This window comes from Carettochelys insculpta, chromosome 6 (assembly GCF_033958435.1).
Source record: "Carettochelys insculpta isolate YL-2023 chromosome 6, ASM3395843v1, whole genome shotgun sequence".
In the NCBI taxonomy this organism is placed as follows: domain Eukaryota; kingdom Metazoa; phylum Chordata; order Testudines; family Carettochelyidae; genus Carettochelys; species Carettochelys insculpta.
This window is the reverse complement of record NC_134142.1, coordinates 110755528-110988534: the sequence shown is the minus strand read 5'-3', so window position 1 is coordinate 110988534 and position 233007 is coordinate 110755528. Positions and strand designations below refer to the sequence as shown.

Sequence of the window (233007 nt, the reverse complement as noted above, 5' to 3'; positions counted from 1 at the left end):
AATGGGGGAGAAAGAGGCAAGGGGGGGGTGTGCCTTGCTCCAGAGAGTGGGGTGCTGGGGGGGATGGATAGAGGGGTTGGGGTGGTGCCACGCCCCACTTGGCATAGTTTGTCATGGGGTTTGCAGTGGAGTTCAGTGGCTCTCAGCACCCGCAGCCTGCAGATTGTCCCAGCACCCCTGCAGCACAGTGGGGTGGCCAGGGACTAGGGCAGTGGGCTGGGACCTGAAAGGGGCAGGGGGCAGGGGCACAGAGTTGGCAAGCAAAGCAGGAGTGTAGGGTGGGGGCTGGGACCTGCGGAGGAGATTGCGGGAGGAGTGAGTAGCAATGAGGTGTGCGTTTGGCCTGTGGCCAGACAGCCACAGGCTGTAGGCAAGCAGAGCATTGGAGCCCCTGGTGTCCCTTTGAATGGGAAAGGGGAATGAGGTGGGGGTGGTGTCCTCACAAGCAGGAGGTCCCTTGGGAGCGGGAAGAAAAGCCTCCTCAAGTAGATTAGTTGCTGGAGCTTGAGGGGGAGATGAGACACAGCTGACTTCATGATTTGTGGGGGAAGGGTGACTGTCTACCAGCCCCAGCCCTGCCACTTTGGGGGGTGGCATTAGCTCCCCACTGACATGGTGAACTCAGGCCACCAGGCATGGGGCAGCCAGCAGCTGGATGTGTGGGATGAGCCCCTGAAATGATATTAGACTGGTTCTTATTAACTCATTAGACTGGTTCAGCCTCTCTCCCCTCCCCATTACCAGTTTCCTGGCAGCCCCGCTTGTGGCTCCCTGGCATGCCTCAGTTGGCGGGACTGGCCCCTCATGGTCCAAAACCCACACCTCGCTCCTGGGGGCAGGAGGTGCGAAGGGAGGCAGGGAAGTGCGGGCGCCAGCCTCCAGCCTGTGCTCTGGGTCTAATTTACCTATATCAGTCAGGAAGAAATTTCTCCCAAGTCAGATTGGCAATGAGTTTGGGAGTGAGGGTTGTCTTCCAGGCTTGTCTGGGTATACTGCACTTGATTGCGTCCCTGCTAAATAGTGCAGTGACCTCCAGTACTGGTGGTGTGCCCCCGGCCCTACTAATCTCTGCCAGTGGCACAAAATAGTCTAATCTCCTGTGGGTTGCAATGCTTTGGTCTGATGTTGCTTATTGAGTTCAGTGCATGGGTGGTGTCGGAGGCATGTGGGGTACAGGAGACAAGAGTAAATGCTCTGGTAATCCTTGCTCTATGATGCTTAGGGCACAAGAGGATGCAAAAGTGGGAAGGATATTTTACATCCACCTGTATTTCCCAAGATAAATATTGTGTCCAATAGCTAGAAAATGCCATAGAGCTAAAAACCATTGCTGTGTGTTAATCTTCTTTGTATGGCCTGAGATGGGAAATCACCAACAAATTGGCTTACAAAGAGTATAGCTTTAAAAAGACAAATGTTAGCACTTGCTTCCAGAAGGTGCTGGGGAAGCCGAAAATAGGGAGGCATGTGTGTCTGCTCAGCCTTTTCGTGCTAAAGTGCCAGTGTTACAGGATAGTGTATCAGTCAGAAGATAACTTGTTCAGGGGCTTGCAAACTGAGTCATTGATGACATCATCTTTTGGCCTCCCAGCCCTCATAAAACCATCTTGCAGCAATCACAGCTGTTGCTTATTTGGAGAAGTGAGATGAGAAAACAATTGCGTTAATTGTAGCTGTTCTGTTCATGGCTCCAGTCCACGAGATAAGCTTTTGGTTTCTTGCCTGTAGATTGAACAAGTAAGATGGCATCTTTTCAAACTCTCCTGCTGCTTTAATACAGATTCAGGCTCTTCACTGTAATGAAGAGCAGCCTAAATACCTGTAGACAGTAGCTGGAAGTGGGGAGTTGTGCCCAGCACCGTGTCACTTGCCAGCTCTTTGCAGTCTATTGGAAAATATTCTGCACCTGAACAGTAGTCCATGGCCTGAGAACCACTGCCACAGAGCTGTTATCGACACAGTGGGATTATTAAGGGATGAAGGCTTGTTTCCATATTGGTAGCAAAAGACATTGCTCAGAGTCAGAGAGAGTTTTGTTACTTTAGCAGAAATCTCCTTCTGAGATGGTCTTGATAAAATTTGTATCATGTGATATTTTGCAAGGAAGATGCTCACATTGAATCTCTAGAGTAGATCCATGGTTGGGGTGATGCCCAGCTCTGTGGGGCAGAACAGAGGAAATCTTTAGCAGCAGGCACTTGTTGAGGAACATCATAACGTAAGTGGAGGAAGGCACCTTTCAGGATGTCATTTCAAAGTCAATAGGAGGCCCCGTTTCTCGGCTGTCAGGTTTGTGGCCAGTAGCACTTCTGCTGGGGAAGTCTTCGGAGTGAGCATCTGCTGCAGACAGTGGAATGTGTAGACTCATGCTGATGATGATATCCCATGTGGATGTGACATTGTACAGTGTCTCCTGGGACAAAGGGTCATCCCAAGGTCATCAAGTTTGATGTTTACAATGAAGTTTGATGCTGACACAAAAAAATATAACCTCAGGAAAAGTTACTGCTGGGTTATAAACAGTCTTTGCAGCCCTTTCAAGCTGTTAGGACCCAAGGAGGGGGGTGGCATGTATGAAAATGGCCCAAAACAAAGGTCCCACAATAGTCATTCATGCAGAGTACATGAAATGTTACGGAATCCAGTCTCTTTGCATTAATGAGGTTGTCTATAACCTCACGTCATGAATCTGCATTTCTGGTCTAAATAATTTTAGCTATAGAAATGACAGGAAATGCTAGATTGTCATGGGGTATATTTGACTGGGGCCATGGGGTCACTGGAGAAATTTTGATCACATACCTTTTACAAAAAAAAGTGTAATCTCTCTCCTTCCTGCCTCCTCAAAACAGTTGTTTGTCAGTGCTTCCATATGCTTTCTTTATCCTCCTAATACTGGTTTATACATAATTGCATGCCAAAATGGTACATTAAAAGAAAATTAAGGTTATCAAGTCATGCGCTCTAAGATCAGGAAATGCCTGAAAGCGTAACGTTACTCAGCCTCCTGGTGGTCATGCGTGTCTTTAATTACATAATCATATGTAATTTATTTCAACAGGACCCCCTGCCTCATTCAGTGCACAGAATGGATGGTGTTCATTAAAAGGGTGGCCATTTAGTATTTCTTTTCATCCTCCTCATCCAGTGCTGGGCCCCCCACGGGTTAATGACTGCACACCATTCAAACCCTGCTCAGAAGACAGAATTGTTAATTTTTCTCATGGACTTTCCTGCGGTGCTTGCACTGTGGCCAGGTATTTTGGATGTTTTCTAAGGTATGCTCTACTTCAAACAAGAATAAACACAGGCCAGAATGCTTGCCTGAATTATAGAGGAGGTCAGCCAAGATGACCACAGTGGTCCCCTCTAGTTTTATAACCCACACAACTAGTGTTTTACCAAAATTAGTAGATTTACTGTCACAACACCCTTGTGAGGTGATATCATTATGATCCCTGTTTTATGCATGGGGAACTGAGGCACAGAGATGAAGGCCAACATTGTCAAAAGCTGCAAGTGCTCATCTGTTCAGCAAAGCAAGGTACCTCATGGTGGGATAAAGATAAGAAGCAGCCCCCAGTGAAGAGCGTGGTTTAAGAGACTTGCCCAACAACACGCAGGCATGCTGTAGCTGAGGCATTTCTCCAGGATGCCAATCAGCTGCCATAGCCATGCAACTGCCTTTTCTCTTTCTATCTGATTCACTACACACCTTCCAGCTTCCTCAGCAAATGAGACTGGGGCGCAACAGACAACCGTCCCCTTTACTGTACAACCCTCATTCAGTCCCACGCACCATGTTTCACCCTCTGTGCTGAATGTGGCAGAAGTCCTGGGCAGGGGCAAATTATATGATTGTCAGTGGGGCTGACAGAATTGCTGGGTCCTGGGCAGGGGCTGGTTCTGCACTCTGGGAAGCGGCAGAGCCCTGGTGGGAAGGGACGGGCTGGGGGCTAGAATCCTGCCAGTTCTTCAGAGCTGCCCAGGGCTCTGGCAGCACTTTAAAAGGCCAAGAGCTCCAGTGGCTGCTATAGTCACCATGGCGGCAGCCAGCTCCTTTGAATCACTAGGCCCTGGGGCAATTTTCCCTTGTGACCTGGTGATTGTGTAAGTAAGGGCTGTGTTATAATGCATACAGACAAGGGGGAGAATTGAGATAGCAAAGGCAACTGTAATTCTGGTATAACAAAATATATGAGTGCTTGCTTTTGCAGTTGCAGCAAAAACCTTACTCAGCCCAGTATGGGGCATGCTTGGTCACTCTCGGGGGTGGGGGGGTGGGGCAGGCTAGGATGCTGCGCGCAGCTTCTGGATAGAAGAAGGGGAAGCCATGTCCTCATATTTCAACTTGTCACTCTCTTTTTTATAACCCATTCAAACTAGCTCCCCATTTTCCCAGCTGGTCAGCCCTTACAGTTTTGCATGTGAGGTAAGACGGCAGTAGCACAACAGAGAAATGAAAGAAAAGCCGGGCTAGGTAGGGAAACTGCCATCCCCACTGCAGGGGTGGGAAGCACTTTAATTCACTGAACTGAGCAAAAGAATCAGCTCTGTACATTCTGCTGTTTGTACAGCAGTGGGCCAGTTCACATGTTGGTAGAGCAGCAAAATCACCTATAGAACAGCTCAGTCACACCCAGGAGTTATGAGAGGCTGAAGCAAGAGTGGTTCTCCAGAGTTAGCTCCTGGTGGGCCACCAGCACCTTATTTACCTGCACATCAATAGGTACAGCCACTGGCAGCTCCTGTTAGCCATGGATCGCTATTCCTGACCAATGGGAGCTGCAGGAAGCAGTGTCCCAGTTTGCACCGCTGTCCGCAGTTCCCACTGGCCAAGAATGGTGATCTGTGGCCAATGGGAGACGCAAGCAGCTGTATCGGTAAATGAAGTGTTGGTAGCCCTCCAGGGGCTAACCTTTGCAAATCACCTGTGGCCCATGGGCAACCTGTTGTCCTTCGTCTGAAGCATGTTCTGTGCCGATGGAATCTTTGGAGAGTTTTTAACCCACCAAACAGCAAGTTGCTATTGAGCATGTGTTACCTGAGATTTGATTTTGGTGGCTTATAACTTGACCAAAGATAGGTGAATTTTCACAGGTGGCAAAAGGTACAACTCTCACCAGCACGTTTCCGAGCTTGAAGTCTTCACTCATTCATGTGGCTGCATTATTTTGTCATTGACACATGAGCAAGAATTTGTTTGTAACATGGGCAAAGCACATATTTTTTTTTCTCTAATCTCATTCTTGAACATGGTGAAGCACTGTTGCTGAATAAGCTCAAAGTATTCAACTGGAGGCAGACACCCAGCTTGGAACACTTCAGCCTTAATGCTTTAATGACATTATAAGCAATTGGAAACAGTATCTCACAGTGAGAAGAGTCAGACAACCTTAACGAGAGCTGTTGCTATCTGGTGCTTCCTGTAGTATGCATGCAGACACATTTTACAAATACACAGACACTGAGTATAACTAGAGAAGTGAACCAGTAGAATGTGAACCAGGGCAGAAATAGTCATACGTAAGCAATATAATAAGCAATGTGTATTCAATTAATGAGTTTCTTGAGCAGCAGTCATAGTCTGGTATAACTATTTGCCATTCATTGGTATACAGGAATAAGGAAGAAAACCTGCTGCAATTGCCATCCATGGTGAGCAGGTGGGATAAGCCCCAGTATTGCCATCCATGGTGAGCAGGTGGCATAAGGCCCAGTGTCTATGCCAGCATCTTTGTACTCTGTTGGAGCCCAACACTAATCTGTGCCTATGAGCACATAATGCTAGAGAAGCAGATTTCACTTCCAAGGGTTTATTGTAAAAACCAATTTGTTTAAAAACTGGAACATCTCTCGGCCTCTGGCTGCACCCTTTAATCTTCCAAGTTCGTTGAGAAAAAAAAACAAATAAAACCTTCAGTTGCTATGGTTTGAGTTGAATTTGGAGAATAAATCTGAGAGCAGCTGCACTGGCTGGGGACATTTGAGGCCATCAGTGGAGGGGAAACCCACACCAAGGGTAAGGCCTTTTCTTCTTCCTAAAGCACACCTTATTGTGTGGGTTATTTTTAGTGCCATAATCTTGCTGAACACTGTTGCACAGAGTAGTGCCTGACAGGCTTTGACCAAGGCTTGAGAAATGGGATTTCCTCTTCCGCTCTTGCCATTGTCAGGAGTGATTATCAGACTCGCCCAGCCAAAGTGGATAATGCAATTTCAAGGGCAGGGAAGACACAAGCTCTTGCCAGCAATGTTAGAGGAAAGAGTCTAGTTGCAGACAGCACGATAGCCACATTTGGGCTGAGTTCTCAGGGGCCTTTTCTCAGCAGTGGGACCTACCCATAGATGCACCTTCCGGGGAGAAGAAGGGGAAACCATGTCCTCATATTTCAATTTGTCACTCTCTTTTTTATAACCCATTCAGACTAGCTCCACATTCTCCCAGCTGGTCAGCCCTTACAGTTTTGGATGTGAGGTAAGAAGGCAGTAGCACAGCAGCATCAACAGAGAAATGAAAGAACAGTCGGGCTAGGTAGGGAAACTGCCAGCCCCACTGCAGGGGTAGGAAGCACTTTAATTCACCGAACTGAGCAAAAGAATCAGCTCTGTACATTCTGCTGTTAGTACAGCAGTGGGCCAGGTCACATGCTGGTAGGGCAGCAAAGTCGCCTATAGAACAACGCTCTGTTTTCTGTACAAAGCATGTTGCTTGTGATACCAAGGGCTTTGAGTCACCTTTTTTGTGAGTGTAAAGCATTGGCCAAATGTCACTCAAGCAGCCTGATTTATGTCGCACACAGCAGTAGCTCTGTTGACTGTTTGAATTATGGTGATGCCCAAAGAGGCTGTTCAAATATGTGATAAACAGTCCCTGCCCCACAGAGTTTCAGATGGGATTTTTTAAAGCTGTTTAGGCATCGCTGCCCTCAGTGTCATGATGCCTAATAATTATATAGGAGCCCTAGTCATTTGCAGATGGGATTTAAGCACTTTGGCACCAATCTCAGCAGCATGGAGCAGTGAAGTGCATTGTCCAGTTTCACATAGCTGGTCAGTGGCACTGCTGGGAATAGAACCTGGGCAGGATGCCTGTCACTTAGTCCAGTATCCTAGGCATTAGCCTCACTGCCTATGTTCTGGGTGGTTTACTGGACTGGGCCCCTGCCTGAGATACAGATGAGCCAGGTTCTATTTCTAGCCTGATCAGAAGCCTAGGATGGTCTCTCTACCTCAGCTTCCTTGTCTGTAGAGTTGGGATAATGACAGGGCACTCCTTCTGTGAAGCACTTGAAAAGCACCATATGAAAGCAAGGTGGTATTGTTACTACTACTGCTGATTCACACTGGTCCAAGAGGAAGGGAGAGCAGGTCCAGAACATCTCACATGTAAGGCCCTTTAAAACTCAAAAAGTTTTGTCGTGGGTCTCCTGATGTAGCTGACTTCTCTTTGTGAGACACCTCAGCAGATAGTACTGTGGAGCTTTTACTCCCCATATGATGCTCAGATGCCTTATTAGACACGATTCTCTACTTGCTTTTGCTGATGTGACTCAAATGTAACTCTGGTGTTACACTGGTGTAAAATCAATAGTGAGAGGAGAATCAAAGCCAGGCAGTGCCCTTTGCAGCACATTCTATGGCTGGGCAGTTTTGCATTTCCTTAATACTTTCATGCATTGCAGACCTATAGAAAAGCAACATATCACTTATGTTTAAATCCCCAGACCATTCACTGTAGTCAAGTCCTTAGCTGACACACCCAGCCTCAAAGCAGGTTTAATATCACTAGCATTGAATGTGCCAGTGCCGTGCAGAAAGGGAATCACAGAGCTACCTCTTCTTTGGCCCAGAAAAAAAGCAACACGCCGCTCTCCTCAGTGTCAGAGCTTCAGCACCATATAGAGCTGGTACCTTTTTCCTTATGCTTGTTTCAGACTGCCTGTGAGGCATTTTGACCAGTAGGCTTGCAGTGAGCAAACCATTTAACAGAGAGAGGCAACAACAGGAGAAGAGAGTGATGCTGTGACTAAGAATCTGGTTATAGGACCTCACGAGGCAATATAGAGCTGTTCTGCTGATAGACCCTGACAGCCAGACCAGGGGAATTCTCATTAGGTCCAATTCAGGGAGTATAATGATTGAGTTTCCCTTACAAAAGGGGAAAGGACCTTGGGACAATGTTCTCCCTTTGTCTGAGTCTGCTTCTGTAAGACTAAAGGAAGCCCTAAACACAGTGATAGGTGGCTGAGTTTTGGGTAATAGCTCAGTGTGTGCGTGCGCAAGCGCGCGTGCGCACGCACATGAGAGAGAGGTGTTTTAAGTGGGAAGGTGAAGTCCTAACTTATTTATACCTGCAATGGATGCCTCTGTCAGTTAAGGCAGAAAGCCAGCACAACTTTGGCCATCCTAGCCTCAGCTTTGGGATTAAGTGCTTTTACACTGCATGTTTGCTGAATTAGATTTTTTTAAAAAAAAAAAAAAAAAAGCATTCTGGACGTTATCTTATCACACCCTCAGGATTTTAAGACACCTAACGTCACAGCTTACTTTATTGCCAGTCCGACTTGGCAACCTCAAAATGAGCATCTTAGCAGTTCTCCCCTCCCCTTCCAATGGCATGTAAACTTTATGAGCTCACTTAGTAGCTTCATATGGCATAAACCTACCCTGAGACCTGCATGTATAACATGACCAAAATTCCTCTGTATCACTCCTTTGTGGCTGAATCATAGCATCCTAGGGCTGGAAGGGACCGCAGGAGGTCATTATGTCCAGCCCCCTGCCTAAAGCATGATTAACCCCAACTAAATCATCCCAGCCAGGACTTTGTCAAGATGGGACTTAAGAACCTTTAGGGATGGAGCCTCAACCACCTCTCTAGGCAATGCATTCCAGCGCTTCACCGCCCTTCTGGTGAAGTAGTTTATCTCATATCCAACTTACACCTGTCCTTCTGTAACTTCAGGCCATTGTTCCTTGTTTTGCCATCTGTCACCACTGAGCCCAGTTTCTCTCCATCCTTTTTAGAGCACCCCTTAAGGAAGTTGACAGCTGCTATTATATCACCCCCCCAGTCACCTCATCTGCAAACTCAATAAGACCAAATTCCCTCAGCCCCTCTTCATAGGTCATGTGCTGTAACACATCCACATCCTTTCTATACTGGGGGGTCCCAACACTGGACACATTACTCCAGGTGTGGCCTCATCAGTGCTGAATAGAGGGGAACAACAACTTCTCTAGCTCTGCTCAAAATGCACTTCCTAATGTTCCCCGATATGCCTTTAGCTTTCTTAGCTACAAGGACACACTGTTTACGCATATCCAGCATAATCCCTGTGTCCCTTTCTGCTGTACTGCTGCTTAGCCAATCAGTAGCCAGCTTTAACACTGCTTGGCCGTGGCTACACTAGCCCCAAACTTCGAAATGGCCATGTAAATGGCCACTTCAAAGTTTACTAATGAAGCGCTGAAATGCATATTCAGCGCTTCATTAGCACGCGGGCGGCTGCGGCACTTCGAAATTGACGCGCCTTGCCACCGCGCGGCTCGTCCTGACGGGGCTCCTTTTTGAAAGGACCCCGCCTACTTCGAAGTCCCCTTATTCCCATCTGCTCATAGGAATAAGGGGACTTCGAAGTAGGCGGGGTCCTTTCGAAAAGGAGCCCCGTCGGGACGAGACACGTGGCGGCGAGCCACGTCAATTTCGAAGTGCCGCGGCCACCCGCATGCTAATGAGGCACTGAATATGCATTTCAGTGCTTCATTAGTAAACTTCGAAATGGCCATTTGCATGGCCATTTTGAAGTTTGGGGCTAGTGTAGACACGGCCCTTGAGATTCTTTCATCCCAAATGCAGGACTCTGCGCTTCTTGTTGAACCGCATCAGCTTTCTTATGGCCCAATCCTCCAATTTATCCAGGTCACGCTGGATTCTAGCTCTACCCTCCAATGTATCTACCTCTCCCCACTAGCTTAGTGTTATCTGCAAACTTGCTGGAGGGGTGCACTCCAGTCCCTCATCCAGATCATTAATAAAGATGTTGAAAAACACTGGCCCCAGACCTGAACCCTCCCCTCCCCCCCCAAAGCCAGGCACCCCCAGTCCTTCACTCACGCCACCCCCCACCCCCCGACCAGCAAGCCAGGCACTCCTAGCCCCCATCTGTCTTTTCCTCCCCAGCCCACACACACAAACACACACCCCTTTGCAGGAGGCAGCTAGCTCTATGTGGGTGTTTGCTGGCTGCGTGCTTTTTTTTATAGTGGCTGCACTGGGTTGCCCACCTAAAAGGGCAGGGGCTGAGAGCTGGAAGCACAGGCCGGCTCTTTCATGGGGGGGCTGGGTCACCTCGTGCTCTGCCCTGGAATCCCCCCCCCACCCCCGGTTGGAAAACTATGATCTAGAAGATTTACCCAATGTGGCACGGGTCCTACTGGGCAGCAATCCAGAGGTGGGGAGGGGGCACTGCAAGAATAAGGACAGGGACGTGGAGCTTTAGAGAGCGCGTGTGCACGCGCACCGGAGTCAGGCTTTGGGGGTTAGGTGGGGCTAAGCACCGACGGGGGGGGCGGGGGGCAGGGGCAGTGGAAGCTGCACTGACTAGGTGACGACGCCTCAGGTCTACCCGCCACCGGGGGTGGGGGGGGGTGGAGACCCACATGACCATGAATTCCATCACACACCACCACGAAAGCTCACCTAATAAACTATTTTGCTAGTCTTTAAAGTGCTACTTGACTGCTTTTTGTTTTGATAGTGTATAGACTAGCACGGCTCCCTCTTTGTTACTTACCACCGGCTTTGTGTGTGTGTGTGAGACCGTAATTACCTATGGGGCATTGTGAGGATGGCTTTGCTGAAGAGGGCCAGGCACGCAGGTGTTACTCTTGAGGGGGCCCAGAGCAGTAGCTGACAGACGGCAAGGAGGCCCGTTGGCCACCAGATGGCAGGCGAGTACTATGCGAAAACACACACACACACACACACACACACACACACACACACACACACACACACACACACACACACACACACACACACACACACACACACACACACACACCCCCGAGACAGAGTAATAAAGAGGAAGCCGTTATAGTCTATACACTACCAAAACAAAAAGCAGTCAAGTAGCACTTTAAAGACTAGCAAAATGGTTTATTAGGTGAGCTTTCGTGGGACAGACCCACTTAAGTGGGTCTGTCCCACAAAAGCTCACCTAATAAACCATTTTGCTAGGCTTTACAGTGCTACTTGACTGCTTCTTGTTTTGATGAGAACGAGAGAGAGAGTTTTGCTAGTATATAGACTACCAGGGCTGTCTCTCTTACTGTACCCCGGAGGAGTAGCCCGCTAATGGCAGTTGGCTGCAAACGAAACAGTGCTCCATGAAGGCTCGTTCTTCAGTTCTGATTATGGCCCTTTCATTTGTTAGCAGATCCAAACGACCCAGCTCTGCACACTGGTGGCAACATGGGACAGCACATAGATGGTTATTTAAAGATTAGCCAGCCTGTGATGTAGGGGTCGAACCGCTGAAATCTGTGACTCTGGTGTGGACAGCTGGCAGCAGGAGGCGTCAGCTGGGAGGCCAGCACCAAGGCTGTTGGTAGAGGGACCAGCAGCAGCCTGGGGCGTGACATCCAGGATTGGGATGGAGAGGTGGCAGCCGGAGTCAGTGAAGTGGCCCAGGCTGGCAGCTGAGTGCAGAGCTCAGGACCATTGACCTCTCCCGATGCAGCAAAATCCCTGATTGGGATTTGCTCAGGTCTGGATGGTGCCAGACCAGGGAGGTCCAACCTGTAGTAATTTCTCAAAATGATAATTTCCCCACTCATCATATCAAAACTGATTTAGATTCCCAAGTTATAATTCATAGCAAAGTGGGACTCCACTACTATTGCTTTGTTAAATAGCCATTGCCCTTGACTGTGCACTAAACCAGCTATAGCAACGAAGGGTCCTGTGGCACCTTATAGACTAACAGAAAAGTTTTGAGCATGAGCTTTCGTGAGCACAGACTCACTTCATCAGATGCTGGGCTTGGAAATCTGCAGGGCCAGGTATAAATAAGCCAGAGCAAGGGTGGGGATAACAAGGTTCGCTCGGTCAGCAAGGGTGAGGCTTACTACCAGCAGTTGATCTGGAGGTGTGAACACCAAGGGAGGGGAAGCTGCTTCTGTTTTTAGCCAGCCATTCGCAGTCTTTGGTTAAGCCTGAGCTGAGGGCATCGAATTTGCAGCTGAATTGTAGCTCAGAAATTTCTCTTTGGAGTCTGGTCCTGAAATTTCTTTGCTGTAGGATAGCTACTGTTAAGTCTGCTACTGTGTGGCCTGGGAGACTGAAGTGCTCTCCTATGGGTTTTTGTATATTGCCATTTCTGATATCTGATTTGTGTGCGTTTATTCTTTTACGTAGAGACTGTCCAGTTTGTCCGATGTATATAGCAGAGGGGCATTGCTGGCACATGATGGCATAACTTATATTGGTAGATGTGCAGCTGAATGAACCCACGATGGTGTGGCTGATCTGGTTAGGTCCTGTAATGGTGTTGCTGGTGTAGATATGTGGGCACAGCTGGCAACGAGGTTTGTTGCACGGATAGGTCCCTGAGTTAGAGTGACTGTGGTGCGGTGTATAGTTGCCGGTTAGGATTTGCTGCAGGTTGTCTGTGGGCAAGGACTGGTCTGCCTCCCAAGGCCTGTGAAAGTGGGGGATCATTGTCCAGGATGGGTTGTAAATCCCTGATGATGCGCTGTAGAGGTTTTAGCTGAGGACTGTAGGTGATGGCTAGTGGTGTTCTGTTGTTTCTCTCTGGGGCTTGTCCTGTAGTAAGAGGCTTCGTGGCACACGTCTGGCTCTGTTGATCTGTTTTTTCACTTCCTCAGGTGGGTATTGCAGTTTCAAGAATGCCTGGTAGAGATCCTGTAGGTGTTTGTCTCTGTCGGAGGGGTTGGAGCAAATGGGGTTATATCTTAGTGCTTGGCTGTAGACAATGGACTGTGTGGTGTGTCTGGGATGGAAGCTGGAGGCATGAAGGTAGGTGTAGCAGTCAGTGGGTTATCCCCACCCTTGCTCTGGCTTATTTATACCTGGTCCTGCAGATTTCCAAGACCAGCATCTGATGAAGTGAGTCTGTGCTCATGAAAGCTCCTGCTCAAAACTTTTCTGTTAGTCTATAAGGTTCCACAGGACCCTTCGTTGCTGTTACAGATCCAGACTAACACGGCCACCCCTCCAATACTTAAACCAGCTATAGTGTGTGATATGTGATCACCTGGTCCTTTCTACTGCAGTGAAGTAGTAACTGCTGACTAAAGTTAATCTTTCAGGCTCAGGCAGTGTGGTTCCTACATCACTTGGAGTTGTGTGGCATAAGTAATATTTGTGAAGTGGTTGTAGCTCCTGGGCTAATATGATCGACACCCCCCCCCCACACACACACACACTGCACTACTTTGGGGGCCACATTGAAGTAAGTGGATTTCCTGGTGAGTGGAGGGGCTAGTGGGCAGGGCACACGCCAGGGAACTGGGAGACCTGGGTTTTATTCCTGGTTTGCCATTGACCTGCGGCATGACCTCCGTTAAGGCACTTACTCTTTGCAATCCACACAGAGAAGCTGGACAAAGTGGGAGGAGAACCAGCAGCAAAGTCTGCAGTGTGGGACTCTTGTTTACTTATTCAATGGGACACAATCATGGGTAGGGCCTATTGGTGTCACTATACTATAAACCAAAACATATATTAAAAAGTGAAGCATTCCTCACTACTGGCATTCACATAATGAATGTAGAGTGCCATCTGAGCAGATAAGCCCTGGCCAGGTTCCACTGCACATTCAGTGGCCAGCTTCTAATTGGGCCAAAATCTGTTCTCAGCTGCACCAGCGCAACCTGCTTGACTTACTTCATTGGGAACGGGCAAGTAAAAAGTCTCCCCGGCTGAGCAGAGACACACCTTCCTGGAGCTCGGAAGCAACACTCTGGCTGGAAAATGCCAAGCCGCTGTGGAAAGTTGAACTTTGCAAATGAGCTACCTTACTCTGAGCCGATATCAATACCGTGCTGCTGTGTGACCTTCAGAGCTAGGAATTGCAGTGTGCCCCTAAAAGTTGCACTGTAATTGGCCTCTGTTGATCCTCCTGGTGTGAACTGAAAGGCACCCCCACTTGACTCATGCCACTTAGTTCACTGTTTGAAGCACATCCTATGACACCACCAGCTGTGGTCCCTGTAAACTGAGCACTTTGGCAGCCGCCCATGAGAGATTAGTGCCCACGGCCACCCACAATGAGCAGCAACTGTTTCTTCAGGTGTGGACATCCACCCATGCCTTGGTGCTCATAGGAAAATGTATTCCGCCAATGGATGGGAGTAAAAAGCAAGGCAGCACTGAACAGCAGTTGTATTGCCTCTAGCTGGGTGCTCATCTGGAATGAGGGCTGGGTCAGGTAAGTTTAAGATCTAACTGGAAATACATTGTGATAAATTTATTATATGGGGGTTTTAGTATTTGGTTCTAATCAGGGATTCAGGTGACAACAAAGCCTTGTCCACTTCCCTGTGAGGCAGGACCCTGCCTGTGCTTGGGTTTTGTAAGAGCAGAGAGGTGGAATGAATTAGTAGTGGGGGTTGGGCTTTTGTGAAAGTTGGCCCACCTCTCCTCCCACTGAAGTCATTACAAAAGACTCTTCAGAGCATCAGCAGGAGCCAAGATCAGCACTGACCTAATGCTTCCGAAATACCCCCCGGAGGTGGAGTCCTGGCCATGTAGCAGAAATGAGTGCCAGGCCACACCAGGTCAGCTCCAGTACTCACACGTGCACGGGGTACAAAGGATGGTGGTGCGGTGAGTCGAGTCAGTACTTCTCGTTATGTGTTGGCCTTGATTCTGCTCGGCAGGAGAGACGTGCTGTCTGTACTGCAGTTCTCTCATTAATGCAGAGTCAGGTCCTCTGTACCCCCACCCACCTGACTCATCGCTTTTTTATCTTGTGCTTATCCATGCAGCACTCAGCACATGCACAGTGCAGCATTCAGCCATTGATTATCGTGTCACCTTGGCACAAAAAGCTTTCTTAGGCCTTGGGCAGGACATGCACTTCTCAGGCTGCGTGGCAAAATCAGGTGCAAGCTAAACAAACTTACTGTGTCAGAAGACATCAGAAAGAGCCTGCCTTACACCTAGCGCCCAGCTAGTGAGGTGTCCGAGCCTTCAGACGGTTAAAGTACAAACTAAGGTTCCTAAATCCCTGTGTTCTGTTAGGTTCTCTAGTGTCATTTCAGTGACAGTAACATTGAGAAAAGGCCAAATTCCCTGAATGTGGATTCGAAGTTTAGGCTATAGCAATAGGACAGTCACATGAATAGCAGCTTGCAAACCTTTGTAATAAACAGAAAGTGAAGTAAGCATCTGTTCATCTGCTAGAACGCTGCACGGGGCCCTTGAGCTCAGTAGGGTTACACTGACACAAGCAACAGATCTGGCACTGAATGTGGAACATTTCAGGTTTTTGGTCTCCCAGTTGCACTCTTGTCTGGCTGCATTTCTGCCCTGCTGCTCCATTATTCAATAATCTTGGTTTATAGCATCATAGCTGACATGAACCCTGGATCATCACCCAATGCCAGTGAAATGTTGTTCTTTTCCTGCCTAGCTGGCAAATCACAGAGAGATTGAAAAGCTGCCTCTTTTAATGAGCTGCTCTAGCTTAAGGGTCTGAAACCTGCAGTTCTGAAGCCCCATGCGGCTTTTTAAGGACTTCTTTGTGGCTTCTGATGCTGTGATAGAAAAGTGTTGAAAAAAACAAAAAACCTCCTAATTATTTCTGATAAACAGTGAATGTCTGAAACCCCAAAAATGATTCTCTTATCTAAATAGCAACCAATATGGGATCTTGAAATGTTGGATAACTCCCCATCACAGCCTTGAGAGAGAGAGAGAGAGAGCGCACGCGTGAAAGCTGGGGAGTGAAAGTCAGGAGGACAGTGTACAAACACACATGTGAAGTGTAGGGCAATAGAATATGTAAAAGTTGTGACTGTCCTGCAGTAAACATGCATCACATTACAAATCATTGTGTGCAAACTGGTCTTAACATAGGGGTTACAAAAAGCATGCTTTGAAGTTATTTATTAAGGACTGTCTTATATTCATGTGCATTGCGGCTCTTGAATTATTGAGGTTTTTTTAACCAAAGTGGAAAAAAATGGCTCTTCTTGCTATTTAGTTTGCCAGGCCCTGCTCTAGCTCCAGCACACGTGATCAGTTTTGATGCAGGCATAACTTTGTGCAGTTCTGTGGCTTATGCTAGGCAGGAGGCAAGACTAGAAAATTGTAATGGTCCCATCTGGCTTTACCACCTATGAAAAAGGAGTAAGATTTGCTCCCTCTGTGCCCCTTCCCCTCACCCCCCCCAGCATATTGCAATAGATGTTAATAATAGATTTTGATGGGTGTCTAGGACAGAGCTTTGCAAATCATTGGCTATACAAAGCTGACTGCTCATATAGTGCTCCTTTGCCACCAAGTTTCTCTGCTACCAACAATATGAAACATTTCCCTAACGCAGGAATCTGCCATCTGCGGCTCCAGCACTGCATATGCACTTTAAGGCCTTCTTTGTGGTTCCTGATGCTATAATTTTAAAGTGGAAAAAAAAACCCACTCTCCTGATTATTTTTGATACTTTGGTGAACATCTGAAAGCCAAACAATGAACAACTCATATCTAAATAGCAAATGATATGTGATCTCAAAATGTTGGATAACTCCCCCTTTAATAAGTGCAGTGCATTGTGGGATGTGTGTGCGCATGCTGTTCTTAAAACAGCGGTTCCAAAAAATATAGTTGACGTTATTTGTTAAGGACCATCTTGTATTCACGGGCATTGCAGCTCTTAAACTGAGTTTCTTACTGATTTTTTTTTTTTTTTAAGAAAAAAAGAAAGGTTCTTCTTGCTCTTTTGGTTGCTGACCCCCTGCCCTGATGTAACCTTTCCATCTATGCTCAACAAGAATAGTGAATTCTCAAACAGTTCCAAGATAACTACCTTCAGTAGCTTTACCCACTACTGAACACTGCTACAAACACTCTAGATAAAAACTGTAATTAAAATGTCAATATTCTAATGACTCAGAATAGACGTTCTAAAACTACATTCTAGCAGCTGCCGTTGAAGCAGGAAGTAAAAAGTACAGCTTTGTGGGAGAGGAGGCAGCAGCTTTGCTGATTTTTCTCAGTTATTAGGAGAAAGCGGTTTAACTTGCTTGAATACTTCACTTAGTAAAACAGAGAAATAAAAATCAAGCTTCCCCCCACCCTCCTAAGCACCATGTACATGAAGGCATGTAGGTATTTCTTCTATTGTATTAAAGATACAGGCAAGTTTGCAACAAGCCAACTGAAATAAATAACTCATGACAATTCTTGCCTCAGGGTTGGGGATTACTGCCTACATGCCCATATGCATGTCTCCCTGGAGCTATTCCACATAGCAGTAAGGCCTGGGCACAGCTGGTCTAGAATGCCAGCAAACTAAACTTAACTCCACACTAGCCATTTAACCTAAGATAAAAGCTTTCAGGAAGCCCTTGAGAACTGAACAGTAGGCTGCATTACAGTAATCCAGCTCAAACGTGGCAAAAGCACAGCTAAACAGTGTGAATTCTGTATGTGAGAAGAAATGGTGCAAAACATCCCAATGGATCACAGCAGAGAAGGACAGCCATGGTTAGAGAACCCTGGAACAGACCGTTCCCACGGTCCCTGTCCCCTAGATTATTTATTACATAGACGTCACAACTGAGGTCAGGGACACATTGTGTTAGGTGCTGTACAGACATAAGTAAGGGACAGGGACTCTGCCCTCAAGAGTTTACAGCCTAAATTGATAAGAGACACAAATATGGGGAGGAAGAAAGCGGTGTTAATTCCCCACATGTAAAAATGAGGTGGAATGGGGACTAGAGCGAATAAATTACTTGTTTAAGGTCACACAGGAGCTCTGTAGCAGAACTGAGGTTTAAGGCCAGAGCATTTGATCCCCTGACCAGGGCCTGACTCAAATTCCAAGGCCAGGTGATGACAGAGTCTGGCCTTCTGTACAACACGGCACATAGCACTTTCCCAAAATGATTCCTTTTGAACTTAGAACCAACTTCATCTCAAAGAACATGCTTCCTCGCTCCCTGGCTGCAGTTGTCCAAGCAGCAACTGCAGCAACTTTACCTGCTCAATAGGAAACAGACCAACCTGTGCACTGACATCACAATGGAGGCACATTGGCAAACCTCCTTGAGACAGGTGCACGTAGACCCATTGCTTGAGGCCTATCCCGGCTCACGACATCACCCCACCATGTAGACTGTGCACGCACATTCAGGCTTTTGACAATAAAATGGAGATCCTGCCCCAAGCGTCTGCAGCTCCCTTCTGACAGGCAGAAAATAATATACAGTGTCACTGCACTGAGAGAACAGGGAGGAAGCTAGAGTTCAGGCCAGCTGTAGAGCACCCTTCCTGTCATACAAGTAACAAAATTAAAAACAAAGCAGGGGAGCCACTTTGTTTCTTCAGCATAGGCCAGGCACCAGTTTCAATGTGGGGACCAAGCAACATAAAAGATAACTATATAAACTACTCAAGCCATTTATTTGAGCAGCACCTGGATCAAAACCAAACATTAATTTTCTGTTAAGCAGATTAAACTGCTAAAAGATTTTCTAATCTCACTTTTTCAGATGTAATTCAGCATCTGCCTTAATCAGGGAGATTATAATAAAGCAGTGAGGGTTGCTAATCCAATCAAAATCTCATAACGAGCTAGGCCATTCCTTCCTTATTTTGAGCAATAAGTGTCTACCTATAATTGCCTTGATGCACATGTTCACCATGCTGTTATTCGATCCAAGAGTGCTGTGGACGGCCAGACAGAAGGTGGCAGTGGGTGGGGGGGCAGGGGGCTAATTCACGCCATCTCATGAATGTACACAAATGTCAGTGTCCGAGACTAAACCTAAACTACAGCTTAATGTGACATTAGTTACAGCACACAGTGGTGTGAGTTAGCTATGCCCTGAGTGACATAACTTACACTGACTTAAGTGCTAGTGTAGACAGTACTGTGTCAGCAGGAGAGCTTCTCTCACCAACACAGGCACACCCAATTGCAGGGGCTGGAGCAGTTAAGCTGAGAGGAGAGTTCTCTCTCCTGTCCCTTTTGAGCAGCAGAACTGAAGATCTTACATCTGCACTCGTGCAACTCCCCTGCTGCAAGCTTTCTAGTGTAACCATCTCTTGAGTGTTACATGACCAGGGTGCTGACTGGCGGGTCTGTTCTTCCTGCACTAAGTCTGCAGAGTCGGGGGCTCCCTTTATGGTCCGAACAAACATTAGTGACACAGTGTATTAATCACAGCTTGTTCCTCCAGCTTCTTTTCACTGCTAATCCACAGCTGGGGGAATTCCTTTCCTTCCTTGATGTCCCTCTGGTCAAGGCAGCTTCCACATTCAGAGTAATTCCGATCTACTTTCGTAACTTACCAGTTGTGAAATACACTTTGAGAGGAAACAAGCACTCCAGTTTCTCCATCTAATGACAACAAACACAAATCCTTCGGTACCCATTTCCACCCCCACGCTGGACGATCCTGTTTGCTCCAGGAAATTTTCATGTCAGTACTAATTTTTTTTTCTTGTTCCTCATCCCAAAGTCTACCCATCCATCACAGTTGGCTTTTCAGGGCCCTGTACCTGTAAAGTGGAAGTAGGATCATTCTTTAAACAAAAAATGAGGTGTTGTCGTTATCCTACATCATCTCCTGAGCATGAAAGCATGAAAATTTCTCCCAAATAAAATGGCATGAGCCAAGGATAAGATGACAAGTACACAGAATTTCAGCAAACGTGCATCTTGATGGCCATGCAGCTGCCAAACAGACCTCAGACAGCTCAAGGCAGGGAAGTCACATCTCCCATTCTGCGCTCCTGAAGACTGGACTTTGCATTCCATTCCACAAGGCAAGAAATATGCTTCCGCTACTAGGCCTCAATGATAGCTGTGATGACCACCTAGCTGAATTAAAAAAGTGCGGTACTGGGTGTCATTCAAGATGACTCCCAACCTCATGAACTCATCAGTTTGAAGATATTGGCTGTCAGGAGGTCTGCTCTAATGGAGGGGAAATGTAATAACCCCTCCTGCAGAAGTTTGATCTACATTTTGTTGTAAAGAGCAGAATGAGGTTCTAGGTCCACACCTTGTACAGATGGAATAAGCTTTGTAGCCTAAGGAAGTCTTCATTGTTGGACTTTGTGTAAGTCATGACCTTTTGCTTGGATATCTACATTCAGGTCTCTTGTGAGGGAATTTAATGCTATGTTTCAACTTACTCAGCTTGGTAGTTAAAGTATGGACTTTGCACCAGGCAGTAAATTATGTTCCTCTTAGGGTTCATAACAGCAGAAATCACTTCTGTCTAGCATCCATTTTAAACTTGTCTGGTCCCAGACAGAAGATTGATTTTTTGCAGTTGCAGTCCTCCCCTGTGAGCTAGAGGGTACAGAAAGGTCAAATGCTAAGCAATGCAGCCTTGAGAACCATAGTGCTTCACCCAGGAAGCCCTAACTAGTAGCACACTTTTCCCACGTTCATATATTGTGTGTTGTTCCTGGGTGCTGTGGGAGAGGCAGACAGAGAAATCTCTACTTTAGAAGAAGTTGGTCATGCCAGGTTTTAGCACATGAGGTGGCTACAGGCCACCTTGCTGCTGTGTCCAGATGCAGAGAAGTCCATCTCCAGCCCATCAAGTTGACTTACAACCAACCAATCAGGCTATTTCTGGGGACAGGTTTCAAGCCAATTCTGTCTTGATCTGAAACAGGTGATGGATGATTTCATTTATGTTGTGGCATTTCTCTGGGTTGTTAGTTATTGGGAATGAGACAAAATTGGTCCCGTGGGCCTTGCACCGATGGCTTTTCTCTGTGGACAATGTAGACACATTTGATCTCAAGTTGAAAGAAGCTGGTGGCTCTGTTGTGGAGCCAACTCTAGCCTGAGCTGGTTGGGAGTCACACAGATAGCTAGGAGGCAGTGGAGAGCAGTGGCTGCTGTCAGCTCAGCACCCTGCCTGCATTTGTTCTAGGCACCATTTGCAATGACATTTTCACCTCTTTCTTCAGGGACTAACTCACCTTGCCATATGATCTCCATGCCTGTCTATAACATCCTGTTAGCATTGAACGTGGACACCTCTGACAACTCAGGAACGCCCTTCGTTTCCCATCATATCACTGACATAACACAGCACTGTTTGGCCTGAGCCCCTAATCCCACAGTGCCCAATACACTTGCCATTCACCAGATGTGGCAAACTGGACACTGTGGTGTGGTGAAATGTGTCTCCTTAGAGCCGCACATGTGGAGCGCCCTCCTCCTGCACCCCACCATTTGATGGGACAAGCACATGGTGGTAGCGGCTCCTCCTGCAACCCCAGTGGCTGCAGCCTGGCCCGGATCCAGCCGTGGCGCGGCTCCCACAGTTCCTGCTGGGGTGTGGCCCAACATCTCCAGTAAGTCACCAGCTGTTTGCACAGTGGTGTGTGCGCCTGGCTCTGGGGGAGGACATTTATTTTGAGCAGTGGCGGGGGGCCTGTGGCAAATTGTTATATTTCTGTTGGCCCCCACTGCTCTAGTCTCAGGGAGTGAGCCACCACATGCCCACAAGAAACAGATTTATAGCCACTATCAGTTTCAGAAAGGAGATCTTTGCCCACAGGACTTAAGTTGAGCAGCCATACTTGCAATCTGCCTACCTATGTTAGCAATGCCTGTGCAAGCCTAGGGGGGCACACAGGGTGCAGAATGACAAAGGGCTGTCCATTCCTTCTCTGTCCTGCTGCGTGGGAGTTCTGCTACTGATGAGAGAGGGTCTAAGGTGATGCCTGCCTGGACTTGTTTGCCCATGAAGAGCTTCTATAGTGAGGTTGCCTCTTTTCCAGGTAAAAACAGCTCTGAGCACCACAGAACTGTGGTAACTGTCACCAAGATGAGTTTATGGGTGCACACAGACACCTTTGGCTTTTAGGGTGGAAGGGGAAGAAGGTTAAACAGAAAGAAAGGGAGGGTGGGGGCAAGAAGCCTGCCTATTGTCTGCTCCTTCACAGTTGGGCTGCTATCTAGTCACATTGTGGTCAGCTGAGATGGAGCATGGCTATCTGCACCAGCAGCTGAGGGTAATGGCCTGCATGCTAGGGAATGGCGGCCCCCCAGCAGAGGCTAGGATAGCTCAACACTTTCCCTGTCATTTAGCTGCAGTAGAATATCCCTTTCTCTCGACTTTCATACTGAGAACAAAAAGGATATACAGCTAAAGCTTCTTTTATGGCTGCAGTCCTCCAACGTGTCGTCTTTTGTCCAATGGGGTCAAACCTTTAGGGGGTAGATAGTTGTTTTAATATCTATTATTCCACCCCCCCCACTCTGGTTTGGGCAGCTGCCATCTTTCCTTGAGGAGTTCTGTTTCGTAGGTGTGGGTGTGTCTTGCAACACTGGTCCCTAGCCACGCTCTGGATATTTTCCCCACCACCGAGCTACCATGTGGCATTCTGTGGAGACTGGGAGCTAGATGCCGAGTGCTGATTTTACTCAAACCCCCAAAGGAGGAGCTGTCTTCAGAGAACGGTCCAAAAAGATTTCAAGTGACTTGTCTTTACCCTGGCCTCAAATGTAATTAGAAGAAAACAATATGAAGTCTGGTGATTAAAGTGTGTATTTACCTGTAAAGTCTATACTGCTGTGTTCCCTGTCTTTCATGTTACTTCTGACATTGTATAGCTGTCCAGCATAAGAACTGCATAAATCTGTTTGTATAGGGTCTAGCAGCCCCCTGCACGTACTTGTTTATAACATGGTAACAATGCATAAAGTGAACAAAATGCAATTTACGGGTTGTGGAAAAAAATGAGCAGTTTTCTAAGAAAACCTAGCTGATGTCTTTCAAAATTAGATGCTGTGCAAAGAGCTGTCCATGTTAACTGTTTCCCCCGCAAACAACCTCTGCAGCTCCTAAAGAAACCTGTGGTGATTTGTGTCACTGCAGACAAAAACAAGGCTCATGCCTGATAGAAACTTTTTTTATTATTATTGTTATTATTATTATTGAACAGATGAACTAAAAATAAGCCAACAATATAATTTTATGCCAACAGTCATCTCTCTATCTCAGCTGGTGACCGACTCAGTGCACCCTTCTCCCCCTGACCCCGTTTTCCATGGAAAGGAAATGGCGGTGGCTCTGACACACAGATTTCAGACCCCAATGATTTCACTGCTGTTATTCCTGGAGGTGTGCTGGGAGGGAAGGGGCAGAGAAACAGGTACATATATTTTATTGGAGCAACAAGCAGAAAAGCTTGTGCATCCTTTCGAAGGTTCATAGACAGATGAAGAGTCACACCCACTACATTTGTAGCAAGCCTCTACTGCTACAGCAGTCAAGCCAGGCATCTCTTCTTCCCATTCCAAGCCAGCAAATGGCAAGAGGCAGTTGACTGGGGACTCTATGTAAAATTGGGAGGGGGTGTCTATGTAAAAACCAAACAAAAAACAAATAAACAAACCCCAAAACAAAACAATCTGCATTTAAGCCACTTCAAAGTAAAGTCACTTCTTATAACATAATATATATATTTTAAAATGGCAGTACCACCATCCTAGAAAGACAGAAGGGCTTGCACTCAGGACTGAAGAAAGGGGTGGGGTGAAAATACCAGCAGCCCCACTTGAAAACATGGTTCTTCTCTAAAAACAGCACTTGTCAGCCATCTGACAGGGGACAAGAAAGGAGGAGCAGGAGGAAAACAATAAAATAAGATTGGTGCAACTTCTCACCAGATGGTGCATTAACAAAAGCTCCGCACAGTCCCATGCGACTACACGTCCTGCAGTGGCAGCATAATTTCTTAAACTTTCATCGCTGTGTGTGTCTGTATATATATATATGCACATATACATACACGCACATATAGAATATATAATATTGTTTTTATGTTAATGTTAGTTTTGCTCCATAGGAAGGCTCATCTCTCCTTCACGTGATTCTGTGCTCCTGCGCTGCTGTTGCTGCTCCCACTGCCGCTGCTGCTACAGAGGATCTCTGTGAGGTCATCCATGATGGTGGTTTCTTTAGGGTCCACCAGGTTGAACTCCCTGATGAATAGGATGAAGTGTGTGTAGAGTGTATTTAAGTGTCCATGCAGCTCCAGTGCCAAAGTCTCCTTAAAGTGTGAGGAGTAGATGTGGGCCAACACATGAAACAAGTACTTGCAAATCTTCTTCACTAAGGACTCAAAGGAGTTGGGGAATTCTTTGCCTGCGAAGGGGAGAAAAAGAAAACTTGAGACACACAGCTATTAGTCTGATCAAACTCATACTTTCAGCCACAGGGAAGCATCTATCCCTGTCTACATGCAGACTGGTGCAACTTACTTCTTTTTAAAAGGCAAAATATGGTCTTTGAAGCAGTAGTAAACAAGCAGGCTTTAACTGGGTGGAGCTCATCAGTTAAAAGCGTCATTGCTGATTCCCCTTCCACATTATGACAGCGCTGCTAATTCTTGCAAATTTATTAAGCAGCAAATAAACTGCACATTTCTTATTTGGCGGGAGAGGAAGGCAATTGCAGCCCCAGTGAAACATGGCAGACAACTCATCTGCCTGCACACCCTCCCTCCGGTCCAGCTTCTAGTTTTTCAGTGCGCACATCTGGGCCCGGGCATAAGTAAGGCAAATTCACCCCTGTTTGGGGGAAGCTGAAAAATGTTTCATATCCATCACCAAATTTCACAACCCTAAGCCCTGGTGTGTGCTTGGTACAAGTATAGAATCCTCTGGCAGGTAAGTCGTCTGTTGCAAGATTTCTTAGGTACTGCAGAACCTGGAAGGTGCTTATTCACACTCATATTACTTAGTCCTAGGCTGCTGGACAATCTTTTTATAGTCTGCTGGCAGGTGCAATAGGCTATGCACTGCTATAAACCACATCCAAACTATGTTTAGCTGGCCTACTGCCCCTTGGAGTGGCACCTGAGTGCCATGTCTAGACTTAAGCACCTAATCCAGGATGGCAAAAGACTCTTTGTTTCCTTCCTAATAGCATCCAACAGGGCAGAAACAGATTAGTCCTCTCAGGTGGCTAGAGTCCTCTGCTGGCTCTGCTCAGCCACTTGTACTTGCTAAGGCACGTTGGAGAGGCAGTGGGAACCACATGCAGAGTTAGCCATGTCTGCACACTCCAAGTGTAACACTGGACACAACTGGTTGAGGACACAAATGATGGGGGTAGTTTTCATCTTCAACCCAGCTCCTGCCATGAACCCAGCATTTGGCTGCAGACCATTCCAGCTGTCTGGACGTCATTATGATAGCAGTCAGGTACCTTAGCTGCTGTTCAAACCACATGCACAGGTTGGGAGGACAGTGACACACTGTACCACCACGCTATATTTAGCCAGTCTGGTGAACTGGAATGACACGAGAGGAGTTGGCTGCCCCAGATCTCCCTGGTGTGCCTGTATAGCCCCCAGCCTTGGCCCACCATGGAGCTGCAGCTGGGGACAGGGCTGGAAGCAGTACTACAGCCAGAGAAGAGGCCAGTGTTCTGCTCCTTTTCCTGCTGCCCCTCCCAGCCTGGAAAGAAGCAGAATCCTCACCCCCACCCTGCTGCCCAGGCAGAGAATCAGCTCCGTGGAGGGCGGGGGCTGGGGTGCTGTGCTGTTGCTCGCTGTGGTTCCTGGGGGAGCACTGAACCACAGGCAGATCACCAGCAAGAAACCTGCAGACTATGGAATTATTAAATCATTAACACACAATGCATGTAGCTTAACTCTAGGAGAGGAAAGGAAATCCCAAACTCCTAGGGATTTGCAGAGCTGCATTCCCAAACCAGCAGATCTTTCCATCTTCTTCCTCCCCCTTAGGTCTTGTCTATGCTTACAGTGGTGGCATAGAGGGTGTGGGTGTAGCTACATCCGGCAGCAGTAAACAATTCTGGCAGTGGGATGCAGCAGGGAAAGATTCTGCCAGTGGGGAACTGCTGGGACCTTTCCTCATTGTCTCCCTGAGAAAGTGATATTACTAGGTCTGGGCTCAGGCGGGGCACGGGATGAAAGAAAATACCACAGCAGCCTACTAAGAGAGACTGAGGGATTGTGAAAAATCAGGATGACAACCCCAGTGCACAGGACAAAGATAACAGGCAATCTACTGCAATCCCAGGCTGAATCAGACCCACTAAGTCTCTCTTGGCAATTCAAATGGTTTTGAAACTAACAACCTGACAAAGCAGCTTTGCTCTCGTTTTTCAAAAATTCATATTTGGCTTTAGACTGGATGCAAAATTTCAGGCCAGAAAGAAAAAATGAGTAAGTTCTGAGTAATCGGTTCAGAACAGACACCCCAGACACAGTGCACTTCACCACCTTTCATGCAGCAGCTGTAAACCTCTGGATGATGGACCAGTCCAGCCCCTGCCCCTTTCCCCAAGACATGCTAGGCGACATTTCCCCATTGAGTACACATACCATATTTGGTAGGAAAGACGTCCTCATCCGTCACTAGCTTCTGCACTGAACTCATAACAAAGTCGACGTACTGAGGGGCTGTGCACTTTATCTTCTTTCCCCGCTCATCATACCAGTAGTACTGTCTGTGAAGAGAATTGCCAGTGTTGTGTGTTACTCTTATAACCTCCAGAGGCACCAGATTTGTGCACAAAGTAGCTGGAAGTTCTAACCAAACTGTAAGAACTTCAGCAGCAGCAGAGTTCTGGATTTTTCCCCCGCTTTGAAACGGACACTTCTCAGATAGATGTTGACCACAAACTTACTCAAACCCAGTGCCCAGCATGAGACAAAATGGATAGTTTTCAAGCTGTTTGGGCTTTTAAGCGAGCGAACAACATTATTGAAGTACAGGCCATGAATCCCTCCAGTGACTCCCTTCAGAATGTTTTCCAAGACAGGAGCTGGTGTCAAGATTTCCTATGTAAGAAAGAGCAGCGCAGCCACATTCACCATTCTGTTTCTCACTCAATGCCATCAGCAATACTACCAAGTCTCCCATAAGTCAAGCCCAAAATGATGGTCTGCCTCACGTTATTTTCTTTTAACAAGACAGATCTGCAGAAAAGGGCTAAGGGTGCTACCAGGAAGCGGCTTGGTTAAAGTAGGCTCTCAGTTCTTTCCTCAGCTTTGGCTGCGACACGTACTGAGGCCTTAGGTACATCACTTATCCTCCATGTGCAGGGCCAGATTAAGAAAGAGGCTTTTGTGTTTGCAGCCCAGGACAAGGGGACCTCTGCAAAAAGATTCCCGGGATGCCAGAAGTCCAAATCTTTTTGTGGGCCCACCCTTAATCTGGGGCCCTGGACTGCAGGCACTACAGCCCCTGCCCGTTATCTGGCTGGGGAAGGTGGCTCCACACCACTTCCCATTCCCGCTGTGCTGAGCTGGAGCTGCATCACGGTGAGGGCTGTGCAGAAGCTCTGTCCCTGCATTGCCACCTGCAGGCACTGACCCCCACAGTGCCCATTGGCTGGAAATAGCAGCCAATGGAAGCTATGGGGAGACAGTGCCTGCAGGTGAGTGCAGGGCAGCTTGTGCCATGCTAAGCCACCTGCTTCTGTCTCCGACAAATGGGAGCTGCCTCAGGAAAGCGCCCACACTCAACCCTCTGCCCCACCCGAGCCCCCCCCCCGCTGTACCCCAACTCCCTCCTAAGCACAGCACTTCAGTACCTTGTGCCTTAGCCCTAAGCCATCTCCTGCAAACCCAAGTTCCTAGCTCCCTCCCAGACCTCTGGCCCAGCCCACACATTCCATACCTGAGCCCCAGCCTGGAGCCTGCTCGAGCACCCTAACTCCTGATCCACACCCCGCGGCTCCATTCCAGCTTCTGGTCAGGCTCCCCCTCCTGCACTCCAAAGTCCACATCCCCAGTCAGAGCCTTCACCGCCTCCTACCTCAATCCATGGCCCCCTGCCACACTGAACCCATGCTCCGTGTAAGTTGAGCACTTGGGTGGCTACCCACGAGAGAATCAGGTGCTGCCCAGCTGATTAGCAGAGTGCCCAGAGCTAACAGCCTGTGTTTCTAATGGTGGTACACATCCACTCATGCATCAGCATACATAAAATTTATTTCAGACATGGATGGGATAAAAATAGAACCTTGCTTTGAACCTCTCATTTTTGTCCCCATCCCACAGTCTAGGGGAACCCATAAAATCTAACAGCGCTGGGCGCCCAGAAGAGAGAATCCAGCCCTGCCCAAAATATTTTGCAGGTCAACGATACCCACCACACTGTACAGCTTAACTGTTTGCAAAGTGCCTCTGAGGGAAGGCGCTATGGACAACGCGCTTGGTAAAGTATGGGCACGTCACCATTAAATCAAGTATTTGGTCAATTATACTCTGACCCTTCCGATGCTTTCAATTTACAGCAAGAAGTTAACAGAGAGGGAAGCCTCTAGGCCGCGGTGTTCAACACGCTAGTTCGTTGAGTATGACTAGTTGGCTTTAACTGTAAATATATTTTCAGGATAACGTGGCTAGTTCATGGCTGGGCACCACAGTGATAGGCCAACACAATGGTAATTCAGTGCATTAACATTTGCTGTCAGGAGATGGCACCATAATACTAGGCACCCTGTTTTGGTCTCCCTCCAGTATCAGCTGCATTTCTTTATTCAATAACACTAGATCTCATCTGTGGTCAAACATTAGAATTCCTTCTGCATTTACATTCTTTGCTCATTCTGCGAAGCCTGCATCTCTCCCAGTGCTACGGAACCTATGAATGAGCTTTCTGTTTCAAAAGGCATGGGACACACAAACTTCCTCCAAGAAAAGGTAACATCTTCATAAGAAAGTGTCACTGAAGTCCACTGGCCCACAATACCAACTGACAGCAGCCTTTGAATAAACCCATTATTAATACTACATGAAATTTTCATGAAGAGCTGCATATACAAAAGAACCTTAGTTCTGAATATTTTGGAAACGGAGGTTGCTCAGAGCAAAACATTATAGCTTGAAATTTGACTATTCAGAAGAAAAATGTTGCTTTCCCTCCTTTTTCAGTAGTTTACGTTTAACATAGCAGCGTACTCTATTAGTGTTGCTTATTGATCTGCCTGATTGTGTACTGCCAGTTCCAAATGTGATGTGTGGTTGACCAGTCTGTTTGTAACAGAGGTTCTGCCATACCAGATCCCTCCCCTCAAAAAGAAGGATTAGACTCATTGAAACATAGGGCTCGAAAGGACTTAGAGAGATCATTTAGTCCTGCCCCTGCACTCAGGCAGGACAAAACATACCTAGACCATCCCTGAGAGGTGTTTGTTTAACCTGTTCTTAACCTCCAAAGACAAGGGTTCCATCAGCTCCCTTGGAAACTTATTCCAGTGCTGAACTACTCATATAATTAGAAAGGATTTCCCAGTACCTAACTAAACCTCCTCATTGCAGGTTAAGCCCATTCCTTCTTGGAATGTCCTCAGTGGACAGACAGGGCAGTTGACCACCTACCTCTTTGTAGCACCCCTTAACATATGTGAAATTGATCAGGTCTTCCCTGTCTTCTCTACACTATCCTTAGGGGTTTGTTTATTTGTTTTTTAAAAAAATACCTTTCCTCATAGGTCACACTTTTTAAACCTTTTCTTGCAGTTTGCTGCTCTCCACAGAGCTTCCTCCAATTTGTCCGTATCTTCAAGTGCGGTACTCTGAACTGTTCATAGCACTTCAGGTGAGGCTTCACCAGTGCAAAGAATTACCTCCTGTGTCTCACATACAACATTGCTGTTGATATATTCCAGAATAACATAAGCCTCTCTCACTACTGCCTCACGTTGACAACTATTCAATTTCACTGTAACCCCAAGATCTTCTTCAGCAATACTACCACTAGGTCTGTTATGCCCCATGTTTTAGTTGTGCATTTAGGTTACAATCATAGCCACTGAAAGAACTGAATCTGAAGACTAATAATAATGACAATAAAACGTTTATTACTGATTTATGTTATGGTAGTAATTAGAAGCCCTGACCAAATTCAGCAGCCCACCATTGTAGGCGCTGAATGCGTATTTGTGACAAGATGTGCCCAAAGAACTACACCCTAAACAGACAGGCAGCATCTTCATTTTACTAGTGGGGAACTTTGAAAGTAAGCATTTCAACCAAAGCCACAATGAGAGACTTAGTTCGTATTCCTTAGTCATCCTGTAGGAAGGAAATGCTCAGTTCATGTTCCAGACACTGCTCAGTTAAAACATCTGAGTGTGAGACATTGATTGAATCGATATGCCCCCCATTTCGGACTTTAGGACAGGCAGGGTTTGCCAGGTACAAGGGAGACAGAATGGAAGCCACCAGTGTTGTTTGTGCATCTGAATTGGCCAGGGATATTTTTTCCTCATGGTACTGCTCACGTCACAGTCCTTTTGAACACCTTACCCAACCACTGAATTCCAAACTGTCTTCACTAGATCAGGAAGCTGTGTAGGCCATTCCTCAGACAAGCTTTTCGAAAAGCATGAAAAGGAGATTAGTTCTGTGGTCCTAGCCAACACTTCAACCTTCACCACTACTGTTCTCCACTAGAGAAGGGCAGTTGTAACAGAGGCTAACAGTGCCATTCAGTAATCAAAGGAGGCAAAAACTGAGGGGAAATAATTAAAATTCACAGGACTTTCCTCAATTTGCAGGAAATTATCAAAACTTGTGCAGGCAGCTTTCTATGTTACGTAGGGTGACTATCCATCCCAGGTGAGGCGGGATGGTCCTGTTCTACGGAGCCAAAAAGGCATCTCGACTTAATTTTTAAGTGGGACCAACTGTCCCGTACTTGGCCCTTCCGGCTGACCTTTCCCTGTGCTGGCTGGAGACTTGCAGGGCTTTTTTTCTGGCCACTGCCATTTTTAAAATGTAGCTTCCTGCCTGCTGCACCACTGGAATGCCACTGCCAGTCCCAGCCTTGCTCAGGTGCCTACTTGAGCTGGGAATGGAGTTGGGGTGGGAAAGTGGGGGCTGGAGCAGAGGAGCTGGGGGTCATCACTGGACCCCCCCCATGACCACCAGTTCCCACCGCAGGGCTGGGGCGGAGCCAAAGCCCTACTGTGGCCAGAACCCTGAACAGCGTGGGGGCAGAGCCCCCCCCCAACCTCTGCCACATCACAGGGCCATGGCTGGAGCCCTGTATGGTGTAGGGCCCCCCAGACCTTCCACAGGGCTGCAGCCCCCCTATTGGGGTCCCACCGCAGGGCTGGGGTGGAGTTGGGGCTGGAGCCCTGCTGGGGCTGTCCCTGCTGCAGACCTAGGGCCAGAGCTCTGCATGGCATGAAGGCGGAAACCCAACCCCCCCACACCACGTCACAGGGCCAGGGCTGGAGCCTTGTAATGTGTAGGGCCGAGGCCCCCGCAGACATCCCACAGGGCTGGAGCCCCCTGCGGCGTGGGGCTAGGGCCAGAGCCCCTCTGGAGTCTGCAGCACCGAGCCCTGAAGAACCTGCTGCAGGCTTGTTTCTCTCCCCAGCCCCAGTGGAGAGGGTGGGTGGTTGGGTTCTGGCTGGGAGGGAGGGAGCAGGAGCAGGCTAGGGTTTGGGCAGAAGGTAAAGTGCAGTGCTGGGTGGGGGGTTCAGGAGTGGGCTGGAGGTGAGAGGTCTGGGTGGGAAGAAAGGTGCAGCCATTGCCTGTTATAAGGTGACCATCTATCCCATTTTAGCTCGGACAATCCCCACGCTGAGGGTGTCCCATATTTAGCCCAGGGGAATATGGTCACCCTGTACATTACTACACTTATTCTCTGCGTGGTGCTAGTCATTCATATCTACTTCCATTGCCTAAAGCTGCATTCATTTTTACTCTAGAAGGGCCCAAGGGGGCACATTCTGACAGAAAAGCACCAGTTACAACTCTTCGTGAAACCACATGAGGTATTGAAGCCATGCACTTTATATGCCCTCATTCTTGCCCACCAGAGGGACCTTTATTCCTGACCACCCCTTTTAATTCCCTAAAGCAGCCAGCATGCTTGCATTAAACAGGGGGTTGGGGCCTCAGCTACACCAAGCACAAGTCACTTACCAAAGAAAAAATCAGCCCCAGACTCGTGTTACTGCAACCGCACAGCTGGCACCATTGCTGGAACACACTGTGCTTTCGCTTCGCTTTTCTGCCCCGGAACACCCTGTGCCAAGCGGGAGGAGCGGCTGTGGCGAGCTGGCAATGCCAGCTGAGGATTCTCCTATGCTGCAGGAATCCTCCACTAACAGTGAGAGCAATTCCAAGTGCTCTTTGCAGCACAAAGGATTCAGAGGGCTCTGGCCTTATTTAAAACAGCCTTTGTACCCCGCATAGGGAAAGTGTTCAGACCTTCTTGATGCTGCCCGGATTTGTGTATGATGTATTCAGGGTTCGAGACTCTACATGTCTTTGGCACAGAGAAGACAACATGCAAACCTTTGGTTTTGCTCTACAGAGTTCACTGGGTGAGTGAGTGATCAGCAGCAAGCTTTGTTTGCACTTCAAGAGAACCTTAGCCAACCCTCCACTGCAACTGCCGCAGAGTACAGACTCAAATTCAGAGGAGGAATTCCAAAGGTTGAGTTAGTCGCAAAGAGGCCTGATTACCCCCTCAGCTCAGACAGGGAGACAGGAAAGTCTTACTTTTGACAGAGCATGCAAAGAGCCTATCATACAAAAAAGACACAGTGGAAGTGCTTGACGACATTGTTAAAATTTACCAAATGCTTAAGTGGCTCAGAAGCGAGGTCCCATTTCTAGAAGTCAGTGAAAATTATGGTCCTAAGTCAATTCTGAAAAGGGAACTTAGGCTCCTAAGTCACTTGAATGCATGTGACATTTTCACCCAGAGGGTCAAAATTTGGCTGCCCCTGGGCATATGCACCTGACTGAATTCAGTACTGGACTACAAAGAAGTCTGTCCTGTTCCCCTTGAAAGCTAGGGAGAGGGAAATCTGTAAGTCACACATGACAGAACCCACTGACAGGGTATACTGGGGCAAAGCATACCCCTGTGGCCCCTCAGATGCATGCATCCTTTGTTCTGGCAATGACACCTGCACACAGGTCCTTGTCTCCCAGCCAGGACATTCCTGGAAGTAAACGTTCAGATTTTGCTGTACTGTAAGGAGGATGACCACCACCACGAGGAGCTATTGGACAGAGAGGACAAGAAATAAGCCTGCATGGAAGGTGAGCAGATGACAGTGTGTGTAGAAGGGAAAAAGGAGAGCACCAAAGACAAGACATCTAGGGAGCACTCACACTGACAGAGAGGAAGAAGATTCACAGATAATGCCAAAGAAGCAATTAGAAAAGGAAAGAGAATCAGCAAAACAGGCAGCCCTGAAAATAACAGAGGAAGAGGGTCTGAAGAAGAGGAAGGTAGTTGATAGTGTTAAACACGTCACAGATAAAGGAGAACAGTTATGGAGCAGCAGACATAAGGAAGCAATTAGGGACATTAGTTATGGTGATGGCAATTCTATTAGAATGGACAAGGCAAAAATGTCAGACTGGAGAGAGAGGGAGGGAAAGAGAGGGAGAGAATGGGTAGAAAGAAATCTAAAACACAGGTAGCTGACTAGAGAGCTTGTTAAAACAAAAAGATGGGGGTGTGTGTGAACAGAAAGAACAATCGGGATCATCTAGTTCAGGGGTGGGCAACAATTTTTGATGGGGAACCACTCCAAGAATTTGGTAAATGGTTAAAGGCTGCACTCTTCCATGATATTAAAGGAGGCGGTGCAGGGTCTGGGATGGAGGCTGTGTGCAGAAGGGAGCTTAGGGTAAGGGATTGGGGTGCAGGAGGTGGTGAGGGATCTGGAAGGGTGCTTGGGTGAAGGAAGGGGTTGTGCCCTGGGGCAGGGTCGGGGGGGGGGTGCGTGTACGGAAGGGCATTCTTCATTTATGTCACAGCTGCTTTAGCTACTGCACTACCTCTGCACTCTTGCAGAGAAGCCGTAAGACCCACTTGTCTGATGGCCAGGGCTGCTGCAGGAATCAGCACAGGAGTTCTCAGCCAGGGGCCCATGCGCCCTGAGCAGGTCCCAGAGGGTCTGCCAAAATAAACGAGAGATGCTCGCTGGGCTCAGGGCAAAAAGCAAAAGCCCAAGGGATACGCTACTAGAGCTCCCAGATTCCCTCCTGTCTGAATCTCTCAGTCAAGAGCAGCAGTTTGCAGTAAAGCCCCATTTTAAAATGGCCACTTTGAGCCAACTGCGTTTTCCTCTGTGTTGTTACGATACTTTCGTGGCTGCCCATTAGCCACCCTTGAAAGAGGGGAAAAAGACACAAACCAGACCATTTCCTTTGCCACCTGAGAAGCTGACATTTGTGCCCTCTGTGCCCAAGAGCTTTGGCAGACAATGGCGGATGATAATCTGTCAAATGGTTGGGTGCCCAGTTCAGGTTCCACCCACAGACAGGGAGTGTTGAGGTATTCACTGATCTTTTTATCCTTCCTGCCAGGAGCCTCCTACAGGACACTTCAGGGTAGCCATCCCAGACCCCATCTTTTTGGGGAGGCGCGGGGGAAGGACAGGGTCCAGAATGGCCAGAGGATTACTAAGGGGTTTAGGGCCGGCAGCAGTGGCCAGGCCCACCCCCACACTCACCAGTGGCAGCAGAAGACTTGGGAAGTTGAGCGACCCAGGCCCAGCCTACTCTGTTCTCCCATATCTCAATTAGGTCTCTTCATTCCCACAAGCAATGCCACTGGGAGCCGAGGGGGGGCCGGCAGAAGAAGCCAGAGCCAGGTCTCTCTGCTTCCTGCCACCACAGTAAGTGCAGGGGGTCCTGATCCCTACTGCTGGTGCCAGGCTCCCCAGGTGGCTTGGGGGAAGGGGTGTAATGGGGGCAGAGCAAGGGGAGGAAGAGGTGGGGAGCACAGAGTATCCCAGGATGACTCCCTCCCCAAGAATAACACTGCTTCCTGCCATCTATGGAATCCTATCAGCTTCCCCCACTCTGCACGGTTTTGCTTTCTATTCCTCTCCTAAAACCCACAAACAGCACTTCGTTTCTGCAGTATGATCCTGCTGCTCTACTGACTGAGCTGGTTTTTCCAAAGATAAGCTCTCCTGCACTGAATCAGCAGAATTTTCCCCTCCCACCACTGTTCTCAGTGCATTCATCATATCCTTAAAAGACCACAAGGAAATCTCTTGCCTAACCCCCTCACACTGAGGTGCCCATTCCTTCTGATTCTAGAGCAGTCCAAGCAATGAACATATGCAGGCTGTCACTTACGTATTGCACACTGCCATGGTCTGACATGACTCCCCTGTACAGAATTCGGAGATTGTACTATACTGTAAATTGATATGGTGGAAGAAGGTCGTTGCTGAAAAAAATAAAAAGTTTGAAATATATATTATTTATCCGAAGTCTGACAGGTCATCCACAAAATGAATAGGTAAAGTGGCCTAACAATCCTCAACTTATCCAGGTTTCACATAGAGAAATATTACAAATTAATTGTAATGAATCTTAATAGAACAGTGTATGGACTTTAAAATCAGAGTTCAGAAGATACAAATGTGAGTGTGCTGACCAACTAAGCCAGAATGAATGTTTGCAAACCTAACAAAACCATAGTTTTTCGGGGTAGAGTAATCTCTCAAAATCTGCCCACATGGCTAGGGAATAAACATAACTGGGGATGACTGTGGGTTAGGACCAACAAAGCTATATGAGTAGCAGCAGGTGGCGTTGCAGGTCAGAATAAAAATGCAGAGGAATACGTATATAACATACTATATTTAGTCAGCCACTTCTGTGAAGACCATCATTGTGTGAAATTGAAAATAATTCCTTAAGGGCTAGAAGGGGAGACGGAGTAAAAGAAAATTCCAGCTAAAAATTCCAGATTTATCTTAACAAAATAAATAATTTTACTGGAATTTGCCTGCAAGTTGGGGTCTTACAGATTTTGGAAAACTAATCAAACATGCAGAACCAGCTAGTTTAACAGATCCTTCAGAAGGAAAGCAATAGTCCTCAGAGACATCTCAGAAAATGGAGGTCTTCACCACTGTCACTGTGAAAGTGGGGGAAAAAGGGAAAATGCACTATCATTTTCACCCTGTAGAGAATAGTTGGTTTACGCTAAACATGGCTTAGTTATCACTCATGATATTGGGACCTGCGTTGCATAATAAACATGTAAAAACTTTCAATGCTTTTTAGTGTTGAAACCAGTAAAAAAAAAACACAAACGAAATTTCTTTTGGGATATGGGGATCAGGCTGTGAGCTGTGTTCATGCTACTTACTATTGCTGGCTAGCCACTCATTGAGGTCTATTTCTCGTGGTAACATCACTAGCTCCTTGAATTCAAAGTCAGTAATTCTCAACTTTGTGTATTCCGGCTCTAGGTAGAGTTTCTTTTCTTCTGGCACTGGTTTTTTACCATTCGGTTTTCCCTTGGATTTCCTGCAAACGGTCAGAAGAAGAAAGAGATGTTACCATTATTCCTGGTAACAAGCCACAACACAATGATATGGTCTGATTTAGCCAAACTCCCCCATTTATATTTATATTTAAATTAGCAAACAGAGAAAGATTCTATTCTGTTAGAAGCCTTGCCTGGAGCATACTACCAGCACTAGCCAAGAAAAAATACGCAATTCTATAGAAACTCAGAGTTACAAAACTCCAAGCAAGCAACCTTCACGTGCTTTGCCTTTTTCTACCAATTTCCTTTAGGGCACAATCAAGCCCACATAATGAAAAAACCCGTACCTAGTGATCTCTCCTTAAGATTCTCAGACTTTAGAGTTCCACAAGACTTCTTGTTGTTCGCAGACTTTAGAGTCAACCCAAGCCCCAACTGCATGGCTAAGTTGCAGTAAAACGTGGTCTGGATGTTCTGATCCCACCATGGTCACTGGCTCCTGATCGGATTTTTAACAAAACAAGCAATGTGCATTGTTGAGTTGCTGTTTATTTACCTGTCTCTGCAGTTACACAATTAACTAGTAGGAGAAGGGACTATTCTGTTGCTGAATAAATACAATAGGCATTGTACACTTAGCACTGGAACATGAATGCTGGGGTACCAGATGCTAAGATTATTTCAGCTCCTGCACTCTTTGTTTAGGACAAATGTTTCCGAAGTTTAGAAAACCAGAAAACGCCACCTTTGAAGATCCTGGCTTTAAATTTTTCTATTGAAATTAGCTTGGATTCTGTCCCAAGAAAACCTAACCTTGTAGTCACAGAGACAGCACACAGAGTTCAAAAGAATCTTTAAACCATGCCCAGCTGTGATGTATGTAAACAGTAATTATGGCTGCTCAGGGTCAGACACATCCTTCCTAGAAAGGGCACTCCATGGTTCAGTAAAACCTGAATGAGGAGTATTAACCCTTCCTCTGCCAAAGGAGGTATGACTATGAGGATCTAACTCCTCAAGTGCACTTTATAAGTTTACACCTTTACAAAGGCTGGCCAAGCCAGTGAGTCAGTGTTGTGCACTATTGTGTGGAGACCTGGATTAGACTTCTGATCTCTTGCGCCCTATGATGGTAGAAATAGGAGGCCAGTGTAAGAGTGCTTCACGTTACTATATGCTGACTTTACAATGAAGAACAGTCTCCTCATCTCCACCATTCCCCCACCCCAGCCCCCACTTACTGGCCGGAAAGAAGACAGAGAAAATGCTGAGTGTAAAAGCTGTAAAGAAGAGAGTTAAAAAAAAGTGGGAGTTCTTCAGGCTACAGAGGACCCCTCATCTTGTCTATTTATACATTTTGCACATAGCGTATTTACAGCCAAGAGATACACAGAAATCTTCTAGTAAGGCCCAGTTGGGGCAGGGGTCCTACTTTACCTCGCTACAGTAATTAAAGGGTTAATGAGATGGCTAAGAAAGAGGACTTTTGTAACCCATGTTCTACCTAGCTGTAATGGCCTAGGGAAGCAAACTAAAAACCCGCTATACAAAGACTGGCTGATTTATTGTACAGCTTCTCACCCCACTCAGCCTCTGCCTTCCTGCTGTTCAGAACACTCAGTTTAAACTAAGCTAAAAAAAAAAATAATAATAATAAACAAAAAGCCACAGCTCTCTTTCCAGCTTTTGTCTAACAAACAGAACCTGGCCTGAAAACAAATTCTTCAGACTACTTTCTCGCCAAAGGATCTTTTGCATCACCTTGGATACATTTTCTTCACATTAAAATCTTATGCTTTACCCTGGAAAGAGGTGTAATGCCAGAGGGCTGTGAAGTCAGAAGCACACAGCTCCAGGTTTGATAACCTAACTCTTGCCTTCATCTCTACAGTTGCAGTGAATTTCGAAGTATAACGTTAAGCTGTGAGCAAGAGAAAGGTTCAGAAAAGTTGCTTTCGCTGCTTTAAGAGAGACATATGCAAAGCGTACATGGATGGTCTGTCTCTAGTTCTATGTGAAATCTTACACAACTTGAAGCGTACATCATTAGAAACTATAAGAGCATTTTGGTGTTTTTCAGGAGTCAGGCATTTGTTTTTAATCAAAGTATCTTGACTGTAAGCAAACGCAGCAGCTTGTTTGACTGTTTCCTTTTTCAGGAATGCCCTACTCAGCACTGGAACCAGTTTCCCTGGGCCGCAAACAGCATAAATCCAGTTGGAACTACTACTTAGCCCCCAGCTAACCCTAAGCAACCAAGGCCACTAACTGCTCCATTCCAAGCGGAGTCCTACATCACCCCACCACTGCTCAAACCACTCAGGCAGGTTCTGTACTGCACCTTTACACCTGCAGAGGGTCTCAGTGGAAATTACCATATGCGTAAAATAAAATCATGTTTTGAGATGGTCTAGGGTGATTTGGAACAACAGATAGTTGGTGTTTTCGGAACTGAAACCAGTTTAAAACTGCAGTGAAAGGAAGCCTAATGGCTTTCCCCTCAAGAGGGTGCACAAAAAGTTTCACAAAATTGCTACTGTCTGAGATGAGTGTAAAACTGCTCAGAGAGCAGAGAATCTTGCTCCTGTCTCTGTTACAGGACAGTGCAACAAAGGCCTAATGCATGAAGAGGAAAGGGGAAAGAGGCAGCTAGGCTACTGGCAGGGGATCTGCAGGAAAAGCCAGATGCACAGGGGTTGAGACAGCTGTTCAGTGAGTAAGTGTGTTGTTCCTACCTCCATTCTCGTGCAGTGCCTCTCCCCATCTAAAAATACCACCATTTCAATGCAGAGCAGTTTACTTTCATGGAGTCTGCAAGTTTTGGAACAGTTTCTGCACACAAATGGCTGTGCACCATCTTAAAATCTTTACCTCTGCATATGAATAGCAGCTTTACACTGCTCACCACATGACCATTTTGTGTGTCTTCAACATTGACATCATATATCCATGCCAAATCCCTCTACAAAATGTCCAGTTTAGACGCCCAGTGCCCTGAAGATGAACTGCCTGAAGGAGAATTGGTTCTTTCCAACGATTTAGTCCCCTTCTCAAGAAATACTAATTTGAGGGCACTGTCCACTTGCCAATGGATGCATGATCACAAAACAGGAATGGTTTATTCCTATCACAAAGGCACTTATATATCAAACTTCAAATGGCAGTAGGAAAAATTCAGCTAATCTTGTGTATCTTGTCAACACATTCTGCTTAAGTCAATGTCACTTAGGTTATGCAGGGATGTGAAAATGCCACCCGAGTGATACAAGTTACATAGACTTAAAGCTGTGTCTACCCTGTGCTACATCAGTGGGAGATTCTCCACTTCAGCTTCCACTTCCTGTTGAGATGGAGTAATTATGGCAACAGAAGAGCACTCTCCTGATGACACAGTGCGCCTCGTGAGACATGCTGGGGCATAGCTACATCAGTGCAGTGTGGAAGAATCACTACCACCGTGTGTGTTGGTAACAGATGATATATAACACAAAAAATCTGTAGAGCACAAAAATTAGGCTCCAGAGAATCTTAGAGCCTACAAAGTGCTGGATTGGTCAAGCTAACGAAATTGCATAACAACCTTCCAGTCTCGCAACTAAAGCTGAATTAATTGGTTTTTAGGTTCCAGGTGCAAAGTGCTGGTTATAGCTGGGAAGGTGATAGCCAGTATGAAATATTTTGCTTGGCTATGTTCATTCCCCAAACGAGGACCTCGCCCCCCACCCCGCCCCCAGCACGACAGAAACATTTTAAAATGCACGCACTTCAGTAAGAGCACAAATGTCTGAACCACACTTCAAATAAACCGGTCAAAGTGAAGCCCATATATTAAATGTTGACTAATACAGCTATCTACAAGCAGGTTAAAAAGTTCTCTTTTTTAATCCCAATCCTTAAATCAAATTTACAGTTAATTTGGCTGAGAGGCTGCTTCTGGGAAAACACACGCTTTAAAACAAACCATAGGCTCTTGATGAAATATTTTCATGGTTTTATTGGTTATAAAAAGCATATATCCAGAAGCCCTTTTCACATTCTTGATTTAAATATAAAAGGCACATAAATAAGGTTTATAGAGCCTCTTTCAAAAAAGATCCCAGAGCAGCCTCTCAGGTGAAGAATAAGACACTGACAGTAGTGTCTACTGACAAATATGAACAGCAGTAGCTCTTGGAGCCTTCACAGTTAAGAGGATTTTTAAAATCAGAGGGGAGGAGGACAACTAGGACACTCGATTACCACCACTGTGTTCCAGGAACATCACAGAAACCACTTTCTACCTGGGTAATCACAAAAGAATTGGATCCAGTGTTTCTCAAAAGACCTTAAAAAGGGACGACACCTATCAAAAAGCAACATTTCTAAACCTGCACTGCAGTGTCAACACTGAGAACAAATCAAGTCTTGAGTTAAATTGTGCACATTTTCCCTGTGAGGCCAAGAGCAGAGAACTCTGCTAATTACGTTTTTCTGATATGTCAATTTACCAAACCTTAGCTCTATCTGCAGAGGATGCATATACATGTCATTTAAGGTTGGTTTGGAAGTAGGTATTTAGGTACAGTGGAGGCGGGAAAATTGAAAATTTGTCCCACCAGTGTTTACGTGTCAGTGGAAAAGGTCCTTTGTGAAGAGTCCAAGCATTTTTTCTTCATCATCTGTTGTGAGGAGAGACTAGTTCACATCTGGGAGGAAAGAGAGCTCAGCTGTGTTTATTCACACGTAAAGCAAGATTGCAAACTAATTGCTCATCCTGTTCCTAGCAAAGGTGATATCAGAAAAGAGCTCTGTTGAAGAAAATGCCACAGGCACAAATCCCACTAGCCTCAGGAGTACCACGGGGAGGGGAAAGACAAAGAAGATACAAGGACAGTAGGGAGGTCACTATGTAAAATGTTTAAGAAGATGACTAAGTAAACTAGCTCAAGCCAGACAAAAGGGTCATTACAGCTGTGTTTCTTTTAAGAGGGCTTCCGTATTTTCTGTTTTGTAGCTGAGAAAATATTTCAGTTGTAAACCTCTCTGGGAGCTCTCTAGAAAAGGGGGAGGTAGGGGACAGCCACAATGAGTGACAAGCCATCCAGGTCACTGATCAAAATGCAGCTAGTTAAAGGAAGTATTTTACTTGAACAGATTTAGCAAAAATGGCTATTTCCCAGTTGTCTTTGTCATAGGTGTCAATCAGGATGTAAGCCCTCCCCACTCATCTCTCTTTCTCCCATCCCTTTTTCTTACCCTCCTTGACTAGAAGCTAAAATTACTTAATTGCCCTAAATATCACTTTGGACCTTTCCATGGCCGGAGCACTGAATGACTGTTTAGCCTTAACACCATATGAAGTTAAGTATTATCCCATTTTCATAGGTGGAAACTGGCTTATGTTGAAAAGTTGCACTTATTTAACTGAACAGATTTTGAAGTTGATCTAGTGAAACCAGCACAATCTCCCTACCCCTTAACATAGATACAGTATAACCTCATTCAAAATCAATTTAACTTGCACTGGTAAATTACAGAGTTAAACTTAATTTACACAGGTTGAAGTGCATCTCCAACTGGGTATTCAGAAATTTAAGTTCCACAAATCAGGCTGAAATGACTTCCCTGTCAATGCAGCAGTTTGTGCCGACCTCTAAGTTGAAGATCTCTCTAAGTTGAGGACCACTCCGTTCCATTATTCCAACATGTTGCCTACACAACTCCTTCCGGGAGCATTCTATCCAGCAAATCCAAGGTCCTGAATTCTGGGACACTTTTGTGACACTTCACAGGAAATATCTAACACTTAGATTTACTTAATTAAAACAAAAGACGCTCCGTAGCTCGCTAACAGCAATTAACTAGTTTTACACGGGCGGCTTACCCGTCTGAGGTTTTTCTTAACAGCATTGTACCATAATGTTGAAAAACATCTAAGGTGATAGCGATAATACAAAACGATCAAAAGGAGTTCAGACCAGCAGATAGGACTCCACTTCTCTTCTCCCCATTCCCAGAATGTAAACCAAAGTCAAAATTCCAAGCCAAGAATCAAAAGAGTTTGATACTTCAGTGTAAATTGACATAGCAAGTGTGGTAGGCATTCTATGCAGGCTTCCTGACTTCCCACTGGTCAAACCTCAAAACTCAGAATTCGTTCTAAATACCAAGAAAAGGAGACTATGGATTAAGATTCTGGAGTTGACGGCAATGAAATACTGATTTGTCTCCAGTAATTTATAAAGATCAAGGTTGTACAGAGATAAATCCCCAAAAAAACAGGAGATTCAGGCAAAGCACCTCGCTTAAATTGAGACCACTTGGCTTAGTGGTCTGAATGTGCAATTTTTTTTTTTAAAAGGAAGTGCACATAAAAACAAAAAATAACAGATATATAAGCAGCATAGAAAAATCACTATAGGCAAACTGAATAAAAATGTTTCTAGAAGGTTATCAACTTTTAAAAACAAAAAAGATACCCATACAAAATTTACAAGTGCCTGATATCTCCACATTTTCAAAATGTTGACTGTTTTGAAAAGTGTTAAAGAGATGCACAAATGGATTTAAATCCTGTGTTTCAAAACTGAAACAATTCAGTAAGTGATTTACAAATCTAGCAACCTAGAAATGCTGTAATATATTACACTTGTACACATTTATTGCCATATTACTGTATCCAATAACATCATAAACCAAGACACTTTCAAAATATGTTTGTCTGGATTTTATTTTTACATTTTCAAAAAGAAAAAAATGAACAACTATGCATCCAGAATTTTTAAATATCCATTGATAAAATTACTGCATGAAGCATACTCGTCAGATGATATCTTTACAGTGGTCTCCAAAGACTCAAGATGGCCTCTTAAAACATAAGCTAATGTGGAATAACACAGGCAATGAGCCAATATTTTAACCATGTCTTTCAGGTCTTGAATTCCTTGATATTTTGGAGGGCAGAGAGCTCAAAAGGAATGCAATTCAAAGAGATGATTATGTTGCGTGTTTTAATTTCAGCTTCTCTCACCACCTCCCTTCTGTGTTATAAATCAAGTGAGGGGTTGGTGAAAGGTGAAAGCAAGTTTAAACAACTTGGAAAAAAATCTTGTGCTTCTATGTGTTCTCTGCACAGAAGGTTTCAGACATCTATGAGAAAATCTGTTAATAGATTTCCTCATTACCATACCATTTTCCTTTCCCCCATAATCAGCATAATCTATGTGGGATTAATCTTCAAAATGGAAAGCCTCGGTCTCCTCCACGGGAAACCACAGATCAGTTAATTTCTGCTTAGGGTTGTTCTGTCTAAGTGTCAGAGTTTTGAACCTATTCACAGAAAGAAGGAAACAGTTTATGCTTTCCATTTAGATTCTGGGAAAGGAACTCCTATCAAGGACAACGAGGCAGCAACCAGCACTGGAGTTTTTACCTCCTCTTCCACCCATACCCTCTTCTTCCCATAAAATCACAGTTTCCATTTACTCCTCTCTCTCCATCCCCCGAAAAAAACAACACTTCTTTAGTTAAATTTCAAGGCAGGAGAAAAAAATTCTGGCCCTTTAAAACAGCTCCCCGATAATCAAAGTCTTAAAGCAACAACAAAATTTACTCATTCGGTAGGTAAGGCAACTCTCAATGCTGTGTTGCCTCTGAAGAGGCAAAAATACATCTACTAATTCTGACATCCCTTGATAACAATCCAAGACTATTCTCATGTTTCCCTCTCCCTACATAATCATTACTTATCCATGACGCAAATGTAAGATGCTGCTGCTCCTCCCTTCTTCCTCCCCCAACAGGATAGTGGATGAGAGCACAAACATTCACTATGGTACTATTATGGTTTCATGATCTGCCAGGATGCCCAAGGGGCAGCTGCAACTTCCCTTTGCTTTGGGCTGCGCTGTATAGCGTATCATAGCTCTAGTCCTCTCACACTCAGTGATATTTGGCCTTGCATTTCAAACGTAGATTTTAAAAGACTACTTTCTTCAGCAGTATCAGTCTGTACTATGCCAACTCAATGCCTCTCCCACAGGAAAGGTGCCATCTGGTGCTAGACCCAATATAATCGAGAGAAGATTGGAAATGTGTATTTTTAGGATTGGAGAGTGGGGGAAAGGAAGAGCATCAACATGGAAGGGATGCATAAAGTATCATTACATCATAAACTCAGATTCTGTTACTTGTTCATATACTGTCGTCAGATTATTTCCAAGGGGCATGGGGAAGGGAAGGAGACAGTCTTTTCACATAGCTTCTATTATTAGGTTTCCCTCCCTTTCTTGCCCTCTGAAGACCCCACAACCGAGAGTTTCATTCTCTTCTTCCCATCCTGGGTCATTTCCAGAACACAGTTAGTGCATAGCTCTAATGGGGCTGTGCAAAATAAAATCTCTTTGGCAGCACCCCTGGCCTTGCTTTTTCATTTTTGTTCTGTTTTTCAAAGTTACTAATAGTTTATTTAAGAGGAGGAAGGAAGAATGTTCTCTGCATGCCAGGGACACTTTTTTCTTTGATATTCTCATAGCGGCTTGTTACCATAAAAGGCAATCTTTGCTTTGCCTCCGGATGCTATGCTGTAAAACAGCCGGTGCCAAGGCATGGCAGGCATGTTAAGGATGACAAGTGCCATAATGTTATTTCATAATGCTAATAAAAAAAACAGCTTACACACAGTCTGTAGACAGATGTTGAGTTTAAGGCCAAATTAAGCTCCAGTTGGCCTCACCTGGGAAGTAAGAGGAATGGGGTGTACTGGGTACACAATGAATACATTGGTACAGCACAACTTCACAGTCCTGGTTGCTTTTTCCTCTTGCTTTTAACAAAAAAGAGGAAATAAGTGGATAAATGCTTACTGCCTTGCTTGAACATAGTGGTTACTTTCCCTGGCAAGCCACATTTAATTGCCTATCAAAACTGCTGTCTTTAGACAGAAGAGACTCAATTACACATCTTTGCTGTTGGCTGGGTGCTGGTACCACTCCTTCTCCCACTTGGTATTCCCAGCTTTCTCCCTTGGTTTACTCCTGCGAAGAATAGCTACAGAAGCAAGGCTGAGCTTGCAGACAACTCAGTTAATGCTAGAGGAATGTACAGAACATGCTATTATGGTAAAAACCATACTGAAGTAGTTTCTTCTTTAAACCCTGAGGGCCTATCCACCAGTACCCCTCCTTCCAAAATTAGATGACGCATCTCAGCTTCCAGTTATCTTTGATGAGTTTTTTTGACTGTATAATTAACGTGTCATTCCTCCATTGTCCCCCTTCAATGAACTCTCATTTGGCGAGTGGAGGAGAGGGAGTTGTATGAATAGGTGAAGACAGGTAGGTCCCCTAGGAGAACAGAAGGCCCCAACGACAAAGCTCTGCCTTTCTAATTTCAAATGCTCCATTCACAATCTCTAGCCACAAACCCAAAGTTAACCTACCCAGTGAGCCAAAAAGCCTTCATATTCCTGAACCAATAAACATAAACATGGAGAATTCAGCAGGATTTTATCGGGAAGAATATTTTGCAGGGCAGTCTGTCTACCTAAAACTGAGAACACCTACTGCAGAAAAACAATTAAAGCACTGGGAAGTAAGAGCTACTCCTTTTCCAAACCCTTGAAGGATTTGCAGGAGTTCTCTGCACAGAGCTGAAATTACCCATGTGTGTATATAAGGTAAACTCAACGGGATGGAATAGTGTTATAAGTAAACTTATCCGAACTAAGTTCCCAAAAATAGAAATTAGAAGAATTAAAAAATAGTACCATTTGATGATCACCACAAAACCCTCATAGAAATGCCTTTTTACAAAAGGCAGCTGAATGTGGCTTGCCAGAAATATAAGATTCATAGTCTCTCTCACTCCAGATTTTTCTTTTTAAAGTTTCTATTAAGTATTTTTTTCCCTTAAGAAATACAGCTACCCACTGTGTACCTTGCTGATCCTGATGGAAAAGACACAAGATTCAGGAAAGTCCTGACTGCGTTTACAATCTGTATTGCACTTGGACTTTTCTCTCCTCAACCCTCCCAAGAGATGCCCTGCACTGGAATGAAACCCTGCTATGTGGGGCTATCACTTTGCACCAGTGGTGTGGCACAGAACAGGCATAACCAAATGCAGAATTTTGTTCTGGGCAACTTTTAACAACAACTACGCAGCAGTGTCAGGGTCTTTACATCTCCAAAGTCCATCAGTTTAGAACACAAAAGCTGGGAAGCTCTAAGTTCCCTGCATTTGTCAACAGGATATTAACCAAGTAGTGCATCTCAGTAAAAAGTTCCCCAGTTATGTACCCTGCCTAACACATCCAAGACCCTTAAAAAGCAAGATAAGAATGTTACTAGATACATTTCCCATGTAGAAGACTCACTGTAACACCAAATACAGACCCACTCCTCTTCAGTCTCAAAGACCCAACTAAAATTTACTCAGTTTGCAACTAGACAGAAGGGCTTGCCTGACAAAAGATCTTGCAGGTAGAGTTTCTTAGGGAGGCACCATCTTGCATCTACTAATGTTTCATAATGGGGTATGAAATAGGAGTGCTGACCTCTCATGTGTCTACTGGAACAAACACAGTCAGAGGACATATCTATGTTACCAATTTTTGCTGCAGTATAGCTACATGGGTGTACAGCCTTACTGTACATGTGCTGCACTTGTGTAAGCTAATCACTGGTCGCTACACAGCTTACCACAGGTTAGCCTGTGGAAAAATCTACATCAACTACAATGCCCTTGACTTGCTCTGAGGGAGAAGTGAGAAAAATCAGAAAAAAGGTAATTATCCTTGGAAGTACTGAAGAAAAGCTTCAGTGCAAACAGTAGAGACTCAACACACAAACATTTTATTTTGTGTGTTGTCTTTCCCACCTATCCCAAAATGTTTTACAAGTACAAAGGTAAATGACACAGGGAAAAAAACCGAGGTGAAGGCAACGGAAAAGGAGATTTTCAATTGACCAAATGGAACAGAGATGCACAAACTGGTTAGGTTACAGACAGCAGATAGGAGCCTCCTATAACAGGAGAGCTGAACTTTCCAAGTGCAGAGACCAATCTGTGCAAAAAAACTCATATGCCACCTATGGTTTGGGAAAAAGGTATTCCTGTGCCCCCGTGCAAATCAAATATCTCCAGATTGCAGCAACCCTTTAACATTTCCATAAAAGTTCTACTCTAAAAAGTACATAATCTTAGAAGAATCTTCTCCCTGCGTGTGTTTTCAGACATATCTGATGATTAACACAGTTTTTCTATTTTTTGACCCTTATTGTCTTGCAGAGCCTATGTATATAGGGGAATGAGAAGGATTTATTTTGGTGCATGTATCATCAATACAACTGAGTTCTAATTGCAGGAGCAAATTCTGTTCTTCCATACTCGCATGTAGCCCTGTTTTCTTTTAAGACAGAATTAAAAGACAATTTCAATAGCTGGGTGTAACCAAGGAGAGACTGTGACATGCAAAACCTATTACAGTGGACACTAGAACAGATTCAGTTTGTCTTTCCGAACCTCTGAGTTTACAGGGCTGGCAGTTAGCAAATCTATCTTTTTACCTGTAATCTAAGCAAATTTGATCAGGAAACCTTTGGGGTATCGTAAATGTGGAATTTCACAATGCCATTTACACAGCATTGAGGAGAACCATGCTTTAATAGCAGGGAATAATCTCGCCATGGCAACCTGGCTTTAACAGTGATAAGACTTCTTTGCTCTATAACTCAAGGCATGCAAATACAGACAAGTACACTTAGCAAACAGCTTTTGGGCATTAAGACTGGTTTGCCTTTATGGTGCAGATGTTTTTCTTTGATTTTTTCATCTGATTCCCCTAGAAGCAACAATCACAACACACAAGTTTTGAATATTACACTAGCCGGCAGAAAATGTATTGTAGGAAAAGAAGATTAGAAATATAGACAAAGCCCGCAACGGTCATTCCTAAATATACCAACATGTTTGTGGGTGGATGTGTGTGCACATAATTCTGTGCGCTCACAATTTAGATTTTTAAAAAATTTCCCAAGTAAGAAATTTACAAAAATAATGTCGCAAACATAATTTAGAGCTGATACCATGCTATTAAGGAAGGAAGGAAGGAAGGTAGAACTCCCTGTGATGTGGTCCCAACTAGTTACTGTCAATACTTATTCCAACAGGCTGAGCTCTTCAAAAAAGCATCTTTCAACATGGTGCAGAGCTCACACACAGTTTTTGTTTCTCTCTGGCACTCCTGAGAGCAGGGGAACAGTAAAAGGCTGCCTTTGGCACCTCTGGCAGGCGTGGGCAAGCGCCCAACTATTCTGGCATGAAAAGTCTTGAGCTGAAGGGGTTTGGTCACTTTTTTGGGAGGATGAGGAGTATGGTCATTTATTTTCCACACCTTCCCTCTATATTTGTCTTTCTACCTCTTATAACCCAAGATCATCCTTTCCAAATATAGTTCCACCTTAGATTACTGCGTGCTTATGCGTGAGATGAAGTTATCGAGTTTGGGCTATTAGGACCCTTTGAACACACAGCGTATTTTGTATCCGAAAAAGGTTGCTGCAGACCCGAAACGTTGTTAGTACACATTAAGTAAACAGATACAGGTTGAACCTTTCTAGTCCGGCACCTGATCAATACCAAATGAGAGAATTTGCCAGACCACAGGAGGTCAATATTGTCTACCAGTATTGCCAATACTTCCACTGCTTACTGGACTCTTAGAAGACATTTAGGGGTAAATTACATGTACATAACAGTACAGAACACTGAGCACCTAAACAAACTTTATGGGACTGCCAGAAACTTGGCCACACCCATCATAAGTGGTCATCTTGATAACTAAAATCATGCCCGTACTCTTAAATTGTAGCTGTCTTAATTAAGGAAAACATGCAAAGTGAAACTCTGCCACTAGGTATAGCTTTGCTGAGTTACATATTTAAAACCTTATCTATAGAATCAGGTTAAAAGTAAAGGATACCTGAATGGCTGATAACTTTCTAGCAGAACTGTTTTCACTACACTGTAGCACTTTGTACCTCCAAGTAGCCCCTTGGATGCCTATCTTTACCTGATGAAGTGGGTCTGTCCCACGAAAGCTCAACACCGAAGAAATCATTTTGTTAGTCTTTGAAGTGCTACATGTCTGCTGTTTTGTTTTGCTGGAGTACAGACTAACACTGCTATCTCTGTTACTATCTTTACTATTGTACGATTATGATGTTTTTGTACAATGCACGCCTTGTGAGGTATCATTTTAAAAGTCTTGATCTGTTGAACATTAATATCCCATTGAGTTGTATATACTATCATTGTACGTGAAGTTATAAAGTAAAGCTATATAGGTTAGTAAAATTTGCTGTGAAGTTGGGAAATGCCCACAGACATCCTTTCAGTTGCAACAGAGGAACCGCTATCAGTGTCCAGACAGGTGTTAATGGCCCATCAACCCCCGTTTGCCCTCAGGCTCCTTAGCAGAGGGACCTTATGCAACGGAGACTGCCTGACTTCCAAGTCAGGCCAAAGATCTTTCTGGACGCTGGAACCTATATATCAGGGACAGTGACATCACTCCCCCCTCCGCCCATCCACACATCCTCAGCACCCACCTAGAAGACAACGGCCAGGTCTAAACTAAAGTAGGCAACTCCAGCTGTGCAAATTGTATAGCTGGAGTAGATGTATCCTAAATCAAATTTTCCTGCCATCCCCCCAGTGAGAGGGCAACAGGAGACCACAGTGATTTCCCTTACTCCAACTGTGAGGAGTACCAGTGTCAGAAATGGAGCTCTGGTCATTCAATTTAGTGGAGCCCCCACTAGACATGCTAAATCGAACCCCGGAAGATCAACTGCCACCATTTTGATCTTCCGGTAAGTGTAGATGTACCAAAGATTTTGAATTATGGGGATTTGTCTCAGACTGGAAGGGAGCACAGAGTAAGAGCTTGTCTCCACTATGGGGAAGATTGACCCATTCAGGAGTTTGATTTCACGCATCCGGTAGTGATGCATGAAACTGAACTAACACCTGTACTCGCTACCACAAGGAGCAAGGGAGGTCAGCAGGAGAAACTCTCCCATCAACCTCCCTCTGTGCGGACAGCCAAGTCTACTACAGTAGCCATGCAAATGCTATGGCTAGAATTTCATATCTACAATCAACTTATCTGCCTAGTATAGGCGACACCTCAAGTAACCAAAGGTGCTGAGATCTGTGAGCTGGCTGTAACATCTATTTAGGTGAGCAACTACTTGATTCAAATCTGCAGAATTTAGGGGGTGAATTTATCTCTGTATGTTAAGTAACCAAGTCTGAGCTTTACGTCTGCTACTAATACTCACTGAAAAATCTTTCTGTAGTTAATAAATGTTTTATATTTAATCTAAACCAGCATGGTTTTGATTGATATGCTTGAAGAATGTCAGTTCACACTACAAAGGCTGGTGCATGTCCACTTTCCTTTGAAGAAGTGGCAAACTAATTCATTAGCTTGCACCATCCAAGGAAGTCTTAAGCAGCACAAGATAGCATATTTCCCTGGTGCAAGGGTAGGGCTGGAGTGATTGGCTGGGACTTCTCTCTGTATGATTCATAAGCGACTCAGTGAGGATTCATGCATATTAGCTGGGTGTGGGGCTACACATGCTGAGGGCTGAGTAAACAGAATGGCTGGAGGAGTTTGGTGCTTAGTGGCATAGCTTTGTGAGAGATGACCCAGGATGGAAAGTTAAAGAGGCATAGAAGTCCCATGGTTCCATGTAGTACCTTACCCCCATCATATAACATTCACCAGTTGGCATGTGTAAATTGGTTGGAGACAGACCATGGATGTACGAACCTAATTATGAGTGATCCCCAGAGTACTGTGTAATGTTACAAATTTCAGGTAAATGAAAAGAATCATAATTAGGAGCATTTTACAGATACTTTCCAAACTGTTTGCAATAAGAAACCCCTCTAACTTGTCAAGAATATGAAATTAAAATACATATAACTAAGACAAACTAAATCAGGCATTGAACTCTTCATTTAACTTATGTATTCAATGATGACCAAACACCTGACTGAGTAGCTATGCATCTAACTCAGGGATGGGGAACCTTTTTTGGGCTGGGGGGCACTGACCCATGGACAAATCTGTTGGTGAGGGTCTGGCTAGGAGGGGAGGTGCCAAGTATGGGTGGGGAATCTGGGGTGTGGGAGGGACTATGCAGGAAGGGACTGTGAGTGGGTGTCTGGATGGGAGGGGGCACTGGAGCTGTCTGGTGCACAGTGTCTGTGCGATGGGCAAGGGTACGTACCTTTGAGCAATCCTGGACACACATGGCTCTGCACCCCCTCCCTCTTGCTCTCAGGCAACACCCTTCCCTGCTCAGAATCATGGCTAATCAGAGCACCTGTAGGAAGCCTCAAGACACTCTGCCCAAGCCACTGCTGCTCCTCCCAGCTGGGAGGACAGAAGCCAGTGGCAGCGGACACCAGATGTGCTTCCCAGGTCTGAGGCCCAGCAGAACCTCCAGTATGAATCCAGACTGTGGCGTGCCTGATCCATAACACTGGGCTTGGGGCTCTTCGCCCTCCACCCTGCCATGAGCTGGATGCGATGGAGGGTAGTCCCGAGCCTGGGGCTCTAGATCTGGACTGTGGGCTCCCCAGCTGATTTAACTGGTCAATTGTTTTGCCATTAGCCAGTGTGCATATAGAAATATTGGGGCTTGTGCACATACAGGTTTAAATGGAGATAAGATGGTAGGTACGCTATTATTCAGCTTTCCTTTCTGAGAGCCATACCTCAAAACTAAGAATGATCAATCAGCTGTGTTCTGAACATAAATTTGCCTTACCTGCCTCACGTGTAGAATCCTGTTTCAAATAATATTCTTTGAAACCTTTCTGCTGACTTTTACAAAATCCATCTCTTTTCATTATGCAAACATGGCCATCCAAAAGCTCGGAGGCTCCAAGGCCATGCAAAAACCTTCCTAGCACTCACTCATGTAAGTACCTTCACTAGGGAGAACTGCAAAAACAAAAAGCCAGATTTTTCAACTCCAGTCTCTCTCTACATTTATGTTTAAAGTGCTGGGAACCTGCTTACACTGGCATTTTACAGCACTATACTTTGCTGCATTTGGGGTCCCCCCCGGCACTCCTGAAAGTTACAGCACAATAACCTGCCAGTGTAGACAAGCCCTCAGGCTAACAATTCATAATAATCATAGGTGCTTTCAGTTACTTTGCAGTTCTTAATAGACATTAATTGCTAAAAAAATTCACATGAAGATGACAAGAATCCTCCTCCTAAGAAAACTTACAGCTGGGTTCAGATGGCAGGTTAAATAGTCTTGGGGTGGGAATAAGATAATGATTGCAGAAAGTTACTTTGGACACATTTAACATTTGAATGCTGTACCTGGGGGTAAAGAAGTTTTCTGCTTAATCAAATCTTGCAAGAAGAAGAATGTTTCAGCTTGGTCTAAATCCAGTTTGCCACCTGCCTGCTTTAATGCAAGTTAATGTTGGTTTCCAGACCTTATAAGGCCTATGCCACTACATAAAGAGTAACAGTTGGTTCTCTAAAAAAATAAAGCAAGAGAAAACATAGGTGATAATACCATCTTCACTCAAAATTGAAAAATAGGTTTTCATTATTGGTCCTTCAGTGAAGAACCTAGTCGACTGCAATCTCCTCACCTCAGCATTGGCAGTAACATCCCAGTTCTTCCCTGTTCATGATGCACAGATTATTTTGATTATGATTTTTTCACTGCCAAAGTGGATATAAACACAGGATATTGGTACTTTTATAGCAGGGCAAGAGGAAGAGTGTGTTACTTTCATTGCTGCTTCCTTGTATTTCTACTTCATGTTTTTCCCTGAACAAACACTTGCACAACTCTGCAATACTCCTTCTGTCTGGAATATCTTCCCTGATCCTAACAGTGAGGGAACCCCTTGTCTGAGGTGTCCTCTATGGATAAGCTCTGAACTCCATTTATCCTACAAATGTGTGAGCAGGTACATGGTATAAGATGAACACGGATGGGAGAAGAAATGGGAAGATTGCGCTGGAGTGGCATTTTCAGTTGAACTCTGAATTACCAGCAGCAGATAGATTTCCGTATCTGCATTGTCACTGAATCCTAGATGGACAATTAAAGGCTTACATTAATTCCTAAAACTTGATCATCTTTCTTCAAAAGGGTGGATGCAGTGTTAATCTATATTCAGAGAGATTCTCTTTCACAAGGATAAGCAGTAATTAAAAGGAACTATGCAGACATACTATATACTGACAGCCCAGAAGTTTAAAGCAAAAAACCAAAAAATGTGCAGCTTCACTCCACTGTTTTCCCTCACAAACAAGAATTCCAACAAGAAAACCGCTTTCTCATTTTCAATTCCATATCACAATTGCAGGACCTGTGCACATCAAGACAAGGTATTCTGTAAAAAATGTGCATTTTTTGTTCAGTAGCAAGAACACCCAACTCTCATTAACTTGGGCCACAGACAGGCATTTCAGATCAACTGTTTGTTCGAATACTGCTTTCAAATTACTCCAGACTTACTCAGATCTTGCAAATGGCACTAATGCAGCAGCAAAACCTGCCCAAGAACTAGTGTCCCAATAGCAGCAGAACCAGAATGCAGCTATTCTGATGTTTTCAATAGACTAAATACAAGTTTATTTTATTTGCTAAGGTAAGAGACAAAGCAAACTGAAGAATTTAACAAAGCCAACTAGACTACCTTCAACTATTAAAAACCCATGACTACCTCTACATTTGGTGCTATGCACCAATATTAAATACACTGATTAAACATTTATATAGAACCATAGTAAATAAAAAATAAAGTAAAGGCTCATTTTCTGTACCTTAGGATACAGACGCGTGAAGTCCTGATGTGCCAGATAACTTGGGGCATACAAACAAAATTAGAAAGTTGCTTGATTCTGTTATCCAATACACACATTTCTTACCTGCTAATCATCTTTGACTTCGCTATAGTAATGCAAACTGATGTTTGACTGGTGGACAGGTAAGTCCTGACTACAGTAAACCCTCCAGTTACATGGGGGGTTGCATTTCTGCAACGCCGCATAACTCAAATTTCTGTGCAAGTTGAGGGGAAGATGGAAACCAGGCTGTAGCCTGGGTCCTGGCTCCCTTAGGCTCGCGGGAGCTGGGAACCAAGGGGCAGCCTGGTTCCCATCTCCCTGCTGCTTGCAGGACCCAGGAAACTGACCAGCTGCTTAGTTTCCTGGGTCCTGCAAGTGGCCAGGACCTGGGAATCAGGCAACAGCCTGGCTCCCAGCCCCCCACCACTTGCAGAGCGGGGAAACTGAGCAGGGACAGTGGAAGAGAGCTGGGAACCACAGGCAGCCTGGCTCCCAGCATCTTTCTACTGCTTGGAGCCAGTAAACTAACCAGGGCTACCGCCCTGCTCAGCTTCCCGGCTCTGCAAGTGGATGGGAGCCGGAAACCAGGCTGATACCTGGTTCCCAGCTCCCTGCCACTCCAGAGACTGGGAAACCACTTTTGTGGCTTTTGCCCCAACAGGAGTGGTTTCCTGTCAGGGATGGCATCTGCAAGTCAGGTTGCTGTCCCTGACAGGAGCGGTTTCCCCACTACCATAAGGGATGGCAGCCTGACTCATGGCTCCCGCCCCAACAGGAATGGTTTCCCACTCCTGTCAGGGGCGGCAGTCCCATTAACCCGAGACATGTGCAACTTGATTGTGCATATTGAGAGTTTATTGTATCTCTCTCAAACCAATAACCGCTCAGTTTTAGTAAGATATTTCCAAACATCAGCCTGCCCAGAAGAGCAGAGTTATAATTTGTTTTTTTCAATAAACTAAGAGAGAGAACTACTCTTTAGGCAGAATGAGAAAAAACCTTGGCACAGATGGACTTTCAGTCCACACAGAATGGTGGATCTATATTTCAAATCTCTAAGAAAAAGGCAGTTTCCCCCATCAAAGCAGAGCACATATTCAGTCAAAAGCATGGGTTATTAGACCATGGTGATAAAAAGGAAAGTAAAACATTCCAGTGAATTCTCAAAGAAGTTAATTGCTTTTAGGCAGGGAACCTGGTCTAGGCAGAACCTGCTACAAGACAGGCCTCGCAAAGAAAACAAGAGAACACCACTGACTATCACATACAGCCCCCACCTAAGGCCTCTCCAACATATCATCAGTGATCTGCAACCCATCCTGCACAATGATCTTTCACTCTCACAGACCTTGGGAGGCAGGCCTGTCCTCGCCTACAAACAAATCCTCACCAGCCACTACAAATCACAAACCAGTGGCTGTAGGGCTGGAACCAGCCCCTGCAACAGTCCTCGCTGCCAACTCTGCTCACATATCTACACCAATGACATCATCACAGGACCTAACATCAATCATACCATCAGGGGCTCCTTTTCCTGCACATCTACTAATATAATATATGCCATCATGTGCCAGCAATGCCCCACTGCAATTTACACTGGCCAAACTGGACAGTCTCTATGTAAAAGAATAAATGGGCATAAATCAGACATCAGGAACAGTAATGTACAGAAGCCTATGGGGGAACACTTCAATCTCCCTGGACACTCAGTAGCAGATTTAAGGGTGGCAGTTCTGAAACAAAGAAATTTCAGAAATCAAGTGGAGAGAGAAATCCCTGAGCTGCAATTTATTTGCAAGTTTGACTCCATTAACCAAGGGATTAAACAGAGACTGGGAGTGGCTCGCAGTTTACAAAGGCAGCTTCTCTGCTTTGGGTGTTAAGATCTCCCCATTAGACTCTGACAATGGCTCATATCCTCCTGTCTGATCTGACTTATTTTTTCCTCTTTTGATACCTACTATTGATAAATGGGCCATTTCCACCTTGCTGAATAGACCTTGTCAGCTCTGGTCCTCCCCTTTTCTGGGACCCCATTCTTTAAAAACCCCTCTGAAACCACCTCCCACTCATGCATCTGATAAAGCGGGTCTTTGACCATGAAAGCTTATGCTCCAAAATATCTGTTAGTCTATAAGGTGCCACAAAAGACTTCTTGTTGTTCTCAAAGCTACAGACTAACACGGCTACCTCTCTGATACATTAATTGAAATGTAAACCAACTTCTATGATACAGACATCTAGTAAGGAGTTAAGAGACAGAGGATGACAGAACGGTTTCAGAGTTTAAGATTACTATGAACTGTTTATTATTCCCAAAGACTAGGCTCGCAGAGTCCCAAAATGCCTCTAGGATTATCCTATAGACAAAGATGAATATATGCATCATCAGAACTAAGGGGGAGGGGGAAGGTTTAACCATAAAAGGCTTTTTTTTAAAAAACACAGAATTGTAGAGGCAAAACCCAGGGTTATTTAAACATGCAGAAGCAAAAAAAATTCAAGGTCCTAACCAATCTAGCTACCACTTTGCAAGATAAAAATATGTAGCCAGAATACCTGCACAAAGCTGTAAACATAAATTAAAAATACACTGACTCCATTCCTTTAAGCCAACTTCTCAAGATGGTACACCAACAGAAGTACTTTTTATAAATACGTGAGGATCATGACATTTCTACAGCAACTACAGATGGTATGACCTTTCACTTATTGAAGTGCAAAGGGGGCTGCATGGATCAGTGGACTGGTAACAGGATGTACAGGCTCTCCTGTATCAATACGTCAAATCAAGTCCAAGAATCATTAGCATTTATTCCCACAGACAGACAGAAAACCACACTACCACCACAGCACTAGTAGCAGTCCAGTTCCAAGCAGAAAGACTACCACCAAAAAACCCCTGACTATTACCTGTGCTGAAAGGAATTTTGTTTTGTTTGCCATATAAAGAAAGTAAGAACTGTCTCCAGTGTTTCCACTAATTTTTTTTACACCCACGTGGCCCTGAGACCCCATGTGAGGCTTAATAGGCAGCTGCATGGTCATGCAATTTAGAGGGAACTTAAACTGGGTTTTCAGTGTTGAGAAATACAAATTACATTCCAGTGCCCTTTGGAAAACATTACAGCTCTACGTATAAAACAATGAGTTGTAAATTAGCTCATACCACTCAAGAAAGAGCCCTTGGAGTCATTGTGGATTGTTCTCCGAAAATATTCACTCTGTAGTTGGAGATGGTTTGTTTTTGTTTTTTGTAAAAAGCTAACAGGATGTTGGTAATCATTTTAGAAAGAGTAGATAATATGACAAAAAAACCCACGTTGCACTCACATCGTGAATACTGTATGCAGATATGGCCCTTCTCCCCATCACAAAAATATACTGGAACTGGGGAGGAAAAAAAAAATGGTTTGGAAAAGAGCAGCCAAAGTTAGTAGGGGTGTAGAACAGCTTCCATAGGGGGAGAGATTACCAAGACTGGGGAATTTTCAAAAACACACACACACAGAGAGTAAAAGTTATGATGAGTAAATCACATAAGAACAGGGGTCACAAAATGACATTAAAAGCAGTATTTAAAAGCAAACAAAAAGCAGTATTTCTTCACACAATTCACAGTCAGCCTGGGGAACTCCTTACCAGAAGTTGTAAAAGACCAAGACTGACAAGGTAAACCCCCCAGTCTGCCAACCCAAAAAACGAACAAACAAACAAAACAAACAAACCCTCTACCACCTAGGTAAGTTCATGGAAGACTGATCCATCAATGTCTATTAGCCAGGGATGGTGTCCCTTACCTCTGTTTGCCAGAAGCTGGGAATGGGTGTCAGGGGACTGATCACTTGATGATTACCTGTTCTGTTCATTCCTTCTGGGGCACCTGGCATTGGCCGCTGTTGGAAGACTGGATTCTGGGCTACATGGACATTTGGTTTGACCTAATATAGCCGTTTGTATATTCTGAGTCTGCCTAGAAAACTGGCTCCTTTTCCCCTCAAGTAATGGCCTCCCCATCAACAGGCCTGGTGAAGCCTCCATTGCTTCTGCCTAGACTATCCATTCTGGGCATAAGTGAAGTACTTGAGTCTCCAGGGATGATCTGAAATAGCTCATTTTTGCCAGCACTTGATTCATATACCAAACTAAGAAGAGCCAGAGTCCCCTACATACTTCTTCCTCATGCAGTGTTAAATAAAATACATCTTGCATAGGCTCTACTCAGAGAGGGCTCAATCCCACGCCACTTCTTTTCTCCCTCTTTGCAAAAATGTAATGAGAAAGCTGTGATGAAGTGGGATGTGTGAGGATTTCATTCCCCTTGTTAGTCTCCATACTTCCTACTGTCCTGTAATAACACCAGGAGAGTGCCTCAGTTTCCCTAGGCACAGCAACGGTGCATAGTTAGGGTAACCATCTGTCGCGTTCTGGGCAGGACAGCCCATATTCCACTTCTTTACTAGTGCAGGTGGCTGCCACCTGACTTCCACTGGCTCGGTGGGAGGCCACACCTGCATGGTGGTGCGCATGCTGCCTGACTTTCCCCAGCTGCACGGAGCCGGGAGCTTTGCTGGCAGAGTGGCAGCCTAGTTCCTGGTGCCCCAAGTCATGGGGCAGCTACAAGCCACAGCTGCCCCCTGCACCTCTCCAGCAAGGTGGCAGCCCCCCAGACCCGCACAGCCATCGGCTGACTCTCAAGTAGGGTGACCATCCATCCTGTTTTGGCTGGGATGGCATCATTGCCCTATGCCCCATATTTGGCCAGGGGAGATATGGTCACCCTATGCATAGCTGGTGATGGGAGTTTCAGTGTGATGACTTCCCACATTTATGCAATGGGCTTCCATGCCATTTATAACCTAGGCTGCATCTAGATTGCCATATTTGCGAATCTCTTGCTGACAGTGCCATTGAGAGAGACTTTCCTGACATTTGGCCTGTCCACACAGGGCCAAATATCAGGAAAACCCTCTCCCAAGACATCCCTTCTTCCTTGTGGAATGAGGAAAACAGGGATATTGGTAGAATGCTCCCAACGGGGCAGAGTGCTAGGCAACCAGGTCACACCCTTCTTCCCTAGGAAAGGGGACAAAGGAGAGAGAAAGGGCCTGGCTGGTTTGAACTGGAACAGGGCAGTTGAGTGGAGGAGTCTTGGCTGACTCAAGAGGGAGGAAGGAGGGCCAGGGCCCTGGACCAGGGATTCCCTCTGGGACCCCTCTCCCCACCATGGCTTGTACTGACTGCCTATGGTTCCTCTGCTGATAAGTCTGTTTTACACTGTGGCCCAGTTGACTAATAAACCTTCTATTCTCCCTACTGAATTAGTCACATCTGACTGCAGATGGGATGCGGGACCTGGTGATCCCCACACTCCGTGACAGAAGACTATAGCGGTTTTCATTAAAAAGCAATCATGTTTCACTTTAAAAGGTAAAAACAATGAGGAGTCCTGTGGCACCTTAAACACTAACACAGTTATTAGGACATAAATTTTTGTGGGTAAAACCCACTTCATCAGATGCATGGGAGTGGAAATACAGGGAGAGGGATAAAGGTAAGACATTGAATTATACCTATAGACACTATGTCATACATTTCTCCTTTAAGCTATTTAAACTATTTTAGCACAATGGAAAACAGTTCTAAAGATGTTTAGCCTACAGACCTCTCACCCTGAATCTACATTGAACCATATTAGGGACCACAACTGAAACACATGTATAGTTAATATAATTTGTAGCTGGAAGCCAAACAATTAAAATAGTGTTTTTTAACTAGTCCAGAATTTTTTAAGACACTTGGGCCCTGTCTGCACTGCAAATTTCAAACCTCATTAAAAATATTTAGAATAACTTTTAAATGAAGCTTGTTAACATGGTTAAAAGGCCAGCACAAATACCGCTTTGCTTTTCCCAGCACTTACATCTATACTGCTATCTCCAGGTGCACTACCAAAAAACAGAAGATATCAGGATTAAGCCTTTTTGTTTCCTTTTAAACCTTCCCAATACCATTTGGGAGACAGAAGGCTAAAGGAGTGAGAGCTTGATTTCTGAATTCTGAAATATTTTTGGTGCACAGCTATGAGAACCCAACACTAAAAGACAAATCCACCTCAGAAAAAAATGCAGTCACTTCCAAGCCTCAAGGCATGTTACAATAGCTTGATTATAGACCAGGCCAAATTTATGTTGCCTTACATAACTTACCAAAAAGAAAGGGGAGCACTAGCCAAAAAGAAGAGTCTGAAGCAGCCCATTTTTACAGATTCTCCAGGAGGTGAAATATGTAGGTGGATCAAAAGGACCATACATCCTGTGTGTACCAGGTGTTGTTAGATTACATAATTCAGGAAACACCCAATTTACATCACGACATATCTGTAACACAAGGTACTGCCCAGGATGACTGGATTTTAGCAAAGACTTAAAAGGAAATGCAGAGGCATGGGAAATGATGGTACATGTTAAATGAAGTAAGTCATCTCTGAACATTGCCCACACAAGACCTAAGCTGTCAGAAGAAAAGCAGACATCCACAGCCACTGCTCACTCAGGCTCTGAATCATATTTGGGTGTCTGTTCACATGGCAAAGATATTTACACAGGCAGAGAATACTATATCTTAAAATTATTAAGAAATACCTCTGAGCAAGGAGTAAGAGTTCAAATGGCCCAGGTCAATTACTAATGGATAGATTACTGTTACTCCCGCTCTTACCTTTTAATTATTCCAAGCAACTAAAAGGTAGACTTTGATGAACAGTCTGCACTAATTTCCTCTTCTTGTGTGTGGAATTTTATAAATATTTGAAGAATGATATGATATGGGTAAAAAGACACAGTGTGCACACAATGTTTCTGCATAATTATTTTTGCCTCTCTTTCATAATTATTTATCCCCAACATTTCCATTTGTGCTAAACCGAAGAAACAGTATACAATTATTTCTGTTTAACTTTCCTTCAACAATGGGATAAAAATAACTATGCAAAGTTCATCTAGATTTGGGAAAAGAATTAAAATGCATGTATTTCAAAAAGGCACGTATAGATCTGACAGCCTATTATCTGCTGCCTCGAAACCCTATTAAACTCTATGCTACGAGACACGAGCAGCTTCATGTCAGCAATATAGAGAAGAGTTATCACTGCTCTACAGTAATGCTATTTTTAGTTTGTTATGTCTTCTGCAAAAATTAGCAGGCTTTGTACTGGGGCTAGTAAGTTTTGGGTAAAGTTTACAGGCTCAGAGCACAGATAGCATGAAAAAGCAATGCTTTGTACAGCTCTGCAAAGACAAGCCCCCTATGAAGGGCCATCAAAACGCAAGAGTAGGCCTTATTTAAAACAAAATGCAAGTAGACAATACATTTGCTGCTTTTGTTGCATCTGTTTTCACGTTTTCTCTCCTAGAAGGGATTATGGTACATCAACACCTAACAAAGGCAATTAAACCTGTCCTACCACCTAAAAGAAGGTAAAAACAAAGGTGGTGGGCGATGCAGCTCAAAGAATGAATTAACTTTAAAATGTCACATTTAAGAAAACAGATTGTTGTGATCGACGCATAACATATCTGCACTAGAAAACCTGCCACCTCCAATTCTCAGCCTGTGCAGCTCCACAGAAAGTAGCAATGGGGTGGAGAGGATCCAGTGCAGACTGTCACATTTATCACTTATTTTTGTCGCTACTGAGCCCCATTCACATCAAAACTTCCAGCACTTGAGCGACACCAGTGCGAAACTTACAGTTCTAATTTTGCCAAAGTAGACAAATCCTTAAAGGTCAGCAGACTGTTTACATACACAAAAAATCCACCAAGTCTTTCTCCATCCAGCTAAGAGCAGTCTCTTTGATGTTCTCCACAAGTGGTTTCAAGACTTGATTTACGTAGGAAAAGTTACCTGTCACGAACAATGGGTGTCACTTTTCCAATAATTAAGAAGAGAAAGTACTTGTGCATTATGACACCAAATACAATAATTTATTTGTACACTATCTATAAACCCCTGTCCAAGAATAACCTGAGGAAAATAAAATCCGCTTCATTTCTACATCATAAGGCCCAAAACTTTACACAAACCCTAGAAGCTCTTCCCTTCTTCCATGCTAGAGTTAGGATATATGCTTTATAAAATGAGACAAGCCATAGCACAAGTAGCTCAGAAGAAATTGCTACCAAAAATAATAATATAGAATTGCAAAATAACATTCTGGAAATAGGGAAAAAAATATCAACAAGATAATGCTCACTTGGACCTGGTGAAATTATTCAGCTCTCAAACACAAAAATGTACATGTTTCACTGTAAGTCATCGGATATTACCTATATTTAAAACAAGCTATTACAGACCCTGAACAAAGGCTTTGGCTGTACTTTCCTTCAGAGGCACCAATCTATGCATGCCTGGGAGTGCTGCCAATTCAACAGTTACTAAAACTTCAGTAAACGTTCACAATACAAATAGCCAGACACTGGCAAAGTGTTTTAAGATATGCAATAAGTCCTACCACTACACTGAATTATAGATTCTAAAACCCAAAAGGTTGGAAACAAAGAACGGAACCTGAAACAGTTCTGAAACACAAAACTACTTGAAGAGCTGGGAAAGGAACTTTCCATTCCTCAAAACTATCCTTTGAAAGTGTTAATGAGAGGCAAAGCATGAAAAGGGAAATTCCTGAGCAAGCAAAATGGAAGAGGGAAAAAACATCTATTCTTAACAATTAAGAATTAAAAATGCATGTCATCTAACTTAAGAACAGTCAAGTTCTCTAGTGGAAATGAAAGTCGGATCTTTGTCCAGCTTTTCTCCTATTTGCTTAGTTGTCACAAAGTTCAAGGTTAATGAACATCTTCACGTCATATAGTGGTGTCAGAGAACCCACAAGTCAAGGAAGGAAGATGTGGGGTAATGTTTCTTTTGAAAAACATTTTTTAACAATTCACCATCAATAAGAGGAAACAGCCGCAGGCAGCGGCTTGCCAAATGAAGTTATGCGCCTGTTACAGAAGCCCCTCTCTGGGGTTGTGTGATGCATCAATACTTCACAGTTTACGAAGATATTTAGGCTTACGTTAACCAAAACAAAAAGTTACATTTTCCCCAAAATAAAGCCTGTTACTCCTAATATTGTTGATGAAATTTTCCTTTCAATCCAAAATAGGTCAGAACTCCCCCTGCTAAAGGCATTATACTTACCAAAACCATTTTCTTTCTGGGCTTGATATTTACATGTACACATAAAATCAGACCCATAACAGTTTGCTTAGAATGCAGACATTTTTTACGTATATATTTACAGACAAAAGTGCCACGTGCACATTGCAGATTCTTGGTCAAACTACTTACTCATGTAACACTACCAATGAAGAAAACAAATAGCCATTCACCAACTCAATGCACTCGGATGCCTCCAAACTCTATTTCACTACAGCTGACAGTTTTAAACACTGGTATAGATTCAAGATGCTTTTGATAGAAATTCCACATTTACATGGCTACGAATTAAGTTTTAGAGGCAAATCAACCCTGCTTTTGATCTCCTATTCCTTAAAAATGCTAGAGAAGACCAATAATTACTAGTTGTCTAGCTAATGATATTGTTTAAAGTCTCCCTCTCACACTGTATCTCCACTTTACAACATAGTCTTCAGAGTCCCCCCCCCCCGACAATACACTTATTTGCATGAAATTAAATTACATTATACTCAAAATGAAATTTTCTCCATTTTGCTGTGCATGCCAACTCCGTGCCTTGCACCTGGTCCCTTAATTTCTATAATTACAACCTAATTGTTACCTTAACACTTTGCCTACAGCCTGTAGAACCATTTTGCAGCTTAATCCAGTTTTGGGATTCTGGGAGAGTACAGGTCTGTCTCCAGAGAGGTTACAATGATCCCCAACCATGGTACAGAGAGAAAATAAGGGACAGGAGGGAAAAGCTGAGAGGAATGGCTAGTACAGCCTCATCTCTCAGTCTCTCTCCCTCTCAAAACTAGTCCAACCACATTCACAGAGTATACACAGCTTACTTCACCCAATCCTCCCTGCCTCTTTTCCTCAGCCAATAAGCAAGCAGCAGGAGAGAGAGGGAAAAAAAAAACTGGAAAAGACAAACAGCTGCCTTTTTTTTTTATTTTATTTTTTTTTAAAGCATATTCTGAGCTAGAGCCAAGTCTGAGGAGCCAGGGCCAATAAAGGAGCATCTGAATTGGCCTTTTCAAACTGGCGCCAGCCGTGCAGCAAGACAAGAGTAGTACTGTGGGGGATAAGCAAGACTTTTTTAGACAAGTTCTTTGCAGTACTGTTTTGGGAGACATATTTCATTAACTAATCCTTGCAGAGGAAAGGAAGCAGCACTTTTACACCCAACTTCATATTTTATTACTCATTCCCAGTGCAAAAGGCTAGACAAGGGTGCATTGGGGAACAGAGCAAAGCCTATTTCTAACAACAGCATCAGCTTAAAAGTCCTCTACCACAGTTTTCAAGACACTGCACACTAATTTAATAAGTTAATACTACAAGCAGAAAAAACCCAGACAGAGGGAGAAATTTTATATAAAGAAAAGAGAAATTGTTCTGATACACTGTAACAAATCATCATCTGCAAAGGAAAAAGCAGTCATGTAGCACTTTAAAGACTAACAAAACAATTTATTAGGTGATGAGCTTTTGTGGGACAGACCCACTTCTTCAGATCTCTCTGTCACTATTCACTCATCTACAAAGGGTTAATTTTAGGTATTGTTAAGTGGAGAAGCAGTGAGCTACAGTGGATGTGAAGGGGTTAGGGGCATCTTAAGAATATCCACAGCAAAGACAAAATTACCTAAGAAACCAAGTCCTGACAGTGAAATCCCTAAAGAGAGATGCTAATGACAGAATCAGGATGAAGTTCAAAACCAGCAGCATTAAGTCTACTTGCCACTTCAGAGGCAGTCAATAGTACACAAGACCACATGGACATTGTAGAACCACGGTTGTTCAAGACAGTGACCAAGCCTGCTATTGTTTGCAGCTTGTGCAGAGAGTCTAATGAAGTAACATACTGAAAGCCCTGCTAGCAATGAGAATAAATTAAGTTTGATCATATACTGTGTTGCTCCTTAGCCACCAGCATGGCATAACTGAACAGCCAATTGAAACTAAAACTGGCCAGGCCAGTCATGTTAGACTTGGCTTAACATGATAATGTCCAAAAGAATCCCCAAAACAAAGGGAGGGAGTGGTATAAAAAGGAAGGGAGAACAAGAAGGTTATTTCATAATTACAATCTTGACACCAAGCCTAGTCTTCCCAGGCAGAGGACACGTACACCAATGGTTTAACTGGTATTATATTATTGCAATACAGACCACGATCTAGGATCCAGTGGAAGAAATACAATGCTCAGGGAAAAAAAACAAAAACCCAGCATAACGAATCTAGAAAAAATAAATCTCACCAAGAATTTTCATATATACATATGATAAATCGTCAAAGGAATGCTGCATATCTGGTCCCTTAAGAAAGGCAAATAATGTGGTAGCTTTCTTTTAAATATCTAGGGTGCAAGTCAAAACTCTGTCCCAGATACCAGCGACCTGATTAAGGCAGGGGTGGGCATTAATTTTTATGGGGGCCACTCCAAGAACTTGGAAAATGGTCAAGGACTGCACTTTTCTATGACATTAGTAGAGAAGCTGCAAAATCTGAGATGGGAGTTCGATGCAGAAGGGAACTTGGAGTAAGTTGTTGGGGTGCAGGAGAGGGTGTGGGATCTAGGAGGGAGTTTGGGTGAAGGATGGGGTGCAGGAGAGGATTCTGAGCTTGTGGTGAGATACAGAAGTGGGAAAAGGATCTAGGAAGGAGTTGTGACCAGGGTACAGGTTCAGAGGATTTGGATTATGACGTGGAGCATGGAGTTGGGATGTGGGGTGTCAGGTGCAGGATCTGACTAGGAAGTGCTGCACATGCCACTCAAAACAACCAGCTGCAGGGGTCACAGGTGTCTCTTTGGTGCATGCCAAAGGCCTTTGTGCATTGCCTGGGCTGCAAGCAGAGCCAAGGCAATGCCCACTGTCTGGCTTCTGGCCAATGAGATCAGCAGCACATGGAGCCCTGTCTGCTTCATGGGTCACATGGCCCATAGGGGCGCACAGTCCCAGCAGCCAGCTGCTTTGTGGTTTAGCAGGCCAGATCCAGCCCACAAGTTAAATTTTGCCCACTCCTGTACTAAAGGTATCACTCACCTTATGGTCAAGTCACAGAAAGTAAAGGGGAGGCTTAAAATAGCCCCAAATAGTCAAGTGAACATTATCTGAACACAGAATAACATGTGGCACCTTGACAAGTATAACTCTAAAAAGGCTAGAACAGACTGAAACCTCTCCAGGGTATCTTTACTTTAATACAAAAGTGGAGCTGGGGCATGGTGGAAAGGGGGCCTGCCTCCACCCCTCGGAAGGGGCAGGGGCTAGGACATCCAGCCCTCAGTGCTGTGTCTCAGCTCTTATTTTAAATACCCACAAACCATGCAACTGAAAGTAAAGGTTTTCAGGAAGCACAACTCAGCCACTGAGAACAGGTTTGCTTCACTATGCATGGTGCCAAATTTAGAATCAGAGTTGGAAGGGACCTTAGGAAGTCATCAAGTCCAACCCCCTTGTTGAAAGCAGGGGCAATCCCAATTAAATCATCCCAGATAGAGACTTAAAAGATCTCCAGGGAAGGAAATTCTACCATGTGCCTAGGTAACCCATTCCAGAGCTTCACCACTCCTAGTGAAACAGTGTTTCCTAGTATCCAAATCAGATCTCTCGCACCACAAACCGAGACCATTGCTCCTCATTCTGTCATGTCACCACAGAGAACAGCCTTTCTCCACCCTCTTTGGGACACCCCCGCCCCCTTCAGGTAGTTGAAGACTGCTGTCAAATCATCCCTCAGTCTTCTTTCCTGTAGACTAAATAAACCCATATCCCTCAGCCTCTCCTCATAGGTCATGTGTTTCAGTTCTTAATCACCTTTTGGCCCTACCCTGGACTCTGTCCAATGCATCCACATCCTGTCTGTATTGGGGGTGGGATCCAGTATTAGATACAATGCTCCAGATCTGTCCTCACCAGTGCCAAAAAAAAAAAAAAAAAGGGAAATGCTTCAACTAATGCTCCCCTGTACGTAGTTAGCCTTCTCAGAGGGGAGGGATAGCTCAGTGGTTTGAGCACTGGCCTGCTGACCCCAGGGTTATGAGCTCCATCCTTGAGGCGGCCATTTAGGGCTCTGGGGCAAAAAAAAAATTTTTTTTTAAAGGGATAGTGCTTGGTGCTGCCAAGAGGGCAAGGGACTGGACTCGACTTCCCGAGGTCCCTTCCAGTTCTGAGATGTGTATCTCCATATATTATATTATTTGTACAAGGGTACATTGTGGCTCATATCCAGCTTCTGCAGAAAAAGATCTGGGTATAACAGTGGGTGAGAACTGCTGCTTAGATAGTTGGTTCCCAGACCATAGCAGTGCTTGGGATTCCACTGTCCTAAGTGCAGGACTCAGTATTTGTTCTTGTTGAACCTCACCAGATTTCTTTTGGCCCAATCTTCTAATTTGTCTAGGTCTCTCTGGACCCTAATCCTACCCTACAGTGTATCAACCCCTCCCGCTAATTTAGCGTCATCTGCATATTTGCTGAGGGTGCAATCCATCCGTTCATCCAGGTCATTAATAAAGATGTTGAACAAAAACGGCCCCAGAACTGACCCTACAGGTACTCCGCTTGATAACGGCCACTAACCAGACAGAATCATTGATCACTACATGGTGAGCCTGATGATCCAGCCAGCTTTCTATCTAACTTACAGATCGTCTATTCAATACACACTACTTTAACTTGCTGGCACTTTGCTATAGTCAAGATATATTATGTCCACCACCTTCCCCATATCTACAGAACCAGTCACCTCACCATAGAAGGCAGTGAGGTTGGTCAGGCATGACTTGCCCTCAGTGAATCCATGTTAAATGTTCCTGATCACTTTCCTCTACTCCGAGTGCCTCAAAATGGATTCCCTCCACGATTTTTTTCAGAGACTGAGGTGAGGCGGGCTGGCTGGTAGTTCCCCAGTTCTCCTCCTTCCTTTTTTCTTAAATGGACACTACACTTGCCTTTTTCCAATCATCCAGGATCTTGCCCAGTCACCACAAGTTTTCATACGTTTCACACACACTTTCCCTGGCAAGCCTTTTATTGCTAACTTGCCTGTAGAAACCTTTCTTGTTTCCTTTCACATCCCTTGATAGCTGCAACACTAGTTGTGCTTTGGCCTTCCTAATTACACCCCTGCATGCTCAAGCTATATATATATACACATACACATACACACTTTTCCCCAGTCATCTGTTCAAGTTTCCACTTCTTGTAAGTTTAAACAAAGAAGAAAGCTTACAACATACATGCACATGGCTATTAGGTTCTCTGGAAAATCATAACTTTGGGTTTTCAGAATTTTAGAATAAGAGACTTTGATTGTAAGTTTAATGAACTGATAAGTTTATCTGAGATCAGTCATATCCAAAAAGGAGTACTCAAATGCAGTACGTTTATTTGAAGGTCTAATCACTGAGAAGAGTTATGTACGTTCATACTGACATTCACTTGAATTACACCAATGGTATATACTGAAAAGGTCAAATGGCAGACTTCCCAATCAAATAATCAGACTTTGCTCACTTAAATTCTTCTGGTAGTTCCTTGTGGATACAGTATTCTTCACATGCTGTTTCAAAATTCTGCACAATGGTTTAACAGCAGCTTGTTCAGCCTTGGACATATTTGCCTTTCAGTACTGGGAGAAGTGGTTCTTATGTGTCCCTTACCTACCACTCAGGGATAGTAATGAGGCTTTTTTGGTAGGTACACAGAAATTAGAGACTAAAAAAGTGTCAGATCACCACAGTCTTTGTGAGAGGAGCAGTGCAGTTAAGTATACTGAAAATGTGCTTTGTTATAGTAACAGAATCAGACCTCTGAGCATAGATTGTCCTAGTACACAAGATAAATTATTGAGGTTAATTTCATAAGTGATGACATAAGGTATCAAGCAAAGATAGTGGAAAAGAGAGCACCTCTGACATTTATTCAAAATACATGCATATACTGTATTTGAGGGTACACTTCCCACATTAACTCCTGCCACTGCCAGACCAGAGACAAAGACCTTTGTGGTTGATATCTATACTCAGACCTCAACCCAATGGGAATGTTGATTCATCAAGCCAAGGAGTAAATATTTAGCCAAATTAAGAATAATACTTTGTGTGTTTATAACTATTTTATAAGCAACTTTTGCTCAATTAGCTATTTATTTGCCTCTTTCAGTGTTCCATAAAAGCAGTCTAAAGCAGGTACCATAGGGAAGTAAAGGAGTATCAAGAGGCTTGGAAAAGAGCAAGTTAAACCAATCAGAGAGGTGAAAGATGTAAGAAACTAAAACAGAGCCATTATTTTGATTAAAGAGCAACTCAGCATTTACATGAGAAATGAGACCTTGTAATGTCAGATAGTAAACTTCTGTTTTAAATTAAACTGCAGCCTATTGTGTATCCCTACCGGCCATGTCATATTTCAGTTCAGCTAGTTAATTGCCCCTTTTGTTTGACTTTAATGTGCTTGTGCTATTACCTTGCCAAGTAACCTTTCTAATTACCTCAGAACACGTCTCCAGCGCTCTGGGACCACTCAGGAATTACCAGCAGCAACATTTATATCATTTAGTTTACTTTTAAGTCAGTTATATTGGAGAGTAATTTCAGTCTTCATTCTGCTATCATCCCAACAACAGCGAGAGGAGAATAGCATTTTGTGTTTTGTCCAAATCCAAAGTCCCATAGCTCCTGATAGTAACTGAGGGCTTGTCGACAAAGAGCTGCAACACACTCTCTGGTATTTGATTTGCAGCGTTCCAACGTGCTGTGCATTAACTTGTCTGTATAGATCCTGCTGGCACAAACAAAAAGCTCCCTACCACACTTAAACATAACACTATTTTAAAGCACACTACGGAACTTTTTGTTGGTTCTAGCCGGATATCTTCCTACTTGGGCCAGATAAGGCTTCCAGGACACTGGGCAGCCCTGTCTGCTGTGCTTGTGGTTGGCCGTTCTGTTGAGAGTGTGGCCAGGCAGTCCAGTCACTCTCTGTCAACAGAGTGGATCGTTCTCGCTATCTGCTTGGCAATTTGGCAGCAATCTGTCAGAAGTGCTGTCAGAAGATATCTTCCAACAAAAACTTCTGACAACAAATCGCTGTAATCTAGACATGGCCTTAGTGGGCAGCTCAAGTGTGCTTTAAAAAAAAAAAGTCACAAACATGCAGCTCTTGCCCACGGGGGCCACAGCAGCAACTCTTGGCACTAAGACTGGAATGGGGTAACAGACCCATCAGCCCAAGACAGCATTGGATGGGGTCCACAGCAGTGGCCCATTTTTCTGTGCCCCAGAGAGGACAACCATAACCTAGACTTTAAGACTGAAGTCAACCCAGCGGCACTAAGTTTAGTGTTGGAGTAAAGATCCTATAAAAAGGGCTTCAGAAATATACTTTTAACTCCAACCCAGAAATCCCAGGGAAGGGAAATGTCCTCTGGACAACAAAAAGAATGCTGAGAAAAAAAGCCCTGTAATTCAACTGATGCAAGAATTTCAGAAAATTAATGACATGAGACGATAAATATAGGTCGAACCTCTCTTGTCCAGCTCTGGTGGCAATGGTTAAAAAGCAGTATTTGGAGAAGCAACACTGTCATTTACTTCATCTATTGCTGTGCTTTGCTCTGCAACAGGCAGAGAGAAGAGATTGGCATGTGGAATCTACACTAAATCTGAAACACCAGAAACAGACAACTACCGTATTCTGTTGGAGGCAAAAGCAGTAAATTGTAATATGGAAGTCAGAAAAAGCCAAATGTGAACCTGAAAAACAATCTCAAAATATTGTTCACAGGTCAACAGAAAAAAAAAAGTGTTTGCTTTGCTGTCAAGACCCACAAAAACAGAGGACAGCCATGAAAGTTCAGCTCAATAAAAAGTTATGCCTTGCCAGACAGAGGAAAGTGAGTGTTATTGCATATAACAAGCAAAAACAAATCACAAGTAGTTTGCTCAGGAAGCTTCTAGTGTGTCTGTAAGGGCTACATACCACCTTGTGCTGAGATCACCTCAGATCTCAAGCTAAACGGAGTTAGGTCAGATTGGTATTTGGATGGGAAACTTCTAAAGAACATGCAGGAGTTTGTGTCATCCAGATAATGGTTTACCAGATGGCACTCTTGCCTGTGTCAATATAGGGGTGGGGGGTTGGGGTGGGAGGATGCTAAGGGTTAAGGACTGCTGTGCTCTTGGACAGTGAGTCTTTTGAACTAGGGTATGTCTCAATGCAGAAGCAACACAAGTTATCTACATTCTACAATTTGAAGTGAAAACCTTGCAGTGTGCCAGTGTCAATCAGACAGTACAGCAGTGCCTGGCTGGAAGGCACAATTCACTTTAGACGAGATGAAAAAAATGCAATTCCCTAAATTCTCACCCCTTCTAGGAAAGGCAGCTGCATTCTTTCCCCCTCAGCAGAAGAAAATCCACCAACTAGCTTTACCTTCTACTAAAAAGTACAGATACACTGATCATCTAGTACATGCCTCCTTTTGAAGGCATCAATACATGTGTGTCTATGACTGACTTGCTTGGAGAAGTCGTATCAGAGAAAGCAATCTTACTGGGGGCAAAAAATGTTTGCCTCAGTGCAGCATGGATGTCCTGGCAGACAGTAAGAAATGGGGTGCATGTTTTACATCCTTCCTAATCAAGGACAATGTGCACAGTGGGGATCCAGAGAGCCACTGAACTAAACTGTAAATGCCTACATATAATGGAAACAACTTCAAGCCAACACCCCTAATTCCAGGACCTATGCTCGTAATCATTTAAGAACTTATACCCTTACATGAGAGATGGGAGTTTCATTCAGACTAAACTATTTCTTTAATTTTCTTGCCCTAATTCTGAACCTTAAATGGCCAGTTCTCCAAGGAAGGATTAGTGCAAAAATGTAGTTTAATATTGAAGAGCTAGACTGAAAGACTCTTTGCCTTGCATCCCACTAATACACAGGTCCCCTGGCTTCACATAAAGAGGCTGAACTTCTAAAACTTGGCTAAGAAATTATCCCCAGGGTCATTTAACATTCTAAACTACTTACTATGCACACACATAACCTTCTCCCTGTAAGGTGTATAACACAACTACTGTTTTCAGTCTTACGTCAATATGGCATGGCAAATTAAACCAAACTGCAAGCTTCATGAAATTCTAGGCTGAAGGCAACAAGGTGTAATCAGCATAAAGAGGGAGGGTCCCAGAGTCAGCAGTTCTCATTGGACAAGACTATCCATCCTTTGGGTGGGAAAGGAGTGGAAGGAAATAAGGGCAGACTGCTTGGAGTGAACTTCGAGTTTTCCCAAACATAGAGACCCATTGAAGCAGCACAGGGAAAACAAGGACTTATAAAAGTAACTGTTAATATGCTTGAGGAGAATTCTCTCCAGGCGTGCTATATTAATACATGTGGAAACACAGCTTACATTATGCAAGATTGAACAGTAAAAGCTATTCATTACAACTCACAGCACCTAACAATTTTTTTTCAACTGTAGTTGTTTAAAGCAAGGCCACAGAGCTCTGAAGGCACAAAATTAACATGGACTCGTTAGCATCCTGAACATTTAGGTTCATTACAGGATCAGATTCACTAGAACAGGTTGCTGCACCTTTGCTTATTTTCAAAACACGTATAAATGCCAGGAGAATCCAGTGATAGATACACATCAGCTCCCATGCTGTAAAATATACATAAGCAGCCTAGTTAAGACCAAAAATTATGGGAGCTCCTGGGACCAATTTCCCAGATGCAGCTGGATCTTGAACTGTTTTGCAGTTGTTTGTATTGCAGAAAACCAGTTCTGGTGAGCAAAGACCACTTTTACAACCCCAGCATAAAACCTGTTTGGACAGCGTACATGTTATGGCATGAGACAGAGGCAGACACACAGTGACAAAGAATTTAACAAGTACCTCATCCCAGTGACCTACTTACTTCTAAACAAAAGTCAGAAAGGATTGGTTGGAAATACAATCCCAAACAGGAATTGTGAAGATTGTTATGTTGAGGTCCAGCCTCAAGCATGACACACTGCCAATATCTTATTGGTTGAGTCTGAAGTACTTTTGTAACTTGAAACAATAGAAGACGGAGGGGAAGCTACAATTTTAAAATCAAAAAGAAATATTCAAAATGTACATTTACAAGAAAATGTAAAAACTCTGTATCCTTTGTTATAATTGAGCTGTACATACAAGAGTGGCATTGACATGCTCTCATAGCAATTGCAACTTGGGTACACAGTAAGTACGTTTAATATTCTGCACTTGTAAACTTTAGTGCATGTAGATTGCGTGGATGCATATGTGCCATTGCCCAGGCCTATCATAATACATATAAACCACCATTTCCCATCTTCTCACGTCTGAAATTTTAATTCCAAAAATGAATTTAGGTTTCACTTTGGTGTTAAAGATCACAATGTTGGTACACTCAACTGAACACAATTAAATGCTTGGAGATTATGCAACTCATTGTACTGCACTTTCTAGAGAACACACCATTTGAACAGAATGTGCAATCCAATACTCACATATTCAAACAAACATGTTACAGTGGACTCAGATTCAAGAATAAGTGGCCAGTATCCAAAGTACTCAAATTTTGATTTATACTGTACTCATTACTAAGGATGTAAAATCATGTTTAATTGTTTATATAGATAAGCAGTTAAACTTAATTAAATGGGAGTGGGGGTGGCAAGAGAAGGCTGTTACAGCCCCACTGGTTAACAACAGGTAAACCTCACGTGTAGGTTAGCAATGTTAATGGTTAACCACTTAATGGTTATGGTTAACCGGTCTGAGCTGACGCAGACCTCTGCCTAGTGAAAGCAGAGTGTTGCTTCAGCACCACAGGGTTGCCATCAGTGGGAGCTGCTATGGCATGGCTGGAGCAGCTCCTCTCTGTCAGCACACAGAAGAGGGAAGTTGGTGGGGGGTGGGATGTCCCACTGGAGAGGCGGTGTCAACCCAGCCTGAGCAGCCCCAGTCCCTGGTACACAGGGTGGGGAGGCTGTAGCAGTTGCCCCCCTTTTAATTGGTTTACTGTTTAACTGGTTAACCAATGAAACAGGATTTTATGTCCCTAGTTTAGGTTAACAATTAACGTCCATACTCAATACCTGATTCTCAAGCCACTGATGCAGACCACAGCAGTCTGGCATAATAAGGAATTAGAACAAAACAGAATCCTATGCATACCATCTTCAATTTTTTTTTAAAACTTGCATAATTCTTAGGTATAACTAATTTCATGCAAAACTTTAATGTAGGTTTTTATTATCAGAGAGCATCTGAAAGATTAAGTGATGGAAACTACTAATTTTTACTTCAATAATAATTTTCAAAAAATCCAAAATGGATTTTTCTCCAAGTGTCAAGTTTTCTTTCTGGTCTTAAAAGTTAGTATAAGTGACTTTAGTCTAAGGGTATCTTCCCCAGAGAATGGTAAACACTTGAAAAGAACTTATGATATAAATGCCTCTCATGTCTCTGTTGAAACATCATGACATTGACAAAAGTGACATGCATGTACCATTGTATACTCTAATTTTAAGAGCTTGTAACTGACATAGACAATGAAAAATGAAAGAACTAACAGATCATCTCTAATGATATAGCTTATCTGATGAGTAAAATAAAATGCCTTTACGAATTTGAGACATAAGCTACAAGAAGGCAAAATGGAAGTGTGGCACAGGTAGCACAGCATCCTGATTAAGGTTTATTAATTGACATAAAAAGGGGACACACACAAAGTCAGGCGCAAGTGTGGATGGGCATTTCACTCTTTAAAAAGAGCTCTGCTTTCTGGGTTTGATTTTGGTCACGTTGTCTGGGATACTATCATTGTTTTTCCCAAACTTTTAGTTGATTACAATTGCCAGTCCACCCACATATTACCTAGATTTACATTTCCCTCCCTTGTTAGCCATTAGGGCTCTGTAATGGACATTTACTGGCTGGAGAAAGGAATAAAGTAGCAGACAACAGAAGAACTCCACTGTTATGCCACTACAGATTATGTTTGCAGTTAGCACTGTTACACTTGCCATTTATTCCAGTGCTAAACTTTTCCTGGGCAGAAAGGTTGCAATAGTGTTGAATTGCCAAATTGCATGGTGAGACAAATAAGCTTGCACTTGAAACAAAACAGACATTAACTTCATCCTAACTGTGCATACAGGGTCTGAACCTTGTACTGAAAAGCTAAATTTATTCAACCATAAAAATAATGGCAAGACAAAAGGTATTACAGTTCCTTACTAACAGGAACATATCAAAATCAGTTATGGCTCTAATGCCTAATGTTAAAATCTTAGTGTTAACCTTAATAAAGGTATCCCTGTGTAACACCTACACCCAAATACAACCCACTTTGTGGATGCTTTCCTGGAATAAACAGATCCAAAATGATTTAGAAGTTAAACCAGAAAAAGGCACTCTTCTGATGTTCACAGGGGGAGTTATCCTGGAATAGCTATTGTGCTTTAAATCCATGCTCTTCCTTACTCTAAAATAACATTAAATTGAAACAAAAACTAGGGCTCGATGCTCACAGAGTAACCTGTAAAGTAACAGCTGTAATCAGAAGCCCTCACAGTGCCCTGGAAGAGAGCTGAGGTGCTGTGAATCAAAACAAATACAATTTAGTTTATTTGCAACTGTTAAATGGTCTCATATTGTTCCCCTTGATTATTCTACAGATTTTTTCTGATTACTAATGTTACTTGTCTCTCTATGAAGAAAAAACGAAACCAAAAAACCCCAACACTCTGAATCTCCAAGTAAATCAGTAACAATAGCTAAGATTCCATCCCACTTGTTTTGTTGATCTGATCAAATAGTCCGGAGAAGAAAAATTAACTGTTGTAATCCATTTGCTCTGCCATTTACTACCATGGACATGACAGTATAATTGTTCATAACACCAGTACACAGAGACCACAACACAACATGGGCCATTTTCTGTTCAGGATTTGTCTTTACTAGAAATTTAAATCAAGTTATAACTCAAGTGTGTAGCCCTGATTCGCACCCTCACCAAACAAAAACTGAACTACAGCAGTGATATAATCTCATATTGGCTGGCCCAAAATGCAGGGGGTGTGTGGGAAGGGGCTGGGGGCTCTGAATGGGCATGCCTGCTCTGGAGTAGAGCTCGGGATGAGGCATTTGGGATGCGTGAGGGTGCTGAAGAGAAGAGATTGAGCTGGGGATGCAGGGTCTGGGCAGGTGTTAAGGTGCTGGATGGGCTCATGGCTGGCACAGCCAAACAGAACAATTACCTGGAGCAGCTCCTCTTTAGCACACGCGTCAGAGGAACCAAATGCCTCAGTGTGGCCCCCAAGGCCCTGTGCCTTTCCCCCAGCTCCGCAGCTCCCATTGGCCATGATTCCTTAGCACAGGGACCTGGGACACACCCCCTTCTTTTTCCAGCCCTGCCAAGGTTGGGTATGAGCTAAAGTCTGACAGCAAAAAACTCATTCGCTCTTAACATGACCACGCTGCAGTATAAAGGCTAGTGCTGCTCTACACCACTGTTGCCCCACAGTTCCACCTGGGTGTCCAGAAAAGACAGACTGGGTCTCCCACAATTCACTTTGAGTTACTTTAGGCTTGAGCACTAGCCTGCTAAACCCAGGGTTGAGAGTTCAATCCTTGAAGAGGCCATTTAAGGATCGGGGCAAATACATGTCAGGGATGCTGCTTGGTCCTGCCAAAAGGGTAGGGGACTGAACTAGATGACCTCCCGAGGTCCCTTCCAGTTCTAGGAGATGTATATCTACTCTCTCTCTCTCTCTCTCTCTCTGTGTGCGTGCGCGTGCGTTATAAAGCAGTTCAGCTTATGCCAGCATTAGGAGCCGGAGGATGTGCGCCCAGAAGTCTCAGAGCCCCATACAAGCAATACACCAGCATGTTACGTTGCATCACAGCACGGCCGCTCTCACTCAGGTTATGCTCACTTGAAAGGACTACTCTAACTGCAAACAAAAAGTTAATTCTCCAGTGAAGACATACTTGTAGTCCCACACATTCAAAAAAGTCTCAACCCTACTTTATTCTAATCTTTTGGTGAAGGAGATGAGAGGGAATCAGTAAAAGAGACGCTGAACATGTTGCTCCTGACTGGATTAATAAGACTAGCAGCGGCCAGGTATACTGTCAATGTTACACATTCTGACCTGCACAATCCAGCTATTCCAGTTCTAAGCTTTTCTTGCACAGAAAGGTTGCAATAGTGCTGAATTGCCAAACTGCACCTCATCCCAATTGTGACTAGAGTCTGAACCCTGTACTGAAAAGCTAAATTCAACCAAACTATAAAAATAATGTTGAATAGTAACAGAGAGGGAGCCGTGCTAGTCTATATACTATCAAAACAAAAAGCAGTCAAGTAGCACTTTAAAGACTAGCTACTTGACTGTTTTTTTTTTTGATAAAAATAATGGAAAAGGAAGATTCAGCATCCTACCCTTCTGAACAAAAATATACCCCATATTTTTCAGGAACTGCTGAACCCTGACTGGAAGATGAAACACAAATAAAGGTTTAGTAGATTGTTAATAGGTAAATCAAAGCTTGTGTATGTAATCCTGTACCTTCAAGGTGTTGTATTACTCATGACTGAGTGCAAACTGAGGTTAACGTTTCTTTGGGGCCTCATTTACTGGCTCATTTCCATTAATGTCAATCAACATAAGCTTGAACGTCAATGTTTCCTCCTTACGTGACAGGAAAAACAAAAACCAATTAACCCTCTCCTGCACACCGCACATCTGTTTTGAAATCACAGCTCCTATTTTGGCAGTCTTTACTTCTTAAAACATGGTTTTGAAAAGAGATCTGCCACTTAGCACTTGTTCTGCTTTTGTTACCTTACACAGCCTTGTTTTTCTGCCGCCACAGAGAATGTTTACCAGGTAAATTTTCCTAGAAGTGTCTGTGCTGAGCATGCTCCATCACCCAGGTGCAAGGGGTGACTAGTACTTTCCCTGTAAATCATGGAGAGCAAACTTTTTACTTCAGGCCTCACTTTTCATCCCTCTAATTAGCAGGGCCCTCCACCTCTCCCTCCCACAACCTGTCCAATGTAATTCAAGCTGACAGAAATTTTGGTTATGTTCACATAAAAAAAACTTGACACAACACTTAACATCCCACCCCTCTCATCCCCCTCCTTCAGTCCTAGGTACTGGATTCGTCAGTTTTTAATTGTGATTTTTTTGGACCTCTGCACTTACACGTCAGTCTGTATTGGAAGTGGGTATGGCCCATAAAAGCTCATCACTGAATAAATCATTTTGTTAGTCTTTAAAATGCCACATTTCTGTTGTTTTGTTCTTTTGGCATGCGTAAGAAAAGTCTGTAGAATGTAAAAACTTTATTAATTGATATATAAATGTGAATACACACACATAAGAACAGTAACATAGTTCAACATTTTTAATGAGGTGGATGAGCCGGACACCTGGCAGCCAATCATGCTGCACCCCTTCTTTTGAAATTTCACACACACACACAGCCCCACTTTGCTCACCCCTGCTGTAAATGCTTCTCCCTGCTTCAGTGCAGGGCACAGAACTGAGATCTTGGTCCTCAGTGCCTCCCTGCCTCACCCTGCTGTCACCCAGAATTTGAATACAGGTAAGTTGGAAATGGGAGGGATGGAGAGGAAAGGGGACTCACTGGAAAGGGTGTGCAGACATGAGTAGAAAGGCTGGGAAAGCAACACGCAACTTTAATTCTGAGTGCTTGATTTTGTAATCTTAATGTTATTTTAACAGTTTTTTGGATGCAATTATCTTAGCAATGGGCTAATGATGTCCATTGGATGTGACCATGTCAAAACATTAAGAGTAACAATTTCTTTGCATTTATATAGCTTTTCCCATTCCAAAAATGAGTGATTATCCCCCTACTCTACACAAGGGATGTTAAGGCACAAAGACAACATAGATAATGTAAAACCTCGAGTTACCCAGGGGTTGCATTTCTGCAATACCCACATAACTCAAATTGTCGCACAGGTGGGGTTGAGGTGCTCGGAACCATGCTGACACTTGGTTCCCAGCTCCCCCACCACTTGCAGGACCCAGGAAACTGGACAGCCCACCAGCGCTGGTCAGTTTCCTGGCTGCTTCTCCCTGCCTTCCCCCAGCCACGTGTTAAAGCAAGTTACGTGCAACTTGAAGACATGTATTTTGAGGATTTAGTGTACATCAGTGTTTCTTGAACACCAATGTTCTGTGGAACCTAGTTTCATGAACACACAGGTGAACTGCAAGCATCAGACACTTTTTTGATATCGTACACTCACGGCATATATTTTCTGTTATTAAAACCAGATACAGTGTTACTTCTTCATTGCTATGATACCTGATCAAATTATTTCACTTTGTTTTCACTGGATATGTTGCTGTTTTGTTTATTTGGTGGGACAATTTTTTAAAGAAAATTTTCATAGGTGTTTTGCATAAAAATATTATTGGTTGGTGTTGTGTGTTCTCAAAAAGCTTAAGAAACGCTGAGATATATCATAGAACAGAAGTTCATTAGCTTCTTGTCCTGCAGTCAGTCCAATATATCAGTGTTTTGTTTTTGTTTGTTTTTTTACTTAATGTGATGCTCACAAACTGCACTTTGTTCTTTCAGGGACCCCACCATTACCATTGCTCTCCCCACTTTAGCTGTCAGCTCACCCTTCCCTCCACAGCCCTATGACACCTGTCATTCTCCCTTCTCCAGTCTGCTCAAAGCCCAAGTTCCCTGCTCAACTCTGTCCACCTGCTCATTCTCCTGCACACCCAGCAGAACACTCATTGTGACATTGAGATATAAGGTTTATTGTATTATTCTAATTATTGTGTCCTCCATGTAGTGATAACTTATATGTGGAATGTTAGTTTTTTTGGTGATAAAACACAAGTTCTAAATTAGATGATTTCTAATTCTGATTTTGGGGGATGGGGAAGTGTGTGGTCTTGCTGGATTCATGTATTTACATCTTCCTCAGAATCCATCAACGGAATGAATTTATCTGATATAATTTAAAAAAAAACTGATATCAGTATATATAGTAACTCACACATACTCTTAATGCCCGTGAAGCATGTGTATGGAATCATAACTACAAAACACATTATGTACAATATTATTGCTTACAAATGTTTCTTAAATGAAACAGAGGTTAAACCTGAGTTAAGAGTGTTTCAAGCTACTGAGAGTAGCTTCCATGTGAATGAAATTTTTTGTGGATATGAAGCCTGACCCTCTACTGCTTGATGCCTTGAGTATTAACCTACATCAGTAGCAACCTATACCAGTGCAAAAATAAAGAGTAAAACTATTCTTTTGATTTTTTAGTGTTTTACACCACAGTGCACAGATGTGTCTGCACAAAGTGCAAGACAGTAGAGAATCAGGGTGAAACAGTTTAAAGAGGACTCAGCTGGTTCATAAGCAAGAACTAAGCTTACTAGACTGGTTTTATTTATTCATTTAAATATTAGTTTATGTAATAGTTGAATTGTATTAATGCCATTGCTAAGATTTTCCACAGAGCATACAAGCAACATGTACTTTGGAAGCTTGAGATTGTCTATATTTTTATATATTTTCATATATTCTCAGCAATTAAAGGAACAAAAGGTTAGCACCAAGGACTCAGAGGGGCAAGAATTCTTTTATGAAGTATGAGGTTTGGGGATTAAAATAAATGTGATAAAGCCACAACACAAACAAAACTAGACTAAAGGAAGAAAGAAGTAAGAGAAATAACATTGATCAGTGGAGGAGGTGGAATGGCCTCAGGAAAAGAAAGCTTGAGTTTGAAGCTAATGATGTAAAGTGATATTGAAATACATATTTGTACGAGTTTTAGATGGAAGCATTTTTTGCTTGTTATCTTAAAAACTGTTGTGTACTGTTACTTTTAGAAACAGTCTCTGTGTTACAGCCTAGAACAGGTGTGTCCAACCCGCGGCCCTGGACAGCTAGTAATGCGGCCCCACAAAATCGTAAACTTTAAACGTTATTATGTGATTTATTCACATCAACTATATTATATATTTTATATGAGGCCCAAGACAATTCCTCTTCACTCAGTGCGGCCCAGGCAAGCCAAAAGGTTGGACACCCATGCCCTAGAAGGACTACATTTTAGTGAAGATCATGTGGTCCCTCTCTCCATCCTCTCTTCATAGACATGTTATTGGAGAACTTCCCTAAAACAACCTTGGACATATGGTATGTGAAAAAGGAGAGCAATGGGGTTTTTTTTGGAAGACCTGCTGCAAAAAAACTGCAAGTAAGGCTTTCTTACTTTTGATGGGAAATTAGTTTTTGGTCTAACTGACCCAATGAGTGTCTAGCCCTCTGTTTCAACTGTAATCTCCCCCCCCGCCACCCCCCGGCCCCCAATTTTCAAGAAGGGCCACCCATAACACTGATTGGAATAGTGACCATTTTAAATTGAAAGCCAAAATAAAGTACTCTATCCTTCTAGAGTTTGTATATTCAACTGGAGCCTGTTCTAGTAGGAGCTGAAATGTGCTCCTAGCCATTGCCTTCTGTTTTCTACTTTCTTTAAGCAAGGAAATGCATCCAGATTTTCCCCTCCCTTGTCTGGGAAACAGGAAATAGAAAAGTCTCCCCCACATAGACTTTTCAGGAAAAAGGTGGAGTTTGACATGGTTAAGATTTGTTCTTAAAACTGAAGGTTACTAATTATTTGAAGATAAAAAAACAGGATGGCTGGATTTACTGATGTTTACCCCTTGCTTTGATACTGTTTGTAAATTATTTTTATTTCATGTAATCTACTTAAAATTTAAAGCTCACTTCATCTGAAAAAATACTATTTTTGCATGAACTTTCAATGTGTTTGACTCTTCTGAATAGGATCTCTACATCACTCACATATAAAAGAGACAAAAGGCAGCATAGTTTGAGTTTTTGGTCTATTATGCTGGGCTAATATTGTCAAAACATCATATACCCAACAGAACATCTCAGGCATTGTTTGGAACACTGCTATATGGAATTTACAAAGCAATCTGCATTTTTAATAACACTGTAGAAACATGAACAATCCTTTGAGGAAGGTGACAAAACATTATCATCCCCGTTTTACAAAACAAGCCCATGCTATTTCAAGTGCAGGAATTAGTCCTAGAGAATACATCAGATTTCTAGTGAACACTATACTTCCTTTTAGGGCATGGCTTCCCAAACTGGGGAGCCTGAAGAAATTCCAGGGGGGCACAAGGCAACCCAGCCCCACCCCCATCATTCTCCCCACCCAAAGCAAAAGCTGGCCTTTGCTTCCGGCTCTCAGCCCCTACCATTTTATGTGGGTAACCTGGCGCAGCCGCTATAAAAAGCGGGCAGTGGATAAAGACCCATGTGGAGCTAGCTGCCTTCTGCAAAGGTGAATGAGCGTGGGTTGGTGGTGAGAAGGAGGAGGATGGGGTTAGATTGGGGGGCTGGGAGAGTCTGGCTCAGGTGACAGGGATGGGGATAGAGTAAGAGCGGGGGGCTGGTGGTGCTTTGCTTTGTGGGAGGGGAGAGGTGGGGTTGGTGGGCAGCTCTGGCAGTGCAGGTCTCAGGCAGGCAGGTGGCTGGTGCGGGCAGCTCTGGTGGCTGGCACAGGTCGCAGGCAGCTGGCCATCTGGGAGTGCACCAGGCATCCGCAAGGGGTCAAGAAAAACTATTTGTGTTTATTTTTAATTTTAAAGAAAATTGTTATATCAAGTTTGTGTTTATTTTAAATTATGAATTGATTTTTTTGTTAAAGGGGGTTGGATGATGGTAGCGAAGAGGTCAGGGGGGCATGAGGGTTTCTCAAAAATCAAAAGGGGGGTGTGATGCCAAAAAGTTTGGGAACCACTGTTTTAGGGACTACATTTGACCCTAGAAACAAAAACATCAAGGAATAGCAAACCTCAGAAATGCTACTAAGACAAACTGTAATATGTTCTCTCTCTAAGGCTGTTAATTAACTACTTACAAAAACTGTTATCCCTCAACTCTTTTAGACACACACTTTCAAATTATTTACCAACTACATACCAGGAATTTATGAGCCTGAAACATGCAGCTTCAAAGTTAATTTAACCACAATAAAAATTCTCTGATGAGGAACAGGTATGAAGGATGTGCAATCAAACTACCTAGGGGAATCCTGAGATGACCAATTAGCAGCAAAGCCAAAGAGTCTGACAAACACTGCTGCTACACTAGCTAAACCCTGAGGGTTTCTCTGTTTATGTCAGAGGAGCAGATGCTGCTTTGCAGAAACATTGTAGAGAACCTCTTTGACCTTTGTCTGCATTAGATAAAACCTGCCCTATGAAAACTTCCAAACATATTTTGAAAACTGAGTCAGCAGGCAGAGTTTTACACTGCATTGTATACAAAGCACAATTTGTTGATAACAGTCATTTATGCACAAACTAGATTAGCCAAGAGCGGCAACACAGATCCAAGAATCCTATACTAGTATTTCTCAACTTTTTTTTTTAAATATACTACCACTTTTTCAAAAAAAATAAAATAAAATAAGTACCCCCAATACCTACAATTACCAGACAATTGTCTTCCCTACCATTACAACACATTTGTTTAAATAGCTTAACCATAACGGGTTGGTTGGAAGAAATTGCCTGCAGCCGTAGTTCTCAACCTTTCCAGACTACTGTACCCCTTTCAGGATTTGTCCTTCCTACCCCAGCTTTAAATTACTTGCTCACAAAGTCAAACACACTATTACTGGCAAACTACTCACCTTCTCAGGTTTTACTGTATAATTCTTACAAACAACTGGAATATAAATATCACACAACATTTCAGTGTGACCTTGAGCCTGTTTTTTACTTGTGAGAAGCCAAAGTCCCCAGGGAATGGGACTGAAACATGTAACTTAGCTTCATGGGTCCCCCTGTGGCACAGAACCCCAGGCCTTTGCCCTGCCTGCCACCCCATAATAGCAGCCCTGCACTTGAGACTCCTCATAACCCATCCTGTGACCACCTCCAGATTAAGAAACACTGACCTAGATGAGTTGAGTACCGCCTGGAAGATGTCTGAATACACTCAGAGGTACACACACCCCGTGCTGAGAATCACTATCCTATACAACGCTCACATATTCTTGACATCTACTGAATAACCAACGGTGCCCCTTTCAAAAGGCCATATCCTGTATTCAGGACAAATTAAATAATCAACAGTCTAATGCAGGGAGGGCAGGAGGGGTCGGAAAGGGGGTGGAATTTTTGGGTAGTGGGTGCTGGGAGGTTCCAGGTGGTGCCACACAGGGGAAAGGATGCTTGGGCGGGGGGGACCCCAGAAGGGAACCTCATAAAGATGGGAAGTCGCTGGCTGCCAGCTGCCTTAAGTGTCACTAATATTTGGCATCACCTGTTCAGCAGCATTATATCTGCATGAGCCTTCTTCTCCAGCCCCTCTGCAGTGCTTCCCCAGGGGAAAATGTTAATAAAAGAACATCTTTGTTTTACAGGCACTAAAGGCAGGGTGAAATTATTGATATGGCTTCCTGTACTGTGGCAGGAGAGGATGGTTGAGAAGTGGAAGAGATTAAATATATTTCTAGATTTACATTTGCATTTTCCTTTTTTGCCTTTAGGACAGAGGTATTCAACATGCTCGCTGCTCACCACATATAGCAAACAGGACAATGAGTTGTGGCGAATATGAGGGTTGCCAACCTACAGCACTCAAGCCGCATGCTGGTCTCAGAGCCTTTAAACACGGCTCTCTCTGCACACATGCCCCACTGCTTGGCAGGAGAAGCGGGTAGAGGCTCCAGTGGCAGCCCCAGAGGCTCTGGTGAGTCACTGGCGTTGAATTAGAATAAGGAGAGCTGGGGAGACCTGGCTGTGGGGGGAGGGCATTCAGTTAGAGTGGGGGGAGGGCATTTATTTAGAGCGGGGTGGGGGAGAGAGGCTGGGTTTACCTGGCTTTTTAAAGTTTTATATAATATAATGCGGCAAATATGGAAAGGCAACAACCACAAGTGTGGTGATCTTTGAATTCCCATTGGACATTGCTGCTTTAGGAGAAAAGCCTTGACAGACAGATCACAATAAAGATCAATCTTTTCATATCGTGGGAGACAAAGATACTGCAACTTATGTCCCTGCTAAATGCAAACATGGGGTCTAATATGACTAGAGGAGAAGTGAGTTTTATTGTTTTAAACACCAAAATTCACTGAAAACTACTGGAAAAAAAGTTACAAAGTTTATTATCTGAAGAAAAGTAAAGAAACTGCCTTACCTCTGTTGAATGTTCACATAATCAAGTGATTACATTTAATACAAGGTGCACCTCCTAAAACTGGTGCACACTGGTCTGGCAACATCTGTGGTCCAGTAGGACCATGGATGTTCCTGGACCAGAGAGCTCTAGAGCCTAAGGGTAGGAGGGATAGCCGAGGCCAGTAGCAACAGCCTTGGCAGCCAGGCTGAGAGCAGCCCAGTGCTGGGAACTCAGGGTGGAGTGCCCCAGCTGCCCTTTTCCTTTTACCACAGGCTCATGCATACCAACCATCATTAACTTCACAGCAACTAGTCAAACCTGGGACTTTGAAAATAAAATAATTGAAACTAAATTAAATATGACCCTTTTAGCACAATCTCCAATTAAACAAGACAGATTATTAGAAGTTCAGCACTCCTATAAACACACTAAGAAAACTCAAATTCTTGCACACCCGCTATGGAAAGGCAATTGAAAGCTTCCTTCTGTGATAGGCTACTTCCCAATAATGGAGGAAAAAAATTTTCATCCTGTACCATGTGTGTCTGCCTTAATGCACAGAGTTTTAGTGACATATGTTTGGGATGACCACTACACATGAATTGCAGAATGTACTATTAAGACAAGCCCTAAGACTCTGTACAGTTTTTGTACCTCTGTAACCCTATCAATTTAGAAACAGACATAATTCAGATCTTCACCACAATCTTTTCTCTGAATAACTACGTTGGTCAGGGGCGTAATGATGAAGAATCTGTGACAAACATAGCTGTGTCAGCAGAGAGACAGCTTAAGCCAGCAAAACTGTGTTTTTGCTGACACAGCTTTTCGCACTGCGTAAGGAATGGGAGGGGATGTTTGGAATATCCTATACTAGCAAAAGCATAGTTTTGCTGGCATAAACTGGAAGATCATTGCTGGCACAGTATTGTAGAGCTACCAGTAAAGTTTTTCAAGTGTAAAGTAGTTTAAAATGGTACGACCCCATAGTGTAGACAGTTATATTGGCACCTTTATAAACAAAAAAAGTGAGCAGACTAGCCTTAAAATGGTTTAAGGACACCACGGGTAAGGGAGTCCATTACACCATCTTTTTCAGAGTGTATGTCCTCTCTAGAGGAGTTTGGAGTCATTTTTCTCAGCATCAAGGCCTGGTCTTACAACCTGCTATAACTGAATCAGCAGGGGAATGATAGACATGGAGGAAGAAAAGGCAGGTTAGTGATTTCTGAGGCCTCTTATGCAAGAATAAAGGGGTTGACCAGCATGGAAAGAGTATCAGGGAAGAGAGATACTAAAAAAGAAAGAGCTTGCAAACAGAACAAATGAATGCACTGGCGCATTTTTCATTGCCAATAGGAACACCACTAAGCAAATAAAAAAGCAGAGTTAGGATGACCTCAAACACACAAATTTGTAAAAGGAAAAATATGCAATGCAAATAAATATGGGCAACATAGTGCAGACCAGCATTTCAGCAGCAAAGCTGACTTCACAGAAATGACAAGATGATACTGATACTTTTGGTTCTGCATCGCTCTTGGCAGAATTAAGGCAGGCATCCTCAGGAAGGATCCTCTGAGAAATATATTGAGCTAGATTTCATTGTCCTCATAAAGCTCTGCCCTCCCCATAGCCCATGACATTGTTACATTTACACACACCATGCATATGCACAAAACTCCTGAATACCAATTCAATGAAAACCCAACTCTTGCACTTACAGGCAAGCTTATTGCTACTTATGAAAGATTCCTGTTCACAGCTATGATTGTGCCCTCAATTAATAATCAAGTGCAGTAGAATAACTGAGAAGTCAGAGAGCAGGAGCAATCATTTAACTGCATTATGTTTAACAGTATTGAAATGTATCAAGCACTTCAATTAAATAATTCTTCCATGAACCTAGCTACTGCCTCTTGAGGGGGCAGATTATTTGGCGCAACAGAAAAACGCCCATAGCAGCTGTACTGTAGACCAAGCCTCTATTCTACTACACCTCTATGATTTTAGAGGTGTCAAAAGTCTTTCGCCTCTCATAAGGAGCAGCAAAGGAGAGATTAGATGGGACAAGTATTTTAACTTGTGTTAGGCCAGCAGTTCCCAACCTTTTCCAGACGGGGATCCATTTTGACAATTCAGGAAGACTTGGTGACCCAAGGCAATGCAAAAATGGGTGTGGGGAGAGCAGTGCCATAACTAGCTAATTTTGCACCTGAGGCAAGAATATAAAATTGCACACCCTCATGTTTATATAGTCATAGTAGTGAATTCCATAGAAAACGGAAAAATACATTAATAATAAAATAACAACACTACATTCATTATAGTTAAATATTATTATACTTGATCAGAGTTGTGGTGGGGGAAAGACCCTCATTCCCAAACTGCTCCCCCAGCTTAAACCCCACACTCAGAGGCTGGAGGGGACTGGGGGGAGTCAGACTTAAGGGCTGAGGAAAGTTGGGGGCTGAGGGGTCACAGTCGGGGGCTGTGGGGGTCTCACTCAGAGGCTGAGAGGGTCATATTCAGGGGCTTGGGGGAGAGACAAAACAAAAAAAAACAAAAAACTGACAAATCAGCTACACAGAACAGAAGTCGGGGGTGGGGGGGAAGGTTGGGAAGGGGAAGGTAAAAATTACTTACTACAAGAGTCTATTAAGTTCCTTGCCTGGGATTACTATGGTGGAGAAGCTGTCTTTGCATTCTGTAATTGCTTCTTTATTGATAGAGATAGCTGCCGGATGTGGCCATGTTAAGGAGCTGCATACAGCTCCTTTAAAAGCTACATACACAGCTCTGAGCTGCTGGTGACCCTTAAATCTAACTGCGACCCGTGTTTGGGTTCCAGCACAGAGGTTGGGAATCCCTGTTTTAGATGGTTCAGTTGAGACAGAGCCTGACAATCCTGTAGCATGAAAAGTTCCCAAGTTGATTCAAACCTGGGTTTGAAGTTTCAGCATAAAAAGATACCAAGGTCAGCCAGCAGTGCCTAGATTTCCAGCATGATACAAGCTCAGGCAGCAGTACAAGTACATGTCACTTAGTGCAGTGACCCTCCTGAAGTCGCATCTCCACTGCCCATGCCTCAGACCAATTCAGAGACACATATTAACCAAATATAACCTCAAGAAATGGAAATTCTAGTTCAGCTGGTGGAGAAGAGGAAAGAAAGCTATGATACAGTATTTATATAGGTCTCTAAACATTTGTTAAGGTTGGCTGTTAAGAATTTTAACATTAAGAACTGCTGTACTAACATCACCTTAGTCATTCATAAAAAAATAAAAAGAAAGCCAAAGTGAAAACAATTACTATAATATACATGAGAAAAATCCTACCAAGTGACTCGTGGGAGACAGAAATGGGTTGAATAAAAATCTGTTTACCTTCTTATCACTAAATAAGCAGTTCCAGACTTTGATTAACCAAATCATGTATCATAATTGCATCACAAGTAGCAGTAGCAGAGTTTAATGCAGTTTAAGTCTAATGAACAATTTGGCATATGCAAATATTTATAAAACAACTATGCTCCTCTTTGGAATACTATATTTAATTCAATTTGCTGGACTTTTTAAGTGTATAGTCTTAATAGAAAGATTTATGAATAGTTTTGATTAAAATAGAATGTATGTGATTTAACATATAAATTAAATCTGAACATAAACTACACAGAAGTATCTGCTCACTAAATTCAGAAACTGCTCAAAGTTTTGTTTGTTTTTTGTTGTTTTTAAATCCTTAGGGGTACAGTATCTATAGAAAACCAAAACAAAACAAAAATATAGTTTGGGTGTAAGATTAGTGTTTCAAAGTTTGAGTCCCCCCGCCTTCCCAGTAAATGAGGTACCTAATACTTTAATTTTAGCCTTCAGTTAGTGAGGTATTAAGAACATTAATTATCTATTTAAGCTACTAGACTCAAAGAAAACAACTGACTTTACATCAAAAGTTAATTTCTATCAGTTATAGTTTACAACACTAACATTTATTTATTTTGTCTGTCATCATTCTGGTACTCCAGTCATTCAAAATATTTTGTGTGAGGTAATGGAACTGCAGACAACAGGGTCTTCTCTCTGAATGTATTGAATAATTTTGGCTGTACAAATCCTCTTTGTGGTTATAAAACAGATAACCTTCCCTACATCAAGTTTAAAATAGATACCTCAGTGCACCAGGTAGTGCCTGTTGTTCACAGTCATTTAGCAGAATAGCTTCAATCTTTATTTATTTATTCAGAAAGATATCATTTACCACATCAAATTCTAGCATGCTGACCTTTCTAGTTCGCCTTCCAAAGCAACTTAAACCGCAAGTCTGTCAGTACACCTGACAAATAGAAAACAGCCTTCTAAATTAAAGTGTGCAAAGATCAGGAACAAATCTTTCTGCTAAGGTGCTAGAAGTGATAGCTGAACACAAAAACAGAATTTTCTTTAATGCCCCATTTCCTTATGGTGTTATTTCCCAGACCTGAAGAGCAGCTCTGTTTAACCAGAAAGTTTCTCTCTCTCACCAACAGAAGTTGGTCCAATAAAAGATTTTACCTCACAGACTGTGTCTCACTAATAACCCTTGTTTTTGTGAGTCCTCCACACAGAAATGGGAAGAGAGAGGGTTTGTTTCAAACTCAAACATATTTATAAAAAATCACAGATTTGGCACGGTGACTTGGGAAGTCTGAAGTATCTGAAGCGCTAAGTTTGTTTGCAAACAGCACGTACGTGCTACAAAACAGTTAAAGGGAAAAACAAATTAAACTTCAACCTTCTCCCAGAGAAACTTCCTAAAAAGCTTCAGACCTTAAACTAAGCTAGTCTACTCAACTGTGAAACTCTCTTCCTCCCCACTTCTAGATGTGCACATTTTAAAACAAAACTGACATAAAACACTAAATATAATTTAACCAAACTCCATGTTACCCATTCTGACACTGACTTTTGCAGTATTTTTTTAAAGAGAAAACTCTGATTTTTGTTGTAGTTTCACATGTTCTATCACCAGAAAAAAGGTTTTGATATATGTGCAGATTTAATCTCAAAAATTCAGGGGAGTAAATATACGTATTTATTCTATTTCTTACCTACTCAGTGTGTATGATCCATTCCTCTTAAGCCTCATGCTTGTGGATAGGAATCTTAGGAAAAAATCCAGAATGCTGGTTTCTCCTCTGTTTAGCCAGAACAGAGGCACCTGTTTGTTGGTAGGTCTTTCTTTTGTTAAGCAAGGGATCTCTTTCCTGTTTCTCTGAGTCATCAATTAGGAACAATGAGAAATAGCCAACAGAGCCAATTAGCAGGAAACAGAGGAAGTCAGCCCAGACAAACAAGAGCCTGGAAGTGTAAAATACCTTACACCCAACCCTGAAAAATCATAAAACCTCACTTTCAAAGGAGAAGCAGAAATTTGACAATTGGCTAGGAAGATTAAAGAGTTGTGTGGTGCGCCACCAGACATAGATCTCAAGGGAAAAAGTTTGTGGAATAATAGTTTATTGGTGGAGTTTCACTTTTTCCAGTTAGCCTAAAAATCTTCAGATACTCCCTCTGATTTATTAGGTGAGCTTTTGTGGAACAGATGCACTTCTTCAGACCATAGCCATACCAGAACAGACTCAATATTTAAGGCACAGAGAACTGTGCCTTAAATATTGGCTCTGTTCTGGTATGGCTATGGTCTGAAGAAGTGGGTCTGTCCCACAAAAGCTCACCAATAAATTATTTTGTTAGTCTTTAAAGTGCTACTTGACTGCTTTTTTGTTTTGATAGTATATAGACTGGCATAGCTTTCTCTCTGTTGCCATTCCTCTGATTTATTGCTCAACTGTTCATTGTAACTTCCGAAATACAAGCCAATTCAGCACCAAGCCAGTAATAGTGTCCACATTCCTTGAAAGTCATTTTAAAAAATATATCAGACAGCTGAATGGAGGGGACACATGATAATTACAAAATCTTTAAAAGGGTTTACTTTTGTAGGAGGCTAGTTTGAAACAAGCAGCTCTGTAGTCACACTTGCACACTGCAGAGAAAATTATTAACCAGCAGTCCAATCCTGGGAAATCTGCCCTGCATAAATCATAGGATCACACTGTCTCTGATTAGACTGCTTTGCTTCCTTTCCTGTTCAACCCACCCTTCTGTGATAGTCATGATTTACACAGCTGCCTCATGGGACTCCTGGAATAGTAAAGAATCTGTTACATAAATTAAAAATACATTTCTCTAGGTATTTATTATTTTGCCACCTGTGAACAGATCAAGATGCTATGACAGAAATGGTGAAATTTACATGCTTTTCTCACAAATACTATAAGCTGAGAAAATATTTTGTACTAAAAATAGAGAAGAAAGAACTACTGGAACCCTTTGAATTTCTTCATTAAAGCTAGAAAAACACATGTTAGAGGATGGAACATTTATTCTCTTTGGGGAGAGTCCTGGAATATATTTTGCCACTTGAGAGGTTATCAATGCCATACGTTAAAATACCAAAACAAAAAAGCAGTAAAGTAGCACTTTAACAAAATAATTTATTAGGTGAGCTTCCATGAGACAGACCCACTTCTTCAGATCATAACCATACCAGAACAGACTCAATATTTAAGGCACAGAGAACGAAAAATAGTAATCAAGGTTGACAAATCAGAAAAAAAATGATCTAAGTGAGCAAATCAGAGAGCAGATGGGTGGGGGTGGGGTGTCAAGAATTAGATTAAGCCAAGTACGCAAAAGAGCCCCTATCATGACCCAGAAAATTTGCATCCTGCTTCAAACCACGTGTTTACGTGTCGAATTTGAATATAAAAGAGTTCAGCAGCCTCTCTTTCAAGACTGTTGTTAAAATTCGTCTTCAGTAAAACACAGACTTATAAGTCATTAACAGAATGGCCCACTCCATTAAAATGCTGGCTGACCAGTTTGTGGATCAGGAGTGTTTTCATGTCTGTTTTGTGCCATTAACTCTTTGTCTAAGAGAGTTTGAAGTCTGTCCAATATACAAAGCATCTGGGTATTGTTGGCACGTGATGGCATACATGATGTTAGTTGATGAAATATCTATCTCACATCACCTTGCATCTGCTGAACTCATAAAAGCATGAAACTTTTTCAGTTATTTCTCCAGCAGCAATTACATCACTTGTTTCTAAATTCTTCTTTTCCACTGACACTGACTTTGTGAAGTTCAAAACTTCTTTTGCCAACTAAAGTTGGGCCAGTAAAAAGCATTATCTCCTTGTGTTTCATAGAACACTAGAACTGGAAGGAACCTTGAGATGTCAAGTCCAACACTGAGTTTCTCAGTATTACAAACAAAAAATTGCATTTCATAATACACTTAGGCTATGGCTACACTACATTTCCCTTTTGGAGGAAGTATGCAAATGAGGGAGATCGAAAATGCAAATCAAGCACTTATTTACAAACCTCACATTTCATTTGCATATTCTCGCACAACTGTGTTTCCCAAAGAGCAAAAAATCAGCCGCATAGATGGAGTTCCTTCTGGGAAAAAAAAACCCATTTTCGAAAGAACCCTTCTTCCTGAAACAACATAAGATCTTTCTTCTTTGTTCTGTCCTTCCCTCCCACTGCAGCCACCATTGTAAAAATCCTGGATTCTATTTGTTTAATCCAATCATCTGAGCAAGTGGCTCTTACCTAATAAGCTCCCAGGGCACAAGTTCAGTATGGTTACATCTACACTGCAAAGCAATAGGTCTAAAGCACAAGGGTCCCAGATTGACTTCATTTTGGACTCTACCCTGCGCATTGTCAACTCTTTTAAATAAAAAAATTTTAATAAAAGTATTCTCAGAACAATGGTAAGAGAACAACATTTTGTGGTTAATATTGGAATCAATTCTAATAGCTTTGAAATCAAATTAAAAGTAATTGATTGAACTATTGTACTGTTAATAGGAATAAATTAGCTCCATCTCACTCTACTGCATTAAACATAAAAAATGTATGCAAAAGAATACTCTAACCACTAGAGGCTATCGTAACGTTATGGTAATATATTAAATGCTGTATGCCAATACCTCAACAGCACTGTGGCTAACAGTTAGCAGCCCCAACACATGTAGAGACACCCTTATGCAATTAAAATATAATTACATGCCAGTTGTATTTCACTGGACGAAATTTCCTAACAGACATACTCAAGTACTAATATACCAAGACTACTTAAAGCAGCAGTTATCAAATTAAAACGGTCAGTACTATGTGGTACAGATTTCACCTCAATCTCCCCATCCTCCCACATCATGTAGGATTCTACATATATTGCCCTTACACAGGGGTATAGTATCCATTCTGACTACCAGCTTTTCTGGATCTGACATCAGGTACTTGTTAACACACATCCAGAATGAATTTACCAAGAGACTCAGGGTTTGTATCTGAGTCAGTAACACTACGTACCAGTTTGCTCCACTTGTTGACTGGAAGTGAAGTGTGAATTGTGCCAGGTATCCACACATCAGATTACCCAGCCCATGGTCGGAATCAGAGATTTTTAAGACAGCTGTGCTGATGTTTAGCTCACCAGACACCATTCCAGTTAGTATCTTTTGAAACAAAGACAATCTGGGGTAATAACTCTGATGTTGGATGTTTTTGATGACTGTAACAGCCCCTGCCTTTGTTCACTCAAACCCACATCTCTGGAGGCTGTTAATGGTGGTTAGATCCACCAACAGGGGAGCCCAGGGCTCCTGGGTGCCACCACTACTGAGTAAGTCGTTGCAGCTGGAGCCCCAGGCCCTTTAAATTGCCACTGGAGCCTCACTTGGCATGCTCTGAGCAGCGCTGAGGGTGGCAAGCCCCAGCTCTGTCCTATCCACCCCAGTGCCTGCCCCATTTGGGGCTGTGAAAGCATGCCCCCCACATTGCCCAGGCCCCACTGATAGTGATTGATGGGCCCTACGTAACACAAAAAGGTTGTCAAGCCTTTTTTGTTTTTAGATTTGTGGTGGGGCGCAGGCTTTGGCATTTGATTTTCTGAAGACATTTATCTCTCAAGGCAGACTCTCGCTTGTGCTTATTTCTGGGAAGTTTAGTTGAGAGTGAGCAATCTTGCTCGAAGCTCGAGTTTTAGAGATTTCTCCTTTACAGAGGAGACACTCATGAAAGGTTTTAAGACTCTGTCATTCCTTTAACAGCTGATTGTGAACAACATCCTTCATAGTCCTTGGCTCAAATGCCTAAGGAAAAAAGAGGGAGAGGGTGGGAAGCATGTTACTAGAGAGACTGAAAGGACATCCTGCCATCACATATCCTGTTAGTCTAACGGAAAGGGCAACCACTCTTTCTGACCTACTGTGGACCGCCCTGGAATCTGGAAGTAGAAATAAGGTAGGTTTTCCTCCCAGGGAAGGGCATGTCAATTTTACTCCCCCTGCCCTGCCCTTCCCTTCCCAGCTCCTGAGCTGCAGCCATTGGAGAAAGTGACTCACTATCATCAGGAAAGTCAGAGGAATTGGCCCTTTCATAATTGTTGGGGACCCGAAATTTAATAAGTAGCAACAGCAGAAAAAGCAGTAGCAACAGCTGAAGCAGAGGTAAAAGCAGCAGCTTGTAGGAAGAGGGGCTTTATGGTAGTCTCAACAGTCTTAGCCCGGATCTTACCTACATGCTAGCTGGGAACAGGAATTTCTTCCTTTGGATTGCTACAAGGGAACAATGTCAGCTGCCAAGATTCAGTGAATGGAGTTTCCACGTGGCCTGATCAACCATCTCAGCCTGGGCCTCAGCCACACACCGTATGGCAAGCAATTTTATTGTGGTCTACTTAATTGTCTTGGCTCAGATCTTTGCCCACACCCAAGCTGAAAGCTGGCTTCCTGCAGCCTCCTGGCTGCCAGTCATTTGACCGGGAAGAGGAGTTAATGGTGACCTGTCTCAAAACCCCTGGTTCCCTCCCTCCCAGTTCTGCTTCAAGGTTTTTCTCCTCACAGTTTTTATTCTAAGGAAGAAGCTAAGGCAATTTCATTAATCTTTCCCAAAAAAAATCTGTGAAAAGGGGAGTTGATACCTCCTATAAGGGTGTGTGCCATTTGGAAGCAGAGAAAGCTAGGGAGTCCCTTCTGGTGTGCAGTCCTAACCCCAGGTTCAGAACAAAGATTTAGTTCTGGTCCCAGCTGTCATCACAGGAAACACCTTACTGACATGAAGGGGAATGAGCACTAACTACACGCTGAAAGCATAATCTGTCAAAGCCATTATGTTGCATTCAATATATAAAATAGGCCACAAAGAACACATACAAGGCTCATCTACACTGGCCCCCTCCTTCGAAGGGGGCATGTTAACCAGTTCAATCAGATAATAGCAATGAGGCGTTGTGCTGCATACGCAGCGCCTCATTAGTATAATTCCCACCATGTGAACTTCGAAGTTGTTAACTTCGAACCGGCGGCAAGCTGTCTAGCCACGAGCACTTTGAAGCTTCCGTGCTACTTCAAAATTCCCCTCTGATCAGGCCTGTTTTACATACCCCCTTCAAAGGAGGGGGCTAGTGTAGATGAGCCCACAGAGCTGTATTTATTCACACTACTTTTACAAAGTGAACTTTTTAAAATAAATACACTGGGCTTTCCTGAGTGAAGGTAAAGATGCCATCAGCACAGAAAAGCTTACTGCAAATGTGTCAGAATAAGCAAGGGCACTGTCCAATAATGATGTCCTCCTGAGTTCCCTTCCAGTCCTGGGAGTCTGTGAAAAAGGAAAGGACAGCGTATGCACTGTCTGAAAATAGAAATGGATGAGTCCACACTGCACAGACACAAAAGACAGCATTTTATAAGTCGAGAAAGACACACATGAAACTTTTCATTCAAGAGGTGAACGCAAACAAAGCTACATTTAAGAATTCATAGACAAATGAAAAAAGCTGTTAACAGATATTCCATACATAGGAAATAACTAGTTTTCAACATTCACCAAACAGTCCCAAAAATTCTGCTTTGATCTCACACCTTTTTGCAGATTACTGGGATAGGTCACTGAGTGAATGAACATGGGCATCTCTCTCTTTTGGAGGGAATGTCACGAGGAGTTAAAATAATGCAAAAATACAATGTCAGAACTGAAGTATACTCAACGTTGCTTGGAATGAGGATGACTTTCATTGTAGCACTATGTCTAAAAAGCACACAAACAAAAAACGTAGGTAGACCTGAAGCGATTTAGAAAATAGGTTCTGTCTTGCTGAAATGAGGCTATGCAGAGTTAACGTAAGACACTAAAGAGAATCTTTCATATTTTTGGGCTAGAGATGAAAAAATGTTATGTGTTTCAGAGACTGGTGATGCAACTGGTGATGTTAACAGTAGCTCAATGCACATATAGGGAATAAGCAGCTGAAAATGTAATACATGAAGAACTATTATAACAAATTATATCAGCACTCAACATCCTGACCAAGGAAGTATGTTCATAGAATGTTATAAATAGAAAAATGTGGGAAGACATTTTTATGCAAAAACAGCAAGCAAGTAATTTAGAGCAGGCACTGCCCCTTCAGTCAAGCAACAGGAAACAACTGTTATGACTAGCCAAACTGCTCCACCCTCATTTACCCAGTTGGTATAAGAGTCTCTGCTGCAAAATTTAGACAGTGATACAATCCAGGAGGAGGAAAGTCTGGCAGAACTGCAGAGAAAGAGAGAGAGTGTGGGAGACCGATTTCTGAGAATGAGAGTTTAGCTAAAAAAAGCCAGGCCAAAACAATCACTTATATGAAGCCCTGGAGATTATAAACCTAGTGGAAAAAACACAAGCAAGATTTGGATTATACAACATAACTCAACCTTTCTAGGGTTTTTTTTTTTAAATTTGCTAAATGCTCTCACTATAAAATTAGTAAAATGGTAAAATCTACCCAACCGTATTTCTTCAACAAAAAATTTTGAAACCAGTATTTTTAAAAAAAAATAAATCCAGAATTTTCAGTAGAAATAGTACACAGATTCTCAACCCAAAGAGAAGGTGGGTCTTCATATGTGCACGGTTAAAAAAAAACATGAGCAGGTGACCCAGTAGAGGGGAAGAGGGAGGGGAGAGAGGGAGATATTTTATTTAAAATGTCAATAAAAAGGCTGTAATGTTGACCAAAATAAAACTGAAATCTGCAAAAAATTAGACAATGCATATAGATGTGTGCATTTTATAATGACTTAACACAATATACAATTATTAGTAGCAGAACACTCTAGACCAGGAGTTCTCAAACTCTGGGTTGAGACCCTAAAACAAATCACAGCCCTATTTTAATGGGGTTGTTGGAGCTGACATTAAAGTTGCTGGGGCCTGGAGCTGAAGCTTGTGTGCCAACCCCTGCAGCCAAAACCAGAGTCTTAGCATCAGTGCCTGAAACCAAAGCTCAAAGGGTTCAGTTCTGGGTGATGGGACTTGGGCTTCAGCTCTGGGGTAGAGCTTGGGTTTGGCTTTGCCCCCCTCCCCACACCACCCAGGGCAGCAGGGCTCAGCCTCTGCTCCCTCCTCTTGAGGCCATGTAATAATTTTTCTTGTCAGAAGGGGGTCATGGTGCAATTCAGATCTTACACACTATGGCTGTTTCTACACATAAATAGCCTGAAATATGCTAATGAGGCATGGATGCAAATTCCCAGTGCCTTATTAGCATAAGCTCATGTGAATTGGACTCTAAAACAACATGTAGAAGCGCGGCCCCTGGGGGGTCTTTTGGAAGGAAGTCCTTCTTTGGGAGGCCCCTTCTTCCTGTAAATTTTTGGGAAGAAGGGGCCTCTGGAAGGAGAATGTCTTTCCAGAAGACCCGCCCGGGGGCCACGCTTCTACACATTGTTTTGGAGTCCAGAAGAACGTCTTCCGGACTCCACATCACATGACTTTATGCTAATGAGGTGCCGAGAATTTACATCCGTGCCTCATTAGCACATTTTAGGCTGTTTATTAGCATGACACTTTCAGAGGAAAGTGGCATGAGTAGAAACAGCCTAAAAGTTTAATAGTAATTAAAAATACAATGTTTTGAATAGGTACACTTAAAAAGGAAGGAAGCCTCTCTAATTCACTGCCCTTTCAATGTTTTCTTGGCTTGACAAAAACTTTTCACCTTAAGCACCTCCATCGCTCCCCCCATTAATACTATTGCAGCAAGACATACTTCACTTCTTCTCCCCTCTGCCTATAGCACAGGAAGTCACAATGGACTGAAACTCAGTCCTCCAAAAGAGCCACTGCTGATTGCTCCTACACCCCAACAAGCAGCTGTGGCTCTGGATGGACAGACCTACAATGGACAGGTAAGAAATTAAACTTCCTCTAGATGAACCAGGTATGCCAAAGGTGATCTGCACAGACATTCCTGCCCCAATGTTTATATGGGGAGAGGCAAGCCTGCTGACAGCGGGCATGTGTACAAAGGGGACAATTGCCTGGGCCCCTTTGAAATGTGGTGGCAGTGCTTCTCCGGCAGCATACAGCTGTGAGGCAGTGGAGCAAAGCAGGCCAGCCAGTCTGGAGTGCCCAGGCCTCGCCCCTTCTAGCATATGTGCTGGGCCCCCCACAGTGGCTATCAGCCCTAATGAGGAGAAGAAAGAAGGATCAACTGTCAGCATAATTCAGTGCTCAGCACAGGCAAGGTCAACCTTCAGCTAAGTTCTGCACCACTCAGGTGGAAAATCTGGGAATTCTAAACTACTTTCACATACACTTACAATCGGCGATTATGAAGAAACAGACTTCTGTATTTACAGTCTCCACACTATGGTAGTAAGCTATGGACGGGCAAAATAGAGCCTGCAGGCCGCATCCTGATCACCAAACTGCTGGATCTGGCTTGTGGCCCAGTGGGAGCCTCAGGCCCTTGCACACTGCTTAAAGTGTCTGTGAGGACCACATGCATCTCTGCATGCTGCACACTGCAGGGGGAGGTGCTTCACATTGCCCCCACTGCCAGCACAATCTTACAGACCCCATTATATAGAAATAACCACTCAGGATGAGGCTTGCATGCTAGAAGGCTCTTTATGAGCAGTCCAGGTGAGAGCTACCTCAGCAAGGCTTTCACTGTAAGGCACTCAAAACTGCAGAGCCAGGCGACACAGTCCCCTACCAATCCAAACTGTACCTATCCCTGACATGTCCGACATTTAATTAAATAAAATATGAAAATGAACACAAGTGAATACAATTAGTACAGAAATCAGTTTGTTTTTGTTATGTCTCATTATGTTTATAAAATCAGCTTTTTGTTTTTATTTTATTATATATGCGCGCGCGCGCGCACACACACTTTTTTTTCCTAGAAAATACTGGGGACTATATATCTTGGTACCTACAAACCAAATGGTTGGAGCTTCTGCAGTTCAGGTAACTGCTTGAAATTGAGGAGCAAGCACATTAATATGGTAGTGCTGCAAAAGTTTAATAGCAGTGACATAGAACCAAAATAACTATTGCCAGTGGGGACAATTCAACCCTTTCAGAACCATTGCTGCAAACCTCTTTCAAACTCCGACAGAAAACACTGAGTAAGTTAAACCTGAATATGTGAACAGAGCCCCTTCCCCACAACAGTAAGGAATAGAGGTTTTTTGTTCTCTTTTTAAATTCAAGAGCATAACTCTAGCACTGGAAGCGTTCTGCAACCATGCAAAGCCATTGGCAATAACCACTAAGTGTTGTTCAATCTTAATAGCAGAAACAAATCATTTAGTGAAGAATTGTAAAAGGAGCTTTACATATCTATCTATCTATCTATCTATCGTTTACTAAAACTCTACAATCATAGAATGACGGTTTAAGCACAACTAACTTTTTCAGATTAGCCAGCATGTGCCTGTTTTAGTCTTGTTTCTCCAAACAGCTACCCAACAACTATTTTTTCTCTCAAGAGCACACCTTTAAATTCAGCCTTCAGTCTTATTCGTTCCCATCCTTTGAGCCCACTTGATGAAAACTAGTCCAGGAGGCTTCGGAGGTTGTCAGACTACTCTGTCACTGTCTTTTAAAACCCTTGGAGAGTTTGATAAGAAGTAGCTCCTTTACATTCTTGCTCTTTGTTTCCTCCCCTCACAGCCTACTGTTAAACTGAGCCCAATATATTAATAAGTAAATAAATAACCAGGTCAACATACAGTTTTCCTAAACCACAGGTCCATTTCCATCACAAAAGGGGAATGGCCAACTGCTTACACTAAGAATAGATACAAAAATAAGCAGAATGATCAGTCATTCATCTGTACCAATCCTGAATGTAAAACTAAATCTTTTTTTACAGAAACACATAATTGACAGTGAAAACTTGGCAGACCACGGTTCTTTCAATACACAAAGAAATTACAGTATCTTGAAATTCAAAGGAAGGCTAAAGCAGTTTGTAATGATAGACTTACTTTCCTTCAAAGAATGAACAAACTAAAAATCAAATAAAAAAACCCACAATTAAATAGTCCAATACACAAATCAAAGCAAGAGTCTGAGTAAGAAGAGGACAGAGTCCTGGCAGGGATGATTTAGTTACGGTTGATCCTGCTTCAGGCAGGAAGCTGGGCTAGATGACCTCTTATGGTCCCTTCCGGCCCTAGGATTCCGTGATTCTAAGAAACAAGGTTGACATAATAAATAAAGATATAGGGGAGAATAATTATTCTAACCAGGAAAACTAGCTGGACCCTGAATCTCTCCTGCCACCTCAGGTTTGCCATTTACTCCGAGAGGATGGTCCATCCAACACCAGCAAAGGCATTCTTCTATTCTACCTCTGTGCCTTGACTGAAAAGCGTACCATGATGATACATGAAGCAACTAAAGAGTTGCTGAAGCCCGAACTACACAGTTGCATTATCATAGTCATGCTTGTGTTATCTACCCAAAGGGGAAAAAAAAATTAAGATGTGCAAATGCATGCAGAAGCTGTTGTATTCTATAAATCCACCAGGAGTAGCAGCTTTTAATTTTTATTTCACTGATTGTTCTAAAAAACATTGAATCATAGAACACTGGAACTGGAAGGGACCTCAAGAGGTCATCGAGTCCAGTTCCATCTAGCCCACCTCCAATAGATACTTGTCTAATTTGCTCTTAAATATCTCCAGTGATGGAGATTCCACAACTTTCCCTAAGTAACTTATTCCAGTGTTTAACCACTCAGACAGTTAGGAAGTTTTTCCTAATATCTAATCTAAACCTCCCTTGCTGCAGTTTAAGTCCATTGCTCCTTGTCCTATCCTCAGAGGCCACAGAGAACAATTTCTTTCCCTTCTCCTTGTAACCCTCTTTGAGGTTCTTAAAAACTGCTATCTTGTCCTGTCTAAGTCTTCTCTTTTCTAAATTAAACAAGACCAGTTCTTTCAGTCTTCCCTCATAACTCATGTTCTCTAGACCTTTAATCATTCTTGTTGCTCTTCTCTGGACCTTCTCCATTTCTCCACATCTCTCTTGAAATGTGGTGCCCAGAACTGGACACAATAGTCCAATTGAGGCCTAATGAGTGCTGAGTCGAGCGGAAGAATGACTTCTCGTGTCCTGCTCGCAACACTCCTATTCATACACCCCAGAATCATGTTTGCTTTTTTTGCAACAGCATCACACTGTTGTCTCATTTAGCTTATGCTCCATTATAACCCTGAAATCCCTTTCCACAGCACTCCTTCCTAGACAGTCACTTCCCATTCTATATGTATGAAGATGATTGTTTCTTCCTAAGTGGAGTACTTTGCACTTGTTCTTACTAAACTTCATCCTGTTTACCTTGGACCATCTTTCCAGTTTGTCCAGATCATTTTGAATTGTGTGTCTATCCTTCAAAGCAGTTGCAACCCCTCCCAGCTTGACATCATCTGCAAACTTAATAAGCATATTCTCTATGCCCATCTCTAAATCATTGATGAAGATATTGAAAAGAACTGGTCCCAGAACAGATCCCTGAGGAACCGCACTTGTTATGCCCTTCCAGCATGACTGCAAACCATTAATAAGTACGCTCTGAACGGTTATCCAGCCAGTTATGCACCCACCTTATAGTGGCCCCGCTTAAGTTGAATTTGCTTAGTTTATTGCTAAGAAGATCATATTAGACCACGTCAAATGCCTTACTAAAGTTCAGGTAATTCACAGGTAATCACTGCCTCTCCCTTATCCACAAGACTTGCTATCCTATCAAAAAAAAGTTATCAGATTGGTCTGGCATGATTTGTTCTTTACAGATCCATGCCGGCTGTTACCTATCACCTTATTTTTTACCAGATGTTTGCAGACGAATTCCTCAATTATTTGCTCCATTGTTTTTCCTGGCACAGGAGTTATACTGACTGGTCTGTAGCCTCCTGCGTCGTTCTTTTTTCCCTTTTTATGGATGAGCACTATATTTGCCCTTCTCCAGTCTTCTGGAATCTCTCCCAACTTCCAGAACTTTTCAAAGATGATTGCTAAAGGCTCAGAAACCTCCTATATCAGCTCCTTAAGTATTCTAGGATGCATTTCATCAGGCCCTGGTGACTTGAAGACATCTAATTTTTCTAAGTAATTTTTAGCTTGTTCTTTACGTATTTTATCCTCTAAAACTACCCCCTTCCCACTAGCATACACTATGTTGGGCATTTTTGCATTGGCCTTGCTTGTGAAGGCTGAAACAAAGAAGTCATTAAACACCTCTCCCATTTCCAAGCTCCTGATATTGTTTCTCCCTCCTCACTGAATAGTGGGCCTACCCTGCCCTTGGTCTTCCTCTTGCTTCTAATATATTTACAGAATGACTACTTCTTACCCTTTACGTCTCTAGCTAGTTCGAGCTCGTTCTGTGCCCGGCAACTAGACAGGCAACTCTGTTAAAAGGAACTGCAATAACCAAGTATGCAACCAAACATCATATACTATCAGCTACACCTGCTAGTCATATATCAGACATGTTTAGCATCCCATCTCAGAGGGGGAGGGTATGAAATAGGCAGCTCTAGAAAAACAGTTCATTTGTGGTGGTTTTGCAGTTTATCCAATAGTACCATGTCCACCCCGCCCCCAGCCTTTCTGAAAGTTTATGTGAGCAGAGAGTAGCGGTATATTATGTGCCAATGACACCAGTAGCAGCATGAAATCACTCAAATGAGCAACATTAGCCTTTTTATGAAACTTACACTCACCGCCCAGTCACTGAGTTGGGCTTTGGCCACTATTATTTATATTTTCACAAGCACTGAAGTTTCCAGTTCCGGATGAGGTTTTTGCAGACCTATTTAAAAACATAACCCAGATCATACAGCCTTCAAGTAAAGGAAAGAATGCTTCACCCAAGTCAGTCCAAGAGCCTCACTCAAGGAAATAATACTAGAATACACAATTTTATCTCTACTAAAAGTTCATCTTCATAGTGTACTTGTGTACTTTGCCATGTCTCGGCTCATAAGGTGAGAACATTTTCTAGAGTCAAAGGATGAGTGAGTCTTTTCTCAGTTTTCCAACTGTGAAATTATAGACTTCCCACCTTTGTGAAGAACTCTGATATGTATGGATTAAAAGGGACTGTACCAGCACTAAGCTTTTATCATTATTAGTGACTTGCGTAAAGCCACAGAGCAAGCAAAGGACTCAAGAATAGACTTCAGAAGACCTCAGGTTCCAGCCCAATTCTAGTTATTCTAAACCACAGTCGCTTTCAATAGGTCTCTGAACTCTTCTGCTCTGGCTAATGGCATTTTTCTTCCTTCTACAGTTTGTCAGCAGAAATCTTTGGGGGGTGGGAGGGAAGAAGCAGCTCAGCTCTCAGGACAGAATGTTCAGTAAATTGTAACCTTAAGAACCTAAATTTGTATCTTCCCAACCTTAAGTTTTAAAAAGCTAATTCTTACTGGCAGCACTACATTTCTTCCCCTCACTTTATACATTTGCTGACTGAATATGCTTCATGAATACATAACCTTCCTATATCCAGTGAAAAGCAACCCCTCCTGGTAACAAAATGTAAAGGTTATGGCTCTCTGATTGAATATACATTTTTATTCTCCTACTCCATTTACGTAACATCCCTGCTTCCTGCACAACAGTTTACCATTCCTAAAGCTGTTCCCAGGCCAGGATGGCTGGCCTTTAGAAAAAAACAGTTCTCAGAGTTGCCAGTAGGTGTGTCCCGGTAAAGCAATGAAAAGTCACCTTTCTTCCAGGACTAAAAATTATGTTCAAGTAAGAATAGGAATCTGCACGGTCTCTCTGAAGTAAAATGCAAAGTAACTCTGGGCCTTCACCAAATGCTTTAGCATTTTTTTTCTGTAGTTTGGCCAGACTGCAGTCCAAGTACCACCAACTACTTATGGGAGTGGCTCAGCCCATGTCCCTGGGATTAACAACAACAGGAAGATGTATCTTAATAAAGATGAAACATGGAAAATGGATTACTAAAATACCAGGTCATGGCTATGCTTACACTACAGTTTGTTAGCATAATTTATGCTGCTCAGAGGTGTAAATAAATCACCCCTGTAAGTTAGGTAAGTGGACAGCCTTATGTTGCTAGGAGGGTTTCTTCCATCAACATAGCTTCTGCCACTTGTGGGGGCTGGTTAGTTAAGCCAATGGAAGCCTGCTCTCCTGTTGGCTTAGAGCAGCTGCATTTGAATACTTACAGGAATGCAGTTGCACCCCTATAAACTCCTTAGTGTAGCCATGTCCTTACATCTCAACGGCTAAAGCCATGCTACGGTGGAAAATTGACCCACTGAAGGTCAATCTTCCGTGGTTTCACTTCATGAATGTGCGAAATGACATTCCCTGTGGTCAACATCAACCCCCATACTCCTAGCGAGAGGTGAGAAATAAGGAAGGTCAACCTTCTGCCGTGTGAACAGACATGCAAGTGAAGAATGAACTGGGGCAGCAAGAAATATCCTGCATTCAAGATGTAAAATACAAGTTGACTTATGCTAGGATTAAGCCTCAGCTGTGTTCGCTAGAACAAGATACATACAGAGGGGAAAAAACAGAAAATGTCTCACATGTCTGACTAAAAGGAGGCGCACTCACCTACACATTAGATTTTTTTTAAAACATTCTCCAACCCTGAATAATCAGTGTCTGTAAACTTCAAGACTGAAATTCTTATTTACTCTCCTCCTCTATATTCCTCCTCCCGCCGCTATCCAGGTTTCCACCCTGGATTGAAATACAGTAGAAGTGCGTCTGGAAAATAATGGGTTATGGGAAGAAGTCCGAGAACCACAGGTGGGCCTTCCTTCATATTCTAGGCAGGCACAAACCTCAGATTGGATGTTCAAGGGCAGCATTTGACACACAGACATAACACTAGTAACAGAGAGGAAGCTGTGCTAGTCTATATACTATCAAAACAAAAAGCAGTCAAGTAGCACTTTAAAGACTAGCAGAATAGTTTATTAGGAGACATAACACTGGGTGTCCTATTGGGTGTCTGCCCAATAGTGCTTTTCCCTCAAATGAGAGAGCACCTCAACAACAGGCACATCTTCATTTTGTTATCTCCAACCATCTAAATTTTTGCTTTTCTGGCTTTTAATATATTACATACCAAAAATCCATTAAAAGAATATTAGAGCAGCGAAGTAAAATTCTCAGAGGTTAGGAACTGCTGGCATTGAGGCTACACAGCACACTCTCTGTCAGCGAGTTTCACAGCGATTTGCTGCTGACAATGGAATGCAGAGACTGAGGAGAACACTGAAATGGTTGACAAGCCCATGCCCTTCTGCTACTCAGCTTTTCCACAGTACCCCACCTCATCATACCCGTGTCCCCCTGTACTCCACCTCCAAAGCCCTGGCTCCCTCCTTTGTGTGTCCAACTATTATCCCCAGCTGACTGCTTCTCTTCTCCCTCCTTTACTCAGGTCCTCCAACAACTTCCTCTACCCTTCTTCCATCCTGGCATTAAAAAAAGAGGTTGTTTCTCCCTTCTCTGTGGTGCCTGGGTGCCATGGACAGAGCATGGAGAGCAAAGGAGAGAGGCTCTTTTCTCCTTAGCAATGCCCAACGCCACAGTGGCCCCAAGACAATAAGAAAAGCAATTACAGGGAGCATACTGCCCAGCCTTAGGCTGCAGCATACTCAGTGCCGATAATCTTTGGTAAATTAAGCTGCCAAATTCTAAACAAGTCTCGGCGTGTGCAAACAGCTAGTCCTCCAAGGCTCATTATTCAAATATATCAGAGTTGTTTTGTATGTAACAGCAAAAGGCACATCCCTGATAGTAGGGCAGAGGCAGACAAGATATAGCCCATGGGCTGCATCCCACCCACGGGCTGCATCTGACCCATGTATTATTAATATTCCACTGCTAGGATAGTGGTGGGGGCCAGGAGCCACGGGCCTTTTTAAGTATCTGCAGGAACTCCATGCAGTGGCCAGGCAGCGCAGCAGCAATGAGTCTGGGAGTCCATTAAATAGCACCAATTTAAAGGGCTCTGGGCTCACAGCTTCCAGCCCAGTCACTGCCTGGCCAGCTGGGGTTCCTGTGGCTATTTAAAAAGCCGCTGTTCCTCACCCCCACTGCTACCCTGGCAGCAGAATATAAATAGTATGTGGACCAGATACAGCCCGTGGGCTGGATCCAAATGTTAGACAGGCCAGATCTTGACCAGGGACCACATCTTGCCCACCTTTATACTAGAAGAACCCCCTGAAAAATTTTGGGTCCCTGAAACAAAACTGGACTCTAGTAACAAACTTTTAAAGGAAACAGCTGGGACACAAAAAGAACCAACACACACCATGAGGGGAAGTATTGGTTTTCCTAACTTTGTTCTTAGGAATGACTGGATCTTCTAAGATGAAACTTAAAAAAAAAAAACACTTGAGAGAGAGAGAGAGAGAGAGAGACCCAAGAGACTAAATCTGAGCCAGCCTTTTTAGGTGACAAATCTGAGGAACTCACTCAGATTGAAGTGACATTAGAGGAGGTTTTGGAGTTAATTGATAAGCTGAATAGTAACAAGTCTCCAGGACCAGACGGCATTCACCCAAGGGCTCTGAAAGAACTCAAATGTGAAATTGCGGAGTTATTAACAGTGGTTTGTAACCTATCCTTTAAATCCACTTTGGTACCAAATGACTGGAAGACGGCCAATATAACGCCAATATTTAAAAAAGGCTCTAGAGGAGACCCTGGCAATTATAGACCGATAAGTTTAACATCAGTACCAGGCAAATTAGTAGAAACACTAGTAAAGAATAAAATTGCAAGGCACGTAGAAGAGCACGAATTGTTGGGCAAAAGTCAGCATGGTTTCTGCAGAGGGAAGTCGTGTCTAACTAATCTATTAGAATTCTTTGAAGGGGTTAATAAACATGCGGACAAGGGGCACCCAGTGGACATAATATACCTAGATTTCCAGAAAGCCTTTGATACGGTCCCACACCAAAGGCTTTTATGTAAATTAGGTGGTCATGGGATAGGAGGAAAGATCCTTTCATGGATCGGGAATTGGTTAAAAGACAGAAAACAAAGGGTGGGAATAAATGGTAAATTTTCACAATGGAGGAGGGTAACTAGTGGTGTTCCCCAGGGGTCAGTCCTGGGACTGATCCTGTTCAACTTGTTCATCAATGATCTAGAAAATGAGGTAAGCAGTGAGGTGGCAAAGTTTGCAGATGACACCAAGTTGTTCAGGACAGTCAAAAGCAAAAGGGATTGTGAAGAACTACAAAAAGATCTCAGCAAACTGAGTGATTGGGCAGCAAAATGGCAAATGAAATTTAATGTGGGTAAGTGTAAGGTAATGCATGTTGGAAAAAATAACCCAAATTACACGTACTACATGATGGGGTCAAATTTAGCTACGACAGATCAGGAAAGGGATCTTGGAGTTATAGTGGATAGTTCTCTGAAGACATCCACACAGCGTGCAGCGGCAGTTAGTAAGGCAAATAGGATGTTAGGAATTATTAAAAAAGGGATCGATAATAAGACAAAAGATATCATACTTCCCCTATATAAAACTATGGTACGCCCACATCTTGAGTACTGCATGCAGATGTGGTCTCCTCACCGCAAAAAAGATATATTGGCATTAGAAAAGGTTCAGAAAAGGGCGACTAAGATGATTAGGGGCTTGGAACGGGTCCCATATGGGGAGAGGCTAGAGAGACTGGGACTTTTCAGTTTGGAAAAGAGGCGATTGAGGGGCAATATGATAGAGGTATATAAAATCATGAATGGTGTGGAGAAAGTGAATATAGAAAAATTATTTACCTTTTCCCATAATACAAGAACTAGGGGACACCAAATGAAATTGATGGGTAGTAGGTTCAAAACTAATAAAGGGAAGTTTTTCTTCAAGCGGCGCACAGTCAACCTGTGGAACTCCTTGCCCGAGGAGGCTGTGAAGGCCAGGACTCTATTAGGGTTTAAAAAAGAGCTTGATAAATTTTTGCAGGTTAGGTCCATAAATGGCTATTAGCCAGGGATAAAGTATGGTGCCCTAGCCTTCAGAACAAGGGCAGGAGATGGATGGCAGGAGATAAATCACTTGATCATTGTCTTCTGTTCTCCTTCTCTGGGGCACCTGGCATTGGCCACCGTCGGCAGATGGGATGCTGGGCTGGATGGACCTTTGGTCTGACCCAGTATGGCCATTCTTATGTTCTTATGTTCACACACCCAGCACAGAAAACTTCAGCTTGAAATGACCAGGTTATAAGCAGCTTTACCAGGGTCTTATCAATGGAAAGGCAACTGTATAGGCAAGGGCATTGGCAAATCTGAGATAAGAACTCAGACGTTCAGGTTTCTAGCCTTGTCTTCATAATATGCTGTTTCTCAGATGGCCAACCAGTCACTTAAATGCTGTAAATTGAATTTCAGGTAAATTTAACTACAGGGGGCACTAACAATACTCTGCCTTTAATTATGTATATACATTCCCACAACCAACTCCCTTTCTCAGCCTCTTTAAATTCCTTTATGACAATCTTATAGTCACTCAAGAGAAACTCCCATTTCTGGTTAAGGTCAGACCTAAATTGGCTCCAGAATAGATAACCAAGCGTTACGTTCCTCGAATGACTGTTTACTTTCACATTGCCAGGACATGAACATCAAGAGTTTTCACGCAATGTAGTACTTAGGCCAGTTCTACACTATGTCGAAAAGTCAATTTAAGATGTGCAATTCCAGCTATGACAATTGCCTAGCTGGAATCGATGTACTGTAGATCGATTTTTCTAGCTGTCCACACAGTGAAAGGTCGACATGAAAAATTCTCCAGTTGACCTCCCTCACCCCTTGCAAATGTAGAGTACCAGGGTTGACTGTAGAGCCCTGATGGTTCAGTTTAGTGCATCCCCACTTGGTGCGCTAAACTGAACCCCAGAAAATTAACCGTAATTGAGTCACTCTTCCAGTAAGTATAAGTGTACTCTCTCAAATCCAGTCTATTGCATTGCGCTCTGCTACCTGAAATCTCAACCTCTCATTTGACTATTTCCCAAACACCTTCCAGAAAAGTATTCCCATTAATCTTTCCCTTTTTTTCCTAGTAATGTTATGCTAATAATTTATTGAACGAACTCCTCTCTTTTACAATAGTGAGTTCTGGACCGCCCCAGCTCACTCAAAGCAAAACCCAATTTACAATATTTAAGTAACTGGTTGGCCATCTGAGAAACAATCTAATCTGAAGACAAGGCTAGAAACCCGAACATGTGAGTTCTTATCTCAGCTTTGCCAATGCCCTTGCTTAAATGCTTTAAATTCCCTGCCAGTCTCCCAATCTATAAAATAGAGGTATGTTAATGAAAAACTGCCTACTCTGTAGTGACAGAGAGGTAGCCGTGTTAGTCTATATCTTTACAAAACAAAAAAAGCAGTCCTGTAACATTTTAAAGACTATCAAAATAACGTATTTGGTGATGAGCTTTCTTGGGACAGACCCACTTCCTGAGATCTGGAAAATTCCCATTGCCTACTCTGTAGGTAATGTTTGAAAGGCAGTTTACAAATACAGAATTCTAAATTATTCTAAGACAACACAGCATGGTTTTCAGACATAAAACAAGTTCAATGTGAAGGTCACTTTCCCGTTTCCTACCCACACACACAAAGTTTGGCACAGTACAGTGATGACTAAATCCTTTATCTCTGGGCACTACCCAGCAACCTTGCTATCTCAGAGAATTCATCAAAAGAAAGAGGCCACTCACACAAAGCACTGAATATAAAACAACAACTAGAAACAAATGTATCTCTCTACACATACTTTCTAATACCTGAATATTACATCTTTCATCTGCAAGAGTCCCACATCATTTCACAAGCTACGTGCATACAGATCCACTAACAGTAATCTCAGACTGGAAAGCAGCAATCCACTGGAAGCAGTGTTTGTGGGAAATGCTGGCCAAGGGAAAGAGAGAGAGTAACCTTTAAGCACTATGTACTGCAAAAGAGAATTAACTTTAAAATGTCTTTCATTAAAAAAACAGAAAGAAAGGTTACTCACCATAGTAACGGTGGTTCTTCGAGATGTGTCCCCGTGGGTGCTCCACATAAGGTGTCGGGCTCGCCCAGCACTGCAGATCGAATCTTCCAAGCAGTTTCTGCCGGACCGCGCATGCGCCGGTGCGCGCCGCTCCCTTGTACGCTCCTCGCCACGTGCGCGATCCGGTCCCTGCCAGTTCCTTGACCAACCGCCTCGGATGCTCCTGCAAAACACTAAACAGAGATCCGAAACGGGGAGGATGGGCGGGTAGTGGAGCACCCACGGGGACACATCTCAAAGAACCACCGTTACTACGGTGAGTAACCTGTCTTTCTTCTTCGAGTGTCCCCGTGGGTGCTCCACATTAGGTGACTACCCAGCAGTAACCCAAGATAGGAGGTGGGTAATCGGATTATGTGCAGCTTGTCCCCGAGAGGACCACTGTCGAGAGACGGGTATCCTCTTGGAATACCCTGTGAAGGGGAGTAATGTTTGGCGAAGGTGTCAAAGGATGACCAGGTCGCCGCTCTGCAAATGTCTTTTAGCGCAACGCCCTTGAAAAAGGCTGTTGATGCCGCCACCGCCCTAGTGGAATGAGCCTTGGGAGTGGCCAGTAAAGGAGTCTTTTTGAGTTTGTAGCACATTTTTATGCAGGATACGATGTGCTTCGAGATTCTCTGCGAAGAGAGACCTTCTCCTTTCGATTTGGGAGCGAGAGAGACTAGGAGTCTCTCCGTTTTCCAGAAGGACTTGGTCCTGTCTATATAGAAGGCTAGCGCCCTCCTCACGTCCAGGAGGTGTAGGCGCGCCTCTTTGTTAGAGTTATGAGGCTTTGGATAAAACGAGGGTAAAACAATAGGTTCGTTAATGTGAAACTCAGAAGACATTTTGGGAACAAAGGCTGGATGCAGCCGTATAGTTACCGCCTCCTTGGAAAAAACAGTGCAGGGTGGCATTGCCATAACTGCCGCAAGCTCGCTCACCCTGCGAGCTGACGTGATTGCGAGAAGAAAGGTCGTCTTTATCGTAAGGAGGCGGAGGGAAACCGTGGCCAAGGGCTCGAACGGTGGTCCCGTTAGCACATTAAGCACCGGGTCCAAGTTCCACGAAGGTGGAAGCGGTTTCCGAGGGGGGTATAGGTTTACCAACCCTTTGAGGAACCTGGTAACCATGGGATGGGCGAACACCGTGTGCCCTTCCTCTTCGTGTCTGAACGCCGAAATGGCGGCAAGGTGGACCTTTAACGAGGATAGTGAGAGTCCTCCTCTCTTGAGGTCCAGTAAATACTCTAATATCACAGGTATAGGCACTGAAAGGGGGGCTAGCTGTTTGGTAGAACACCATGCTGTGAAGCGAGTCCATTTCTGCTTGTAGGTCTTCCTGGTGGAAGTCCTCCTGCTACTTTCTAGGACTTGCTGCACTTCCTCCGTACATGTGCTCTCTAGGGAGCTGAGCCATGGATTAACCACGCTTGTAGTCGCAGGCCTTGGGGGTGCGGATGCACTATGGACCCCTGGGCTTGCGTGAGGAGATCCGGTGCCACCGGAAGGGGCATCGGTGGATGGTCCGACATGCGCAGGAGTAGGGGGAACCATTGCTGTCGATCCCACGTTGGGACTATCAGGATCATTCGGGCTCCTTCCCTCCTGGCTTTCTGCAACACTTTGTGGACCAGCACTGTGGGAGGAAAAGCGTAAAGCAGGGGGCCCCTCCACGAGATCACGAATGCGTCCCCCAGGGACCCCCGTCCCAGTCCTGCCCTGGAGCAGAATTGTGGGCACTTCTTGTTGTGTTGAGTGGCAAACAGGTCTATCTGGGGAAAACCCCATGCGTGAAAAATCGGTCGTAGCAGATCGGGACGGATCTGCCACTCGTGCGTGAGTGCAAAACGCCTGCTCAGCTGGTCTGCCTTCACATTGTGAGCGCCTGGTAAGTACGAAGCTTTCAAGATTATATTGTTGGTGATGCACCAGTTCCATAACCAGACTGCTTCCGCACATAAGGCACGGGACCGAGCTCCTCCTTGCCAATTTATATAAAACATGGTGGAGGTATTGTCTGTACTGATCCCGACAACTTTGCCTTGTATATGGTCTCGAAAGTGTCTGCAGGCGTTGGACACTGCTCTGAGCTCCAGTATATTTACGTGCAGTGACTGCTCCGTGGAGGACCACAGCCCTTGAGTCACCTCTTCGCCCATGTGTGCTCCCCACCCTATGAGGGAGGCATCTGTAGTAAGAAAAGCCAATATTTGTGGTTGGTGGAAGGGTACCCCTGTTAGCAAGTTCTTGGGGTTTACCCACCATTGCAGGGATTTGCGCACCTCTGCTGTGGCCGACACCACCCTGTGAACGGAGTGTGCTGCCGGTTTGTATAAACTCGCCAGCCAGTGCTGCATGCTGCGCATGTGTAACCTGGCGTTCTGTACTACGAACGTCGCCGCTGCCATGTGGCCCAGCAGCTGCAAGCACGTCAGGACCGGCACCGTAGGGCTGAAGGTGATGACCTGCACGAGGGAGCCGATGGCCCGAAAGCGAGTCTCTGGTAGATGCCCCCTCGCTGTAATAGAATTTATGCGTGCCCCTATGAACTCTATGTCCTGTGTGGGGTCTATCTTTGATTTTGCCAGATTGATAACCAGGCCGAGCGAAGAGAACGTGCCTGCTGTGACGCGTATCATGCGTAGTACCTCCTCCTTCGAGGCCCCTTTGAGTAGGCAGTCATCCAGATACGGGAATATAAATACCCCCCGTCTGTGCAGGTAGGCTGACACCACTGCCAAGGTCTTGGTGAAGACTCTGGGGGCCGAGGAGAGGCCAAAACGGTAGGACCTTGTATTGAAAACGTTCTTTGCCTACCATGAACCGGAGGAATCGCCGGTGAGCCGGATGGATAGTTATGTGGAAATACGCGTCTTGTAAGTCGAGGGCTGCGAACCAATCTCCATCGTCCAGTGCCGTGAGGATGGAGGCGATTGTGATCATCCGAAAGCGTTGCTTGCGCAGGTACCAGTTGAGGCCTCGAAGATCTAAGATGGGCCTCCAACCTCCTGTCTTTTTCTCCGTGAGGAAGTACCTCGAGTAGAACCCTTTCCCTTGCAGTTGCTCCGGCACTCTTTCCACTGCCCCTATGAGCATGAGATGGTCTACCTCCTGCTTGAGCCTCGCTATGTGGGAGGCCTCCTGGAGGTGGGGCCTGGGTGGAGGTCGTGGCAGTGGGAGCGACTGGAAGGGGATGGTGTACCCCGTGGCTATGATCTCCAGCACCCATTTGTCTGTGGTGATCCTTTGCCACTGGTCGTAAAATGGTCAGAGGCGATGGTGGAATAGCCGCTTCGGATGACTTTGTGCGGTGGTAGTGATGGCGCAGCCCTGGATCTGTGTGTCAAACTTGTGGCCTTTGGCCCTGCCCCGAGGACGCACGGCTCTGTTGGGAACGTCGCCTGGGAGTTCTGTACTGCTGGTGCTGTTGATGTCGCCCTTGCTTGTAACCCCTGTGGTACTGGGGACGCTGTTGCTGGTACTGGTACCGTCTTTGTTGAGGGTAGTACTTTTTCTTTCTGTATGGAGGGGTGTAAATCCCCAGGGTCCTAAGTGTGGCTCTTGAATCTTTACTGGAATGAAGGACCGAGTCAGTTGATTCAGCAAACAGCTTCTGCGAGTCGAAGGGAAGATCGACTATCTTTGCCTGCAGATCCCTCGGTATACCCGAAGTCTGGAGCCAGGACTCCCTTCGCATCACCACTGCCGTAGCTGTGGAGCGTGCTGCTGTGTCCGCAACATCCAGGGCGATCTGAACTCCCATCCTCGAGGCCGCGTAGCCTTCTTGCACGATGGCCTTGAGCACCGGTTTTTTGTCCTCTGGAAGCGAGTCCATGAGGGAGGTTAACCTAGTGTAGTTGTCAAAATTATGGTTCGCTAAATGCGCTGCGTAATTTGCCATTCGCAACAGTAGAGTGGCGGAGGAGTAGACCTTTCTGCCGAACAGCTCTAGCTTCTTGGCATCTTTGTCTGTTCCCCCTGTCTTGAATTGAGATGTCTTTGATCTTTGTTGCGACAACTCCACCACCAAGGAATTTGGTTGTGGGTGGCTGAACAGGAACTCCATGCCCTTTGCCGGCATGAAGTATTTCTTATCCGCTCTCTTGTGGACAGGAGGAATAGTCGCAGGGGTCTGCCATATCATAGTGGCGGACTCCAAGATTGCTTCATCAAGCGGTATTGCTATTTTGGAGGAGGCCGGAGGTCTCAGATTTTTGAGGAGCTTATGGTGTTTCTCTTGCACCTCTGCTGTCTGGATGCCTTGCGTGAAGGCCACCCTCTTAAACAGCTCTTGAAACTGTTTGAGATCGTCCGGAGGATGGACGTCCCCCGGGGCCATAGCCTCGTCCAGGGAGGGGAGCGAGGAACCACTAGGGTATGCCTCTCTGGACCCTTCTGGTTCCTGTTGGTGATGGTACATCCTCTCGCTGGAAGCTTGCAAGGGAAAATCTCAGGGTTCCATAACCAGTTCCCCCTGAGATACTTGAGTGTCTGTCCCCGTTCGCGATTGCCCTCGGGGATACGAGATCGTCTGTGGGGATCTTTCCCTGGTAGATTGCCGGTGGTGTCTATGCCCCGCGTGATAGGGGCGACCATGGCAGTATAGGCACTGTTCTTGGGAAGGTGACCTAGACCACTCCCTCGGTGCATACCCTCTGCGTCTGGGGGAGCGAGATCGTCGAGAGAGCTGGGACACTGGAGAGAGCGATTTGTGATAGTATTCCAGCGGCTCAAACCCCAGGAAGGGTGAAGGTGGTCCCAGCCAGGGCGAGGCTGGTTGTAAAAATGGAGACGGGGGCTCCGGGTAGGCTAGGGGGGACCCCTGCCTTCTGGTTGGAGTCTGCAGCATAAGCGGAGGGCTGAGAGAAAGCAACTCTGCAGCCCTGTCTGGAGAGGGGCTGCGGTGCCTTGTTTTGTGTGCAGCCTTCCCCCTCCCTTGAGGAGGTAGCGCCGCCCCCTGACATGTAGGGGATCTCGGCCCCATCCGCGCCGTGCTCGGCACGCTCATGGGCGGTGCCGCACGTGCGGTGTCCTCCGGTGCCTGCAGGCTGCGTGCCTGCGCGCTCTGCACCGCCGGTTCCCCAGGGGTCGGTGCCGCTGCTTGCGGTGCCGCCGGTACCGGCGCTTGTTTAGCCGCCGCCCTGCCTGCAGTGCGGGGCGGCTGTTTGATTATCGGAGGCTGAGCCGCCTCCACGTGGCTCTCCGTGCCACCGCTGATCAGCTGTTGCTGTGGCTGGGGATTGTGCACTCCTCCCCTCCCGCTCACTGTTGCTGCCGGCAGGGATCGGGCTGGGGAGGCTTTCCTCCGTTTTTGCGCTGATGGGGTGAGGGAGGTGGCTTTCCTTTTATGGGCCCCGGAGGGTCCCTCCTGCTGCGGCTGCTCCGGCACGTCTGGCTGGAGGGCCTTGTCGAAGAGCAGCATTTTAAGCCCCATTTCCCTGTCCTTCCTTGCTCTGGCTGTTAATTTTGCACAGAAGGAGCATTTCTGCGTGACATGGGACTCCCCAAGGCACCTTATGCAGAGACTGTGCCCATCGGACGCTGGCATTGCCTCTTGGCAGGACTCATATTTCTTGAATCCTGAAGAGGACATTGTTGGCGAGTCTTTCAGTTGTTAATGGGTACTTAGCACCTTCTCTGTGCTGTTTTCCCCCTCTCCGATAGCCTGCCGTGGCAGGAGGGCTAATGGCCCTAGGCTCCTGGCCTCCGGTGCTCCGCTTGTTACTGGGACTGGACTGAATGCCGTCCCGCTTGTTGTTTGTTTGTTTGTTTGTTTGTTTTTCTTGAAAATAACAACTGGCTAACTTAACAGTAGCCTAAGAACTTGAAAACTCTAAAGAAAAAACAGTTAAAACCATTGAATACGCTAACTTGGCCGTAGCTTAGTCGGATTCCGTCTGCAGCCAACGGCAGTTAAGAGGAACTGGCGGGGACCGGATCGCGCACGTGGCCAGGAGCGCGCAAGGGAGCGGCGCGCACCGGCGCATGCGCGGTCTGGCAGAAACTGCTTGGAAGATCCGATCTGCGGCGCCGGGCGAGCCCGACACCTAATGTGGAGCACCCACGGGGACACTCGAAGAAGAACAAAAAGAAATCCCTGGTGCTCAGTTACTGTTACAAAGTTGAAGACACAGCCATGATCTAAGCCTCTTGATCTTGGGAGTCTTGTTTCTGTTGAATCTTCTTGAGAAGACTGCTGAACTACCCCCACCTTTACTAGCTGAAGACATTTTTGACCAGTCTAGCTGTCTGAGTACTGCTGGCACAACTGCAGACATCACAATCCAGGAAAGGTTACAAAACTTCCTAAATCTACAAGATTAGTTGATGAGCTGACAGTATTGCAAATCCACAGGATTGGTGCTCTGATGGGCTGAACCTCAAAACCTCCAGTATCCCTACCCTGCTTCACACAGTGAGCTATGTTCAGAGTTCAATGGGGATGGACATCTGAAAGAAACTTTTATACCCCGAGGAAGCTAAGCGCTCTCACTAAAGTATTCACAGTGACTCTCAGCTATCATTGTGAAGACAGAAGAGTTTATCAGCCAACTGGAACTCAGTGTAGAAAATCCTTCATTAGCACGGAGAAAATAAAGTTACAGCATGATGCAGACCAGTTAATCCAGAGCTCCAGCAAAGCGGTGTGACCCACTTGTGACCCTCCTGTCTACTCTGTCATGATTCAGGTGTGCTGAGTCTGCATCCTCACAATCAACACTTCATGTCCACCATGCCCCACCCTAGTTCTCTGTTCTCCAACTGGGCAAACACTGCTTAATTTCCTGCAGAGAAGTGGACAATCAACAGTTATTGATTACTTTGTATCGAAGTCCTGATGACTAGATTTGCCACTGCCCTCATGGACCATCCACTGAGATGGAGGCCAGATTGACAGAGTTAAGCACCATTCACACTTGTAGCATAGCCAGCCAGGGAACTTTCTCCCTACCATCTAACACTGCAGCATGCATGGGGAACTGAAGCAGGCACAGTATTCATCATACAGTAGACCCCTGACTTTCTTGCATAACCCCATGTAAGTCAAATTTTGCATAACTCGGGGAGTCAGGGAGGTCAGTTTCCTGTCTCCTGAGTGGTTGGCAGCCCAGAGCCTGGCTCTGGGCTGCCCACCGCTCACAGGAGAGGGGAGACTGATCAGCGCTGCTGCACTGGTCAGTTTCCCCACTTCTGTCAGTGGCAGCAGCCAAGAGTTAGGCTGCTGCCCAGACAAGTGGTTTCTCTGCTCCTGTCAAGCCCAGCAGCTGAATGTCAGGATCTTTGGCTGCCGCCCCGACAGGAGCTGGAAAACTGACCAGGGTAGCAGCACTGGTCAGTTTCCACACACCTCTGAGTGGCAGAGAGCACAGAGACATGCGCCAGCTCCCTGCCACTCAGTCACATTAACCTGAGATACAGAGAACTTGAGTGTGCATATCTTGGGGTTCTACTGTATTATATATATTAGAATGTGCATCTGTGTCAGTCTGTTTCTTCAAATACTCCTCCTAAGTGGTAAGAGCTAGGACCACCAAATTTGGTATGCAGGTTCCTCATACCCTAATGTAAAGCAAGGTCAGAGTCTGGTTGGGCCAGGAAAATGGGATGTGCCTGGAATGGATTTTCCATATCACAGAAAGGGAGAGGACTGGTAGGAGGCACAGTTATACTGTGTCATGGCAACAGGGGGCAGCAAGGGGCCAGAGATGGGAACCAGGACAACTGTAAGGCCATCAGGCCAGCAAAGGGCAGGTAATCTTACTGCCAACCCCCAAGGAAAGCGAGGTCCCCACTGCTGCAAGCCCTGGAGAGTCACACCCCTGTCCCTGCGCGCACACTACTGCAAGCCCTGGGGAGCTACTCCCTGGGAAACAGCGCCCACATTGGTTCCTCCATCCTATACACACCCAGTCTCCTGCCCTGAGCCCCTCTTCACCCTCAAACCCTCACTCCAGCCCTCTCACACTAACCCCATGTACTGAGCCCCTACTCAAACCCTAATTCCTGCAACCCCGACACCCTCAGACTCTAACCCTCACTCCTATACCCCCCCCAAACACTGCAGCCCCCTGCCCTGAATTCCCCCTCATCTTCCAACCCTGAATTTTTAACCCTACCACACACCTCCAGCCCCCTGCCCAGAGCCCCTCTTTAAGTGCCCAAGCAATGCCAGGTAACTGTGCGAGCACAAAGTGTTAGAGAAATCTCCCACTGTTTCATACAGTGGCTGTGTCTACACTAGCCCCAAGCTTCAAAATGGCCACGTAAATGGCCATTTCGAAGTTTACTAATGAAGCGCTGAAATACACATTCAGAGCCTCATTAGCACGCGGGCAGTCGTGACACTTCGAAATTGACGCGGCTCGCAGCCGCACAGCTCATCCCAACGGGGCTCCTTTTCGAAAGGACCCCACCTACTTCGAAGTCCCCTTATTCCTATGAGCAGATGGGAATAAGGGGACTTCGAAGTAGGCAGGGTCCTTTCAAAAAGGAGTGCCGTCGGGACGAGCTGCGCAGCGGCGAGGCGCGTCAATTTTGAAGTGCCGCGGTCGCCCGCATGCTAATAAAGTGCTGAACATGTAGTCCAGTGCTTCATTAGTAAACTTCGAAATGGCCATTCACATGGCCATTTCGAAGTTTGGGGCTAGTGTAGACACGGCCAGTAAGACACAGGTTAGACCGCTAAGGTGTGCATGAGGTACAGCAAGAAAATTACTACTTTTCTTAAGCTAAGTGTCAGTGGTGCATCTACAGAGCTTGTGGAGCAAAACACTGCAGTCTCTGCTACCACACTAAAAACATACAATAACCGTGCTTTGAAGTTGTGGCTTAGGCTCTGACTATCTCTGCAGCCCAAATGACTCCTTAGGATTCAGATCTTGAGCTCCAGTCCAAGCCTCAGAATCCACACGGCTATTTTTAGCATGGTAGTGTAAGCCAACCACTAACAACCTGGGCTGTGATGTGCAAGGTCATGGGCTTTTTAGACATACCCAGTGAGCACTCTGACTGGGGTGCCTCTTTTAGTGCTCAGTGAGAGCCAGTCAAGAAAGTCAGTATCTCTCCACATGAGGCAGCAACTTGCCGTCAGGATTAATGAGATTAAGAAAAAAAATGCAGTTCACAACCCTTTAACGCTTCTGTACATCCAGATTAACTTCTACTGATTTACAAATCACGAAATGCCTAAAAAGAAGTTTGATTTAAAAGCCCACAACAGGCAGTGGACACTGAGTCAAGAACAATAAATGAGACAGGTGGGTTTATCTATTTTAGGAATGTCTAGTTAAAGAGGAAAACATGTTGTTTTAAACATACACAACAACCCATCTTCAGTGCCAAGCTTTGCATTCCTGTCCAGCCACACCTCTTTCCACTGGACACTAAAACACACCCTCTCTGGAGAGCAGTTTACTATAGAGCAGGGCAACTTCTTATAATTACAGCTCCAACATTAGCTGCGTACAGAGCCACTGAAATATTGATGACCCTTCCTGATAACATGACTGTGACAGTTATATAAAAGTCATTACAGGGAAGAGAAAATAAAAGACAAATGTTCCAGCAGCAGGTAAGTCACTGTGGCACACATTGTATGGTGCATAGTGTATTAAAGGCTTTCTCCTCCCACTCAGTTGGTAGAAAACAACAGGTATGCAATATTTATAAAGATTAAAGACTTGGGAGTGGAGATCATCTGACAATTAGGAGTTTACAAGTTTAAAGGATTTCTGTTGATTTAATGTGAGCTTTTAGCTACTCAAGAATACACAGGTTTCAGGTGTGACAACAACAAATAGGGCAATTTCTAGACAGCATATAGAAAGGGTCTTGCAGCTCTCCCCAACTACACCCTCTTCTGCAGATTACGAGGTATAAAAGGCACATGTTCAGGTCAGCCTAATCATCAGATCTGCCATTTAGATCAGAGGGCATTGACATAGAATCAGTTGAGTCGAGTCATAACACCCACCAGGAGTGACAGTTGGAGGCACAGATACACACACGGCAATACCTTGAGAGAGGAATAATCTTAACTTATTTCAACTTTAACCTCCAAAAAAAAATCACAATACCCAAAAAAACGTTACTAGAAGAGAAGGATATTGGCATTCAAGAGAAGTTCTTATAGAAAGATCCTGAGAATGGGATGGATGCAGAAGGTCACCAATGAGGAATTAAATAGGAAGATACAGCTGAAAGAGAACCTACTGCAGAAGGTTATACAACAGAAGCTACAACTATTCAGACATATCTGCAGAATGAATGATGAACACCACATCAAGACCTTGGTATTCGGCATAAATGGGACGGTTTGAATAGGAGAGGAAGACCACACAGAGAATGGGCAAATGATATAGTAGATTGGCTTAGTTTCTGTTGACCAGCTCTGCACCACTGTGTACTGGACAAGGGAAGATGGAAGGAAATAGTGAGGGAGGCATCAAACACCAATGGGTGCTGAGCCCATGGTTGTTGTTGATGAAGATGACGACAAATAGTTTCCCCTTGATATGAAATTGTGTGTAAAAATTAAGAAATATCCATTGGAATACTTCATTGAGGGTGGAAAGAGGTTTGAAAAGATTCGGTGTAAATTTTGCTCCAGTGCGTTACACATCCAAGAACGTCCTCTACATATTATTCTCACAAGCCAAGGAGGAAGAGCACTGTTCTTCACTGATGTTAAACCCACACTTACCATGCATTAGTCCAATCATAGACGTTTGTTAATTAGTCTTACTATGAATTTGGAAGAGGGCAAGAAAAAGAATGTTAGAACAGAGAAAGCAGCCTATGCTGTAGCTTATGAAAGCATCAGGCCACTTTCCAGCAAGTCAAGCCTGATGCCTTTTCTAAGCGCATAAATTCAACCAACCTTTTTTGTTTGAGAAAAATGATTTATACTAAAACATTTAGGCACCAAAATTCCCTCAAAACTACTCATTTGCTAACAGCTAAGAATGTAAGAGCTTTAAAAAGCATGTTTATCTTGGGCAGAAGAGGAGGTTTTTCTATACAGGAAAAACAACAACAACCACCAAGATGGATAAAATAGTTCATGAATTAAAAACCTTCATGCCCAAGCACTAGATGCATTCTATTTAGGCCTGAAAAGAAAGGCTATATGCCTGTTGGTGCAACACAGTGGTTTTCCTCATCTGCCTCTCCTCTCGTCCTTACTGCTGTACAAACCTACAGTACAGTAATGCTAAGCAGCTTCATTCCTTCTCCCTGTCTCAGACACTTCCTGTCTCCACTGGACACAGTGCGTTTATTTTCAGCCCTCGAGATTCCTTTCTGTATGTTCCAGGAATCCTTTATCCATCCCCTGTGCAGATGGCACCCTTCAGCTAAGTAGGAATAAGGTCTTGGAGAGTCTTTTCTTGGCCAGCGTCTCAACAGCCTATTGGAACAGTCAGAGGCAGGCTGAATACTGGACAGACAAGGCTCTGTTCCACAGCAAAAGCCCTCTCTCAAGTTCTCACTAAACTTGCCTCAATGCTCACTTTGTCTTCCAACAACATTGTTTTAAACCTTTTAAGAGCCTTTGCTTCCCAGGGCCACACTCTGCACAATCAACTCTCTACAAAGTCCTGTAGATATATGATCTGATTCTCTGGCAAAATCTAACAACAAAGCAAAGGAGCTCAGAGACCACTGTGAGGCATCCAGAGCTTCTGCTCCTTCACAGCACAGGGAGATGTTCCTCCCAAAACTTTGACAACAATTAGTCCTTGGCTCCAAAATTGTGAAATCCCTTTGCTTTTGGTCTCCATCCTCTGCAAAAGACACCCCCCCGCCCGGAAAAACCAATTAATGAACTACAGACTACCATTTATTTAGTGAGCAAATTTTAATCTGACCATTCCAGATAACCATCCCCTTCATATCTAACCTGGGCAATTGTACCAGATGGCAGTGTTCTAACACACAGTCAAAATTTTTCACCATCTAAGGCATCTTGGAGTGACTTTATATAGATTTTATTCCACGCTTTCAAAGGTGTTGCAGAAGTGCAGGCAGGAGGAACCATACTAGCATTTTGCGCCTGACTGGGACACCTAGGGGAGATTAAAAGCAATGTTACAGTGCTTGGGGCTGGGATCACGTTTTCCTTTGGAAGACACCTAATATTTTTGGTGCTATATTTCTAAGTATTACAAGTATTCTCTTCTGCTACTTAACATTTGAGTATTATGCAGCAGTTTGATGTTCTTGTTGCATGCACTTCCTGTAGATGGTCATTCAAAGTCACGTATGTTATTTCAAGAACATCTTCGAGAACTAATTACAACTACCATTTTGCCAACACTTTTCCACCATTCATCAAGCACATTTGCTGGAGTTTTACTTAACCTTCAAGAATTAGCCCATGTTTCTCCATTAATGAGTAGGCAGGTTATCCAGAGCCAAATTACATGTTACATTTTTCATTTTGGTCTTCATGAACAAACTATTCACACAGCCCCAATACAACAAAATCACAATACTGCTTTAAGAATGGCTTAATTAGCAACTATATCCAGTTCTAAACTCTGACTTTCCAAATAAAAAGAGGAATGCTTATGTCATGGCTCCAGCAAATCACTCATGTTTTACTGGGAACAACTTGCAGAAAGGGAGCATTCCTATGAGGACACTCATCTTGTTTATGGTTAAATTCTAACCACTAAGCTAGCAAGAAGAGCTATTTTTTCTAATTTGGTTTAAAAAAAAAAATCAGTAATTCAAGAGCCTCAACACATATGCATACAAGATGGTCCTTAATAAAGAACATCAAACCATATTTGTGTAACCCCCTATTTTAAGAACAGCGTGTACACGATTTGTAATACAATGCATGTTTACTGCAGGATGTTCATGGACTTTTAACAGGTTCTATTTCCTCACATTTTATGTGCACTTGTACCACTTGCTTCACTCCCAAACCTTCTCTCTCTGGAGGGTGCTAGGGGAGTTATCCAATGTTCTGAGACTATATATCATTTGCTATTTAGATATGAGTTCCTTTCTTGGGCTTTTGGACATTTACTGTTTACCAAAAATAATCAGAAGGGTTCTTTTTGTTTTTGTTTTCATTCTTTGCAATTAGAGTGTCAGGAGCTACAAAGAAGTGCTTAAAGAGTTGCATGTGCCTCCAGAGCTGCAGCTCCCCTGCACTAAGCCTTTACCATCACTCAAGCAGGTGTTACGAAGCTTGTCCCCAAACAGTCAATGTAAAAATCAGAGTATGTAGTTTAGGAGCAGTCTATTGGGATAAGCTCTCTGGTGACTGAAAAAGTCTTTAAAATATGCTCCTTGTACTTTACAGTAAAAAATAAAAGTGTTTCATTGGTGCTGCAATCTTCAAATACGTTCGTAAAAAGCATTTCATACATTTTCATGTGAAAATTAAACAATACACAGGTAGACAAGTATCAGAGGGGTAGCTGCGCTAGTCTGTATCCGCAGAAACGAGAAGAACTCCTGTGGCACCTTACAGACTAACAGAATTTTTTGGAGCGTAAGTTTTTGTGGGCAAAGACCCACTTCATCAACTTATGTTCCAAAAAATCTGTTAGTCTCTAAGGCGCCACAAGACTTCTTGTTGATAATACACAGGTAGCGTGATTATCAAAAATATGCCAACTTTGGAGTTAACCCACTCCCACTAATGCCAGTATACAAGTAGCCACCTTTCAAGTGCAACAACCACAGGCTGCTGTTACACAATGTACTACTGTCAATGAATATACTCTTTGTTCAATCTCCTCATCATATTTAGCATTTTACTATTTACCACTGAAGCACAATGTCACTTAAAAGCAAGTTTTACAGATTACAGTCCCCTAGAGATCTTATAGGGCTTGCAGGTGGGCAGTAAAACTCCAATGCTCAGCTCTCCTGTTCCAGCTCTGCCCTTGATATGTCTTTCAGTGACCTCTTCTCTGCTGACTGGACACAAGACCAGAAATGGAACTTGTTTCCTGCCAGCTCAGGAGACTCCATGGCTATGCTGTACCTTCAATTGCAATGAGGAACAGAGAGAATAGCTGGAGCGGGCAAAGTAGTGCTCAAACCAGCGAGGAGGAAACTGAGCTTCTAGCCCAGCAGGAGCAATCAATCAAGCTCAATTCCTACTCCCTCCCAAGGAGTGATGGGGTAGAACAAGAAAACTCTTGGACATTCTTCACGTGCATTTCTTTATATTGTTTATGCATATGCTTCCAACCAAAAAAGCTACAGGATGAAATTCCTAAATCTGGCACTCTCTAGTTCAACAACTTTCCTTCTCCAGTGGGCGGGGAGGGGCGGCTGCAGCAGAGCCCACGTCCCCCTAGCAACCCCCTGTAAGAGGGCAGGCATGCAGGGCTGGAGACAGCTTTGCCCCACAGATCCAAAGCCGGTTTTCTCCTGCAGAGCGTGCAGCAGCTGCCTAGGACTGGAGCTGCGTCCCCAGGGTGAGCCTGAGCCAGCTCCTCCTGGCAGCCCCAAGAGAGAAAGTAGGGGAGCAGCCCAAAGGCGGGAGGAGGGGTGGTAGGCTGGTGGTTTGGGGGCCCTGGCAAGGAATGTTCCCTTGTCCAGGACCAATTAGGTCCCGACCATGCCAGACAAGGGAACTGGTAGTAACTGTGAATATAATTACTTGTATTTAACGTCACTAATCTAGGAATTACATCTGTGCATCTCCCTTCAATCTGCTAACACATTCAAGTATGTTCAAATTTGGAAAAAAAAAATCTACCAAATATACTATGCTCTGTTTGCTTAAAATTGTTAAAATTGGACAACTTGTGAAAGGCATTGGACTAACAGCCCTGTAAACTGGACTTCTCTGCTTATTCACATAGTGGATGCAGCAATAGCACAAAACTCCACAGGATATCTGACTAAAGGTACCTAAACTCTGATTTGGAGAAAATCTCCAGGAGGTGGTCAAGTACGCAGATCACTGCTACTCTCCCTGAAAACTCTCAATATTACTTGAGGTCTCACCCTACAGAGTGAGCCCATATTTTCACAAATACACTTACAGTGGCACAGCTCTACTGATGCAACCATGCCACTACAAAACCACTTGTGTAGCCACTCTATACCAGAAAAGCTCTCCTTTGTACATAATAAAACCACCTCCACAGGTGACAGTAACTATGATGGTCAGAGAAGCATTAGTGAAGACATGGTATAAGCGTTACCTAGCAAACTATTAACTATCTACATCATGATCCTGAGTGCAAGGAAACCATTTGAAATTACAAAAGCTACTCTCTTTATTTCTCTCTTGACACTGTGGGATTAAAAGTTAAAAGATGACAGCATGGGCTTAATTTACAAAATTGTCTCATTAACTAAAAAAGTCCGTGATTACTGGGATAATTGAAAGTGGAATGTTTCTATACTACTCCTTAATGTTGGTTACTAAAGCACAGTGAAGATTTAGGATGAATCCAGAAACCGCTCTGGGCACTGCTTTATTTAAGATCTTTTTCTCTCCATTCAGGTTAAAGGAAAGGACCTCATGAGGTTCATATCATTCACTACAGTAAAACATTCCAAGAATCCATGCAAGGTGTAAGGCAAATTATTTAAAGCTTCCAGCTTTGAATTCTCTAAAGACCTACATATTTATACATTATCTGATCTAAAATGTTAGACTACTGCCCATTCTTCACTCAGAATATAGAGCAATAGGGAAGATCTTAATGTTGTCCTTGGCACAGGAAGATACTAACCCTTGGTATGCAGGCACTGTATAAAAAATGAAATTGTACAGCCCAGAAAAAGCCCTTAAAAAAAGAAGACGAATTTGGGCTAGAACCTGTCTAAGGAGGAAAAATGTCTCAAATTTTAAGTGGAGTCAGAAAAAACTTACACATTTCAAAAGGAAGTGACAGAACAAGTGCATGCAATTCTTCAAGCTTAAGCTGGGGGTATTCATTTCCCTCTTTGTTGCAGAGAAGATGATGGGGTTAAGTGCTTTTTCTTCATAAATAAATGAACAGAAGACAACATACAAAGGGAAATGTACGTACTGAGCATCAGGACTCTTGTTCTCACTTATTGGAAAAAGGGATTCATTTCACATTTCAAACAAACTAAGCTTTGAGTGAACTCGAGCTCAGCTAGAAGTGGCTCCACAGGGGGAGGAATGAAATCCAGTGTCTTTCAAACACAAGAGTCTTTAAAAGGGTGGCCATCAAGAACTATAAAACAGATTTTTCAAAAGATTTTAAAATGTTGATAGTGGTCACCTTTTGCTCCTTGAACTCTATTGCCATCTGTAATCCTTGAACATTTCCTGTCTCAGATAACAGCAGTACAAGAGAGGTCTTATGGATGGGATTCCCTTATCTGTTATTTAGGCCTACAGCATCCAAAATGCTTGAACAGGGCAGCAGAGAGTGGTAAAGTGTAGTTCAGGAGAGCCGCACACATGGGGCACCCCTCCCCTCCTGTGCACTACCAGCAGAAACAAACACCTAGCTGTGGGCATACTGCTAATCAGCTGGGCAGTATTTGCATCTCTCCTGTGTGGCTACACAAGCACACAGCTTACAGGGAATACCGCTCCTGGACAACGGCATTATGTAACTCTCAAGGGTAGCCACATCAGGTAGCCTGACCCTGACATTCTTCTATATCTACTCATCATTGATGTATGGGTCTGAACAATAACTATGCAGGGCTTCATACAAATTCATCCCTTTTAAATATGCTCAGTCCCCTCACTTCCACCATTCATTCTCCCTCCACACCTGAATTCCTCTCCAGAGACACACACCCTCTCTAGTCTCTCCAAATTCAGACAGGTATTGGGTAGGACTCTTAATATTTACAATCAATGATGAGCTATCAGCAACACAAGCCAGCAGCAAACGCTGCAGGTCAACTGTGCATTCTTTAACACTTGATACACTGAGAAGTCCACATCTAGAAGCTTCTGAGAACCTAGTTCTACTACTACCTTGAATATCAGAAACGGGAAGCTTCAGGTTATATATCGATGATATCGATATCCACATACACACACACACACACACACACACACAAGGACACCATATCCAGTGAGTACTGGTAAAAAGAGTAGAATATTACTGAAATGGAATCTTTGAATATAGGACATAGAAGATGGCAGAGATCGGGGGAAAATAGCAGTAAAATTTGTCGCCCACATTCAGCCACATCTATCACAGAAGCTGGCAAAGATGACCATATTTCTGGTTCACATCATCATCTCTGCCAGATACTGCTTCAACTTACCTGCGTAACCTTCTGTTCCTGGTAGATTATATCTAGATGCCGCAACCAATATCTTATTACACATGGCATGACTAAAAATTATCCAAATGAAATGGCCTGTCACAGCCTTTAAAATGACAGATACTTCTACTTCTTACAACATCTGGTGAATTAGGAAAATATAAAAACATAGGTGAGGGCAGAGCATTTAATTATTTAAAAATAATCCAATGATCAAACATCATCATAATCATGGCATTGTCAAAAATTAGAGTTTAAAGAAAGAAGGGCTTCTTGTCTGGATCTGCTGAGGATCAAAAGGAAACAGCGAGTGGCTTGGACACTGCCCTACGTGGGTGACCTTAGGCATGTCACTTCACCTCAGAGCTTCAGTTTTCTCATCTGTAAAATGGGGTAATGATGCTTGTCTTCTTTGAAAGTGCTTTGACATCTGTCAGAGAGCATGAAATAAAAACCTAGGAACGTCAAGGAAGTATCTTTGGGGCATTGCAATTATTCAGCCATGTACACACTGCTTCAGTATTTCAACAGAGCCACCTTGTACTGCTTCCTCTAGCCAGTTGCTTCTGTGAACTACTCCCCCCTTCCCTCTCAAAAAGAGCTACAGAATTTATTTTAACATTTACTGTCTATTTTTTCCTCCTACAGTCTTTATATTCAGCCTTGCTGCCTATGTAGCACAGACACTTGTTTTCTCAAATTTCATCTAAGTAGATAAGTCTTCTGGGGAAGGAGCAGTATTACACAAGAATGGGAAAACTACATACAAAAATCCTAAGTCATATATATATATATATTTGCTGCCAAATATATACCTAGCAGTATGAGAAAGTAAAAAAGGCACTCCAGATTCATAAGTTTCTTAAAAGGAACACCATATACCTCGTCCAAAAATTGCATTTTTTCCTCCAAGCAGAAGCCAAAGAACAAGCAAATATTCACCTTTGTATTAGTGAGGGTGGAGCAGGCAATAAATATTTCTAGTCAGACATTCTTATCCCAGTTGTTACAATATTCAGTTCGATGTCTGAGTGACAGTTCTGTATGACCAAATGAGAAACTGAGACTATTTCCCATCTCTCTCTTATTATGCCTCATCTGAGCAATGGACAATACATGTAGCATCAGATAGGGAATAGCCCCCATGCATAATTCAACTGAGGTATTTTCTGCAGTACAGAATCTATAGGGACACAGGTAGGGCACAGTAGCTACACCTGTAGTGCTATTGTGCAAATGCCTTCTACAGTGATAGATGGCATTTTTCCATCAGAAGTATTCTTTCATTGACCTAGACAAGTCTTACACGTGCCACAAGATCCACAGAGCCGACAACTGGTTGCAGACCCTGTGCATGCAGCATGGATCCCCAGCTGCAGCAGCAGCAGCCAGAAGCCCTGGGCTAAGGGCTGGTGCACACGGTGACCATAGAGCCCCGCAGGGGCTGGAGCGAGAGCGTCTCTCAACCCCTCAGCTGATGGCCACCATGGCGGACCCCGCTATTTCGATGTTGCGGGACGTGGATCGTCTATACGTGCCCTACTCCGAAGTAGAGAGCTATTCCCATCCACTCATGGGGTTAGCGGCTTCGACGTCTCGCCGCCTAACGTTGATGTTAACATCGAAACAGTGCCCAACACGTGCAGCCGTGACAGGAGCTATTTCGAAGTTAGTGCCGCTACTTTGAAGTAGCGTGCACGTGTAGACACGGCTCGAGAGGCCAAAGTTGGTAATTATAATGCCACCAGCACTTATTACCACAAGAAAAAGCTAGTTAGAGGGAGGAAGCTTAAACAGGAAAAAACACTGGCTCTTTCCCTTCTGTTGGTATATCAACATCATACTAGGATTGCCATCAATGATTCCTCTAATTTTTTCCATTTATGTGCGGGCTTTTTTCCATCCATGTGTACAGTTGGTGTTTTTATGTGCATGGATTCACCCAACCAGTTGAAACAAAAACTTAGCTGTGGGAGCTCTGCTAATCAGCTGGGCGGCATTTGAATCTCTCTTGAACAACCACACAAATGCCCAGCTTACAGGGAGCACTGGTTGCCATCCCTCCTCCTGATTGCACCAGGAGTATCCAAGAATTGGCCTTTATCTCACAGAGGCTACTGCAGCCAATGCAGAAGATTTTTGGCTGCTAGAATTCCAGTGGTGCTGGGGGCTAAGACAGGCTCCCTGAACAGACTGACTCTGAGTCATTCCCAAAAGCAGACAGCATATCACTGCATCCTCTAGGCAGGGCAGGGGGAGTCTCGCACTGTCCCCGGCCCCAGTGCGGATTCCACAACTCCTATTGGGCAGGAAATGCAGTTAGTGGGAACTGTGAATGCAGAGCCTGCAGGCAGGGGCAGTGCACAGAACCACAAATGGCTACAGGAACATGCTAGACTCTTCCAGGAAAAGCACGGGGCCAAGGCATACAAGGAGTTCAGCTTAACCCTACTGCAATGTCAAGTGGAAGGTTAGCACTGCCCAGCAGGAGCCCACATTCCAAGATCCCCTTACACACACGCACCCCATGACCCAGCCCTGAGCCTCATTCCCAGAACCCATATCCCTCACCTCTTTCCACACCCCAATCTGCTACCGCAGCCTTAAGTCCACTCCTGGAGATCACACACCCCCTGTACCCAACTCCTTGCCTCAATTCTGAGCCCCTTCCAGTACCCAAACTCCCTCGCAGAGCTTGTACCCCAACCCTGGACTAAGCCTGGGGCACAGACCCTGTTCCCACACTCCAAACCCCTCAGCTCTAGCCCAGGCTCTACTTCCCCTTCCACATCCCAGCCCCATACCCCAGCTCCGTGAAAGTAAGTGAAGAAGGGGGGAGTTACAGAGGGAGGGGCAGATGGCCTCAGGGAAGGTGTGGGACGTGGGATGGGGCAAGGGTGTTTGGGTTCATGTGATTAGGCAGTTGGCAACCCTACTCCATACAATTTTGAGCTAACTCCCTTCCCAGTTTTTGTACGCATAGGGAGTATCAGTACATGCCCATACACGTCTGCAGTAGCAAGTGAATATAAAGAATCCTCTTACCAACCCCGGCAGGACGAGCAGATGACGAATTCCATTCCAACAAATTTAACAGCAGGGATTGTCCAATATGAAGGATGTGGAAAAAAGCCAGGATAGCATTTCAGACTGTACTGCGCTAAAGCCTCAAGGAAAAGGATATGGGAACTTGTCAATCCCCAAGATCTGGTAAATGGAATAGGGCTTGAAAGATCACTTTTCCAGGTTTTAGAAAACGAACTCCTAGAAGGAGTGAGTAACTGGGAGAAGGATTATCTATCTTTCAGTAAAAGATAGCTGCCCTGATTTCTTCTATACAAGAGAGCTGTTTAAGAAAAGTGAAGGTGCAGCTTGCCTTTTTCTATCAGCTTAACTGTTATCAGTAAGATTCCTAATGGGTACTAAAATTACAGGCTCATATTTCAGAACAGCCTGTTCCAAGAAAGCACACTGCTCCCATCAGAAAGACTTACATGCTCTATTTAGCAAACTCCCCTCCACACCTTGTCTTCTCCCTCCTAAAAAGCATTTCAGAGTCTCTCAATAGTGGGCAAAGAGATGAACAGTTATTCCCAATTCTCAAGGCTAAGGTGGCAATACAGTACCTGGCATAAGCAAATTGTCTATTTTACACTTTTCCAACATCTCAGGTTAGGTCATGGACCCAAGGGACTGATAAAATACAGTAAATATTCTCAATTTCAGTGTCCTGCTGACAGTTCTAAGCCATACCCCCTCACATGTAGTCACTGCAAGCCTGCGCTTGCTTTGATGAGATTTCAGGGAATTCTCCACCACCTCTCTCAGCTCCGTGTTCAATTTAGGAAGCTCTTTGGCTAAAGATCTGTACGGTGCCACCTTGCGGAAGGCTCTAAAGGCAAAAAAGAATCATCTGAAAAAAAGACTGCAGGCACAGCTACTTCCTGTAAACAATCAGGAAAAATTCTTCATGCAATCTACCAGGTGTCCACATGTCTGATATTTCAATGGACTACTCACAAGAATTAACATGAGAATCTGCTTACCCATAGCTACAAATATGCTTCTAGAGTCAATATTTGTATTTACTTTAGAAGCAAGCAGCTGTGATTATACTTCCTGGGCCTAGGGCGTAACAGGTGCTTCCAGAATGTTGGTTATATCAAGCAGGTAGCTACTGGGCTCAATACCCAGTCTATCCAGAAATGAAAGGACATGGAACCATAGACAGACATTTCCAAACTTATATGCCTGAAAATATGGAAGCCCTAACTTTAAAGGCCTAAGAAGGACAGAAAAATAGTTTAATGAAATCTATTTGTACTGTAATACTACACTAATCCCAATCTTATCTGAGAATTCTGACAGTCTCCACAGTCCTTCCCAGGCCACTTATTAAAACAAAGTCTTAAAAACACATTTAAAGGAAAACATGCATAAAATTACATTCTGTTCTTGCTACGCTGTGTGTAAAACTTAACAGCCTATAACAGGCTCTCTTCCATACACATGGTGAACCCTGAGTTTTTCACAATTACAAATATAAAGTAAATTAAAAAAAACGTATCTCACTCCCTGCAGCTGTGACTATTCTATGTGACTGGACCTAGGTCACCACTTGAGCCATTATAATCCAGCACACAGTCACATCACCAACTCACTCAAATTTGGCTCTTTCACCATGACAAAGAGGAAGCCCAGCCAAATCATAGTAATGCTGCAACTCCATGAGTTGGGAACAAAAACTGGCAAGCAGCGAGGCCCAGCCCCACAGGACAGGAGTCTCTGGCTGTTGCAGGACAAGCATGGGGCAGGTTAACTTGGCAACACCACCCCAACTTCCAAAATGTTCTACTCTCCTGGGGCAGGAAAGGACCTCGTCACTCCCAGCACCCTGAACAATATGGACAAAATGTAAAATGAATTCCCAACAAATAAATTGAAAAGTTATTAGAAAATAAGAATTTCATGACTACTGCATTTCTCCATAGTGGAAAGATAATTGAACCACTGCTGCCCTCTAGTGAACAAAAGTATTCATGGAAAAATTAATGACAGGATATTGACACCCTTCTTCCTTGCAGAAAAAAATTAATGCGTACAGCACCTTGCCTTTTTGCTGCAATCCAGCAAGTTGAGTAAAATTTTAGGTCTTTCCCAACAGAAAGTAATAAGTATTTCCCTGTCAGAATACTCATGTTGAACGGGTAGGAAAGATACAAACTTTACATACTCTAGTAACTGCATTAAAAGTTTTGCCTTGTACTTCATAGCACAGTAGTACCTAGATCAGTGTCTCCCAAATGATGTTGCATGAAACCTTGGGGTTCCACAAAGTGAAAAACAAGGGTTCTGTGAAAAAGTTCCCTTACAATAACTGACTCCTGTGCAGCTCCCTGCCTTGCTGCCACTGAAACAGCAGAACTAAATTTAATTGGTTTAATGGGTGGTGGGAGGGATCCAGCCACTGAATCAACTGGATTTAGTTCCATTATTTCAGTGGCAGCAGGGCAGGGAGCCACAGAGAACCCCTCATTCACAGCCACCCAAACAACCACACCCCTCTCGTGGGCATGACTCAGCTCCCCCCTCCACAGCAGAACACCTCCACTCCAGCCTTCCAGCCACCCAGCACAGACTCCCCAGCCAGTGCCAAAGATGGGTTAGCTCTGGGGGCTGGTTTGGGGCTGAGAATGGCTAAGCATGGGGATGGGGGGGTTGCGTGATGGGGGTAAAGCTTGGGGGTGGGGGCAGATTTGGGGGGCTGAGGCAGGTAAAACCTGAAGACCGGCGGGGAGGGGGCAGGTTTGGGGCTTGAGCCTGAGAACAAGGTTCTGCAAAGTTCTTTGGAGTTTAAAAGGGTTCCATGGCCAAACAAAATTGGGAAACACTGACCTAGATGATTTGAAGATCAAAGTCCAACTGACAGATCTGAAGAAGTGGATCTGTCTCACAAAAGCTCATCACCTAATAAGTTATGTTGTTAGTGTTTAAAGTGCTACATGACTGTTGTTTTGTTTTGTTAAAGTCCCACTGCGCTGGGCATAAAACGATGGCTCCTGTCCCACCCATGATAATCTAAGTATATGATGTGGGAAAAGGTAGCTACGTACAAAGCAAGTACAAAGAACAGAGGAACACATAACTTCAAAAAGGTCAGATATAAGTCAAGTCATCTGTGATCACTGTGACAGCCTTCAGCAACTCTTTGAGACAACAATGAGAGATAGCTCAACAGTTAGAGCATTGGCTGTGTAAACCCACAGTTGAGAATTCAATCCTCCAGGTGACCTTCCAAGGGCCTACGGCAAGTTTGGTTTAAAAACAAAACAAACTGCCAGGGATGGGGACAGATCCTGCTGTTAGGGTAGGTGACTGGAGGATCAATGTAAATTAAATCATCAGTTTTGTTTTGAGATTAATATAGTTTCAGATATATCTGTACCAGCATCTTCATTGCTGATATTTTGTAGTTTTACCGCCCATATCTGCACATTTATCTATTTTAATTTTCTCTCTTTGTTGCATTGTTTAAGACCATCCCAGGCAGAGGAACAATCTATATGGGAAGCATTGTCAGATGCAGAAAGTAAAGAAAATGACAAATCCCCACCCAAATCTTTCAATTATAGTAACGTTAGCTGTTACTTACATACATGTAAAAAAATTCTGATGCGTGTGTTTTTTTTAAACTGATCTCCTCTAAATGCCATGAGGTAAGTTAATACAATATCAAGATTGAGTAGCGAAGTACTCCAAGAAATTCCAGTAGTTAAGTTTGAATTATCCAACACCAAAAGCTTATCAGAAATTGGGAGGAAAGTGTCCCCCCCCCTTCCCTTGCATATCAAAATCACAGCTGCAAACAGCAAAATTAGAGAGAAAAAAGAAAAAGAAAACTTCTATCTTTGGCAATAACAAGCAATGAGAACCTGCATTCCCTGAGGGATTTCCCAAAATAAAGGTCTGAGTTACTAAAAGGACTTCAGATAGAAGTTGGAACTCAACCTTGACTGCACTGGAAGCTATTTGCAGTGTTTGTTCCAAGATATTTGATAAGGTGGGCCAGGTAATATCCTTCATTGGCTCAACTTCAGCTACTAAGAGAGACAAGTTTCTGAGCTACAGAGAGTACTACTTCATGGGCTACTTGGGATTTGTGCCAGCAGGAAGTTCTTTGCATTAGTTATGCATAGATCAGTTTATTATCCATTCTTAAAAGAATACATCTGCAAACAGCCCTTTTAAGAACTTGATCAAAGGTCACTACCTAGCTTGAATCCACTTCCTTGTTTAAAAGATTTATGAACTATTCAATTACATGTATTTTATAAAATAAAGGGTTTCCCAATGAATTCAGAGCTTTCCTACTGCTTCTCTACTCATTAGGCACCGTTGGGGGGGGAAATGAATACTTCATATGCTCTCTTTACGTGCCAGAGCCACAGAATACATGCAGCTCTAACGAAAGTGATCTTCAACAAGCTCTTCATAACTGAAAATACCCTGCTCAAGTCTTGCTCAGCACTGCATGCTAAACATTCATATGAATAACAGTGAAAACTTGACTCCATAGTAAAAATAAATTCGATACCACTTTCATTTAACAATATCAGAGCTAGAGCTCTCATCTTCCCACTTATTTTGCAAATCAGTAAAGAGATTCCAGAATGAGTAATAAGAGCTATGTTCTTAGAAAACCAGAAACACTTGAAAACTGAAATGCTCTCAAAAATTTTGCACACCTTACCAGTGCAAATAGAAGTCTCCATTTTCCATGCTTATAGAAAATTTTCCATCATGTAAACTCTGTGGGACAACTGTAATCTCCAGAACAGAATGGAATTAAGTTTTTGTTATAAGTTTTATCATACTGGAGTTGCATTACAAAAGATTTCTTCATATAAGTCCTTAGCTCAGTTTAACTATTACCATAGTTTCCAAGCAGTGAACTTGCTAAGATAACATATCCTCATCCCCACCCCCACACCCCATTTTTAGGAGGAAATGAAGTGAAGTCTATGAAAGTACAGTTTGAATCTCTCTAGTCCGGCACTGTCTCATCCAGCAACATCCGTAATCCAGCATAATTGTAGTTAGTTGGATGACTATTTACCATGGGCGTGGCCAAGTTGCCCGTGGTCCCATAAAGTTTGTTTCCAGCCACCAGTCCTGGCTCTCAGTATTTTGGGCTGTTATTTAGTTCTAATTTACCCTAAATGTCTTTTAAGAGCCCAATAAACAGTGGCAGTGTTGGTAATGCTGCTAGACAATATTGACCTCCAGTGGTCCAGCAAATTCTCTTGTCTGGCACCAGTCGGGTCCCAAAGGTGCTGGCTGACAGAGGTTCAACCTGTACTTTTTATGAACATTTATGCTATCAAGGCATGATGGAAATTCCAAGCAATGACCTCATTGACATTTATCGATAAAACAAGATCCATTACTTGACTTCTTCCTACATCCAAGTAGTAGAAAGGAGATACTTACAGACTCCCTTAACAAAAAGCTCACAGCAGAAAGTTTACCTGAATGCACACAATTCTTCAGAAAGCTATATGTTATCCATTTCTTCCCACCCCAGAGATATTCTGAACCGACAACAATAAGTAAATTCAGGAGTTAAGGCTAAAGTTGAGTTCTCAACTCACCCGGATTAATCATAGTACTGCAATACTACATCACCATTGTTTAAAGATGCTTGAAGGTGTCACTACAGAACATAACTAAGAATCTCTTAAATTGACAAGACTGTGATCAAGGATAACCCAGTAGCTGGCTGACCAGTCACAAACCCATTCTCTTATCACACATCAGGTACCTAAAAAACATTTCTACATTTTGATTAATAACTTAAGCGTTAGGTGTTAAGTGTTTGGATAGCTAACATTGCAGAATTTTATGAAGTACTGAACTGCCTTACAGAGCTAGAAAGGAGAAGACTGCACTCTCAACGGCCCAAAATAAGATTTTCAGACTGATGTCTCTGCTGAGACAGGTAGGGAGTGCCAGGTTGGGGTTTGGTGAATGTGACGTCTTTGTAAGAAAGATGTAAGTACAGCATTTTCCAAACAGAGTTAAGCAATATCATTTTGGAAGTTTATTTGGTTTCTGCTGGCCTGGCACTTGAGAAGCCTGAATCTCAGTCTGCAGCCCAAGATCCCCATCTGGCAGCTGCCAGCACAAAAAAAAGTCTTCAGATTCAAAATAAGAACACTCTGCACTTCAGCAAGTTTCCATAGCTGCAGGCTGATTCCATTCCCAAGAAATCATCTTAAACACTTCAACCCATCACATTGACTTGATCCCAAAGAAGCACTGACAACTAGATGGCTGCAGAGGGAGCCATTTGCCTGCTGCATGAGTGCTGAGACGTAAGTTAGCTTCCTGGAGAGAACATGTTGTGTCATGTTAGCTAGAGTGACAGACCTATTTAGAATCCACTGCTTAGTTTCAGTCTTCGACAGTAAATGTACAGGAATTCTATCAGTGGGAAACAGCCTGTGGTTAGTTGTGGAGAAGATAAGGGCCTGACCCTCTGCAATGATATGAACATTCAGCATTTTGTGGTATCAGAGAGAGTGTCCAACAGTGCTCAGGACCTGATGGGAATGATCCCTAAAATAACAGCTACTGCTTTACCGCCACCATTTTGCAGGTATACTAACTTGGGCCGAAGGAAATTTCTTTTCACACTACTTCTCAGAGGAGGAAGGAAAGCTTCCTTCCCACAGAGAAGGATATATTGTAGCTTTGCAAGTGAATTATAAAAACACCCTAGAATAAAACAAAGAAGCAGTCCTGTAGCACTTTAAAGACTACTAAAATAATTTATTACTGGGTGTGACCAAGCATGCTGTGGCCCCATGAAGTTTGTTTACAGTCCTGGCTCTCAGTGTTCTGCACTGTTATTTAGATCTCATTTACCCTTACCGTCTTTTAAAAGCCCAGTAAGCAGCAGAAGCATTGGTAATGCTGCTAAACATTATTGACCTCCCGTGGTCTGGCAAATTCTCTCATTCGGCACTGGTCAGGTCCCAAGGGTGCTGAACTAGAGAGATTCAGCCTGCAGTAGAAACAAACCTAGCTGTGAGTACTCTGCTAATCAGCCAGGCAGCACTGGAATCTCTCCTGAGTGGCCGCAGAGGTGCATGGCTAGCAGGGAACCCTGACAGAAACTCCTTTTAATTTCACTGGGGAAGTTCTCTTCCATTAAAAGGAACATGGTCTCTGAAGAGAGAACATTGCATCTTCCAAGCAAGCTTTTATCTGAAAATACAAAACTCATCCTTAGTAACTATGAGAAAAAAAGTATCCAAACTACTGATTCCAACCAGCAGAACTTTCATCCCAATACTAAAGAATCTCCCTTAAATACGAGCTTCAGCTATTATGCCTCCTGGTCAAGCCACACTGAAAGAGGACTCCATCTTCTGATCAGTCTATAAAAGGAGTACAACATAACAAACAGGAAATAATGTTGTTTCAAAGACACATTTTCACTTTAGGCCCATGCAAGTGTATCAACACAGTAATCAGCCTAATTAGAACTGTACTTTATAAAATTGTGTGAATTCCTTTTCTTCTGACCTTACATAAGTATCCTCAATGCTGCTCTATTGCCATTGGTAACCCAGACCAGAGAGGTTATTTGACAGTTATTCCAGTATACAAAACAATTGTTGAACTTAAAACATTTTAGTACCGATCTACACCGGCCCATTTCTGATGCTATCAGAAATGGCTTACATTACACCAATTCTCAGTCTCAGCTAGGAGGTATTTTTAAAAATTAATTCTTAAAAGACTGAAGGATACAAGCAGAGTTTCAATAAATACATGCAGCCATATATGTGTCCTCAGAAAAAACCAGCAAAGAATCCAAGTCATCACAGTGATGAGGCAGAACTGCTAGACATAATCCATCTTTTTTTTTCCTTTCATAAGTGGAAGACTTTCAGCACAGGTATCTGTAAACTAGGGTCACTGTAACAAGGCCTTTCTGCTCAGCAGCATCACCGTACTTGTTAGCACCCTTTAACTCCAGCACCCATAAACTTGATTTCTCCAACTGAGAGCTATTAAGACTGCTGCACCACTCTTTTTAAATGTGCAGAAGCATGTACCATCAAGGAAGTCTGTGGCCAAAGTAATTCATTGATGCTGGTTGTCATTGCATCACACACAGCAGTGCTACATACTGCCACTTCAGCTATGCCTACACTAGGGAAAGAAAGTCAACTGTAGATATGCAGTTCTAGCTATGGCAATCGCATAGCTACAACTGACATATCTGCATTGACTTAACTGGCCATCCTTACTGAAGGTTGATGAGAGAGTTTCTCCTGTCGACCTTCCTTATTCTTTGCATCTTGCGTGCAGTCAATGCCAACCCGATTGTGCGATAGTGAACCCCAGAAAATCGACCCTGAGTGGATCAATCTTCTGGGGCAGTGTAGACATAGCCTTAGATTTTGTTATATTCTACTTCTGAAATCCACCATTTACAGAAGTCTCACTAGCCCGTATTACCCAAGTAGCTGCTTATTTATTCCTGGACACTACTGTGCAAATAAGTGATGGCCACATTACCACCACCGTATACTGGAAACCCATGGACCGCCATGCTTACCTAAATGCCTCCAGCTTCCATCCAGGGCACACCACGTGACCCACTGCATACACCCAAGCACTAAAAGGTACAACTGCATTTGCTCCAATCTCTCAGAGACAGAGACAAACATCTACAAGACCTTTACCAAGCTTTCCTGGAACTACAATAGCCACCTAAGGAAGTGAAGAGACAGAATGACAGAGCCAGATATGTACCCAGAAGCCATGTGCTATAAAGACAGGCCCAACAAGGAAAACAGAACACCACTGGCCAGCACATACAGCCCCCAGCTAAAACCTATCCAGCGCATCATCAGTGATCTACAACCCCTCCTGAACAATGATCCTTCACTCTTACAGACCTTGGGAGGCAGGTCAGTCCTTGCCTACAGACGGCCTGCCAACCTGAAACAAACTCTCACCAGCGACTATAGATCACACCACAGTGACTCTAAACCTGGAACCAATCCCTGCCAATAACCTTGTTTCCAACTCTGCTCACATATCTACACCAATGACATCATCACAGGACCTAACCATGTCAACCACACCATCGGGGCTCATTCAGCTCCACATCTAATATAATATATGCCATCATGTGCCAGCAATGCCCCACTGCAATATACACTGGCCAAACCAATATCTCTATGTAAAAGAATAAATGAACACAAATCAATATCAGGAATGGTAATATACAAAAACATGTAGGAGAACACTTCAGTCTCCCAGGACACTTAGTAACAGATTTAAAAGTAGCCACCCTGCAACAAAAAAAACTTCAAAAACAAACTCCAAAGAGAAACTGCACAGCTGCAATTCATTTGCAAATTTCACACTATCAGCCAAGGATTGAATAGAGACTGGGAGTGGTTGGCCAGTTATAAAAGCAGTTTCTCCTCTCTTGATGTTCACAACTCCACATTAGCTGCTGACAATGGGCCATGTCCTCCATGACTGAACTGACCTTGTCAACTCTGGCCCTCCTCTTGACCAGGATTCCCTACTTTTCATAAGCCTATAAATTTAGACTCTCCTCTGAAACCCCCAACTCATGCATCTGATGAAGTGGGTCTTTGCCCACAAAAGCTTATGCTTCAAAATATCTGTTAGTCTAAAAGGTCCCACAGGACTTCTTGCTGTTTTTCAAGATAGTGACTAACTCAGCTACCTCCTGATACTTGCATCTTTATTAACACACACATTCATTAAAAGAATTCCTAGGAGGCGCAGCAGTTAGTGACCAAGACTCAGTAGACACAGGAGCGACGCTGTTGTTCAAGACAACCATGTATTGCATCCACTTCTTTAAGAGCAGACACTCAACCGCAAACACATGGAACAGAGAAAACGGCAGATTTGCTCAGATCTCTAGACTACTAGGCAATAATTTTCCCTGGCTAATACAGCACTCAGCCTATGGAAATTAACAACCCAGCGTGTTTTATCTTGTCCCACAGGAATTTGTGAAGTACCATATGCTGGGACTTTGTGTCCCAACAGACCACTGCTGTATATTGAGGAAAAGAGAGTCAGGTATGTTAAAAGGGTGCAACATAAGGCTCTAAATGAACTCCAGTTCAGCTGTCTTTGTCCTAACTATGATTTTTTGGACTGTTTCACCACTTCTCATTTTTAGACAAAACCCCATTGTTGCTCTCTACCTCAGGCAACATGGAGTTACTCTTACTATATCTATGGCTCTATGTTAAAAAAAGGTTCACCTCTTTCCCCCAGGTCCCCTGTCTGTTGCAACAGATTTTGTTCAGTGTTTTAAAACCTGTTCAAAATAGGACCACATTATACTGTTCCTTAAAGAGCTGAAAACAGTTTACCAGCATATGTAAGATAATTACTCTATTGGAGAAACTAAAACAGCTCTAGTCAACCTTCTTAAAAACAAGAAGTTAATGTGGGGGGGTGGGGCACGAGGCAGGAGTACCCACACAGGGTACACTTGGGGGGGGGGGCAGGGGGAATCAGTTTAAGATGTCCAACTCCAGCTGTGCAAATTGTGGAGCTGGAGTCTATGTATTTTAAATCGATTTTTTCTGCAGTCCCCACAAGAGTTGGTGGATGGGAGAACCTCTCCCACCCGATTTCTCTTACTCCTCAAGATCTTTGTCCTACCTGATTAGTTTTTTCTTTGAGATCTTCTTGAGCTTCCATGGTAAGACTGACAGAAACAGATAACACCTGACCAAACACATTGCAATCAGAAAGCTTTGTGTAGTAACTTCACCTGGTTTGGAGGGGAACTGGTGTCTGGACATGCCCCCCACCCCCACCCCTCATACAGAGAAAAGTCCATATTTTCCTACATATATGCTTTTCTATAAATAGTTCCAACTAAAATCTTAAATCCAGGCACAAAGAGAAATGGCTGCATATTTAGGCATTCCAACTGATAGTCTGGTAGGAATCAATTCCTGAGCAAGCCTTATCAAACAGAGGAAAGTTTGTGACTTGAATCTACTTAAAACTGTTAATACCAAAAGTAGGAAAAAGGCAGGCATTGCCTGCAATGGACTCCTCACCATCAGATCTCTTTTTTCTTTTTTTTTTTGGAAGATTAAGTTTAAGCATCTTCAGGCCTTTAAAATGTTCTTTCAATGCACTTTGACAGTAGTTAGCTCCTGCACCCTGCCTCCCCTGCACCATGCTGCGTGGGTTAGCCATGTGCTATTTTGCTATCCCACTGGGAGATGAGACTAGGTTTTGCACCACGTATAGATTTGAATAGCTGAGCTCTATCTGTGGTTATGCACTGAGGAAACAGTTTGACTTGTCCACCCCATTGTTATTCATTTGGATTTTAGTGTTGGAATTGGTTCTGTAAATGTGCTTCCTTTTGTGTTTTCAGTCAGCGATGGTAATTCAGCATATTATAATATATTCACTTTTTTTGGCTGCTTCCCATGATGTACTCTTCAGCAGTGGTGTCTAAATTATTGGTTTAGGTAACTGTACTCAATTTAGCTACTTACATTTACTCAATATTGGTGTTTACCAGAGGATAGGTGCATTTAAAACAAAAGCCTGAAAAGGGAAATGTTCACGTGGGCAAATGAAATATGCTACTCATCAGAACAGTTGTCCCTAGGAAGTATTGATTCCTCCAGCTGCCATAGCGAAGGTGACTCAAAAAAAGGATACTGTGTGCTCAAATGCAAAGTGTAAACTGCATAGAACAGCTTGTCTGATGCACATGTATTGATTTTGGCTGACGAGCTCTTTTCAGCAGGCAACTAAAGTAAACTCCTATACACAGAGTGCACATATGCAGTCATGTTCATGTCAATCGCCTGTGCGAAGAAAAAGATGTCCACATCACACATGAACATGACTGCATATGTGCACTCTGTGTATGGGAGTTTACTTTAGTTGCCTGCTGAAAAGAGCTCCTCAGCCAAAATCAATACACGTGCATCAGACAAGCTGTCCTATGCAGGTTACACTTTGCATTTGAAGGTTCTAAAACTTGCCCTCCAACTGTCTATTACCCATTATTACACAATGGATATTGTACAATGCTGTATGACCTGGGAGGCTGTAACACAAGGAACAGGAGATCCAAACCTTATAGCTCAGTTGCTTAAGCAGTGGTCCATGTTTTTGTGTACAGTAGACCCCCAAGTTACATGAAGGCTGCACTCCTGGGCAACCTCATATAACTCAAATTTCATGCAAATCGGGGGCGGGGAGTTGGGAACCAGGCAGCAGCCTGGCTCCCAGCTCCCCTATGCTTGAGGGAGCCAGGAAACTGACCAGCAATGGTGCACTGGTCAGTTTCCTGGTCCCCAGGAGTGGCAGGGAGCCAGGAAACAGACCAGTGCAGCAGTCCTCATCAGTTGCCTGTCTCCTACTACCCTACTGGTTAGTTTCCCCACTCCTGCCAGCAGTAGTAGCCGAGAGTCAGGCTCTAGGCTGTCACCCCTGACAGAAGCAGGGAAACTGACCAGTGCAGCAGCTGGTCAGTTTCCCAATGCCTCTGACTAGCTGGTAGATGGCACCTGGCAGCATGGAGGTAGGCACCAGCTCCTCCCCACTCAAAAGTCATGTTAACCTAAGATACGCATTAGGCATGGGTATGAGGAGATTGGCAGACAAGTAGAACCTTTTAAAAGTAATTTTACAGAACCAGTTCTAAGATTAGCAGATATAAGAGCAAGAAAAAGGAGCAGCAACTACTCTGATTCAGGCCTGTATTTACCAGTCTGAGGCTTTGTCAACACGGCACATTTTTTTCTGTGATACTTTTTTTTTTTTTTTTTTTTTTTTTTTTTACATCAAGGGCAAAATAAGTGAAGCAGAAAAATCGTGTTCACACAGCCACATAATTGTGAAGGGAGGATTCTCATTTACAACCACAGTTCACAGCCACATAATTAAAATAGGAATATTCACATAACCTGATATTGCTGTGCTCTGTTCATATGCATCCATTTTTGACCCTGAACAGGGAAGGGGCTGATGAAAATCATTTGCAGAGCAGGAGCTATTTTGAGGGGAAAACCCTCTTACCCTGACCTTTGTGCATGGCAGTATGAACACACTTTTTTTTTTTTTTTTAAAGAAAAAAAGAACCCATAAACCCACAAGTGTAGACAAGCCCTCAGACAAAGTCTGTGCTGCTAACAGAATGATTAAAAATAAAACTTTTGTCATTCAGAGGTGCTAAAATGACACCCCGGAAAAGGATAAATGTTTTGATGACCACAAGTGCAGTTGCAAACAGCACTATGTTGGCAGGTGCACTCTTCTGCTGACAAACTTAACGCTGCTTGTTGGGGGTGGTAATATTTTCTTGGCACAAGAGCCAGCAACCAGCAGCTACACTGCCCATCTTCTAGTGATGCTGATGTAGCAACACAGTAGTGTCAATAAAACCTGCACAGTGCAGAAAAAACCTTAGAAAACTGTCATCGAAGATCTGCAAATAGGCAGCAGTATAGCTCATCATACCTCATTCTAAAGCCGCACAGCAATTTTCAGATAGAAGTTTGCTCTCCAGTGCTACTAAACGGCAGAAAGGTAAATCATAATGAACAGAGGTGCTAGGGGTTACCAATCCATGGGCAGAGACTGCTTTTCAGCTCACTCCTCCCTCCCTCTTCATCCACAGAGTCCTGAAGACACACAAATGAGTATTCACAATGTACTGTAGGTATGTCTACCCTGCAAACAACCATCCATGATGCTGAGTCTCAGAGCCTGGATCAAAATGACTAAGGCTCACAGGGTTTGGGCTGCAGGACTTAAAATAGGAGGACAGGTTCTTTGGCTGGAGCCCCAGCTCCAAACCCCAGCGAGGGAGAGGGTCTCAGAACATAACTGAGCACATTTGCACTGCTATTTTTAGGACTGCAGAGCAAGACGTGAACCTGTGTCATTTGAACCAGACTCTGAGACTTGCGCCAGAGGTTCCTCCGCCATTTCACTGCCCCATGCAGACATGCCCTGTAACTGTAAGTTTGGAGACCCGTGCTCAACACTCACACATTCTTCATCTTCATGCTTAAAAAGGCAATGCAGTGGGGGTTGTTTTTACAGTGTCATAACACACAATAATTATATCTTGCTGTGCAATCTTAAATTGAGACAGGATGCTTTTAGTGTTTACTGTAAGATAGCTAAGCAAGGTCAGCAATATTCCCATCCTTGGCCTGTATTGAACTTTTTTCATGTACTTCACAGAAGAGCCAAAGTTCCTTGTCCTTTTTACAGAAGGATAGCTAGGGAATGTCAAACTTATCATTCTCGTTTGTACGATTCAGAAGGGATTATTCACAGGTCCAGCAGGTTTCACTTATGGAAGCAGGGGAGAGAAGGAGAGGAAAACCAGCCAGTTTTCTAGTGGTAGCATTTTTCTGCAAAAGTTAGGTAGACGTATACACCTTTTTTTACACGCAGCAATCAGCTTTTGTGCTGAAACAAACAGCTCTGAAATATACCATTGGATTCTGCAAGTGATTCATCTTAGTGATTATTGTGATGATTATGCAAAAATATCAGTGTTAGACAGTAAGAATCTAATGAGTAAAATCAGCATTAAAAATCAAGATAAAAATGTTTATGATATCTGAATGAAACACACTCCTATTGGTCAAAAATGTAATACAGAGTTTATCCATAGATTTCAAACCACTTTACAAAGGAAGAAAAGCACCATTACCTCTCTCCCCCATCCCCTTTTTTTTAAAACAGGTACAGGAACATAGAGAGGTTAAATGACTTAACCAAGGTCACACAAGCAAATGGAACACATACCTAATTATTTCTTGTATGGTGCCTCATTCATTTACTGGACCCATGATCACATTTCAGCCAAATGAACCCTGCCAGAAGAATGCTCAGATAGACGCATCTGAATTCTAAAAAATTTAGATAAGGAGCTATTCATAGATTTGTAAGATATGTCCCACTACAGGCCTTGTGCACATTTACAATAAATCACAAGTCAGAAATAACTGAGGGAGAGGAATACATGTGAGAAATTCTTTTCCATATAAAGTTTCAGGATGATGTAACTCAGCAAATAGGGTACAGCTTCTGAAGTTTAACTGCTTTTGATTACCACATTTTGTGGTGTCCCAGAACTAAATAAAGCTTTGCTACTGACTGAAAGGGACCAAGTGGGGGGGAGGGAACCAAGCTACTGCTGCCAATCAGGGAACTACAAACCCAAATGCACTTAAACTTTTAGACGGCTTTAGAAGTTGTGAAGAATGCAGGGTGTTAAATGAAAAGTTAACATGATTTTGAATAACGGTTGTGTCAGCAGTCTTATCACCAGCCAAAGGCAAGAGACTATGTATGCATCATAATTTCACTTGGTTCAGTTTACAAAGCCTGGTACTGTAGTTATGACTAACACATACTGATAGATGTCCACATAATCTGACTAAGGACAGCAATGAGAACAATTACAACAACAATAAAAGCTGCTTGTATCAATAAGGAAAAGCAAACAGAAGTCTGTCTAGAAATGCTTTGCTGTTGTCCTAACTACACCTAAATCTTTCCTTTTTATTAATATTTTTAATCACTGTGGTGCTTAAAGGCACCAATGAGTGACTGGGACCTTACGTTAGATGCTGTATGTGTGTGCACACGTGTGTGCAAATACTCCCTCCCGCACAAAGTATTTAATTCCCATTTGATGCTCTTCCCACAAGGGTGAAATGGGTTTTACAGAAGCAGCTCTTACAAGATGCTTTTAAGCAATGATACTTTCCTGTTTCAGGATTCCCTAATACCACCTTTGGAAACCAAAGCAAAAAGGTAAATAATGTGCCGTACTGTCTAGTAAGCCATTATAATTGCATAGTTCTGACTACGTGAACATGCTAAACATAAAATATGCTGTTTCACACCAAACTCATATCCGTAGTCTGACAATGTTACTGATTGCATAACAATTTGGAGAATCTCTCCGAACAGCCACAAAAACTAATGCAGGAAGTTCTCCACTTCCTTCCATTCACATGTCCCTCTAGGGTTATACAATTACTTTGGCAATAAAAAAGCAGTATCAGCAGCATCTTCTCTGTTTAACATTTCTATTCTTGATTCATTTGAGGCAGTGAGGTGTAGTCCTGGACAGATGTAACAGAATCTCAGGAATCTGAGTTACAACGGCAGGCATGATATTGACCTTCTGGATAGCCTTTTGAACTAGTCAGTGTCTTTCTGCATCCCTGCCTGTTAAATGGGGATAACATCTACATCACAAGGGTGTTACAAGAAATATTACATAGCTCTTGTAAAAGCATTCTGAAGCTATGAAATGGTCTGTGAGTGACATGTGGACAAATAGTTAAAGAGCAATAATAAAAGGAAGGGACCTGAGAAAAAAATAGCTTCCTGTTTTGTAAATGCCTCAGAGCTCTTTCAGTGAAATGTTATGTTCCAATGAGAGGCATCTCACTACTTTAGGTGCTGTTTATACTTTGCCAATGAGAAATTTGGGGTTAAGCAAAAAAATTCCACACACACAATCACTCATAAATCAGAAAGATTATGAGATGATGTTTCATAACCACAGCATTTAGTAGCAAAATCTCTCCCTCAAAAAAAACCCTCAGCCTTGTGTCACTTAATTCCTTTCATTCTATACAGACAAAGGAAAACATGTAAAACATTTGTAACTTAAAGAATGAAGACAGATTTAAAAAAAAATCCCTTGTGCTTTGCTGAGGAGAGAGGGTAAGAAACGCCTGTCTCACTGTCCTTTTAGGTCCTTTGAAGAAACGAGAAAGTTAATTCAGATGTTTCTTATCTGTTGAAGTCAGACCCTGCCTGTTGCCTTAAACACAAAGCAATGCAACCACCAATAAAGAGGAAGAAAGGATAATGAAAAAAAGAAAGAAAAAATCCTAATCCAAATTCAGTCTCTAATGCTTACTCCCGCTTGAAACCTAGTTGCTAATAAAATTACAATTATGCATATGGTCTCTCTCACTCACTGACAGATCTGGCAAACTCTCAAAGCACCAGTGTTGGACTGTAAGACATTGTGCACAGTTTGCCTTTTGGGTCACAAGATCACAGCACTACTGAAATATGAAGTTGCCTCGGCCACTTAAACCAGACAGAGAGAAAACAAAGATATGAAGGAGAAACAACACAAAGAGGGGAAATGACTAGGGAAGGAATGACAGGAAGAACCTCAGGTTCCCATTCAGTTGTAGCTCAAATTTTAGCAGAAGCCATGGGAGCTGGTGAGATCATCTGTTTCTTTCCTTCTTTCTGGTTCAGGCCAAAAGACTGTGGTGGCAGCAGCAGTTATGATAAGGAAGCTCACTCTTTAATACATTTTAATTCATATGGCTTAATATTTATCTCACTTTTGTTTACTTCTATAAACAGCATTACAAGATAAGCCAAGTTGGACCATTAATTACCTTTGACAATTTAGAATATCATGAACGCAACTTGTTTATTGGACTACAGTATGATTGCTACTTATTTTAAAGTACATATCTAAAGTCAAAGTGGAAACAGCATTGACCACCTGGCTTAAAAAAAAAACGCTTCTGCTATTTTAGGGAAATGATTCTGGTTGTACATGTGTACTGAGGAAGCCCAAATGGATAGAATCTGTAAACAATTTTTTCATCTTGCTTCCTTTATGTAAGCATTTCCTTAATCCTTCTATTTAATTTACTTTTAAACATTTGATATGGCCACTATAGTACACATTCAGGTCTAGCACTAATCAGTTCACATGTGAACCCAGAATGCCTGTCCCCAGCAATGGTGCACTGACACCTTATGCCTCTGTGTGAGCCTGGCTAACAGTGTTCCTGCCACTCTGCTTTAGCCCCAGGCTCTCTGGGTGTGCAGCAGCAAACTATCCCCACTTGGCTCTGAGTACAGTGCCTGCTGGCTCTGCAAAGCAGCAATTGCCTGCTGAGTCTGCTGCTGCTGCCGCTGCCGCTGCCACCCAGCAGGGGGAAAGTGCAGAGTGGAGAACCTCAACCTGGAAGTGCCTGCAGGATATGCATGCAGAGCATCAATATCAGTACATATGGCAATTCCCTCTGTGTTGCCTTGTTTTATAGGCTAGTGTACCTCAATGACCAGTCGATGGACCGATATAAATCACTGAAATGTCCCTGACACAATTTAAGGAGGCAGCTAGCCAGCCTCTGGGTGTCAAAAAAGGGTTAGATGAGAGAACTGGCCATATGATTATGCAGCAATAAACCTGTCCCTGAACAGCTCTTAATGACTTGAACCAGCTCCAAGAAAATAAGTTCTGCTAGCTAACTGAATCTTCTACTGCTTGGGAAACACTATTTGCTACCACTTATTACATTAGTAGGAAGCACGGTTTTAGACAGAATTACATTTAGAGCCCTAATTCTATAAATGTTTTTCAACGTATGTTGAGTAGATGAGGCCTAGATCCTCTGTGCAAAAATATCTTATTCTGGTGTCATGTGCAGGGGGGGCAGACTTCATCCTAAAATGATGTTATTTATTAAGGACTGTTTTGTATTCACATGCATTGCAGCTCTTGAAGTACAGTAGAACCCCAAGATACTTGTACTAAACCTGCGAGTATCTTGGTTAATGCAACTTTGAATGGCAGGGAGATGGTGCTTAACTCTTGGCTGGTACTGACAGGAGCACTACTGTGCTGGTCAGTTTCCTCTCTCCTGTGAGCAGTGCACAGCCCAGAGCCAGGCTCTTGACTGCCCACCACTCACAGGATACAGGAGACCAGCACCAGCACTGGTCACTTTTCCCAGCTCCCACAAATGCAGGGGAGCTGGGAGCCCAGCTGCTGCCTGGTTCCCAACTCCTCATGACTTGCACAAAATTTGAGTTACGCAAAGTTTCCCAGGAATGCAACCTTTGAGTAACTCAGGGGTCTAGTTTGTTGATTTTTTTAAAAAGAGTTTGAAAAAATGGTTCTTCTTGCTATTTTGGTTGCAGACTCCTGACCTAAACCACATAAACAGAGAAAGAATGAGTCTCCTCTACAGCCTCAGTTGAGAGGCACTTCACTTGTAGCTCAAACCATAGAGGCTCCAGCACAGTAGTCCAGAGGTCCCAGGTTCAAATTTGCCTCTGGGCAGTTGCCCTTGCGTCAGCTTCTCTTCAGTCTGCCAATTAAAAAAAAAAAAAAAAAAGACTCCCTCCATGTCCACTCAAGACCCTGGGCCTAGTTTATTTATGTACACATACAATAATTCGTAAAATCCATTGCCTCAATTCCCCACAGTAAAACACAGACATGTACAGGTATTTTCAAAGCCTTGCATGCACAGTTCAGTTCCTGACTCCTTTTTGCCTTTGTTCAGTACCCCATTGTCTGAGCCACCCCCTGGAAGAGATCAATCCCATGACTCATCTTCTTAAAACACTGTCCAACAACTTGACCCTTTTCCACCTTTCGAGACTGGCTCAGAAAGGTCCATAAACTACCCGCTCTGCAGGTCCCCTAGAGAATTTCTCCTTCCCAGAAAGTGCCTGCAGAGCTTTCTGCTCTCTGCAGACTCTCTCCCCCAGGTAGTAATTATCTGCCCCTCTCACTTGCTCCACCAATCTTTGTCATCAGGTTCTTCTAAATCATGAGGTCGCTCTCTCGTTGGTTCTCTCTTTAGGATCTTTTATAGTGCCTAGATGCCACCCCATCCTTTTACTGGACAAAATGAAAACACCTGTTCTGGCATGGAAGAACAGGATGTACTTCAGTGACAGGAGTCAGCTGCCATTTTATACCGTTAGAGTAAAATATTAGTCATTACTCTAGTTTGCAAAGAGAATAGGCTCACACTTGGTATGACAGCTGGCCCTTTCTCAAAGTCCATCTCAAAGTGTTCATAACCTTTACTGACAGTTGCTCTACAATGAGATCTATCCTCTGCTTTGTCTTTGAAGTTATCAATATTTAGGCTGCCTAAATTGAGAGTCTACTGAACAGTGTCTTTGAAATCTTCCATTGACAGCCCCACTATGCTTTCAAAAGGCCAGGTCTACAGTGGGGGGGGGGGGAGGGGAAATCAATTTAAGATACTCAACTCCAGGTACAAGAATTGTGTAGCTGGAGTTGACATTTCTTAAACTGATTGTCACCATCACCACAGTGGGAAGTCAATAGAAGAAATTTTGTCATTTACTTCCCCTTCATAGCAACTGCAAGGAGTACCAAGATCAACAGTGGCACGCCGACCATTCAATGTAGCGTGCCCCCCACTAAGCATGTTAAATCAAACCCTAGAAGATCGATTACCACTTTATTGATCTTTCACTAAGTAGGGTCATACCCAAACTTTCGGGTCATTATCGACAGAAAACTCTTCATGTCCACCTAACCTGAGCTTTGATAATCATTGCCTTGACTCTGGTTGGTTTTGCTCTTTCAAGAATATTTATGTTTCCCCGTGGGCTTTCAGAATACTCACACAGTACATACAAAGTTTTTCAAGAGGATGTATCTACAGTAAACTGGCCACGGTTCATGCCATATAAAAAGGGGATGCTATCACTACTGCACGGCTGAACAGCAATTTTGGCAGTTGGCCAATACGCTGGTTGCATATCCTATAGTGAAGTCTTCCAAAAGCATGAATTGCCTTTCCAATTTTGTTATGTCTCGATCCAGGGAACCATCATTAGAGGGGGTACTGCCAAAGAGATGGATGTTCTTCAGTTCTATACCATCAGCAGCAATATCTGGCTCAAGAATAGCAGTTGATGGGGGTGGTCAGAAGAGGACTTTCAGTTTATTCCAGACTCATGATGGAGTCTAAACTTTTCAGTTCCCCTTGAAAGCTTGTCATGATGAAAGTGACTCAGTACAGCACAACCATCTGCAAAAAGGGCTTTATACCTGAGTTCCTCAAGAAGTTTTGCTTTGCATTTAGGCTATGTCTACACTAGCCCCTTCCCTTTTGGAAGGGGCATGGTAATGAGCGAGTTGGGAAGATGCTAATGAGGTGCTGCCATGAATATGCAGCACCTCATCAACATAATTGTGGCCATGCACAATTCCAAAGTGCCACTTTCAAACTGTGCGCCACCCATGTAGATGGTGCCTTTCAAAAGGACCCCCCCTGGACTCCAAAAGCCCCTTCTTCCTATTAGGTTTTAGGAAGAAGGGGCTTTCGAAGACTGGGGGGTTCCTTCTGAAAGGCCCCCGTCTAAACAGGCAGCACTCGATTTGAAAGTGGCACTTTGGAATCACACATGGCTGCTATTATGCTAATGAGGTGCTGCATATTCATGGAAGCACTTCATTAGCATCTTCCCAAATTGCTCATTATCATGCCCTTTTCAAAAGGAAGGGGCTAGTGTAGACACAGTCTTAGTGTTTGGAGACTGAAAAGCCTTCCAGCAGTTCTGTACCTTATGTAAATACTCTTTTGAAGGCTCTTTGTTACATAGTTCAGAAAAGGCTGCAAAGAGAAACCAAAAACGAGCAATGCCAGCATGAAGTCTTGTGTCATCCCAACAAATATGGTGAATGGTTTAGAGAAACCACCAGTTAAAAGATCTTTTGGATTTCATTGGTTTTAAACCTCTCCTGTTTTGTTTGATTTTTCCTACAGTTTCTTCTAAGGACTGAATATGCTCCACTTTGAGTTTAGCAGTGGATGTTGATGATGATGATGATGATGATGTAATGCTAATAAGCTTTTCCTCAAATGGATGTCTTAACTTTGCGATGTTAAATTTCATCATAATCTGTTCAGCACCATTTCACTGAAGGGCAATGTGTACATGGAAAATGGCACCGTTCATCCTGTAGTTGGTGCAACAATTTGCTCCTTGCATTATTCTGGCAATCTTTATGCCCTTAATGTCTGTTTGCCATATAATGATACACTCAGTCAATCAGCTGCCAGTGCTTTGATCTCAGATGTTTATCAGCTTGCCTTTGAGCCTTTGCTGTGCATGCTTACTGAGTCACACAGAATGGCTGTCCATTTTTTCCTTACTAATTTATTATACTTCTCCAGGACTCAATCTTTTCCATCTCAGGCATTAAATTCTTCTGGAAGGGTGAGCTTTCCTTTACCAGGGTAGAGGTTTGATTATTTCATTCAAATAGTTTTTTATTATTTCTTTTGTACCATATATCATTAGAGCATAATCAGTGATAAGAGTTGCAAATCCTAAACTTCCTTGTGGAAAGCTGCAGAATCATTAAGCACTCCTTTTTTCGTCCCAAGTAAGTCTTTTAGTGATTTCATTAGGCTGTTTTAAGTAACAAAAATCAATGCCATAAAATCTCTCTCTCTCTGTTATCCCTTTCACCTAGAATGCACAGCCACCTCCCCATTCCTTCATAAAGCCTTCAGCTACAAGTCTGGTCTTGCTGAGAGCAGCTATATCAATGTTCTGTGTTCCCTTGCTGATGCCATATGTATTAATGTGGCATGGCTGTATGGTAAAGGCCACATGTTCTTTGTTGCCACTGTCAGAGGGGTCTTTTTTTTTTTTTGAAAACAGAACAACTGATGATCCATCAGTTGCAGTGAACTGTCCAAATTAAAGCTGGGGCAAGCAACCTTTAGGGTACCTTTACTAGGTCACTAGGGTGAGCAGTCATGTTCACAAAGAGAGCTGCTCAGTCATCCCAGTACTGACACATATCCTTGCTTCAGGATTCAAGGCAGAGCAACGAGAATCCCAGCTTGCTCACAGGCAGGTTTGTGACTATTTCGCCCAGTCCTCATCTACACCCGTCACTTCATCCCAGAACGCTTTCTTGATTATGCACAAATTCCTGCATGTGAGGCATTTTAGCTGAAAAGTGCCTCCCATGCAGCAATCTGACTCTTGGCTGCTGAAGTTAAAGACCAGTGGCCCAAATAATTACAATGCCTGGGAACTTCATTAGCTGCAGTGAACAGCTATTGAAGTATTTTATGATTATCAAGCCCCGCGTATTTCACAATACCGACTTCGGGTATGTTTACACTATGAGGCAACGGTGTGAATCTGAGTTTGGAGCATAAGCAGTGATAAGAGTTGTAAATCCCAGGAAGGGGGATAGCTCAGTGGCTTGAGTACTGGCCTCCTAAACCCAGGGTTGTGAGCTCAAATACCTGAGAGGGCCATTTAGGGACCTGGGACAGATAGATTTGGGGGCAGGGAATCTATCAGGGATGGTGATAGGTCTTGCTGTGAGGGCAGGGAGCTTGACTCAATGACTACTGAAGGTCCCTTCCAGCTCCATGAGGTAAGGTAGACAGACTCAGGCTAGTGAGTACACCACAAACAATAGCATAGCCATGGTAACAAGTGCAATGACAAGCAGTGATGGTACAGGCTAACTGCCCTGCACACAGACCTATAATGTCCAGCTAGATTTGTTCCACAACTGCTTACTACTGTTTTTAGCATGCTAGCTAATGCACATATGCCTGCTTCAACTGGGAATCACATTCCTAGCTCCAAGTGTAGATGTGGCCTTAGTTTACTGGGAATAGGCATTTACCCCTCACAGTTACTCTACCTGGTTTAGACTAACGATAGTAATGGTTAACTGGTAAGCCTCACCCTAAAAGAATGAGGCTTACCAATTACAGGAGACCATGGGGGGCGGGGCTGGCCAGCGCCCAGCAGCAGAGAGACTCCAGCTCAGCCAGTGTAGCCTTTGCCTGAGTGGGCCCAACCAGGGATTATGAGAGCAAGAGCTCTCCAGCCTGACTGAAGCAGCTCCCACTGCTCTTTAATCAGTTAATTGGTTAAACTTAATATTTAACCGGTTAACTAAACAAACAGGATTCTACATCCCTAGTTTACATGGGAAATGGAAACTGTCATGGTGTGCTGCCACACATGAACAGCTGGCTTGGAACCAAAAGTTAGAGTCAGGTGCAGAGTGAGGACCAATGAAAGAGAGAATAATTCAGAGTATGCAGTTGAAAACCTGTAGCTGGCCCAGGCCAGCTGACTCAAGCTCCTTGGACTGTGTGGAGCCATTTAATTGCAGTGTAGACTTGAAGATCTGTGCTACAGCCTGAGCTTTCAAACTCTCCAACCAAGCAGGAACCTAGCATTTGGGCTGGAACCTGGGCCTGAAAGTCTACACACTGAAATTAAACAGACCCACATCACAAACCCAAGTTAGCCGGCACAGGCCAACCATAGCTGTCTAACTGAAGCGTAGACAACCTCAGTGAAACTGTCCTCACCTTCAGAGCTACTACCTCTCCTTCCATGCACGTGTAGATTAAAAAAAAAATCATTTTTGAAAAAGAGGCAGCTAAATGATTCCTAAGGAACTGATCGGCAAAACAGGCAGTTTCAAGGTATCAATAAATTATTGATACAGAACCATATTTAGTAGTACCCTGCAGTCACATAAGAGAGAAGAGAAGGATTCCACTCAAAGAGCTTACCTAAATTAGATTCACTACACAAAAAAAGAGTTAGGGCTGTCAAACTATTGAAAAATTAATCATTAATTACATTTGACCACAATTAGTTTATGGGAGATAATACTCTGAGCTTCTCACTTACATCACCACCTGAAAGTGGTCTTGTAAATAAGCATCATCTCCCATACTTACTTGTGTTAGCAATTGGCAGAATAAGAAGTAGGACTGAGTAGACCTGTAGGCTCTGAAGTTTTACATTGTTTTGGTTTTGAGCGCAGACATGTAAAAAAAATTGCACTTTCTTGGTAAAGAAATTCCACTGCAGTACTTGCATGAGCTGAACTGAAAAATATTTTTATCTATCTTTCTTACAGTGCAAAGTATTTGTACACTTTGTATTGTGTTTTAACTGAAATATGTTTGAAGATGGAGAAGAACATCCAAAATTTTACAATACGTTTAAGTGGCATTTTGTTGTTTCAAAGTGTAATTACAACTGCAATTAATCACACTTTTAATTGAGTTAATTTGCTTTGAATTAATTGCTTGAGTTAATGGTGATTGACAGCTCTTAACAATAGCACAGGGTAAGAGAAAGATTTCAAACCTCAAATAACAAAACCTTTAAGTTTAAAGAGGGGATTCCCTTACTCCATTTTCTCCAAAGGAATATAAATAATATAGGAGCAGGTAAGTTTATCACCCTGCAGCTCTTTGCTGATTTGCACGTCTGTGCATGCACCTCTGCAAATAAATTTGACAAAGCAAGCCAAAAAGTCTGCTTTGTAACATCAGTAAGATGAAACGTTGTTTTCAGGCCAGGACGAAAGAAGAGAAATAATCAACTCAACCTATTAACTGAGATTCTGTGCGTCAGAGAGAGACGGATCCTCCCCTCCACCCCCACTCCTGCTCCAGCCTCTAAGACTTCAAGCTTTTCCAGAAATAACAGAGAATGAAAAATTTTCACCCAGGAAACCAAACATACTTTGAGCCTCAGCATGTTTTCAGACTATAGTTAAGGTTCAGTGCATCAATCTTAAATTGAAGGACATCTTTGCCCTCTCCACAGATGCTCTCTGTCCAAAGCTACACAAAGGTCTAATGTGCAGAGTATTATGTGACTACAAAATTGGTATCTGTAGCAGCAAAATGATCTGTGGATAGTCACATGGCTGAGGATATAAAGCAGATATCTTCAAATCTGCAAAGTTCTAAATACAAAATTTAGATCTGCTTCCACAAAAATGAGTCACAGATATCCATGTCCGCACCTGCAGTTGTGGATACCCATGGGTATAATGTGGATATCCACTAGCTTGCAAGGCTCTATTCTCATGATATACAAATGTTACTCTCACTAAACATGGCCAACTGGATGCAGCAAAGGCCTCATCAATTGGATGACAGTACTAATTGTGCCTGCCAATCACTGAATTTCCACCTTGCTGGTGGAGTCAATCTTTCTTCTGCACTTGTGATATCATCTCAATATCTGTAACATGTTGCACTCTGCAGTACCTTATGGTTTTGAATAGTAAACCAATGTAACAGTTACCTGAAAAAGTTAACTCATCTGTCTGTTCCTTTCTCTCTCTCAAACACACTAATGTTAAAGTACCCTTAGTCAATCAAATCAACTGACTATCTAGCTGTCACTTATGAACAATGACACCACCACTGCTTTTCCATAGCTGTTTTAAACTCAAAATACTTTACAAAGCAGGTTCCCCATTATACTGACAGAGAATCTAAGACAAAGAGGTGAAGTGAAGTTCACTATCACAGCCAAGAACAGAATCCAAGTCTCAAGCCCCCGACCAATTCTTTAATTGTTCTTCCTATTGTGTATTTCATGACATCTTTTGCTCCAAAATCATTGTGTGTAAAGTACCAGGAGAGAACCACTGTTGGATAACCACAAAAGTGATATTTCCTGGGGTCCACTATTCTAATATCTCCTTCCTCTTCATCCCCATTAAAAGTATTCACATTACTCACCGGGATTGGGACAGAGCAGCAGTCATTGTTCTAACAAGCCATGCAGCTCTTTCCATCACTACGACAGCGTCCCTTTGCTTGCCAAGTGAAAGGGGAGATGAACTGCAGCTATGCTGTATATTTGTTCATAAACAGATGCCTTCTCTCTAGCCAGGGTTTTCCTTAACTTTCCCTTGTTAGTGTGCAGTTAAAACTGTGTGGGATCCTGTTGGATAGTTATTGTTAATCTAACTTCTGGTGGAACTTTAGACAACAAAATTAAAGAAAAGAAATTAAAGAAATTAAACAAATTAGTGCATATGACTGATAACTTCTGAGAGCTTCCTTCTGATTGCAACATGGCTCTTAAAACCCCTTTTTTAAGCTATATTTAGGACATGATACCTTCATAAAGAGCCCCCACGTGGCAACCTATGAAAAAACTCAGACTTGCACAGTAGTAGTAGTATACTTAAATTCTTTCTGGGCTGCAACCACTGCAAGGTAACACATGAGTATGTCAGACATCCATTCTGCACACATCTGTGTGCACAGGTAATACAGAGACAATTTCAGAATAGGTATTTATTCAGGATGTTGGTTAGGTACAAAGTGACATATCTTTCTCACAGTTTATACAAGACTACTCAATTTTCCCCTCAAAGAAATGGTTCTGTATTCTTAAACTAGACAGCTGTGTGAATGAAGGAAGAAACATTTTAAGTGTAACACTTCCATCCAGGCTTTTATTATAAACTGGGTAAAACAAATCCTTAATCATAGAAGGTGTCTGCAGACTTTGAAACAAAACATTTCCTGTTCAAGGGTATTGGTCCTGTCTCAGAACAAGGGTTCATATCTAGCTGACTATGCTAGCCAGGTAACTAGAGAGTTGGTACTCTAATTTATATTCAGGATGTTACTTTAGAACACATGCAATGTCTAAGAGATCTTCTGAGACTCTTGGCTGCACAGGTGCAGAAATGAGGGCTGATAAGGCATGTAGGCAATTCTATTAGAATGCAAAAATAAAACTGGAGTCAACAGAAAGGTGCCCCCTGCTTTTTTTATTAAATACCATCAGTGGCCTTTAGACAACGGGCTTATATCTGAACACTGCTTTCCCCACATGCTCCGCGTATCTAGGAAGGTATTCATGGGTCATTACACCTTGAACAGTCCCTTGAAATTCTTTTATGCTAAAAATGTTTTTCCTTCTATTTAGCTGTGATACCCTAAGCATGATGCCCAGACCTGAAGAAGAGCCCTATATAAGCTCATCTTTCATGAACAGAAGTTGGTCCAATAAAAGATATTACCTCACCAACCTTGTCTTAATACAAGAACGCTGATGCAAGGAATCATTATTTTGCTATCAATATTCTCTCAGGATTTTAAGATTACGTTGAACAGGGTAAATAAAACCATAGTATTCAGTAACTTTTCAAAAAGTGACACTGATCCCATTATTTCTATTCCACTTATTTACTTACATTACATAAATTTAGTAGCCCACTTACATCCTATACAACTACAGTAGATTCTCAAACTTGTATAAATTATGGTAGAACACTTTGTTACCTGTAATTGCCTGAAATCTTAACTCTGCTCTGTCCTTTATTTCTTAGATTCTGGTTTATTTTCCCTCTCTTTTTTTCTGGCCAGTACTGCAGCGTTCCATGGTGAAAGCACTCTAAATGGAAAACTGGCAAAATTCTGCAGCAATGTTTCTTGTCTGAACAGACTGCCTGTCTAAGGAGTGTCCAGGGAAGAGTCGTATAATCAGTGACATTCACTGGGCATAAGTGCTTTGGGAAAAACACTGAATAATGTAGGATATTCTCTAGTATAATGATAACATTTTAATATTTAAATATTTTCCCCTCTAATTTTTAATGGCTTTAGTGCTGATGACAGTTATTTCATTTGTAGCTCTCAGAACTGAAGTTCTCTATCCACAAAACAGGCACTGAATGGACATCATCTTTGCTCCACAATGTTGGCAATTTATCCTAGCCTGGACCTGAAGTAACTGCCATGAAAGCATAATTCAGTTTCCATGGTCATTCATCCACTGTCCCTCTGCAGGGAATACCAACAAAGGTTTCAGTTCTGGTGCTCATCATAGTGTATCTTTCCGCTTTGGAACTGGACACTCTACCCAGGCACCATTTGATGGTGGCAGCTTGAGGGTCGCTTCCACCCTTGACTCCAGTGAATAAGGTGAAAAGCTACATAGCCAACTATCAGTCTCAAGTTCTCCAGTTCTCTGAATTACTTTTCCCATTTACTTGCTCTCCCCTTCAAACCTCCTGCTTTGGACTGGAGAGAAGGAAGGTGTTCCCTTCACTCCCTATAGCACATCCCATGTTGTTCTAAGCACTCGTCAAAAAGGAACTTGCTAAGAAGTCCTGTTGGATAACTCCTCCCTATTCCTGCTCACCAGCCCATACTCAACATTAAAACTGCAACTCTAAATATGGCAATACTTTGTGCATCTATTGGACTAGGGAGGCACTACAGATTGGTGAATTCGATCACACAGTTCCCTGAAGAATTCTGTCTAGGCCTGAAAACTTGTCTCCCTCACCAACCAAAGTTGGTTCAATAAAAGATACTATCTTACCTGCCTTGTTTCTCTAACCTCCCAGAATCAACAAAACTACAGTAACACTGTGTACAAGTTTACAGAGATATTCCGCTGAGAAGTGCCTGTCAGCGGAAGAGATTTTTAAGACAACAGCAGAGGAAAGGGTCACCTATGGGGAGATACACCCCTGTTCATCAAACCCCCATGCATGCAGACCCTTCCCCATGCCTGAATCCCCAGATGAGCCTGACCTCCCACATTTAGAATAGCCCCCACAATCCTTCACTGCCCCGAGCACCCCCCTGCCTGGTCCCATCACTGCAATCCCCACCCCCAAGCAGCCAGACCCCCTTCTCCACCAGGTCCTACCTACCTGCATGCAGACTCCACCCCAACCCCCCACAGAGCCCTACCTGCTGCATCTAGACCACCTCCCAAGCACGCCCACTCCTCCTCCAACACCCAGACCCTTCCCCTCACCACCAAGCCCTAACTATCTTCATCTGGACTCACCCTAAGAAGTCCACAGGCCCGGAGCCTGGAAACCTTCAACAAGCCTCTGTGGATCCTCCTGCACTCACACCTCTCACTGAGGCACGTGCATCCGGAGTGCCCTACACAAAATCCTTTTACCCCACATTTGGGCTCGCCACACTAAGCCTCTCCACATTTGGATCCTGCTGGGCTCAGCTCACCAGACCATACTTGCTAAGCCTGGCACTAAGAAGCAGGATAGTAGGGTGATGCTGGAATAGCTTGTACCTTGTGCTGTGTCAGGATTGGGTGCAGCCTCACTGCTGAACCCGAGTTCCCAGGGGAGAGGAGGCTGCAGGCCGATCTCCCATCTCTGAGCAGCCAGTGGCCTGTGCTCCTCACTGCCATGCTAGAGCCTCCACATTTTTATTTATTGACTAATAATTTGCAGAATTTTCAAATACTGTATGCAGAAAGCTTATATTTACGACACAGAATTCCCTCAGGCATAAGATCTGTAGGGGCTTCATCCAGCCTAGACATGCTTGTCTCCCATACAGTTCCACCTCCAAACCTGTGATTTCTTCATTCCCATACTCTGCCACCACCACACCTTCTTCCCCAAATAGCAAAGGCAGACGATCCTCTTCTGTTTGAGCCGGCAGTTCAACTTTCCACGGTAGGGGCAAGAGAAGAATGAATGTTAGGAAACACTCTTTGTTGCAGCTGTCTGCCAACAGTAGTATGTATGACACTGCACTGGCTGGGTGGGTGTGCTCAACTGTTATAAGGCTTTATGCTGGGGTGAGCAAATTTTTTACACTGGGCCCCACTTTTCATCCCTGCAATTAGCAACTCACCCCTGCTCCTGCAAACCTGTCTCGTGTAATCCAAACCAACAGAAATTTCAGTTATGTTCATAGGGGAAAAACAGCCCCTTTCAGCACATGTGAGAAAATAAGTTTGTAGAATGTGCAGTCTTTATCAATCAGTATATAAATGTGAATACACAGACATAAAAAGTCGCACATTTCAACATTTTTAATGAGATGGATGAGCCTAAGACCCAGCAGCAGACTGTGCTCCATCCTTGCTTATGGAATTTTATGCCGCCCGCATTATGCACCCCGGCCTTATGCATCCATGGGGATCTCAGCCCTGCAGCTGTCACTATTCCATATGAGAAGACTGTCATTTAAAAACGGAACAAAGACTTTATAGATTTTGTGGGAAGACATGTTTTCAAACTTGCCAAGTCCTTAAGTATACTGGAAACTGTTCTCCAGCTCCTTAACGTTATTTGGGTGTTTGTATGGATGGGGGACGTTTTACAAAAATTCTACATGAATACAAAGAACAGTCATTTTAACTGGCTTTAAGGTTCTATTAAAAGTAGAGTGCTCTGCTTCCTTAATGGTGTCTTAACATCGTAAGCTATAAGAAAGGAGAAACTTTCCCCACTTATGTTACCTGCAGACTTGATCGGCACAGAAGTTGCAAGCACCCTTCTGTGTGGCAGGCTTCAATTAAAAGCACCCCAGACACAGCACCCCTAATCTGGGAATGCCTGATCACTTCTTCAGCTGGCAGCCTTATTTTTAATATGCTCTACACTCAAGCTGATTTAGGGTGCTGGACTCTCAAAATCACTACATATGTACACTTTGTTAGTGCTTGGTCTGGAGTCACTAATGCATGATGGTACCTAACCCTAGATCTACAGTTCTGATGAACCTAATTCACCAAACCAGAAGAACTCAGATTTTTCGTGACCTCAGCTCACACACTCTATCTTCAATACCTATTCAGCACCTCAGGAGCACCACTGGTATTTGTTGGACTGGGGTGATCTGCTGATCACCCTTACAGGTGGAAGCAAACTTTCTGCTTAGAAGGAAAAAAGGTGATTCACAGAAAAAACCGGTTTTCTTCCTAAGACTCTTTTAAACCCATTCAGCCTGCCCTTTACTGAGGTAATGCATTACTGGAACTCTCTGGTGAGTCTCTTCATGATGGAGCTACTCCTTCATCAATACAAACAAGCCCATTGCCATTTATCTGGTGTATAAGCCCCAGTTCTCTTGGACAATTGGGAGGGGAAGTCAGTACTATCCCAACAGGCAAAGCTGCAATGTATTTTTTGAAACATGAAAACATTCAATTGATATTATGCTTTTATACATTAGCTTTTGCTCCTTATAAACCAGAGAACCAGACTAAGTGTTGCTTCTTCTCCCTTGTTCACTGTGGACTGGGTCCAGGCCATCTGTGTGGATGCCAGACAGGCCATTCCACCTTCTCTGCAGCAGAGCATAGTGGTGACAGACACTTCACTTCAACAAATGGAGGAGGGAGTCAGGGAGGAAAGGGAAGGGCAAGCAGGGAGCCTCCTTTGTTTTCCTTGTTTGTTTGCTTTACTCTGGCAGCAAGCAGAGGGCTTTCCGCTTGCCAAATTCACTCCCAGGGTGAAATGTTCCCAATTACACTGTGGTGGACAGAAAAACAAAGTTTGCCATTAGAACTGCTGGAGTTTGAGCCTCACTTCCCAGGCATTAAGTGAGGCCGCAAAGTACAGTGCCTCTCTGCAAAGACGTTAAGGCCTGAGCAGACCAGCTATTACAATTATTTCAATAATTACTTTTACATGGTACCTTTTCTTTAACACACTCCAAAGCACAACTGTAGTAAGTATTCAGTGTGTGTTACATGTCAGCCTTCTATAAGCCATTTCACCATCTTCTAACTCTGAGTTTTATACCTGCACCACAAGTAAAAAGCTGAATAGTCAATTCAGGGTGCTCTTGCAGCCATGCAGCATAGAATTAGTGCTTACACTTTCACAGTGCAGAGAAAGGATTTTATATATCCTATGCAAGACAAGCACTTCTTGTGACATCCTCTTTTTTGGAACACTAAAAAAGCACTCATTCTTTGAAAGTCTCACCCATAGCCCCAAATTGCCAGTCTTTCTTCTGCTCTTCAGAGACAGTCAATACAAGGAGGCAACTGCAAGAGGCATTACACCTTACTCATAAAAGAGAAGGAACTCGCTCCCTGTGTAGCAAGGAGGGTCTACCACCCCTCACGTATGGGCTGCATGAGTGGCCTTCCTTCACCTCAGTGGACATAGCAGCCTGTGGTCCTATTGCCATCCTATTGGCTCCCCTCCCACATACACCTCTCTTACAATGGGGAACCCGAGCCCCACACTTGCCAGCTCCTCCCTCTCCCTCCCAGAGCTGGACCACCACAAACAGCTCATGCACAACATGCCAGCTCTTGGAGTTAAAGGGAGGAGCTGGTATGGAACATAAATCATGTGATCTGTGCACTTCAAAAGTGCTGGTAGGGAGGGGGAGGTATAGAAAGTGTGGGGTTCTGGTTCCCTGGTGCATGCAGGGGAGAGAGTAGCCAGGGGGTTCATGGGCCCCAAGTGAAACCCCAGTGAGCTACATAATGCTCACTGCTTCTGTATAGTGATCACACCTCCTGACAGACCAGGAAACAAGGGTGTGGAAAAGGATTTAACCTGAACATAGCAGAACACTGCCCAGGCACTGAGACATTGCCAGTCAATGTTCACTGTAAGCTGTGTGTTTGCGCAGCTGCTCAAGAGAGCCAAAAATGCCACCTGACTGATTAGCAGAGCACCCACAGCTAGGCATTTGTTTCTTTTGGTGGTGCACATGCCTCAGTGCACATAAAAATATTCCACACATGGATGGAAAAGATCAGAGGAAGCCATGGTCCCAGCAGCTGTATTTTTTTAAAACACTACATTACAAAGCAATGGCCTCGACACCTTTCAATTTGGTGCCATGGAAAAAGCAGATTCAAGAGAGTCCACTGGAATTTAATGGTGATTCAACAATAGACTATGGAAGGACTGCAGGCCCCAGTCTAAAAATTCCTCTCTCCCCAAAATATAAGTCTTGGAAAGACTCAGGAAAACACACACTCAGGAAAAAGCTTTCTATTCACTAAAGAGGGTTCCTTAAATTACACCATGATAAGTTTAATTGCACTTATTGGTCTCCTTCTCTGAATAACAATTAGCCAATGTATACTTGGAAAAAGAGGGATAATAGGGGACAGAACAATAAGAACAGCAACAATTTCCCCCTACCTCTTCACAGGTGTGGGGAAAAAAAAGTTATTGTAAGACCTCTTTCCAGTTTTGATCTGTCATGCAACTTTGGCTCACACAGAGTGCAACTATACACAGAGTCAGACTTTTGAAAGATTTAAAATTACCATTTGCCACATAAATGTTCCAAATTTTTCCCCCAGCAGAAACAGAGCATAAAGAATGGCTGTTTAAATCAGTTTGCTAAAATACCCCGATTACATGCCACTCCCTTCCAACGCCGAGGGATTTAGGAAGCGTGTATTGCCATGGTCTGACAAGAGGTAATCCAATAAGCCATACATCCTCTTCTCTGTAAGTCCTGAACAAGGACACAGTTCCTTTGACCCCTCCATGAAGGCCTCGTGTCCCTGACTCACTTAATAGCTCAGCCAGCTGTGCTGAAGCAGCAAGCATTAGACACTTTTCTGAACACGGCTGCAGTAAGAACAATATGGGGATACCAACGAGAAGTCCTGTGGCACCTTATAAGATAACAGATTTTTTGGAGCATAAGCTTTCATGAGCAAAGACCTGCTCTGTCAGATCCATGTTCTGAAGGTTTATTTGTGCCACAGGAAAATCTTAATAAAATGTCTTACTTCTCACTATCCTCCTTTCCCACCCCTTACCTTCACTGGTCTAATTCTGTTAAAACTTGGTAGACTTCCCAGGTAAAGCTCTCATCTGCCTGCTTTAATTTGGCTCTAGGGCTACCAGCTGCACTTGCTCCCTTCTCCTCCTTCCCTCTGCCCCCTCCCACCATGGAAACATTTACAGAACAAAAAGCAGGACAAGCCTATAGGGCTGTATCTAACAGTAGCTTAGAGAGCTGTGAAACCAGTTGCTGGGTACAATGCACTTAGTTCTGTGCTAAGTCGTTGCTGCTCATAACCTGGTGTCATTGGAATTACAAATATAAATCCACAAAAGCCAGAATGTTTACAAGTGGTGCAGAGAAAGTTCTCTGAATGAAAGCCAGGTTAATCGAACTTATTTGTGTCAAGAAACTGCAGAATCTTCTGTCATTAGATCTTATACCAGTGGTTCTTAACCTTTACTGCAGCCTGCACCTTTTGGTTCTCAAAATATGTTCTCGCACCCCTTATCAAAATCAAAAAGGGAGGAGGGGGCAAACATTTTTAAATGAATATTAAATATATGTAAAATAGTTTTATGTTATTACTCTCCACAATTAATAGTGCAGTAGGCATATAAAAATACACAAGTACTAGCCAGACATGGTGCAGAGTTCTGCTGTGGAAGTAAACTGTAACCAACATGCTAACAGTTAGCAGCTAGCTGAATTCATACATAAGTTTGATGAAACAAAGTAGTTGTACTTACGTGCCCATGCTTAATTTGTGTTTTCAATGATTTATCTTCTAAAAAACAAATCTAGCCTGTGTCGCACCCTCAGGGGGTGTGCGCGCCCCAGGTTAAGAACCACTGTCATACGCGTACAGTATGTTGCGGCACACCTGGAGAAAGTGCGTGAATTAACAGTTTCTGAAAATTTAAGAAAAACACAGCAGGGAAAGTGTTTATTTTGTGAGTTAAGCTTCAGACAGCCACACAGAAAGACTTCTGGGATTATAAAGCAGTGGATTCTATTAAATGCTTCACAGCCCAATTCCACTTTCCCAAGTCACATGTCCAGTAGATTACCACCAGTTGATGAATGTAGGAGAGATCTGAAGTGGAAGGGAGATTCTTTAATACTGTTCTTCTATAAATCAGGTACTCAAAATATTTTACTGCACACAAAAGGAGCATCAACCAACAGGCAAAAAAGTGTTGTGTGTGCCAGCAGGTCTGCTCCTTTTTACGTCTATCCAGTTACACTATATCTGATTCTAGAGCCCTCTGCCAGACAGCGTTCCAGCAACCTAGGTAGGCTGGGGCCATGGAGCAGAGGCCACAGGAAGCTGGGGCTGCCTGGTTCTGGGAGTGGGGGAGAGCCCGTGTAGCACTTGGAGTGGGAGAAGCAGGACTGGGACCAGTGACCCCAATGGGGGCTGGTAGACATGGAAGAAGCAGGGCATGGGTGGGGTTTGCCTACCTAAGCGCAACCTTCACTCTCCACCCACGTCTGCGCCCAATATACACCATATTCTCAGTTTACCAGCTAGTTGTCTTAGCACCAAGAGTAAGACCAGCGAATGGAGCCAGGGAGAAGCAGGGACTTTTGCTGGATATTCTCACAGATGGTGACAAAGCAAAGCAGAGGTGATTAAGATTATGCCACACTAGATGATAATATTGGTGCCTTGTGGCCGTAGGGTCTACGAGTCTAATATTAAAGGCCCTATCAAATAAATAGTCCATTTTGGTCAATTTCACACTCACAGCATTTTATATATATATTTTATTATATCAGCTACTTAAATCTGAAATTTCGTGATGTCATAATTACCAAGGTCCTGATCCAAACAAGAATGTGCGCGTGGGGAAGGTGAGGGAAATCACAAAGTCATAGCAGAGGATGTTGTGGTACTACTACCCTTGCTTCTGAGCTGCTGCAGGGGGCAGGCACTGCCTTCAGAACTGGGTAGCGGGAAACTGGTGGCTGCTAGCCAGGAGCTGAGCATCAGGACTGTGAAATTTGGACTTTTCTGTGCTGCTCTTAACATGAGCTCTGACAGCCTGTAAAGTCACAGGGAACACTCTCTATCACAGTGATGGAAGTTTCTAGAACCAGATCTTTAGCAGAAGACACAGACCTTAGGGAATCATTGACTCATTCTCAACTGAGAACCAGCTTTTTGTTTCCATTTTGTAAAAGTCTGAGTATGTTCCTGGAGTACATCAAAGCCAGCAAAATGTGTATTAGGAAACTTCGAAAAGCAAGATTCCTGAACATTCTGAATTACCAGTACATGCTTTAAGATTAGTACAGATTGTTGTGGTGCCATGTGCAGAGACAACGGACAGAAAGACATTGTCATTAAAGGGAAGCTAGCCTTACCTTCCAAGGTCAATTTTGCAGAAACTTTTCATGGTTTGGAACTTGTTTTAAGAGATACAGTGCTAGTATCCAAGATGCAATTCAGTTACTGTACCTGCCTCCTTTGGGGAGAAAATGTGCCATATCTGGAGGCGATTAGACTATTTAGGAATATTTTGAAAAAGTTCTTGCACCTATTGACAGCATCAAAATTATCATATCCTGTGGAAAATTGTGGGCCTTCACAACCAAAATAAGACATTCTGAAGAGTGTTCTGCTTTGACCAAGGACATCAAAAATAGATTCCCACTGTAGTGAGTGTGAGCGTTCTGCATTTGTTCTCACTTCCTCCAACCGCCTAAAACAGACAGGGTGGGCTCTGAGGTAGTTAGGCATCCCTCTCAGTGGTGTTGGTGCTAGTTACATTGAAGTCCCGTCCCCAAGCTCTGCAATGAATATCTGCATTCATGCATCAACTGTCATTAGTGTTTACACCGTTACATCTGAAGTTGGATGTGGACGGAGCCTATAGTTTTGCTGCATCATGGAACTTCCTACCCTGTCCCTACTGCATTCCTCCCTATTACCATTTTAGCATGCTTTGCTAACTCAGTGTTTATCATGTTTTCATTAGAACTAACATTCCTCGGTTTTACTCCCACGCAGAGAAACCCTGAACCTCAGGACTAGAGGACACCCTGATCAGTCATATCTCTTGCCCCACATGCCCAGAGGAGCCCCATGCTAGCTTCAGCCACACTTTCCCCTCCCTTCCCCAGACCCAAACCACAATATTTCATATAATCATAGAACTGGAAGGGACCTCGAAAAGTCATCAAATCCAGACCCCTGCACTCCTGGCAGGACCAAGCACCATATAGAGAGATATAAAATTACCCAGATTTCAAAAGCGTCCATCATCATTTGCTACTCACCTGCCCTGAAACCAGCCTGAAGCACACCAAAAGCATCTTTGAAGAGATCCTTTTCTTCAGAGCAGGAGGAGTCTGAGGGAGGGAGCAGCCCCAAGGTTCCTCTGGCCTGCAGGCAGGCAAGGGATGTGGGGGGTAAATATCAGGGTTCCATCCCCAGCCAAAGGGCAGTGAGTGTGGAAGGAGTGGAGTCATGAGCTACCCTTCTCCAAGGGGGGCTCCACCCATGCCTGCAGCAGCCCACCTGGGTGATTTAAAAGGGCCCAGCAAGGGTCCAGGCTCCTGGACAATTGCCACTTTCTGTCGGTCAGCCTGCCTCTACTATCAATAGGAGTAAGTTTAAGAAACTAAACCATATGAACCAACAATTTAACTCAAGCTCCCCCATGTCCTACCCACAGCTGAAATGAAACAAAGGGAAATTAGAGATTTACAACTTTATTTAAATTACTAATAGCATCCAAGCACGTAAAAGAAACTTCTGAGTATATGTAAGGTTGCAGTCTCTTTTAGACAGACTATCTTACATGAGACATTAAAAGTGAGGGTGACAAACTGTGTTCAGAGGAATCCAAAAACTCTGCATCATCAATGCAATGCCTAAGGGCCAACAACAAATATAGTATGTCAAACTGTTGCTGTAGGTTTCTGAATGTTCAGGAGGCCAGCGAAACATCTGAGTTCTGTGACCCATGTACTTGGGAGTATGCAAGCCTATTTTATTTTTAGGAGCACTTTATATGCAGCACTTAGAGCAACAGGGGAAAAAAAACAATGGCTAAGGGTTACAAACAGCCATTAATACAATACTACAGCTCAGGCTGTCAATATTCTAGAAGATGAAGCAATGTTATTTTAATGAATGGCATGATTTTCATTGGTATCTCATGTTAGTAATTTAATACCAAGGCAACCAAATTTGATTTGGGGTGGGGTCAGGTCCACAGCCACTTCCATGCTAAACACCTTCTGTACATTCAGTGTATGTATATATCATAAAAATAAATAAAATAGTCCAGCACTCTCTCATCCAACAATATCTATAATCCATCATGATTTTAGTTAGCCAGATGACCACTTATCATGCGCGGCCAAGTTTTCCCTTGTTGCACAAACTATTTCCAGCCACCAGTCCCGACTCTCAGTGTTCCGTGCTGTTATTTAGCTCTAATTTACCCCTCAGTGTCTTTTAAGAGCCCAGTAAACAGTGGAAGTGTTTGTAATGCTGCTAGACAATACCAGCTTCCTGTGGTTTGGCAAATTCTCTATTTCAGCAACAGTCAGGTCCTGAGCATGTCGGACTACAGAGGTTCAACCTGTACCAGTAATATGCAACTGTCAAATTTTTACTGCCAATGAGATGATTTGTCATAAAATACAATTAAAAATACAGTAAAAAAGTCAGGGCTTTTTTTTGTGTGTGTGTGTAATGTTGTTTGGACGAGCAGACAGAGTTCTAATAGCTCAAAACCTTAATCATTCAAAGTAAGAGTTTTTAAAATTGCTTCTTAATTCTCAGATACCTGCTAGTGTAATTCAACTTGTTGAAGAGTATGAAAATACATGACCAATCTGGGAGACTGATGAGATTATAAAGATTCCATGTTGTTTTAGCATTGGCTTTGCAAGCAACACCATACTTCATTACATTTAAAATTTAATTTTGTTCACATATTAAACAACATTGTTTGTTTAACTGGAAACTGATTTAACAGTCTGATAATGGATGTTCTACAATTACCATCAGAAATTTTCATGTATAATAGGAGAGTCACCAGTTGGCAGCTCAAACACTTAACAACTTAGGATATGCCTACACTTAACTGTTAGCAACAGGGCTTGCGTGAACCCCATTTGTTGGCACTTTTGTCAACAAGATACTTCCACCCCCAATGAGAGCACTCCTGTGGACAAAGCAGTGTTCACACTTTCATTTTCTGTAGCAAAACTGTAGGTCGAGGGACGGGGAGGGTTAAGCACCAGTGAATGACAAAAATTGTGTGGATCAAGTGCAAGTGTAGACATACACTACGAAAATACAATTTTTAGGGTATATGCACAGATTAGTCTGGCTAACCTGGACTTCGCTCGCCTCAGCAATCAGCACATATAAAATACACAAATAGAATTGTATGCTGGGAGAAATTTAAGTTTCCTGCCCCCAGCTCTTATTCTCTGCACGTACCTGTGGTTAAGTAGTTTCATAATGACAGTGGATGCTCACACCACTGTCGGATTGTTTTAGTCTTCCTATGTATGCTGAGGCAATAATCAAGATCACATGCTAACTGAAACAACATTATATATCCTGGAAAATATTTCAAAACAAGCTAAAAAAAATCAAACACCAGCAACAGGCAGAAGTGTTTTCCTAAACTCATAAGCAGCAATAAATATATGCATTTCTATCTCAGCGCTGAACAAGTATGTTGGCTGCAAGAATGAGACATCCTCCAGCTACAATTTAACAGAACTTTCCTAGAAAGAAAACAGCAAAACAGGATGTATGCAGGTGGTACTCAATGTATTACCAACTTATTTCTACTAGAGAGAGTTTCTGGAGCTTTCAGAAGGTGAGAAAGGAAGGACGGCTTCAAGTTTTACATACCAATGCACAGACAAAGTTAAAAAGGAAGAGAGTGACATGATTATGCTTAAAATGAAGTTGTTGGTTTTGCCTTCTGGTTAGACAAGTAGGTCTGCAGGAAATACAGACTTTAAGCAGGCTAACTTATTTCCTATTGCTTCTATGTTAAAAGCACACACACAATGCCTAAATCAAGATGTAACTGTCTGGAAAAACCAGACCCATCTTAACTCCATAGCTATAAGGCTTTTGTTAACGCCCCTACTGACATTCCCACCAGAGACACTGTTTCATCTTACAAGATATCTTAATTTTATAACATATGGAAAGACTAAATAATTTCAGGACCAGACTCCAAAGAGAAATTTCTGAGCTACAATTCATCTGCAAATTCGACGCCCTCACCTCTGGCCTAAACAAAGACTGTGAATGGCTGGCTAAATACAGAAGCAGCTTCCCCTCCCTAGGTGTTCACACCTCCAGATCAACTGCTGGTAGTAAGCCTCACCCTTGCTGACTGAGCTAACCTTGTTATCCCCACCCTTGCTCTGGCTTATTTATACCTGGCCCTGCAGATTTCCAAGACCAGCATCTGATGAAGTGAGTCTGTGCTCACGCTCAAAACTTCTCTGTTAGTCTATAAGGTGCCACAGGACCCTTCGTTCCAATAAACAAACAAATATTCAAGTGTATGGAGGTTACGATTAAACAAAAAGAAATGCAGATTGATGCCAAAACACTTCAAATTCATAGATACAAGTCTACTAAAATCTGATCTTTGACCCATCAGTACAGCACACAAGCCAGAAGCAGCATATGAGCTGACAGTACATAAACTATCCAGAAAGAAATTCAGACTGAAGTGGAGTGGACTGGGGTCAAAACACCACCTCAAAAAGTGTTGCAGTCACCACAGGGGGATTCTGTATTAGACCTTATCCTGACAGATAAAAAGGAGCAGATCACAGAACAATGGGTACGTCTACACTAGAGGGTTTTGTCAACAAAACTGGTGTTTTGACAGCAAAACCCAGAGAGCTTCCAGATTCCCAGGCATTCCATCAACTGTAAATTGAAAGGACACAGCACTTTTGTCAAAAGTCTTAACCCACTCCCCACGAGTCATAATGCCTCTGTCGACAGAGAGCTGTCAAAAGAAAGCAGGTCTGGATGTTCCAGGGGGGTCTCAGTCAACAGACAGGGCTTCTGGGATATAAGGGAGCCCTATCTGATGTGTTTCTGGTTGGTCGTTTTGTTGGGAGAGTGGCCAAGTAGTGCAGCCGCTCTCTGAGAACAGAGCAGATCACTCTTGTGATCCACTTGGCAATTTGGCCACAATATGCTGACAGAAGTTTTGTCGGAGTGTATCTTCCAACAAAAACTTCTGTTGACAGATCACTGTAATCTAGACATAGCTCAAGAGTTATCAGTAGTTTAGGTACAAGTGTTCACTACACAATCCCATTTAGTACATGCAAGCACAATCAAGTACAGACCAGTAATGTAGAAGTGATATAATAGGACCAATTTCACAAAGCTGAAAACAACTATGAGCCAAATCAGATGGCCATTTTGATTGACTCTCTTTTCTAGGACATGTTTTCCAGAAATTATTTTCCAGAAGTTCCATGGCTTATGCTAGACAGGAGATCAAATTAGATAACAGTTTGCTTTGAAAGTAAAAACTCTACACGACAAGAGTGGCAAGGAGTTAGGTAGTTGAAATAAGAGTCACAGTTCAAGGAAGCTATGCCTGTATTTCCTTGTCCATGGTCCAGTAAGACACCCACTCTAGTTCCTGGTTCCTCATCCACCACATCTCTTGGGCCGAGACCAATGTCTCTCTACCTCCTAATCAGGTGGCTCCAAAATGCACACCTCTGCCAGACTGTGCTCCCTACCAAGTCAGATTGCCTAAGCAAGCCTACTGTGCTATCTAACCAGAAGCTATGAAGAACAGAATGACACTATTAAACTTACCACATATCTCTTTCAAGAAAGCACACTTATACTTAAGGTGAAACCATCACAGAAAACAATAAAAGACTATATGCATGCCAAAAATCTTACCAGAGATCAACCCCCAACTGACCTCAAACTTTGGAAAGTGCCAGTCCTTCCAACCCTTCCTGAGGCTTGCCTGACTTCTACCCCTCTAGACATAAGGTCACATGCATTTGCTGGATCTGAAAGACGGAACCAAGTCAATATAAATCTAGGCTATTTGTCTAGAAGTCTTTTCGTTACCAGTTGGGATTCTGGAGAACCCAATTTAAATCAGTAACTTAGCTAATTTGCCCCACTGTTCTTAATTCCTGGAGAACTATGATCATTCTCCCTCCTGCAGTTGCATGCAACTCTGGCGTACTACTAAGTTTAGCTGCTGTTAAGTAAGATCTTCCAAAGATATTCAAGGAAATTGCCACACCTGTCAGAATGGAAACAACTTAAATTTAAATACCACAGTGACTAAGTGTCACAATAGTGTGGGATATTATAATCTCCTGAAATTCCAGCTAGATCTTGTCATGGGGTAGGAGATGGAGGACATTTTAGCAGACAATTCTGTCCATTTCCTTCCCCCAGCATCAAGAAATAATTACAAGTATTAACTTGTGCTCACTGACAGACAAGGTCTTCAAGTTGTTACAACTTTGGGGATCTGTAATTATTATAAGAGTAGATTAATCCTGGTATATCTACAGGCTAAGCTGCTGTAATTTACCAACATGGATGAAATATGACAACAGGAGAGCTGACCCATAGCTCCAAAACAGGGTTACATTACTGTTAATAGTTCATATTATCTGAAAAAACATGTAAGGAGGGATATTTGTTTCTTAAGCCTCCAGCAGGAAGGCTTCAGGAAGTGCAAATGCTTTCTCAGAACAAAGGAGAGTCAAGACTTCGAGCAGCTTACATGAAAATGCCATTTTTTTAAAGCTTCCCAATAATAAGTTAATGAACTAGTACACTTAATACTGCTTTAAAAGTAATAAAAGTATTTCAGCTTGCAGTAAAACTGGTGGAGAGGCCATTCTCAAATAGTAAGAAATGATATGTTAATGAAAGGTCTAAGACATAGGGCCAGGCATACCGAAAAATACTAATGCTCCACTGAATCCAATATCTGGTCTCTGACAATGGCAATTATGGATTAATTCAGAAGGCAGCACAAACCACTGTAGGGGAAAGTTTCTTCCTGGCTTTAGCTGATCAGCTTATACCTTAACGCCCAAGGACAGAAAACACTTGCCATTTTTATCTCAGCAAGCACAAATGCAAGAAACCACTCTGGTTAGTATGATCTACTCTACAGAATCAGAGCAAGCCAGTTGCTCTAGTGGTATTATACAACTTTCAGTTCAACAGGTTTATTGTGTGTTGCATACACTAAGTACTGCTTTTCATTAGTGTTATATCCCTGGAGCCACTTAACTTAACCAAGAACACCATTTTTGTTGTATTATGGTAACATTAAGATGGAGCACAGACTAGCCTCCAATGTTCATTTAGAATTCTCCCTCTTTACCATTTTGTTTTGATCTTGCTGTTGTGCTTCCACACCCTGATGAGAGGTGAATATTTAGCTGAAACTTGAATTCATATAACCTGTTTACTAGTAATAGGAACACAAGAGAAATTATTTTCTATGATGGGAGCTCACTGTACTATTTTATTGCCACTGATCTTTATTCTGATACAGGAGCCAAATACCCAGCTTTTCAGGTTCTGTGAGGAACCGTTACCCTAACTAGGTTCTTTCCCTCATGAGAACTCACCTTCGGCAGCCAGAACACAGCTTTTTACCAATTTTGTTTTTTTCAAAACTCTTTCTGTACTGCTACTGAATGGTTAAAAGGCAAAATGACAAGTGTAACTCTAACATGAGCCAAATCCTGCAGAAGAGGCTCTCAAAAATAGGGACATTTCTAGCTGCCCATAATGTGTGAACAATCTCTGGCTAGAACCTGTAACAGAACCAAGTTTATTTTTCATTCACCAGGGACAGCTTGTGCAGCTCACTCATTTAACAATCCTCAACAGTACTAAATCAGTGTCACTGCCAAGGCATCACATGCCCTCATTACAAAGCTCACTAAGGCACGAGAAGCAGCCTCAGCTTTTTGTACTCCAGAATAAAATGGGTGGATGCTACTAACCAGGATTTCAAAACTTCATTCAGTAAACAAGCTTAACTGCTTCCTCTCCCTGTTCACTAGGCAAAACAAGCAATGCACCGCAGAAAAGGATGCAGAGTAATACACTAGTTTAATTCAGTAGCATTTCACTTTGAGACCTGCATTAAAATTCCGCCTTTGATTAACAGTCCCAGTATACACAGACCCAGTGAAGTGGAATTCAGACTTGTTTAATGCAGCTGTTTAAACACCTACCACAATCTTGTTCATTTTATTTTTCCAAACTCTGTCCCTGGGCATGCAATAACTTTTGTAAACCAAGGGTGGGGAACCTTCTTCCTATTAGAAGACAGTAACCCCAAAAAATATCAGCCACAGATCATCCATAATCCAATGGCATAGTGAGCCCAGTGAGGGGCTTCCACAGGCTACAGTGTGAGGCCAAAAAGGGGTGGTTCTGGATGCAGGAAAACACCATACTGCAGCAGAGGGCTGGGATGCAGGAGAACGTTAGGATTCTGACAGGGGGTGCAAGCTCTGGGATCGTGCTGGATATAAAAAGTTTGGGGTAGAGAAAGAGGCTCCAGGCTGAGGCCAAGGAGGCTGGACTGCAGGAGTGGTCTCAAGGCAGGGTGATGGAGAGAGGGTGTGAGGTCTGGGACACAGTGCTAGAGCAGGCTCAAGGCCGGGAAGAGAGTCAGGATGTGGGAAGGGATTTGGGCAGGGGATAAGGTGACTGGGGTGCAGGAGAGGGCTCTAGACTGGGAGTACAGACTCCCAGGAGGGGGTCCAGGCACTTCCAGCAGCTCTCACTCTATGGCACAGCAGGACTAAGGCAGACTCCCTCCCTGTCTGCCCTAGCTTAGCACCACTCCCAGAAGCAGCTAGCACCTCTGTGGCACATGGAGGGGAGGCACGTAGTTTCATGAACTGCTTTTGCCTGCAGGTGCAATCATACAGATTTTTCTAGACTGCTTCAAGCTGTGAGCCCAATGAGATGGAACAAGCCATAAGGCCCTCAGTGCAGAGACTTGCCATAGGCAAGCTGAAATTAAGCCAGAGACCAGCTCCAGCCTGCGAGCCACAGGTTCCCCACTTCAGCTGCAATGAATGATGCCACAAACTTCCCATACTACAAAGCTATGCAGATCACCAAAACTGGAACTGATCCAAACCGCAGCTTCTTGAAACTTGTCCTGGGCTGGATTATTCCATTTTGTGAAAAACTTCCAAAACCTCCATCTTCCCCCATTACACACGCCTTTTAGCTAGACAAGCTTTGCTTGAGATCCATTTATAAATGTAATTTCTCAGATGACAAACATCCACTTGCTTATCACCACATTTACAGTTCTGCCCAAGGGTGATCATAACAAGGTAGGGCAGATGCTTGGATATAGACTGGAAGCCATCTCTGTTATCTGCTGTGAGACAACAATCCTAACCCCAATGATGCTTGTTCTTGGCTGCTGGAGGTTATTCTCAGTATTCTGTTAAGCTAAACAGTGGAGATACATGAGTGAGCAACCAGTAAAAAGAATCAGCTCAGTATGGTTTGTTTAAAAGTGTTATTTGTGACGTCCATTGAAGATGGGTTAATATAATGCTTGACTTGCTTGTGATATTTGACATATAAACAGATGCTAAGGAAATGGGCAAGTGGAAATCATCAAGTCTTACAACCTACTAATAAATCAGCCCAGGTACACCAGTGAACATCTGTGTCTGGGGAGGTCATCTGGAGGATCCAAGCCTAAACTAACAAGTCCAGGTTCAACTTCCTTAACCCTGCAGCATCTGTGGTCCGGCATGATTCAGTTAGCTGGATGTTCACCTATCATGGATGTAGCCAAGTTTCCCACTTTCCCATAAAGTTTGTTTACAACCACCAGTCCTGGCTCTCAGTGGTCTGCGCTGTTCTTTATCTCTCATTTATCCCTAACTGTCTTTTAAGAACCGAATAAGCAGCTGGTAAGTGTTGGTAATGCTAGTAGACAACATTGACCTCCTGTGGTTTGGCAAATTTTCTTGTTTGGCACCAGTCAGGTCCCGAGGATGCCAGAATAAAGAGGTTCAACCTGTACTTGCTGCCTCATATCAGAACATGAGACAGCAAGTGCAGGTTGAACTTCTCTATTCTGGCATCCTCAGGAGTTAACTGGTGCCAAACAAGAGCATTACTAAGAGGAAAACATTGCAGGCTGCTTTTTAAGAGTTTATTTGGTGGCCGCTCTGTGTGATATCCACATGGAAGCTTGAAAGATTTTTCTTCAGAGTTACCTAGCAGTTGGTGGAAACATAGTCCATGATTACACAGAACACTTCAGTTCCTTTTATGCAATACGACTAATTTCGGAACACTTCTAGGAATAGGGAGTTTGGGGTAAAACAATGCTAGCAGAGTAAAAACAGCATTTAACTTCTGCTTAAATCCAGACATCTTAAAATGTATCATTGTATTTGATGAAAATGTGTCATGGTAGAGAGAAAAAGGGACCACAGTGACAGTAAAGAATTTTCAATATATACCCAGAGGGCTACATTTATCCCGGATTTATGCCCTGCAGTGTTGTTACAGGGGTTGAAGCACTGACTTAGAAAAGAATTTGATTAAAATCCCTACTTAACAGATACAGGCAATTGTTGTGGTTTGTAAAATCTATGAACTGAAGCACCCCCATGTTCTAGCTAGTTTCCTGGTAAGTGCAACATGGGACCCGACCTTATTGTAGTATTCTTGAGGTGATCTCAAGGAGTCAAACTGTTGCCCAGTGTAACACCAAAACACTTTGGTTTAGCCTCATGGACGATGCAGGGTGGATCAAAGTTTGCACCCAGAGAGAATGCAAAGCACAGCCTCATCCCCAAGCATGTTTAATTCAAATTTTAAGGATATCTGTTTTCATGTTCATGTGCTTCTGTAAGTATATTTTGTACGCATAAGCATCACTGTGCTGCTGTGCCTTCTGCAGAAACCAAACAGAAAAGAAACGTAGAGAGACAAGTATGGCTGTATACAAGCAATAGTGAGAGTATGTGGGGGTGAGGGAAGGAGGGGACAGCAGGGAAACAAGCAAAAACAGATTCAGACAAAGATGCTCTTTTGAGGAAGCCCTAATTCACTTAAATCCAGAGTAATGCAACTGTAGTAATAAGAGGAGAAAGCAATTAATCAATAACCAAAGCTGAACTCAGCATGCAAAGTCATTAATGCCTCAGAAGCATAGAATTCAGCAAGCTTTTCTGGATATCCTTAGTATAGTAATTACTGAATTGCCTCCATCCCATCAAGCTGCAGCCTAACTTAAGATCTTAGTACTATGGCTAATTATTTCCAACACTGCAAACTTAGGGGCGGGGGGAGAAACAGTGACGGTTTTCCACCTGAACAATAAAATGGCTCATGCCAAACTGCCATGCCATGAGAGCATCAGCCACGAGAGCATCATCCATGAGTTTAAATCAAAGTATTTTGGCATAACACTGGGCAACAGTTTGATCCCTCAAGATCACCTTAAGAACACTACAATAAGGTCAGGTCCCATGTCACATTTACCAGGAAACTAGCTAGAACATTGGGGTGCTTCAGTTCAGAGTCTAAAACCACAACAGTTGCCTTGGTCTATTCTATAGCTGGTTAGGTGTACAAGAGTGGTTATACAGCAGTCGCACTAAACTCTGTTATACTCAACAATGCCATGTGCATAGTGTCAGGACACTCAAACTGACTCCATTCAACTGGCTCCTGGTTCTATTGCACATCTAGCCTCCACTGATTAGAAGAGCTGTTCAGACATCTTGCTCTCTCAAACACGTTAATGCAAATGTGAGGATCCCATTGCACAGTGACCTGTATGTAGAACCTGCCCAAGACAAGATTAAAATCCCACAACCCTCTGTGCAACTGCATGAAGGCCTGTATTGCATCAACTTCAAGTCTGAGGCTTAAGAGGGAGCCACGTGGAGCATTTCAACTATTCAAGATAAACAACTCATTGTGGACTTGGCTGAGGAACGGCTGGGTTTTGATTTATGTCAGAAAGACTGATATAGATTGAATTGCATCAGGACATCTCAAGGGAGATGCGGACAAAACCTATTAAATGGAAAATGAGGCAAACGCTGGTATGTACCTGTAGTCACCAGACACAAATGATGGAGCATATCACATCTGAGTTATTTTGCTAGGAGCCTGAGCTGATGAATGTGCTTGTTATCAAATCTAAATCTAAACCTGTCCTGACTGAATTTTAAGCCTCCTCCGTCCCCCCATCAGCTTTGGTCCTCACGGTTTGGGACCATGGGACTTAGCCTTTGGCCCACCCACCCCACCCAGAGCAATGGGATTTGCATGGATTCAGGGTTCAGTCCTCCCCTCCTGGGGTCATGTAGTAATTTTTGTTGTAGAAGGGGGTTGTGCTGTAATGATGTTTGAGAAGCCCTTGCCTAGAGATACGTATAGAACCCAGGAACACGGCCAAGGTTTTTTGGGTAACAAGAGCATGGATTTAACATGTCCTTTCTAATGAAGGCGAATGGATAGTCCCATAAATTTGTAATCAAATAAAGACACTGTCATGGAATATACAGTCTCAGTGGTTTGCTCAACTAATGCAAACCTCCTACTGTAACAAATACAAAACTTATCCTCCTATTACAACACAGTGAAATAAAATCAGTAGCCAAATATACCAAGAAGCTACTCCTAGGTTCTACAGTTACTTTTTTTACTGAGTGCTAAGCAAAAATCTAGAAAGCAGTAGTTCAACCTGCAGAAGAAAACGTCTGCTTAGCCAGGGACTGGTCATCAGATACAAGTAACTCATGTGAATAGAGCCTAAATTAGTTCGACTAAAAGCTAATACTATTTTACAGCATTTTCCTTGCTTTCCTATATTAAAAATGGTTAGCCAGTGGTTTAGTCCTTAGCAAACAAGTGTTTTCCATACTTTTTAGCTCCCTTAGTATCAAATCTCTGACGACAGATCAAGGACTGAAAAAGGGGGGGAGGGGGAAGGTGGTACCTTCCAACTGGACTCTTAAAACCAGTGTGAATCACTGAAGAATAATGTAGGTAAACAAACTACAGGGGTTCCTCATTATAAGTTGTTTCGCTATAAGTTTTTTTTCATATTAAGTTGTTAATTATACTGGAAAGCGGATTCATTATAAGTTACACTGATCTACACTTATGTCCTTTAGGGGCTGAGGGACCAAAAGCTAGGAACATAGCAGAGCTTTGTGGTGGCTGGGCAACAGGGGCCCTGGAAGTGAGCCCTGAAGTCATGGAGGACTGGTGGGGAGCTGAGGTAAGCTGGAGGAGTCAGGATGGAGCTGGCAGGTAGCCAAGGAAGCAGCAGGAAACTGGTGGGGAGCCACGGGGATATGCAGGGAGACAGCTTTTTTTCTATTTATTTATTCTATTTATTAATTTCTATTCTATTTATTGTTTTTTATGGGTTATAGGTACGTTAAACGTACCGCACGTGTGTTAACTGTAAGTGTTGGGAATGTCTCTCAAGCTAGTTACATTATTCCTTATAGATATTAATTCCTCTTTATAAATCATTTCACAAAAAGTTGTATTATATAGGAACATAAACTGAACTTATAACGAGGACCCCCCTGTACTATCTCCCAATCCCTTCTTCCATTTCCATAAGTAGAGAACTCCAGTTTCTCGGGATGTAAAACAAACGTGTTTCACTAGTATTACAGGTTATTGAAATTTTTTAAAAGGAATCTTTTTCTGATAAAAACGAGGACTACCATGACTTAGTTGTGAGCTATCAAATATTGCCTTTTGATAGATGCAAGGATGAGTTCTGAGGAGACTATATGAAATGGAATAGGAGCAACATCTTTTTAATACTAATTTGCATGTTGTCCTTATCACAGGGTAAAGCTTACTCATGGGGGTGGAGGGCGAGTGTTAGTAGGATGATATAGTTGAAATGTCTTGTTCCTCATTTATGTCTCATTCAAACACCGAAGACATGTGACTCTTTGATAAGACCGTGAAAATCTGTATTTTATGAGTCTATTTTCAACTCATTCCAAATAGGGGAAAAAGCGCATGAAACTCCGAGTTTGCAGAGATTTTACAAAAGGGAAACTCTTGTTATGAGGTGAATTAAAAAAAATGAAAATATGCACATATTCATGCAGTTAAGAGATGTTCTAGCAGAGCTTCATGGAAGGGGAAAATATCACCTTCTAAAAGCAGAAAGTTTTCCTAACTAAGGGGGAATGAGGGGAACATATTAGACTCCTCTGTAATATAAGCTAAAGGAAATGCTAGTACTGCCAAGTAACGAACTGAAGGTAGAAATGTTTTATTTTATCCCCTTGGTGGGCAACCAACAGCCCATGCACTGCACAGGGCCCATTGGGATTCTATGTGTAGCTTTTGAGACATTTAGTTTAATGCTGCTCACGGGCAGGGTTGCCAGGTTCTCCTGGTTTGCATCCCTGTAGTTTCTCCCCTCCCCCCCACTGGTATTATTAAAGTGACACACATGTAAAGCAAGTGCATGTGAAGTGATATGCATACTGATTGCACACAACACTGACTGAAAACTGTGCATCCCCTCTCCATCCAATCAAAACATGGCTGTAGTTCAATAAGCACACCCCACAAATTTTAGGTAAGCACCATTAGCAACAATACCCCTTCCCAGGAGACCAGTTATGACCAACTTGCAGCTCACTCAGATGAAGGTGGGTCACTCATGAGGCCCATTCACGAGGCCTAGGTTGCCCATTGCTGTTTTATTTTTGTATTTATTTTTTGAGGGGGAGGAGGGAGTAGAGCATTCAGTTGTAATCGGCTGGTTTCAAAGAACCCCCAGAATTAAAAAATACTTTCTTGCAAATGCTTGTTCTGAAGCATCCTGAAGAAGGGGAAAAAAATCCATCAGAAGCTTGTTAGCAGAAGGAAAGGTCTGTCTCTTCATTTTAACTTAAAATACATCGACCATACCCTGGGAAAGGAAAGACTGGAGAGCCCTTAGTGCCCCAGAAGATGTACAAGTACTAGGGGAGAGAGATCTGAATAGTGGCTATGAAATGCCACGGATTTGCAGGAGCGAGAATTTAAACCAGGGTGTAGGCTGCCCTCCTCAGTTATTTTAAGTGTTGGAGATGCAGCTGAGGCAGCAACTTCACTCCCATGACATTTCAACCCACAATAAGGTATAAAACCATTTTTTTGCTGAATGTATACTATAGAATAAGAAATCACACAATTAAATAGTTACTTTTAAGAAGCTGTTGTGTTCTGCATTCTTTCCTGGGAGAGAGAAGAGTAAAGAGTATGTGTAAGTGCAAAAGGAAGACAAGCCTATACTGTACACTGTATGCAGATCCAGAAATTGGTAGGAAGAAGTTGTGGCAATTTAGTGGGAAAATTAAAGGAAGCACCACAGCTACAAGGCTATCATGCTTGCAATGAAACAGTTCAAAGTGATGCAGTCTGGACAGATGAATTAAGATTTACTTTGAGAAATTACAACCTTACTGGTACTGGAAATACTTTGTGCAACATCTAGGCCCATTATTTTATCAGCTTTTCAGAGAACCACACTGGTACTGGAAATGTCAGTTTTCTCCTGTGGATGGAATACTGATACATGGTCAACATAAGACAATATCCATGCAAATCTAAAGACATTTGATTGTAGCAAACGATTGGGGTTGCAAAATCTCTCATGTGGTAAAAGATGACAGCACAAAAGAAAAATTAAAGGAAACATTATGATTTGTTGCAATAAACACATTATTTTAATTAAACAATTTTCACTAGTTTTTCTCCCTTCACTAAAGTCCTTCCAGAAAGCAGTAGTTTGTAGTTAACATGCAGGTACTGACAAACCAGTTTTTCTTTTAAAATGTCAATGGAACTTAAAGGTGCGCCACATAAATTTTAGAACCCAGAATTTAGGTAGCAATTAAATCTTGTGACATTTACAAATGCACCTTGAAAAAAGATTTTTTTTTCCTTTACCATTAAGAATTTACAATTCAAATTGAAGAGGCTTCAGATGAAGGAATAATGTCTGTCTTTGTTGTTACTTTAAATTTAGTGTTACAATAGAGACAAATCTTCACTGGAGCAAACTGACTGCAATTCAATCCTCGTTCACAACGAAATACTTATTGTATAGATTTCTGTCAGATGTCAATTAACATTGCCATTTAATCATCTACAGTCTCCAGTTAAAGCCATGGTATCTATTTTCTATATACAATGGGAATACTTTTTTAGCTTTCTCTCCATTTATAAAGGTCCAAGATATTGCACAACTTATTGTTCTATTCTTTCCAGACACTACTCTGACTGTAACTAGTAGAGTTACATACACACACACACACACACACACACACACACTAAAGAGAACACACCCTTCAATCAGTAACATTGTTATGATACTGTTCAGAAGAAAGATAATATTTTTCTAAGGGAAAGGGAAGATGTCAATTTAAGACCAAATAAATCTGAACTGTGATTGTATGTATGCAAAAGCTCCATTATGTAGCTTTTTTTTCCCCTTAGAACTTCAGTTTTAAGGTGTTTAGGAGAACAATTTACTTAACTGCTCAGTGATGCTCTGGTGTGTAGTCAGCCAAGCTGATTGTCATCTGCCTAATCTTAGTGAATTTGTCAATTGTTTAGAGGCTCCATTTCTATTTCTGTGTTAAGCACTCTGTAGCAATCTGAGACACTTGGGCTGCTGCCCTCTGTGGTATGATTAGAACTTCCTGTTCCCCCACTACTCAACACAACACTCAACTGTACAGGACCTTTAAGGAATAAAGAGGTCTAAGTGCACTAAATGTGAGATGAGCTGGAATAGTGGGAAGCTAGAAAATGGTTAGCTGCTATTGCTGCCTGGTTTATATTTTAAACAAAGAATTCTCATTTGCCTTTGAAAGCCAGTTTCTAGAATGATACAATAATCTAACAAGTAGAGCACTTTGCAATTCAGAGCATTCAAAGAAAAAAATATTGACAACATGAGAAAAATATTGTTGGGAGTGCTGAAACATTTAATGCAGTAATAAGAGTTTATTCAGCAGGAATAACAATACTACTCTTTCCATACTACTTTCACTGACACAATGGGACATTAGGAAACAAACTGATGCTGCTTAATGCACAGAAGAAAACTTAATTAAAAAAAAAAGACACCCTCTGGAATTCTAAAATTTAACATTTTATTCTTGCCCCTTTGTGTCAGTTTTTCTGTAGCTCCTCCATTCCCTTATGAGAGGTTGGAAACAGCTGTAGTTTTAACTGAAGATAAAGCAGACTGATATTTATTCAAAACTCTGTTGTAATAAACAAAAAAATAAGTTTATTTTCCAGTAAACACAGGAATGTTGTCACTTAAGGTACGTTTATACTTACACTATACCTAAGGTTGACCTGGTCAGGGTTGATCATCTGAGGGTTTGATTTAAAACTGAATCACCATCAGGGCTCCATAGTCAACCCTCACACTCCTCATTCTTGTGAGCAGCAAGGGAGGTTGACGGGAGAGCTTCTCCCGTCAACCCCTCTCTGTGTGGATGGCCAGAAAAAAGTTGACCAAAGATACGTCGACTCAATCTACGTAATTTCCATAACTGGAACAGCACATCTAAGATTGACTTTCAGGTTTAGTGTAGACCTGCACTAAGACACATACATTGCTGCAGATGGAAGCAACCCCTTGGACACTCTGAGGCCTGGTCTACACCAGGAAATTAGATCAATACAGTTGACTCTCAAGTTACACATAGGTTGCATTCCAGGGCAACCATGCGTAACTCAAATTTCGTGCAAGCAGGGAGGAGCCGGGGACCAGGCAGGAGCCTGGCTCCCCACTGCTTGCAGGAGCCAAGAAACTGGCCAGTGCTGCTGCGCTGGTCAGATTCCCTGATCCCGCAAGCAGAGGGGAGCTGGGATCCAGGCTGCCACCTGGTTCCCAACCCCTCTCCACTTGCTGGAGCCAGGAAACTGACCAGCCCAGCAAGGCTGATCAGCTTCCCTGCTCCTGTGAAGGTCAGGGAGCTGGTGCCTAGCTCAGGGCTGTCTGCCACTCAGGGGAGCCACGAAACTGACCAGTGCTACCCTGGCTCCCCTGTATGGTGGGCAGCCCAGAGCCAGGCACCAGCTACTTGCCACTCAGGGTTATGTTAACCCAAAGCACGTGCAACTCGAATTCATGTCTCTTGGGAGTCTACTGTAAAATGACATTACTCAGGAATGTTTTTAAAAAAGCCACATCCCAATGCAACTTAATACCCAACAGAGAAAGCACTCAGTCATTTCTCCCTCATCCAATTACCATCTCTAAGGGTATGGCTATACTTCTGGAGGGCAGAGGTCAGTATACCACGATCGATCTTCTGGGGATCAATTCTGCCATGCATGTGAAGACATGGCAAAAATTGATCTCTCTGGGCTTGGCTGTTGACTCTGGTACTCCAGGCTGATGGGTACAGTAAGGGACATTGGCATAAGGCCGAAGATCCCTGATCTACACCAGGGAAGAAGGTTGATCCTGATATGCAATTTTAGCCACGTTATTGGCATAGCTCAAATTGACGTATCTGGGACCCACTTTGACCCTTAGCATAGACCAGGCCTGAGGAAAGAGGAGTACCTTTAGGCTCTGTCTAGACTGAGATGAACTGTTAGCAAAAGATATGCAAATTGTGCACTGCAATTGTGCAATCTGCATATTTTTTGCCAGTAATTCTGACAGGAAAGACTTTTCCAACATTTGACCCATACATACAGGGGAAAATGTTGGAAAAGCCCCATTTGTCAAGACATCCCTTCTTCCATGTGGCACGAGGTATAGAAGGGATGTCAAGAGAACGCTTCTGAGACATCTGTAGTCTAGACACCCACTCAACAAAACTTCTGTTAACAGAAGCCTGCGGTCTAGAGACAGCCATAGAATCATAGAAGAGTAGGACTGGAAGGGACCTCGAGAGGCCATCGAGTCCAGTCCCCTGCCCTCATGGCAGGACCAAGCATTTTCTAGACCATCCCTGAAAGCCATCTATCTAACCTCCTCTTAAATATCTCCAGTGATGGAGATTCTACCACCTCCCTTGGCAATTCTTTCCAGTGTTTGATCACCCTGACAGTTAGGAACTTTTTCCTAATGTCCAACCTGAACCTCCCCTGCTGCAATTTAAGTCCATTGCCTCTTGTTCTATCCTTAGAGGCAAGAAAGAACAAGTTCCCTCCCTCTACCTTATGACACCCTTTCAGATACCTGAAAACTGCTATCATGTCCCCCCTCAATCTTCTCTTTTCCAAACTAAACAAGCCCAATTCTTTCACTGACAGGAAAACCGGTTCTGCAGTTGTTGGAGTAGGTAGGAAAGCACTTCTGATGTTCTGCAGCAGTGCTGCTGTAGCAGTTTGCGTAGACAAACTTTAAGTAGCTGTTGTCTTCCACATCTGCTCCTCCTCTACTGTTTACCTTTGCCTTGTTACAAAGGTATACACAAAATGTCCACAAACTTTGAAACTGAAGAATGTGTCCCCAGAGCACAGTTAGCTCAAATTAGTACACTCAGATTAGCTGCACGAACGCTAACCTAGCTCTAGTGAAAGTAACACTTCTAAACAAAAGTTACACATAACAATTTGATTAGTAGAACAGAATGACTGGACTATCTTCTGATGACACCTTGTAACTCAAATTATTGTATCCTCACTGTGTTCCTATGTCAAATGTCAGAGGCACTCAGTTTCAATTTGCACACTGGCAAGCTATTTTGAGCTTAAAGCAGTTCACCTGAACTACTTTCTCTGTCACATATATTTATAGTTAATGGTAATATTGAGTTATAACTTGATATTAATGTTCTGTAAAAAAAACACACCGTAAGACAAGGCAAAAGGCTGCAATGTACACACTGTAGGGTATGGTCATTAGAAGTAGCATCAGGTAACAGCAAAGAACACACACATACAAGTCAGGATCAAAACAAAAAGCAGTCAAGTAGCACTTTAAAGACTAGCAAAATATTTTATTAGGTGAGCTTTCATGGGACAGACCCACTTCTTCAGACCATAGCCAGACCAAATATTGAATCTGTTCTGGTCTGGCTATGGTCTGAAGAAGTGGGTCTGTCCCACGAAAGCTCACCTAATAAACCATTTTGCTAGTCTTTAAAGTGCTATTTGACTGCTTTTTGTTTTGATAGTGTATAGACTAGCACGGCTTCCTCTCTGTTACTATACAAGTCAGGAGTTGGAGTAGAAAGAGGTGTTCTCTACTTCAGCATGAGGTCACACACCTTGGAAAGATTACATATACAGTGGCAGCTGCAAAACAGAGCAAGCTTCCAACAGCCATAAAAATATGAATAATGAGAAAATTTCCAATCTCATTCACTAAAAGTCTAGTAACATTACAAAGTCTGGTTCTTGGCTAGTTTAACATACAATTTGTACAAAATTGGTGCAAAATAACAATGATAAGCCATCTAAGTCTTCTGTGTAAGAACGAGGATAAAAATATTTAAAAAATGAACATTCCTTTTACCTAGTTTGTCACAATGATGCTGAAAATTTCTTTAGATTTGTTTATATAATATGCTAGGCTCTCATTGCCTTAGTTGTTCCTAAAACCACAATCAAAAGAAACCCAATACAATAAAAACTTTCATTATCATTATCTAGTAACAGTAGTAACTTATAACCTACAACATGCCAGGTTTACAATGCATACCACACAAAAAGAGCTGGCCTCGTTCTAACATGAAACTTCTATTATTTAATTTATTGTAGGAAAGCCTTACTAACATGATTTATCCAGCAAATCCTCAGAAGTCCATGCCTATTAGCTTATTAGTCAAAATTAGAGCCAATACTTGTTATAGAAGACAACAACTGGATCAAGAATTGCTCATATTCTGTCCAAAGAAATCCTTCTTCTTAATAAAAAGGCAGCACAGACAAAAGCTGTCACTTCACCAATTATCCAGTAATTTCAGCTTCAGAAAGGAAGTGGAACTTGGTAGTTTTTCTACCAGTAAAAAAAGAAAACCAGTTGTTCCAATTATCTGGGAAAGCAAATCAGTCCAACTGAGCTACACATATTCCTTCCCCACAACCCATGCTGTGAACGCGTGGAGATATGGTATTGCCCTTGACTATGACGAAGGCATCCCAGGTTTGAATCACGCTATAGACAGCTGTTTATGCACATCTGACGAGTTTCAAGAAAACCGGTCACATGCTAATAAGAAAACCATACTACTGGACCTAGTAACACAGAAGACTGTGATCCCATTTCCTACAATTGTCATATTCTGGAGGATACAATACATATACTAAAGCATCAAACTACTGTGCAAACTCAACTGACTAAAGACAGAACCAATAACTTAACAGCACACCTGATTCTACACAGTTAGTCGCAGTTCACCCGAGTACAGCTCATCAGCAAAATTCTTGCAATGAACAATCAAATCTCTCTGGGACATTGATAATATATCAGGTCATTCCCTTGCACTGTACATGTGTCCCTCTTGCTAAGATTTTTAAACAAACCAGCAGCAAATCACATTCTCCCTTCCGTCTCTGTGTAATTAGCACTATTAATCCCGTGCTATCCAAGTCCCCTGGCACAGCATTCATTTGTTATTAATCTCTGCTGAGGTGCCTTCCTTCACTCCCCAGCAAGCCATGTAGATCAGATCTTGGCAAACTCTTAAGTCAGAGCTAAAGTTCTGCTGCAGAAATAGCAGTCGCACTACACAGACAGAAATGTGTTGAGACATGCAATGTCTGCCTTTTTATAACCAAAAAAGGAAAGAAATTAGTTGTTCGTATATAGATTAATTTGTAGAATGGGGAAAGCTCTTTTTTGCATCTCTCCTACCATGTTAACCAGAAAGCAATTTCTACACAGCTGTCATAATAGACAAGCTACCCCAAAATAACCCCAAACATTTTATGAGCTTGATACTGTGTAGCCCTATAAGCTTATTCCAGTACAGCGTTTCTTCTCTCACTGTCACCGCTGGAGACCACACCTACCATCTTTTCAGTCCTGAACAATTGATTAGTCAGGTATCTCTCTTGTCCCTTGGCAGAAAGGGGAGTCCTCATGCTTCCCAATCCGTGCAGCCCATGCTTCTCAGAACACAAACTCTTACCACACCAGCACATGCCCCTCTATTCACCAACTGTCACCTCTGGAAAGTAACCAACAGTCTCCAAAAGACATTAAATGTTATGGCCACTATCAGACAACCTCACATAGCTCAGGGAAAGTGAAGAGGCTTTCACTCTATTTCTCACTAGTTCCAGTAGCCTGTGCATTTCAAACTAGAGCACAGGTTTCCCATGTAATCTGAAGCTAACGCAGGTCAAGTCATGCCTTACCATTCATGGACCAGCTGGTGGCCACCAGCTGCCTAGAAGAACCTCATAACCCTCATAAGAGAGAAAACTCCTTGACATTTCTCATATCACCTGCATTCGCAGATAGGCAAGAGAGCCACATGCCTCTCCACATGCACCTACCCCTAGCTCCTGCCCTCCCAAGCCAGTCTAGCTGAGGAGAAATTTGCAGGGGACCCATCACGGAGGTGCTGACATAAGACCCTGCCTCCAACGCAGAGCAACAGAGTTTCCCACAAGGGACCTGTACTTCACACCCAGACCCAGCCCAGCACCTTCCTGCTGCTCCCCAACCCCACTCACACCTGCCCCCCCAAAACCCAGCCAGCACCCTCCCGCTGCACCCCAACCCTGCTCACACCCACCCCCCAGACCCCAACCCAGCACTCTCCTGCTGCACACCAACCCTGCTCATACCAAACCCGAGCCCCCCACCAACCCCAGCCAGCACCATCCTGCTGTACCCCAACCCCACTCACACCCATCCCATAGAGCCCCCCAGACCCAGACCAGCACCCTCCTGCTACACCCTAACCCCACTCACACCCCACCAAACTCCCACCGATCCCAGCCAGCTCACTCCCGCTGCACACCAACTCTACTCATACCCATTCCATAGAAGCCCCCCGACCCAGGCCAGCACCCTCACGCTGCACCCCCAACCGCATTCACACTCACCCCACAGAGCCCCCCACAGACCCCGGCCAGCACCCTCCCGCTGCACCCCAACCTCCTCACACCCACCACACAGAGCCCCCTCCAGACCTCGGCCAGCACCCTCCCGATGCATCCCAACCCCGTTCACACCCACCCTACAGAGCCCCCCCCAGACCCCAGCCAGCAGCCCACAGCTGCACTCTCCGGTTGCGGCTCCTCCAGCCACTCACCCCATAAGCCAGTCCATGGCTCTCCCGGGTGCCGCCTGCTCCGCCGCCTGCTCCGCTGCTGCGCCGCCCGCTGGGCGCGGGGCCGGGGAGGAGCCGGGACGGGAGGCGGGAGGGCTCCTGCGTCCTGCCCTAGCTCACCACCCGCTCCGGTCGCTGGGACTGCTCATAGGGCTGCCGACCCCCGTCCCTCACCCCGGCGGCTGGGCTGGCTCCGGCCCCTCCTCTCCCTCTGCCCCCCAGCGGGCAAGCAACTCAGCCGGGCGCACGCTCCTGCCACCAGGCTGCGCCGGGTCCACTTAGCCTCAGACACACTCCCAGGGAAGCCGGAAGTAAACACACAGACCCCGCCCCCTGTTCCTACTAACCCGGAAGTGGCCCCTTCCGGGGCACTATGGGAAATGTAGTCTGTCGCTGCGGGCGAGGCTCCGGCTCGGGACACGTGGAACTCGTACGGTGCGGGGCGGTCAGGCGCTGTGTCGCTGGTAGAAGCAGCTGCGCTCCGATGCGGCCTGCTGAATAACGTAGCCTGTTGGGCTCCTGTTTACAACTTGCATGGCCCCATCATTGTGATGAGGGTTTATTACTGCTCTGTCCATTAGGGGATTAGGCTACCTAAGTGTGCGTTTGACTCATTTAATTATTTAACATCACTTAGGATTGTTTTAATTATTAATATAGGTATTGATTGTTATTAGAAGGCAGTGTACCCTAGTTGATCAAAGCCCATACCACGGGCTGCCAGGGCGCCTGAGTTCTGGTTAACAGTGGCTCTGCCATGCCCAAGAAGCTAAGTGCACTTCCTACAGAGCAGCCACTGTCAACCTTTCCAACTGTCAACCTTTCCAAACTACTCCCCTTCACTTTTCCGGAATCCGATTTGCCTTATGTACCCTTGCTTTTACTTCACTTAAAAACTGCTGACAAAAATCAGATAATCAGAAGTGTTACAGTCTACAGCACATTATTACTCAGAAATTCATCATCATCATCATCATCATCATCATCATCAACAACCATGGGCTCAGCACCCCTTGGTGTCTGCTTCCTCTCTCATTATTTCCTTCCATCTTTCCAGTCCAAGGCAGAGGCTTAGTTTCCGTAGACTAGTTCTGCACCAATCTACTATGTCATCTACCCATTCTCTGTAGGGTCTGCCTCTCCTATTCAAACCATCCATTATGCCAAATACCAGGGTCTTGATATTTTGTTTGTTGTTCATTCTGCAAATATGCCCAAATAACTGTAACTTCCGTTGTATAACCTTCTGCAGCAGGTTCTCTTTCAACTGTATCTTCCTATGTAATTCCTCACTGGTGACCTTCTGCAACCATCTATTCTCGGGATCTTTTCTAACGACGCCTCTCAAATGTCAATATCCTTCTCTTTGAATCTTTCATTATTTCCCATGTCTCACATCCGTACAACATGCTGCTGAATACACACTTTCAAGACTGTGTCAACTTCATTCCTAAGCTAACCACTTTGCTTTTCCAGATCTTGCCCATCACCTTCAAACTTGCTCTTGGTGTTGCTATTGTAGTCACTATTTCCTTCTTACCGTCTAGATCATATGTTATGTTGCTTCCCAGATATGTGAACTTCTCTACGTTCTCTAGTTCAATCCCATCTACACGGATCTTCTTTCCTATTTCCCTATTTCCAAATACCATAGTTTTTGTTTTATCAATGTCCATAATGTCTGTACTGCTTGCCTTCCTTGTTTAGCGCCTGCACTGTTTCGCTAGCTTCTCCTCATCTTCCTCAATGATAAGTATATCATCCATCCATGAACCTCAAGTTGTTAATTCTTATCCCGTGCCCAGGTATCCCTTATACCTCTTCCTTGATCTTGTCCATCACTCTGTCTAGATGTGTGATGAAGATACTCGGCAATATCAGATCTCCTTGTCTCGTACCCCTATTCGTTCTAAACCAATTTCCCACCTCTCCGCATGTTCTTTTATCATTTCTCTGTGTAGTTAGAAAATAACTCAACTGGTATATAAATATTGCACCTCTATATATGTGTATAATATATAGCACAATATAAATAATTCTGCCATGAAGTCATGAGCACCATGCCAGTCCCAAGCCTAGATGGAGGAGGGGAGTTGGTCAGATGAGTGTCAATGTGCTGACCGTGAAACAACAATATGAATGAAATCTGATGCCAGTATGACTGAATGATAAAAGATGCCAGCTTGGACGTCGCCCAGATAAATAAGGTCTGTGACACCAATCGAGCGATCGGGGTTGGGTCAATAAGTTGGCTACCAAAAGAAAATTACAACTAACACATATACTATCAATTGGAACATGAAATGTCCAAACACTGTGGGCAACTGTAAAATTAGAGCTGCTTCAGAAGGAGATGGTGGAGATCAAATACGGTGGAGAGAGCATGATTCAGGAAATACACCGACTATGTAATATAGCACTGACAGAAGGAAAAGCACCTAAGGAATGGACAAGATCCATGCTAGTGGCAATACACAAGAAAGGAAGTACATTGGAGTGCAAGAACTACAGAACGATTGCCCTAACAAGTCATCTAGGCAAGGTGCTGCTGATGATACTGACTGAGAGACCAAGATCGCAGATAGCAGAACATATAGCAGACGAGCAAGCGGAGTTCAGAAAAGATAGAAGTACCATACAGCAGATATTGGCACTAAGACTGACAGTGGTGAAAGCTCGACAAAAGAACAAGAATGTATGTGCTTGCTTCATAGATTTTCAAAAGGCATTTGACAGTATAGATCAGAAAGTGACTTGGGCAGTGTTGGTGTTCTACAGAGTGGATAGCAGACCGATATGGTTGTTGAAGGATATGAATGACAGTGCGGAGGCAGTGGTGAGAACATGCAGGAACTTGGGAAGTTGGTTTAAAACAAGTAGAGGTGTGAGACAAGGAGATCCAATATCACCAAGTATCTTTGTCACACATGTGGAGAGAGCAATGGACAAGATCATGGAAGAGGTGGAAGGGATATCTGTGCACAGGAAAAGAATTAACAACTTAAGGTTCACAGATGATATAGTTATCATTGAGGAAGATGAGGAGAAGCCAGCAAAAACAGTGCATGTGCTAAATGAAGAAGGGAAGTGGTACGGACTGATTATGAACATTGATAAAACAAAAACAATGGTATTCAGATATAAGGAAATAGGAAGGAAGATCAGTGTCAATGGTATTGAACTAGAAAATGTAGAGAAGATCACATATCTGGGGAGCAACATAACGTATGATCTAGACCGTAATAAGGAAATAGCAACTAGAACAGTGAAAGCAAGAACGAGTTTGAAGGCGATGGATAAGATCTGGAAAAGCTAAGCAATTAACTTAGGAATGAAGATGAGTGTCTTGAAAACGTGTATTCAGCAGCATGTTGTACAGATGTGAGATATGGGTGATAACGAAAGATTCGAAAAGAAGAATATTGACATTCGAAAGGAGTTGTTATAGAAAGATTCTGAGAATAGGATGGATGCAGAAGGTCACCAATGAGGAATTATATAGAAAGATACAGCCAAAAGAGAACCTGCTGCAGAAGGTTATAAAACGGAAGCTACAACTATTTAGGCATATTTGCAGAATGAACAATGAATGAAAAATCAAGACCTTGGTATTCGGCATAATGGATGGTTCGAATAGGAGAGACAAACCCCACAGAGAATGGATAAATAATATATTAGATTGGTGCAGAGCTAGTTTACAGAACCGAAGCCACTCCACGCTGGACAGGGAACAATGGAAAGGAATAGTGAGAGCGGCATCAGACACCAACAGGTGCAGAGCCTATGATTTTTGATGATGATGACGATGATGATGGTATAAACAAGTCGTATGAAATTTTAGTTTGTACTGACTTTACTTGTCCTTTATATGTAACCTGTTGTAAAACCAGGCAAAAATCTAGATTAGTTGATTTACCCCTGGAAGAATTTTGTGTGCCCCTGTTTGAGAACTACTGTCAAGAGTATGTGAAATACCCCAAGAGCCTGGGATACACGTGGGACAGATGAGCCTATTTATTTATTTTCTGTATCACTTATAACTGAAAAAGAAGTGTTTACTATAAATATTTATACATGGTTTCTGAAAAATACATTGACTGTGGCTCAAATCATATGAATGTTTGCACACATAATTATATTTAGTCAAGGGCATGAAAGCTCGTGTGACCACAGCCTGCATTAATAGTCCTTGCATAGTGCTCGACTATAAAAAGTATGAAGTGTTTGAAGCCAAGATTTCATAGGGAAAGGCTGGTGCTTTTTAAGGAAAAAAAATCTGTCAGTTAGTGCAAACTGATCAATTTCAACGGCCACAAAATTTCTCTTCAGAAAATTATTTGTGAATCCCAGGAATAATCAATCTCTGGCGACAGTAGATGAGCAGTGTCTAGTCTAAGGGTACATCTATACTTACTGGAAGATTGACCTGGTCAGGGTTGATTCCCCAGGGTTCGATTTTGGGCACTTAATAGGGATGCATGAAATTGAACTATCTGGGGTTGGCGGTCGACCCCTGTACTCCTCATTATCACAGGGAGTAAGGGAGGTCCACGGGAGAGTTTCTCCCATCGACCTCCCTCAGTAAGGCCAGCCAGATGTCTCAATCCAGATAAGTCAATTCCAGCTGCGTAATTGCCATAGCTGGGATTGCATATCTAGGATAAACTTTCAGGTATAATGTAGACCTGTCCTAAGGTTGACTGAGCTAGAGAAAAGAATCCAAACCAGCCCTTCAAAAATGGCTTGATATTTTATAAAAGAATTCCAAACTATCACTTGGAGTTTTATTCCCAACAGAGCCATTGATGATTTAAACAGTTCCCTTGGTCTCACATTTTCAGCACTATCTACTGATTTTTGCATGCCACATTTGGGACACCTATGGCCTGATTTTCAAAGCTGCTTCAGAACCCACAAACAGATACTTACAGTACCTGTAAAAACAAGGGCATACTTTCAGGTACATACAGTCTAGTACAAACTGGGGCATAGAATTATAGAATTGTAAGACTGGAAGGGACACAAGACAGGATTCAATATTATCTAGAGCAGCATTTCTTAAACTTTTTGAGACTACAGACCACCAAACAATATTTTTATGCGGACCACCTATGAAAATTTTCTTTAAAAAAAAACCTGTCGTCAGACCAAGATCAAAAACAAAAACAAACAGCAATATATCCAGCAAAAACAAAATGCAATAATTTAATCAGGTATACCAATAAAGAAGTAACCTTCTGTCTCTCTCTCTCTCTCTCTCTCTCTCCCCCTGTGTGTGTATATATATATATATATATATATATATATATATATTAAAGCCAGATACAAACTAGGGCACAGGCGGGGGTGAGTTTTGGTACAGCTTGGAATATTCTTGGTGCCAGAGCACCACAGGCCCCTATAACTTGCCACCTGTGCTCCTATCCTTATCAGGATATATTTCCTAATGCTCACAGCACACCTGTGAGTTGTACACGGAACACCAGTGTTCCACGGAACATAGTTTAAGAAAAACTAATCTAGACAGTCCCTGACAGGTGTTTGTCTAACCTGCTGTTAGTGAAGACATAGTAAAGACGGATTTATTAGCCAGAGACGCTGACTCTGGAAGGGGTGGGAGCTTGGAGAAAGGAGTGAAATGAGAGTGGGGCTTGGTGCTGGGTGGTGGTCAAGCATCTCCCCCAGCTAGCAAAGTTGGCACCTGTGAATTAGCCCTTTGGGAGATAGGAGAGTGTATAAAAAAGAAAGGTTTGTGATTAAATCACAGGACTGGGACTCGGAACATGGGAGTTCAGTTCCTTGCTCCCATCAGTTCCCTGTGTCCAGAGCCCTCCTGTCCATAGGAACCCTGCAACGGCCATCTCAAACATCCAATGGACAGGACGATTCTCTGTGTTAGCCACAGGACCCAGGGCGGCCTGGGGAATTACCTGGGGGAAATGGGGGAGGCTGAAGTGGTGTGATAGCAGGGGCCGGGTCCTCCTGCATTCCCCACAGTGGTGGGACCAGGAGCAACCTGGCAGCTGGCTCCACTCCACCACCCATCTCCCAGCCTGCTGTGCTCTGCTTCACCTCAGCAGTGGGAAGTAGAGCATGCCATCCCCTGGTCCACTCCCCTGACCCTGTATCACTCAACGGAGCAGCCTAGGACCAGGGTTGGGGTGGGCCACTGCCCACCACCATCCCAGTGAAGTAGAGCACAGCAGGCTTGGAGATAGGTGGCAGAATGGAGCCAGCTGCTGTGTCCCTCTGGCTGTCACTGCTGTGGTTCTGGTCCCTCCATCTCAGATCCCTGTCTGCTAATTGGGGATAGAAGCACAGGCAGAAAATGATATGGCCCTGTGGTGCTCTGGCACCAAGAATATTCCAAGTGCTACCAAAACTCACCCCGCCTACTGCCCCCTGCATTCCCTAGCCCTTTGCTGCCCCGCATTCTCCCTCTCCCTGGCCCCATCTGCTGCCCTGCCAGGTAGGGTTAGAGCTGCTTCCTGCCATCACTACTGGTAGGGTTAGAGCTGCTTCCTGCCGTCACTCCCGGCAGCTGCCCCATGTGTCCCTGTACACAGCAGAGAGACACTACCACTCTTTCCCCGCCAGCCCCAGGCGAGCATGTGCCTGCAGCCGTGGGGAGCGAGCAGCAGGAAGCTGCTGAAACCCTGCTGCACTCTCGGTGGTGACCTGGGGGTATTTTAAATCTGCTGGTGGCAGGAGGGATGGGGGATGGGAGCACGCAGAGCAGCAGGGGGTATCGGAGAGCATGTGTAGGGGGAGTGAGCGGAGGCAACAGTACCTGGAGATCCCCCTCCCTGCCAGGGATCATTGCCAGAGAGGGGTGTCCCAGGTAAGCATGTACTCCTCTTTTATCCCCCCACCAGAAGTGCCAGGTGAGGGAGATGCAGGGGGCACAGCTGTATGCCTCCCCAGCCCAAGGGAGGGCACCACTCCTCTCCCCAAAGCCTTGCCCCTCCTCACCCTTGCTCCCTCCCTTTCTGCCCCATGCTCTCTCCCCCTCCCCCACCCTTGCACTTCCCCAGCCCTGCCATTTCCCCCAGTCAAGGTGGCCCTGGGGACTAGCAAGGCTGGAGGGCCAGGGCAGGTAGCAGGGGCCTGTGCCCCTCCCCCACTCACTGGCAGTGGTGAAGGGAGAAGCGCAGTAAAGCAGCCCCAGCTCATGGTGCTCTCCGGCTGCACCACTCCCATTTCGGGGGATGCTGCCGAGAGCCCAACCCCTTCCCCAGAGCAGTGTAGCAGGAAAGCGGTGTGAGCTGGGGCCAGCTTACAGTGCTGCCCCCTCCCTGCTGCTGGTGAGTGCAAGCGGTGGGGGGGCAGCCACAGACCCCTGCTGCTGGCATCAGCTCTCCAGCCTCACTAGTCCCCACACCAGCTACTGGCTTCCACCTTGGGGGGGTGCATATGATCCTTGTGCATCTCTACACAGTGCCCTTGCCCCCACCACTGCCCTGCGCACCCCACTCCCTCCAGAGCCTGTGCTCTCTCCCCCACCTGTACCAATCCTGCCCCCAAGCTTCCTTCTCCCTCACAGCCCCCAAACTCCCTCCCAGTGCCAGCCCCTGGGATCCCACCCCCAGCCCCAGGCCAGAGCCAGCGTCCAGACTGCATCCCAGAGCCTGCACCCCTCACCCTCTCCTGCACACTTATTCCCTCCCAGATTCTGCACTCAAGCCTCCCACCCACACCCACGCCTATCCAGAGCCCCACTCCTCAACCACCCTACACCCAAACACCCTCTGAGAGCATGCAGCCTGTCCTGACCATCTCCTGGCCCCCACTGCTTCAGCCCAGAGCCTGCACACAGCACCCCAACTGAGCACCCACACCCTCCCACCCCAAACACCCACTCAGAGCCTTAAACAGGTTTCTGGGGGAAGGGCTCTGGGTATTCTGGGCACCTCCAAAATCTCTGCTAACCTGCTGCCCCTGGGTAGTAGCGCTTCCTTGCTTCACAGAGGTGTTGTGAGAACAAACCCATTAAAGATTATGAGGTACTTTCAAGCTATTGTGATGGGACAATTCCAGTACCCTAAATAGAACTCTCAACAACTTTGGCCAAAGTACTCATTTGCGAGGTGATTTTTCTTTTCTCCAAACCCTAAGCCCTCAGGTCCACCCAGTAGACCAAGGAATCTCCCTGGATCAGAATTAGAGACCCCCAGAGGGTTGACAAGGGGAGGAGCAGGCTTGAAGTGAGCTGGCTCATGGGTGCTCAGCAAGCTAGTACTTTTCTTTACTAGCTGCATCATGCTCCACAGCTGCCCTATGCACTGATTTTACAGCAATTTAACAGATTCAGGATCTCCTTCACACAGAGTCAGAGGGGCTGATTGAAAGGATGTCTCCAGTGGTAAGAAATGCTTGGATGACAGACGTGATGGAAGTTTGTAGTGTTATCCTAAAGCTAAGAATAAGCTGCAAAAGATAAGAATACCTATCACCCTGACAGTATTATTCCTCACTCAACTGAGGAAAGATGATGGAATTATTTTTATACTAAGGGTTGTTTTGTGCCATCAGTTTTTAAGCTGAATCCTCCATTTAAGTCAGTTGGGAATCCTGTTGACATAACAGGATCTTTCTCTGTATCCATAATAAACTGCCTTCCTGGACACTACTGCCATATTAAGTATCAGAAGAGCAACAGAAAAGCTCAAAGTGTGTGCTGCATGCTGTCTAATAAAACATTTTCTTTATTACCCTGAGTCTCCTTCCTGTTGCTCATTTGTAAATAACTTGTCATGAGTTAAGAAACGTTCTCTTTTCCTCAGTGAAATCCCTTCTACTTAACATGAAAATGGGGTGGAGATTTTTATTATTTTTTTAAGAATTTTTAAAATACCAGACCAAATCATCTGTGGAAAAGAATTATTCTGTATGCAGACACTCGATCCAGTCATTATCTGCAAACATTGGAGAACAGATGTCCTTCATTTGAATGATGTTTTCTTCTTTCTCTTTGTTAAGGGTACTTTTGGCAGGGTTGTTAAGGATGAATTCTATCCAAGTTCACTGTGGAGTGCATTGTACCAGGAGTTGGGTGTTTAGTCATATGACATCCATTTTAATCCATAGATGACTCCTAATACAATGAGTTTGTCATGCCTGATTAGCTATTTCCTGCTGGTCTGTAGCAAACAAAATATAAGGCAAATGGCAGAGGAAAATTACCAGTACAATATGAACTTCTTGTGACATCTATTTCATTAATCATCTATATGAGATCAAGCAATACATTACAGCTTTAATGTATATATCACTAAAACATCTAAATATATATTGAAAGGTTTCTAAGAGCCAAAATAACTAACGCTTTTTCTTTTCTTCGTCCTGTTGCTATACGCTGGGAACTCCAGAAAGACCTCTGCGAGGTAAAACATTTCCCATTCGAACAGCTGATGAGTCTTTCCCTCACCAGCCCCGGAAAGAAGGGAATCTATAAAGGCACAGTGTTCCCCTCTATCAGTATCCAGATCTTCTATTCAAAAGCCTTCTTAGAAACCTTACCTATTTCTTATAGGAACACTTCCTATATTGAGCTTCTGGGCTAGTCTTTGTGCGGCAGTACAAATCAAATATGACAAACAGAAAAAAAATAGTGAGATGATCATGTGTGATGTAATGGGATCTCTGCACTGGCTCACACCTGAACTGTTGCCCTTTGTCTTTGTTAGGATCTGATATGCAAATCCTTCAACAGCAAGTCTGTGCAAAAAGTCAATAAGGTTCGTGAGTGCTGGGTATCTGGACTATTAGCTCTTTGGCTCTTGATGTAGTCAGTGAAGTATCATGTTCACTGACAAGAGGACTGATTCCTCACTGTCCCAAGATCCCTTTCTCCTCAGCTAGCTGGAACAAATGCGTGGCCGCACAAGCGAAAAGCCTGGCCCTAACACAGGCACAGGGAGACCAATATATCCAAGAGAAGAACTGTTTCACTAATATTCGATCACTTTGGCGGTAGTTCTGGATACAGAGGACATTCTGGGATAAGCCAGGGGAAGGAGTGGTCAGGTTTGGGGTGCAGGGGGGGGTGTAGGTGTCAGTCCAGACCTCTGGCCAGCCAAGCTGAGGTGTGGTGGGGCAGCTCCATGCCCCTGGAAGGAGCAGGACCTCAGGGAGAAGGGGTGGGGCCTTAGGCAGTCAGCCCTTAATGACACCCACACCGCAGTGCACCTCACCCTCCCAGTCCTCAGAGCTGTGCAGAATGGCACTCCAGCTGCAATTCAAAGGAGCCCAGGGCTCTGGTGTGGCTGTGGTGGCCGGGAGCTCCAGGTCCCTTCAAATCCCTGGGCCTGGGTGCAGTTGCCTCTCTTGCTCTCCTGCTGGCATGCCTGGCTGTGACATGGTGATCTGGAACCTGTGCAAAGCCCCATAGGGCTCAGTACAACAGAAGCACCAGTGAGTGCTGCCCTGAAGGCTGTTTTAGTCTGAACTGGGGGGGCGTCACATCATGCCCCGTAGCTCTTGAATAGAGGAGCTGCCACCCATTGACTACAGCTCAGTGTAATCAGAGTTACCTCAGAATCAAACAGCAAGTCTGAGTAACATCATGTTTCCTGCTTTTTGCCTGCTGTGCATCTTACAAAACAGATTTGTTCAAACACGTGGTTGACGAAAGAACAGATGTTTCTCATCCAAGACCTCTCACCTGATCTTTGTACAGTACTGGCTTTAAAAAAAGCTTATAAACTTACTGGATAAAAAAAAAGAGTTATAAAGGATAAACAGCCACGAAGAGCTAATCCAGGTGCTAGGTTATATGAGGCTGGTCCAGATCACTGCTTTTAATTCATTGCTCCGTATTTTATCATGACTTCTGTTCTTTTCGTGCCATGTTGAGTGCAATAACAGGTGAACAAACATTGATTTTGCATTGCACGTTGCTAAAGGGTGGAATTGAACTTTGCCCCTTTACTTGTTTATTACATCAGGGGAGATATGCGTGCCCCTCCTTGTAATTAGAGCTTGCTCAAGCTGCCCCCATCTGATAACTTGACTCACAGAGGCAAAGAAAGCAGACAAAATTTTCCTGAAGTTGAGTCATTATGAGAGAAAGTTACAGCTTAAATAGGTTCAGGTATTTCCTCTTCTGTCTCCAAACGACTAGTGGAGGCAAAGATTAGAATAAGGGGAAGCAGAGCTAAAAGCACAGAGAACTCCCATTCCTAGTTTGAGGGAGCACTGACTGTTCCCATAGAGACCCCTTCCTACCCAGTCTCATGGATTAGGAACAGGGAGAACTCCAGAGGCAGTGAATGTGACGCATTTGGCCTGTCTGAGGCACTTCTAGGGCTTGCAGTGTTCTTGGTAGTGGAAAGGAACACCAGCAGCAAGCAAACGGTGTCTTAACTTGGAGTCCTCCTCTTCGCCTCTGCAGTGCCCCCACTCCCACTTCAAACTGAAGCGCAGAAATACGATAATGAGACCCACTTGGACAATTGAGAAGCAAGTGGTGGTAGCTCAGTGGGAGCTTGCAATGCCAAATTGCTACCAGTCAGTTGGAAATCAATTCAGAGTGAGGAAATCTGCACTGGGGTTGCTGTGGTCCAAGTAGCTAATGGGAAGGATGGTGACTCTGGGAAATGTGCAAGAAGTACTAAATGACTCTGCTGTAATGGGGTTCCCTAACTGTGGTGGGGCAGTAGATGGGATGTGACTCCCTAGCTTGGCACAGACCACCTTGTCCAAGAGTACATAACCCGCAAGAGGTGCTCCTCAATGATGTTGCAGGTGCTGGTGGATCACAATGGCCATTTCACCAACATCAGTGTGCGATGGCTGGGAGAAGTGCACAGTGTGTGCATCTTTGGGAATGCAGGGCTCTTTATAAACTGCAAGATGGAACTTTCTTCTTATGCCAGTAGTAATCCTAGGAGACTCAGTCTACCTCTTGATCCTATGGCTCATGGAACTATATGCAGGCAGCCTGGACAGCAGTAAGTCACAAGTGCAGAATGGTGGTACAATGTTACTTTGATCATTTTAAGGGATGCTTTTGCAGTTTATTGACTAGGTTAGGCCTCAGCAAAAGCAACATTCCCATTATTGTTGCTGTTTGTCTTGTGCCCCATAGTATGAGCTAAAGTATGAGGGGAAAGTTTCTGGCAGGGTGGAGGGTTGAAAGAGATTGCCTAAGGGCTAATTACAAGCAAACAGATATCTTGGAAATAAGAAATGCACATGGAGGGGCACTGCAAATCAGAGAGTTTTTGAAAATCAGTTTCTTGAATGATCAGACAGTAATGTGACTGTTATGTATATTGCTCTTAATAAGGTGTCCTCTGCTGTATGTTTACTGGCATGTAGACCATACCCCCTGCCCACCAACTGCAGTTAACATAAATGATAAAGATCCTGTTGTTCTCAAATCATGAATTTTTATTCAGGTAACACAGGAAAGGGAGACTGAAAATGAGTTCAAGGAGTGAGGACTGATGGGTGAGTTGGGGGAGAGCGCAAGGGCAAGTGGCTTATTACAATTGCCCTGTACAGCAATCAAAGTGAAAGGCTTCCAATGGTTTCCTCCCCACACACCACATTCTAGGGCACCTGGGAGAGGAGACTGGAACTTTGTAAGGAGGGCAGGTGGTTTATCAGGGGAACTCTGTGCTCCAGATACTTTCCCTGCACCTGTACCATGTGCCTCATCAGCTCTGTTTGTTCCCATAAACCTCAACATCTCATTCTGCATCTTAAATTCGTGTTACCTTCATACTTCCCTGTCTTCTTGTTTGGTCTGGATGATCTGTAACAGCATTATCCTCCGGAGACGCATTCAGCTGAGCTCTGTCCATGCAGGTGGAATGCCTTCTGATCTGTGATAGCTGGAGGAGCTGGGGGAGTGGGTAACAGAACTCATTGTTCCCACTGCATTGGGGGAAAAATTAAGGGTAGACTTAAGAGAAAATACACTGTAAACCACAGAAGGTTAGCTCTTCCGCAAGGAATGGAGCATTGTGCTGCACAAAAAGTAGGTGTTATGTACAAGGCCAAAGTTTTCATTATAAACTAAGCACCTACCAGGCAGGTAGAAACACATAGCACAGCACAGCACAGCAAACAGAAAGAGGAGAGGCGCAATCAGTTCCCTCTCACTTCAGCAGATATGTCTACAGAGCAGCTGGGCGTCAGATAGGTTTGTATTTCAGTGATAAGCCTGAGTCACTGGATGTGCCATCCAGGCCACACTGCTATATTTAGTGTGCCAGCACAAACGGAGTTAGCACGTCTGTCTGCCCACACTAGGAAATATGCTCCCCACTGCTATATAGACATGCCCTCTCTGTGTGTGCATGTGCATGTGCGTGCAGGTGGATGGGGAGACACAGCAATATTTAGTAGGACAGCAGCTGAAAGGAAGAAGGGTTGAGTTGTTAGCAAGGGCTCCTCAAACCTCCTGTTTGAAATTGTTTCCACATCAGTACCAATTCTCCAGCCTGCTCCACTGTAACTGGTGCTGGCAAAGATTAATCTGGTTCAGAGAAAAGTCCAAGCAGGTAATGCGCCCAATTCCTGGATAGTACAAGATTGTTGTACTTCTGAATATTTGATGCAATTTTGTACAAAGTAGCTTTATAAATCCAAAGTGGTGAAACTTTCCATTGGCAGAGTATCCCACAACCCAGGAGCATAATGTCAGAAAAATTCTTGGCAGGCGGGGGGCGGGGGGTGGGGGCAGACATAAAGTTCTGCCAATATATACACCATTAGATGTGATACTATATCCTGCAAAGACAGGGACGGTGGACCACAGTGACCTATTGACAGGCAGGTGGTGAAGGGCAAACCAAGGTCCCACCACTGCTTAATGTTTATCACTGTCAAAAAGGGTTGTTTTTCTTGTATAGTAGACCCCTGCTGACATTCTTATTTCTCATACAGTAGACCCCTTGCTGGTCAGTTTTCTGGCTCCAGCTCCCCACTCTGGACCCTGTCTCCACTCTCCTCTGGGAGCCAGTCACAGCTTCTTCCGGGCTTCTCCCAGCTAGGGGAAGCTGGGAGGAGCAGCAGTGGTGTGGCTGTCCGGCCCACTTCCCCCAGCTGGGAGAAGCCGCGCCAGTCAGACATCTGTGGTGGTGCTGCTTCTCCCAGCTGGGGAAAGCCAGGGAAAAGCCACAGCAACTCCAGCTTCCCCCATCTGGGAGAAGCATTGCTGGGCAAACAGTTAAGCAAGTTAAGCACAAACTCAAAGTCGCGTATTTTGGGGGTTTACTGTATCCTGATTTTCCCATTCTTAATTTCATCCAACTAACTCTACTCTCAATGCCACAGTAAAATCAGCACATAGCAGTTCCCTTGTAACCCACAGAGCTACACCAATGTATATTATCTAAAGTTCTGATCCTCAGATTTTGATATTCAGTAAGGAAAGAAAATAAATATTTAGCGGAAGTAGCTAACAATTTGATAGGTTTGGTGTCAAAGAGGATGTTTTGCAGAGTTTTCTTGAATATGGCAGTATCTCTTTAAATCAGCATCATCCACATACGCCTTCTCTAGGACAAAACCTCTTTGTCTGTGTGCATTATTCGTGTTATGATTAAAATTCCTGCATAACCATTAGAAAAAGGCAAGTGCATGTTGCTTGCAACATGGGACTATCCGCGACTCAAAATGTGATTGTTTATCCTGCTGGATACTAACAACATTGTTTTCTAATGGGAACATTTTTTCTTCCAGTAAATAACAATCATGACTGGTTATTGGTTGCTGCCAGTGAAGGTGAGAGTACTGTAGTCACACAATAAACCTAAGTTAGGGCCATATTTTCTAAAGAGCTCAGAATACTGCCTTCTTGAATAAACATTCTAGCTCTTATTTAGATGTTTAAATGGGAGCTGAAAATCTGGTCCCCTAACTGGGTGCTGAACACCCAAAAATGGGTAATTTTCAATGATACTGAGCATCCCTAACTCTGCCTGACTTCAGTGGGATTTGTTAGTGCTCAGACTTTCTGGAAGGCAGGCTCATACGACATTCAAAAACAGCAGCATCCTAAAGTAAACCTCTGGGGAAAACACTTACCAGTCTCCCAGTGAGAAGAAGAAAATGAGTATTAAATGCTTCCTCTTTTGTAGGAGAACTTAGTGCAAGTGATTAGAGCAAGTCATAAGGACTTGTGGGTTCCATTTTTGTATCAACCACTGATTGAATAATAACCTCCCTTTGCTTCTTTTTCCTCCTCTGTAGCATTTCCCTACCTCACAGAGGTGTGTTTGTACTATTTGGCTACATCTACACTAACACACTACGTCGAAGTAGCCTATTTCGAAGTAAGAACATCGAAATCGGCTAATTCAACACGTATCATCTACACGGCCTCCAGGGCTGGTGCCATTGATGTTCAAAGTCGAAGTAGCGACGGGGAACGTTGAAAGGAGCTGCCCCGGAAGGAAATGCAGAGCGTCCACACACACAAGTGCTCCCCATCAAAATAAGGGGCCCGCAAAGCCTGCGGACAGGGTCACAGGCTGGACTAGCCCTTCTGGGGCAACGGCAAGCCGCTCCCTTAAAGGGCCCCTCCCAGATACACTTGGCCTGCACAGCACGAGGTCCGCAGAGCTGACAACCGGTTGCAGACCCTGTGCACACAGCATGAACCCCCAGCTGCAGCAGCAGCAGCAGCCAGAAGCCCTGGGCTAGGGGCTGCCGCACGTGGCAACCATAGAGCCCCTCAGGGCTGGACAGAGCATCTCTCAACCGCTCAGCTGATGGCCGCCATGGAGGACCCCGCTATTTCGATGTAGCAGGATGCAGATCATCTACACACGTCCTATTTCAACATTGAACATTGAAGTAGGGCGCTATTCCCATCTTCGGATAGGAATAGCGATTTCGATGTCTCGCCGCCTAACTTCGAAATAGCCAGCTAGTGTAGACACACCCCTAATGTCTGTAAAGCACTTTCAGATCCCCAGATCAAGGAGTGCCTTGTATTAGAATTATATATGCACACCTTACCACCTGGAAAATAGGATCCTTCTGAAAGAAAATTCAGTTATTTTTTACTGAGAAATTGAGAGAATAGTAGGCAATCCACCCTAGGTTCCAGATTCAGAGGTTAGCTACAAACCTTAGTGCATTTTGGTCCCCGTGTGTGAGGCCAGTTTGCCTATGTAGAGCTGCTGCACTATGGACACCTGTAGAACTAGTATAAGTGGAGATCATGGGGGAACATAGGTGTCAACATGTCACTGGGCACTGGAGAGATAGGCTCCATCAAACTCAGACTCAGATTTTGTCTGCCCAGCAATGCCCCATCTCTGTAATTTTTCAGTCCTTGTTATGAGTCTCCTCCGCATTTTATCCTTAAAAGTATCTGACAGCCCCCTTCTTAGCTGTGACAGCTCAGAGGTGTGAGAAAGAAAGGAGTCCTCTCCAAAGCCAAGCCTCATTGTGATGGGTCAGTGCAGTGGCCAGAGCCGTGAAGCGTTCCTGTCAGGTTTTTCCAGCCAAAACGCTTGCAACATCAGGCCAAGCTAGAACCAGAGCTGCTTCATTGGCCTTAAAGAGGAGGCTCATGTTTAGAATCCAATTCTTAGGCCTGGGCTACAGTAGAAAATAAGGCTAGTTTACTTACAGTGGTCAGGGATGTGAAAAACGCACACCTATGGGCAGCACTGTTAAACCAGCCCCAGTCCCCGTGTAGATGGCACTAGGAAAACAGGAGCATTCTTCTGGCAACTGAGCTGCTTGCTCTTGGGGAGCCAGATTATCTACATGGACAGGCAAATTCCTCCCATCAGCATTGGTAGTGTCTACACTAGGCACTCCCACAGTGCAGCAGGGCCATTGTAGTGTTTAAGTGTAGATAATTGGAACACTGGAATACAAACAGCCAGGAAATGGGCAATTACGTTACAGCCTGAAACCGCACGATGTTAAAGGCCCCTATCTGCCGCTGATTTCAATGGGAATCAAATGGACCAGTCAGCACCCTCTGGAGGTGCACAGCAACTTGCTCTTATTTGTCTTCTCAGGCAAATCACCAACTCTATGCTGCAACAAAAAGACTTTCGCAGCTGGGGGATACAATACACAGGGAGCACTTGCTGCACACCTCAGATCTGGATTTTCTCCCCATCATCCCACCCCACAGCTACAGCTTCTCTGGTACAACAAAACTCATTGTGGTTGGGCCTGCTTAGTTAAGAGCTACTGTGCTATTTAACCTGTTTCAGCCTCTGTCCAGGAAAAGGAAGGCATGTGGTAAGAAATGGTCTTCACATTACTGACAGGATATCCTCTCCTTAGTGAGGCTGGGATGTGAGCCACCATATAGTGAAATGATTTTCCCTTCTCCAGTGTAGAGGAAGGTGGAGACACTGGATTTTTCCCAGAAATTCTTTGCATTGTTTTATGACTGCAACATTGTTCTCCCACATGGCAGAAACTCTCCTGGGTGCTCGCACCAAAGATACATCAGGCAGCAAAAGGACCAGATATCCTCTTTTTCCAAAGTCCTGAGTACTTTTAGCCAAACTGAGCCTAGGAGAGAAAGGCATTCTGGTATCTCCCTCTGGTAGTTTGCCACTGCAAAACCCCATAAGTAACTTCAGTTTCCTGACATGTCTCTTGTAAAGTGAAAGAGACAGGATTGGTGAGGTAATATCTTTTACTGGATATCAAATTTAGCTGTCTTATAAAGTTGTAAAGTCAGGTGACTTACAGACTGCTTTCATAGAATCATAGACTTCTAGGGCTGAAAGGGACCTCAGGAGGTCATTGAGTCCAGACCCCTGCCTAAAGCAGGATCAATGCCAACTAAATCATCCCAGTCTTGACTATGTCAAGCCGGGACTTAAAAACATCTAGGGATGGAGATTCCACCACCTCTCTTGGTAACGCATTCCAGTGAAATAGTTTTTCCTAATATCCAACCTATACCTCTCCCTCTGTACCTTCAGACCAATGATCCTTGTTCTGTCATCTGTCACCACTGAGAACAGTCTCTCTCCATTCTCTTTAGAGCCCCCTTTCAGGAATTTGAAAGCTGCTATCAAATCACCTCTCAGTCTTCTCTTCTGCAAACTAAATAAGCCCAAATCCCTCAGTCTCTCCTCAGAGGACATGTGCTCCAGCCTCTTAGTCATTTTCATTGCCCTCTGCTGAACCTGCTCCAATGTGTCCACATCCTTTCTATACTGTGGGGCTCAGAAATGGATGCAATACTCCAGATGTGGACTCACCAGTGCTCAGTAGAGGGGAATAATAACTTCTCTAGATTTGCTGGAAATGCTTCTCCTAATGCACCCCAGTATGCTGTTAGCCTTCTTGTCTACAAGGGCACACTGTTGACTCATATCCAGCCTGTCATCCACTGTAATCCCCAGGTCCTTTTCTGATGCACTGCTACTTAGCCAGTCAGTCCCCAGCTTGTAACTGTGCTTTGGATTCTTCCATCCCAAGTGCAGGACTCTACACTTCTCTTGTTGAACCGCATCAGATTCCTTTTGGCCCAATCCTTCAATTTGTCTAGGTCACTCTGGACCCTGTCCCTACCCTCCAACATATCTCTCTGACCCCCTAGCTTAGTGTCATCCATAAATTTGCTGAGGTTGCAATCCATCCCCTCATCCAGGACATTAATAAAGATGTTGAACAGTACTGGCCCTAGAACTGACCCTTGAGGAATTCCGTGTGAAACCAAACGCCAAACAGACATTGAGCCATTGACCAATACCTATTGGGCCCATCTGTCAAGCCAGCTTTCTATCCATTTTACAGTCCATGTATCCAATCCATACTTCCTTAAATCATGGGCAAGAATGTTGTGGGAGATGATGTCAAAAGCTTTGCTAAAGTTAAGGTATATCACATCCATTGACTTCTTCATGTTCACAGAGCCAGTTACCTCATCATAGAAGCTAATCAGATTGCTCAGGTACGACTTGCCCTTGGTGAATCCATGTTGACTACTCTTGATCACTTTCCCCTCTTCCAAATTCTCCAAAATGGATTCCTTGAGGATCACTTCCATGATTTTTCCAGGGACTGAGGTAAGGCTGACTGGTCTGTAGTTCCCTGGATTGTCCTTCTTTCTTTTTTCAAAACAAGAACACTACATTTACCTTTTTCCAATCATCTGGGACCTTTCCAGATCTCTGCAGGTTTTCAAAGATAATAGCCAAAGGCTCTGCAATGACATCTGCCAATTTCCTCTCTACCCTTGGGTGCATTAAATCTGGGCCCATGGATTTGTGTATGTCTAGCTTTTCTAAATAGCTCTTATTCTGTTCTTTCCCACCGAGGGCTGCCCATCTTCTTCCCATACTGCATTGCCTAGTGCCATAGTCAGGGAGCTGATCTTGTCCATGAAGACTGAGGCAAAAAAAAAGCATTGAGTACTTCAGCCTTTCCCACATCATCTGTCACCAGGTTACCTCCCTCATCCAGTAACAGTCCAACACCCTTCCTGATCACCCTCTTGTTGTTAACAAGCCTGTAGAAACCCTTCTTGTTACCCTTCACTTTCCCTGCTAGCTGCAGTTCCAGCACTACAACCTAAGCATAGCATCTCCTTACATCAGTGGTTCTCAAAGTGTGGTCTGGGGATCTGATCACTTTGCAGGTAGGCCGTGGGCTTGGATCTCAGACCCAACCCACAGTGGGGAGCCAGTGCTGGCACTCCAGCCTCATACCCCTCCCCCATGAGGTTTTCAGGCCAGTGCTGCTCCCCATTGGGCGGGAGGATGGTAGGAGGCCCTCAGCCTCACGAGTTGGATCTGGTTCATGGAGGAAAGAAGCCACTTCATCTCTACCCAGCTGGGGGAACAGCAGAGCAGGAAACCAGTGGTAGGAGGGTTTTCCTTCTGCACTCATTGGCTAGAATTGTGGGCAACAGGAGCAGTGGAGGGCGGAGCCTGTGAGCAGCAGGGAGCACAAATCCAAGTAAGTGCCCCCCATCCCTCTCATGTCTAGGCCCCATTCCCTGGTCCCCTCACATGGCCTCCACTCCCACCCCCATCTCAGCCTGCTCCTGTTCCCTCCATCCCAGCCAGACCCCCCCCAAATTCCTCACCCCCCAAAAACAACACTACCATGGTGAAGCCTTTTGTTTAAGACATAAATTAATATTATATTTGATTTAAAATGGTGTTTGGTAAACTAACATGATATACGCAATAAGATCTAAATATACAACCCTTTGCATGATAGTTGCATGTTCACGTTTTATGCTCCAGTAGCCTAACATGAGCAATTTAGTATGTAAGGTACTTAAAGATAAGCAAATGCACTTTTTCATCATGGGTGGTTGGCTGGTGGTCCACAGAAAGGGTTGGGTGGAGCAGGGTGGGCTATGGCCCCAAAAGTTTGGGTATCACTGCCTTACACAGTGACCTTTGGATTGGGATAGTGATAAGCCAGTGAGCAAGCACCCTTTACTGAGATCTAATCTGCACTATCACAGAAGATCGACCTGCTCAGGGTCAATCTTCCAGGGTTTGATTTCATGCCTGTGCAAAATTGAGCTCTCACAGGTCAAAGTCAACCCTGTGTTCCTCATGAGAGGTGAGGAGTAAGGAGGGTTGATGGGAGGGTTTCTCCCATCAACCTTCCCTTTTTAAGATAGACAAGTTAGCTGAGTGTAGGTATGTCAATTTTAGCTACACAACTGGCAGGCCTACAATCGTGTATCTGTGGTCGACTTCTATGTCTAGTATAGACATAGCCTCAGTACCACCAGTACGACCAACACCACCAGTGCCAGCAGCCAGGACCACCTTCCAAAAGCAGAACTAATTATAGAGGGATGTGTGCACCAACTGTATGCCCTGAAGCATGTGATGTTCCTTACATGTTACCCTTTTCAAACTCTGTCCACACCCACTCTCCTCAGCCCCTGAACTCTGAAGAGTGCACAGTACAAGGTAGAGTTAGGTTTAGTCCTGTTACGCTATGTAGAAACATGTACAAGCGGCCCATCAAGTAAGCTTTGTCTCTGTACCTGCAAGCCCAAATGGAGAGCTTGGATTGCCAAACTACATGAAGATGTATGTGATTCATGGTCCCTTGAACAGCATCTTGCCCAGGGATTTACTGACATGCTGTCCTAGGTGACTGGTGCCTGCAGCAGGAAGGGACACAGGGAGGGGGCATGAGAGGGAACCCCATTTTGCACTTAAACTTTTATCGGGGCATAGGAGAGCAGTGCACTGCCCCAGCGCTACCACGAGCCACCGCTGCGCTGAGTGCCCAGAGTTCCAAGTGAAGTCCCTGAATGTGTGCTGCTGCTCTGACTGTTGGGAGGCCAAAGGGCTTGCTCTTGAGAATTGCTGGGCACCTCAATCACTGCTGAAGTCAATGGGAATGGAATAAACTCAGAACAGCACAGGACACAGAATGAAATATCTCCCACAGCTGTCTCCCCTCCAACACAAATAAAGGCTGGGAGAGCAGGAGTCTGTCTGAACCGCTCTGCACAAACACCTGCTTCCGTAAATACATCTCACATGAGGCAGGAGCCCAGCAAATGAAGAGGAGGCCATCTCTTCGGATTGGCTCAGGGAACCAGGACTTCAGTGGCAGAGGACGAAGTCTAAGATGGAACAATTCTCTCTTCCTGTTTCAAAGCCCTGACGCTTTCTTAGCCAAGTGCAGGTTTGAATCTTCAGAGCATTCCCTTTAATTCCCAGCCTTCTTGAAAGTCAGTCAGTGACCTGCCTGCAAGGCACGTGACACACCCATTCTCAAAATAGCCCCCAGCTGACAACTCAGCACCAAGTATGAGGAGAGACGCAGGTCTCTGTCTGGGCTTCTGTGAGACCTGGGCGCACTGAGAAGAGCAGTTATTTTAGGAGCATAAAAAAGATTGTGCTGGGAGACTGAAGCAGGCTTGCACTGAGTTTGGAACTCATCCAGCCCTGCCCAGCAGCCATTTTCATCACTGGCTAAACTCAATTCTCTCAGTGTCTCACTCTCTCACTCTCTGTTTTCCCAGCTCCACCTCAGACAGTCCTCTCAGTCCCTCTTGTAATACTATATTGTATATATATATATATCAATTATTTGTTTAGGAAGTTTTAAGAGGCTTAAAATGCTTCTGTGAACATCAAACACAAAACAATAATCATTACAAGAAGGAGCGGCTATGCTTTTTTAAATTTATCTCGTGGATGATAAAATCTAAAATAAACCCTGAAAATATATTAACGTATTATGTACTGAACAGATATTGGATACCAAAATAGCAAGAAGGGTCGTTTTTTAAGAAAATTTGGTAAAAACGCAATACTTCAAGAATCACAATGTGTGTGAAAGGTCCTTAATAAATAACGTCAAACCATACTTTTTGTAACCCCTCTTTTAAGGGCAGCATGCCCACAGCTACATCTACACTAGCTCCCTCCTTTTGGAAGGGCATGGTAATGAGGGACTTCAGAAGATGCTAATAAGGTGCTGACATCAATATGCAGCACCTCATTAGAATAACGGTGGCCAGGCGCGATTCAAAAGTGCTGCTTTTGGAATGCACACTACTTGTGTACACAGGGGCCTTTCTAAAGGACCCCCACAGACTTTGAAAGCCCCTTCTTCCTAAAACCAAATAGGAGGAAGGGGCTTTCAAAGTCCGGGGAGCTCCTTTCGAAAGGCCCCTGTGTACACAGGTGGCTTGCGTTCCGAACATGGCACTTTTGAATCGTGCATGGCCACCATTATTCTAATGAGGCGCTGCATATTCATGTCAGTGCCTCATTAGCATCTTCCAAACTCCCTCATTGCCATGCCCCTGCCGAAAGGAGGGAGCTAGTGCAGGCGTAGCTACAGTGATTTGTAATGTGATGCATGTTTACTGCAGAACATTCACAAACGTTTTACATATTTTATTTCCTTACAGTTTATATGTGTATATTTGTACCACTGGCCTTCTGACTTTCACTCCTGAATCAACTTTAGTAGTAGTAGGCATCCTTCAGTCTGCATAGACTATGGATAGCGCCCTTTATAGTTTCAATTGAGGACTTCATTTACAGCGTCTACTGTGACTATGAAGACCCACACGAGAGTGACAGTCCTTGCTGCATCTCTTGCAGATGTGGTGGGTGTCTGGCAAGTCCTTAGTGTGCTTTCTGTGCGCTCGCTTCTCCTCTGCTAGCTGTCTGATCCTCATCTCGCCCTTCTGAAGGCCCTTATGTAACCCCTGCCTCCATCTACTGCGGTCATCTGCTAGTTCTTCCCAGTTGTCCAGCTCGATGTCTACCTCTCTGAGGTCTCTCTTGCAGACACCTTTGTAGCGCAACTGGGGGCATCCGGGAGGTCTTTTGCCAGAGGCTAGCTCAATTATGCCAATTTTACTGCATGTTTAATCTCAGTTTTCTTTCTTAAAGTATGTGTTGCCTATCCCAGCAGGAATGCTGCAAGCTTCCTTTTCCTTTTCAAAATCAAGGCTTTATTAGAAACACAATCAAAATACAAACACAGTATTGTATCCCACAATTCACTGCACATATTAAAGGGGGAATTATCCAATGTTTCAAGATCACATAGGGCTTGTCTACACTACCACCATCATTTGAAGGAAGGATGTAATTAGGGTGTTGGGAGTTTACTCATGAAGTGCTGCTGTGCGTAGGCAGCACTTCATTGAACAAATCCCCCCCCGTGGCAACTCCGAAGTTTTAAACTTCGACGTACCGGCATGTGTCTAGCCGCGGTGCACCTGCCAGTACTTTGAAGTGCCGGGCAACTTTGAAGTTCCCTTACTCCCTCAAAATTTTCGACGTACTGGTGGGTGCACTGCCGGTAGACGCGTGCTGGTACTTCGAAGTTTAAAACTTCAGAGTTGCCGCCGGGGGGGAGGGGGATTTGCTTAATGAAGTGCTGCCTACGCACTCTCTTGAACAAATGGACTCACAGAAGGAAGGCCAGACAAACACACGTTTCTAAAATATATAGTAAGATTTGTATTGTGGTTGCAGCTAATAGCTGCAATAAGATTTGTATTGTGGTTGCAGCTAATAGCTCCATTGTGGTAGATCTTGCACAAACACAGCAAAAGAAGACAATCCCTAGCCCAGCAGAATGTCATCATTACAGATGGCTGAGAACATCTGAATTTGTTTGGAAAAGTCTGTTAGAATTGGTCTGAAAGCCTCACACAGTGTATCCTGATGCACAAATCTCTGCCTCTGTTCTTTTCCACATTGTTCCTCATGCCAAGCAGAGGAAAAGAGCAAGAGGAGCCTGGGAAGGGTGGAACCTAGTGCTAAATGGCTGGGAGAATTTGTACCATCCATATGGCTCTTCCTCTGAGCGGCCATGGGTCTGAGGAGACCATGCTCCCTCAAACAGAAAGGCCCTGTCTTCACTTGGAAGGAAGGAGGCTTTCTGACTCTATGTTAGCTAACATGATAATCAACACATGATAAAAGCATTGTGTGGACAAGGCAGCCATTTAGTTGTGGTAAATACTAGTGTTTACCCCAGCGGTCCCCAAACTTTTTACTTCACCTGTCCCTTTCTCCTGTCTATGCCACCCCCACCAGAGCCTAGAAGTGTGGCAGCACCTCAGGGGAAGGGGGCATTACAGACAGCGTTAAGGGGCCTGAGGTCCTGTCCCTCAGAACAAAGGGTCTGGAGGGAAGGTATAAAGCCACTTCCAAACAGAATAGCCCTCAGATGAGGGGAGCCTGACACCAGGAAAAGAGCCAATTTTTCCAGTTCTATGTCACCTATGCAGCAGCTCCAAGACACAGTGGAGTGAAGGTAGATGCTGGGTGGCCAGCAGGAAGGGGGAAGATCTTTAGCCCAGGCATGCCTAGGGTTCAGCTGCAGCATGGGCACAAATATGGGCGGCGCTGAGGGCTGCTTCAGTTTGCATGGGGCTACACCGTGCCCCACAGCCTCTGAACAGAGGAGCAACCTGCATCATCTCCATCCCTGTACCGGTCCAGTTTGTACCCCACCTTCTGGGACCAGGCCAGGCAGTGATGTTGCTGGTGCACAAGCAAGAGAGTGAACACACATCCATATTGCATCTCCAGATGCTTTAAATATGCCTAGCAAGTGTGTGTGTGGGGGGCAGGGAGATGGTATTTGCAACAGAAAAGGGCAAAGCTGACAAGCAAAGAGAAAATGCTTTGGACCTCCTAAGAGGGTGCTGCAATCAATACTGAGAATGAGACAGTAAAATCCAACTTTCTCCGTAGCACTACAAATACATCACGAGTGAGCAATCCAAGCCAGTCTAACATCTGACAGCCCCAGCAAACAGTTCAGGAAAGAAGGAGGGGAATGAAGAATTAATTTTATTGTTATTTGTAAGCTGTAGCAGTTGTGTTTATAGCACCTACAAGGTCTAGTCACAGACCAGGACAACACTCTGTGAGGCACTCCTGTTCCTGTAGCGCCTGAAGAATTATTTTTGCACTTATTTTAAAAATCAAAATGTTTCATTGGTTTCGCTGAGTATTTTCAATTTTGAACATAAGAAGTATTTGAAAAAGATTTTTAGTCATCTTACTCACCTGGTAGGATGTTAAATATTGAACTTTTAAAATATTTTAAACACTTCTTGCTTCAAAACCAGGGTAAACCCCATTAGCATAAGCCAGCATTTAATTTGTCCCTGAGCTTTGCAAAGGGCTGAACTCCAGCACCTCTGGGCTTGGCAGTTCATAGCCCTGGCACCTCTGAGCTAACTGCATCAGTTATGCATAGAGAAAAATTGCATGAACCTTCGCACTTTTTTCATTATAAATTAAGCACCAGAGTAAATGGTGTATTAAAGCTGTGCAAAATAACTACACTAGGGTTTCACTAAAAAGCAAAACTGCTTTGAAATCTAAAATGCAAGTGTAGCCAAGAAGCAGATGTTGATGGAACAATTTATTGCATCGATAACTAGTGCATTGGGGTCTGATAGGATTCTGTTATTTTGATAGCCAGTGAAGAACTTGGGTACCAAAGAAAACTCCATAGCACCATCTGATGGTCATACAAAAAACAGCCGTTGCAAATTAAAACCCAAGATTTTCCCCCTAACGTTAGCAGGAGTTGAAGTGCAAAAAGTGGCTTTGAATAATATTTTCACAGCCAGTTTGTTATTTGGGCCCGAGGGCTGAAGGGGTGGTGAGTGTGATGGAAGGGTGAGTGGATGGTGGCGAGTTATGTTTGGAAATCAGGAGGGTGCAAGTTGAAGGGTTTTTGGCAATGTATGGAAGGCAGAGAGAATGGCTTAGTTCTCTCCTGCTGCAGCACAGCAAGGCTAAGGGCAGCTCTGAAGCAGGTTTACCAAAAATAGGGGCAGGGCAAAAAACCCACTTAGGAGAACAACAGGCACAAGACAGGCTGGCCAGGATGCTACTGAAGGGGTAGAAAGAGCAGCATGCACAAGTAAGGTGTCCAGCTGGATAGCAGCCAGAGATCTCTGGGGCCAGGTTCTCCTGACTTCAGCTCACCTGACGCTGTCAGTGTCACCAGCTCAGCTAGCCTGTGGCTCTGTCACACTGCCTATGCAATGCCTGCAGCAGGGCATGCAGCAGCAAACTGTTGTTTCTACAGGGACATTCATTATTTTCAGGGGCACACGATCACCCTAACATTGTTGGAATGTGCATAAGGCCCTCAGTATACCTCAGGGCGGGCAAATTTTTCGCCTGAAGGCCACATCCAGGTACGGAAATAATATGACAGGCTGAGGTAGGGTGGGAGGACTCCTGGGGTGTAGTACCAGGGGACTGTATGAGGGATGTAACCAAGGTGTGGGAAGTGTGGACTCACAGGGTATGACCCTGGGGAGGGAGGGATGTTACTCAGGTGGGGTGGGAAGAGTCCTGAGGTATAACATGGGGGACTCTATAAGAGACGTTACCAAGGTGGAGAAGGTGGGGGACTCATTGGGGTGTGGCACAGGGGAGGGGCTCTACAGGAATGGAACCTGGGATGCCAAGGGGCCCTGCAAGCAGTGACAGTGGGGAGGTTGTACCAGGCACTCCCATGAGTGGACACGCCATATCTGGGATGGATGCAGCTCCTGGGCAGTTCTGAGGCTGTCAAGGGCAGGGCCAGAGAAGACCAGGAGGAGAGCAAGTGTTGGGTAGGGGATGGGGGGCTGCTGATCCCAAAAACAGTGCAGTGATGTCATGCCTGGGCAATGTGCCTCTGCATGCCAGAAGATGGCGCTTATCAATGAATTATGAGTCAGGGGCTGAGGAGTGCTGAGTGGGGCAAGCCACAGGTTCCACTAAGCCGCAGGAGCTCAAGGGCCAGATAGAAAAGAGCTCATGGGCCAGACATGGCCCCTAGGTCATAGTTTGCCCACCCCTGTATAAATACGCTGCAGCTGTCCTTCTGGAGCAGGAATGCTATACTCTCCTGCGTCTTAGTTTCAGGCAACAACTGATAAGTGTTTTATTCTGTAGCAAATTCAGATAATCTGTCTACTCCTCAACCTATACACACTTTACTGCGTTTACTCCACATATAGTTCTGAGTGCTAGTGCCCTGCTGCCTCTTTGGATTCTCCTTCTTTGGTAATTCAAAGCTATGAGGCATTATAAGGGTGAGGTGTTAGCCTAAAAGCAATCATCAGTCTTACCATGCCACTAGGTTACATCTGTAAGATGGAAAAAGCTTTTGCCCAGTGTAATTTATTCAGATATGTGGAGGAGTCTGGTGGGACTCTCATATCTACATTACCTCACAGAAAAAACCCAGTGCAGTTTGGGCTAGCTAGGATAGTCTTAGAGTCATACTTATCTCACAGAGCTGGAGCGGACCTCAAGTTTGGTTCCCTGCCCTCACAGCAGGCCCAATCACCCTCCCTGACAGGTTTTTTTTTTTTTCTAACCTGTCCCAGACCCTCTCAAGAATTGAGCACACAACACTGGGTTTACAAGGCCCATGCGCCAACCACTGAACCGTTCCTACCTACCTGTTGACAAAAAAGCTGCGTGGATGCTCCAGGGGGGCTTTCTTTCAACAGACAGGGCATCCAGGACACTGGGCAGCCCTGTCTGCTGTGCTTCCAGGTGCCTGCTTTGTTGAGAGAGAGCCCGGGAAGTCTGGTCACTCTGTTGACAGGGTGGAGTGCTCTTCCGATGGGCTTTTGTGTGTGGCTGCACTCTGTCAACAGAAATTTTGTCAGGAAATCTCTTCTGACAGTGACTTCTGTTGACAGAGTGCTGTAGTGTAACTGTAGCCAAAGAGTTTACAGTTGTAATATGGCCCCACTTAAGGGGAAATAATGACTGTGTTAACAAAGCCACCACTAAATGTGTGGTGACTATGGAACTTGTCCATGCGTAAGTTACTATGACAAACAAAAACATTTCTAATATCTTGGAATTCACCACTTTTTATTGCCTAGAGGCAGTTTAGAATGCCATGCATTTGTGCTGAGTGCTCCTTAACATGGCTGCTGTTAGGAGCATATTTATATTCTGGGTAGAGGTGTTAGATGGAAGGGAAGATCTGACCTGTCAGAGGTTGGTAACAAGTGTCTGTGCTAATATCTGCAGCCACTAGTTATTAATTTATAAAATCTGCCTATGCACTGAAAACCATTCAGGGCTTATGTGCAGGGCAAAGCAAAAAGTCATTGCATAAAACAAAGCTACGGACTCACTGGAGGTGCAATTGACATACATCCCTGACAAGGCAAAAGTTTGAAGGCATAAACTTCATCTAAGCTGCGTCTACACGTGCACGCTACTTCGAAGTAGCGGCACCAACTTCGACGTTAGGCGGCGAGACATCGAAGTCGCTAACCTCATGAGGAGATAGGAATAGCGCCCTACTTCGACGTTCAACGTCGAAGTAGGGACCGTGTAGACGATCCGCGTCCCGCAACGTCGAAATTGCTGGGTCCTCCATGGCGGCCATCAGCTGGGGGGTTGAGAGATGCTCTCTCTCCAGCCCCTGCGGGGCTCTATGGTCACCGTGGGCAGCAGCCCTTAGCCCAGGGCTTCTGGCTGCTTCTGCGGCAGCTGGGGATCCATGCTGCAGGCACAGGGTCTGCAACCAGTTGTCAGCTCTGTGTATCTTGTGTTGTTTAGTGCAACTGTGTCTGGGAGGGGCCCTTTAAGGGAGCGGCTTGCTGTTGAGTCCGCCCTGTGACCCTGTCTGCAGCTGTGCCTGGCATCCCTATTTCGATGTGTGCTACTTTGACGTGTAGACGTTCCCTCGCTGTGCCTATTTCGATATTGGGCTGAGCAACGTCGAAGTTGAACATCGACGTTGCCGGCCCTGGAGGACGTGTAGACGTTATTCATCGAAATAGACTATTTCGATGTCGCAACATCGAAATAAGCTATTTCGATGTTGGCTGCACGTGTAGACGTAGCCCTAGAGAGGCAGAGAGGACCTGTAGTTAAGACACTAGGCTGGGGCTCAGCAGTTCCATTCTAGCTATTCCCACAGGTTTCCTGTGTGTGATCTTGAGCTAGTCACTCCCTGCCTGAGCTCCCCAGCTGTACTACGGAGATAAGAACACTCTTCTCTCCAAACTTTTGTCTGTTTAGCAGACAAGCTCTTCAAGCCCAGGACAGTCATTTTGTGCATTTATATAGCACTTACCACAATGGGCTCTGATCTTGTTAGGGGCCTTCGCCAGCACCATTTTGAAAATTTCTTGCCACTAAAGGTCAGCACATTTGGAGTCTGTTGTGCCAAAGAAGAAATTGCAGAGCTGCACAGTCTTTGTCCAGCCAACATCATCAGGTGCTCACCCCAGCTCCCTTGACCCTCTCCCTCTGCTGAGGCCTTTCCTTGCAGGGTGTAGGAGATTATCTCTCATACTACAGGCCACAGGGTACCAGGTGCAGGATCTGTTCTCCTTGGTTACATCTACACTAGCCCCGTCCTTTTGGAATGGGCATGGTAATGAGCAAGTTGGGAAGATGCTAATGAGGCACTTCCATGAATATGCAGTGCCTCATAAGCATAATGGTGCCTGCTTATGATTCGAAAGTGCCGCTTTTGAGTTGTGCGCGGCCCATGTAGATGGGGCCTCTCGAAAGGACTCCCCTGATTTCAAAAGCCCCTTCTTCCTAAAACCAAATAGGAAGAAGGGGCTTTTGAAGTCCCCAGGCGTCCTTTTGAAAGGCCCCCGTCTACATGAGCAGTGTGCGTTTAGAAAACAGCATGGGCAAACCACACATGACTGCCATTATGCTAATGAGGTGCTGCATATTCATGGAAGGTCCTCATTAGCATCTGTCAAAGTGGCTCATTAGCATTCCCCTTTCGAAAGGCGGGGGCTAGTGTGGACGCAGCCGAGGTGTTGGCAGAGTTATTCTTTTCCGCTCCCTTCCATGTCCAATGAGAGGAGGAGCTTGCAGAGTTCAGCTGACTGCCGCATTTATACATATGCTCAGCAATAACCACTTTAGCTTCCTAATTAGCAGTCTTCATGAGCAGTGGGGTAATATGCATATGCAGCCATGTATTTAATATGCCTTTTAAAGTTCTAGAGCAGCCTTTGCCAGGGATCTCAAAGCATGATCATCATGAATGGGCTCTAATAGTTCCTTGAACTCGCATGTATGTTCACCTCCCAGCTGAGCTACTCCAAAGAACTTCAGATCGGAGCGCTTGTCTGGGGGAAGAGAAGAACACAACACAGACTTTCGTGGCCAGCTGCAATGGATTCTGGATATAGCTCTGTCAATAGCAAACCTCGGGTTAGATTATGCTTCAAACCCAAGGACTGTGATACCACATCAGATCAATGACCCTTCCTGTCCCAGAGTCCTGCTTCCAGCTGTGGTTAGAGACAACCAGAGCATTTTGCCCTTCTCATCAGCTCAGGCTTCTTTTCAAATCAATGTCCTGTGCCAGAAGGGCTGAGAAGGGGATGTGCTGTGAAAGAAGCCAGAATTCTTGCTGGGGGCTCCTGGGAAGCGCGTGACGTATTGGCAGCTTCCCCACCCGGACAGAGGATGCAGCATTTGCTTCAACCCCTCCTGGCTAATGCAAAGAGGCAGAAGTCCTGACACACCATTCAGAGTCACATGCAGTGCCCGTGCTGCCCAACTTCACCACTGCCGGCCTGGAGCTGCCTCTCCTTCTTCTTGCGCAGAACAAGCCATGAGCTGGCCTGGATTGGCTGACACAGGGATCCCGAATGTCCCAGTGTCCCTAACATCCCAGGCCATGGATTTTCAATGCAGAACTTTAGTTCCATCAGGGCTGACTCACTGAGTGGGAAAATGCGCCTCTCTTTTACTCTCCCTTAGTGGCAGAACACACTGCCAGGCCAACTAAACAGGCAATAGATGCCAAACAAAACTCCACCCTTTCACAGCACTTCCAGTGACTGCCCTTTAAGTGCTTGTCCCAAGGTCTCCCTACGAGAATATTGCAGGAGGATGGGAGGCCTGGAGAAGAGAGAAAGAGGTTTCCGGAAACTGAAGCCCTGAGGGGGATGTTTCAGTGGAGGAGATCGATAGGCACACTTCCGAGAGCCTCCCAGATGCTTCAGATCAGCTGTAACACAGAGATGACCTCATTGCGAACAGCTCTGATGGGCTGTCTCCTCTCCTCATGTCGCCGTTAGTTCTGTCAGGGACTCTGCCTGGCCACATCCTGGTGAGACAGGCAGCCAGACTGTCATACAAGAAGGAGACAGGGTATGCCCTGTTCAAAATGTGCTCTGTGCACTCCCTGGGGCAGGGACTCTCTTCTTCATTACTTGTCTGTGTGGGAGCCTGCATAGCGAGGCCCGGCCATCCCCATCCTGAGTGCAATGGAAGACATTAGGTGTGGTGGAGGTTGACTACAAAGTCCCTGAAAGTGGCTATAATTAGTTCATACCTGATGGGATGAAGAAGCAATGGACGTGCACTGTGAGCTCCTTGAACACCATCAAGCACAGTGGGCTTCTGAGCTTGGCTGGAGCTTCTAGAAACCAAGGCAATGCAAGTAACAATAATGGCCATTAACACCCTTTGGAACAGGTGTAAAATGCAACTGTTCTGTCACCCGCACACTCACTTTATGCTGAAGTGACTGTCCAAGACACCAGGCAGGACAATGAGGCTCATTGAGTACTATGGGACCCCGGCTGGAAAGGGACTGTTCCACAATAACATGGAGGTCAGAAGCTGAACCATGACTCTTTGCCATTAAGAGCGATGTGTGCATACGTTATCAGCCAAGTGTCACAAAAGCTTGATGCTGTCAGGGATCAGCCAGAAGGAGGTGCAAGAGGGGCATGAAGACTGTTTCTTGCCACACACAAATATTATGTTAACAGATTGAATTAAACCTGCAGCCCTGGGGCCCAATTCTCCTTTCACTGACACAATGGAATTCCTCAGTGAGGCCAGATCTGCAACCACTATAGGCTGGTGTAGCTCCACAGGCTTCATTCTGGTTTGTAACAGGTGCTGTTAGATATGGGAGTTGTCGAATTAATCAGAAATCATATTTGCTTCCTATTCACCAGGAGTAGGAGGGATGTCCTGTGTCCCCCAGCGCATTGCTCCCCAGTCATGTGTCTTCCCCCTCCTGCTTACCTGCCTCCTTTTTTCCCTCTGAAATGCTCATCAGCTATCACCTTCAGCTCCCCTTTAGCCCATAGCAGTAGCATGGGAGCTGAGGACTCCCCTGGGCTCAGCTCTACTGAGCTCACCCACTCTGTTCAGTCACCGATGTCAGCATTCTTGTCAGCCACCACCACTCCCTTGCAGTTCCTCAGGTCACTAGTAGAAGGAGGAGCTCTTGGGGTCTGATCCGAAGCCCACTGAAATGAGTGGAAGGGCTGCCATTAATTTGCAAGTGTGTTGGATTGGGCCCATAGAGCTTGATTTATGTAGTGGGATGTAGCACTATTTTTCTGCCTCCCCTCCTTAAATATCAACCCACCCTTACTTCTGCAGGCAGTATTCTGCGGAGGAAGGGACACTGGGGTGCAGGGACACCAGGGTACAGGGCATAATCCCAGCTGGGTAGCCCGGTGAAGGACAATGCCTGAATAAACACTGCAGTAACGACTGTTGCACACAGTCAGGCCCATCCTGTTGGGTATGAAATCCTGAAATGGGATTTACCGGAGGCCATGCCAAGCAAGAGATGTTAGTTTGAGCCCATGGCCAGAGCTGGTCCCTATGGAAGGTCGCCTCACCTGGCAATATATTGGGAAGCAAGAGAACAAGCACCTAACCTGGAGGTCTGTGACCAGCTGGATTGGACTGGAAGTGCAGGTCAGGAGAGAAGGGCCTGAACCAGGAGCCCAGACTCTCCTGGAATGGACATGGGGGGGCACAGCCTGTGGGAAAGGGAGGGCTTGGAGCTGGGAGCTAGGTTCCCACCCTGGGACAAGTGTGAACTGGATTTTGGGAAGCTGTCTCCCTCTCCTGTACCCTGGCACTCCCCACCTGCTGGGATAATCCTCAGCACTTTGACCCACTGCTAACATGGCACAAAGCTCACAAGGACATTTTCTCACTTGACTTGAATCCTTCTCCCCTCACACTGGAGGCTCTTCTGAAGGATGCGGAGAACATAGTCACTCCCTTAGAGAGAGCCAGACTCTAGTCACAGGAGCACAGGACAGGACGGAACTTCCTGGGTTAGAGCCCAGACCCTGGCTATTGCTGGTAACTCCATCATACATGCTAATGAATAACCTTAGCGGGCTCCAGCTACAAATTAGTTAAGTTTCCTGGCTTCACAGCACCTTTTGGAAGGATTTTCAGAACCAATAAAACATTACGACATTTAGTGTCGGCTTTGTGGTGTCCCACACCTCTCCCTTCTTGCTAGAGGAGTTAGGCTGCACCCACCTCTGCCGGTCTAAGCCAGCTGGTCAGCCCTTTCCTCCTTTTCCACTATCAGGACTTCAGTCTTGCTGGAGGAGGGGAGCCCAGGCATTCTTCCTTTCAGCTACTCCCTCTCCAACCTGCTGTCTTTCATGAACACTGATTTCTCTCCTTATTTGTCTTCTCTCAGCTTCCTTGCCTTATTCTCTTACTCTCTTCCCATCCCCTGACTGGGATGGCTTTTTAAAAGTCCTGCCGGCACTCTAGCAGTGAGGTCAGCAGGCCCTCACTGACTAATTGGCACCACTTCCTGTGGCCTCCACCTGGGAGCTTAACTAGCTCTTTTTCTTCTTCCCCTGGCTCAGGCTGTGTCCTGAGCTGCCTTTCCCCCTTCCACCTGGGGTCTGCTGGCCTGATCCTGTTATACAAACTACAAGTCACACTGTGTCAGTGCATAAACTGCCCATCAAGTAAACAGGACAGATGAATTGAATCTCCACTGATTTAAAGATGTGTAACTAATGGAGGTCTGCAATGTACATGGCTGGATGGAAATGCATATGTACAAAAACACGTGTGTGTGTGTGTGTGTGTGTGTGTGTGTGTGTGTGTGTGTGTGTGTGTGTGTGTGTGTGCGTGTGCGCCCATACATTCATGGTGCTCTATCTCCCTCTAGTGGCATATAGGCCAGTCAATCCTCATGAGCCAGCTACAGCTGTCGCTAAGAGGCTGGCACTTATTAGATCGTAACTAGAGGTTTATATGTGAAGCTTCAGAGGGTTCGGGTTCGATCCTCTCCACCAACAAGCAGGATCTGTTGGTGTTACACACACACACACACACACACATGCTTGCTGACCATGCACACGAGTGTGTATCTATTCACGTTTGACACAACCATGCATATGTGCTGCCCACACTTGTGGTTATGTCTGGGGGCAGGCGTTTGCTTACACCTGTGCGTGCATACTTGCTTCCCAGGGATATGTTTTTCTGAGGGTGCACATAGCGCCATGCACCCTGTGTGCACATGTACGCGTTGGCGCCTGTTTTCTTAGTGAAGTAATCCCTCAAGTTAGAACGACATGGTGAAGTGATGTCAGCCCATTATGTTCCCTGAGTAATGGATTCCTGTCTGCGCAGATAATGCCCTGCGTCTGGCTCAGCGTCCTGCAGGAGGAAGTGGGAGATGTGTTGTTAAAGCTATTTTCACAGCACATAAATTTTTGTGCCTTAAACCAATGGGTCTTCCCATGTCCTTTGCTGACAGTGACCCACTTCTCTGCCCCCCTCCCCACACTTGCTGACCATTCACACGGTTGGGTGGAGTGTGTACATATTCGCATGCCTCTCTCCCACCGAGTGCTGGCCTTCCATGTGGCACAGACCCTCTTATAGGTGCTGAATAGTGGGTGAGCTCATGCTGTGTGTGGGACACAGCAATGGGAATGGGGGTAAAAATACACCCTCAGGCCTCCTGTGGGGTGACCGCTTACCTCGCAGAGCTGAAGCAGTGGAGCTGCTCCTTGTATCCCCTGCGCCACGCATGCAGCCCTGAGAAGCCTGTCCTGTGGGGAACCTCTGATCTCTGGAATACATCCTGTTGCTCCCTTCCACCATTCATGTCCTGTACACAACAAGCCTAACTCAGCCCTGCAGTACATGGGGGCAGTTTATGGCAGAAGCTGGGACTCCTAAGAAGTTGGAGCCACTTACACCGGGTCTCAGTTTGCTCCTAAGCATATAGGCAAAGATATTGAGACTTCACTGGTGAAAGAAAATCCCTGGGACTCTGACTTGTTAGTTACTCTATTCTGCACAGAGTGGGGCAAGAGAGTTTGCCCCAAAATATGGAAAGCAATGCGGTGGCCCAGCCTGTCCTGGTGCAGGCTAAAGCAGCCTCCAGGCTGCTCTAATGTATGCTCTACTTCCCATGACCCCTGACAGACTCTGGAAGACAGGAAGTAGCCATCGTGCGCTGACTTTCTCCCTTCACAGGGGTTTGGAGCTGAGCCTTTATGCCAGATCAGAGGCCCCCTGTGTAGAGGGTATTCTTGGGGGCCTGTTTACATCCCAGTTAAAGCCCCCACACGGCACCAAAGCTGTCATAGTGTATTTGAGAATCTGGCCATGTGAGAAAGTAGACAGCAGAGACAGATGGGAAGAAAAGGCCAGTGGGACAGAATGAGCTGGAAGGAAAGAGTGAGGAGGAGGACAGAGGGCAGGGCTACACTTACCCGTAGATTGACACGGAAGAGATCAATCTCCCATCGGTCTTTAGTGGGTGTAGAAGGGTCACACTAAGTTGATTGTCGCACATGGTCACGTTGAACCCAGTACTCCACTGGGTTGCCAGGAGTAAGGGGAATCAATGGGAGAAACTCTCCCATCAACCCCTCATTGTGGTAATTCAAACTAACTGTGTTGTGTCCTGTTGACTCCTGCTCCTGCCATGCTCTTCATGTAACTTAGCTTGACTTTACCCACAGAGCAGGCCTGTCCAAGGAGAGGGAAAGTGTGTTAGAGTGAAGGGGACAAAGGACGAGCAGAAGGGGAAAAGACTGATGCAGCTAGAGAGGAAGTGATGGTGTGTGTGAGATGGAGCTGACTGCTCTGCTTTGCATTGGCTGTACAATGTTGTTTACACTGTGCAGATCCGTTACACTGATGTCACTTGTCTCTGCTGAACAGGTGATGAGCTCACTGCCATTAATTCAGCAGCCAGAGTGCTAGGTGCGCATTCAGCCACAGGGCACTACAAAGCCATAAACATCTGTCTGGTAGGCTGAGCCCTATTCAAACCTCCAACCAAACAACAAAGCTGCCTGAAGAGCCAGGCTGTGGGGCTGGAAAGTGGCTGTCCTGCAAACCAGTAGCAATCACAAACTAAGCCTTAGTCCTTGCGCCTCTCCAGGACTGTGAGCCCGCAGAATACAGTGGGATGACTTGGTGATGTGTGTGACGAGCGCAGGGTGACGATGCCGGCAAACTCATTCTTAGTTCTGGCTCCTGCCAACAATTGAAACTCAGACTCCAGAGGCTAAAGGTTAGCTTTCTGCCTACTGCAGCAGCACCCAGCCCAGCCTGACTATCATAGGAGACACCCATTAGCTTATAGGGCGATAAAGGAGTTTGTCTCTAAATATCTTTATCAGACTTACCACGGTGCCTTAATAGTCAATGTGCCATTCAGTGGTTTTGTGAACCTATCACCCTGGGGCTCTCAAGTCTACTGTATCGCAACAGCTTCCAGAACCAACATGCTCATTTTACAGGTTAAAATATGCTTTCCCTAACTGACGGCACTGGAAATTCAGCTTACAAAATCAACCTAGCTCCTCTCCCCCTCCTGCGGCTGCAGCAATAATTAAGGTACTGAGGGATGAATTCTTCCCTTAGTGACACCTGTGCAGCCCTATTGTTTTCACATTATGCCCTTCGCTGCACCTGCACTGCCCAACAGCCATCGTGCATTTGCACAGGTGTGACAGATTGTCCCTGTAATCAGAACTCGGTCGACAGTTCTGTTAATGAGGCACAAGAAGGAATAGGAAGCAGCTTGCTCTGCTGCAGCTGTGATGACTGTCCAGGGCTGACTGGAGTAGTCAAAATCAATGTTTCACATGCATATGAATATCATGGATCTTTTAAACAGTGTCTCAGAGGCACCCTTTGGTGTGGCAGATCCCAAAGAAAGTTCATACAACCTCACTGGCTCCTAGGCAGAGCCTCTGGGTTCCAGCATGCTTTCTTCACCCCAAGCAAATCCACCTGAGATGAGGCTCATGTCCCTACAGGGATTCATACACCCCACCTGCACTGCATGATGCCAAGCCCTGCAGCTGGATTGCAAGGCACACTGTGCCCTCTCCTGCTCTGGCATTTGTTTTTGAGGAGGGCATTTTATTTGCACATGGTGCATTGAAGCCTGGATTTTGAAAGCACTTGTCCCATACCTGCCCCTGCTGCCTGGTATGGAATAGACTAAAATTTATTATGAGGCTTGCAGCACAGAAGTGTGGAGCTCCACAGCTTCAGGGCAAACCAATGGTTAGTGGCATATCCTCAAATGGATAATTAGCTCTGTGAGCACAAGGAGTCTAGTTTAAAAAACAAAACAAAACAAAAAAAAACCCTAAGTCTAGAGCCTTCAAAGGAATGACACAAGTTCCATCTTTGGGACGGTGCAGACAGATGAGTAATGGGGCCCTCTGAGTAACAAGTCACCAGCCAGCTCTGAGTCACTGAACAAACAACATTGTCCTGGAGCCAGGGATGTGATTCTTCTTACTGACACTCAGTTTCTGAGTGACACCTTGTATGGTAAAGGTTTAAGGCCGTGGGGAGGGGGCACATGTTCAAAACTGTTGGACGTTTTTGTCTGGTGACCATTCTGGGCTCTGCCTCCATCTTCTCGATGGTCTCCCACTGCTCCCCCGCTTGACAAGGTGCTCTGCAAGTCTGTTTCACACACTTTACTCTCCAGGGCTGCCCCCAAACCACTGCACTTTCCTCCTGGACAGATAATGCTGCCTGGGGCTGTGTAACTTTCTCTCCTCTCCCAAAGGAACTAATGGGACACACACACAGCAAAGCTGTAACTCCTCACACTCACCCTTCCCACACCCCCACCAGCTCTTTGCTTGTCACCCAATCTGCCCTTATCTAACCCAGGCCAATAGAGAGTGGCTTTTGGGATCCCTGCTCGTGCATCTACTATGGATGGAGATTGGAGTGCATGGCTGGGTCAGGCTTAGCAGAGGTGGTCCTTTCGCTCAGCCAGTAATAGCTGGTGGGGTTTTTTAGGTGCAGAAGTTGTAGATTGAGTCCCCAGCAATAACCCAGCAGTGGGTGTCATTACATTGGATCTCAGGTAGGTCTTGGCTTTTGCCACCCTTACACATGAGGACTCCTACATTACCACATGAGAGAGCCTGACCATTTCATGACAAGATTCCACTCTGCATTAGTCAAGGTGTCAGATCTGGCTCCTGAGAGTAGAAGCAAAATTTGGGATTGGGTCCAGGGAAGCACTAGGCCACACCTGTTGCCTTGCAGAAGTGAACAAAACACCAGGAGGTTTGAATCAGCCCTCCTGGTGAACAGCATCTGGCTCCCTGAGAAACTCACTTGTTTCAATGAGACTATTACATGCCTGGAGGGAGTGAGGGGAAGTGAAAATCAGCCCATCTCCCTGCCTCTTAGCTAAAGCAGCAGCAGCAGGAGAGCTTCTGTGTGCAGAGTGGGTGGAATCTGGCTTCACCACCACACTACAAGGCTGGTCAGCAAAAAATATGTTACCCTTTGTAAAGGGACCTCACAAAAAAATCATGCCCCTGGGAACATGTGTGCCTGGGTCACAATTCCTTACTAGGGGTGGCCCAGCTACTGCACCTAAGAGGAGCAGCTCGGGCAGAGCTGTACCATTACTCCACTAAGGTAAGATCCCTTAAGGACTCTCCAGCTAACCCTGCGCCCAGATAGTGCAGGGTCATGATATGCAGCCAGCTCCCAGATAGCCTCCCCTGCCCTGTGTTGATTCAGCTAACACAAAGTTGCTTAAATTGGTGTGCAGTCAAGCCCCTACGACTGTAGTCTTGCAATGAGCAACACATGAGTGATCTTTCATGTAACTGGGGCTTGATCCATTAACTGCTTTGCAGACTAGGGCTAAGCCCAGAAGCTGATAGCAGAAGCTGACTGGAAGCCTGCAGAGGGACTTGAGCACAGGCTGGTTGTGCACCCAGTGTCCTGAGCCCTGGTGAAAGCAGTCAGCTGGCTTCTGTCCCAGCCGGAGCCTGTAGAGCATCTTCACATTCAGCATCAGGTAGAGCAATCCAACCAGGGGGCAAATGCAGGGATGACAGAGGCTGGGTCATTGTCCAGCAAGAGGGGATGAAGTTTCCTAGCAAGCTGGAGGCGAAGGAAGACATTTTAAGATACTGATGCTACCTAGCTCCAGAGAAGAGTGACATAGGACTCTGCTGATCTGTATGTGTCAGGGCCAGGCCAACACACAGGCAGCCTGTGTGTTAGGAGACAGCCAGGTCAAAATGCCAAAAATTCAGAATCAGGCACCAAGCAGCAGGCCATAGGCAAATAGCAGCATCGGAGGCAAGCAGGGTCAGGATACCAGGAAGCTGGGATCAGGCAAGAAATTATAGACATCTAACAAATAGCAAAGTCAAGAACAAACCAGGGTCAGAAGCTGGAGTGGGGGCAGACAGTCCAGTGATGCTCACGTAAAGCCAACGGACCTGGGTCACTGGCCAGTGAACCTGTGACTTTAGGGGCTAAACTCATATGCCTCTACCTCATGAGCTAAAAGCCACCTGCCTCTCAGGTAAGGCTGTGGAGCAGAATTCCTTCTCCTTTGTCAGTTGTCTCAGTGCATTTGGGTTACTCTCAGAAAGCTCCCTGAAATAACACTGCTACGCACAACGTGCATTTTGAAATAGTACTCAGCTATGTCGAAATACAGTGTCTACACACATAGAACTTATTTTGAAATGGAGCCATAGGATTCACTGTGGCTTCTTTTGGAATAGGCTCTATTCCCTGTCTACACAGCCTCTATTTCAAAATAGCTATTCCTTATGGAATGAGGTTTGCCTACTTGGGCTGCTTCTACATTCACCCCCTCCCATCAGGGGTGGCATGGTAATGAGGCAATTGGAAGCAGGCTAATAAGGCACTATTGCGCATATTCAGTGCCCCATTAGCATAATGACAGCCATGCAAATTTTGAAGTGCAGACTTTGAACTGCAGATTGACGGTGTAGATATCTGCAGCTTCAAAATAAGCATCCCGCTTCGACATTCCCTTACTCTGATGGGAGGAGGCGAGTGTAGAAGCAGCCTTTGAAATAAGCCAACCACTATTTTGAAATTATTTTGACATAGTGGTTGCGTTGTGTAGGTGACAGGATAGTTATTTTGAAATAACTTTGCTGTGTAGAACTACCCTCAGAGATCTGTGGTCTGGCAATATAAGCCCAGCACAAGGAGCTAGAAACTCCCAAGTACTAAGTTCAGTTCTGATGCTGACTTTGCCAGCAACCTTAGAGAAATCATTTGACCTCTCTGCTTCAGTCCCCAAGCTGTAAAACAGAGATAGTGTGCATGACTCTCTTCTCATCTACACCAGTGGAACTCCACTGATTTCAGCAGAGTTAATTCAGATTAACATGGGTGTAAGTGAGAAGAGGATCTGGCCCAATAAAGATAGCAGTAATGTAGCTCCCTCCCATGGGTGTTGCGACTATTAGTTCATATTAGTAAAACTGTGCCTATGTGCTAATCGTTATTAATGGCTTGGGTTGCTCCAGGACAGGAAATAGCTTTCCAGGGAGTGACTGGTTTTTTTCCTTTGCTGGTGTGAGTCTTCTCTGCAGTCATCACAACCCAAGATAAGCTGGGTCCTATATTTCTGTTGGCCTTGGAGCTCAGAGTAGTTCCTGTTTGCCATACTGCTGCTACAAGGCCTTCTCAGCTTGCCTTCCTCCTGTGTTTTCTGCTTTGGAATGGGGTTGTTCCAGAGAGGGGCAGCTGTGATGTCAATGCCCAACCAACACAAATCATTCCCTGTTTAATGCCTGCCTACTTATTTAGTGAGCTAATCAAGGGGGGTGGGGGTGAAAGCCACCCTTGTTCAGAAGGCCCACACAACCCAATGAAGCACTTAAGCTCTATGGGTCAGATGTGTGGAATACAGTCTCGTTTTTATTTTATTCACGTTACGAGAGGTTCTAGAGGCTCCAACCAGCATCAAGGGCCCTCTCTGCTAGGTGTTAAATGCACATGTGGTAGAAGATAATCCTGGACTAGAAAATTTTATAGTCTAATTAGGATAGATACTAGGTAAACTGAGTCACAGTAAACGGAAGTGACTTGCCTGAGATTACCCAGCAGTTCCATGGCAGAGAGGGCTGCTGAGAGAATTTTTCTTCCCATATGGTGTAATGTCATTAATTGTATAGAGTTGTACATGTTAACAATCTCATGGGTTTCTTTCCACCATCACTGGACAGTTGATGCAGATTCCACTGGATTCCAGGCCAGTCCAGGTGAACTGCCCACCTTAGTGGCAGAGCCAGCAATATAATCCAGCTCACCTGAGTCTATTGCCATATTTACCATGGCAC

General features: G+C 44.2%; 1 protein-coding gene across 5 annotated transcripts; it reads right to left on the bottom strand.

Annotated features, from left to right (window-relative positions):
* Nucleotides 1-23130: 23130 nt before the first annotated feature.
* MOB2 (MOB kinase activator 2) lies at nucleotides 23131-191425 on the bottom strand. Of its 5 annotated transcripts, none has more exons than XM_074997835.1 (5): nucleotides 191127-191425; nucleotides 36372-36532; nucleotides 35348-35441; nucleotides 26594-26718; nucleotides 23131-24384 (listed from the first exon to the last, which is right to left on the bottom strand). In XM_074997835.1, exons 1-5 carry the CDS (start codon nucleotides 191141-191143, stop codon nucleotides 24092-24094), a joined length of 690 nt encoding a protein of 229 aa, XP_074853936.1. In that variant the 5' UTR covers nucleotides 191144-191425; the 3' UTR covers nucleotides 23131-24091. The 5 variants fall into 5 exon arrangements, with proteins under 5 accessions (XP_074853936.1, XP_074853937.1, XP_074853935.1 ...); XM_074997836.1 differs by lacking the exon at nucleotides 191127-191425 and adding an exon at nucleotides 135239-135257; XM_074997834.1 differs by lacking the exon at nucleotides 191127-191425 and adding an exon at nucleotides 131632-131814.
* Nucleotides 191426-233007: the final 41582 nt, after the last annotated feature.

Bases quoted from the DNA above. Each gene is read 5' to 3' on its own strand.
- MOB2 (XM_074997833.1), bottom strand. From the start codon at position 64,299: ATGGTTGGGGATCATTGTAACCTCTCTGGAGACAGACCTGTACTCTCC. The intron at 36,533-64,189 runs GTAACAATTAGG...GACCGTTTGCAG, and splicing joins GCTGTAGGCAAAGTGTTAAG to GAAATCCAAGGGAAAACCGA. The intron at 24,385-26,593 runs GTATGTGTACTC...TCCCCTTCGCAG, and splicing joins CGTCTTTCCTACCAAATATG to GCAAAGAATTCCCCAACTCC.